Here is a 284,590-nt window from a genome sequence, read left to right on the forward strand (position 1 = left end):
CTCCTGCCTCTGCCTCCCGAGTACTAGGATTAAAGGAGTGTGCCACCACCGCCCGGCTCCTCTGACCGGTTTTTAAGGACCCTCTTTAAGGGCGGTGACGTTTTCTCCACGGAGGAGGCAGCTCTGGGACTCTCCCCCAGGGGAAAAGAACAAGGCTTGTTCTGGTCCTTGACATTTCTCTCTGGCCTGCCGCTTAGGCAAGTACGTGAGGCTGCAGTGCCGCTCTCGACCACCGGAGGCAGTAGCGCCCGGCTGCGAGGGTCGGCCTCTCCTGCGCCTCTCCTACTGCCAACTGTGCGCAGGCGCCCGCGACGCTCGTCTATTGGCTGCCGTGTGTCACCGCCATACTGGCGGAAGCAGGGCCAGCGCGGTGCAGGACCTGGCTTGCCGCGTCCCCTGCGGTGTCGCCTGCGCCCTCCCCGCCACGGAGTCTTGGAGCTGAGGGGCGGCGGCCGGCGTGATGGAGAGGCGCAGGATGAACCTGCCCACCGGGCCGGACACGCTGTGCTTCGATAAGGACGAGTTCATGAAGGTGAGGGACACCGGCAGGTCCGCCGCCGAGGAGGCCCTAACGCCGAGGCCCTGCGGTTCCCGGAGGCTCCGGCGGGTCGTAGGGACGCGGGGAAGAAGGGAGCGGGGGTGTCCAGGCTCAACTTCACTCTGACATTAAGGAATGGGAGCTTGACAGCCTCGTCACCCAGCAGCCCAGCGGCGGCCCTGCTTACAAATCCAAATGGAAAACACTTCGCTGATGGAATTTCACCCGGCAGGCACAGCCTAGAAAAGATGCAGGCTTTGAGCCGAAACTGAAGGAGTTTGCCCAGTTAGTTGTATCCCTCCGCTGTTGTCACTTAAAATATCTCCCCAAACATGTTTACACTCAATTTCTTTTTTGAGACAGAGTTTTGAGTTGTAGCCCAGGCGGGTCTCGATCTTCTTGTCTCGAGCTTCCCAAGGGCTGAGAGCCTACAGGTTGTGCCGTTTAATGTGTTAAAAGTTGAGTGTTGAGGGACCACTTCAAAACTGTTTTCAGGGTTAGGGAGTTAGAAATTTTGTCTCTTTGGCACCTAAAATATTGAGCAAATAAGTGTAAATCTTACAGTATAGAGTGTGTGTGTGTGTGACTTAATTGGCCTACCTCTGTTTTGATATTTGCATTCAGTTTACATGAGCAAAAGCTCTGGATTTTTGGTTTTAATTTATATGTGTCTTCTTTACCGTACCCACATACTTTTTCATGTGTGAGAGGCGTGTCTAGAGCCAGGGATGAAGCACTCTTATGTGGTGACAGTACTAAGCCACTGAAGTAAATGTAATTTGCAGGTTTATTATTTTATGTGTATGTGTGTTTGCCTTCCTGAGTTTATGTGCACAGTGTGTGCAGAAAGTCCTCAGAGGCCAGAAGACTGTTGGATTAGCTGGAGTCTCGTGAGCTGCCATGCGGGTTGGGTGCTGGGAGCCAAGCTCTGGTCCCCTCTACAAGAGCAGTAAGCACCCTTACCTGCTGTGCCATCTCACCAGCCCCAGTAAATGAGTTCAAGTCGGATGGATGCCTGAAAGAATGATTCAGAAACCCCCTGTTCCGTCCCATGACTAAGAGCTACCCAGGATAGAAAGAGCCAAAGGTGCATGATGGGAAAGGTGTCTGGAGGAAGAAAGCTCACCCAGGGATCATGGCCTGTTTTGACCTTAGGTGAGAAAACTTAAATACCTCCTGCATGCCTAGCGCCAGCCGCCTTTCTGCCTCATTACCTACTATGTCTTTCTCACACTGACATGGTGCCTCTGTTAGATGCAGCATCAGAAAGTAGATGGCACGAAATGCAAGCAGTGAAACAACATACAGCCAGCTGGGGGATGAGTGGCTGCTGGCACGTCCATGCTGGTTCATGCTATCAAACCTCTGAGTATGCCAAGCAATTTGCAGTTCTGTTAACGTGACCGGTTCGATTGTAGAGGAAACTACATAGAACAGCCTTTCTGTGTGTGATGTTGGTTTTCTAGGTGGAGCCAGAAGTTAAGGTCCTTTGTTATTTGCATTTCCTTTAAAGAAACATTTTATGAGTTGGTTTGGTGGCAGAAAGGGCGGGAGGAGTGTCTGCTATGCAGATTGTACGTAGACATTTGTATCTTGTTCAGCATATTTTGCAGTGGCATGTATTTTTTACAAGGTTATCAGATACACATTAGGAGAGTTGAGACTGCATGAAGTACAGTCATTTGTTTGAAAACTGTTACTAGATTGCCATGATGACAACCTGCTAAGGCCATGGTAGCGATTGTCTACTCACCCACAGGCATTCATTGACCACCTACTATGTGGCAACTGCAAATCTAGGTTTGAAGAGACAAGGGCAGAAAGGTGTGGTGTGGCTGTTGAGCATGGTAAGAGGAAAAATGTTCAGAAACTGTACTTGGTCAGGGGTTGCTTTTGGACTTACCTGCTGCCTTTTCCCCCCTGGATTTATTTATCTATCTATCGGTTTATTTATTTATTTTAATCCTGACCACTGTTTTCCCACCCTCCTCTCCTTCCAGTCCCTCCCCTACCTCCCTTCTACCTCCCTTGCCCCATCCACGCCTCCTCCATTTCTATCCAGAAAAGGGCAGGCCTCCCATGGATATTGACAAAACATGGCATATCAAGTTGCAGAAAGACTAAGTAACTTGATATTAAGGCTGGGCAAGGCAACCCAGCATGAGGAATAGGGTCCCAAAAGTCAGTAAAAGAAACAGCAGCCCCTGCACCCACTGTTAGGAGACCCACAAGAAGATCAAGCTGCAGAAGTGGAATATATATGCAAAGGGCTTGGGTCAGTGTCCTGCGGGATCCCTGGTTGTCAGTTAAGTGTCTGTGAACTCCTGTGAGCCCAGGTTAGTTGGTTCTTTGGGTTTTCTTGTGTTGTCCTTGACTCCTCTGGTTCTTACACTCATTCCTCCCTCTCTTCAGCAGGATTCCCCAAGCTCGACCTAATGCTTGACTGTGGGTCTCTGCATCAGTTTCCACCAGTTGCTGGATGAAGCCTCTCAGATGACTATTCTTATTTGGTGTCTTAGGGTTTCTGTTGTTGTGAAGAGACACCATGATCACAGCAACTCTTATAAAGGAAAACATTTAATTAGGGGTCGCTTACAGTTTCAGAGGTTTAGTCCATTATCTTGGCAGGATGTGGTGTGCAGGCAGACATGGTGCTGGAGAAGCTGCTGAGAGTTCTACGTCTTGATCCACGGGCAGCAAAAGGAGTCTGTGTACCAGGCCTAGCTTGAGCATATATAACCTAAAGCTCGCCTCCAACATTTCTTCCAACAAGGCCACACTCGATAATGGTGCCACACCCTATGGGCATATAGAGTCATTTTCATTCAGACCACCACACCTGGAAGTTTTAACTGGTACCTGAAGAAATGGTGTATACAGACCTTAGTATTTTATTTTAAGATAGTGATGTAATCATTTGTTCTACACTGATAGGACTCTGCAATCCATCTGCTGGTTCCATTTCAGTGTGGTCTTTTTTGTATTCACTTTGTTTCTCTCGGTGGAGTGAGAACCTGTGGGCATTTGCAAAGGATCTGCTACAGCGTCTTCTGGGTTCCTGATTTCCCCACCCCCTGCCCTGCTGGGTTTATGCCACCCGTATGGGATTCAGTAAGATTTGGCTTAGCAAATTGCCTGTTTCCAGTCTTTCCAAAGCACCTGCTTTCTTTTTCATGAAAATGGTCACCTCTTTTCAGTTGTAATGTTTAATTTATAGTGTGTAGTGAAATTATGTGATCTTTAATAATATAATCTGGGGCCTTAACATGTTTGGGAACCATTACACCTGAATCTTGGTGATGGAGCAGCTCCACTAGCGAGAGGCTCAGTCGCAGGCGAAGTAGGTAGGAACCTGCCCACTGTAAGTGCATCAGCTCACCAGGAGCTTCTGATGCTGGGAGGAGAAGCTAAGAGTGTGGCTAGCCTGAGGGGCCACAGTGGGAAGTGCTGCCTCCATACCCGGTCCACGGAAGCCCTTGCTGTGGACATGTCAGTGCCCACTCAAGTGTGCTGTGAAATAACACCGGAGATGTTGTCTGGGGAGGAAAGTGTAAGGTGCATGTGTGCAAGTGTATGTGTGCATAAAAAAAGGTCTAGAACATGTGAAGCACAATGTTAAATAGTGAAAAATAGCTCAGTGGTGTATATCTTATAAAGCATGAGGATTTTGTTTTCTTTTTTCTTTCTTTGCTGTTTTTCATAATCTATTAAAAATATTACACTGAATAGTTAATACTTAGAAAGTTAGGGAGGAAAGCTGTTTCTGTTTTTAGAAGAGCCTTAACTGAATTTTATCATTTTTGAAACTTAAATTCCCTGTAGACTGAGACCACAAGGAGACTGCCCTTAGCCCTTCTGGGCACCTGCGTGAGTGGACAGGCACCTCTGTCACAGCATGTCACCAGAAAGGGCTTGGGACAGACTGGCCTCGTGAGTGGTAGAATGGCCCTTTCCTCCTCCTGTTTTCATGTACCAGTAACTTGGCTCTCCTGCTCTTTCCAGGAGGATTTCGACGTGGATCATTTTGTGTCTGACTGCAGGAAGCGGGTGCAGCTGGAAGAGTTGAGAGATGACCTGGAGTTGTATTACAAGCTGCTTAAAACAGCCATGGTGGAGCTCATCAACAAGGACTATGCGGACTTTGTCAACCTCTCAACAAACCTGGTGAGCTTCCCTCCATAGTTCCTACCACTGGTGTGATATGCAGGTCCTCATTTGTGTGGGTTGATTCCTAAAAGTGGTGCAGTATTTTAGAAATCAAAGTTTCAGGGTTCAGGCACTCATTAATGTCGGTCACAGAAGAACAAAACTGGAATGGTGTTTTTTAGTTTAGTTCTTGCTCACATAAAACTGCTGTGACCTTGTTATTCTCTTTGTATTTTTGGTTTTCCTGAGAAAGCCTGTTGTTTTTGAGACAATCTCTCTCTATAGCTATGGCTCTTCTGACATTCTGTATGTAGCCCAGGCTGGCCTGAAACTCAGAGGTGCACCTGCCTCTACCTCCCAAGTGCTGGATTAAAGGTGTGTGCTCCCGTGCCTAACTTTTGAAATGAGGTTTTAATCTGTTGACCTGGCTGTCTTGGAACTTAACTGTGCAGCCAAGATTGGCCACAAACTTGCAGCAGTCCTCTGTCTCTGGGGTGCTGGATTGGAGGTATGCATCACCATGCCCGAAGTGGCCTGATTATTTTTGAGTGGGTATTGACTATTAACTGTGAGTGTAGTAAAGGGAGGGCAGCAAGAGGCCATTTTTGTTGGGTGCTGACAGGTTCACAGGAATCCCATTGGTTAGCCTCTTCTGCCTGAGCACGTGGCAGTCACTCTTGGTGGGAGCCTACTCACTGGCATGATACATATGTATGCACATGCTAGTAAGGAAGCAGGGCCAGCATTGATCTTCAGAAAGCCAGCCTTCGTGAATGGTGAGGACCATGCAGGTACTTATCAGAGCAGCATAGGAATGCTCAATTTAAAACTTTCAAACAGTTCTTTGAGGTTTTTATTTTTAATCTTGTTCATATTTTATTTTGCTTTTAAATGTTTGTCCAAAGAAATATAGAAAGTACACCCTCTGGGAATTTTAAGGAACATGAAAATGAATGAACTGTTTGTGTTGCTATAGTTACTAAGATGACTGACTGTTCCAGTAGAATTAGAAACTTAGAAAGTTTTATTTTCATTGTGTTTAATTTGGATTTCCCCCAAGAGTTAAAGGATTTAAGTGAGATGTCCTTCATCAGACCTTGGCACCAAGCCAGTTGAAAATAACAGTCACTTCTGGTTGAAACCTTTGGTCATTAAACTTGCCCTGAGGTCCAGAACTCAGTGGTGAGCACTTGCACTCAGTTCACCTTGGCATCGCAGAAAACCCTAAATCACCCGGAGATAAGTTGTATATAAGGAGACTTTTATGTACTCTGACTTCCTTATTCTCATGGTCTGCATGTATAGCCACAATCGTTTCTGTACTCTGCCAACAGTGATCATGGACACTTCGATCGTTACACAGATCGTTACACTGGATTAGGACTGATGATTTTGAGCTATCATGATTTTGCCTCTAGGTCGGCATGGACAGAGCCCTCAACCAGCTTTCTGTGCCTTTGGGACAATTACGAGAAGAGGTTCTGGTAAGTTCCCCCACTCTTAGTAAACAGTATAGCATAAAACATGATACCCTGACCGCTTAGGGATCCAAAAACTCCTGGTCTGTCGGTTTGTTGTTTTTCAGTGGTCAGTAGTTATAGTCTACATCTCAGAAAGTTGCAGATAAATGATTCTGTTTTTAGCATGTGATATTACAGTCTGCAGCATGACTGGTGTGAAGGCGACAGAGTCTTCGAGTAGACGGCTTCAGAGTGGCTGGGGGAGGCCAAGGTGGAGGTCCAGCCTGTTAGTGACCAGTCACTGGGTCAGAGCTGGTGTGTGTCCTAAGCCTTTGCTATTTTATGAGTATTTCCCAGGTGAGAATTGATATGTGGTTAGGTTCCCAGCCTGCCCACAGAGCTCTAGACCCCGAAGCCACTGAAAGATGATAGCAGGTTAGCGGCGAACCCTCGCACAAGAGTTGTAATGTTTCTCTGACGCACTCTGCAGGGCGAGGAAGGGTGAACACTGTAGGGGACTTTGGTGTCATGTCAGTAGGTCACTGTGCCGCCACCCCGTCCTTTGCCTCCTGGTCCACCCCACAGTTGTCTCAGGCCCCCTGACTGCCAGGCCCTTTGGCACTGTGGAGCTGCAGTGTACTTGGTATTCTGTCCCAAGGTGGCCTATGTGTGTCACCATGAGCTTGAAAAACCATAGACCATATTTGAACATGTGACAGGTGGACTTCATTACGTGTTTAGTGTTGGGAAAATTTTGTCAGTGTCAGGAGTCTCAAGGAAGGAGGCCTGTGGTGTTACCTCCTGAGCTGGGCTTTGAACTCACAAGCAGTGTGGATGCTGATGTCTTGGTTGTTTTTCTGAAGCTCTTCTGAGTACTCTCCACAGAATGAAGGGGAATGATTCTGTGGTCCGCTGCTGGATTCCACATCCTTATGACTCCACCTGGAGCTCCCAGAGCCCCATCTCTCAGCCTTCGGTGGAGCTGACTGGCAGCTAACTGTTCTCTGCCTGAGGCCAGCTCTCATGCTGGCTTGTTCTTCCTTCCTTCCTCACCTCAGACCTCCCCTCTGTTTTACCGTCTGCCGCGCCTCCACCGTATGCCATCACCTTAGCCAAACACTGCTGATTGTTTGATCCTCAGCCCTGAAGCAGGCCTTTGAGAGCCTGAGATGCGGTGGAGGTTGCCGTTGTCTAGCTTGTCAGTAGCCAGTGTTGCAGTAGTTCATAATGACTTTTCTGTAGAATTTTTGTGATTTACCCGCTTTATTCTAGTTTTCACTACCTTCATTCCTGATTATCTCCTAGTTGACCTAATTCAGTGGCTTCTGGATTTTTTGTGTTTCTCTGTTCTTCTGGCCTCCTGCTCCTGGCTTCTTGGTTCCTAAATTTCCCCATTCTTAAGATGCTTTATCCATATTTCTTGTGTAGATTGCCATCTACCCAAAAAGAAGCCAACACCCATCCCCAATTTCTCCTTCTCTTGAAAGGGAAGCCTGCGATCCCAGGATGTGCCTCACCTACCCTGAGCGGAGCTGTCCTCATTTCTTTGGCCTTCTAAGACTCTTCCCTGGGCTCGTTTGCAGATTTTCAGGGTCTACATCATATCTTTAAATCCCAGATGCTCCATACACAGGCTTTGGTTGTCCTTTCTCCACTCCAGCTTCTGTGGTGTCTCCTCTATACTCCTTTTTTTGGCACTTAGTCTGCCATGACCTTGGCTTTGTATATCACTGTGCCTCCATATCCTGGGTGTCTCACAGTAATTCTGTCTCATGCTTTGTAATCTTTGTTCATGTCTGAATACTGGCCTGGGTATACCAAGTCTTATGAAATAGAATTGAATGTGTCAATTTTATAATGTTATACTTCATTTTTGCAAAACATTTTCTTTATTATTTTCAAGAGTCTTAGGTCATCTGTCAGTGAAGGAATTCTGGCAGTAGATGAACGAATGTCTAAGCAAGAAGACATTAGGAAGAAAAAGGTATGCTGTGATGTCTACCCCTAAACATGGGTTCAGTCTAGTGCATTATCACTGCTGTAGGGTGTGTGGTTTCTCTCTGGGTACTCTACTGAGAGGAGCGTGATGGCATCAGTGTCTTTGTGCAGCCATTAAGGGCAGTACCTAGGTGTTCTTATGCCTGGTCTGTGAATAAGGAGAGAGGAGTAGCATTAATGTTTTAAAGTGATATGCTACACGCTACAAACACCCCTCCCAGGCTTCTTATGTTCATCATCAGGACTTACTGAAGGAAGACAAAATTGGAGACATGCCTGAGTGGTCACTAGATTAAATAAATTAAAGAGCAGCACCCCAAGGGAAGCTTAGCAAGCATGCCATTTGTCCCCATCACAGAGGGTGTTCTTGTGCACCGTGAGAGACAGGAGCTCAGTATCTGCTAGCAGCTCCGTGTTCTGGGGAGCCTGGACGTCATCTTATTGTACCATGTTGTCCCTGTGGACTTTTGTCATAAGTGTCTTTAATGAACTGACACTTGGGTATGTAGGTGTGCTGTGCTCATGCAGCTAAAGAAGATGAGTTTATTGGAAATGAAATCATGAAAATAAGTATAAGGGCTGGCAAAATAACTTGCCATCTTATTTTGTGTTACTTAATGTAATCTTAGGATAGAATTTTGAAATTTCACTGTAGGAAAGCCAGAATTGAGTTTACATTCTTGTGAATTCAGGATTATGTAAGAATATTTAAAATGTATAATGTTGATCTTTGCCTTTCAACATCCTGATAACTGCTTTTTTATTTGTTTGTTTTTGTCATCCACTTTATAGATGAGTGTGTTGAGACTTATTCAAGTTATTCGATCAGTTGAGAAAATTGAAAAAATCTTAAACTCTCAAAGTTCTAAAGATGCATCTTCACTAGAAGCAAGCAGGTAAGTGTTTTCACGAGGTACTTCACATCCGGGCTAAGACTTCTTTGAGTGAGACTCATTTCTGGAAAACAAAGAATATCTGAGTCTGGTGTACTGTTTTTAAAAGTGACTCGGCCATGTGTGCTGGCACCTGCCTATAATCCCAGCATTTGGAAGATGGATGCTGAAGGGCCGGTGGTGTTGACTTTGCTTTGCCTGCTCTGCACCACACCGTGACCACACCAGTCCTTCTCAGCCTGTCATCAGTCGGCACCTGACCCCTACCCCCAGCTTCTTCCCTGGACACCTGTTGTTCTGCCCTTCTTCTCGTTCTGCTCAATCCAGGGTGCAGTCTCAGGACTCCACCCTACCACACATCCCAGGAAGCCTCCTGGAACCTTACCAGGACGCTGACTGTTAGCTGCACGTGAGCTTTACCAGTCTTCGTTTGGGATTGGTCTGACCCCACCAAAGCCCCTCCAGCCGTTCTTCAGACACTTGCACTCATCGAGTGAGAAATTGACTCTCTCCAAGGCAGAAGAGCCCCACCTTCCTCTTCTCCCTTATCTCAGGAAATGAGTGTTGTGTTCTTTCTCCTGCTCTCTATGGTGGAACTGCTCTCTTTTCCCGCTCCTTCCCTTCCTCATCTCTAGAACCCATGCCTCCTTTACCCTGGTGCCAGCTTGGTCTTGGCGGAGCCGTTCTCAGGGTTTGCTCATCTCCATTGTGTGCTGGGCTGGAGCTGCAGGCTGGGGCTTGTCATGGCTGCATCTGCTTCCTCTCTCTTTCTTTCTCTGCTAAATTCAGGCCTGGCCTCCCACCCTCTCAGCACAGGATTCTGCCATATGATCCTAAAGATTCTCCTGTGCTTAGTCATTCTGGGAATCCAAATCCCCCAGCTTCCCTTCATCACTTCTACGTTCTCCAGAGCTGTGGTTCCCTGACTACAGCAGGATCCAGGCTTGAGCCCAGTGTCTAGACCCTGTCCATCTTCCTGAGGGCCTTTCTCTCCTGGTCACCTTCCTTTTTTTTTTTTTTTTTTTTTTTATTTATTTTATTTTACAACACCATTCAGTTCTACATATCAGCCCCGGGTTCCCCTATTCTCCCCCCTCCCACCCCCTCCTTACCCTCAGCCAACCCCCTATTCCCACCTCCTCCAGGGCAAATCCTCCCCCGAGGACTGTGATCAACCTGGTAGACTCAGTCCAGGCAGGTCCAGTCCCTTCCTCCCAGGCTGAGCCAAGTGTCCCTGCATAAGCTCCAGGTTTCAAACAGCCAACTCATGCGATGAGCACAGGACTTGGTCCCACTGCCTAGTTGCCTCCCAAATTGATCAAGCCAATCACCTGTCTCACCTATTCAGAGGGCCTGATCCAGCTGGGGGCGGTCACCTTCCTTTGACTGCCCAGTTCACTTAACATGTTTCCATATTCACCCGAAACATGCACAAGGTATGGAAAGGTGGTGTGACACTGTGCTCAGTGGAACTAAAAGGTGAAAATGTTAGGGGCTTGTTCTGTTGTGCCATGTTCTGTTGTTGTTCTTGGATACTGTTGGTCTCTCCTGCTCTTGAAAGTTCCATGCAATTCTGCATCAGAATGTGCAGACAGTACACACAGAAGTTACCCCAGGAAGCCTCCCCTGACCTCACCTCCCTTCTGCCACTGGGCTCGCAGACACCCCCCAGGAACAGAAGCTGTTGGTGGACTTGAGTGCTTTCCCTGTCGGACTGTAAGGCCCTGGCATCAGGGCCAGTCCTCACCGCCAGTCTCCGTTGCTGGTAGGCTCCCAGCAAAGGTGTGGGCAGGCCCTAGGGAAGAGTGGGCTTCCCACTGCCCTGGGGATGAGCTCCACCGTGACCCTGCCTGCTCTGCTCTGGATCACCTCTGAGAGCTTTGCTTAGCTCAGGTCAGTCCTTGTCCCTGCAGCAAAGGGACGACAAGGGCAGATCAGTGAGTAGTTAGGCGGAGGGTGTTTACACACTAGACACAAACAGCCCCAGGCTCCAGGAGAAGAGCTGCAGACACTAAAGACGGGAGCATCTACTGGGCAGCCTTTCACCTCCACTCTGAACTAGTTTTGATTTGACAGTCTGGGGCCAGGCAGTCCAGTGGCCTCGCTGTGATGTTTCCCGTGTCCTTATGCTAGGGACATTTCCCTAGCTCACCCTTCCGCCCGTAAAATAATACATTTCTCCTTTGCTGTTTTCCTCCTCCTCGAGTGTCGTTGGTACTTTATAGCATGTTGTAGGGATAGGTGCTTGCACTGTATTTTGTGGTAGCTGCACACTGCATGCCTTCTCTCTGGGACCTACAGCACACTGAGAGTGCTCTTTCAGTATTGGTAACATAACTTTAAGCTATTGTTAAAATAGGAAGGTATTTAAGAGATTTTATTTATTTCTATTGGGCCAACTTCATTAAAGCGACAAAAGCATTTGGTGTTTAAGAAGGAAGGTCAGGTATATCAGAAGAAGAGAGACGAGCAAGTGAAGAAGGAGAGAAGGTTCAGGAAGGAGAGACATACAGTCAATGCAGGGACTGTGAGGGCAGTTGGGAGCAGGGCTTAGAGAAGGTGGGGGCACATGGCACCCTGGATCCTGGGGTCCTGAGGCAGATAGCCTAGCAGCAGTAGTCACATTCACTTTACCCGTGGCCCAGTGCAGCTGGAATGGGCCATTTGGAGGAGACAGGCAAATGGCACAAAGATGGATTTTGACCTGTGGCAAGGCGGCCACTGTCCTAAAGCCAAGCACCACTTGTCTGGAAGCTGAACACTGTGGTTTGGACCTATATGGGCAGTCAGGTGCCATGTTCTCTGGGAAGTCAACAGCCTTGCAATTAAATTCTCTGCTTGTTGTCTTTCTCAGCCCACTCTTGACTGGACAGGTTTTGGAGAGAATTGCCACAGAATTTAACCAGCTTCAGTTTCATGCTGTGCAAAGCAAGGGCATGCCCCTTTTGGACAAAGTGAGACCCGTAAGTGTGGGTTGGGGTTGGGCTCTGGGTGCAGAGAATCTTATTCAGTGGTTAGCAGCATGCCTGGCACTGATTGTGAATTACAGGATGTTGATCCTAGGCTGAGTTTGGTTTTTGACTCCTATTTTCCAAGTGTCATTCACTATAGATTTTGTGGAAAGACTAACTCACATTCTCTAAGTTGTAAGAGTACCGTTCTAAATTTGACACCATATGATACAAATAATGTTGAATTTTCCCAAATCCCTAGACTGAGTTTTTTTGTTTTTGTTTTGTTTTGTTAAATGTTAAACCATTTAGCCTCTGTGTGCATGCCTGAGTGTGTATGTGTTTACAGCTGTCCATAGAGGTCGGAAGAGGGTGGCTGTAAGTCATTGGTGTGGGTGCTAGGAACTGAACTCAGATCCTCTACAAGAGCAGCAAGTGCTCTTAATGGCTGAGCCGTTTCACCAGCCCCTTGGCTGAGCTTTAAATCTATAATGTCTATCAGAAACCAATTTTACCTTGTAGTTATAGAGAAATGACACTTTCTCGTTCTGACTGTCTCTCTGTAAACTCTTTGCTGAGTCGGTGTGCTACTTGGAGAAAGTTCATGGAAGGAGATAGGCTGTTACTCCAGGCAGGGTTCCCCCCCTTTTAAATGTCCACACACTGCTTTCTGTGGGGTCAGGTACCAATGTGTGTACAGCCATTTGAAGTTTGGAAACCATTGTGATGTGAGCTTTCTCATGGCTCCCCACAGCGCATAGCTGGCATCACAGCAATGTTGCAGCAATCCCTAGAAGGTCTCCTGCTGGAAGGCTTGCAGACCTCAAATGTGGACATCATCCGGCACTGCCTGCGGACCTATGCCACCATTGACAAGACACGGGACGCAGAAGCTCTGGTTGGCCAAGTCCTGGTGAAGCCATACGTTGATGAGGTATGTGCTTCTGGTGTGGGGAGCTCATACAGAGCCATGCATGCTGTGCTGCCTTTGCTTTGTGTGGGGTAGAGACTGATACACCAGAGATGCAAGGAGCTTGTTTCTACACGCTAGCTAGGAAGGGTCCTGCTGCACAGTTGGTACTGGAACTAAGTGCATTCTGATGGGTGTTCATGATGCAGCTTGGATATGTCTTCTTATGTGGGGTTAAGAGAAGAAGGCATGGGTCAGAACATTAGCTCTGTTAAAGTGATGAGTCATACCCAGTTAAGTCACTAGAAAACAACCACTGGTCTTCTAGGTGGACTGTCAAGCAGCTGGTGCGGCACCACGGAGTCCAGAGCAGTGAGGCATGTGGAAGGGAAGACAGACTGTATGTCCACAGCTCTTTAGGGGATGCAAGACACTGGTCAAGACTTGAGAAACAGGGAGGGATTGCCAGGGCTAGGAAGGTGGGAATCAGAGATGAAGGACTTTACATCAACCTGACAGTGGAACACTTAGACAGGTGTCCTTCACCTGCTGGATTAATGATCAGGTAGGAGTTATGCGTTCTGTTGGGAACTGTCAGCATTTGTGATGGCACGTTTGGCCAATCTCTCGGGGGCTGTCCTTGATTCTGTTACTGTACGTCTTTGAGATTAAGTATAAGATTAATTTTAGCCGGGCGGTGGTGGCGCACGCCTTTAAGCCCAGCACTCGGGAGGCAGAGCCAGGCGGATCTCTGTGAGTTCGAGGCCAGCCTGGGCTACCAAGTGAGTTCCAGGAAAGGCGCAAAGCTACACAGAGAAACCCTGTCTCGAAAAACCAAAAAAAAAAAAAAAAAGATTAATTTTAGTCCTGGACAAGCTTAGAATTGCTGAAGTAAGTGTTCAATTTCCCACATTTTTATCTTGTTACACTCTGTAGCTGTCTGTGGAGGGAAGAGAATAAGCTGTACTGGTATTTATTTACCAGCCACTAGGCTAGCTCAGTTACAGATACAGCCTGTGCCTTTCACCGAAGTGCGTCTGCAGTGCTGAAGTGAAGGAGCATTGAAGTCTACGGGTCCATCGAGTGTGTTAGCTTGCTTTCTGTTGTGTGGTAAACACCATGAACAAAACCAACTTAAGGAAGATGGTGTATTTTAGCTTACAGTTCCAGAGGGATAGAGTTAATAATGGCAGAGAAGGCTTAGCATGCTGGCAAGAGCAGAAAACTGGGTGAGCACACTTTTACCCTCATGCAGGTAGCAGAGGGCAGGAGCAGGAAGTAGGGTGTAGACCCTCAAAGCCCATCCATAGTGAAGCACTTCCTCCACAAGGCTCTTCCTCTGGGAGCCACGTATTCAGATACGAGCCTATGGAAAACATTTCTCACTTAAAGATAGTATTAAGTGAATTATAGCCCCCTGACTTTTACAACTCACAGTTTCCGTTATATGATATTTTGAGTTTCAACCCTATAACCAAAAACAAAATATTGAAGTGAACTATATTTTCATTTGTCTGCCTCATACTTTACCCTAAGCCTAGTAGTGATAGAAGAGGCCAAGGGTCGGGCTGTGAGAAGCTGGAATGGGCCTCTCGCTCTAATCTAGACCTGTTCTGGAGGAAGCAGGTACTTCAGTCTCAGGCTAGTCTCTGCCACCTAGCCTCCTCCTTCCCCACATCAAGTCAGAGCTACAGCTAAACATAGCAACTGCTTCTGAATGTGACCAGCTTGGCTTTACTGTTTAGAAAATATATGGCTGACTTGGATGTGATGACGCACGCCTTTAATCCCAGCACTGGGAAGGCAGAGGCAGGCGATCTCTGTGAGTTCAAGTCAGGCTATATACAATGAAACCCTGACTCAGAAAAACAAAAACAAAAATAACAGCTGAACAGAAGAGTGGCCCAAGTTTCCCCTCACCTTTGTAGTATCTAGTTCATGTTTTTCCTTTAAATGCCATTTTTAAATGGTTTCCACTCTTTTGTAGGTGATCGTTGAACAGTTTGTTGAGTCTCATCCCAGTGGCCTTCAGCTCATGTATAACAAGCTCCTGGAGTTCGTCCCTCACCACTGCCGCCTTCTCCGGGAAGTCACAGGGGGAGCTGTGTCAAGGTAAGTTCAAGGCTTCAGCCTGAGCTGCTCCCCAAGGCTGGCTTAGTGAGCAGGTCCATTGTGGGTCTAGTGTGTTACTGCTCCTCTCTGCTGCTGGAAGGCAGGTCTGAATGCAAGGGCCGCGGTGGAGCCAAGACTCCGCCGTTTTCCTTTTCTGAGCTGCCTTCTTCCCAAGTCCAGTTTAAACTGAAAGTGGATTCTTTCCATGGGCCAAATCTCATTCCTATACAAAACAAGTGTTTTCTGGTTTTGCGATGCTGGGCTTAAACCCAGGGCCTTGTACAGGCAAGGCATATATCAATCAGCTATCAATCAGCTACTCCCGAGTGTCTAGCGTTCAAGTCGGCAAGTTTTTTACTGATCCTGAGGCTCTCTTTAGATCTCCTTTTGGTCAGTTTCTGTTCTTCAATAAATACCCGTTTGCTTTAACCATTGCCATCTGACCATTCATCTGTTGTCAACTCAGGACCCGAGCAGGCTTCCAGTTCTCAGATCTGCATGCTGAACCTTCTCCCCTGTTCTCAGGGCTTCTCAGGGCTTGTGAGGAGGGTGCAGCCTCCTTGGCACAATGGAGGAGGCCCTTCACTGTCTGGTCCTGCACTGCCAACTGGCTTCTATTGTACAGAAACCTCTTTGTGAGCTGAAGTGTGTGCTCTTATCTCAGTCTAAATTTGCAGATTAGAAATCCAGCACCTAGTTCCAGACACTGCAGAACAAAGCACACACACATTAGCTTAGTGTCCTCTTATATCCAGATCTGTGACCAAGGTTTTACATGAAATGTCATAGAATTTTAGAACTGAATACATTCTTAGAGCATGGAAGCACAGTGCTTTAGGAACGGATAGGTTAGTAAACGTGCATGCCTTACAAGTAAGTGTCTTGAATGCAAAGACTGCTTTTCCTGTGGTAGGAGGCTACTGTTTTTTTATGCCAAGTCTTGTTATGTAGCCCAGGCTGGGCTGGAACTCATAATTCTTCTGTCTCAGCCTCCTGAGTGCTGAGAAAGCACCCTGTGCCACTATGCTTGGCTTTAGGCTGCTGTTCCCCAAGCTGAGTCTGGATGGTGGCCTGGGAGTGGGAGAGCTGTATTAACTTTGTGCAGTGGCTTGGCCTTCTCCCTGACAGGATTTTGGAGGAGGTGGCAGGGGAGTCAGGGTCAGTGTGACACTGAGACCCGGAAGTGAAATTGAAGCGGGTAGCTAAGATCTAGGCTGAGGGCCTTTATTTAAGCATAGTGCACTAAGTAGAGTATAGGGTAAGCTGACTAATCTTGGCTCTTGTCCTACAGTGAAAAAGGCACTATCGTTCCTGGTTATGATTTCTTGGTGAATTCTGTGTGGCCAGAAATAGTTCGAGGACTAGAGGAAAAGCTACCCTCGCTCTTCAATCCTGGGGATCCTGACGCCTTTCACGAGGTAAAGCCTTGTCATCTTGGTTCTTAAAAAAATGTTCTCTAGCCTAGGGAAAGTCACATTTTTATTGACATAGTTCTAGTCTTTGGGTTAGTGAAAAACAAAACTATGATTGTTGAGTGAGTTTTTAATTGAATACAAGCTGCTTCTTTCAAGTGTGGATATGATACTTGGAGAAATGAGAATGCTCTTGTTTTAAGATTTAATTTCTACTTATGTGTATGTATGAGTAGATAGGTATATGCACTTGAGTGCAGTATCCAGAAGAAGGCATCAGAACCCCAGAGTTGGGAGTAACAGTTGATTGTAAGCCTCATGATGTAGTACTAGGAACCGAACTTGCGTTCTCTACAAGAACAGTATGCAGGGGGCTGGAGAGATGGCTCGGTGGTTAAGAGCACTGGCTGCTCTTCGAGAGGACTCAGATTAGATTCCCAGCACCACACAGTAGCTTACAACTCCCAGTTCCAGGGACCCAAAGCCTCTGACCTCCACAGGCACCAGGCATGCACGTGGCATAGATAGACACTCAAGCAAATCATCCAATCACATTTAAAAAAAAAAAAAAAAAAAAGGAAAGAAAGGAAAAGAAAAAAACAATGTGCACATTCATTTAAGTGCTGAACTATCTCTCCAGACCACATTCTCATCTTAGATTGTGATCATAATTCAATCCAGAGGCAGTTGTGAATAGATATATGCAGCAATTTCTACATTCCTTTAAAAAGTCCTACGACCCTCATTAAGCCAGTATCCATGCAGTTGTTTTCCATGAAAATTCACATGTGAGCTAGGTAAGACCTCTTGGTGTGAGAAAGCACGAGAACCTGAGTTCTGATTCCCAGCACCTCCCTCCCACACATGTGCAGGAGGCACTCCAGTGCTCACTGCCCGAGGCTGTCTTTGATGCCTTGAGCATGAAGATGGCGGTCCAGCCCTGGCTCCTGCTTCTGGAGCTGCTTTAGTGCGCTCTTCCTCATCAACAGTACTTTAACCGTGTGGCTTTACAGGTGCAGTACAGGTTTACTCTGTTCTCCTCTGCCCTGGTTTACTCCCTCTTTTTCCTCTCCCCTGCCCTTCCCCCTTCTTTTCCTGCCCTTTGGTGATTTAGGCTTTGGGGGATTTTCTCCTTGAACTGTGTTTTCCTTCCACTCTTTTTATTTATTCTGTGAAGTCACAGAGACATGGATGTCCTCCCCTCTCCACTTAGCAGAGTTAGAGGTGAAGTCATGTTCTGTGGCCTCTCCCCATTGGACATGCTGCTCCCTGCACTCTGTTTGATGTGTTTGAAATTTGGCATTTCCTGGTTTTAGTAATCATCGCTCTGTAAAGGATTCCCTGGGTTTATCCTTTCTGCTGTTCGCTGTTGCTTACTGAAGATGTCTTCCTACATCTCTCCCCTTGGAAGGCTTTGTAGTAAGGCTCGTTGATAGCACACTTGTGTCTTTACAATAAGCACTCAGTTTACATTTGTCTGCAGATGGTGACCCTGCTTTTCTTTGAGGAAGGTAGTTGGCTGGAGGTGGAGTTCTCTTTGGCCCAGTAGCCAGTCAGGTACTACCCTGTCCTCGGGTTACTCTCAAGGTCTGACTCTGGTGTGTTGTGGGAACTTCTTTCTTACTACCCTTGGGCTCTGTTGGGTGTCCTGCACTGAGGACTAGTATTCTGTTCATTCTGCAGTGTCCTGGGTGCTGTCTCTTCAGCTGTCATCTTCTTTCATCCTGCCCTGGCCCTTTGCAGACCCCAGATGATGCTGGGGGCCTTTCTTCTTGGGACAGAACTTTTTCTTCAGTTCTGTCTGAACTGTCTCTCCTGAGTATTCAGAGCTCGGTGTTAATTGCCATCACGGTCACTTCTAGTTCTGTTTGCTTTTTCTAATCTGCCTGTTTAATCTGTTAGGACTTATCTGTCTAGAGGCACAGGTAACTTAACTGGTGGACTTTAGTTCAGATGAGTCCGGAGCTTCCTTGTGCCAGAGAAACCCACTGTGCTGTTTGTCCTGCATGTAAAATGTTGAGTAATGTGGTGACTTGTGTTTTGATAAGGTTTGTAACCAGGTTTTATAATTTTAAAAACTATTGTGTTTTTTAGATTGGATACCATAAGTGGGGTGAAAGTGCCGTATGGACTCTAGCTGATCAGAGAGCTTTCTGTTTTGCTGTTCTTTAGAGACTCCTATGGACCATAGGTGACTCGGCAGAGGTTTGGGCTCAGAAGGGAATCTTTCTGGGAGAACCTGAACTCCAGAACTCCAGACCAGGGCTGAGCAGGCCTTCAGGGCCAGTGCTGGTGGCTGCAGTCTCTGTGGGTCTCTGTCACTCCTTTCAATAGATGCCTCCAGCCGGAAGCCCATGCCACACTTCTTCTGAAGGGCATGGGCCTTTGGACTCTTAGTCTTTCCTGTTTTCAGAGTCAGTGCATTCCCCTTAGGCTCCCCCAGAGGGTAAGAGCTACCCCAAACTAGCTGAAAGAACTGTAAGACCTGTGGCTCTGACTGCAGTGAAACCCTATCTGCAGGAACTTTTAAGTTTGGGGATTTAGTGACAGGGTATTGCCTTTTCTAACAGAAAGAGCTAAAAGTCCAGCAGGGTTTGCAGGGAGCCTGGGACTTAGGAGATGGAGACCCCACAGAAGGCAAGTGCTCTCTTACTGTGTTTCCTAGCTGTGTCTGGAGGAGGAGGAATGGTTGTCGTGATTCCCTTGTGGACGGTTGTGAGCTTAAGTCCGTGCTGATGGTCCTTTCACTCAGTGCTGTCGGCCAGCCCTCTCACCTCTCACCACAGGAACGATAGGATGGCTCATCTGATGGATCCTCTCTTTCCTCACCCCCTTTAAATGACTTCTGCATGTAGGGAGGTGCTGATGAATTAATTATGCTGCCTAACCTCCTGTCTGTGGTCCCATGTGGAGGTCAGGGCTGCCCTGGAACCGGAGTGTGTCATTAGAAAGCCCTGGACTTGTAGTGTGACACCTGGGCTCCGTGTGGGCTTTTCCCTAGAGCCCTGGAGAGTATCCCAGAGCCACTCTGGGCGTGGCTGAAGCCCCAATGAGGTGGGAACCTGGGGAGTTAAGCTGCCCTGAGGTCAGTCGGCTCCAGCCTGATTCTGGAGCTTTACTGTCTCGGCTGCAGTTGTCAGCACATGCTCCTGACTGTCGCTGCTGATGGAGAAAACCCCACCGTTTGTTCTTGTTCTAGAAATACACTGTAAGCATGGATTTTGTACAGAGGTTTGAACGGCAGTGTGGATCCCAGGCCAGTGTGAAGCGACTTCGAGCACACCCTGCCTATCACAGCTTCAGCAATAAGTGGAACTTACCTGTTTATTTTCAGATAAGGTCAGTCACTTCTAAATAGACATTTTCATGGTGGAGGCATAGTCTTGCTATGTGACTCAGGCTGGCTTTAAAATCATGATCCTCTAGACTCAGCCTCCCAATTACTAGGATTAAAGGTGCTTGTCACCACACTCAACTGACAAGCATTTGCTAGTTAATTAACATCTTAAGATTATTATTAAGGTTTTTCAGTTTTGGGGAGGGGATGTTACTCCAGTCAGCAGTTCCCTGTGGGGAGCAGAATTAAAGTGAGGGTGTCCATAGGTCATGAGTGCTGAACTACCAAGAAAGCGTGTGTTTGCTGTAGTGGGAGAGAAAGTGAACTTGAAGTAAGCGGGACTCCAGGCCTGGCTTCGTTGCCACAGCCCCTGTGGTTTTGTGAAGAGTACTGAAGGTGCTGGATGGCAGGCACTCCGTCCTGTCCAGTCACCGTCGGCCTCCAGTCCTGGCCCTGTGTTTGGCTCTGTGTCCCCCCTTCAGCTTGGGAAGAGCTGGTGGTTATTTTCTCTCCCCTGTGACCTTTATGACCTTTGTTCCCCGACCTGGAAGACAGTGACACTTCCCTCCCAGATCTCGTGATCTGTCGCCTGTGTCAACAAGCAAGTCTGTAGAGTGCTGAGAGATTCAGACAAGTCCTCAGCAGCTTGTTGCCCCAAGAAGCAAACAGAGCGGAGCTGTCGTTTCTGCAGTGTCCTGGGGGAGGTGGGGCAGGTCCTGTCCAGGAGCAGTGCTGAAGCTCGTGAGTGGAGTGTTCCACGAAGAGCGCAGTCTTTCTTGTTCGGTGGCCAGGTGCTTCACAGATTATGACGGGGAGCTCTGAAGAGGATTGCTGAGTGGAACAACATCAGGAGGCAGCTACCCTAATTGGAAGAGCTGCTCACTTGGTCACTGCTGAACAGCAGAGTTACACTGCCCTGAGCTTGCTTGTCATTTCCCACGGTCACTTCCTCAGACAGTTGTCCATGAGCATCAGTGGAGCCAGGGCGGGACAGCTCAGGGTCCAGGTGTAGCATCTAAAGCAGCACAGCACTGTTCCTGTGAACAGGACTGTAACAGAGTCAGCGCTGGGTCCCCAGTGCTCCTGTGGCCTGGGTTCTACTCAGACTGCTTTAGGTCTAAGCCACCTAGCATACTGCATTCCAGTCACCCAAGCCTGCCTACCCACAGGTGCTGAGGAGCTGTACACATGGCTCCAGTTGACAGCTAAAACCATACTGAAACTCAGCCAGTCTCTGCAGAAACTCCCGTTGTCCCCAGATTTGCCCAGGCATTTGAAGAATTAGCTCATATACTGTCTCATTTGCAATTTTAAGATTATGCTTGCATTATAAAGTGCAACTCTTTTCAGTTCCGTTGTTTTTTCATCTGAGAAATAATGCAAGTAAAGACTTTGCACTGGGTGTTTATCCTAAGGAATGACAGTTCTGCCAACATGGCTGAGGTCAGAATGACATGATCACCACAGATACCTCAAGATCATTTAAAACAAACCTGAGGCTGGGCGGTGGTGGTGCCCTTTAATCCCAGCACTCGGGAGGCAGAGGTAGGCGGATCTTCGTGAGTTCGAGGCCAGCCTGGTCTACAGAGTGAGATCCAGGAAAGGCACAAAGCAACACAGAGAAACCCTTTATTGGAAAAAAAAAAAAAAAAAAAAAACCTGAGCCAGGATATGGTGGCATGCGTATACCTGTCACTTAGCATTTGTGATGCAGGGTGAGAAGATTCCAGACTGGACTACTCTGGGAGACCCTGTCTCAAAACACCAAAAACACAAAAGGGAAGCCCTAGGATAGAATTCTGGGATTTGGACATTTTCCTAAGATACACTAATGTGCTCTCAGGATCAGTGTGAACTGCTGCACCTGACATGCACTGCATGCCCACCCTCAGGAAAAGGCAGCCCAGCCCATGGCCTTTCTCACGAGCACATCTTAGGTATGCTCATTCCAGAGACCTTGATCTGTCTGCTTGACGTTGGCCCTTTCAGTCATGTTGGAAAGTAGATCTACGTTCAGTCTCTAGTGGATAGAGTAAATGCACATATGACCCAGACAGCTTCAGACTGTACAGAGGGGTGCTGGCCTTCAAACTGAAGTTTCTGGAATGTACTCCCAAAACATTCTAGTGAGTGTATAATTTGTAGCTCCTTCTATGATGTAGAATCCATGATATGAAAGTTTAGGTATCACCCCATTTCCCTAGTCCCCATTCTTAGAGCTGCATGTCCACGGATCATATATGCTTTCATGCCGTCTGGTACTTAGAGCAGAGAGAAAGCAGCACCCTCTACTCTAGGCTGCCCCAGGTGTCATTTTGTAAGAGTGCTTTTTCTTTCCTGTAGACCATGATGCTCAGGGAGGAGTGTGGGTGGAGTCTTTCCCCAAACCCAAATGTTAGTGTTTAGATGTCTTTCCTCTCCTACTGAGATCCCTTGGACAGTGACACTCTAGTGCATCTGAAGGCCACAGCATGGGTGCTCAGGGTTCACCATCATGGTCAGCAGCTTTGCAAGGCACTGGCCTCCCTACAGCAGTCATATGCCTGCTGTCTTGGCCTTTCTTTCTGAGTTGTGTTTCTTTTTTTTTGGTTTTTCAAGACAGGGTTTCTCAGTGTAGCTTTGTGCCTTTCCTGGAACTCACTCTGTAGACCAGGCTGGCCTCGAACTCACAGAGATCCGCCTGGCGGTGCCTCCCAGGTGCTGGGATTAAAGGCGTGTGCCACCACTGCCCAGCAAGTTGTGTTTCTTGGCTCACCAGCAGATGTACCATTGCTATGTGGAATGCTAGCTGTCAGGGCTCCCTTTCCATCACTTCTGTGAATTGTCATAAATGTTCACATAACTTGGCGCCCTGTGCCTTTACCTAGTTTGCTAAACTAAACCTGTTTTCCTTTCTAGTATCATGCTCTGTGTTTGGTACTCTATTTTTCACTGAGTACCCCAACTGTGACATGACACATCTCACCTTGGGCCTCGTAGACTCCATCTTTCCATTGTGGACAGTGGAGCCAGGCCCTAGGCCTCTGCATCAGGCTCCTTTCCTGTGTTTTGTGTAGATTTTGGAAGATGCTGTGGAGCTGAGGCAGAGTTCTAGGAGCTGCTGTGTCCTGCTGCTGCCTGCAGCCCTTTCTCTCGTCCTTGCACTTGGGGGCTGCTTCCTGCAGCTCTCACCACTTCTCTCTCTGCCAAGGCCAGCCTAGTGTAGGCTTCCCTAGCATCTGCACAGTTCATTTCCATGGAGTGACTGTAAAAGTGTCACTTAGATAGCTCGTCTTGAGCATGAGTCAGAATTCCCTGTTAGTGAGGGAGTTAGCAAGTACAAGAACGTGCAGAGGTTGGTGTGGTTGGAAACAGTGTCCATGGAAGCAGCCAGTTGTCAGATAAATAGAACACCTTCATTCTGCAGTCAGGAAAATATGCTGTCTCTGTTAGTGAAATCAGATCAGATGGGTGTTTGGATGCTGGGAACTGGCTGTCGTCAGGATGTAGGAGCAGCTGGAAGGTCAGCAGAGGCTGAAGGGCATGTTCAGTGATCCCAGGGTTACAGGGACCTTAGAAGTCTCTCTCAAGTGACAAATGTAGGTGCAAAGCCAGCTTTCCTGTGTCTCAGTTTGGGACGTTTCTTGGCTGTGGTATTGCTGATGTAGGGATTTAGAGATGCACTATGTGGCCTTGAAGTGTTACTATAAAGTGGAACTTAAGGGAATCCTCTTAATAAGGCTTGGATGGTGTGTATTTGAGACTAGCACAAATAGCACAGAACTCTGCAGAAAAGTGGCTTAATTGAGGAGTTTATTTCTTACCCAATAAAAAGAAGAAAGGGCATCTTGGACATCCTTGAGAATATCGAGTGGCAGTGGGCAGGAAAGGAGACTAAGCAAGGAACAGCATTGCAGAACCGCCAACACTGATCCATGTCCTTCTTTCTCAGGTTTAGAGAAGTGGCAGGATCCTTAGAAGCTTCACTCACAGACGGGCTAGAAGACGCCCCAGGTAACCTTAGAATGGAAACAGCGGGTGTCCCTAAAGGGGTTAGCTGAGCTCACCAGCCAGCTCAACCCTGGTCCCGAGAGTGCTCCTGCCTTTTCTCACCATACAGTAAGTTGTGCTGTAAGGACACTGGCTTAACCTCTTTAAAAAAATGTACTGCTGAACCCAGGCTCCCATAACATGCTGGGCAAGCACTCTACTAGTAAGCTAAGTTCTCAGAAATTTCTGTTCTTATGCAGCAAAAAGACAAGAGTCTTTTGGCTCATTGAATTTCTTGCTTTGGAGAGATGATAGAAAGGGATGCTTTACAGAGTACAAAATTGACCTTTTCTATCCTGACTGCAGCATGTCAGGGCTGACCCTGTTGTGTGTGTGGTCACTACACTCCAGACCCTGTGGTCAGCACTGTTGAGATTAGGCACATCCAGTGTAGAATGCTATAGATCCAGTCAGCTGTCTGTAGGCTTTGGCAGTCCACCTTCTTTCCTGCCCCCAATTCAGCTATGTGAAGGCTGAACGTGGGTCTGCATGTTCCTGTTTCTTGCTGGGAAAGACTCAGTTGGAGCACAGCTAGGCGTCCTGGGATTCTGGGCAGATGGCATCTGCAGGTGTTCATGCTCATGACACACGATTCTTGGTAGCCATTGAGACATTTAGTATTTCTGTGCCACACAAGTTCCTGGTTCTCCTACTTAAGTGCCTGCTCTAACACAGCCAGGTCTATCCCAGGCTTACTCTTACCGAGTTGTGGAGTTGTTTCTGTCCATCTCTGCAAAAGTAGTCGTAAGGGATTGACCTCCTCTGTGTGGGTAGTAGCCATGTTGAGGTGGGGAAGAGAGGGTTAAAACTGAAAGGTAAGCCTTGCAAGCTGCCACACGCCATTGTGTGTATAAAGTACCCGTTAAAAGATAGTTCAGTGCTGTGTTTGATGCTAATCCCCATGCCTGGGAAACAATGTCAGGTGAGTTATTAAACACCTCATACTGAAGACACATGGTCTTGTGCTGGTCTAGCATCTCTGTGGACATGAGGCCACAGCTTGCCTGTGCTTTACTTTGAGTTGTATGCCAGTGGCAGCTATAACCCAAAGGTATGCCCTGGGTCTATGGTTTTTCTCCAGATGGAAGTCCATATTGCCTATTGGCTTCTCACAGAACATGGAGCAGTCTGAAGAAATGCTGGTCTGATGAGATGTTCCTGCCTTTGTTGGCACACCGTCTGTGGAGGCTCACACTACAGATTCTGGCCCGATTCTCTGTGTTCGTCAGTGAGGTGAGTAGCATGCAGCCCCTCTCCACAGTTAGCCCTCTAGGACTTAGAGTGGCTTGTGGCTACTCTAAACACCCACAGGATATTCAAAGTGTCCCATGGTGTTAGGTCCAGCTGTGGGTACTTGGCCACATGATCAGGATTAGTTATTGAGAATTCCCACCTAATAAGTTTGTTTCTCTTCTCAAAATCAGACTCCCTAAAGCATCTTGGAAATAAAATGTTCATTTTAATGAAAACTATTAGAAATGAAAGTAAATAGGTTTAAGTTTTAAACAGTCATATGATCATCAAAATAAAAGTAGTTGCTTTCCATTTTAGGATCTCCTTATCTTCTTCAGTCAGTCAAATGTATTAGCTCTCCAGGCACTGCTCAGTTATTGAAAATCAGTGAAGCCCAGGGCTCTTGTCCCCAGGAGGTCAGTACTACTAAGAACTGGGCACCAGCTTTAGGGCCTTGCAGACCTCAGTCTTGAGAGCCACCTCAGGGACACCCTCAGTGACAGACACACAAGCCAGTGCTCGTGGTGCAGGATCTATAAATGGGGTAGTCTTTAAAAAGAAGTCCACCACAAAGAGGGCAGTGCATAGCAGACACACCCTACTCGGGAGCAGAGCACAGGCTTGGAGCAGTGGGGATCTAGCACAGATCTGCCGGCTGTTACCCTGTGGCTCACAACGTTAAGCACTTTGAATCTCTGTTCTGTAATTTGGCAAAATGGCTTTTGTATGTGGCTGTGGTGAGGGTTTATTTCTAAGCTGAGGTGCCAGGTGGGATGGGCGCTCTGTGAAAGTCAGGGCCTCTCTGTCTCCTTCCTCCCATCTGCTCAAAGACTTCCTCAGACTGCCCTGCCCCACGGGCTGTCTCAGAAGACAGCGACGAACAACAATTCCAAAAAGAGCAGGGCCAAAACCTGCCTGGGATAGACATGCTAGCCTTCTCTTGGTGTTTGTGCATTAAACTCTGCAAACAGCTAGTGTGTGTGCAGAGCTCCTGAGCATATACAAATGCCCTGTGTCTCAGAGTCAATGAGTGATCCTTGAAATCTTTCCCAGCTTTCTGTCAGGCCTATTTCTAATGAAAGCACCAAGGAAACTAAAAAACCTTTGGCTGGCAGCAAAGACCCTTCCGAAGACCAAGGAAGCCATCCTTCAGAAGTACAGGCAGCATCCATTTCCAGCACTCAGCTGGTGTATGTGGTTGCAGACCTGAACAGACTTCAGGAATGGGTGAGCGTCACTGCACTGGTAGATATATGGATCTGTAAATTGTGGGATCACGGGGACCTGGCAAGGACTTTCTGCCCTAGAGGACATTTCCCTACTTGTCCGCTCCACAGTTAACCTCTGAGTGTGCCATATCTTCACTTCCTGGCGAGTAACCTAACCACTGAGCAGTCAGGCTCTACTTTTCCCTCCTCAGCTCAGCTCTGCTGGGGCATGGCCTGTGGTGGACTGGGTTGTAATTGTAGTTCACTGCCCCAAATGTTTGAGAAGTTCCCCCTCTGTTTTCTTTGTTGAGCTCGTGTTTAGCTCTCAGAGTTCAGAGAACTTTATGGGACACACATAGAGTTTATGCCTTCGGGTAGATTTTGCTTCCCACCGTTTATATTTTGTGTGATTGAATAAATGCATTGTGTTTTCTGAGAAAACATGGTCTGTTTACTAAGAGCAGTTTCTGTGTGGTGGAGAGCTGCAGAATGAGTTTCTGCTTTTCCTCCGCCCTCAGTGGCCATGCAGGCAGTGTCCCATGCTGAGTGCTTCTGTGCCGAGACCTTGACTCCCGTAGATGGGAACTTTGACCTACGAGTTCTGGCTTAGGTTTCAGCACTTGTTAATCATGTCTGAGTATGTGGGTGAAAAGCCGCTTGCTCTGATTGAAAGAAGAAACTAGTGTCCAAAATGTGTGTTTCAGCTTCCAGAACTCCTGGAGATAGTCAAGCCAAAACTTGAAATGATCGGCTTTAAGAATTTTTCATCTATCTCAGGTAAAAAATTAACTCAGACTCAGAATCTTTGAATAAGAAATAATATCAAGTAAAATGCCATAGACTACAGGGAATGTTTCAATTAACATCCAAGCTCCAGTTGGAAATCCTTGGTTATTTCTGTTTTGTTCTTTAACTTCTGTAAATGAGATCCTTCATTTATACAATGACATGATTTATTAGTGCACTCTAAATGCAGTGGTCACACTTTAATGGAGCTTACCCTAGGCTGGACCAGTGACTCAGTCTAGCTGCCCTGTGTCCACAGCGGCCCTGGAAGACTCTCAGAGTTCCTTGTCTGCCCACGTGCCAGCTCTGAGCAGCAGGATTGTCCAGGACCTGAGTGAGTCTTGCTTCAGTTATCTGAAGAGTGCCCTGGAGGTCCCCAGGCTTTACCGCAGGACCAATAAGGTCAGTGTCACTTCTGGAGAGAGCTCTGTGGTGTGTGTAGTCAGGGAGATGTGGGCCACAGGCAAATATCAGGGTGGACTGAGGTAAGGGACTCCCAAGGGTCAGGAGCTAGCTGCCACCACAGCCCACAGTGTGGGTTTTGGGTCTTAAGGAAAAGTACTTTTTTGTACATGTGAGTCCTAACTAGCTTGGAACTCACTATATAAACCAGGGTGGCCTCAGCTCCACAGAGATTGGTTTGCCTCTGTCTCTGGAGTGCTGGAACTAAAGGCATGCAGTACCACAGCTGGCTAGAAAATTACTTTCTTTAAAAAAAGAAAACTGGGGCCTGGAGAGATGGCTCAGCGGTTAAGAGCACTGACTGCTCTTCCAGAGGTCCTGAGTTCGATTCCCAGCAACCACATGGTGGCTCACAACCATCTGTAATAAGATCTGGCGCCCTCTTCTGGCCTGCAGACATACATGCTGTATACATAATAAATAAATCTTTTTTTTAAAAAAAAAGAAAACTATTAAAATTTTTATTTTAGATTTATTTTACACATGTAATCCCGGCACTTGGGAGGCTAAGAGGAGGATCACAAATTTGATTCCATCCTGAGCTACAAAGTCAGACTCTGACACAAAAAACATGAAGCAGATCTAGTTGTGCAGTAGAATTATCATGTAACAGAAGTATCTTGTTTTACTGTTTGTTGTTGAGCCTGAAGCCCCCACTTGAATGGGAGGGGCTTGGGCACATTGCCAGGGGCCTTCCATTTCCTTCTATTCTGTGGGCGTCATCGTGTGTGAGTTTGTAGAGCACATCAGTCTCCACTGGGCACCGGGGCAATCTTCATCTGGAGAGTAAGGAACCAAGTCCCCTGTGCCGTCCTTGCTGCTTCAGCAGGACGTAAAACCAGCCCTGGGCATCTCCTAGTGGAGGAGTCAGCACTCAGCCCTGTGCATCCTGCCCCAGAGTCAAGCCTGACCTGGAGCAGATGTGGGGCAGGGGGCTCTTCCTTGGTACACTGCTGCCCCAGATGACCCCTGTGGCCCTCTGGTTACTTTCTGGGAGGGATGAAGCTGTTTGCTGAACAATGATGGTATGGTGACTCTGTTTTTGTTTCCTGTGTCCTTCCCCTGCTGACAATTCCAGGAGGTCCCCAGCACAGCCTCTTCTTACGTGGACAGTGCGCTGAAGCCATTTTACCAGCTTCAGCGTGCACATGGGAACAAGGTGAAGGCAGCAGTGATGCAGCAGTGGCTGCAGGAAGCCCTGTCTGAGAGCACACACAAGTAAGCTAACGGGGGCTGGAGGCTGCCTGCACACCCTGGGCAGGGCAGGGCAGGGCTTCCTGGAGCCTTGGGTTGCCCATAGATAGATCAGCAAGATATCACAGAACTGCCATGGGCAAGGTGTGAGCAGTCTCTTGGTCCAGTCCCTCCCTACCCACCCCTCCTCCACCTGCACTACAGTCAGGCTGACCTGGGTTCTGTGAATCCCCAACCCTGAATTCCAGGGGCACCTTTACTGCCCTCCCTGCTCAGCCCAGCCAGTCCTTCCTCTCCTCAGCTGTCACTCCAGCTGGTCTCACTAAATGATGGGATGGCTTCTCGTGAGAAGAGGAAGTCTGCATGTAAACTGTAATCACAGCAGAAGGCCCCAGTCAGGAACAGTTCATTGAATCTCTTCTAGCTAACTTATGGCTAATGGAATCACCTCTTGGCCCTTTGGTAGAGTGTTTGCCTAGCAGTCTTACAGTCCTGGGTTCTGTCCCAACACCACAAAAAAGGGAAGAAGTTTATTGCTTCATTTTGCTATTGATTTAATTATTAGTCACCATTTGCAGTAGAGATTTTTTTTTTCCCGAGTTCAGCCCCCAACTCCCACTTTGTTGTGGGTCAGTTTAGAGCCAATAGTGCTAATCTTGTGGTTTTGTGGGCAAATAAAGCCCCAGTGCCAAACAGCCAGCTTGCTAACCAGGCGAGAAAGTGACTGATTTTAGTGTTATAATGAGAGTTTGGGGGTAAGTGAGCGTCTTTGAGAGTCCTGAGATAGGTTTGTACTTTAAGAGGCAGACTGCTTGACAGGTCTTGGGACGTGCTGCAGAGGGTCCTCCACCTGGAAAGGCGCCGCCCTCGGGCGCTTGGGTTTAGGACTGGTGTTTCTATTTGTATGTACACGGGAGGCCAGGGGTCAGTTACCAGTGTCGTCTTCCATCATTCTCTACCTTGTTGAGACCTCGAGCTCACCAGTTGAGCTGTGCTGGCTGATCAGAAAACTGTGACTCCCCTGTCTCTGCCGTCTCTCCAGCCCCTGTACACTCCTTTCTTGAGTGCTCAGGGCACCTCGTGCTGGAGACCTAGGAAACACGACAGCACGTTTCCCGTTGAGCTGTTGTGCCTGTCATTGCCGTCTCAGGACTGTCTTGCTTGCAGAGCGAATCCCTGCTTGGTGTCACCAGTGTCTACTTAGTTACCAGCCCTTCGTTGCTGTCTTGTGCCCAAGGTACTTTGAGACTGTGTCCGATGTGCTGAACTCCGTGAAGAAGATGGAGGAAAGCCTGAAGCGCCTCAAACAGGCCAGGAGAGCCCCAGCCACCAACCCTGTCAGCTCCAGTGGTGGCATGAGTGATGATGACAAGATCCGGTTGCAGCTGGCCCTGGATGTGGAGTTCCTGGGAGAACAGGTACCAGCACCTTGAGCCTGGCTCTGAGGGCCTGGCTGGGGCCAGGGCTGGGCTGTCACCTCCCTAGGGCTAGTGATAGAAAAGAGTCAGGCCGGACTTGCTAAGGGGGAGGATGCCTGCCAGGAAGTGGAGGATAGAAAAGGTAGAGGGTACAGAGCATCCCTCCCAGCAGCAAGCTTGGCCCTGGTGCCTCAGCATTTGCTCAGGCTGCCAGCATACCTGCCCTTGCTGCCCAGTCCTGAGCCAGTAGCGGGGCCTGCAGCCTCTTGCTGTGTGTCCTATAACACACTGATTTTCAAGTCATGGTCATGGTTGATGGCTGTTGGCAGCATGTAGACCTCCCATGGGGGTGGGGTGGGGGCGGCTGCAGTGATAGCCTCAGTACCACCAAATTTACAGATGTCGGAAACTGCTCCTTTACAGTCTGGGTTTACACATAGCTTGTTACCCCAGCATTTGGGATGCTTAGGCAGGAGGATCGCCATGAGTTAGATTGGGAGACTCTGTCTTAAAAATAAAAAGAGACAGACAGCCTGCAAGCATCAGCTGCCATGCTTATTTCATAAGGAATCTACAGTCTTCTTACAAGCACACAGCTTGCTCCAGACATGGGCAGAGGGAGAAGCAGAAGGCAGGGAGGCTGGGTGGTCTCTGCTGCTGTTCAGGTGCTGTGTGTCTCCAGTCCATTGCACTCTGAGAAGGGTGCTGAGGAAAAGGAGAGCTCAGCTGGCACTTGATGGAACTCTCTCTAGCTAAAGAATCTTTCTTCTATTCTCTGCACAAGGGCCTTTCTCTCCTAGCATTTTCTGAAGCCCACAGAAGAGACTCCCACCCTGACCAGTCTAGTGTGGTGGACTGAGGGATTCGAACATGCTAGCTTCTTAGAATACGAAGCATTTGACCCAAAACATGCAGTTTTGCAATAAGCCAGTCCTTGGCTGTAGCAGAAGACTTTTTCCTCCTTCCTTTGGGAACTCTTTCTACCTTAATGAGGGCAGGGTAAATGAAGTTGTCCTGATTTTAATGGGGCCTCTTTTCCCACTCAGATATCCTCACAGTGACAATTCATTCTCATGGCCTTTGCAGATACAAAAGATGGGCTTGCAGACCAGTGACATCAAGAGCTTCCCAGCCCTCGCAGAGCTTGTCCTTGCTGCCAGGGACCAAGCAACTGCAGAACAGCCCTAGGCATCCTAACAGGACCTGGAGTGGGGAAGAAAGCACCCCTTGTCCTCTAAGTCACCCAGCAACAGCCTGTACCCCCGCCCAGTGAAGTGGGCCATCTTTCACCCAGAAAGAACTAAAAGCCTTTCCATTGTATGGAAGATAGTTTTTATGACATTTGAAGCTTTTTACTATAGTTTACTGAACAAATTGTTTTATTTTTATTGTCGATCTTAGTGTAGACAAGCTGATTTCTACAGTATTGTTAAATATACAGGTGTGGCTAGTGGGCTGACCGGACTCTGCAGAGGAAGCCCTGAGCATCATGGCACCAACACAGTATAGAAACACTGTCTCTAACCTGGGAGATACTGTCAGTCCTGGGCCTCCTCAGAGGCTACAGGGTGGCCATCCCATCTTGGCACTTAAGAATAGCACCTCTAATCTTGTCTGTCAGAAGCCAGAGCCGACAGCAAAGATTCCTTTCCTAAATAAAAGAAGTATCTGCTGCAAATGTGTAAGTTATGAATTCAGTCCAAGTAGCCCTCATCATACGTGCCTTCAGCGACATGATTCCCTCTGACACAGATAGAAGGGTCCTGTCTGTGTAGATCTCCTAGCACAGAATTCTGTCCACACAGGCTAGTCAGCGCTGTCTGCTTGGCGGCTGCTACAGGTGCATGGAATGGGCTTCTACCAAGGAGCTGTGCTGTCACGAGATAGTCACTAGAGGTCATAGCTACACCTTGAACTCATATGCTTCCATACCCAAGGACCCCTGCCTATCGGTGTCCCCTGATGTCTGTCCCTTGATCCCAGAGAGGAGAGAGCACAATCCCCAGCCCAACTCTGGTATTGCTATTTCCATTCTACAGAGAGGTGACACAAACCTGTCATTGAGATGACTGACAGGTGGGATTTAAAGGCAGAATAAATAGCTCCAAACTCACATTGCCAGTCTGTGTAGTGACACGTAGACACCAGCCTCAGCCCAGAGTCAGAGGTTCGCAGTGGGCCTTGAGGACTGATCTCTCACCCTGTTGGCTCTGACTCCGGGCCATTGCATTCCAGCCTCCCTGTCATATTTCTGCACTTGAGAGCGGGACGTTCAGGCCAGAGCTAACAGTTTCAGACATACATCTGGCTCCCCCAAAACCGCTCTCTTGTTATTTTTCCTTAGTTTCCCTGTTAAGATTCAGTCTTATTCAGTCAGGTTTAAAGTTCAAGTGATACATTTTTCCAACTTCAACATTTACACTAAAAATCCATCCCCGATGCACTTTACTGCTTCCAGGTATAAAAAGAGGACTGTGAGGAAAAGGCCTGTCTGTCACTCGGACCCACCCACAGCCCACCATCTCCCTCCCGTGCAGTCAAAGAGCATGCATCCTTTTCTCAGGCTGCCTTCAGTGACCACAGATATGGTAGTTGAATCAAAGAAATGATTGTGTTCTGGAGGCAGAAGTCTAAATCTGTGTGGCTGCCTCCCTCTGAGGGCCCGTGGCTCAAGCCATCCTGTTGGGAGGATCCTATGCTGTATATACCATATTCTGGCCCAGGGAGCACTGAGGGCGGAATTGGAGTGAGCCGGCAAAGCTCCTGCCGAGGACTCCAGGTCTCTGAGCAGCTGGCTCCTCCTTCAGCTTGTGGCTTGTCCCACCAGGTGCTGACACCAGGTCAGCTAGCAGGATGGCACAGGCCAAGCTCAGGCTCCTCTGCTAAAGCACATACGTGTGGAGTGTCATCTGTGCCAGCCCAGGGTCCTGGTGTGGCGGACTAACAAGGACTGGAGGAGGTGGCATGTTGGGACCTCAACCACAGAGCAGGTAGGTATGGGACAGCCTGAACCTCTGAGGCAGCCTGCATGGTCCTGGCACCTCTCAGCCTTATGCCAGCCCCATGATTGCCTAGTCAGGGTTTCCCATGACAGGGAGTGGGGGACAACTTCAGATCTACTCCTGAAGAGCCTGGGGAGGGTGGCCTTCAAGGACTAACTTAGTTTTTGCTCCATAAGGGACAAGTGTCAGCCTGGATATCAGTTCACCTCTATTGTCTCCCATCAACTCCTGCGATGCTTCATCTTGTCAGCCTGATTGAATTTTCTTTCTTTCTTTTTTTTTTTTTTTTTGGTTTTTCAAGACAGGGTTTCTTTGTGTAGCTTTGCGCCTTTCCTGGAACTTACTCTGTAGCCCAGGCTGGCCTCTAACTCACAGAGATCCGCCTGCCTCTGCCTCCAAGTGCTGGGATTAAAGGCATGCGCCACCACCGCCCCCGGCCTGATTGAATTTAGAATCATCCGGCCTGTGAGGGAGTTCCTGGGTTGGGTTAATAGATGTGGGAAGACCCACCCTAAAAGTGGACGCAGCATCCCATGGGCCAAGAAAGTGAAGTGAGCACCAGATTGAGTCCCTGTGTGTCCCAACGGGAAGGGAGCAGCTGAATTGCGCTCCTGCCGCACTCTCCCCAACACTCAAACATGAGCTGAAATAAACCCTCAGTCTGGTATTTTATCCCCATAGGGAGAAGTTTACTCCACCTCCCTCTGGGAACAGGGCCTTCTAGAATGAGAGTTAATCTGTTCACCTTAGCATTTCCTGTTTGCACACGGACCAGGGAGGGTAAGGAACTGGCTGCCAGTCACATCAAGTACCTAGGTCCCTCCCCGTTTGCCTGTGGATGGCCTGATTGGGTTGACCACACCCGCCTTGTAAAACAGACAAGCTGCCATCGTGGTATTGGAAGCCGGATAGGAGTATTGAGGAGGGAACAGGACAAGGGTGAGGAAAGCCGAGACTCAAGGGACATGGCAGCTCTTCTGTCAGGATGGCCCTCTGCCACAGGAACAAAATCCACCTGTCTTTTCAGGACCCTGCAGTCCCAGCTCAGGACCCAAGCCCTGTCTAAGAGGTTAGGTTAGGCTCATGCAGTCAAAAACTCCAGCTTAGGCCAGAGAGGCCATTCCATGTGCTAACACAGAATGTATCCACTGTATGCACATGGGTTCTCCTGCTGCCCATAGGTGCTCTCTGTCCTTTTCCTGTGGCTAACATGCTACATTGTTCACCTGACTTCCTCTTTGTTCAGGGAAGAGGCAGCCTGCTACACACACACACACACACACACACACACACACACACACACACACACACAAGTTATGGGTATAATCTCAAGGAGACAGAGAAGCAAGTAGCAACCCTGTGTCTTTGGGGTAAAGGATGTACCCTCTGCCCAGGTCCTCTTTCAGTGCAACTTGGGGACAGGGCTCTCCTTCCCCACCCAGCTGTCACACATTGGCCTCTCTGCCAAGAGCTTCAGGAACTTTTGTTTGCTCAACCTGTCAGCTAAACTAACCATGTCTGTTTCTCAGCAAAGTGATACGGTGTTACACTGGTATGAATTCAGTGTTTCAAAACGTGCCATGGGTAAGAAAACGTAGGGTGGTGTAGGGACTCTGAAGGTCATGGTCTCACACGCAGTGAGCTAAATACAAGCCCAAAGCAAGGGGACAATGTGTATTTTAATGTTAAAACCCAATTTTTGTTCTTGAATAAAAAAGGAATGCTTTTTGGTTTCACAGTTGTTTGGTCCACATTCTTTCCAGAATGGTAGTCCTGTGCAGAGCAGCGGTCTGTGCTGTGTACCAGCTCCTGGCTCTTACCCCGGTCTCCGAACAAACCCACAGCCCAGGAGGCCAGCTCTGGTGCTCACTGTTTATTCTCAGGCAGTGCACAGTCTCCATGGAGATGGCCGCTGCCTTGCTAGAAGAAGTGATGGAAAGCCAGGGGTGGCAGCACTGACTTTTGCCCAGGATAGCTCTCTGAAGCCAGCCTTGTTTCCATGGCTGCACATGAGGCCTTGATGGGCCCCTAGGGCACCAAGGCTCACAGCACACTCTGAGGGTTACCCATTCTGCCCAGAAAGTGCAGGGCACCTGAGTCCTGCTCATAGATGGCGAACAGGAACGGGCTGCTCAGGGTCACATCCAGTGCCTCAGGTGAGCCAGGCTGCTGGGCAGACTCCGTTGGCTGCTCTTCCTCACTCTCTTTCAGTTCAAAGAGAATGCTGTTGAGAACCTGTAAAGCAGAGACATCTCTCCTTCAGGAGGACTTGCAGGCTAGAGACTGCCCTGAGGGAGGACACTGTCCAGCCTGCCAGGAGGAAGTGTGTACACACCAGTCCCCTAAGTGGGCACTGAGCATCAGCACCCAGCTCCCATAGAGGCTCCTGCTCAGCATGCCCCATGTCCACATCTCATCTCCACTGCCATCTTGATATTGCTCTCCAATACGTGGACAAATGGCACGTGGGACCGTGTCTTCTACAGTAATCCCTCTTTGTTTCCCGGCATCTAGCACAATGCCGATAGTATGCAGACACACCCTCTGTCTTACATAGTTCTCTGTCTACTGCTGAGCTGCTCCCCACAGGAACTACAGATCAGGGTATCGGGGTCATTCTCCCCATCCTAATCTACTACAGCGTCTTGGAGGATGCAAGGCTGGACTAAGCAGGGACAGAGATGGACCTGGAGCTAGAGGCAGCAAGAGAGCTGAGTGGGAGACTGCTGTTGCGCATGTTACTGGGATGCCAGAGAGTGCTGGCAATGCCTACCGGACCTGTGCTTTCTTCCTGCCCTGCTGGCCTTGTCCACAGCTTCCTCCATATCGCACCCACCCTCCCTCCCTCCCCGGGGCACAGCCGGAGCAGCACTCACCTCTCCCACTCTGGGGTTGGTGTCACTGATCTTGCCCAGATTTGCCTCAGCACCCAAAAGGGTGGACAGCTTGGCCTGAGCCAGCAGGTCCTGCAGGTTGTAGGATCCTTGGATTTCCAGCTGGGGTAGGGTCAGGCGGATGGTCCTGTGGAGGTAATGCCGTTAGGAGGCTGGGGAGCCCCCACCCACTTAGGAAGGAGGAGGTCCTGAGCCCTCACCCAGTCAGTGTTATGTAGCTGTGTCCTGAGTGGAGACGGACTGTCTCTGGAAAGAGTTGCATAAGCCTCAGAACGCCCCTCCCCAGTGTCGTGTAAACAGGAAGCAGTTGCTGGGGCGAGGAGACCTGTGGAGCTGCCTCCAGGCTGTGCAGGGGGCTCCAGGGATGCTGCAGCTTTCATGAGTGGTCACCCATGCTGTGGTGGGCTCTTTGGTGATACACTCACACTCGGGAAAATAAACCCAACAAATGCGCTGAATGACCAAATTGGACTTGGAGGGAATTGGTTCTTTGGTCTGTAGCCAATGCCCCATCTGGGGTGAAGAGATGTTTGCTTGTGTCTCCCCAGGAAGGGTCACCCAATCCAGGACATCCTCACCCCAAGGAAATTCTCAGAAACAAACAACATAAACCTCCCCGTGGCCTGAAACAGGAGGACCTGGAACAGCTCCTGTGGAGAGCTTGCTGATGGTGGGCAGCTATCTGCCCTCTGTTCTCACCCTAGCCACATAGCTGAGGCAGGGGAATTACCACAAATTCTAGACCCTCTCTAAAAACCAAATTACTAATAAGATAATGGCCCCTGGGCTGGCTAGTTTTATGTCAACTTGGCACAAGCTGTAGTCTTCTGAGAGGAAGGAAACTCAGTTGAGAAAATGCTTCCCTAAGATGAGGCTGTAGGCATGCAAACCTGTGAAGCATTTTCTTAATCAGTGTTGATGTGCAAGGGCCCAGCCCATTGTGGGTGGGGCCACCCCTGGGCTGGTGGTCCTGTGCTCTAGAAGAAAGCAGGCTGAGCAAGCCATGAGGAGAGGAAGCGTGTAAGCAGCATCCCCCAGGGCCTGTGCATCAGCTCCTGCCTCTAGGCTCCTGCCAGCTTGAGCTTCGGCCTTGGCTTCCCTCAGGATACGTAAGTCAAATAAACCCTTCCCTCACCAAGTTGCTTCTGGGCCTCGTGTTTCATCACAACAGTAGTTAGGCGAAGACAGCCCCGGTTGCCTCCCTGTGGAGGGAGTATCTGTAGAGTCACAGATAACGAGCCATATCCACAGCTCATGACAGAACTAGGGGGGGGGGGGCGGTTAGCAACAGGACACACTGTGTGTGTGGACAGACACGGACAGACTGACAGGTGAGCATGCAATGGATGCCATTCATTCAACTCTACTTTCCAAGGGTCCCACACTTCCTACCGAGGAGGCGGGTTCTTTATCCAAGTCAGGAAGTCATGCTGGAAGATGAGGGCCTCCACCTTGTCTAGATCTGAGGCGCAGTGGGGCTGGATCAGCAACAGGGTGGCACTCTCACCCAGGGGCACGCGCGTCATCGAGAAGTTGTTCTGGGAGTCGCTCCAGTGCTGGAAGGCACCCGTGCCCGAGAGCATGGGGACAGACACTGAGGTACTGTTGTCCACCCAGAACTCCTGGGGTCCCGCCAGCTGGGAGAAGCCTTTCATCTTCCCTGAAAGCCACAGAGACCAGGAGAAAGGCTCAGTGGGGGTGGGATGGGAGAGCTAGGGAGGCACTCTCCCGCCCCTGCTCCTGCCTGCCTCACTTATTGGCCCTGCCAGGAGGCTGCACTGGCCTGGCCTGGAGATTTCACCCTCAGGTGCTCTCTGACACTCTCTTGCCAATTCCAGCCACTGGAGCTCCCCACAGAGGCCCTGACAGAAGCAGAAAACACAGCAGCGCACGCTGGTGAGGAGTCTGAAGTCTCACACCTGTCACCTGCAGGGACTCGGTCCGCTCCTGCCTGACCAGGCAGGTGCAGCCCAGATCCATTCTGCTTGCCAGCTCACCTTTTACAAACTCAGAGATCGTAGTCTAGGGAGATGGCTCCACAGATAAACTACTTGCTCTATAAGCATCATGACCTGTGCCTTGAGCCCCAAACCCCTGTGACAGCCGGGAAAGGCAGTGCAGGTCTATAATGCCAGCCCTGGGGATGCAGAGATGAGAGGACCCCTGGAGCTCGCTGGCCAGTCTAGCTGAAACGGCAAGGCCGAGGTTTGGTAAGACACTGTCTCAAAAACTAAGCCACGGCTGACACCTTTGCCCTTTGGAAGCGTTCCTTTCTCAGTGGCAGTCTTCTCAGGTTTCCTCACACGGACTGTGGCTCAGCTCGAGGGTCTTTTTCAGTTTACAGAGTTTAGCCACCCTTCAGCAGCCTCAGGGCTGCCTCTTTCCTCTAACGTTCTGACGTCTTCCTTTCTCAGTCTCAAAGGCAGGCAGGCCAAGGTCTTTCCCCATGTGAATTTATGGACTGCAAACGTTATCACAGTGGCCGAGTCATCGGGTGCACGGAACTCTCTACCTCCACTCCAGGCTGGCGTGTCTTCCTGCAGGCTCCCATCGGGCTGCCCCTCCCCCAGTAACCATCGATTGAAGATCCGGCCCCCGTGCACATGTCCCCAGGACACTGTACTCGGACCATTGCTTGCCTCTGGATGGCACCTCCCCCCACACACACACACCACCACCACCACCACCACCCCCTACCCCCACCCCACCCCCCCAGTGCTGTCACAGGCCACAAGGCTGACATCCTGTGAATCAAACTGTCCTGATCAGCCCACTGGAGAGGAAGTACTCCTCAGAGAGTGTTCTGTCTTTGAGCCCAGCCCAGCCCTCCGCCCTCGCCCCCTCCCTGATCTCCTGAGGCTTTGCGAGGATGCTTGCCCGTGGCCCTCACCAGCCTGTGACCACTCGCTCCCTTCCACCTCACAGTTAGCACTGTTCCCTGTAATGTTGTCTCAGGCCTTTGGGGTCTCCATACTTGCTGATGTTAAAATAAGAAACATGGGGGGCGCGGGGGGCGGGTCAGAATCTCCTGCCCCTCTAAGACTCCTGTCCAGTCTTACAAGTAGTAAGAGTTCGGTGAATGAATAAACAGCTTCCCAGACAGGGATATATGGGTAATTCCCTATGTGAGCGAGTAAGCTGGGTATTCCAGCCACTCCGGTCCCAGGCTTCTCAAGACACAGGCGCATGACCCAGCACAGAAGGGCTGTGGGTAGGGAGGTGGGGCTGTGCCATCCTAAGCCAGGCTTGCTTCCTGAGCCTCTAGGGCTTTGCCAGCAACACAGAGACCACCCCAGCCCACCTCACACATGGACCATGGGGACGCCATGGAAACCCAGGCGCCACCTCGGGTACAAGCCGGGGGCCCGGGCTGACCCAAGGGTTTGCCTCACCTTGGAAGTGAACGTAGGTGTTGAAAAGCAGGGTGCTGTCTGTGCTGACCCCCTCCAGGGGCAAATTCATCTTCCACCCTGTCACGGCCTTTATGAACCTGTTGATTTTCTCAGTGGCAAGACCTGGGTTGGTGGAGAAGTCCAGAGAGCGCGGGAAGACGGCAGGGGCGAAGGGGGCCAGGCCCTGAACAAATGGCTGCTTCAGGCGGAGGCCTGGGGCTGTGAAGAGGCCCACGACAGTGGACTGCAGCAGATGTGCCTGGCTGTTAGTCCCACCCTGGGCTACCAGCAGGCCCTGAATGGCCCGCAGGGCAATGAGGACCTTGTGCCCATCCAGCCGGGAGGTACAGTCTCTATCCTTCACAGGAACACCCAACAGCGCCTGCAGCTGGCTGGCCGTGGGGTCCAGAGACCCAAGGTAGAAAGAGACCAGGGTGCCAAAGAGAGCTGGAGGGGAGAGGAGGGCTCCACTAGCCACACCTCCTGCCTCCCTCAGCATCTTGTACATGCGGAAGCCCATGAAATTGGCTATCATTGCAACCTGGGAGGCCCGCTGCCGATCCTCAGACCCTAGCTTCTCAGTGGCCAGCACAAGCTGGTCGTGCAGGGTCTTCTCATCCACAGGGGAGGTCTTGGCCTGAATGGGCACAGGCGCAAATGTCGGCTCTGGGGGTGTCTCTGCATTGGGGTTCTCCAGCTGGGCACAGCTGCTCTTGCTGTAGAAGAGCAGGTGGAAGGGGTGGATGTACACCCGGTCCCCAGCTGCCAGGCTGACCCAGGTCAGGATGCAGAAGACAATGGCCTTCAGGCCCGTCTCGGTGGGAATCATCGCTGATCTGAGCTCGCTTCTGTGTGTCCTAGAATGACATTATGTGAGGGTGGCAAGCGGTTATTTGGGGCCCTGAAGCCAAACCTTTAGTCGTTCTGGTATCCCCAGTGACCGCGTGTAATGCACGTTCTATGGGTAAATGGCCGCGTGCTGTTTCTGTTCACGGGGCTGCTGGCTCTGGGAGTAGTTGCCTCCTCATCCCCATTTCAGACCCAGTTGTGTTTGTATCACTTATTTCTGCTGGGTGTTTCGAGAGCATGATCTCACGATGTTTTGCCATCTATCTGCTGGCTTCCACCCACCAGCTGCAATTCATTTGTACTTTTGTTTGCTATATACTTAATAACTCACTCACTTAAAACCAAAAGCATGGCTATTATAGATGGCCCAGGAGAACCCACCCACAGCCTGGGTCAGGAAGACGAAGGAATGTCATCACAGATCCATGGAAAACTCGGATGATTCACGTGGAAAACACACTGTCATCTGAGGAATTGCTCCCCAGATTTACATGTTAACATTCCCACCTCCAGGGCCCCGGAGAGTGACTGTTTGGGGATAGGATCCAGGGCCTCTGTGTGCTAGCTAAGTGCTGTACCATTGTATTCCATCCCCAGGGTTTCATGTAGCCCCAGCTGGTCTTGAACTCACTATGTATAGATTAGGATGACTCTGAAGTTCTGATCCTCCTGCCTCCACCCTGAAAGTGCTTGCATTCCAGGCATACCCCACCACTCCTAGTTTATAAGAGGGCTAGGGAGCCACCCCGGGCTCCCATGCATGCTAGAAAAGCATTCTACCAAAGGAGCTACATCTCTGGCCCTCTTTTGACCTTTCTTAAGTTGCCCTGGCTAACTTTGAAATCACTCAATATTCTGGGCAGCCTTGAACTTCTGATCCTCCTGCTTCAGCCTCCCTAGTGGCTGGGATTACAGGCCTGCTCCACCACACTCATCAGAATGTGACTATATTTAGAGATAGGGCCTTTAAAGACATGACCAAGGTAAAGTGAGGTCCTTACAATAGGCCCTGATGTAAACTGACTGATGTTCCTATATGAAGAAGGCATCTAGGGACAGGGGTGTAGATCCCGTGGTGAAGTGCTTCTATTGGGAGCATGAGGACCTGAGTTGGATCCCCAGAACCCATGTAAAAATACGAGGTGTGACATATGCATGTAATCTCACACTCAGGCAGTGGAGACAGGTAGATTCCTGGGGTTGGGTGGAGGTAGGTGTTCACTGGGGTTCTCTGGCTTATCGGTCTAGCCTAATAGGCAAGCTCTAAACCAATGAGAGACCGTATCTCAAAAGAGGTGGACACCATTCTGAGATGACACCCAAGGTTGTCATCCAGCCTCTATATATGTGTGAGCACACTAGCACATGTGCACACGCGCACGCGCGCATACACACACACACACACACACACACACACACACACACGCACGCACGCACGCACGCACGCACGCACGCACGCACGCACGCGCACGCGCGCGCGCACGCACAAGGACATCAGGATACAGGAACACAGGTAACTGTGATAGACACAGAGAGAGGCGTGAACCTGCAAGCCAATGACAGAGGCCTCAGGAGGACTCAGCTCTGACCATGACTTGGCCTTGGGCTTCTGGAGTTCCTTTTGTTATCATACTAGGCTGTGGCACAGTCCTGGTAAAAACAGACACGCAGGTGACAATGGCTATGAGTTTATCCCTGGAGAAGTACATGTGGACAGTCAGCTGTCTTTGTGGAGCCCTCGCACCCACATGGGTGTGCCCTAAGATTGGCTTAAGTGTCCCTAGGTTCTAGCATGTAGCCAGAATTAGGTGCCAAAGCCTTGCCCAAGCCCAGGTCTGCCTTTCACACCAGTCATATGCTCCAGGCAGGCTGGATCGGCAGTGACCAAAGAAGATCCATAACTGGCCTGCCTGCCCAGCCTGCTCACCCAGGGTTGGCCTCAGTGGTCTATGGTAGGCCGGACATTGATTTGTCAACTGCCCAGATGGCTGTGAGGCACAGACAGTGCCTGGGGCCCTGCCCAGCCCTGGGTCAGGGGGTGGGGACACCCAGGGAGCTGGATTCCCTTTTCCCTTGAACCTTGGTCCTGCTCTAGCCTCAGCTGTCACACACGGTACCTAGAGTTAGCCTGGGCTCCCAGAGGGAGGTTCCTGAGCTGACTCTGCAAAACCTACATCTTTCTTCTCTAATCCCTGGGAGTGAATTCTATCCACCATTCAGTTCCGACCATGTGGACCACGTGCGCTTGTTTCTGTAGACGGAACCATCCTGCCGCGTGACTTCCCACCTCTTACCTCACTTGCCCATGGCCACCGCTGCTGGGCCTTGGTGCCTGAGCTCTGACTGGAGGTCACCTTGAGGACTTCATTTCCCCTACTTCGCCTTCACACATGCAATCTTCCACTTTCCATCTTCCACGATGCTCACCAAACCACCCCCGAGGTCCCTAAGTGAAAATCTTAATGCCCAGCATTGTTCTGTTGAAGGTGCTGTAGACATTTAGGGTGCAGGGCCTACCGGGAGGGTCTGAGGTCGGTGGGGGGGGTGCCATTAAGAGGGGTTGCAGGACCTCTGTATATGCTTTTCCCTCTTTCTTGCTTTTTCTTCCTACCTATGTGAGGAGTGGCTTGTTTGGCCAAAGGCTCCCGCCATTGCTACCTGACACCCCCAGCAGGTCCAGAGCAATGGGTTGTCTGAACCTGGCCTGTAACTCCAGCACCATGAGCCAAAACAAGCCTTTCCCTTCTTAAGTTAATGTTCTCAGAACTCCACTATGGTATTGCAAAGCCACAAGGTCACCCTAGCCTCCCACACTTGGGTCGTGGCACCTGCCTGGGCTGCACATAATAATCTTCCACAGACAGGCAAGGTGCTCTGTTCGAGTCACTCTGCTGGTCAGAGGACCTTTGACTTCTGACCCTCCAGTCCCTCCTCCTCCTGGCGTACACATCTGGTTCCACCCACCATTCTCAAGGAAAGTCTTGTGGTTTGGAAAAGCAGAGTGGAAAACTCTGCCTGTGCCCTCTAGCCCTTCCTATGTAGAGATGTGACTATGCCCACCTGGCTATCATAAACCAAGGCACAGTAGGGCCGGGACCTGCCTCAGGTGTCCATGTGGTAGGATGGGCCATGCGGGTAGATGCAGTCCTTGTGATATTACTGTTTCTGTGAATGGGTGCTGTGTCATGGCCGCCGTCCCAGGAAGCACGTCACTGCTGTTCTCAGGCAAAGCTGGCTGTTTGCTCTCAGCTATAACCTGCTGCCATTCAAGTTCATTTTACAGTCAGGTTGCAGCGGGTCCTGAGAACAGAGGAGTTCTAGACCCCCTTCTATTCCCTCCCAGTCAGCCACCTCTCTGTGTCCCTGTCCCGTGGCTTCTCAGGGCTATGCTTCCTGTCCTGGCATTGACAGGGTGTGTTTTCAGTGCTGTTTAATGTCACCAGCTCATCTTCAGCACTCAACGCCTGCCCCAGGCTCCTTGACTCCTCCCTCACCTCCTCCTTACCTAGAGCCACCAGAAGTGCCCATATCCCACAGCTGTGTGTTTACTATATACACCACTGTATACCCCACTGGTCTGCCTCCCACGTGAACCTGAGTGCTGCTAGAGCTCTTTGGTCCACAGGTTAGCCCACCTTCCCAAGGTCGTCCTGGGACAGGGATCCCCGATAAGCAGCTGTCAGGTAGAATCCCTAACGCCATTTTATGGAGGAACAGACAAGTCTGGTGACCTGCACCAGGTCACAGACAGGACTCAGACATGACCCTTGATTCCATGAGTGGCATTTAGGTACAATGCACATTGCCTTGTAAAAAATAATAATAATAATAAGGAAATGACAAGGCTAGAGAGGTGTTCAGCAAGTAAGAGCACTTTGTTGCACAAATATGAAGATCTGAGTTCAAGTCCCCCCCCAACCCTTGTTTTAAAAAAAAAAAAAAAAAAGCAATCATGACCACATACACCTCTAACTCCAGGGCTGTGGAGGACGGAGACAGGGTGATCTGGGGCTGCCAGCCTATCCCCAGCTTCAGCAAGGGACCCTGTCTCAAGGGAATAAGGAGGAGAGTAACAGTCAGGACACCTAATGTCCTCCTCTGGTCTCCATCTGTGTTCATGGGCTCCTAAATCCATCCCTCCCCCGCCCACCACATATGCATTCATTCCATATACACATACATACATACCTGCATACATACATACACCCCACATGCATACATATACACATATGCCACTTACACATAAATACATACATTGGGCTGGGTGTGGTGATGCACTCAGGATGCAGAGGCAGACAGAACTCTGAGTTCCAGGATAGCCAGAACTACAGAGTGAGAACCTGTCTCAAAAAATAAAACAAAACACACATACACTACACAGCACACACACACACACACACACACACACACACCACATAAATACATGCACACCACACATACATACACATTCATCACACACACATATATACACACAAATATACACACACACCACATAAATACATGCACACCACACATACATACACATACATCACACACACAAATACACACACACACACACACACACACACACACACACACACACACATGCACCACACACTAGAAATAAAGGAGCTAACTTTTTGCTTAGCCTGACATTATCAAAGTATTTCCACGTTGCTGGGCCCTGCTAACATACCCAGCCTCAGAGAACCTTTGAGCCATGGGGCAGCCTGTTACAGAGGGCAAGTTGAGGCTCCACAGGACACGGCGAGGAGCCAGATGACACAGACCTCCACAGTGAGCCTGGGTAGCGACACTACTTGAGATGGCCGTGGGACTTGCTCCTCCTTGCAGCTTGCAGCCTGAACAATGAAGTCTTGTTCTCCCCTCAAGCTGGACTGGGTCCCATGGACTTGGCCACCCCAGTGCTGATCCTGTGCAAATCCCTCTGCCTTTGAGGACCCAGCTGGGCTCACAGGAGGCAGGAGGCCTGGCTATCCTGCCTGACTGAAGACAAGCTATTCCCAGTGAGCCCAGAGTGGTGAGCAACAGAAGACAGCCTACCTGGATATCGAGCCCTTCAGGAGAGGAGAATCGGTCAGTGGTCAGTGGTCATGTCTCCTGAAGCACCCGACACCACAGACCTCTGGCTCCTCACTCCAGAACAAATGCCAGCCAGCCCTTTTCAGTGTCTCTGCCCAAGTCCTGCCTCCTCTTCCCACCCACAGCTCAGCGACTGCCCAGCAGGACGCCATGAAGGACCAGAAAGGAAACAAGAGGGCTCCACTCACCTTTAACTTCAGCCCAAACAAGCACAGCTATTCCCTGGTGAGAGGCACAGGCTTATTTATACTGGAGGGGTGGAGGTGGATCTATTCCCAGGCTACTCTGTACGGAGAGAGGCTGGGGGAGGATCCAGGTCGGGAGGCCATGGGAATCCAGGCTTAGCCAAGATGGACCAAGGCCAGGGCGATGTTCCTCTGGGCCCCTTCCAGGAAGCCCTGGTGACAGATGAGCGCCATGCAAAATGGGCTGGCGTTGAGTCCAGTTACACATTTACCCCAGTCCCCTGGAGTCGGGGCTATAGTCACAGGACTGGCTGGGTTGTGACAGCCTGAAGCCAACCATACAGGTCTTGGGACTCAAGCCCCTCGTGATACATTTGTAAACCTCTCAGGACCTGCCAGGAAGGGGCCTTCCTGCAGGGGAATGAGCCTCACGTCACCAGCTGCTCTCAGGATGTACAACCTTGAACAGCTGTAATTGCGTTAGTTGTCTGTTCTGCACAAGGGCTTCTAATGGGCTGTGGATGCACACCACCAGTAGGAAGTACTTTCTAGCACATCTGAGAAGGCTGGGAAATGCCAGCTATGGTGCAGCCATATTGAAACAAAATGCTCTGGGCTTGTGGACAGGAGCTGCCTGTTTGGGAGGGTGGAGGTTTGGGAGTGTTGCTCTTGGCCAGTGTAGAGAATGGTTTTGAAGACGAGGTTTTAGAGGATGAGGCTGGTGGGACACCAAGGAAGGGTGGGAGTGTGGGGACAGATGAGGACACAATAGTCCCGGGGTGGGGGGAGGCCTGCCAGAGGTCTCTCCATGCAGTCCACCATAGATGGTGACAAGCTTGCATTTTCTCGACAACTCAGAACCTCAAGCTATCTCTTGGCCATGGAGTGGACACAGGCACAACCTACCTCCACCCAGATGAGAAATAGGAAAGCGAAGGCAGAAAGAGAGGGTGAGCGGAGCAGTCCTTGGCTCAGAAGGAAACAGATGCACAATACAGGGATTGATAGGGTCTGAGCTGGGGGCTGGAGTGTGACCTTCGCTAGATATGGAGGTAAAGTAACTACAAGAAGCTCTCAGTTGCAGACCACCTGCCATGAATGCCTGCTGTCCCAGGACGAAAGAAGCAAATGCCAGCAGCCTAGGGGGATTTGCAGGGAGTAAGGGCTCAGGAAAGGCCAGCTGTAGCCAGATTTTCCTGAGGAGTGGATGAATGTCTTAGCTGCTTCGGAGCTTAGCAGGGAGACCTGGGCTGGGAACACAAGAGTAAAGTTCCTGAACCATGTAGGGATGGAAAGATCTTTCTTCTCACTTCCTGACCCTAGAAGACTGGATCTTCAGATCATCGGGCATCTTTTCATGAGATGTCTGGGAAGCTGGAAGCCTCAAGATCACTTCAGGATAGGGCTAATGACCAGAGGAATTGCATCCTCTGGCCATGCAATCCAAAGGAATTTCCAGCCTCAGCCCCCTGCAAAGAGAGAGGGGCTGAGATGGAGTTGACCAGTGATGGTAAGGATGTCACCAGTCCTGCATGCAGAGGAAAGAAACCCTACGCCCTGGGGTCTGGAGAACTTCCAAACTGAAGAGCACCAATGAGGATGTTTCCCAGTGTGACAAGGTCCTGTGCTGTCAATCGTTCCCTCTCGCCCTCCGAACCCCATTATCCGGCTATTTCTGTGTGTCTCATAATAAACCAGCCAACAGAGGCAAAGTGAGTCCCTGGAGCATTTCCAGCCCATTGTGGAGCGTGAGGAGGTCAGGGACAAGCCTGATGTGCAGCCAAGCTGTACGGCAGCCCTTGCTACTAAGGCTCTCTGAGAGTGAGCCGCCTTCGGGGCATACATCTCTGGGCCTCCACTCCAATTAACACAGATAACAGGTGCATTTCACCCCGGCTGAAGCATCTGCTCCTGGGATGGCAAGTTAGACAGCAGGGTTCCTGGACTAAGCTTGCTGTGTAGACACTTTCTGTCTGCTCTGAGGGGTTACTGAGTGGCCTGCAGGCCCCTTGGTCCCCTGTTCCTGCACTCTCCAGGACAGAGGGTGAGAGGGTACAGATCCCCCCGCCCCCGCCCCGGTCTGCGTCCTAGGACCTTCATGGCTGGTTTCACTCAGCTTCCCTCACCACAGAAGCACGTGCCAGCTCACACCAAGTGTCCCTCCCATCCCTCCATAGTGTGTTCCCAGACCTCTTCACGACCAGGAATTTCTCTAAGCCTTGCATCCAGGCATAGCATTATCCCTTGGCCTGTGTTTCTCACTTCTCACCTCGCGGCTGTCAGCCATCTGCTGCACACCATGCCTGCCAGGTACTGCAGTTCTCCCAGCTCCGGGGGCTCACTATGGTTTAGGAAGCTCATGAAACCACAGGCCCACTCTCCGAGCACACACGGGCACACCACACACATTCCTGCTCTCAAGTGTTGGAGCTTCCTGCACCCCAAGGTCAGTGCGCGTGCAGTCGAGAGACTTGCACTAGCAGCGAATCAAATGCGCATTTTTGTCTTCAAGACAAGCTGTGCATGTATGTGTGTGCCTGTGTGTATATGTATGTGGTTTGTACCCACAAGCACATGTGCATGATTGGTGCATGCATGTACTTCTGTGATTTTTATGTCTGTGCGGCTTGTGCCTACCTTTTGTGGTTTGTGCATATATGTATATCTGTGTGGTTTACGTGTGCGTGGTTTATGCATGCATACATGTTTGTATACGATGAGAATAGGTGCAACTAGGAGTTTGAGAGTCAGGGCTGTATTGTATCTTTGTTTCTCTTGCTTGTTCTGTTTTGTTTTGGCTTTTTTGTTTGTGGTGTTTGCGGTGGATGTGGGTAAACTCTATGCCACTATGCCAGCCTTCCAGCTCCCACCATAGACTTGACATGAAAGAGAATTCATCCTGGTAGAAAATGCTCTTGAGAAATAAAAATGGAGAATGCTTTATTAATTTAGAAAAATACTGTTCAAATATATAAACTGATTTAAGGAATAAAGTCACTTCAGTGACTTTCTTTATTTTTAAGACAGCATCTCGTGTAGCCCAGGCTGGCCTCAAACTCACTATGTAGCCAAGGACAACTCCAACTGCTGATTCTCCTGCCTCTACTTCCCAAGTGCTGGGAGTTCAGAAATGCACCACTGTGTCTGGTTTATGGGCTACTGAGGATTGAACTCAGGGCTTCGTGTATGCTAGGCAAGTACTCTACCCACTGAGCTGCTCTCAGGCAGACCCCAGTAGAAAGGAAGTGTGTCTCGGCAGTCACATACATCTAAACCAAGTCTTCATAGTTAAAGGGGCCGATTCTGGGGGCGTCCTCAGGGTGCACTATGGGTCCTTTGGCACACAAAGCACTGTTTCCATCACAGCAGAATGAGGCCACAGCAGCAGACAGAAAGTGCTGTTTCCTAATCCCTTTCTCCACGCTGGCTCACTAGCGTTCATGCGCCACAGCCACAAACAGCCTCATGTTGCTGGTCCGAACTCCATGTTTGCATTGGCGCAGACGCTGGGAAAGCCCATGGGAGGGTGCTTCTGCCCCGGCTCAGTGAGTTCAGATAAGACGTGGCCCTTCCTACGGAAAAATGTCATCATCCTCTTTCCACCAGAGCTCCAAGCGATGAGAGAAGATCTGTCCTATGGGCCTGGCTGTCTCTTGCGAAAACTCAGCTCTGGAAATAATATTTACTTAATGGTCAATTCTTCTATGGAAAACACAGCAAAGACATTTGGAAACACAAACACTAGAGTCTTTCCGCTGCAGACAAGGAAGAGAGGGGGCATGTAGAGTGGATGCAGGGCATGGTGGTACAAGCCCGCGATTCCAATACTTGGAAACAGAGCCAGGAGGATCCCCTCAAGTTCAAGGCCAGCCTGGGCTACAGAGTAAGATTCTATGTCCAAGAAAGAAACAAACAAACAAAAACCAAGAAGGTGGATCGAAGGGCATCCCTGGAAGACGGCCAGGGAACACGGTGGTTGCTGGGGATCCTTAGCTGCCACTAAGTCGTGATTCCAGCCCCTGTACAGAGCCGGGCAGCTCACACTGCCTGGACATTCATGTGAAAAGAAGCCATAATGGCTACTGGGCTCATCTGAGTGATGAGAAGTAACAGTGGCCTTGTGCACAGTCCGAGGCACATGGTCCAGCTGTGTGGCTAGGGATGCTGCACTGAGGGACCTGGTGAAAGAGAGTGCCACCTAATTAACATACACAGTGTTTAAAACAAGGGTGTGTGCCTCACAAGCATAAGGACCTGAGTTTTGGGGGGCGGGAGAGAAAGAAAGAGAGAGAGAAAGAAGGAAAGAAAGAAAGAAAGAAAGAAAGAAAGAAAGAAAGAAAGAAAGAAAGAAAGAAAGAAAGAAAGAAAGAAAGAAAGAAAGAAAGAAGCTGAATATGGTGATGCATGCTTGTCATCCCAGTACTGGGGAGGTAGAGACAGTTGTATCCCTGGGGCTCACTGAATGGCCCCTCTTGTCAGTTGCGGGCCAGTGAGAGACCCCTGTTGCAAAAAGAAAAAAAAAAAAAAGATGGTGGTCCCCAGGCGGTGGTGGAGCACACCTGTAATCCCAGCACTCGGGAGGCAGAGGCAGGCGGATTTCAGTGAATTCAAGGGTCTACAAAGTGAGTTCCAGGACAGCCAGGGCTGTTACACAGAGAAACCCTGTCTCAAAAAACAAAAACAAAAGCAAAAAATAAATAAATAAATGAAAGATAGTGCTAAGAAATGACACCATTATAGTTCAACCTGACCTCAAATGTGCACACACACCACCCTACACACATGCACCCCCTCTCACACACAAAGAGTTGGAAGAAAAGGAGAGGCAATAGAGAGAAGAGTTTGGAGTAATCTGGCTGTATGTGGCCTGTCTTACTCATGGGAAATGTATCTGTCATCAGGCATGTCTGCATAGTCTATAACTGTTAGGCTCACCGCGTGGGAGGACAAAGGTGGGTAAGCTAGACAGTTCCACAGACAAAGCACCCGGATCCAAACCTTATAACCTGACTTCAGTCCCTGGAATCCACATGGTAGAAAGAGAACTCACTTCCGTAAATTGTCCTATGAAACTTGTGAGCACATATGAACATTCCCACGCGCGTGCACACTCGCATGCATACACACACACACACACACACACACACACCAAGTGTGTGTGTGTGTGTGTGTGTGTGTTTTAAAGAGTGAAGGTAACCTGATCCTGTGCCTGACGTAACCTTCCTCCACTGTGCCCTTTGCTACCCCACACCTCTGCTTTTATCCACACGCAGCCAGACCACAGCCTGGGGACCACAGCCTCCTGTCACCCTCCCCCAGCTCCAGGCAGTGACATAAACCCCTAGTGAATGCTAACAAGTACTAGATAAAAAGAGAGGTGTAATCCTTCTTACTGAAGACGGAAGAAGAGTCCACTTCCCCTTTCATGGGGGGCGACCGTGTGCAGCCTGTCATTATGGGGACTTTCTCCTGTGGTTATGGAAATTTTCTTCAAGGACTTGGCAAGCTTAGCCAGTTGTAGGAACCAGGAAAGTTTGCTAGGGTCCTGGACCATCTCTGGGGACACAGATAGAGGGACACAGGCCACAGTTCTGGGTCTCTGTGGGAAGCAAGACTTGACTTTGGGAGTATCTGCTCCAAGACACCAAGGCCTCCAGCAGGAGGATGGGAAGCTTGCTTTGCCTCTGGGTGAAGTCTTGTGAGTGATGGGCTCCTTTCTGCTGGGTGGTTCTTCGCAGCCAGGCTCCTGCATCATCTGGTTCCCTGGTAACCAGAGCCTTACCTGATGCTGTGGAAGTTTCCAGCCAGGGAGCTGGGCTTGAGTTCAAGTCTAGTTCCAACAGCGCTCCCTGTTGGTCGGCTGCTCTCATGACTCCCAACAGCACCCCCCCTCTACCTGTCACATCTACACCACCACCAGAAGTGAGTTTTTCTGTTCAAACTTCTGTTCAAGCCCTCCCAGAAAGCTACTTTCCCAAGGCCGCTTTCCCAGTCAGTGTGCAATCCCATTCAGGACACCCACCTCCTCTTTACAGCCACAATACCTGTCTCCTGATCTCCCCGGTCCAACACCGTGAGCTCACTTCTGTCCCCCGAACCCAAAGGCTCAGTCCCCCCCACAGTGGGATGCTGCCACCCCCATATGCTGTGTCCTTACACATCTCTGGGCTCCAGCAGAGAGTTCGGTGACCACCTCCTTGCCCTACTCCTGCCTCATCCTATTGTACCACCCTGTTTCCATATGATACTGTTGGCACATGGCATGAAACTGTATTCCCACAGAAGGAAATCCCACTGACAACCTTGGCTGTGAGGCACATTTTCATGCTCAGCAATATATTTTCACCTACCTGCACCCTGAAGCCTGTCTCATTTGCTAGAACTCATTAAGGCACATCAAAATGTCATCGCTGGTGTGTGGAAACAAAGCTTCTGGGGGACTGGCCTTGTTCTGGGGAACTTGACCCTGAAGTTCAGATGGGGAGAAATTATACAATTTCTTTTTCCTCATTCCTTCCTTCCTCCCCTCCCCACTTTCTCCAGGGTCTGTAACCCAGGCTATGTAACTTTAGACTTCCGCTGCTCCTGCCCCTCACCCAGGTGCTGGCATTACAATCATGTACCACCATGCCCATTTCTATGGTGTCGAAAATCAAACCCAGGGCCTCCTGCATGCCAACCATGTACTGTCGGTGGAACCATAGTCTCAACCCTAGGTCTTGTAAATTAGTTTGACGAGGTCTCTTGAGGGCACTGTGAAGTTGGGGATCATCTTCATCTCAGCCAGCCACCCAGTTGGCATTTCCCAGTGGCTGCCACAGACCTGGAAACCCTGTCACAGACTCTGCTAGCTGCTCAGGTACCCTTTTCCTGCTCCGGGAAGAGAGGCTGTGCCAGACAATGCCTGGGTCTACTTCTAAGATGCCTGGAAGCTTTGCTCAAGCCACTGAGAGCCTGCAAGCTCCTGATGGAGAGTTTAATGTGATGAGAGACATTGTGAGGGTAAGGTCTGGAGGGGAGATTTATAGCTGTCCTTTGCGCTCACTTGCCTCGGGGCCAAACCACCAGGACCTCATGCTTTTGGAGAGAGTGCGTACTCCTCTGAAGCCATACACCTTGTTGTTGTGGTTGTTATTTCCTTATCTGTATGAGTGGTTTGCTTGCATGTATATACATCATCATGTGTGTGTAGTGCTTACAGAAGCCAGATGAAGGGACTGGATTACCTAGAAATGGACTCACAGACAGTTGTGAGCTATTGTGTGGGTGCTAGGAATTGAACTCAGGGCCTCTGGAAGAGCAGTCAGTGCTCTTAACCACTGAGCCATCTCTCCAACCCTCATACATTGTTCTTTTTTGTTTGTTGGTTGTTTTTGTTTTGTTCTTATTAGAGACAGGGTTTCTCTGTAATAGCCTTGGCTGTCCACTCTGTAGCTCACTCTGTAGCCCAGACTGGCTTGGAACTCACAGAGATCCGCCTGCCTCTGCCTCCTGAGTGCTGGGATTAAAGGCGTGTGTCGCTGCTGCTGCTGCTGCTGCTGCTGCTGCCGCCGCCGCCGCGCCGCCGCCGCCGCCGCCGCCGCCGCCGCCGCCGCCGCCGCCGCCGCCGCCGCCACCACCACCACTGGATTAACCTTGTTCTTTGGAGACAGTGTCTCTCATTGCCTGGAGCTAGCCCCAAAAGACCCACCTGTCTCCTCTTTCTCAGTGCTGGGATTATGGGTGGGTGCCACTGTGCTCAGCTTTTTTTATGGAGCTCCTAGGGGCTCAAACTCGGGTCCTCCTGAGTGTACAGTAAGCACTCTCCCACCTGAGCCAATTCCCCAGCCTTGTAGGGAAGGCATGGTGGGGATGTAACCTCATCACTGTGACCGTCAAGTGGCTGGGATCCAAACCGTGTTCCACATAACTTTAGGAAGGTCTGCCTGCCACACAAGAGACTGCTGAGCCCTGATGTGAGTCAGGATGGGGTTGTCTTCACAAGGGTCCATCTGCCTGCAGCGTACATTGTGATTCACCCAGTTCCCTCCAACCACAGAGCTCTGCCACTTTCTGCCTGACTCTAGACCACCCCACCACCCCCCAGCCACCTCCAGAAACGATTTGGCTGCTTGCTGTCCTTCCCTAAGAAGCTGCCTGCCCTTCGGGCACTCCTCAGTGCATCAAAAAGGTACTGTAGTGGGGAGCTGTTCCAGCTTTGCCCTGGAAGTACCACCCCCATTGAGGCTACTGTACACCTATGAGGCGGGCCGAGATCCGGATGTGTCGGCTCTCTTGGTTCCTGGATCCTGGATGCTGGAGGTAGGATCAAGCAGAGTTCTCCAGAAAACACCACTGGACTGCGCTTCACCTTTCCCGGACACTGTAACCTGTCCCTTTACTTGTAAGTTACCTCACAAAATAAACCTCCCTTTTAACTACGTGGAGTTGCCTTAATACTTCCACCAATAAGGTACCTTCTCCCTCTGCTCAGATAGCCATGCTCCTGAGATGCCTATGGTTCCTCAGAACTCTGAACAGGCAGAGGTCTCACTCGGTATTTGCCATTCGGGAGGGCCCTATTTCATTTCACAGGGTGGTGCCCAGCAAGTGGGTGGAGGCCAGAGCGAGGGCCTCTCTGGCTGTTCCTCCTTGCTGCCTACTCTCGCCTTGCCTCTCACATCTCTGCCCTCCACCTGGCTGTGGAGAAGCAGCCATGCCTTACCTGCATCAGTCTCTGAGACCCCAGCCGCACCCAGTCCCCAAGGATGCCCGGACTATCCACTCCTCGGGTCAGAGCTTTGAGCAGCTGAGGCAGGGTTGCCTGCAGTCCAGAACCTTGTTTGAGGATGCTGACTTCCCTGCCAACAACGGCTCCCTGTTCTACAGTGAGAGGCCCCAGGTCCCCTTTGTGTGGAAACGGCCAGGGGTGAGTAGGATGAGGTGGAGGAGGAGAACCTGAGAGAGGAGCGGGGAGGGATAGGGATAAGGAGAGGGAAGGAGAGAGAGGGAGAGAGGGAGAGAGGGGGAGAGGGGAGAGGGAGAGAGGGAGGGAGGGAGGGAGGGAGGGAGGGAGGGAGGGAGGGAGGGAGAGAGAGGCAGAGGAGAGACAGAGACAGAGAGAAAGAGAGAGACAGAGAGACAGAGACCCTGAAGGGGGGGGGGGAAGAGCCAGTCACTTGTTAAGACCACCTTCTGTCTTTTGTGGGAAGCTTTCTGGTAATGTGCTGGCTGGATGTACCTTCGGCTGGTCCCCATGGTATCTGGCCACAACCTTTTGGCCTCCAGCTCTGAGTCCCACTGAGTCTGGGGACATAGAGAGAGAAGGCCTCATCTATGACCTGTGAGCAGGATCAGAGCTGTAGCCCAAGGACGGCTCTCTGGTGACTCAGTCCATCAGAACACAAAGGCAAGCTAGCCAGGGTGAGCGGGGTCAACTGAGATGTGTGTGATGCACTAGGAGAAAGCCAACCCTGCTCTGAGGCTTTGGGCCCAGAACTTAGGATGCACTATGGGCACAGGTGGATGTTAGTACAAGCTCTCAGCAAGTATGGGATGCCTGGACCCTAGGTAAAGCAGGGCTCCTTTTCCAAAGCAACACACTCCACTCCCAGAGAGACAAAGCCGGTGAGTGCCATCCCATCTCCAATGTCCCTAGGAGGCACCAGCTGGTGCTCAGGACACAAGGTCAATATTTGCAGCACCTGATTAGTCAGGGCCCCCTCCCTGTGACCCAGGGCCATGGTGCTGCACCCTCTGGGTGGGAACAGATGTTGTGTGTGCAGGGAGGGGCAGTGCCCCCACTGCCTCCTCACCTGGAGATGACTGAGGTCGGTCTGGGCCAGCACACAGGTGTCCTTTGTAATCAACATGTTCTCGCTGTTAGGGTTGCCATGTGCTTCTCCATCACCGGTAGCTCAGAACCTCATCTTGAAATTTTGTTTATTCATTTTTATTACATTTACTTGTGTTTACATGTGCGTGCGTGCGTGCGTGCGTGCGTGCGTGTGTGTGTGTGTGTGTGTGTGTGTGTGTGTGGTGTGCGTGCACATGAGTGAAGGTCAGAAGACAATTTCAGAAACAGGTTCTCTCCTTCCACTATGTGGGTCCCAGGGATCAACTTCAGGCCGTCAGCCTTGGCAGCAAGTGCCTTTACCTGCTGAACCTTCTCACCAGACCTTCTTTTCTTTATGCTGTATGTGGGCTCGAACATGCCATAGCACACGTGTGGAAGTCAGGGGACAACTCTTGGGAGCCTGTTTTCCTTGCTGCCTTATGGGATCTGGGGGGTCAAACCCAGGTCCTCGGGCCTATAGGCAAGTATCTCTACCTACTGCACCATCCTGCCAGCCGTCAGATCTCATCTTGCTTACCATAGCCACCTCCTCCTATTGCATATCATTAAAGTAATGTGGATGTGCTAAATACATGACGTGTCTAACCTTAGAAAACAGCTGCACAAGAAAGGCATCAGGGCTCCTCAGGGGCGTTATTCATAAAGCAGTGAGGTTGTCTCAGTTTGCTTTCTGCTGCTGCTACAAACACCAGGACCAGAAGCAACCTGAGGAGGAAAGGGTTTACTCACCTAACATCTTATCATCCATCACGAATGGAAGTCAGAGCAGGGACTCAAGACAGGAACCTGGAGGCAGGAACTGAAGCAGAGACCATGTGGGGAGCACTGCTTACTGGTTTGCTCCCCATGGCTTGCTCAGTTACTTTTCTTACACAACCCAAGACCACCTGCCCAGGGGGACACCTATCATAATGACCTTGACCCTCCCATATCAATTATTAATCAAGAAAATGCCCCCCACAGATTTGCCTATGGTCTAAATTGGTAGAGGCAATTCCTCAATTGAAGTTCGCTCTTCCACAATGACTCTAGCTTGTATCAAGTTGATAAAAATTAACCAGTACTTACTGCTATTTCCTGTCCTGGACAATGTGCAATTTAGATGTGTGTGTACACACATACATGTTTGTTTTGGATTGTATATGTATTGTGTACACGTATGGGTATTTGTATGTACATCTGCATGTACATATGTATTCACATGCATGCATATGTGCCTGTGTACACAGATGGTACTGGCCTCCATCAGTGAGGCAATGGTCCTCATGGTAGGATTCAGTAATGAGTCCTATTTTGGTGTCTTGTGTGTAGGGAACAGCAAAGAACATTAAGCAGTCCTAGCAGGACATACTGAAGGCTCCCAGGATTTCTCTCTGGGCACTTGAAAGTTAGTTTGGTTCTCTGCGTGTGGCCAATGGCATGAAAGGTAGATACTTGGGCCATGCGGTGGATAAGTAGACTGCTCTCTGCTATGGAAAAAAAAATGGACATTTCTAATGTGAAAAAGTACAGGTCCTAAGACACAGAGAAGTGACCTCTGGTGGCACTTTGGTAACCCTCGGGTCTTCTTGGGCTTGTTTCCAGCCCTTCCACAAGAATAAATGGGTACATGGCTGCTGCTCAGGCTGTGTGTGCATGTCATCCAGTAGTGGACAGCTTCCCGGGCTATGGATGCATGTCATCCAGTGCTGGGCAACTTCCCAGGCTGTGTGTGCATGTCATCCAGTGGTGGACAGCTGCCCGGACTATGGATGCATGTCATCCAGTGCTGGACAACTTCCCAGGCTGTGTGTGCATGTCATCCAGCAGTGGGCAGCTGCCTGGACTATGGATGCATGTCATCCAGTGCTGGGCAACTTCCCAGGATGTGTGTGCATGCCATCCAGCGGTGGGCAGCTGCCCGGACTATGGATGCATGTCATCCAGCGGTGGGCAGCTGCCTGGGCCATGAGCTGCAGGTGCAGTTCTTCAGTCCTGGGAATTGCTGGTAATCAAGATCTTGGGAAACTGTTCTTGAGAAGTTGATGCCTCCTCCCAGGATAGTCGCAGCTTGGCCTGGTCACTTTCCCAGGATAGTCACACTTGGCCCTAGGCAGCTTTGCCTTCCATCTCAGGATGCCACACACATCCATGTTTCCTGTGTTGTGTAATGAGGAAAGGTTGGAAGTTCTTGCTTTAGAAACTTTTGGGAGCAGACTTACTGGAGCCACAGACCTCAATAGCCATACTCTTGACACATGGGTGTATATATATATATATATATATATATATATATATATATATATATATGTGTGTGTGTGTGTGTATGTATATCTTGTGCACACAAATGTATATTTGCAAGTAAGTTCTGCATGCCTGTGCACACATGGTGCACATGTGTATTTGTGTGTGGTGTGCATATGTAGCTCTGTGTTCATGCATGTGTGCAAGAGTCTGTACACTGTGTCTGCGTGCACACATACGTATTTGTGTGTATCCTGTGCATGTGAATTTCTGTGTGTACCTACATGCACAAATACGCTGTAGACATTGGCTCTACATCTCTGCAATGTGTGGGCGTCTGATCTAGGGACCTCTGGGTGTAGCGAAAGGCTTGGTGTGTAGGTTTGGCAAGCCAGCAGGGCTCCGGGGTGTTCCCAGATACTGGCTCCTCCACTCTCAGCGTGCCCTGGCTCTTGTTCCTCCTCACAGTCTGAACTCTCTCCCCTCTCAGCCTCCCTGCTGAGGCCATCCTGCTCCTCTAGGACCTGCTCTTTGACCATGCTTGACTCACTCAGGAGGCCCAGCCTCACACCTACACTAACATCCAAGTGGTTGGGAATCCCAGCCTTGTACCCCCACTAACATTGTTCCACTAGAACAGCTATTCTCAACTTATGGGTCACAACCCCTTTGAGTCAAATGATTCTTCCACAGGGGTCCCATGTCAGATGTCCTGCATATCAGATATTTATATTATAATTCACAACAGCAGCAAAATTATGGTTTTGAAGTCGCAACGAAAATAATTTTAGGGTTGGGGATCACCACAACATCATGAACCTGTATTAAAGGTTCACAGCATTAGGAAGGTTGAGAATCACTGGTCTAGAGCCTGAAGGCTTTTGTCTCTCCTCCTGGAGTGGGAGACCGCTAAAAGCCACGGAGACTCTGAGTCTCAGCCCACAGCCCTAGGGACTTGTCACCTGTACCACTGATATCCATCCAGAGTTGCCCAACACTGGGAAGCTTTGATCTGCAGGGCAAGGCCCTGAAACACAACCTCCATGGTGCCTGCCACATACCGCTTGCAAAGATGCCCCAAATTTGGGCTCTTCTGCCCTTCCCTGGCTGAGGCTGGGGTCAAGCCATGTCTGCATTGTAGCTGAAATTTTCCTGTGTCCACCCAGCTCCTGCAGCCACTCAGACCCAAATAAACACACAGAGACTTATATTACTTGCAAAATGTATGGCCTAATGGCTCAGGCTTCTTGCTAGCTAAATCTTACATCTTAAATTAACCCATTTCTATAAATCTATACCTTGCCATGTTGACTCATGGCTTACCGTTATCTTTACATCTTGCTTCTCTGTGTCTGGCTGGCAACTCCTGACTCAGCCTTCCTGTTCCAAGAATTCTCCTCTCTGTGTGTCCCGCCTATACTTCCTGCCTGGCTCCTGGCCAGTCAGCACTTTATTTATTAACCAATCAGAGCAACACATTTACAGCATAGAGACCGATATCCACAGCACTGTGTTCATCACATTCGGTCTCCAGTCTCCTTTCCACAGCCCATCCTGTGGACTCTTTCAGAACTGGATCTGCCTCCACTGTGAGTGTCACCCAGACTGTCCCTTCTCTACATATTGTCCCTGAAAACACTCATCTGTTTCCCAGTCAGGGAGCCTGTTCTCTGCACTCAGCCCTACAGACGTGGTAAACCCCGAGTTTCCTCTTGTCATGCCAAGGTGGAAGTGTAGGGCCTGGTGGAGGGCAGGGTACAGAGAGGCCCTGAGCTGCCTCAAGCTCAGCCTGTGGCTAAATGCACATCTCATACAGGACACATCTCAATAACATGTGCCAAGCCACTTTATGGGGACAGAGTGACCCTCCTTCTTGTCAAACACAGCTGTGTTTGAGGAAAGGGAACACGAAACCAGTGTGACATGAGAGGTGTGACATCAGAGGCCGTTAGACTCACCCTCAGGCGGCCCGGGGCTGGAAGCGCTGAGTGGACTAGAGCGGGGGAAGGGGAGGAGAAAGGAACCTGGGGGTGGGCAAGGGTGGGAGGGGACATACCAGGCTGAGTAATAAACAGACTTCTGCTTGGATGAGGACAACAGTGTGCCTTGCTCTACAGAGAAGGCCACACAGCCACCCTGAGGCACAAAGATGGAGACACCATTCTGCTGCCTCACCGTCTGCCCTGGGCACGGTGGATGCTGTCAGTTAGTGGACAGACTCCAAGGCTGCTGGGGCCGAGGGCCGGTACAAAAGGTTGTGCAGGGTCTCAGGGAGAAGCTGGCCTCCCGCGTCCTTCCTCTGCCAGGCCTGGGCTTCTGGCACAGCCAACAGCACAGCCTGTCCCCAGAACCCTCCCCCTAAGGTCACATGGACACTCTAGAAACAAATAAAGGCACACAGCCCTTCCTGGGTAGGTGACCTGGGAGACTACACTCCCAAGACTGCCACATCCGGGGGGCCTCATGGAAAGCTACCAGTTTTCGCTTCAGCATTTGGCCTTCGTAGACCCCCAACTCCCACCATCTCCCTGGGATACGAGCCCAGCAAGGAAGCAGACAACTTGGACTGCTAGGAGGAGAAGTTGCAGCTGGAACTACCCCAAGTATCAAGTTAGAGACTCCTGGGACTTTCCGTCCCAGGCCTGGCCCCTCCTCAGCTCTAGCTTTATCAATCCTGTTCCTTTCTGGTGTCACCCTGATCCAGTTCAAGTGAGTCCTGCTCTGTGTCCAGAGCATCCTTCTAAGCCTCAGGCTATGCCTGTCCTCTTCTAGACCTCCACAGGAACGCCTCCTGCAGATGCTTAGGTCTCTGTGTACCTCAGCCTCCTGGTCCCCTAGGCTCTCCAGCCCTGCCCTGACAGCTGACAGATGTCTCTCTCAGAGATCACATGGACTTTCTCTCTCTCACTTGTGCTGGACTGAAGAGTCAGGGACAGAGCCTGACACTCAGAAAGGCAGAAGAGAGCTGAAGCAAGAAGATCAAGTTCGAGGCCAGGCTAGGATACATAGTGAGGCCCTGTCTCAAAAATCCAAAGGAAGGGAAGAAGAAAGGGAGGGAGGGAGGGAGGGAGGGAGGGAGAGAAAGAGGGAGGGAGGGAGGGAGAGAGGGAGGAGAAAGGGAATGGGATTGGAGAAGGAAGAGAAAGAAATCAAGACCTGTAGGACAAGTCGAGGCATACTGAATGGCAGCAGATTTATTCCAGGGAATAGCACAGATTCTCCAACTCTCTCTGCCCAGAAACAGTGTTCCTAAATCGCAGAGCTTGAGTTTCTGAGGGAGGAAAGAATAAGTGTGACGGACAGCAGGCAGCAGAGGTGTGGCTCTGCCCAAGGACAGCAGCCTATGGGGTAGGTGACCCCAGTGACTGCTATGAAGAAGTGAGATGATCCCAGCTACCAGCCAACTCAGACAGAAGGATCCCAAGTTCAAGGCTGGCCTAGACTAGACTGGGGAGTGCAACACCAGCTTGGGCAGCTTAGTGAAATGTTTCTCAAAATAAAAAATAAATAAAAATGGGGATGTAGATCAGTGGTAGGGCACTTGCTTAGCATGCTGAAACCCTGGGATCCATCCTCAGCACAGTGGAGAAACAGCTGGTCAGAAAAGGCTCCCACTGGAGCTATTTGTTACCTCAGCCAAGCCAGGGGTCCTCAGAGCCCTGCTGCGCTGTTGCAAAGTAACCAGGGGACTGCAATCCCGTGCTTCATGTCATAGGACTTCATGCTTAAGAAACTTTAAACCCTTTTTCATATATGCACATTTCAGATGGATGTGGTGGTGCAAGCCTTTAATTCTAACATCTGGGAGGCAGAGGTAGGAGGATCTCTGTGAGTTCAAGGCCAGCCTGGTCTTCATAGCAAGTTCCAGGACAGCTAAAGCTACATAATGAGGCCCTGTCTCAAAAAAACCCCCACGTATTTTATATAATTGTTTTTACTTTTTAATGTTTGTATAGAACTTTCCATATTAGGTTTCTATATGTTTATAGTAATATACATAAAATATTCACAATTACATAAAATTCCTAATAGGGTAATATGTAATAAAGTATACACAGTACATGTGGATTAAGTTATGAATGACATGAAGATATCCCTCTAGATGTGGTGCAGATATAGAAAATCTATTGGGAAAAGGAAAGCAGCTGGGTGAGGTGTGGGGATGCCTGCCTGAGGTGCCGATCACGTGCTCATTGCATGGTGAAGACTTCCAAGGCCCAAAGCTGACAGTTCTCATGGTAAGGGGCTACATAAAACCAGCCTGTGCCTGGAATGCGCTGAGGCTTGGTATGTGGCTGACAGCCCGCTCCCCTGCTAGATATGGTGTGAGTTTCTGTAGAGGGAAGTGCTGGGGCCAGGCGCTCCCCTGGGCTGAGCTGTGGATGGACTAAGCCGAGTCCAGGAAGGTCAGAGCATGAATCCCTGGCAGCTTTTGCCTGCTCTTGGCCTTCCATGAGAATCTTTCCTCCCTGGGGGGCGGGGGCTGCCTTTCTCTCTCCTATGGCTGCTGTGCTCTGGGCCTGTCCCTAAGATACTCACTCCTCCAGGAAATTGTGGAAAACCCGGAATTCATTCTTGGAGGAGCCACCAGAACTGACATCTGCCAAGGGGAACTGGGTAAGTAGAGGGGAGGGGATGACAAGTGCCACAGCGTCAGATGCCTCAGGACCCTGAGGATCAGGGACGGCTGGGCAGAACAAGGACGCCACCCTGTCCACTCCCTCCCTAGTCTTCAGCTGCCTTGCCTGCAAGGATCCAGTGGCCTCCCCAACTCTGGCACCCCTGCTTTTCTGGTACCATCGTACTTGGGCTCTGGGCCTGTCCGGAAGGTCCTAGAAAGATGAGCCTCCCCTAAAAGCAGCACCCGATTCAGAGGCTCCCAGCCCTTCGGCTCCTCACAGGTGACTCATGGTTTCACAGCCCACTGATGCCTACACCATGAACCTATTCACCTGCTAGATACTCTCCCTAAGATTTCACACTTCTATTCCTCTTCCCAGACACCTCCCCATGGCTGCATATGAGGAAACTGAGGCAAGGGAACCAAACAATATGTCCAAGGTCATGAGTGACAGATGGACAGTCAGAATGCAAAGGCATTTCAGCTACAGAAACCACACTTCTAGCCATTAAACCACAGTTGTGTTCATGCTCACACCATCTGACTCCTACAAAGGACCCTGGTAGACCTCACATCAGCTAAATCAGTCCAGTACACCAGGAGTTAGCGTGACACTGGGAAAGACTTACTGAATCTTTGAAAGACAAACACACTGTAGACTCTGCTAAAGAAGGAAGCATGGCTTGTGTAGATTGAGCTAGTCAGAGCCCAGGCTGTCACCGTGATCCTGGTGGTTAGAACAGATCATCTGGAATCTCAATGAGACCCTGAGCTGTCTTCACACAGAATCCCAAAGCCAACTGCCCAAACTGATGACAGTAAACAGATTGAGAAAGAAAGAAAGAAAGAAAGAAAGAAAGAAAGAAAGAAAGAAAGAAAGAAAGAAAGAAAGAAAGAAAGAAAGAAAAATGGATAGAATATAGATGTGTAGATAATAGATTGAAAACAGATAATAGACAATAGATAGATGAATGATATCTAGATGGTAGATTGAAGACAGATAATATAGATAGATAAACAGACTATAAAATAGTCAATATATAATAAGTAGATATATGATAAATGATGGATAACAAATAGATGATAGATGGTAGATAATAGGTAAATATGATTGATAATACAGATAAATGTAGAAGTAACCATCTTATTAAATAAGAAACACAGAGCCAATGTAAAAATAAAAGCCTAAGAGGTCAGAGCTAAGAGCCTTACCCTTCCTGCTTCAGTGATCCTCTTCAGCCAAGAGAGACTACTTCCTGTGTGTTTGTCTTTATATAGACTTTCTGTTCTGCCTTCTCATTGGTTGTAAACCCAACCACATGACCACCTCGTCACTGCTTGTCTGTACAGACCTTCAGGTCTTCTATGGTTGGTATTGAGATTAAAGGCATGTGTCTCCAATGCTGGCTGTATCCTTGACCACACAGAGATCTACCTAGCTCTGCCTACCAAGTGCTGGGATTAAAGGTGTGCACCATGAATGCCCAGCCCCGCTATGGCTTACTATTAGCTCTGACCTCCAGGCAACTTTATTTATTAACATACAAATAAAATCACATTTCAGTACAAATAAAATATCACCATAGATAGATGATAGGAAGATAGATGGGTAGAGCATAAAAAAGTCAACAGATCATACATAAATAGATGTACAGATATGATATCTGATTGACAGATGGTAGATAGTACAATTGATAGATCAGGTGGATGGGTGGGTAGACGATGCATGGGTAGATTAGTGATGGATGATAGTAGATGGATGGATGGATGGGTAGATGAATGGCAGATGGATGGATAATGGATAGACATGTGGATAAGTGATAGATGAGTAAATGATGTGTAAATGATACATGGATGGATGGGTGATAGATGGATAGATGGATGACGGATGGATGGGTTGATGGATGGATAGAAGATTGCTATAAGTTCAAGACCAGTCTAGGTTACTACTGGGTCCAGACCAGCCTGGTCTATAGAATGAGACCCTGTCAGAAAAGACCAGGAAGGAAAAAAAGAAGGAAGGAAGGAGGGAGGGAGGGAGGAAGGGAGGGAGGGAGGGAGGGAGGGAGGGAGGGAGGGAGGGAGGGAGGGAGGGAGGGAAGGAAGGAAGGAAGGAAGGAAGGAAGGAAGGAAGGAAGGAAGATGAAGGGAGGAAGGGAGGGAGGAAGGGAGGGAGGGAGGGAGGCAAAGAGCCTCCTTGGAGCTGCTGCTGCTCGTAGCTGAACCAAGCCTGGTCTAGGAGAGGCAATGCTCAGGATTGCTCGGGATTGCAGCAGGCAGCACTGGGTGTTTCCAAAACCATTTCCCCACCTAGTACCCTAGAGCTACTGGGATGCATCATACGCCCTGGTCCTCTGGGACCTTATGAAGATGAGAGGCAACAGATCCCTGTGTCTGAAACTGGTCAGCAAATACTGCCACAGTGTCCAGGAGGCAACCACAGAGCAGGGCAGCAGAGCGGGCAGGACAGGCAGAGGGGACAGAGGTATTTGCTGTCACTCCATTGTTTTCAGCAAAGCAGAAACATGTCTCCACACCCCTCTGGCATTGCCTTTTCTTGATTGCTAAGAATCAGCTGCAGAAAGTATGACACCTGTGTGACCTCTGCTCTGCAGGAGACTGCTGGCTCCTGGCGGCCATTGCCTCCCTGACCCTCAATCAGAAAGCACTGGCCAGGGTCGTTCCCCAGGACCAAGGCTTTGGCTCTGGCTATGCCGGGATATTCCACTTCCAGGTAAGGGAGGCCTGAGCCCCTGGGTCTGTTTGTGGGGGAGGAGACCCAGGAGATACTGGTACAGGAGATACTGCTGACAACTCTGGAGCTGTGTGACAGTGTGAATAAGTCATGGTGCCAAAGCACATGGGAATCCTCTGGGGGGATTTCCAGAGGCAGCAGGCGGCAGGAAAGGAGAAGCATATGGTATCCACAGGGAAACATGGCTGCTCCCCTGGGGAGCCAGGGCACTTCTCATAAGCAGAGGAAGTGCAGATGGGGAGATGCTGGAGGCTTTCAAACATAAAACTGAGGAACACGGCCCTCTGAGCCATGAGCTTGTATGACAGCTGCATAGAAGGCTTGTCCCAGGGGCCTGATCCCTGTTGTCCTCTCGCTTCATCTGCCTATCTCTCTCCACCTGGGTAAACACATGTAATACACAGATAAGCACAATGTATGAACACATGTTCATATGTGTATATACTCACACATGTGTGCATGCATACCTATATTCATAAACACACACATACACTCACATGCCTGTGCAAACACACACATGCTTCTATATATGTAGGCAATGCACATTCTCACATTATCACACCTATGGGCTCATACACAGTACACTCACATACATAGACATACTAATTCACACATATGCACACTCACACAGGTGCACATATATATATACGTTCACCCACATATTCACATATACACATTCTGTCCCACACACATTCATACATGTTCTCACCCACTGTTCCAGCTTCTTTCTGTCTCTGTGATGAAACACTTCGATGGAAAGTAACCTAGAGGAGGAAAAGGTTTATTCAGCTTGCACTACTAGGTCACAGTTCATCACTGAGGGAAGTCAGGGCAGGAACTCAAGCAATGCTGCTTACAGTTTGCCCACTAGTTCATGCCAGCGTTCTTATACAGGGCAGAACTATCCACTGAGGGTGGTGCCACCCACAGTGGGCTGAGCTCTCCTACATCAGTTATCATTTAGGACAATCTCTCAGACATGACCACAGGCCAACTGGATCTGGGCAATTCCTCAACTGAGATGCTCTTAGATGACTCCAAGGTGTATCAAGTTGACAGCTGATGCTAACTAGGACACCCACACAATGCACATTTAAGTGTATACACATGTGTGTTAACTCACAAGTGCATGTACATGAACACACACCTCATGCATGCACATAAACACTCACATTCATGTTCACAAATATATGCATGTATGTAGGTACTTGTGCCCATAAATGCATATGTTCACACATGCATACACTCAAACAGACTCTCAGGGGCATTACCCATATGCTCCTCACTTCCACATGCATGGCACGTAGGAAAACCAAGTCCAAACACATTCATATTGGGGCTCCATCTATGAACCAAGGGGGAACTATGTGGGTTGGAAAATATGGGATAGTGAAAGGGCCAAACAAGGAGGGAGTGTACATGGAGACTGGGCTGTGTGTGAACAGAGCTGAGCTCACACACCACCCTCCCCTGCCCACCTAACCGGGAGTCCTATGGAGAAGATGTGTCAGCTCAGAGCACAGGTGTGTCTACTGTGACATAGATCTGGGATTGATTTTGATGGCAGATGAAGGCCCAATATATGGCTGAGTGGACAAAGCCAGGTAGCCCTGCAGGTACACCTGGCTTACCCTTCTATGATGCCCAGATGGCCTTGCCATGACATCCATGTGGTCCTGTCATGGCACCAGATAAGATTTTCCTTGGGGCTCAAGGGCAGTTTGCTCAGAGAGAAGAACCATGGGGTAAGCATTTACCACTGGGCCACACTTCCATGTGACTCCTCTTTGTCACCTGTCTTGCCCTGGGCGCTAGTTCTGGCAGCACAGTGAGTGGCTGGATGTCGTGATCGATGACCGCCTGCCCACCTTCCGGGACCGCCTGGTCTTCCTCCACTCTGCTGACCACAATGAGTTCTGGAGCGCACTGCTGGAGAAAGCCTATGCCAAGTGAGTGGGGCTCCCTCCTCCTGCTCCTGGAAGCCTGTGTGCATCCCCTCACAGGGATGTTTGGTGGAGAAACTGGGAGGCAGTTGCTAGGGAAGAGTGGTTGCTCCCTGTCAGGGACTTGGACCACTAGGCCATTTTCATGCCATGGCCTAGACATTTCCAGCCTCAAGCCTCAAGGTGGCCTCATGTCTCCTCCATCTCCCTGAATCACTGATCTGGCCTTGGGAATGTTGGCAGGAGAGGCACTAGGAGGAAAGAGGGCCCTTGGCTGTGCCCACGTGGGACAATGGTTCTTCAGGTCTCATCCCAGGATTTGCCACAGCTCAGGTATGTGGCTTTAAACCACATATGTGGAAAGACAGCAAAAGTGCTCCTTTCCTTCCTTCCTTTTAAAAATTGTTATGAAATGTTCATGACATAAAATTTACCATTTTAGTATTTTGAGAGCATAGTCCCATGGCATTAACACACATATTTGTCATGTGACCACCACACACCCATCCTCAGAACTGTTCACCTTGCAAAGCTAAAACCCCAGTCCCTGACAGACACTGAGACTCCTGTTCCTCTCCTCCCGGCCCACGTTGGCACTTCCTGTCTCTGTGACTGAACCAGTCCAGGAACTTCAGATATGTGGAGTCGGTGCATCCATTTCTAATCCCTAGCCAAATGGTCCCAATTCCCTCAGACCTCTAGTTCCAGCCTGTGACTCAAAGGTCCAAATCACATCACAAATGCATGAAATGAACCTCGATTGAGTGGGGGAAGATAGTAGATGCCTCACTCACCCCAGAAACACAAATCCAAGAGATTAAGGCACTAAACTCTGGTAGATAAGATCACATCTCATACGGCACAGACAAATGATCCTGATGCAGTGGTCCATACAGTGACTGAGCAATTGGTGAGATGGAGGACAGGTAGAGAAAAGCCAGATGTCAGCTGTTGGAGGGCAAGATTACCCACCAGTAGAAGGGCCTGTAGCATATGCTGGTGGAAGGAACTGGAGCAAAGGGTAGACTTACAATGCTCCCATCAGAGGCCGTCATGAGAAGTGTTTGTATGTATATACATAGGTTATACACACAAATACAAAGACTAGGCTTGGTTGTGAATGGCCATAACCCCAGTGCTGTAGGGAGCAGAAACAAGATTTCTGGGGTTTGCTGGCCATTATCATAGCTCCAGGTTCAGTGAAAGACCCTGTCTCAAGGGAATAAGGAGGAGAGTGATAGACAGGGCACTCAAGGTTCCCCCCCCCAGCCTCTGTGTGTGCACACAGGCATATGCATCCATACACAAATGTGCATATACATCATATCTACTCACGTACATTCACACATAAAAAAATTTCAAGAAGAAATTGGGCATGGTGATAAATACCTTCAACCCAAGTTCTGGGGAAACTGAGGCAGGAGAATCACCATAAGTTTGAGCCCAACTTGGCCTGCATAGCAAGTTTCAGGCTAGTCAGGGCTATATAGCAATGCTGTGTCTTAATTTTTTTTTTCAATTAGAAGCTGAATGTGGTAACTTACTCCTACAGTCTTGAACTGGGGGATCTGAGACAGAAGGATTGCTATGAGTTTGAGGCCCACCTGGTCTATGGAGTCAGAGCTTGTTTCAAAAAACAACAATAAAAAATAATCTCTGTTGCAAAATATTAGTTTAACTATGTAAAGATATGCTGCATTTGTTTAACTATGTAAAGATGTGTTGCTGTTTTACCTTGCCTGCCTAAGGCATCTGATTGGTCTAATAAAAAGCTGAACAGCCAACAGCAAGGGTGGAGATATAGACAGAACTTCTGGGAAGGTAGAGAAGTAGGAGAAAAATAGGCTCATGGAAGAAAGAAAAGAGACGTCAGGGAGACGCCAGGGGCCAGACAGCCAGACACAGAGGAAGCAGGAAAGTAGGACATACAGAATGAAAGAAAGGTAAAAAGCCCTGAGCCAAAATGTAAATGGTTAGATTAAGTTAAAAGAGTTAGTGGGACAAGCCTAAGCTAAGGCTGAGCATTCATAATTAATAATAAGTCTCTGTGTCTCTATTTGGGAACTGGTTGGCAGCCCAAAGAAAACTCCAACTACAAATCTCAGCACATTGGAGGCTGAGGCATGAAAACAAAAAAAAAAAAACCGGAGCAGTTTAAACATATAAAAACACGTTTACCAGGAAGACGAGAGGAGTGATGTTCGGACACCAATTCCCATGAGGTGTCGGCCTCAGTTGCTCAGCTTGCCAGTACCACTCCCCTTCCTCATAGAGTCTGGCTTGTGCTCCGTGGGCTGAGAAAACCCTCTTCCTGTCCCTCCATTCCCTCAACCAATCTGCTCTTCCATCTTTGTAGGCTTAATGGTAGTTATGAGGCACTGAAGGGGGGCAGCACCGTGGAGGCCATGGAAGACTTCACTGGGGGTGTGGCTGAGACCTTCCAAATCCGAGAAGCGCCAGAGGACTTCTATGATATTCTGGAGAAGGCCTTGAAGCGTGGTTCCTTGCTGGGCTGCTCCATAGATGTAAGTGGCCGGCCAGCCATCTAAGCACCAACAGACAGAAGTGGCAACCCCGAAGGGGCTTGAGTATCTGGAAGGTGGTTGCTTTTAATTAAAACACAAGTTGGTAGAACACTTGCCTGGCTTGCAGGCAGCCCTGGGGTCCATCCCCAGCACTGTATAAAACAGGCTGGTGACACATACTGTCACTCCCAGCACTCAGAAGATGGTGACAGGAGAGTCAGAAGTCCAAAGTCATCTTCCACTTCACAACCTGAGGACAGGCTGGGATACATGCGACCGTCTCAAACACACAAGCACATGCAAGCTTTTGTGTAATGCTTGCTGGGTTGCAAAGGGCAAATATACCTGCTGCCAAGTGGAGCACTCCACGAGGTCTAGAAGCATTTTTCTAATTCCTCTATGCGTAGGATGCATATACAGGTATAATTTTATACCCTCTGTTTTTGAAATCTATTTAAGTTTCCCCTTTCTTTTTGGATTAACTATAAAGATCTAGTTTTTTTGTGAACAAATTATTCACTTCTCCTTCAGGTTCATGTTTTGTGACTAAATCGCATGTCACCAGTGTGACTGTGGTACCATTCACTAATCTATGACTGGGGTGACTAGTTTCTGTTTGGGGGCAAAAAAGTAAACTCATTTCAATGTATGGGGGTCCCCTCCTCACCCTGGGAAAAGATTAGTCTTGTTGAACTGGTGAACCTAGTAGGGGGTCCTGCACCCCCATCTTCGAAGGCCCACACACATGGCTGCCCTTGAGGAACTGGGGGCTGGGATATGACAATTGGGCATAGGGCTGGAGCCAAGGCTGACCCAGAGGGAGGCTGGCTTAGAGGATAGGTCTGATCCTGGTCTTTCTCTCTTCTAGATCCTGAATGCCTCTGAATCGGAAGCCCGCACTCCTTTTGGGCTCGTTAAGGGCCATGCCTACACTGTGACTGGGCTGGACCAGGTAGGGGTGGGGCCCACCGCAGGGGCCAAGGACGGGGAACAGGACAAGCCTGGTCTTTAGATATGTTGTGCAGCAGAGAACAAACCACCTAACACAGGCGAGCTGGAATAGGACACAGACAGGAGGCAGGTGACCCATGCACCAAACTCACCTTTAGGAATTGCAGTTGGTCTATCTTAGATTTTATGGTTCTCTTGTTTGTTTGATTGTTTGTTTGGTAGATTGGTTGGGTTTTCTCTTTGTAATAGCCCTGGATGTCGTGGAACTTGCTCTGCAGACCAGGCTGGCCTCAAACACACAGAGATCCACCTGCCTCTGCTTCTGGAGTGCTGGGATTAAAGGTGTACACCACCATTGCCTGCCTAGATTTTATGTTTATAAATGAATTCTTTCCCAATTCCATAGCAGCCCTATACAGTCAGGGTTTTGCAGAGATACACAGTCATTATAAGAACAAATATATATATATATATATATATATATATATATATATATGTATATGTATATATACACATGCTCCCTCATTGTATATACATATGTATTTTTGTTATATTTGCATACCGATAAGCATATTCATTATATGTGCACACATATGTATACAAATTATGCATATGCACACATATATTCATGTTTGTCATGTATAATACAAATGCATACTCATTTTATATAAGCATAAATAATTGCACATATGTACATATCTGTTATGTAGTTATGCACACATATGTGCAATTATTATATGAATGTATTGAAATTGGCCTGTATAATTATGAAAACCACTCTGATTTCTCTCCTATAGCTCGTAGACTATAGAAACACCCCTTACCTCACTGCAGGCTAAGTCTGAGGGAGGGCCTAAAGGCCAGAAAAACCAGCAGTATGATTCCTGGTTACAAGGCAGGAGAGTCATGCCCCAGCCCCAGCAGGCAGCACAGACAGCGAGACCTCCTTCCTCTGCCTTTCATTTACTCTACTCCCTCTTCAGATGCGGGCTGTTTGCTAAGTCTTCCACATTTCCAGCTTATCTGAATTGGTCTCACATGTCAAAACACAACTCTAATTGAGCATGTGAAAATAAACTGATAGCTAAGATTTCTGGTTAGTTGATACCTCCTAACCTCTAAATCCTTTCTCAGAGTCTCCCTTTCCTACCAAGACCTCAGAAATGGCTGACTTGCCTCCTACTGGCTCAGGCTTACCCACTCCAACACCAAAAACCTTCTCTTGACTAAAGCTAGAGAAGGCTGGATGTGAGATGCAGAATTCTTCATTTATTGTTGCTGCTTAAACTCCTGGCATGTAGGATTACAGTCTAATTAAACTCCCAGCATATAGGATTTCAGTCTAATGAACATTGGGAGCAGGTAGCAACTCCATGAACCTCTGGGGACTACTATGCATCATTCCCTGGGCAGATTACTAAAGGGACACACGTATGGGAACTTTGGGGACCGTAGCCTAGTGGAAAACTCATTTGTGTCAAGATAGACCACTTTCCTATTAACTAGATTCACTTCCCAGATATGACATGACTATTCTACAGAGGATGGTTCAGTATTCTTTTCAGAAAGAAAGCTCCAAGGGCTCATTAAGAATGGACGAATCAGGACTGGAGAGATGGCTCAGTGGTTAAGAGCACTGGCTGCTCTTCCAGAGGACCCAGGTTCAATTCCTAGTACCCATATGGTAACTCACAACTATCTGTAACTCTAGTTTCAGGGGATCTACTATCCTCATACAGTCATACATGCCTTACATGCAGGCAAAACACTAGTGCATGTAAAATAAAAATAAACAAATCATTGAAAAAAAAGTTTAGAGAAAAAAAAACAGAAAAGAAAAGTGCCAGTACATATTTTTTTTTTTTAAAAAAAAAAAAGTGAAATCCATCTACCCAGCTGGGCAGTGGTGGTGCACACTTTTAATCTCAGCACTCAGGAGGTGGAGGCACGTGGTTCTCTGAGTTCGAGGCTAGCATTCAAGGCCAGCCTGGTCTATAGAGCAAGTTCTAGGATAGCTAGGGCTACAAACAAACATACAAAAAGAATGGATGAGTCAAGGCCAGCAAAATGGCTTAGCAAGTAAAAGGACATGCCACACAAACATAACAAGTTGAGAAACTGAGTCAACTGCCAGCTCCCACGGTGGAAGGAGAAAACCAACTCTCAAGCGTTGTCCTCTGACCTTCACATGTGCTCTGTGATATTCCCGTGCCTACAGACACACACTATGAATGAGATAAAGTGTAAAACAAACAGATGAGTCATCTGGGGGTAGCGCTGCACATCCGCAGCCCCAGCACCCTGTAACTCCAGCAACAGAAGGCTGATGCCAGTCTGAATTACACAACAAGAATGAAATGATCCTGACATAGTGAGACTTTGTCTCAAAAGAAAATTCACTTCTCACCAGGCCTGGTGGTGCAGGCTTATAATCCTAGTAGTTAGGAAGCTGAGACAGGAGTCTCGGGAAAACCTGAGGTCAGTATATAGTGAATCCCGTTTCAGAAAAGCAAGGAGTGGGCACAAAAGAAGACATGAGGTTGTGCGGCACATCTTTGATGTGTTTTCCTCAAGAGCTCGAATAATGCCGTCACACATAGAGATGGACCCGGGTCTCATGGATGGCTAAAACCAACTTCAGGCTCATCGCACCATGTTTCCTTGACACTTTTTCCTTTGAGGTAAACTTCCAAGGCGGGAGAATCAAGCTCATCAGAGTCCGAAACCCTTGGGGCCAGGTGGAGTGGAATGGGCGGTGGAGCGACGGGTGAGTGGCCCCACCCCTTCTCTGTGGCCAGCTCCACATGAAGCCAGGCTGGCCTTTGCAGACCTGTGAGGGACCGGCTTGTCCCAGAACTCCCTATGTCCTCCCTTCAGGCCTTACTTAGGATACCTGTGTTAAACTTGATCCTGGATAAACAACTCTCAGGCTAGCTCTTTCACTGTCACGTGATCACATTTGCGGATAGTCACTGCCATTGGGGTATCAGGAAGGACTTTGACTCCAGTTACGAGCAACTGTGCGTGCGTGTGTGTGCGTGGGTGGGTGTGTATGGGTTTTTTGAGTCTGGGAATCCCTGAAACACTGCCAAACAGGTCACTCTAGGGCTCTTCCTGGTGGTCATTGATCACTGGCTGAAGACCATGGGTTCAACAGAGAAATTGAAGTAGGACAGGAAATTGGCCCGTTACTAATAATTTGGAAAGGCCTGTTTTCCAGGCTGTCCCCACCTGTCCCTTGGACAGTGACCCAGGTGACTGGGAATTGAGAAGCTGCGGCCTCTGCCCATCCCTGCAAGGCTCTTGTCCTGCTGGTCCATATTTGCCCTTCTCAGAGCTCAAGGAGACTGGCTAGGAAGGATTTGGACCAGGACAGCAAAGGAAGGGCAAGATTGGCCTCCCTCTGCTGGTGGAAATGGGAAGAACTGAGACTGAGCGAAACCTGAATTAATAAGACTGGCATTGAGAATTAACATGACGACACCAGGTTGCAGCCCTTCGTACCTTCCATCTACAGAAGCAGTCTGTACAAGGAAGCTGCCATTGTCCCCTTCTGAAACTCGGGCTGAGGGAGAGCAGAGACGGTACAGTTTGAGAGGGACAGAGGCTGTCTGCCTACAAAAGCTCGCAGGAGGTGTGGCCACTCTAGCTAGCCCCTTGGTGTCCTGTGATGCCCACCAAGGGCATTGCTTAGCTGCCCGTCACTGGATGTGACCCACGCAGAAAATGACTCGGCGAGCCAACAGAGGCCCTTAGTCTCTCTTCTGTCCTGCTGAGGCCCTTCCTGGGTGTCATGAGCCCTGCCTAGGTGAACACAAAATAGACCTGCCACACAGTCTCAGCACCACAGCAGAAGTGATGAGATCTCAATGAGAGAAACCCCCTCTACCTGAGGTTTCACCATCCACAATTTCAATTAAACACATCAACTGAGGTCTGAAAATAGAGTGTCATATGGAAAATTCTGGAAATAGATATTAACTGTCTAGAACATATTAACTGTCACGTAATTCCTAGTGGTAGGATGAATGCTACACTATGGTGTAGACCCCTGTGTTGTGGTCTATTGCAGTGTGTGTGTTCAAGCAACCTTATTCTGCTTAATGATAACCCCAAGTGCAGGAGTAGTGACACCGGCCACTTAGACAGGTCAGAGAAATCAGAAAATGCACATAAAAGTGCTCAGCTTAATTAGGAAAGAAACAGTTATATGTTGGGATTTCTGAGATCTACAGGATAATTAGAGCAATAGATGATAGATGGATGGATAGATAGATAGATAGATAGATGTTGAATGGATTGATGATAGATGAATGGATTGATAATAGATGAATAGATTGATGATAGATGAATGGATTGATGATAGATGAATGGATTGATAATAGATGAATGGATTGATGATAGATGAATGGATTGATGATAGATGAATGAATTGATGGACAGGTGATGGATAAATGAGGAAATTGGTGGGTAAATGATGGATGGATGACAGGTGGATAAATGCACATACGATGGATAGATGGATAATGGATAGGTGGATACATTAATGGATGGATGCATAGATGATAAATGGATATATATAGATGATGGACAGATTGATAGATGATGGGTTAAAAGGGGTATATAGATGACAGATGGATATGTGGGTGGATAAATGAATAGATAGATACAGATGGATTGGTAGATAGAGAGATGATGGGCTGATGGATGTAGGTGGGTAATATGTGGGTGGGTAGATAAATTAATGGGTGAATAGATAGATGATGGTTGAGGAATGAGTATATAGATGATGGATGAATAGATAATAGATAGATGGGTAGATAGATGATGGATTAATGGATGGGTATATGATGGATGGGTAAGTGATGTGCAAATGCATGAATGAACAGATGATAAGTGCTATAGATGGATGACACAGATGATAGATAATAGATTGGAGAGTATAGATGGTAGAAAACACGTTCACACAACCTTTGTTGCTCTGATTGTCCTACTTTAGTATTAGACATCGCTGCTAAACTCTTCCTGTGTCTGTTCATAAACCAAACCTCACCATCTGTGGATATATAAGAAAGCATGTATAGGGCTCTGTTCTCGTGGATTTAACACTCCCTGAGGATCCTAGAACCTACCCAGGGCTGGGGAGACTGCTGGGTTGGAAAGCAATGAGGAAATTACAACATACACAACTGAGACTGGAATGCCAAGCTTGAGCCTGCAAAGGGCCAGCATTTCTCCTTGTTAGCTCTTCCTGAGAGTGAGTTCTAGCTCTATCTGAGCCTTCAGGTTGGGGCCTGAGGTTGAACTCACCCACAGCAGACCTTTCCTGAGCTCCTGGTCACATAAACGAGGCACTCAGTATTTCAAACGGCAACCACAAGAGTTAGAAGCACTACCCAAGTGTCAATTTATAAACCAGAAGGGCTTTGACCTGCTCCAGGCCACAGGCAGGCTGCTGAGTGAGGGTCATGCGTGACCTGTGATCTGCAGCTGGGCTGCTGTGTTCAGTTCCTTGTGACTCTCACATATGATTCGTCACATATGTCACCCACGAAGAGGCTGTCTACCAACAACACTTGAAAGTGCCTTTTCTAGCCACCGTCATGCTGGAGCCAGTGGTGAGCCGGCCTCATATCCCTGGACCCAGTGAGCCTCACTAAACAGGAATATGATCCCTATGTTATGCATATCTGTTTTGGTGTGACTCCAGGGAGGTGGCCCTGCACCCAGGCTGAATTGTGGCTCTGGTCTTTCAGCTCTCTCGAGTGGCGCTCTGTGAGCCTGGAGGAGCAGAAGCGTCTGGGACACTCCGCTCTTGATGACGGGGAGTTCTGGTAATGTCATCCTTTCCATTTTTGCTTGCAATCAGATCTTGTGTATCCAACAACCACCCTCCTTTTTCCTTTCTTTCCTCATCCCCTTCCCTCTTCCCTCTTCCTTTCTCCCTGTCTTTCTCCTTCTGGGAGGGACCCTGAGGGTATCCCCCCTCCCCAGGAAGAGGGTTAGGTGGTTGACTGCACCGACAGCTGGTGTCATCACCATGATGCTGATGGTGCATCCTCCCCTCCATCTCAGGATGGCATTCGAAGACTTCAAGGCCCATTTTGACAAAGTGGAGATCTGCAACCTCACACCGGATGCCCTGGAGGACAATGCCCTCCACAAGTGGGAGGTGACTGTCCACCAAGGAAGCTGGGTTCGTGGCTCTACAGCTGGTGGCTGCCGCAACTTCCTGGGTAGGTGGCCTCTCTGTCCTTCTGTCTCCTATTTCCATAGCCAATCTATCTGGGGACATGGAGGGGGCAGTCTGTGTGGAGCTGGACAGCAAGCTCAGGGGATGACAGCTGAGCCTTAGGTGGGAAGCTGGCAAGACACACTCAAGGAATTGCAGTTGTAAGGTTCAGGTGATGCAGCCACAAGTCACACCAGGTTAGTGGGGGAAAAGGATCTACTGCCCAACAGAGAAGTGGGGCATGTGTGAGCGCCTTTAAGGGCTGTGCGGGTAATGGCTGAAAAGGTGGAGGAAGAGGAAGGCAGGAGTTTGGCGTATTGCTGAGGATAAAGAAAATAGGGTGAAAGGGCCAATGGGAACAAGGAGGGAAGAGACCACCTTTTCAGGATTAGAAACAAGCATCAGGGGTGCAGTAGAGAGTATATGTGTCCTTTTTAGTGTGGGTCTGGTCATTGTTTTCTTTGTGTTAGTGTTATGTGTGCTCACATGTGTGAGCCCATGTGTTGGGTTTTTATTTTGATTTTGGTATTTTCTTCTGTGTGTTCACATGAGTTTAGAGACCAAAGACAACCTTGGCTGTCACTCCTCAAAGTCACCTGCCTTGTTTTTGAGACAGGGTCTCTCACTGGCCAGAAGCTCATCAAGTAGACCAGGCTGGCTGGTCAGCGAGCACCAGGGATCTGCCTGGCTCCATGTCCCCAGCACGAAATGCACACACTCTATCTATCGTGTGTTTTCATTTATCACATTTATTTAGTGTGTGTGTGTGTGTGTGTGTGTGTGTGTGTGTGTGTGAGCATGTGTGTGTATGCATAGGCATGCATCTTAGTCTTCACTGCTTGTGTGTGTGTGTGAGCATGTGTGTGTGTATGCATAGGCATGCATCTTAGTCTTCACTGCTTGTGTGTGTGTGTGAGCATGTGTGTGTGTATGCATAGGCATGCATCTTAGTCTTCACTGCTTGTGTGTGTGTGTGTGTGTGTGTGTGTGTGTGTGCATGTATGCACACATGCAAGTGCATTCCACGGTGGAGGTTAGAGGACAGCTTCTGGGGGTTGGCTTTCTCTCACTATCATATGGGTCTCAGGTCATCAGTTTTGACAGAAAATGCCTTTATACACGGAGCCATCCTACTGAGCTTTTTGTTAGTCATTTATTTTGTCTTTGTTTTTGGTGGGGGTAGAATCTGGGGGATCAAACTCAGGTGCCCACACAGCAAGCACCTTGTCATATGAGCTATGATTTTGTATTTTTAAGGAAGGGATAGTAATCTACCCCTCTTTCAAATGCAGACACCTTCTGGACAAACCCACAGATAAAGCTGTCCCTGACTGAGAGGGATGAGGGCCAGGATGGCTGCACTTTCCTAGCAGCCTTGATGCAGAAAGACCGCAGGAAGCTGAAGAGGTTTGGCGCCAACATGCTGACCATTGGCTATGCCATTTACCAGGTAGGGGACCAGCTGCTCAGTGTCCCTGCAAGGGCTTGGAGTTCCCTGTTGCTTCTGGACTCTGCCATGATCAACAGCCAATTCGCCAACTGAGTATGAAGACCAGAGTCATGCCTCCCTGATGATCCCTGCTTTCCCTTGCAGTGCCCAGACAAGGACCAGGACAAGGATGGACACCTGAGTAGGGACTTTTTCAGGTACCACGCCTCCCTGGCACGAAGCAAGACATTCATCAACTTGAGAGAAGTCTCAGGCCGCTTCCGGCTGCCCCCGGGAGACTATATCCTCGTCCCCAGCACCTTTGAGCCACACCAGGAGGCTGACTTCTGCCTGAGAATCTTCTCTGAGAAGAGAGCAGTTACTTGGTGAGAAGTGGGGGTCGCAGAGCCCTCCCTCAGTGTGCACTGTACTTCAAGGCCACCGGGGATGCGTCTAGTAGAGCTAGACTCCCATCCTCTCCTCCCATCGCCTACTCAGGAAGTGAGATGGGTACAAAGCAACTCGCATCCCCTAGCTGCAGATTCCTCCCCACACACACCAGTGATGACTCACCTGTTCCTGGAGTCATACTCACCAGGACTTTTGGGTATAACCATTCATTCTCAGCCCCAACTCCCTAGAAGATTCTAGAATGGGGGAGAGCTCATTTAGGGATACGGGGCATATTTATGCACATGATGATGAAGGTGACTATTGCAAGTTTCCAGAATCATAGTCTTCCAGCTTCAGTGTAAACACCCACTTGTGAGTGTGAACCATTTCACACTGCCACCTTGTGCCCTGGCTGTGCTCCGGAGTCTTAAAAGAGGTCCTTTTAAATTAGTTCCTCCTGATGCTAACATTTTTCACTGCTATCATTCACCACCACTGTGTGTGTTTATGGCTCCGGGGGAATGGTTCAAGATATAAGAACTCTCTTCCTAATCTAGGGAAGACCATCACAATGCTTCTCAACCTGTGAGTCAAGACCCCTTTGGGACTGAGTGGTCCTTTCGTAGGGATTTCATATCAGATACTTACATTACAATTCAGAACAGTAGCAAAATTACAGTTACAAAATACCAAGGAAGATATTTTATGCTTGGGGGGGTCACCACAACATGAAGAACGGTATTAAAAGGTTGCAGCATGAGGAAGGTTGAGAACCACTGACCTAGAGAATCCCAGATACAGCCCCAAAAGGACCAACATGCACAGATATGTGGGCTCACCACTCTAGTCTACCTTCTGTATAGTAACATAGAGTGAGACTGGCAATGTGTAATGAGGGGGCCCCGGTTCCAAAGTGTGGTTGGGGTTCTCAGCAGAGGACAAAGGCACAATCCATTTCCTTGGCCAAATAGAAGAAATGAAGTCTTCACATTTCTTCAGTGTTCTCCTAGATGCTGATACAAATCAAGAATGGGTTTCTCAGCGTCCATTCCCACATAACACCTATATAAAAGCCCAAGATGACCATGTCCTGTGAGTGGCCAGTACAGAGCAGAGCCAGATGACCCCAGTCCTAAGCCTCTGCTTTCTACCCCAGTAGAAGACTGAAAGTTGATCCCTGATGGCCCCACTGTGATGCAGGGCCCAAGCCAGCACTGTGTTCTCATCAGAGGGGATATAACAAGTTCTATCTGTTGCTGTGGCTCTCAGGGAGGGTCCTAACCTTCCGCATTTTTGGGGGGGGGGGATAATGTCATACCTGTTCAGGGAATATTGAGAGAGGGCATGGTGTCTCGGTTCCCTTTCCTATTGCTGTGATAAAGTGCCCTGGCAAGAGCAATTGAAGGTTTTATTTTCAGTTCACAGTCCCAGGTGCATTCCATGTTAGTGGGGGGGAGCCAAGGCGGCGGGAGCTTGAAGCAGCCGCTCACACTGCGTGTGCAGTCAAGAAGCAGAGAGATGAACGCTGCTGCTCAGTAGGCTCTCCTTCCTGTGCAATTCAGGACCCAGCTCAGGAAGGAACAGGGTGAGCAGGCCGAGTGGCTGGTCTCTGGCGACGTCTGTCTCCTCTGGAGGCAGAGCCTTTGGATTTTTGGAGGAGCCACTGTTTGGCAGATCACCTCGAGAGCCCTCTTCGGAGTGCGTCTGGAAAGCAGGGGATGCTGTTATCGTATTTGCTTTTGTGTGCTGAGGATTGCAAGCTGTCCTTGAGTTAGGATCATGCCAGTCTCCTTCTCTCTGGCACACTGGGCAGGGCTGAAAGGCTGGGGATGGGGTACTGGTGCAGGGAGGGGTTGCCAACCCCACGAGACGCAAACGGCACTGAACAAGAGGTCTCTGACAGGCCAGGACCTTTCCACAGCTCTAGTCTCATGGGATGCACGCCCACAACTAAGACGGTGTGCTTTCTGCCACTGCAGGGACCTGGATGAGAACATAGACATTGATCTTCCCGAGGTGAGTCCTCTCGCATGGCTGGGGAGCATGGGGTTCAGATGAGGGTTCTAGAATGTTTCTCTGAAACCACGGTTCCTCTTAAAAATCAAATTCAGGAGCTGGCTTCATGCAGAACGGGAAGTGCTCTGGCCGGTTCTAATCTGGAGGTCAGGGCTTTTGTTTCTCATCCCTCATAGCCCAAAGGCCTGGGCAGGGCCAGGTGGGTTCTGGAATAAAGTTCTCTCGGGTGCCATCTTTCTTTGGGCTTCCCCTTCTCCTGAGAGGCCCCTTGCTAGTTGTGAAGGAAGTGAGTGAAATGACTTCAGATTTACTTTATTTAAGAAGATAACTAAGGTGGAACACACTTGTGACTTCAGCACTTTGGAGGTGGGGACAGGAGGGGCAGGAATTCAAGGCCAGTCTTGGCTACTGGGTGAACTTAAGACCTGCCTGGGATATATAAGGCCCATCTCAAAATAAACACACACACACAAAAAAAAAAAAAAAGAGCCGGGCGATGGTGGCGCACGCCTTTAATCCCAGCACTCGGGAGGCAGAGCCAGGTGGATCTCTGTGAGTTCGAGGCCAGCCTGGACTACCAAGTGAGTCCCAGGAAAGGCACAAAGCTACACAGAGAAACCCTGTCTCGAAAAACAAAAAACAAAAAACAAAAAACAAAAAAAAAAAAAAGAAAGAAAGATAAAAGAAGGAAGAAAGGAAGGAAGGAGGGAGGGCTGGAGAGGGGAAGAAGAAGAGAAAAAGAATGAGGCTGGTTGATTTGGAGAATACAGGACTCACTATGAGGGGCTGTGAGATCCTTAAGACGTACTTAAGATCTATCTATACATGTGCATATGTCTATGTGTCATATATACGTCATAAAGGTAGGAGGGCTAACCAGAAAGAGGAAGGGCTTTAGCAGGGAGAGCAGGAGAGGCTAATGGAGGAATTGATAAGGTCAAAGTACATAATATGCTTGAATCAAAATGTTATTGTGAAATCCAAAGCTGTATAATGAATGTTGGCTCTATGAGGGGTGGAGGAAGACATGCTAAGTGCTTCTGAAACAGTCGGAATCTCCACCGGCTTTAGGGAGAGTCTGCTGCTCTGTGCTGCCCCCTAGGGGCAGTTTATAAATGAGCCAAAATCTACAGAACAGCAAAACACCCAAAGTGTATACTGAGCCATTTGCCTGCTCTGGATGCTGGTGACAGACTCTTGGAAGGTGACTATCAAGAGAGATAATAGACTGGGGGATGAGGCTGGAGCATGGCTGTCCTGTGCCAAGCTGCCAGTCGTGTCCAGACACCCTTAACCTTCTTGTTCACATTAAGTGAAACTTAAGGAGCCCTCCATGAGTACAGAGCTCCTACTCTGGCCAACTGAAATGACGCCATTCAAGCTGGGACTTCATGTTCCTGAGATGAAACCAAGTTGTTTATCTAGCTTTGAGAAATCAGGAGATGTAGGACGAACCCAACGGGACAGCTCTGGCCGTATGACTGGGGAGGCCCCCTGCTCTAACTCCCATGTGAAAATCTCTGGAGCAGCTTGATGCGTGTTCTGTGCTGTGCGCTTCCGTTCTTTTGTTGTGTTGGGATTGAACCCAGGGCCTCCCACGTGCTAGGGGAGAGCTCTCCTGGCTTTTCCTTCAGGGACAGCATAGTCTCCAGTGTGGGGCTCTTCTGTTTGCTATTTGTGTGGGAAAGCACACGTCAGGTTTCTCTTCTGTGAGCCCTGCTCTGCCCTTCACACAACCTCATGCGGTTCTTTCAGCCCCCAAAGCCAGCTCCACAGGAGGAGGAAACGGAGGAGGAGCAGCAGTTCCGGGCGCTGTTCCAGCGAATCGCTGGTGAGGTAGGAGGCAGCTGCCTTGGTCCCCTCCTACCTCTCCTCTGACCCTGGCTAGGGGTCTGCTCTGGGTTCCCAGCAGAGGACCGTGATAATGAACTTGTCAACAGCACTTCCCCCAGCCCTGCTGGGCTTGTTGCAAAGTAAAGCCAACTCTGGTCCCTGGGGGCCTGAGTACCAGCTTGCTGATGGTGTCAAATCAATGCACTTCTGCTAACTGGTGATAGGTTAGGGCCCAGGTCCTGTCCTTGGTCTTCCACCTCATTCCCACCTCTGCTCAGCTTCCTTTGGGGGAGCCCCTGGCAGTTCTGGGGGATGAGATGAAGCCTCACCTAGCTCTGGGGCTCACACCATTGCTGGTTACTGCCTCATTGAAGACCACAATAGAAGGAGCCTGATGGATTAGCTCACATCAGACACTGGTGACTGTATTACCTTGTTCCCTTCTCCTGCCTGGGGCTCCTGGAAGGAAAGGGGCAGTGGGGGGGGGGGGCAGGTGATCTCACACTTAGGGGACAACACCTGCTGGCTGCTTTGCAGACACTTACATGAGTGGAGCAGGGCAGAGGGGCGGAAACACCACACTTGGTTTCTGGTGGAGAAACGAAGCCATATGCAGCCACCCCTCTCCAGATCGGGGCAGAGGATGATAGGAGGCGAGCCCACATCATGATAGTCGTGAGCCCCTGCGCAGGTGCGTGAGGCAGGACAGAAGTCACTGAGGGAGAGGTGCAGCATTTGGAAGGAAGTAGAGAACCAAGGCAGGAGAATTCACTCGACCTTCATTAGCAACAACAAATAAAAAGCCCGAGAGCTAAGCTCTACCTGCTCAGGTCCTGTCCCGCTCTTCCCCCACCTGGGTGGCTGGGTGTGTAGCTCCATGCCTATTTCCCCTGGCCGGGGCAGCTGTGTACTGCAATTTAGTTTCTTACCAGAGCTGAAATCCCAAAGACCCACTCCCCAGGCCAGGAAGCTTCAGTGGCAGAGCCGACTGGCATATGTTAAAATAACGTCAACAGTGACTATGTTCACATGGCTTAACTCAGCACCCGGGCATATTGAGGAGCTAGCCAGACCTCCACATGCATAAAAACCACACAGGTGGCCAAATGTGGTGATCGTGCCTGGCATGAAAGCACCAGGGAAGCTGAGGCAGGAAGATTTTCAGGCTAACCTGGGCTACAGAGTGAGACCTTGTCTCAAAAAACTAAGCAAGATCTGGCAAGATGAAGGCCTGATAATCTGAATCTGACCCCTAGAACCCAGGTAAAAGCGGCAGGAGAGAACCAGCCCCACAAAGTTGTCCTCTGACCTCCACACACATACATGTGCACCCATACATATCACACACACACACACACACACACTGACCTCCACACACATACATGTGCACCCATACATATCACACACACACACACATACACTGACCTCCACACACATACATATGCATCCATACATCATACACGCACACACACACATACAACACACACACACACACTGACCTCCACACACATACGTGTATACCCATACATCATACACAACACACACACACACACACACACACACACACACACACACTACAATACAATACAATTTTCTTTAAAATGCCAGGGCATCCTAGAACTTCGGGCTCCCGTTCCATGGTTCTGGTAATACCCGAGTGTATCTCTCACCAGCTTTTGCTTTGCAGATGCTGGGGTTGGTGACTTTCTGACACTAATGATTCCTACATTTACCCCTAGAGGTTTTATATTAACCAGTGAACTGTGCCCTAGGTCTTCTGTCCTGCATTGCAGGTGAGACTCCAATACATGAAATGTTTCCAGTTCTCTGAGTACTCCTGTGAGGAGAACCAGCTGGTTCTCCAAATGCCTTCAGACTCTTTATAGTACCTAGCAGCTTTTGAAGTCTTCTCCAAGAATCTTGCATGTTCCAGGGAATGGGCAGCATGCCTTACCCTCCCTGAGTCTTCCCAGGCCACTGTCTCTCCTAGGACAGTTGGCCCTTCCCTGAGAAACCAGTGGGTTGCCTTTATCTTGGAGGTGAACTTAGCTCCACGCACAGTCGCCTCAGGGTTGTTCTCTCCAAGGAGCCAAGCAAGCTGAGAATTGCTAAGGACCTTTAAGAACAATTGTCTCTACTCCACAGGACATGGCAGTGTCCGCTGAGGAACTTGAGTACATTTTAAATGCTGTTCTGCAAAAGAGTAAGTGTCAGTTCCCCCAGGGGACAGGGGCTCCCTGGACAGGAAGAGTGGCCACGCTGTCAGGGCTCTCCCAAGCTCTGCTCCTTAGAGCCTGGGACCTGCTCCCCATGGCTGACCTGTGTGCAGACTGTAGAAACTGTTCTCACTATTTCCTAACTGCGAAAATGATGCAGGCTTCTGGTGGAGTGTTCTATAGACTTTTCTACCGAAAAGTCTAGCAGCAAAGATAAAAATCATCGCACCTCATGACCCCAAGTAACCACTGTCCCCATGTGTGTGGTCTGTGCTCTGCAGACAGGAACGTGTATGTGTGCGTTGTCTGTGCTGTGCATGTGTGTTATATATGTCTGTGTTGTCTGTGCTGTGCATGTGTGCATGCGTGTGTGTATAAATGTCTACATGTGTTATCTGTGCTGTGTGTGCATTTGTGTGTACATGTATGGGTTTTCACATGTGTATATGTGTCTATGTTTGCACATGTGTGTAAAGTCCATTCCAGGATTTTTTTTTTTTTTTTTTTTGCCGTAGCAGTCACCCTCTTATCCCATCCTCCCCCAGCTTCTGACAGCCTCCCATCTACTTTCTGTCTCAGACTTGCCATTCTGGACATTTTATATAAAAGAATCATACCATATGTGCTTGTTACTGGACTCTTACACTTAGAATACTGAGGTGTGTGTGTGTGTGTTGTGTTCACACGGGTGTGCACCTGCATGGAGAGCCAGAGGACAACCTCAGATCTGGCTCCTGCTATTTTTGTTCGTTAAGTAAGCCAGTCTGGCCAGCCCGTGAGCCTCCAGGTTCCCACCTCCCCAGTTCTGGGGTTATAAGCTCATGCCAGTACTTCTGGCTTTTTTATGGGGGTTCTGGAGACTTGAACTTAGATCTGCATGCTTTACGGCCTGAATCATCTTCCTAGCCCTTGTTTTTATTTTTTGAGAGAGGGTCTGGCTAAATGCCTAGGGCTGGCCTCAAGTTTACGTTCCTCTAGCTCCAGACTCTTGTGTGCTAGAATTAAAGGCACGTGGTACACCCAGCTACCACAGTGTTTTTGAGGTTTTACCAGCTGCGTATAAATATCAAATTTCTTCAGCAATTTTGGGGTTTATGGTTTGTTTGTTTTGTTTGTTTAAAACCAGGTCTCAGCTGGGTGGTAGTGGCGAACGCCTTTAATCCCAGAGCCAGGCAGATCTCTGTGAGTTTGAGGCCAGCCTGGGCTACAGAGCAAGATCCAGGACAGGCACCAAAACCAAAACTACACAGAGAAACCCTGTCTTGAAAAACCAACCAAACAAACAAACAAAAACCAGGTCTCACATGGGCCCTGACTGACCTGGAATTGTCTGTGATTCTCCTGTCTCTGCCTCCCTAGTGTGGGGATTACACGCATACACCACCACATTCAGCTCTTTAGCAATTGTAAATCCCGCCCATTGAACTTTTCTGAGTTGGTTGTTAAAGTGCACTTGGGAAACAGTGGAATATGGTGTGGTTGCAGTTAAGTCACATTAATATTCCTTGCTGGCCATTTACCTAATTTCTAAAGAATGTTCGCAATTGTAAACAGGATGGTGATTGGGCTGGAGAGATGGTTCATGGTTAAGAGCAGCTCTTGCCGATGACCAGAGTTGGGTTCCCAGCACTAGAGTTAGGCTGCTCATAATCTTTTGTAACTTCAGCTCCCGGGGCATCTGATGCCCTCTTCTGGCCTCCACAGGCACCTGTGCATACACATGCGCAGACAAACCCACACATACATAAATTAAAAGAAAACAAATCTTTAACAGATGGGCAGATGGTAAAAAATCTTAGGATCCCTAGTGTTAAAGTAAAGGCGGGACAACAGTGCCCCACCACCACCACCACCACCACCACCACCACCACCACCACCACGCACGTGCACAGATCACAGACTTTTCTTCCAGAAGTCCAGCCCCTACTCTCAACATCCTAAGACAGTGTCCACATCATGGTCCCAGAGAGCCTGATCCACCTACACCAAAGGGCTCTCCGAGGAAGGCAGGGCATGTTTGTCTTGTAAGGGTCACTGATCACGAAGCTTCCCATGTGATTGCAGAAACAGCCCTCAAGTTCAAGAAGCTGAGCCTGCTGTCATGCAGAAACATCATCTCTCTGATGGACGTATCCTTTCCAGCAAGCGCACTGGTCCCTCTGAGCGGCGGTGGCCTGTGGTGCTCACTCTCCTGAGACAGGCGCCACAGCTCTAAAAACAGGAGGCCTTGCCAACCTATCTAGGGTTGGGTCAGAGTCAAGAGGGTCAGGACAATGCAGTGGGGAGAGGGTTTCTGAAGGGATCTGGGGGGTCTCCCCCAAAGGAATAATGGGTTTACTTTCCTGTATTGTAAATATCCGGGGGCTCACCCCATCTCACCTGCCATTTCCCCCTCTTCAGAGGTTCCTGTTTCTATCACTAAGGTTACTCCCCCAGGGCCCCAACTCCATTATTCATGCCACACAACTCTGGCCTCCTCCTGTGAACCCAGAGCTGGCTTCCCACAGGGATCCTGAGTTGAAAGACCCTTAGCCCGTGTGGCCAGACCAGTGGCAATGGAACGCTGGAGTTTGAAGAGTTCCGGGTATTCTGGGACAAGCTAAAGCACTGGATGGTATGTGATCTGGTCCAGACCCCCAGCAGAGTGGGGCAAAGACCTCAGCAACGGGCTAAGGGCAGTGTTGGGAGGGGAGTCAAGGAACCACAGCACACCTGATGCTGTCAGAGGTGCCACGGTGTTTCCATTCAAAACGAAAGGAGGCAAAAGAGGACCCGTGGCTGGGAGCAGAACCAGCCATGTGAGACCCTAACTCCCCAGCGCTGCACTGAAGAAGAGAGGACCCAGCTGGGCGGGGGTGGTTCACGCCTTAATCCCAGCACTCAGGAGGCTAAGGCAGGCAGATTTCTGAGGGTGAGGCCAGCCTGGTCTACAAAATGAGTTCCAAGACAGCCAAAGCTACTCAGAGAAACCCTGTCTCTAAAAAACAAAGCAAGGAGGAGGAGGAAGAAGAAAAAAAGAAAAGGAGAGAAGAGAAGAGAAGAGAAGAGAAGAGAAGAGAAGAGAAAAGAAAAGAAAAGAAAAGAAAAGAAAAGAAAAGAAAAGAAAAGAAAAGAAAAGAGAGCCTACAGGCTAGGGGTCTAGCTAAATTGACAGTGTGTTTTCTTAGCATGCATGAACCCCTGGATTTAATCCCCAACATGACACTAGGCATGTTGGTGCACATCTATAATCCCAAGACTTAGGCAGCAGAAGTACAATGATCAGAAGTTTAAGGTCATTTTCTGCTACATAGAGATTTGGAGGCTAGCCTGGGATACATGAGACTCTGTCAAAGAAAAAGAGAAGGAAGGAAGGGAGGGAGGGAGGAAGGAGAGAGAGAAAGAGAGAGAGAGAGAGAGAAAGAGAGAGAGAGAGAGAGAGAGAGAGAGAGAGAGAAAGAAAGAAAGAAAGAAAGAAAGAAAGAAAGAAAGAAAGAAAGAAAGAAAGAAAGAAAGAAGAGAAAGAAAGAAGAGAGAGAGAAAGAAAAAGGATGGAAGGAAGGAAGGAAAGACGGATGGACGGACAGGTCCTGGTCCAACCTTGCCTATCTAGAAGGCAGCCATCATCCCTGGGCAGCCACTAGCTGTCACTGGCCCCTGGGCTCTGACTTCTCAATGCTCTCCTCCCTGGCCCCAGAACCTGTTTCTCCAGTTCGATGTGGACAAGTCTGGTACCATGTCTTCCTATGAGCTTCGGACCGCATTGAAAGCCGCAGGTAAAGAAACACCAGTCAGATGTGTGCTCCAGCTGAAATTTCCATGTTTATTTTAAGTGGGGGCGAGTACAAGCCATGAAAGTGGAAAGAACATGAGAGAGGATGAAGAGGAGATGTGGATGGATGGGGTGGTCAGTCGGACATGTGACAGGAACGGCAAAGGAGGCTGGGTGGAATACGGGGGAGGGGGTGCAAGGAGAGAAGGGGGAGGGGAGAAAATATAGGGGAAAGAATCAACAACAAAAGCCTCAAGAGGGCGGTCTGTGGCGAGTGTGATTGGCTCGCCTTGTTGTGTGCTAACGGGCACACAACTGGCCATAGCAGAAGTCACAACATAGCATGACACCTTGGGTTCTTTGTGAAGAACAAAGTGTGTCATAAACATGAGACGGTGCCTGATTCTCTTAGGGGCTTGTGACTCCACCTCCTGGGCAGAATAGACTGGGAACCTCAGGGTTTAACTAAGCCTTTGCAGTCCTCGGTTGCCACGGGGAGAGCTGCTCATCCTGCTCCTTTGGTCCTATACATGCAGATGCCAGGGTTTAGGAACCCATGTAAGATAAGTCAGGTGTGGTGACATGCACTTATAATCCTAGCACCGGGGAGGTGGAGACAGGAGGATTCCTGAAGTTTAGTAGCCAGGTAGCCTAGCCTACTTGGCAAGTTTCAGAACAATAAGAGGCCTTGTTTCAAAAAATAAGGCGGCTGGGGGGGGTGGTAGAGCAAGGAATTACAGTTCCCATTGACCTCTGGCCTCCACCCATACTCTCACACATGGATATCCATATGAACACATGCACACAGGCTTTGTAGGTTGAATAGTTCACTTTTGTGGCTCGGGAGACCCCAAAGCTGTGGGTTCACCATGGAGCTCAGCCATGGAAGGTCCTCAGTCTCCTGTCCCTCCACAGGCTTTCAGCTGAGTGGCCATCTCCTGCAGCTGATCGTCCTCAGGTATGCAGATGAGAGCCTCCAGCTGGACTTCGATGACTACCTCAACTGCCTGGTGCGGTTGGAGAATGCAAGCCGTGAGTGTACAGGGGAGCCAAAAGTGTACAGGAGATCTGAGAGTGTCCTTGGACCCCCGGGGGAATGAAGTGCCCAGCTCAGGGTCTCCAGACCTCATCTATGAGTATATAAGAAACAACCTGGGGAAAATATGGTAGATCTAGGACACAGAGAACTACCATGGGGTCTGTGCAGATAACTGTGCCCTATCAGCTGAGAGATGGAATATGAATGACCGCAAACTACATCCTGTGGCTGTCATTCATCACACATCTACAGGCTGGGAAGGGCTGTGAGTGAGAAGGTTCATGCCTCTTACTGAGGAAAGGTCCCATTTAGGATCAAGTCCCCTCATAGAACATTGTCCCTCATCCACTGTCCCTCTGAAAGCCCTAGACACAGACTCAGTCATTTTAAGCAGGGTTTGCTATACCAGAAAGTGGGAAGGCATGTATAGGTACTCCTAAGAGGTGGTTCATTGTCCTGCTGTTCCCCTACAAATAGCCCTGAAGGGCAGCCAAATGTGTCCAGGACAGCTCAGTCATCCTCTGTCCCTTCTGCTGCAAACAAACATGTCACAATTCTTGTGGTGTTATAATTTCCATGCATTTTACATCCCTAGAAAAATTCTTAGCTAATCTTCACCGTCATGGATTGCCCAGTGCATAGTAAAGGGTCCAGTGTAGTGACAGAACATTGTCACCATTGCTTGGTAGACTTGACATCTAAACAAGTCCATACTGCATTTATGGAGTCTCCCTTCTCTCTTTTCTGCTCAGGGACAGCCCTCCTCCTCCTTGTTAATCAAGGTTTGGCTGTATCTCTTCTAGAATGGGAGCCTGGGGTCCAGAGAAGACAGTTGCTTCTCAGATCTCCCGGGTCAGGCATTGAAGCCCCTTCAGTGGTCTCCACCTTGTCAGGCAGGGATTCTGATCTCCACTAGAGGGAGCAGCTACCCACAGACTTCCCAGGGGCCCAGGAACCCTTAAACCTGCCCAGGGGCTTGTCTCCAAGGCAATGCTTCCTCCCTCCCACCAGGGGTGTTCCAGTCTCTCAGCGTGAAGAACAAGGACATCATCCATCTCAACATAAATGAGGTACGGCCAAGCGGACCCCAGCCAGGGCCCAGCAGAGTACAAACGCTCTATAATCCTTATTGGATGCCCCAGGTAGGGCTAGCACTCACAGTGGGCAATTACACTGTGTAGAGGCTGGTGTTTCTGTTCACTTGGCAGTTAGTATGATGCATGCTGTAATCCTTTGAGCTGTGGGTGTCTTCATGCATTAGTGCCTGCTCATGAGATGCCCAAGAAAGAACGTGAGGAAACAGAACGTTCCATGTAAACGTGAGCAAGCCTGGTGGGAAGAAGGGGAGAGATGAGACGTTTCCGGGCTTCCACAGCAGTTCACTTTCTCACAGAGAGCCTGAGCAGCCAGCTTGCCTCTCTTTTCCTCAGCTCCACTATGGCAGAGGGTCGCCTTTCTCTGAAAAAGGGCAGCGGTGGCGGGGGGGGGGGGGGGGGCGCGGTGTACCAAAAAGCAAGCACAACTCACATTGCCCTGCCCAGGACGTCTCTGTGAGACTGTCCCCTTCCACAGGGAGAAGACGTATCTTCATCTCTCTGTCCTGCAAGTCCATTCAGCCTTTATAAAAAGCTTCACCTGGCCGGGAAGATGGCTCAGTGTGTGAAGTGACTGCAGCACCAGCCTGAGGGCCCGACTTTGGGGACCCCCGTACCCCACCCCCCGTAACCCATGTAAAAAGCCGAGTTTGGTGGCTCGTATCTGTAATCCAAGCACTGGGGCTGGAGGCAGGTGGATCTCTGGAGCTCATTGGTCAGTGTGGCCAGTTAATGAGCTCCAAGTTCAGTGAGAGGCCCTGTCTCAAAACCTAAGGTAGGAAGGAAAAAGCCTGATATCAACTTCTGGTCTGCACACATGCATGCATATATATACATATACACACATATATACATATGCATATACATATACATACACACACACACACACACACATATATATATATATTAAAACACACCCGCCAAATTTGTTTTAATTTAATTTTTTTCCCCCAGACAGGGTTTTTCTGTATAACAGAACTGGCTGTCCTGGAACTCCCTCTGTAGACCAGTCTAGCCTCGAACTCATAGAGATCCTCCTGCCTCTGGCTCTGGAATGCTGGTATTAAAGGCATGAGCCACCACCACCCGGCTTAATTTAAATTTTTAAAAAATGGTTTCCTGTTGAGTCAGACATCCAAATTTGTAGGCAAAATGACCCACAGAGTACTTGTGACATAAACTAACTGAGGCCACTCCTGTGCGAGACGGGACTTGGAAGGGCAAGCCCTCCTCTCTCTCTCTTTCCAGTTCATCACCTTGACCATGAACATCTGAGGCTGCACTGACGAGATGCCGACTGCCCCTCTGATGCTTGGCTTCTGGACCATGAACCCCAGAATTTTTACTGGAGTGCCATCCTGACCACTGCTCTCTCCCTGCCTCACACCACCCTCCCCCCTCTCCTCCCCAATCTAGAGGAATCTAAAAGAATTGGCTGCATTCTCTGACTCTATGATACTTCTTGTAAAATCATTTCTTCACAAGAACCAATGGTACCACTTGTGCCTGTTGCTATGGGTTGCTAGGCATTCCTCCTTCCACTGTGCCTCACCATGACTGATGATGCAATGTTCTAGTACCCTGAGTCCTGGCTTTAGTTTCTCTTGTTGTTGTTGGTGGTGGTGGTAGTGTGTGTGTGTGTGTGTGTGTGTGTGTGTGTGTGTGTGTGTGTGTGTGTGTGTGTTGTTGTTGTTGTTGTTTCTGAGGCAGGGTCTTTCACTAGCTTGGAACTCACCAGATGGGCTAGGCTGGCCGGCCAGTGAGTCCTAGGGATCTGTCTGGCTCCACCTCCCCAGTGCTAGTCTTGCAAGTAAGTACACAGCACCAAATTCGCCTTTTTAAAAACGTGGCTTCTGAGGATTAAACCTAGATGCTCCAGCTTGAGAAGCGAGCACTTAACCCACTAAGCCATTTTATTTTATTTTTTAAATGAGGCCTGTGTGTAAGAATGTGCACATAACTGCAGGTGTCTGAGAGTCCAGAAGAGGGCACTGGATTCCCTGCAGCTGGAATGAATTACAGGCAGCTGTGAACTGCCTGATGCGCATTCTGGGAACTGCAAGAGCAGTATGCACTCTTTTTTTCTTTTCTTTTTAAAGATAAAATCTCATGTATATAGCTCTGGCTGGCCTCAAACTCCAGAGATCTGTTTGTCTTTGCCCTCCCCAGTGCTGGGAAAACAGCATGTACCACCAGGCCTGCTTAGTGGTATTATTCTTAACCCATGAGCCATCTTTCCAACCGGCACTACTTAAGAAAATTTTTTTCCTCCATTTGGAGAAGTGCCTCCTCAGTGGTTCAGAGCATGAACTGCTCATGTCAGGACCGAAACTAAAGTCTCCACACTCACAACGGTGACTCACAATCACCTGCCACCAACTTGTGTCCCTCAGAGTGGTCTCTAGGCTTGACTCCATCATGGTCCTGTGGTCAGACCTAAAGAACACACACCTGAGGCGTAGAAACCGTCTCTACACGTCCTTAGACTTTCCCCTCTGGGCTCTGCCTGGTGGGACACACAGAACCAACCTCTGGTATTTGAAACTTGGAGCTGGCTCCAAACTCCCCCAAATTCTGTCACCTCAGAGCCTGGTAGTCCACTGGGAGGCCAGAGCCTCAGAAAAACAGGGCATGTGACTTGGGCAAGAGTACCAAGTTCACTGGTGCCAGCCCAATTCAGGGCCCTGGATCTTTTATGAAAACAAAGCGTCATTCTACAGAGAGCCAAGAGTGCCTGCCAACCGCCAGTGTGAGGCTACCCACCACCACAGTTGGGAATCAGAAGTAGGCTGTGCTGGCTACCAGTGTGCCCTGGCATGTTCCCAGCCCCCTGGGCCTTTCAGAATGGAAAAAGGGAAGGAGAGGAGAGAGCTCAAAAGACTTTCAGGGTACCTGAACTGCATTGGAACACTCCTGGAGACAAAGACCAGTTCATTGTCTGCAGACTATGCCGTGAGGGGCGGTTTTGTTCCTTCCAATGAGAGGGAACAGCCAGGCAGGCCCTGGAGCCTCTGGGAACAAACACAAGATAGCATAACAGAAGCAGCTTTGAACTCAGAGTCCCTGTGTTGAGACCTCTGCTGTGCCACTTGCAAGTCCTTGAAGGCCGAGCCAGGGGAGGTGTCTCCTAGTCTAACTGAGCAATGGAGACACTAGAAAGAGGCGGGAAGAGAATGGCCCCATCCCCAGACAGCTCAGAGTTCTGACAAGGGAAGATGTCTAAAGAACCGACTCTGCCACACACGACCTAGCTTCCAGAAGCTTCTCAACTTTCTCCTTCCCATCACAATACTGGGAACCGTCATCTTAGGAGTTTGCCAGATCTTACGCACTGTATGGTCTTAGTCAGCTCTCTTGTCCCCCAGAGTCCACCTCTTTCATTCTGGGATCTTATCCCCATGGTCAGTTCTCAACATACTTCATCAGGACAGTGCCAGCCACTTGCAATAGGAGTGTCACTGAGATCCATGTGAGATCTACAGCCCCAGTCCCTGACCAAGTCTCCTCTGTGACACTGGCTCTTTTCACGCCCTAGCTGTCCCTTTCCTCCAGCCTGTCTTTATGGTCTCCTTGGCGCGGTCACTTGCCTTTGCTCTGGCTGCCTGGGTGCCCCTCTCAGCCCCTCTGCATTCCTGGTTAAGGGTCCTGTAGCTTCAGTCACTATTCTGCTGTTCTCTGAGTTTCTGGACTCCTTGTCTACACACCACAGGAGAGGGGGGTGTCTGCATTTCCATCCCTCATCCTGTGGAGTCATACCAAACACCTCTGCCTCAGCCTCTCTCCACCTCGGCTTTTGAGACAGAGGTTATCATTAATTTGGAGCTTTCCAATTGAGCTGGGATGGCAGCATTTGTACGTGTGCTGGGGATCGAACTCAGGTCCTCGGGCTTGCATGGCAAGCACTTTATCACTGAGCCACCTCCCTGGACCCTTCATTTCTACCTTCTTAATACTTTATGGTGAGGATTAAATTTTAACCCCGGAAACCTTGGGGGACACATTGAAACCACAGATTCAATACAAGGTATTACTTCTAGATGGTTCTTTTTTCTTCCAATGTATGGAAGATGTTGCTCCAGTTTCTTAGAGTTCACGGTATTTCCGATGAGAAATCTGTTGTCTCCTTACTTTTTCCTTTGTGTGCACTGTGTTCCTGTGGTCGGGCTTCACTGAACACCTCCACCCTATTGCAGGAGTGAGATTACTCCTGTGTTCTCTGTACTGGCTGTCCACTGAAGGTCCTGGGGGGTTATTTGTTTTAAATTTATGGCTTTTATTAAAGTTTGAAATTGGTTATTTCTTTTAAAGTATTTTTTATTATCCCGCTTCTGCTTTGGACAGTTCTGGGTATAGAGATACAGGAAGGCACTTGAATTTATCTGATAGCTTGTAGAGTGTAGCAGAAATCTTAAAAGTTCTTATTAATAAAATCAAACCCGAGATGAGTTATTGGGGTCCATGCTGGTAGATCAGAGAGACAGAACAAGCCACAGCTATCTCACCTTGCCAATTCCTCATGCTGGTCTTGTTTCCTCAGACTGAAAGCTTCTGTGTCCTCATCCCAATGGCTCTCAGCTGAACTGCTGCTAGAAGCCTGAATGCTTAACCAGCCAAAATGCTTCTAGTTTCTCGTCCTCACGCCTTATATATCTTTTTGCTTTCTACCACCACTCCCTGGGATTAAAGGCTGGCTTTCTGGGATTAAAGGCGTGTGTCACCATGCTTGGCTATTTCCAGTGTGGCCTTGAACTCACAGAGATCCAGAGGGATTTCTATCTCTGGAATGCTAGGATTAAAGGTGTGAGTGCCACCATTTTCTAGCCTTTGTATCTAGTGGCTGTCTGTTCTCTGACCCCAGATAAACTTATTACAGTACACAATATTTTGGGGAGCACAATACCACCACATTTCCTCTCTTTTTGTCTAAAATTTAAAAAGCTTATAACTAATACAAGAAAAACTATCTTCAATAAGTATATGCAATATACAGTCAAGATTACATTAACAATGTCTAGTCCATTAACATTTGACAGATCCAGACAAAAAAACTCCATTATATATATTAACAATGTCCAGTCCAGTAACATCTGATAAACTCAGACCAAAAAATTTTCATTACTTATCTTATTTAAAACGAGTAGTTCCTTTTTAAAAGTAGATTCCATAATCTCCCTTTTTATCTTATCATATCCATATTTTCTCTTTTTATAATAGATTCATTAGTCTACCTTTTGTCATTTTTATATCTGTAGAGTATCTTATTTATTATTTTATTTTATGCATGTGAGTGTTTGGCCTGTATTTACATATGTATACATGTAAACAGTGCCTGCAGAGGTTGGAAGAGTGTGTCAGTTCCCCTAGAACGGAAACGACAGCTGTTATATGATATTTTGTTTGTGTTCTGATAAAGTGTGCTGGGAGTCAGAGGGCAGAGCTAGCCACTAGCTAACCATAGAGCTTTGGAGGACTGTAGAAAGAGGGACAGGAAGTGGTAAGGCGGGGCTGAGACCAGATCTTGGCTCTTTTGGTCAGAGGAACAGAAGAGGTCACTGGTGGCTGCTCCCCTGCTTCTCTGATCTTTCAGGTTTTTACCCTGATCTCTGACTCCTGGTTTTTATTGATAAGATTAATTATATTTGTGCATCAGACAGGTGGTTGCCAGCAACCATGTGCTGGGAACTGAACCTGGGTCCTGTGCAAGAGCAAGTGCTTGGAACCACTGAACCACCTATCTGGCCTTGCATGCTTTTCACTCTTCCTTCCTTCCTTCCTTCCTTCCTTCCTTCCTTCCTTCCTTCCTTCCTTCCTTCCTTCCTTCCTTCCTTTTTTTCTGTTGTTGTTTTTTTCTTTTTTAAGATTTACTTTATTATTTTATGTCTTAGTGTTTTGCCTACATGTATGTATGTGGGTGCCTGGTGTGTGCACTTGAAGGTCAGAAGAGAGTTTTGAACCTCCTGGGACTGGAGTCACAGCTGGTTGTGAGCTACCATGTGGGTTATGGGAATTGAACCCCAGTCCTTGGCAAGAACAGCAAGTGCTCTTAACTGCTGAGTCAACACGACTGCCCTCACTTTTTTTTTTCAGGGTTCCATTATATAATCTTTTCTGTTTTCCGTTGTCTCTATCTGCTTCTGATTCCATCCGGTGCATTTTCTCGCCTGAGCCAATGTGGTTTCCGTCTCTCCTGGTTGGCTTAGGTTTTCCCTCTTTTCCCTGTCTCTGTCCCATCCTCACTCTGGCTGTGTGTACACATGGAACACTGTAGAACCCTATTTGTGTCCTTGTCTCTTAATCCATGCTCCAGGTCAGTTTAATTGATTGATTTCCCCCTCATTATGGGCTGTGTCTTTCTGCTTTGTCTGCATGACTGGACATTTTTAATTGATTGTGAATTTTAGCTTGGTTGCTAAATATTTTTGCATTCCCATGAGTGTTCTTTAGCTCCTCAGGGACACAGGTTATTGGAAATCAGTGTGAACATTCTGCACCTTGATTTTAGGTTTTGTTTCCGGGACCACCACAGCATCTACTATAGGGTTCATTTCCCCTCTGTTGAATGCACGGAGAAAAATCCAGTATAACCAGTTGTTAGTTTTAAGGCCTGTAATCTTTTTGAAAATTATTTTTAAGAATATTTATTTTTTAAATTGTATGTGTATGGGTGTGCTCCTGAGTATACGTATGTGCACCATGTGAGTGCAGGAAACCTTGGAGGCCAGAAGAGGGTGTCAGATCCCCTAGAACTCGAGTTATGGGTATTTGTGAGCCACCATGTGGGTGTTGAGAGCAGAATTTGAGTCTTCTCTAGCATCCCTCTCTCTTTTTTGAAACAGTCTTATGTAGCCAATCTGGAACTAGCTGTGTAGCTGATAATGACCTTGAAATGTTGACCCTCTGCTTCTAACTTCTGAATGCTAGGATTACAGACATGCATTACCAAACTTGGGTTCTACGGCATAGGACTCGAACCCAGGGCCACAAGTCAAGCTCTCTCTACCAACTGAGCTACATCTCTTGCCCAAAAGGTCTGTAATTTTAAATCTCTTTTTTCAGACAATACAACAATGTCAGTGTTCTGGGATTAGAACCTGCGCGCGCGTGCGTGTACACACACACACCTGAATTTATTTCTGTCCCCTACATGAGAACCATTGGTGTTGATTAGCTCACACTTCCTGCTGCATCGTGAGGAATAGAAACGTCAAACACACTGCCTTTGCTGGGTCCCTAGAGTCCAGACCGGTCCTACCTCTGCTCAATTGCTATGCCACCTCCCCAGCTGTCAACGGCCCCATGGTCAGGTCCAAAATGGGAGCTTTTCTCTGCTTTCTTATTTTTCTCCCAGGGCTTCTCTCTGATTGACAGGCCCTCACAGGGAGCAGGCTGTCAAGGAACCTGTAGTTTATAGAAACCTCACTCAGTCATGCAGAGCAAGGAGAGGTGGGTCTGGTTTCGCTTGCCTCTTCTGCCCTCTCAGGAACTTGAAGAGGAATCCACAGACCAAGGGCTGCTGCCAAGTGATGAGCAAAGAGCCGGATGTCATTATTGATGCGGAGATTCCCTGATGCACTGTCCAGGTTGGAGCTGTAGAATGCAGCCTCTCTAAAGGAGAAGCCTTCAGGGTGATGCTTTGAGGGCTGAGCAAGCTATGTGCTAGCCTCTGCTACAACTGTGAGAGAGCACAATGTAAGGGAGAAGAACTGAAGTAGTGTTCTCAAGACCAGCACACGGGCAGGAGGCAGATGGAAAGAAATGAGCCTCCTCCATGGGTCTCTGGACTTTCTTGCCGGTCACTTAATGGCAGAGCCTCGTAAGGGCAGCTGGCAAATGGTTTTTGCAGAGAACATCCTCCACGGGAGCCGGGAGGGTATGGAGCTGAGGAAACAAGGCTGAGAACTGGCTCTTCAGAACCCTCTTCAAAGTGGTGCCTCTAATATTGGGCCTCCATGCTGCTTAGTGTGTCCAGCAAGAACCCTCCCAGACATATTGACCGCTCCTGTATCAGATCAAGTTCCTCCTCTGTTGCCCACTCCCACCACGGGACATCTGTCCACTCTAGTCTGCTCGATTCCTTTAGCCAGAGTGCCCCTTCCTGCTAATATTTCCTCTTAGTACTTTTCCAAGTCCTGACCATCCACCCCACTCTACCCCTGGGCTGTGAATGATCACTTTTCCTTCCCTGAATGCAGAGAGGAGCTCAATGTCCTCTGTAAGGCAGCAGCCCACTGCACAGTCCCTACAACACCACCCACATTCCGAGTAGTCTGCTAGGCTGTCTTTAACAAGTGCTGAGGATAGATTTTTCCTTACCTTACCTCCCAGCCAGGCTCCAGCCTTCCCATGCACGTATGTGTGCCCTGATTCTACACATGCCAGCCTCTCCTCAAAAGAGGAGACACATAGCTGCCTCACTCCTGGACCCTTATTTGTAAAATTTTTGTTTTCCAAACTAAAAGTTTTCCTGAACTAAGCCAAACCCAGACACATGTGGTTTGTTGTATTTGTATTACCATTGTGCCAAAAGGAACATGTAGAGATTTATTGGTGTGTACATGTGACTCGGAACAATCTATATAATCACACTGAATGAGCTCACTCAGAAGGAAGCTGGGACATCATGTGTCTGTTAAATAATGGAAAATGAAATGTGCATTTTGAGAAAAAGCCTTTCAGCAAGACAAATGAGATCATGTCCTAGAAAAAAATTTTTGCTGGGGTAGAATGAGGCCCAGGCTTCCTCCTGCCTCTCTGTGTGAGGATGTAGAAAGGCTTAATGGTCCCTTCACCAAGGGTATGGAGCTGGTATCACCCTCTAACAGAAAGAGAAAAGGACAGACATTTGTCTCTTGGTCTGTCCTCCTTACACCTTAACCATCCAGACAAGACAGTGCCTGGACAAAAGCTGACCAGTGTTTATTCTGCCAGTCTGGGAATTTTTGAGAGAGGTAAGAATGTCACCAGACTAATGATCCATTAGCTCATCAAAGCCAGTATACAAGAGAGGAGAGCGGGGGAGAATAGAATCTAGGTGATTCAAAGACCAGTGTCTTGGGGAGATGGATGGACTGTTGGCCTTAGAGCTTTACCGTGGGGAGCTGGGGCAGGGGCCTCTAAAGCATGCATGTCCTCCCACCCCCTTTAGCTGCAATATTGCTGTTGACTTTGACTTCTTGGGGCTAGTCCTCAATTTTCTGAAATCAAACATATTACTTCCCATTTTTAGAAAGTACATTTATTGCCAGGCGGTGGTGGCGCACGCCTTTAATCCCAGCACTCGGGAGGCAGAACCAGGTGGATCTCTGTGAGTTTGAGGCCAGCCTGGTCTACAGAGCGAGATCCAGGACAGGCACCAAAACTACATAGAAAAACTCCCGTCTCGAAAAAACAGCAACAACAACAAAGAACACTGATCGCTCTTCCAGAGGACCTGGCTTCAATTCCCAGCACCCACATGGTGGCTTACAGCTATAATTCCAGTTCTAGGGGACTGGACACACTCATGCAGACATACAGGCATGCAAAACATCAATGCCCATAAAATAAAAACAAATTATTTTTTAAAATGAAGATGATAAAATAAGATTAAATAAAATAAGGTGTAGCTAGAGTTTTCCTGCCTTGCCCACAGTCAGGACAAATCTTTGTCACCCGCTAGTCCCACAGCTGCTCAGACCCAACCAAGTAAACACAGAGACTTATATTGCTTACAAACTGTATGGCTGTGGCAGGCTTCTTGCTAACTGTTCTTATAGCTTAAATTAATCCATTTCCATAAATCTATACCCTGCCACGTGGCTCGTGGCTTAGCGGCGTCTTCACATGCTGCTTGTCCTGGTAGGGGCTGGCAGTGACTCCTTCTGCCTTTCTGTTCTTTCTTTTCTCCTCTCTGTTAGTCCCGCCTATACTTCCTGCCTAGCCACGGGCCAATCAGTGTTTTATTTATTGACCAATCAGAACAACACATTTGCCATACAGAACATCGCACAGCAATAAGGAACTACCAGAGATGAACAAGAAGGGTCCCAAGGCCTGGGAGCTGGTTGGAGTTGAAGAAAGACATTAAAGCCCTGGTCTATTTAAATCCAAGGCCATGCTTTTCCTTCCCAGCTTCCAGAGTAAAATGGAACCCCTCAACTCAGCTCTTCCCTAGTCTTAGCTAGAGTCTTCCAGAATCTTCAGGGAAAGAACTTACCCAAGGTCACAGACAGGGACCTGAGTGGCCAGTTGTCAAGGCCCAGAGAAAAGTCAAATGGTATGAAGCAGATTGCCTGGTTGAAAGTACATGATTGACAGGTGCTAGCCAGGGACAGTGTGAGTCACACATAGTTTCTGGCCTTGGGAGCTGGAACATGGTGGGCGAGAAGGGCCAGGTGTTTAATACTAGGCTGTGCTAGAGGCCCCTCCCTGGGACCTGTTCTCCCTTGGGGCTGTGCATCTGTTCGAGGTGACTTAGGTGCACACAGCTCCACTCTTCATCAGCCAGTTCCTGGGGCTTGCAGCTATCTTAGGAGTAAGCCTGTTCTAGCTCTGGGACCAGCCAGGGGGGCACAGTGGAGAACTGAGGTGGCCTTGTTCTCCCTGGACACTGCCATGGGAACTTGTTCACTCATTTGGCTCTCCTGCCCGGGGAACAGGAGAGGCATACAGCCAGTCACCCTAATGTCCCATGCCGGCTGCCTGGATATATGAGCCACTCCAGAGACAGAAGTCTAGTTGGAAGATCCTCAGCCTCTGACCCACAGACAGTGACCTCAATATGCTCGCTTGTTTCTAGCTGTGGGAATCTGGGGGCGGTTTGTGAAGTGCTTTGAGGCACTAGAAATGGATATATTATCTGACTAGGAAGAGATACCATGGTTTCAGTTTATCTCGGAGAGGTAAGGGTGACAAAAACCGGGGGTGGGGAGAAAAGAGTCGGCTTTGCAGACCAGAGCAGGCTGGCAGAGACGCCAGTGTGCATCAATGGCGTGTGAAGCTCGTGGCCAAGAGGGAAGGTCTGGACGGACCTAGCGGGACTCCTGACTCACCTGGTTCAGGGAACCACGGCCAGCGAGGCTCCAGCTGGCTGCAGGGTATTCGCTGATGGCTTGAGAGTGGAACACGAAACTCCCACCTCCCATCCACAGTGGCAATCCAGCAGCCCCGCCTGTTAGAAGTGGGGGAAGGGCTGGCCTGGGGTGGGAACATAACATGATGTGTATGCCGGAGTGAGAGCAGGATAGCTCAAGTCTAGTAGAGAGGCTCCCTCAGGCAGCTTGGCCTCAGCTTAGGAAGAGGATCACTGGCCTGTAGTTCTGGAAGTGTCCCATGATGAGGTCTAGTATCCCATGATGAGGTCTAGTACCCCATGATGAGGTCTGTGTCTGGGGTCCCACACTTCCCACTTCCCCCCACCCAGTTCCAGACTCCTGCCTTTATTTGTCAACACATTCTGGGGCTTGACTCTCCCATGAACAAGGGGGCTGGAGGGAGCCTGGCCTGGAGGTGCCGGCCTGGAGGTGCCGGCCTGTCGTTCCAGCTAATCAGGAGACTGAAGGGGGGGGGGGTCACAAGCTCAAGGCCAGCCTGGATAACTTAGTGAGACCTTGTATCAAAGCTAGAAATAAAAAGAGTTCTGGGAATGTAGCTCAGTTGTAGAGTACCTGCCTAGTGTGCTCCAGGCCCAACAGTCTGCAAAAAACAACGAAAAAAAGCCATCTGAACTCAAGCCTCATGAGGACAGACTCTTTCCACTGTAGCCACTATGAATAAATCTTTCTCTGCCTTTCACAGGGGTGTGTGTGTGTGTGTGTGTGTGTGTGTGTGTGTGTGTCTGTATCTCTGTATGTGTGTGTCTGTGTGTATCTCTGTATGCGTGTGTCTTATGCATGTATCTCTGTGTGTATGTACGTAAGTGTATTCATGTATCTTTGTGTGTTTGTGTGTCTGTGTGTATCTGTGTGTGTGTGTGTGTGTTTGTGTATGTGGGTCTGTGTGAATATGAGGAGGTCATAACAGGGTGCCAAGTATCTTCTGTCCATATCTGTGTTATTGTTACGTAACTTGAGGACCACAACCTGTACACCAAGTCAGGTCTGGCCACTCATCCTCAACAAACCGGTTAAAAGAGCCAAATGAAAAGTGGAAAGCAGGAAAAGAAGATGTATTGAAACTGGCTACGCTGGAAAGAGGGACAAAGAGATCCAGCAAGCCCCCTCCCCCCCAAGTCCAGCTTCATGGTCTTGAAATGAGATCAAAGTTTAAACAGAGGGTCTAGGACATGCACGTCTAAGGTGCCCCTGTCAATATGTGGTCCTGCCCACCACTGACCCATCATTGTCCAGATACCAGTCTCGTCCTGTAGGGTGGTCTGATGAGTTATTAGAACTGTGTGAAGCCTCTTTCTGGGAGACAAGCCGTCCTCTAGCTGGTGCCTTTTCTGCCAGGCAGATGACATTATTGCCCTGAGACTCGGCTCCTCCGGTTGCAATGCAAGCACTCTTGCCCACTAAGTCAGCTCCCCAACCTCACATCTCATTATTATTGCTTATCTGTTTAATTGGCCTATTGAGGACAAGTGGCTGAGCCTTGTTTATTAGGGCTGCCAGGGCATGGACTGACTGACCTTGACGACTGCTGTAGCATTTTGACTCGTCTGTGCGGATGATACCCAGGGCCTGGCTATTATAAGCCTTCTCAAGTCCTAGGTCATAGGCCTGCCTCTTGCCACATGGACCTTTGACGTTGTCGGGGCAGAGCAGTATCCACCCTGCCTGCCCTGCATCACGGCTCAGAGGGAAGGAGGGCCAGCTGTATCCCATGTGTGGTCTGCCAAGTGCTGCACGCTCCCTGAGTCACTGGACCTGACACCCTACTAGAACTCTCTCTGGCTTTGGGCATCTCTGAGCAGGGCCAGCTGGCGTGGCATCTACAGCCACCTGTTTCTAGGTACATCTGGCCAAGTTTTGACACCACAAGAGGTGATTGCTGCCAGATCCCCAGGGCCTGTCACAGGGGGAGAAAAAGGCCACTTATAGCTTTTGTTTTCCACCCTGGTGACACTGTCTGGCTCCTAGACACTCAGGGATGGTTTGTCACTTTTCCCTACAAAAGCTTGTCATTCTCTGTCCTTCAGTACAAGGCAGAAATTCAGGAATAGGCTGTTTGAGGCTGGGAAATTCAGCTTCCCACACTGGGTGAGTTGACATCCGGCTCTGAGGGCGGGGCCCTTGTATTTCTGGGACCTCCCTACTTAAGTCTGTTGCCAGCTTTAGCAGTTCTGAAAGACAGGCTCAGCCACCATCCTCAGTTGCCAATGACACGGGCAAGTCATAATGAAATGCATCTAAAGGAAATTTAATCACCATGGCCACATTGGAAGAGGAACAAAAGAGGTCCAGTGACCAAGCCCATCTTTGGACTACTGATGTGAGGTTAAGGTTGAAATTGAGGGCAAGAGCGAAGTCGTCCTGCTCAAGGTGTGGTCCAGCTCATCACTGACCCATCACTGTCTCAGGCCTAGTCTCTTCCAAGGTGGCCTGACAATTTGTCAGAACGGTGTGAAATCTGAAATCTGTCAAGAGACAAGCTCCCCCTCCACTGGCCCTGGGCTTCATTCAGCCTTTTCCTCCACTCGGCATCAGACTCAGGGACATGCCGGCTCCTTGGCGTCTTTATTTCAATAGTCTGATAGACAAGAAGAGGGGCACACGTGTCTGTGGAATATCTACAGTCCTGCCAACACCAGCAAGAAACCCTTTGAGAATGGGTCCCGTCCTCTGGGAACCGTTGACAGACAAGCATTCACAGGCCCTTTTCGAGAACTCGGCTGCTCTGACACCCCTGGGGGTGGCAGGTGACCCTGCCTCTGTCCCTTGAGCTGTAGAGAATCGGCTGCTCATCGGCAGGCCAGGACCAGGCCTCAGTCCCCAGTTCTTACCCTTCCCTGCTCAGCACAGGGCTTCGATTGCTTGACTCATCCAGAACCTTCTGGGTCTGGTGACCTGGTGACTCTGCCCAGCAGGAACTGTTCTCCACTCAGCTGCAGCCCCTAAGAGACCAGCCATGCCTGCCCCTCCTCCTCTGGGGTCACACTCATGGCTGGTGTACTGAGCCTCGGGGGGGGGGGGGGGGGCGCAGCTGGAGGCTTGCTGAGGTCTGGATGCTGGAGGCTGAGACAGCAACTGTGACTTCTACGGACATCACGTCTTAGACAGGCCAAGGGGTTCCAGGAAGTCCCAAAGAAAATAATAGCGTACTTTTCCGTTTAAACTGAACGGCCAGAGCTGGGTCCCGAGGGAGGCAGAAAAGGGCATTTTTCTCCTCCACTATGGACTCCACCCCTCAGAGTGGCACTCCCGAGTCCTAACACCTTCTTAGGAGCAGTGACTTGCCTCTCCAGCACACACCGCATTACTCCGAGTATCTGTGAACCCAGACCTTCAGACACCTTCAGACTCTTGGAATGGAAATGGAGGAGCGCCCTCCCTGCTTTTCCTGCCACCCCACTGTGGACACAGCCCAGCCAACCTCCACCACACAGGAGGAGGATGGCAACTCATAAAACAGCCTGCGGCAACAAACCGTGTGGGATATCATTCCAGTGCCTGAGGGAGACCCCAGTCCAGGAGCTCCCATTCCAGTGGGCAAACAGCAGAGACACTTTTCATCACAGCCAAAGGACAACCATGCCGTCTAACGTGACTCGGTCATTCTGACCCTAAAGCAGAGACGGCTGTCAGTTGGTTTGGGTTAAAATCCAATCCTGAAAATTCAAAAATAGATGCATGAGTCACCCGTGATGTTTGGAGGCAGAGAGCAGCCGTTTGCTGAGAAGAGACCCAGATGGCTGGTGACAGGGACCTGGCGAGTTTTGTCCGGCTGCATCGCTAACAGCAATCTGTGCTTCTCACTCGCATTGGCTGCAAAAGGCGGGTTTGGCTGCAGTGATGCCGTTTCTCTGAAGGCTACTAAGATGGCTGTCACCGAGTCCCAAGGGCAAGAAAGGCTACAGGGAACCTGACGTCAGGCTCTCTCAGCACCGGGCCGCTCAGGTTGACGTATGAGTCCTACTGTGTGCCGGCCCTGTGTCTGCATTTTAGTTTCATTCCGGTTTCTCATCCTGTCCCACGTCACAGAGCTACTGTTTCACATGGACTTCCGGTAAGGAGACTAGGGAAGGGAAGCTGAGAGATGGCCCAGGTGACTTACCGAGAAGCAGCACTCAGAGACCAACACTCATCTATGGGCCACTGAACTCACACTGCCACCTAAGGAGGACACGGCCCAGGGCCAGGGCTTTGGTGAGTGCTGAGGTTCCAGCAAACAGAGAGCTCGTGGACGACATATTCTCCAAAGTGGCTTTCCAGAGTGACTGGGCCAGAGTCTCAGAGACCTGGGCCACTGGTGGCAAGGGGTGAAGAGGGAAGTGTTCTAGAAACAGAATAAATAAATAATAAAACACCCAGTAACGCCGCTCATCACAGAATGCCAAGTCAGCTCTGGCTGCCTCCGTGTAAAGGAGGCTGGCGACGGGGTTCCGAGAGATGGACAGCTTGGCTTGCTTCCGGGGAGCCGTGAAGCCTCGCTATCTCACAAGTGTGTGACAAGCAAGAAAGCCAGGGGTCCCAAGCAGAGCAGAGCTGGAGCGCAGGGGCTGGAACACAGACCACAATCTCCCGGAAGCCCTTCCAGCCGCCTGAGGGTCAGTTGGGGCTTCTCTGCACTGTACCAGTCCCTCCTTTTACCCTAGTGCTTCAAGGTACAGATATTTTCCTAGGAAGAGCCAGTAGACATGGGGGGACTTGAACCTGGAACCTGTATCCCTCTATAGAGTCAACCCTTGGGAAGCCAGGTAACAGAATGGCAGAATGAACAACCCACTGCAGGAAGCCTGCAGCCAAGGCCTGCGGAAGACAGCAGGCCTGAAGTAGGGATCAGAGAAGCATGAGTGACATGAACTTCTGAGAGGGGCAGGCAGGACCCTGGAGATGGAAGTGAGGGCTGTCTCATTCCATTTGAGGTGAGAGCTGGACTGTGCATTAATTTAAGTTTATTTGAAAAGTGACATCTGGCCCGGTGTGGTGGTACGTGCCTTTAATCTCGGCACTTGAAAGGCAGAAACAGTCAGAGCTGAGTTCAAGGCCACCCTGGTCTAGAGAGTGAGTTCCAGGACAGCTGGGGCTACACAAAGAAACTCTGTCTAATAAAAAAATAAATAAATAAATAAATAAATATAAAAAAAGTGACATTCAAAATTTTTCTATCTACACTCGGCAATTTATCATTCTGGGTCAACAAACTGGACAAGGCTAGGCTAGTGAATTTCTTCCACACCAAAACAAAGACTCACCTCAACTGTACTCACGCAGTAGGGAGAGTCATGGAATTCAGCATTTGCTCTGGGGTCACTGCACTATGAACCTGTCTTTGAAAAGTCTTTCTGTAGCTCTTGTTCCCTGAGGGCCCTATGACCCTCTGGAAGGTCACAGTGACAGACAGGGGCACTTTGGCTTTCTACATGAAAGGAACGTGGATTCTTCATGTGGTAAGGGAGAATGTGCATGTCCCCATCGTCAGTAGCTCAGTGTGTGCGCACTGCTCTGGTGTGTTTGCTCTGAGTCAACCCCAAGTGTCGCCATGGGAGGAAAGCAAGGCTCACAGCTGTGGGAGTGTGCTGCAAACCCAGCTGCACAAAGACAGTAAGTAGGACCAAGTGCAGGAGACACAATGAGAGGCGCTCCAGCACATGAACCTCAGGGCTGTGGCTGACCACCTGGCCAGGGGGTGAAACTAAACATTGTAATAATCAACAGCCTCTGTTCCCACTCCCTACAAAGTCTGCTGTCTGGAGGTAAGATGGAGGGCAGATTTTATGGTGTTGGTGCATTGCCTTCTTGGCTCTCTGAACAAGACTCAACTTCAAGATTCATCCCTGCCTCTGCCCGCTGGCATCTGTGATGATGGGCAGCATGAACTCAAATGTTCTGGTTACATCTCCAGGACAGAGTCATCTGTCTGCTGGGCAGGTGCCCCTGGGCCATTACCTCCACTAGCTGCACAGGGGATGGTGTAGACTCCGATGGGCTACCTCCCACCGGTGGGTGACTCTTTCTTTACTGCATTTTGTAGTGGAGCCATCACCTAGGCATGATACGACTATTGATGTCCCAAAGCAGAGTTGCTGTGGTGCAAAAGACCAGGCCCACAGGAAACTAGAACATGGTGGGAGCCAGATATGAGGTCATGACAAAAGGGCAAACTGAGGTTCCCACTGCCACCCCCTCCTGATGCACTTGGTCCTGGAGGTGGCCTAGGATGTATAGGAGGGAGAGGTTGACTTGGGAACTCTCCAGTAGTGGAGCTGCAAGATAAGCCACCATGTTGAGGAAGGGGAGGGACCTCCTGGTTGGAGGGCCCATTTGGTAAGTAGAACTGGATGGAATCTTCTCTTTGGTCTATTAGTGACCTATCTAGGGTGAGTCGGTATTTCATGACATCTTCCTAGGAAACACATCTTGGCATTAAACTCCCACCACCCTGATCAGCTTCCTGAACAGGGCAGAAAATGAAACAGATCTAACTCTCAATTTTTAAAATGGCTTTATTAAAGGCTAGTAGTATAAAATAGGACCAAGTTACAAGTTGTCAGTAAGAATTTACCATTTTGAAAATACGTATCAAAGGAGAGGGTGCTGTGAAGAACAGAAGGCCACTCCTGGCCCCGGCATGAGGGGCGCACCTGGCCAGGAGGCCGACGCCGCTGCTCCTAACAGAAGCACATCCAAGCCTGGAGGGCCTGGGATTCAGGGTCAACCCAGACAGGCAGAGCCTGGGCTCCTGGGAACTTCTGTCAAATACAGCCACCAAGAGCAAGACACAGAGCCCTGGAGCTGCCTCCCAGGTGTTGAGCCTGGGCATGTGGTGGAGTCCAAATCATACACAGGCTTCAGCCAAACAAGTGCTTTAAAGAAAAGAAATGAACGCATTTCATCATGATGAAGGAGGGAGGTGGTAAGTAACTGGTCAGTCTGGTCACTGTCACACAGTCCCTGGGGGAGACCAAGAAGCCAGCTTGGTGTGGATCCTGCCCAGGGGCAAGGACAATGCCCAGGTCAGGTGGGTCCGTTAGGATCCCTCCTAGACTCTCTACCTGTCACCTCCCACCTGCTCCTGGGGGGTTTCCTTGAGAAACACCACGGTGCCTACACTCAGCCCCTCTCCATGTTTTCACCGGAGAAACGAGAAGGGAATCAGGAGAAAGGGGGGAAAGGAAAACGTCGGCAGAGAGCAGACAGGTCACCCTGGTCAGGTGGGCAGGACGAGGCGTCTGCTTCCTGCTCTGCTAATGCTATGGACCATAGACCTACAGGGAAGGAAAAAACGTGTGCACAGGCTTGAAATCGACCCACCGCCATGGGGTGGGAGGAGGCCCCTGGTAGTCTGAAGAGTGAGTGCCAGCCTGGGCGGTGCCAATCGTGGCTTGCCTGTGCCAATGGTGACTCGGAAGTTATTTCTTCCTTGTGCCAGAAGCCTCTCTTCCCTCCCCCGTCACCTGCTCTACAACAAACGGTATGGAAAGATGACGGGTCAAAAGTTGCCAAAGGAAGGCAAACCCAAACCTAAGGGACCAAGGGAGGTTCAGGACATAAGCGAATTGGCAGGTAGCACATCAATATTGGCTAAGTACAGCTTTGGCATGGTTTCCTAGGGGAGAGGATAAGGGTGGGACAGTTATGTGTGCTTTACCTTGGTGAACGGGGGCCTAACAGGATATTCCAGAAGCTATTTCCGAAAGTCCTACGACACAAGCATTAAGAAGGTTACACCTTTCAGTACTGAAACCAGGCGCTCGGAGGAGGGGGCTCACGGAGATTAAGGCTTCAGGTGAGGAGAACGGAGTATGGTGAAGGGTAGACCATACCACCCAGAGCTCACAGGTCTGCTTGGCACCTCCGGCAAATGCATGTGGTCTGGGGGCCAGAGCAGGGCGGCAGTGAGGACAGAGAACAGTGGGTCTGGGTGAGGCCCATGCTCCTCACCCAGCCTTGCTGCTGTGAGCTCTCAGGGCTGCAAGGGAAAGTTTCTGGAACCATCAGGAAGGCCTCTTGCACTTGAAGGTGGTCAGGCCCCGGGGAGAGGCCTTCATGATCTGGCTTGACCAGACCAAGGTGAAGAATGGCCCAGCCTGCCAGTCTCCTACCGGAAGGTTCGAACACAGTGACTCAGCAGTGCCCTGTTCTCCAGCACCGCTGTCACCGCCCTGACTGGGACAGCGACCAGGACGGGAACACTAGCAGGACAGTTATAATAACTTCCGGAAGAAAACTCCTACAAAAACCAAGGGAGCTGCTGCAGCTACGTATAAAACAGTGAGAAGCTGAGAGAAAACCTGCCAACAGGTGGTTGCTTTTAAACCATCAAAGCTCTGAGTAAGTCACCAGGCCACCTGCCACCTGCCACCGGTCTGTTTCCTAGAAGTGGGGGAGGGGAAGGACACAGAATGCCAACTGTGGCTTCAGCAAAGGAAGGGTACCAGGTGAGCCCATTTTTAAGGATGACTCTCTCACAGCGACAGCCAACAGCCCATATCCATCCCGCCCCCCACCCCCACATGAAAAGGGGTGGGGAGGGTGCAAAGAGAGGAGGGACTCGCCTTTGCGACCTTTTGTGACTTGGTCAGAGAACCTTCTTGGAGGGAGTAGTGGGGTGGAGTTTTATTTACAAGGCTTACTGGATTCTTAGTCTTTAAAAATCCCAAGTGTAAAACTTGTTATCAAATCCTTGAAAATAGCATATTTATCTATTTGGTTTTACAAAAAAAAAAAAAAAGGAAAACCTGGCAACATTTCCTAGTTCCCCAAAGACTAAGAAAAGAGCAGAGAAAACTGGAAAACACACAGGCAGAGAGCCTTCTCCTCTGAACACCACGTGGGCTGTGCCGGGGGCTCTTGGCTGTGTTTCCGGGTAGCACCGTTTACCAGTTGTCCAGAAAATCAAAGCCCGTCTTCAAGAGGGTGTTACTTGAGCTGATCTGCAGAGGGACAGAGGTGACAAAATGAGACATGGACCTCCACTCCGGCCACACACAACCTACCTACGGCACTTCGTTTAAAACGACCCAGGTGAAAGCAGCTGCTTCTGCCTCAGGGGCCCCTGCCTTCAGTTTACCTCAGTGCCAGGGACCAGAAAGCTGCACAAAACCCAGTGCAAATCCCTGTCACATGCAACACCAGCATGCACAGAGCAGAGGAAAGTGACCTGGTCCTCTACGAGCACCCTCCTGCTTCTGACAGCATTATAAAGTGGACAGACACGTCAGACAATCCATCCTCACCCCCGCTCGCGTGCGTGCGTGCGTGCGTGCGTGCGTGCGTGTGTGTGTGTGTGTGTGTGTGTGTGTGTGTGTGTGTGTGCTCACCAAAAGACAAGTTTGGGTGTTATATACTTTTTACAGACAGGGTCTACCCCTGGCCTGGAACTCACCAAGTGGGCTAGGTTATCGGGCCACAAAGCCCAAGGATACACTTATCTCCAACTCCGCAGCGTTGGCATTAAGCATTGCACCATGCCCAGATATGTTTTAACATGGGCTCTAGAAATTGAACTCAGTGGACAGGAAGGAGACCACGGGGACATTGGTGGCTGTCCCATCCTATGCACCCTCCTTGGGTATCCATGAAAGAATGTGTACCCCACTTCTGACGTGGACGTGGCTCCATCACCCACCTGCGCAAGTACAGGCTCTGAGAACAGAGCATCATCTTCTTCATCCTGCTGGGCAGCGGGAGGTGGTGGCTTCTCTGGGGACTTAATCGGGGTGGCCTTGGGCAGCAAGCTGGCAGGGGTTTGCACAGGCTGGGGTGCCTCCTGCTCTGTGCTTACACCGGAGAGGGTTTGCTGTTCTTGGGGCACAGCCTTGACCTCCCTGTCTTTTGTGGTGGGCTCCTGGCGATAGCACGCGGGCATGACTTTTTCTCCCTTCTCCATGGACTTGATCTGGCTGGGTGTCAGCGACTGGAACTCGGCCTCAGGCCCCTCCCGAGAGCGCTCGGCGTTAATCTTCCAGAAGGATGCTTCCTCCTCTTTCCTCGAAGGTCCCAGGGCATCCAGGCTAGAGGATCTGCTGCTTTGGGCAGTCTTGGCAGCCTGTGTGCCCTGAGGAGCCTTGGCCAGGGGCCTGGGATCACTGATCATAGTGCCGGGCTCCTGGATGGATAAGGATGAGATGCTGAACTCCATCTGACTCTGTGGGGAAACAGAAGAGACAAGTGAGAGCAAGCCTTAGAACCCCCTGGGACAGACAGTCGGCTCACGCATACTCTTCCTCACGCATGTGCAGACACTGTAACAATATAAGGTGATAGCCGTCTGTTGGTTCCAAGTGACGATTGTCACAAAGGTCCTTACTATATACCTGAAATACACTAGGAGCTATGAGGCCAAGCCCTGTCACAGTGTGCCCTGAACAGCTCTAAGACCAGAATCATAGCAATGATCAAGGATCCCTGTTGGCTATGCGAGCACATGGCTGGGCCCAGCATGGTTCTGAATTTTCCTAAAGGGCTGCTGAAGGCAGGTGAGGAAGGATGTGTGGGATCTTCGGGGCATCAGAGTCCTCAGAGAGGAGGGAAATCACACAAACACAGTCCATACCCCACGTCATTGTGCACGGACTGACCACTTTCCTGACCCACATCCAGTCAACCACGGTGACCTCTAAAACACTGCCACTGAGCAGTTGTGACAGAAATCATTACCAGGAATTCAGAGCCTTCCGTCAAAGGAGAGCTAACTGCAGGCCACATCATCCCCGCTCTACAGAACTCATCATTCTCCATCTCAAAATCAATCCCGCAAATTTCACTTCCCATCACTTCCACCGCTTTCTTGTCAAAATAAAATCACAAATGATATTATAGAAAGATGGGAAAGTAAAGCTCATAAAAATCAGATATCACCCCTCCCCCCGTAACTGTAATGTTTGTGCCACATTTTCACACGTCAGCTGTGGTCTTGCCAGGTCGGTAATGTGGGATGTCACTTCTTCAATGCATTATGAGCATCATTCAGCTCTTTCTTGGTCTTTACAACTTCTCTCTCTCTCTCTCTCTCTCTCTCTCTCTCTCTCTCTCTCTCTCTGTACACATATATGCATGGGTGTATGAACATGTGTAGAGGTGAGAGGATTCCTTCAAGCACATTCCTCGGGTGCCAGTGTTGTATAGTAAATTCCTCTGAGATAAAAGAATTCCATCTTGGAAGGACTCTTCTTGAGACTCAGAAAGTAAACAACTCAATAGCTTTAGGAAGTCCCTGAATCCAATCAAATTCACGAGGCTCTTCCCTCCCAAGCATATATAGGCAGCGAAGACTGCTGAGAGATGCTAACCAAAAAGCTCAAGTGGCTCAGACCAACTGAGCTCCATGGAAGACACGTTCTCCGATCGGTTGAGCTGCCTGCGGGCCGTGCAGTATGCTTCCGGGTTCCAGCTTTGGTGGGCTGTCACCTCTGTCAGGATGGGCTGTCACCTATGTCGGGATGGGCTGTCACCTATGTCGGGATGGGCTGTCACCTATGTCAGGATGGGCTTTTGGTAACACAGCTGTCTGAGTCATTTCTGCACTTATAAGTGACCCCCCTCTCCACCCATACTCCTGTAAAACACCCCCAATAAAACACACTGGATCACCAAGTTGGACTTTGGTGGTGTCCTGACTCTGTCTGCTGTTGGTTTCCTATCTGGGGTGAGCAGACATCTGTTCACAATTCCCCAATAATAATATTATACAACAGCCGTCCACTTTGTTCTTTGATACAGAGTCTCTCTCACTGGTCAGGAACTCACTTAGAGGCTAAGCTGGCTGGCCTGCAAGGATCAGTCTGATCTATGCCTTCAATGCTAGGAAAACAGGTGCCTGCCACCATGTCAGAGTTTCTTTCCTGTGTTCTAGGGAATTCCACTCAGGTTCTCACACTTGCAAGGAGAGCAATTTACTGGCAGTCATCCTCCCAGCCCACAGCCACTGTGGCTGTGAACACTTCCCTCAGTAGCTATCCCACAACCTACTTTAATATTCTTCTTGAAAAGTTTACCCCTGCTGACCCTCACTCCTGCGATCCGGGTCACTGGGACTATCTTTGTGCACATTAGCTGCCCTGTTCGGGGTTAATTTCTCCAGACTTGCAGAAACAAAATATCGAAAGGTTTAAGCTCTCCATGTGTGGTTTCAGATGCACACTGCCATGCTGCAGATCAGAGTCATTTCTGGTCAACTGAGTTGATCATTTCAACCTGTGTTGCCTCAGAAAACACCGGGGCACACATGGCATCACCCGGTAAATGGGCCAGTCTGTTTTCTTTTCTTTCTTTCTTCCTTTCTTTTTGCGGGGGAGGAAGGAAGCAACAAATCGTAAATTAACACAGATACTGACACCCCGTGAAAGGACAGGGGAGAGGGAGTCGGGAGAAGATGATCAGTCAGGCTTCCTGTTCCCTAGACACTTAGGTTTTGAATGGCAGGCCCCAGCAGTCTGGAAGCAACTTGTCTAGCCTCTCAGTGAAGCAGGAAAGGGCAGGGATTGGAGATCAGGATCTTGAAACTCCCAAGATGGCAAGCTAAGAGATGGTTGGCTCCAACAGGGGGACAGAAGGCTAGGAAACCCTAGCACAGGTCTTGCTCAGTGAACCTGCACTGTGCAGAGGTGGTATCCTGGAATGCTCCATGAATTTTCATACAGTCTTGCAAGTCCTAAGACTCTATTGGGGTTCCTATCCACATGCAGGGACCTTAGGACAAAACTGAACACAGCCTTTCTTCCATATGAACTTCAGGCTCAGGACAGTATACCACGTGTTCTCTGAATGTGAAGCCAGCAGCTAGCTGTCTTTTGCCTAGAGATGAAGAATACAAGTCCAAACCAAGAGCCTATGCAGCCTGGAAATGCAGCATCCCTAAGAAACAGCCATCCACACTTTGGCTCTGCAAGGAACCATGGATCCAACATGGTAGGTATATAGGAGGCCAGGCTGGCCATACTGGTCATACTGGCCATACTCAGCAGGTCAAGGAAGGATTGTAAGTTCCAGCCTGGGCCTTTATATATTGCCACCTGCACCCTCTCAAGGAAAAATAAAGAAAAAAGGAAGAAGATGGAGATGCCCTGGGTCACTAGTCTACTAGGAGACCCTGCAACTGGGATTTCAGCTCGGATCAAGAGACTCCAAGGTCTGGGTGCAGGGCTAAAGTACAACGTCATGGAAATGGCAGGGTCCTGTCCATTACATGACCCATCTGTATCCATTCATTAATCTATTCAACTTTTTTGTTTGTTTGTTTGTTTGTTTGTTTTTTCGAGACAGAATTACTCTGTGTAGCCCTGGCTGTCCTGGAACTCACACTATAGACCAGGCTGGCCTCAAACTCAGAGACCCGCCTGCTGCTGCCTCCCGAGTGCTGGGATTAAAGGCAAGTGCCACCACCACCCAGCAATCTATTTAGCATTTAAAGTACTTTTTTTCTTCTTTTTGAGACAGAGTCTCACAAAGCCCAAGGTAGCTTCAAACTCTGTGTTGCTGAGAGTGCCCTTGAATTCGTGATCCCCCTGCCTCTACCTCCTGAGTGCTGAGATTACAGTGCCACCTCACTTGCCCTCAGGATCATTTCTAGGTCCAGCATTCTGAACACTGCCTGTTTCCAACTTCCCTAGTAGGACACAAAGGCACTTGGTACAGACAGGCATGATGGTCTCCTTAAGTAAGCAAACTGCTAAAAATAGCTTGGAAATGCCCAAGACAGAGATGGGGTTGACTTTGATCTGGAAATTGTACAGTAAGACACATAAAAACCAGTTTACCGCTAGGCGGTGGTGGCGCACGCCTTTAGGCAGATCTCTGCGAGTTAGAGGCCAGTCTGGTCTCCAAAGCGAGTTCCAGGAAAGGCGTAAAGCTACACAGAGAAACCCTGTCTCGAAAAACAAACAAACAAACAAACAAAAAAAAAACCAGTTTGCCATGCCCAGGCTTTTTTGGGGGGTAGGAGTGGGGATCCCCTCTCTGGTAGGGTCTTTACTTAGAAAACTGTGGATTGCAAAGCCAGACATCCTGACATGTGGGTGGTCAGATGCTGAGGAGGGAAGCCAGGCTTGGAATCCACAATTGTGTCACTGCTGGAGGGACAGCTGCTTGAATCAACTCAGGGGTAGCCAGATGCTCTGCAGCTTCCCAGTGGGAAGTGACATCAACTTAGAAGGGGCATGCTGCCAGGAACCTGCTTTGGGGACTTTGAAGGCAAACACAAGAAAACACGGTGGTACACCCCTTTTATCCCAACACTAGGGAGGCAAAGGCTGATGGATCTCTGGGAATTTGAGGCTAGCCTGGTCTATAGTGAGATCCAGGATAGGCAGAGCTACAAAATAGAGAGAACCTGTCTCAAAAAGCTAAAAACAATAAGAAAAGAAATGTAGCCGGAGCCTTTTCTCTATCCCACTTGGTCCCGCAGCAGCTTATAAAATAATCACTCAGAAGCTTAATGTTAATTACAAACTGTTTGGCCTATGGCTCAGGCTTATTATTAGCTAGTTCTTACATTTTAAATTAACCAATTTCTATTAATCTATGTATCGCCACATGGACAGTGGCTTACAAGTACTTGCACATCTTGCTTTTTGGGTGGCTTGCTGGTGTCTTCCCAACTCCACCCTCTTCTCCCTGTATCTTTGCTTGGATTTCCTGCCTGGCTATATCCTGCCTTACTATAGGCCAAAGCAGCTTCTTTACTAACCAATGGTAATAAAATGTATTCATCGCTTAGAGAAAGACATCCCACAGCAAGGAAAAGGAAAAGGAAAGGAAAAAGGGAAAGAAAAGGAAAAAGAAAAAGGAGCCAGGGTATAGTGGTTCTTGCTTATAATCCTAACACTCAGGAGGCTGAGACAAGAGGGTTGCTGTGAGTTCCAGGCCAGTCTGGGCTATACAGAAATTATCAGGGGCTAAAGTTACAGGATCTCCATGACACAGGACAACAACAGGATATCCAAGAGGAGCCCCAGTGAGGGCCCAGTATTGATGATGTAGCAAAAACCAGAGATCTCAAACCAGACCAACAACTCATTGCAGTGAACATTTGAAAGTAACAATATATGGACTAAAGGCCTGTGTGACTCACTGTGTTATACTACAGCTTCTACAATGAGATTTTTCTTTTCTTTCAAAATTTATCTTGTTTTATCCTGGGGCAGGGTCGGGATGCAAGGGTAGAGGCCAATGGGAAGGGATGGGGAGATGAGTGGGATTGAGATGCATGATGTGAAATCCACAAAGAATCAATAAAAAGTTAAATTTGAAAAAAAAGAAAAGAAATGACCAGGCCAACAAGCCACAGTAACCCCCTGTACCAAAAAACGAACATGAAAAGGGGGTGACGGGGTGGTGGTGGTGGAGGGGAGAAGTCAGGAAGAAGAGGAGAAGGAGGGAAGGGAGAGGAGGCAGCAGCTCCTAATCTACCTGCCCCCCTTTCCCTATGTTTTCGTGATCCTTAACTTTGCACATAAAGCGTGACTACTTTCCTCTCACAAGTCAACCTCCTCCTCCTTGTTGGTGAAGGATCTCTCACTATCCCCATAAGAGAAGAAGGGACTGTGAACCTAGATATCCAAAGACTCCTTGGTGGCTGGGCGAGGAGGAGGAGAACTTGTCCCCTGTCTCTGTCTATGTTGGCTCATCTGAAGAACGAAGGAGTGGGTTCAACAAGACCATGTGAAACTGTAGAACTACCATCCCTCATGGGTCAGTGACCCCGAGGTTCCCATTCTGTGTGTTCCCCTCATGGCCTGCTCGGAACTGGCCTTCCTTACAGCTATCTCTCATGGCTACTGATACAGCCTGATAATTCCAGGCTCATGGGAGGTGATGAAGGCAGAGCTTTGGCAGGTCCAGGACCCCTAGACCCTGTGAAAGCTTATGGAACAGTGCGGTTGCTGGACCAGAGAACCTATGGGGAGGATCACAGCTTCAGGGGTGCCCAGAGGAGCACCCACAGTGCAGCTCTCCTATTCCAGGTTCAGTCTGCCATAGGTCCCACCTAGAGAAAACAGGTACCAAATCCCCAGGGCCCAGAGCAAAGCAAGAGAGAGCCCAGCACCTGTTGGGAAGCCACCAAGGACACTACAGGACCTGTACCTCAACCCCAGAGACAGAAGTTTAGTGACTTCATACCACACAGACTTGGAGAGAACAGTCCAGAAGTTTTAGTTGACTGACATGTGCTACATGCCTGGCATGGAAAGCCTTTCCCAGAAGTGACATGAAGGATCAGACTCACTGTCCCTTTTTCATTACAGAAGAGCCAGCATGGCAGCTCCCCCGACTTTTCCAGAGACTGCACTGTTCCTAGAGGCCAGACCAGACCACCTCCACCTGGAGCCCACACAGGCCAAGGTGGAAAACAGCAAGACTATGGATGTCAGGGATGAGTTTTTCCAAACAGTCTGTCTTTAGCAGGCATGGGAAGGAGGTCATGCCAGCCTTCTCTCAGTGCCCAGACTGCTGAGCCAGTCCTGCAGAAGGATGCTGCTTAGAAGGTACAGGAAGGGGCAGTAGCCACTAGGTCATGTTGATGGCATGGGCTGAAGGCGGAAAGGGTCAGGGCTCAACTGAGTGTCCTCTGTGATCCTGGAGACATGGGAACAGAAGAGGAAGGCCAGACTCTCCTCAGCTCCGGGCAGCACCCCACTAGCCCTTCATGCCCTGGGCTCCTGACTTCGCTACAACCTGGTCAGTCAGCAGAGTAGGGCATTCGTCAGCCCATGTGGGGAACAGGGCTCAGCTGGCCACGTCCATTCTAAAAACAGCAAGACCACAACAGAGCCCAGTGTCTATTTTTATGTCCCACTCATTGAAGAGGAATGTGTGATATTCAGCAAAGGGGGGGGGGTAACATGCCGCTAAAAAGGACTGTTTGGCTTGGCAGCCACGGGCAAAGTTAAACTATTGAGACAAAGGCTATGCGCACACGGTCAGAAAGAATCAGAAGAACATTTCCATTAACCCGCCAAATGCTTAGCACGTCTTCTTCCCTCTTGCCCTCCAAAAGACAAAGGGGAGGACCCTGGAAGACTTTAAGAATCACAAAATTAGCAAAGGGGCCATCTTATAGAGATGAGCCAGCATGAACGGGCAGGCTTGAGATACAGCTGGGCAGTGCCTTGAGTCCACTCATCTTGCATCTCAAGGAATTGGTCCAGACCTGGAGATAAATCACACATGCACCTTGTTTAGAAGCTCTGAGGTGGACAAATAGTCATCCATCGGTCAGGCTCCAAGGCTGGGAAAACCCAGTGTCACCAGAAAGTGGCAGGCAGGGAGGGAGGTAGCCAAGGCCCAGGAGTCAATGATAGGAACACATGAGTCTTAGCCCTCAGGCCTTGTCCTGTGACAAGGACACAGACATCTAGGCCTCTCTCAAGAGCATAATGTGGAAGACAGACAGCATTGGCTTGGGAGCGTAACTTAGGCAGAGAACTTCCCTGTTCTCCTGCCTAAGTTTCTCTTTTTAAAAGGAGGTGATAGGCCAGGCAGAGGTGGTGCACGCCTTTAATTCTCTGTGAGTTCGAGGCCAGCCTGGTCTACACATTGAGATGCAGAACAGGCACCAAAAACTACATGGAAGCCGGGCGGTGGTGGCGCACGCCTTTAATCCCAGCACTTGGGAGGCAGAGCCAGGTGGATCTCTGTGAGTTCGAGGCCAGCCTGGGGTGCCAAGTGAGTCCCAGGAAAGGCGCAAAGCTACACAGAGAAACCCTGTCTCAAAAAAACAAAACAAAAAAAAAAAAAAACAAAAAAAAAACTACATGGAGAAACCCTGTCTTGAAAAAAAAAAAGGAGGTGATGGACAATGATCAGAGGTATCGCCATGTGCCCAGCACAGTTCTCACACGGGTGTGGTTGGGACAGTCAGAAATGGGATTTATACAGCAGCTGGGGGGGCGGGGGTCTTCAAGAGAGGGTGGGTGGAATCCAGCAAAGACAGGTGGTAAGGAAAGACAGACAGTGGAAAGCAGTGAGGGGGCTGGGGGCTTCGGGGAGACCTGTAGGAGTCTGGGTTTCAGGGGCAGCATCGGGGCCACTGAACTAAAGGAACTGCACAATATTCCACTCAGGGAAAACATGGAAGGGTCTATGGCAGAAGACCACAAAGCTGAGCTCTAGCTTTCAGGAGGGTAGCCCAGAAGGAAAGAGGGAAGGGAGGGAGGAGAAAGACAGCCATTAAGCAGGGAAAGGGGCCTTCCTAAGGAAGACGCATGGGCCCCAGCAGTGCAGGGGTCCCATTTGTGATGGGATTGGGTACAGCCTATAGGGCCATGTCCCTCAAAAACCAACTAACATTGAGGAGGTACACTCAAGGCCGTGGCTTAGAACTAAGAGGTCCCTCCATCCTCCATGGGCAGTGACAGCTCTGAACCACAGCCAGCGGGCACTCCACTCTCTAGCCAGATGGTTATGTGACCTGCTCACCTATGGCAGGACAGGAATTTAGATGTGTGCGTGAGTTCAGGGGAAAGACCTGGTCTGGCGGATGGAGGGTATGCTAGTGTGTACATGGGTGAGTATGTGCTCACAGGGACGCTTTTTCCTCCTGAGGAAGGCCTAGAAGGCTCCCTGCTCTCAACGGTCCACCCAGGCTTGGACATCAATGATTTGTGACTCCCCTTGGCCTCCTTAGGACCTGGAATGGGTAGCCAAACATTAGTAAAAACAGGCAGACAGAGCCAGACAGCTTGGGGGAAGAGGGACCTTGGGGACGGGTCCCAAGGGCCTAGCCTCCCTACACATTCTCCAACTTGTCTGCAGCCCAGGCAGCCTGGGAATGCAAGGAATCTTCTCCGTTCCTTCCTCCCTCCTAGTCTGGGGCCTTTTAGGTGCTGGGTTTTTCCTCTGGAAACATAGAAGCCTGAGAGAGGAATGCAGCGGTCCCATGGGATCCCGCCCCCCCCAGCTTGCCTGCCAAGCTGACAGATGAGTGGAAGGGATTGCAGTGGTGACCATATCCCTTTGGGGTTGTACAGGGGCAGGGTAGTAGAGGTGGTGCTGGGAGTTACTGTCAGAAGTAGAGGGATATGACTTGCATGATGGAAATTTTGGATATGTTCATTAGCTTCATCCAATTATCCTACAACCTATGGAAATAGCAAAACATCTTGCGCTCCATAAACGCACGCAACTATGTAATAAAATGACAGTATGGGAGATGAACAGTGATGGATGCACCGCCCTGGGAGGGCGCTAAAACCTTGTGAGCCACAGAACTGCACACTCAAAATGTGTGGGGCTAAAGAGATGGCTCAGCGCTCAAGAGCGTGGACTGCCCTTTCAGAGATTCTGTCCCCTGCACCTGCGTCTGACATGACAGCTCACAACCACTTGTAACTGCAGCTCTGTGGGGTCCAGCACCTTCTTCTGGCCACTCTGGGCAGCTGCACACACGTGGCATACATACATATACATATACATATTTTAAATGTTTTCTTGGGGGCTGGAGAGATGGCTCAGCAGTTAAGAGCACTGACTGCTCTTCCAGAGGTCCTGAGTTCAGTTCCCAGCAACCACATGGTGGCTCACAACCATCTATAAGGGGATCTGATGTCCTCTTCTGGCATGCAGTTGTACATGCAGATAGAGTACCATAAAATAAATAAATCTTAAAAAATGTTTTCTTAAGTGGTTAACTGGGGCTGGAGAGATAGCTCATCAATAATGTATTTGCCTTGTGAGCACAGAGATCTAAAGTAGATCCCCAGAACTCATGTTTAATAAAAGAAAAAAAAATGGAGCTAAAGAGACGGCTTGAAGGTTAAGTAAGAGTACATACTGATCTTTCAGTGAATCCAAGTTTGGTTCCCAGCACCCACACTGGGCAGCTCATAACTGCCTATAACTCTAATTCCAGGGGATCTAAAATGCTTTTCTGGCCTTTATAGGTACCTGCACTCACACTCACATATGCATACACACACACACACACACACACACACTTAAAAATAAGCTTGGAAAGAAATAAAGATGAGTGGAGTGGTGTATGCCTGTTACCCCAGTGCCAGGGAAGGAGAGACAGGTGGATCCCTGAGGCTCTCTGGCTGCCCTGAATCTGCAAGTTCCAGGTCACCAAGAGATCTTGACTCAAGAAACAATGAATGGTACCCTGAGGAAGCACACTTGAGTTTGAGTTTGGCCTCTGGCTTCCATATGCATGAGCACACACACACACACACACACACACACACAAAGTAGTAAATGGGCTGGAGGTGCTCAGTGGCAGAGCATGTGCTCAGTATGTGTGAATCCCCAGGTTCAATGCCCAGCACTCCTCAAAAGCTAGTGAAATTTACATTATGTGAATTTTATCATAATTAATAAAAACAACAGGCTGGAGATACTGCCCAGTGGTAAGCTCACCTAGTATCTGGCCCTAGGTCCAATCCCCAGCACTACGAAAACAAATAAATATGCCAGGAGTGGTGGCCCACCCACACCTGGAAGCCCAGTACGCGGGGGGGGGGGGGGGGGGGGGGGGCTGTAGCAGGGGGTTGCTGAACTTGCCAGGATCACCAGGAGTTGGAAGCCAGCCTAAACTACACAGTGAGTTCAAGGCTAGCCTGAGCTATATAGAAACTATGTCTCAAAAAAAAAAAAAAAAAAAAAAAAAAAAAAAAAAAAAGCTGAGGCTGATGAGATAGCTCAGAGGGAAAAGTTACTTGTAGCCATGCCTGATACTGAGTTCAATACCCAGAACGTATATACAGTAGGAGGAGAGAACCAAGTCTCCCAAATTGTCACCAACCTCTACACACAAGCCATGGAGTGTATGCACGCACACATAATAAGCAAACAAACAAATAAATATGGAAAGAATAAAAGATCAACAGATGATAGAGTTAGAGTAGCAGGAAATGCCTCAGGATGAACAGTGGAGAGGGGACCACTCCAGTGCAGACCTTGCACTGAACAAGCTGCATGGTGCCCCTCCTCCTCCTGCTACACACCTTCATTCCAGCTGGCTAGATGCTGGCCAGGCCCAGGAACAAAGCAAGTTCACTGCTGAGCAGTTTCCATTCTGCCAAGGGGGCTCATGGGCACCCCCACCCCCACAAGGGCCACTGCCACACTGTGCCAAAAACACAGGCTGGCTCACTGTGGCTGGCACCACCCAGGTATGTGACCAAGGCTTTCCTGGGGTTTTGGATGGCAGAGATCAATCCTAGTAGGGCCCAGCTGAGCCCTGCTCCCACCCACAGCCTCACAGGTTAAATGGTGCTGCTTTGGGCCACTGGCCTGGGGAAAGTGCTTGGATCAGTGACAACTGATAAAGTGAGGTCAGCATCCATAAGGGTCTGATCTCCAATGTGCTCTTAGAGACCAGGGTCCCACCCTCACTAAAGCTGCCTCCTGTGTGAGGCTCTTGATCAAGGTCCCTGGTCACCTTTAAGTCCCTAAGAGGATTGCAGCCCGTTTTGTAGAAGCTGAGGTTAAAGTTCTCCAAGGTTCCGGCTGAGGAGCGAGTGGTGAGGCCTTCTTCAACTCTGCACTGACTGAGGAGTGGAAGGGGGCAGCCCTTCACATCCCCACACACCCTGCTCTGTCTCCAGAAACTTCAGCACCGAATTAGAGTGAATGAGAATGTGAGGGCAGAGACAGCATCCAGGCAGCCTCTGCCGTGGAATGATCCCCTTGTACACTGACGAGATTTGTCACTCGAATTGGTTTAATAAAACACTGATTGGCCGGTAGCTGGGCAGGAAGTTAGGTGGGAAAACCAAACTGAGAATGCTGGGAAGAGGGAGGGCAGAGTCAGATGCAGAGGAAGCAAGACAAGAATGCCATTTTGAGAAACAGTACCAAGCCACGTGGCTAAACACAGATAAGAATTATGGGTTAATTTAAGTGTAGGAGCTAGTTAGTAATATGCCTGAGCTACCAGCTGAGCTTTTATGAGTAATATAAAGCCTTGGAGTCAATTATTTAGGAAGCAGCTGCCAGGTATTTGGGATCAGGCAGGCAGGAGAGAAACTTCCGCCTACAAGCCTAGATCTGGTTGCTGTCAGCCACTGGACAATCTAGAGCACTTACAGCTCCCAGCTGACTGCCTCCATCCCCAACCCTCTGTGCAGACCTGGGTTCTCCACTAATCTACAGCAGAAATTTAAAAAGCCCTACAGGGCCTGGGCATGGTGGTACCCACCTGTGATCCCAATACTGAAGAAGCAAAGGCTGAAGGACATTAGTATGAGGCTAGCCTAGGCTACATGGCGAATCTCAGTCTCAAAGACCTATGTGATGCAGAAGTTGGCTTCTTTACTTAGGATATTTAGGATCTGTAAGGTATACGTTTATGGAGGGCCAAAAGAATCCAATTTTCTATGTGAATGTGTTCATGGGAATGGAGGCCTGAGTCCTCCAACTACTTTTCATGTCAAACATGAGAACCTCAAATGTCATGGCATCAGTGTCAAGACTGGTCACCTCCCTTAGGTCAGCCACCTTGTACTAGATGCAGTCCACGGCACGAGGTGGTGTGGCTGTCCCTGCCCTCCAAAGACATGGTGCATCCGAAGACATGGTCTGCAGGAGAGGCCTCTCAAGGTCCCTTGGAACTCCATCAATGTTCCCCGACCTTGAGCCTCCCTCGCCACAGGTCCCCTGGGTGCCAGGGTTAGCTGGGACAAGGGCTGTGATCAGAAGCAGTGGGGGAGGGGCGCGGGGGGGGGGAGAGCGAAAGACTAAGAAACACAGCTTTTAAACTATCTGTGCCTGAAAAGCCCATTCCACACACAGCTGTCTCCTCTGCAGCATCGTCCACTTCAGAGACAACACCATGTGGAGAGTTTGAAAATCATGACCGTTCACCTCTCCTTGGCTACAGAAGACTTGCTTCTCTATGGTCATGCTGCTTGTTAAGGTCCTTCTCCTGGACAACAGGGGAGATGGGGACATGCTCTAAAGTCTGGCTTGATGCTCTGGCAGGGATGACAACCAGTACCTGAGTGACTGGGAGACCAGGGTCCATTCCCATGTGTCCATGTGTGTCTGTGCATGTGTACACGCAGCACACAAAGCAAAAAAGTCAGCTAACCAGGAGCTCTAAGCTGTCGCAAGGGGCATCCACCACCAAAGTGCCAAATATTGGTGGGTTTAAGTATGAAGAAGGAGATGTCCCCTGGCAGGGCAGCCCTCACCCAAGATGGCTGGAGTTCACTAGGGAGCTCATGGGCCTGGGGGATACCATGGGACATTGTAGGACTGATAGACTCACACACAGATTCAGTTCCCCAAGCCCTCCCCACCCCCGACTTTGTCTTACCAACATGGGCTGTCAACTGTAGCCCAGCATTAAGGACCACACATAGCCCTTTGCACGCATCAAATGTTGAAAGAAATGTACAGGTACTCAAATATTTTCAAAAGGGACAAATAGATCTAAATTTCATTCAACTTACCCTTGTTTCCCAGGAGAACGGGGCCGAGTGCTCATCTTGCCAAGTTATGTCCTGAAACAAAAATTCAAGAATAAGTCTGAGGCCCGAACTCCGACAACCCTGTGTAGCTATCCATCCAGGACTACGAGGGACCCACACACAGGACAACTCAAGCTCTAAAAAAACGGATGTCTCAGTGCTTGAGAAGGCCAGCACTGGGAACTGCCGCAGCCCAGGCTGCTGGTCCTCTCCTGCCAAACAGGCATCTTAGCAAGCAAGCACCAGGGAGACCTCAGCCGAGCCAACCCAAGACAGGAGCTTCAAGACATGGGACGGGGCTACTGTCCTCAGCAAACACAGGGTCGAGTCTCGGCCCGACCAGGGCAAACTGTATGATCTGGCGCGAGGACACGGCCTTCTGAACCTGCTTCCTTGCTTCTGTGAGGGGCTCACACACCCTGCAGGCTTGCTGTGAGGTTGTAACCTGGCCACTTGTGCAAAGAACACAGCCAGCAACACACTCGTGGCCCCTCCTCCCGGCCGCTGAAAGGCACTGGCAGCAGAGTCCGTGGACAAAGCATCGGGCAACGCGAGTGTCTAATCCTAACAGCGCTGATCTTGCTCCCGACTCAGCACACACAGTGCGGCAGGAGACCTCTTCGGAGCACTCACTGGCCTCAGACCCTGGCTTGCAGGTCCTGTTGGCTAGCTTGAAGAAAGGGCTTGGGCCTCCTCTCCATCCCCGACAGAGTACCTGTCTGTGCCCGGCTGCTCTAAAACATGGGACAGATTTTTGTCTTTTTTTTTTTTTTTAAGACGGTCTCATGTCACAGTCTGGCTTCAAATTCACTATGTGTCCAGGGATGACCTTGAACTCCTGATCTTCCTGTTTCTACTTTCCAAGTGCTGAGATTACAGGCACATAGCACCATGTCTGGTTTATGTAGTGCAGGGGATTGAACTCGAGGCTTTACGCACACTAGGCAAGCACTTTACCAACAGAGCTGTGTCTGAAACCCCAGATAAAATATGTAAACCGAGAGTGACATTAATTCTATGTTCATCTCCCACTGTCCCCAAACAACTCCTCAGTGATTTATATCACTTCATGGAGTACCCAATAAATGATGTCCCTTGTCACCTAGCAGCCAGGTGACCTGGCTCCAAAGCGCCACAAAGAGAGCTGTTGTGCCCAAGGCTCCTTCTGCAGATGCTGACAGAGCCCTGCCCCAGACCAGCCTCACAGATGGCAGGAACCCCAGAAGAATGCTTGCAAGTACAATAGCCATCTAGGCTGCAAGCCAGCTTTCCCTAGGCACACCCCTGCTGAGTGAGCAGCAGCTGAGGTCCAGTGAAGAACCATAATAGCAAAGGCATGGTCGCTCTGGGCAGTTGACAGCCCGTTCCTAGGAAGACACCGAGCTTGACAAGGCACAGTAACACAGTAGGCCCTTTCCCCACCCTATCCCCAGAGCTGGAGAAGCCCAGGTTCCACAGTTATGAGCTCAGGACCTCTGCACAAGATAGGTCCTCACATATCACAACTCATACACCTCACACATTCCTATTCCCACAGCATCACGATGTGGGGAGTGGGGGCCTGGGTCTTCTGGGATGAAGGTACCAAGGGTAAAGCTGCTATTTATAGGTGACAGTCTCTTGCACTGGGGGATGAGTAGTCGGTGGCTGTACAGTACGGGCTACCCTACCTTGGCTCCTGGGGCTTGGGGCTGGGCTCAGCAGGAGGGGCTGCAAGTTCATGCTTAGGCCCTTTCCTCCAGTGGGTGTGCAGAGGGCCCAACAACTGCACACTAACACCAGAGAAAGCCTGTTCACGTGGATACATGTTACACCAAAACTACATCACAGAGCGTATATCCCCAGAGCTGGATAGGCTGAGCAGTAAAATGGGACCAGGCATTAAGAGAACCAAAAGGCACCTCAGCTGGGCAGCTAATACAGTCCACCATAAATAGCCACTGATCCTGCACAATGGTAACATCTGTTGAGAATCTTGGCTCCAGAATGGACTTGCACTGCTTTTTAAAAAATATTTATTTATGTGTATGTGTGTCTGTGTATGGATATGCACACATGAGGCCAGAAGAGGGTGTCAGCCGGCCTGGAGCTGGAGTTACAGATGGTTGTGAGCCACTGTACATGGGTGCCGGGAACCAAACTCAGGTCCTCTGCAAGAGCAGCAAGTGCTCTTAGCCACTGGCAGCCTCTCCAGCCCACTTGGGTTATTTTGCACTACACAGTCGTCAGGCAAAACTTCTAAAAATGAGAACAGGGTCACTGCATTCCACTCTGGAATTTCGGCTAAATCCCAGTTACTTCCAATGTCTAAATTCTGCCCCTCCAAAAATGGCCATGGCTATCTGGAGGAATGTGAGCCAATGCCTGGGAGCAACAGCTGCAGCTGGGACCTGTCCTCATCTCTGCAGCTGCTGGGGGTGGAAACATCGAGTTAATTCTGCAATTCTAGGCTCCTGGGATACTGTGCACTCCTCTCAGCGGCAGTAAGGCAGACAGCCGTCAGTGGGAAGCGGAGCAGGTCAGTGGAACAGATACTGCTTATTCTAGATGTGACTTGTGGGAGAGGTGAAGGGCGTTGTCTGGCTAACGCAGTTTTCACTGAGGCCACCAGCCCAAGCCACATTAGTGGACAGAGAAAGGAGGTAGGGATCACAAGGGTGGGTGGGAGCTGGAATCACTCATGTGTCACCTGGCCTGACTCCTAATGAGTTCTGTCAGGTCGGTCCCTTTGAATCGTCAATGATAAGTCAGAGGCTCCTGGCTGTGGGAGGCAACTATGACCAGGACTCCAGGAAGCAAAAGCCAGGGCCCAGTGCTTGGTGGGTCGGAGTCCCAGGATCGCTGCCCACGCTTCCTGGAATTCCATGGGGGGGTCACAGGGGTCACAGGCTGGGAAAGGTCACTGAGATGTCCCTTTAGCGTCAACAATCTTCTGTTTGCTTCAGCAAGAAGCTTAATCAAGAGGCAGATTCCTTAGATTTCTGCAATTCTGAGCTCATAAAAAGTAATAAAGCACTTAGCAAAAATAAATCTGCCAAGCAAAAATGTGATGGGGGCTCCGTCGTCAGCTGGCAGTGGCTGTGCCTCAGCCATAGACCTCGCTGGCGTTAGAGCAGCCTGCCAGGCTGCAGCACAAATGGCAGCAGATTCTCAAAGTGGTAGTTCCTGCTCCCACACACAGAGACACACTCACTGACACAGACACACTCGCACTCACACAAAGACATTCCCATACAAACATATTCTCATACATAGATACACTCTTACACATAGACACAGTCCCATACATAGACTTCTACACACTTCCACACAGACACACTCCCACATATAAATGCACTCCCACACAGACATACTCAGATACTTAGATACTTGCACATAGATACACCTGCATGAAGACACACACAGACACAGACACACTCAAACACTTACAAGCACAGACACACAGACATATACACACACAGACACATTCATGCATACACATACACACACACACACACACACACACACACACACACACACACACACAAGACAAGTGTTTCCCCCTTTTCTTCTGCTTCCACAGTAACCAGCAGGCAAACAAAATACAGGCAGGTGCAGGCCTGGAGTGGGATTGTGCACTCTCACTCTGGGACTGCTGGAACGCCCTCTGCCCACCTCCCAGGCACCCAGATCTGAAACAGTGGAAGTACAACTCATTCATGTAGCAGGAGTCTTAAAAGTTCTTATTAATAAAATCAAACCCAGAGCCAAGTATTGGGGTGAATGCTGGAAAATCAGAGAGACAGAACAAGCCACAGCTATCTCACCTCGCCGGATCCTCAGCTGGTTCTGTTTCCTCAGACTGGAGGCCTCTGAGTCTTCATCTAGAATGGGTCTCAGCTGAACTGCTGCTCAAAAGCTTGAATGCTTAACCAGCCAAAAGCTTAACCAGGCCAAATGCTTAACCAGGCCAAATGCTTCTAGTTCCTGGTCCTCACGCCTTATTCATCTCTCTGTCTTCTGCGATCACTCCCTGGTATTAGACTCACTCCCTGGGATTAAAGGCGAGTGTCACCATGCCTGGCTGTATCCTTGAACACATGGATTTCTGCCTCTGGAATGCTAGGATTAAAGGCGTGTGCTCCCACTGCCTATCCTTTATGTTTAATATTGTGGCTGTTCTGTCTGACCCCAGATAAGTTTATTAGCATGCACAATATTTAGGAGAACACAATACCACACACTCATGTCCTTCAGACCTCAGGACAACACAGGTGGCCTTCACTCTGGCCAACCATCCCCCTCAGCATCAGAATCCCATGTGAAAGAGACACAGACCCTGTAAGTTTGGCTGGGCCTCTGTGGAGCACAGCGTAAGAATATGCCAACCACACACCAGCAAATCAGAATGGCCAAAGCAGAACGGAAGCCACAAAAGACACAACTATGAGGACACAGAAGCATGGAAAACCATGGAAGGCAGCAATCAGAAGCAGGTACATACTACAGGAGGGCTGCTGGTCCTCACAAGGGCTACACACACACACACACACACACACACACACACACACACACACACACACACACAGTGTCTCCCCTTTTTCTTCTGCTTCCACAGTAACCAGCACTAAAACTAGTTATACCACTACCATCTCAGGTGCATTTGCTGTCTGTAAAATGTTGATCCAACTCAGTGTCTCCAAAGGAGAGCAGTATATGTGTAATAAGCATATTCTTCACATTATGCTAAGTGAAACAAGCCAGACACAAGAAGAAATACTGTTTTTATGGTCCCATCGACATGCAATACTGGAGTATGAAAAATCATAGTGACAGAAAACAGAAGCTGCCAGAAGCTGGAGGTGGGGTGGGGAGAATGGCAGTTATAATTAACCTGTACTGTTTTATTGATTAAAGGATATAAAGTTTCATTTCAAAAAAACACAAATAGCTGGGCAGGGCAGTGGATGGCTCAGCATGACAATCTGAATTCAATCCCCCAGAATGTGTAAAGGGGGAAGGAAAGAACCAACTCCCAAAGCTTCCTATGAATGCCACATAAACACTGGCACACATGTTCACATACATATATCACGCATATACACAATAAAAAATAACAATTTAAAAACAAACAAACAAAACATGGCTGGCATCAGCTTTTAATCCTAGCACTCAGGAAGCAGAGGCAGGCAGATCTCTGTGAGCTCAAGGACAGCCTGATTTACATAATGATTTCCAAGCCAGCCAAAACTACAAAGTGCAACCCTGCCTCAAAAACAAAACACAAACATGGCAGAGCACACCTGTCATCCCAACATTCAGAATGCTAAGGCAGGAGGATGGTGAGTTCCAGACTAGCCTAGGCCCCATAACAAGACTCTGTGCCAGGAATAACTAAATAATCTGGAATTGGATGGTGGGAATGGTTGCACACACTTTAAATACGTGGAATGATTGTACACTCAGAAATGGTTGAAATGGGGTTGGGGATGGAGATTATCTAGTAGAGTGCTTCCCTGGAATGTACTAAGACTCTGGGTTTGATCTTCAACACGGCATAAACAGGCTGTGATGGTACACACCTGCAATCTCAGCACTTGGGAAGGGGAAGCAGGAGGGTGAGAAGTTCAAGGCCATCCTCAGCTACACAGAGTTGGAGGGTATGATATGATACACAAGATCCTGTCTCTTTAACATAAGCTTGGGATAGCTCACATTTGTAATCCCAGCACTCAGGAAGTAGAGGCAGGAGGACCAGAAATGCGGTCATCCTTTGCTACATAGTGAGTTCAAGGATTGCCAGGGAATCATTAGACACTGTCTTTTTTAGTTTTTGAGACAGGGTCTCTCTCTATAGTCATAACTATCCTGGAACTCACTCTGTAGACCAGGCTGACCTAGAACTCACAGAGATCCACCTGCCTCTGCCTCCAGAGTGCTGGGATTAAAGGCATGCACCACCACACCCAGCCAGAGTCTTAAAAAAGAAAAAAAGACTGGTTACAATGGCAAGTTTTGTGCTATGTATACTGCATAGCAATAAAAAGGTCTTGGAAAGACAAGGAGGAACTGAAGATGCTAATTACTAACTGGGAGCTGCCAACCTGGCAGATTGCAGTCTGGGATTTCAACTCTCCTGGGAAAAAGATCAGATATAGTGTGACCAGGTGTGTAAAAGCCACCTGTGTGCAAAGACCCTCTACAGACAACTGTCTAGCTTCCTATGGACTCACTCTACACATCCCTCCAAGGCAGTTCCAGGGTAAATGAGTGGCCTCCAAGCCCTGCCAGGGCATCTTTGTTCTTGGTAGCATTTGAAGATTACACACTAACCATTGCAAAGCATGTTTAATCACAATGTTTCAGAACTACAGTCCCTATTGCTTGCCAACTGGACACACCCTGACCACAAAGCAGACACCTTCTGTGAGGACTGCCTGGTTTCCAAAAGTGGGAACCCCATCTATTAAGTCCCAGAAATAGGGCTGGTTTCCTCGGTGACTCAGAAGCAGGGTCTGCAGTTACAAGATGCCTTGGGAGCCAAAAATGATCACTATGCCTCTAAAGCCCAGGATCAGGAGCTTTCCTGGGGGACAAGCAATGGCATTGTAGCTCAGGCTAAGAAACGCTGTCAACCAGAGAGAGCAAGATCTGACGGCAGAGCCTGTGCAAAGGAACAGAAAATCCCCTGTGCTGACAGCGGTCACCCGAGGGTTGATGCTGGGTGGCCTGGCCACTCAAAGACTCTGAGTACTCAAAGACACCATGAATGTCTAATGACTCAACTGTAGGTAGACTAAGGACAGCTCACAGCTCCTTTCAGGTCCAGCAATTAAAAACACTCGCTCCTCTTCCAGAGGCCCTGGGTTCGATCTCAGCATCCCTCCCTGTATTGGCTCACAAGCACCTGTAACTCCAGTTCCAGGGAGTCCAACACCCTTCCCAGGACTCTGTGGTCATGAATCACATACATGGTTCACAGACACACACATGCAAGCAAAAAACCCATACATACACATACAAATAATATAAAATAAAAACTTTAAAAAAAAAAAAGCATCTAAATGAAAAAAAACAAACAAACAGGAATGAGGGCCAGTGAGACAGCTCAGTGAGTAAAGGTACTTGCCAAACTAGCCTGGCCAACCTGAGTTCAATCCCCAGGACCTACACAAAGGTGAAAGGAAAGCCATGACTCCAAAGCTGTCCTCTGACCTCCACACATGTGCTGTGGCATGTACACCCATGCACACACATCCTCCTCCTTCCTGTGCATGAGCACACTTGCTTGGACACACACACACACACACACACACACACACACACACACCACATACACACCATACACACTATAATAATACATTAATTTAAAAAAAAAACAGGAATTAGCTGGGGATGTAAGTGACTCAATGGTAGAGGGTTTATGCATATACAGTACACATATGCATGACTCTGGGTTTAATCTGCAGCATCATAAGTAAATAAATAAATAAAGGAACAAGGGAAGGAGGTGGTCGGTCTCTCTGATGTTCACAGTGGTAAACCACATCAAGCCCAGTATGGTTGGCCTAGGCCTATCAATAGTCCCAGCTACTCGGGAGGCTGAGACAGGAGGATTCTAATAGTCCAAGGCCTGCCTTGAGTTCAAGGTCAACTTGGGCAGCCTAGCAAGACCCTAAAAGATTAGAAAAAGTAAGGGCTGGGCTATAGCCTGGTGGTAGAGCACTTGCTTAACATGCAGGAAGCCCTGGGTTGTTTCTCCATGTACAGAAAAAATAAAAAGGATGGGAGTTTGAAAAGAACAATTAAAATAAGCCTTTAAAAAAACAACTGCCTATTTGCAGCAACTGTGCATACACTTACAGAAGTGACTTTGGTCTCTTAGACTAGCAGTATATTTATCTCTACTGAAGTCAGGGTCCATAACTGGGAGTTCAGAGCTGTAGTTCCAAAGACAGAAAGCCCTGGTGACTTAGCTTGTGACACAATCCACTAGGGACACAAGCTCAGAATCGTGGGCATGGGCAGGGCTAGGGCCATCTCTCAGGGTGATGAGAACAGGGAATGGACTGGGAGGAAAGAGGTCAAGGGACCAGCAGGAATGTGGTCATTACTCTTTTTTGTTACTTATGTATTTTTGAGAAATGGCTACATTCTTTCAGCACCATGGGAACCTCTTCTTTGGGGTGTGAGTCCTGTCAGTCAAAAGATGACTCCAAGACTGTCCATGTGCTTCTTGCCCTCCCTGAATGGCACAAACTGATCCTTTCATCTCTGCAAAACCAGTTTCCAGGCTGCCACTGGGTCACCTCCCATGGAAGCCAGCACTGGAGGCGCCCAGAAGGGAAGCCACGTTTGCTGGCTCAGCTCTGGGCACCCAGCCAAGTGCTATCATGCTGGGGAGCCATCAATCTGCAAGGGGGGCAGGCGGGGCAGGCCCAGAGCCTCGCTCACAGCCTGCTGCATCTGGACCATTCTCAGTGCTAACCTGGCAGCCCAGCACAGGGTCCAGGCAGAGGGACGCAAGAGGCCAAATTTACCTTGTCCTCATTTCTAAAATACACATGGATATGCCAGACAGGAGGGGATGGTGATTCACACTTTCCACTTTCCTTAAAAACCAAGTCCCCAAATACTGAAAAATCAACTCTCAAATCACTATCCCCACCCCCCAAAAGGCTGAGAGCGAGGAACATAACTCCATTGAGAGTATGGTTGCTACAGAAGCAAGAGGACCTGGTTCACTCCCCAGTACTCGGTAGAGAGCAGGGAGGGCATGGTAGTGCACACTTATGATCCCAGAGCTGGGGTAGTGCACACTTATGATCCCAGAGCTGGGGTAGTGCACACTTATGATCCCAGAGCTGGGGAGAGAGAGACAGAATCCCTGGGGCTCACTGGCCAGCTGGCCTAGCTGAATAGGTGAACCACCAGAAAGACAGAGTCTGTGTCAAAAAACAAGGTGGATAGCACCAGAGAAACACCCTAGATTTGGCCTCTGCATGCACACATGCACAAACACACACACACACACAGAGAGAGAGAGAGAGAGAGAGAGAGAGAGAGAGAGAGAGAGAGAGAGAGAGAGAAGGTAAAAAAAAAATGGTTTTTTTTAAAAAAAAAAAAAAAGGCAAAGCCGAGTTTTACGTGGGAGAGAAAAAGCCCTCTAGTCTCAGAAGCCAAACATCTGGCCAAATTTATGCCCAACAAAATAGAATTCCAGAGGGATCTAGGAAAGGTCTCAAGCAGAGAGGGGTAAGAGCACTAGGAAGGCCTCAGGCCTCCAGGAGGAGCTTTTGGGAGACAGCTGTCAACTAAGCAGCAGGCAAGGTTCAGAACTATCTGGCTCCAGGGTCTTAAAAAAATCCAGTTTCTAGAATCCAGGTCAAGGGGCTGTGGGGCTGGCTGACCCACACCAGCACTCCTGCCCAGGTCCTCCTACTCCATGGAGAGGTGGCAGAGACAAGCAGATGCCACAGCGGCAAGATTCACCGCCGCAGGCGCTCCAGCGGCTCTGCAAGGGTCTGTCTGGAGCTAAGACAGAGGCAGTGCTTAGAACCCTGGCACTCACCAATGTGCCCGGGTCCTGCTGGGTGTGGCAAGGAGTTGGAGTTGGGGACAGGAAACCACTTCCTGAAAATTCAGAGTTCTGGGTTTGTTGGATTGTTGCCTATGACAATAGTAGAGTATACAGGAGATCTCCTCTCAACCAAAAACCTTTGAGCTCTCAAAGAAGCCATTCCCAGAACTTCACTGCTGAAAGAACAAACCTTCCAGAGAAGGAAGGGAGCTGCCAGCCTGAGAGAAGCATCCATTGAAAAGCATGCCTTAATGTTCTCAAGAAAACTCGCAAGGCCGAGGGAACATCCCCAGGGTCCTTGCCTGTTCCGAACCATTGATTCCACATTATGCTTCACCCTGCCAGAGTGGCATCCTGCTGATGACATGGCCGTACTTGAACCTGGGCCCTGGGGCTCCAAGCCCTCTTTTTTGCTGCTGGAGAACAGCAGTGAAGGAATTAAGACAATACTGGAGTTGGGGTAGTCAATGGTGGAGGCTGGCAGGCTTGAACAAAACTAAGTTCTCTGCACATCTCCACTGAGATCAGTTCACAAAGCAGGGATTTTTAATGGAGCTAGTAAAGGCTAATTCGGGGGAGAGGGAGGTTTAAGCACCCTAATCCAGGGTGCCTCTAGTTTCTATGACAGCCTAGAAAAACACTTGCTTAGCTGATTCCCAAAGCAGCTAAAATACTGACAGTCCCTTCTTTGCCACAGCACCAAAAGCAGAGACCACTATCTCTACAGAGGACCAGGCTACATTAGCAAGACAAGAGGGGATCTGAGTGTGCCCAGGCCATCCAGCTTTCTGGAGATGAGGGTAAACACACACCTACACACACACACAGAGGTGTCATGTTGCTGCACCTGTCCTATGCACACAGGCAAAGGAGCCCCTACAACATCCAGAGTCACCAATATCTATGGTCACCAGTCTATAATTAGGGTCCCATTTGTTCCTGAAAGACATAAAAAATGAGTAGATGGTACTGAAAATAATGATAGTAGATGACAGTTAAAAAAAAAACTAGATGGTATTACTATGGGGGGCACAAAATTTTATTGGCAACAGAGAACATGATTCAAGAAAACAGGCAGCATCCTTTGGGTGTAGAACGGGCTGTGGAGCCCTGGATTTCTGGGGGGTTTTGGCTCAAATTTGGGGTCACCTATTTGGGTGTCATATCATCTAGCTGGGAGGCGCGCGGGCGCGCGCGCACGCACACACACACACACACACACACACACACACACACACACACACACACACTGTATTCCCATCTGTTAGCCCCGTGGCTAGACACTAGTCCTCCTCCTTCATGAATGATCTCCTGGGTGCCATGATGAGACCACTGATGAGACCAAACTGACTTCAATTTGGTGCTAACCTCTCACTCAGTCTGGTGGAATTTATGGTCCCCTGTGCTGTTAAACCTCACACTACTGCAGGCAAAAAAGGAAACATTCACCCTGGCTGACGTCCTACAGACCCTGCCCAAGACTCAAGGTTGCTTGTCCCTCTGCCACCTGGGCTGAAGCTGCTCAGGGACTTTGGAGGTGTGTGTGTGTGTGTGTGTGTGTGTGTGTGTGTGTGTGTGTGTATTCCGCCCACTTTGCACTGCTGAGATTGACGTTGAGTGCTACTAAAGGGCACGTGGACAGCTAGCTCAGCACAAAGTTTCATTGCGTGCAAACGCTGGAGTATGAGTGTAGGTCAGAGGTCAACATTAGGTGTTGTCCCTCCAGACGCTGTCGACCTTGTCTTTAGGGACAGGATCTCTCATTAGTCTGGAACTTGACAAATAGGCTAGGCTGGTTGGCCAGTGATCCCCAGGGATCAGCCTATATCTACTTCCCGGCACGGGAATCACAAGTGTGTGCCACCTCTCCATGGTTGCTAGAGATCCTCATGCGGGCATGGCAAGTCTCGCTGTTGGAACCATCTCCCAAGCCCCTATTTGCTTTAACCCACACCGGTACACAAAGGCAGAATCAGGGCAGCCTGGCACCAGATGAGGAGCTAGAGTAAAAAAAAAAAGTGGCCACATCTCTCCTTGTCAGCGACCCTGGCTCCAGTGTGGCTTGGCCTTTTGATATTCTCAGGGCCAGTGACAGCCAATCTCTGGCATTTGTTAAGTACTGACAGGGCTGCTTCCTCCTAGATTTATTTACCGGAGACACTGCCAAAGAGGAACTGCTTGCCTGCTCATCACCCAGGTCCAAGCGCAAACTCTGTCCACATGTCTTTATGGAGATGCATATTTTCACAATGAAATGTTTCAGCTCCAGGAATATATTTTAAGACTTATATTTTCATCTCCTACCACACCCTTGTTTTTCCTGGCAAGGCCCTCAGAGTTTCAAGTGGGATGGAGAGCAGAAGGCAACGTTGGTGGACGGCTCTGCCTTCACAATTCCCTGGCATTAAAGTGGGTTTGTGACCACGAGCGTCCTGTAGTAACAAACATCGACGAATACCTGGCCTGAAAAAACCTTATTCTTAACTGGTATTCCTTCCACTCTCGGCATAACTTCCCCACGGGAGGAGAGGGGGGAAATCTCTCCTAGCCCCTCCTCCCTGCCTCCTAGAAAACTGCCTCCACCCAAAAAGTCTTTCACAACGCCGGTTGCTACTGATTTTGTCCTTCAAAACAAAGTTGAGTCCCTGAGGTCCAAGTACATACTCTCGTGGCACAACGGGCTTCAGAGAAACCATCTCCAAGTAAAACACCAGGTTTCTGGGCAGCGCAGACTCCGGATCCATTGTGCCTAAGAGCAGGGTCAGGCCGGAGCAATTTCAGTCGTTTCTCTCTTTCCCTCAGCGTCTAGAGCTCAGGCTTCGGGACTCAGGCTTACTGGAGTTATCTCAACTTCTCCGGTGTTTGGGTGGGAACCGGGACTCACATGTCACACCCAAACACAACCTCCATTGTGGTCTCCCGGGGACATATCCCAGGGCGGCGGTGCCTGGCAGTCCCACCTCCCCCACTGAGGACCTAAGACATAACATTTGCCGGCCCCTGGGTGCCTGGTGTTCGGGGCCTGGTGTTCGGGAACGGTAGACATTATTCCCGATTCATACCCGGAAAACTGAGGCTCTAAGTCGTAAACTCATCGAGGGCCAGGCTGCTAAGGGGCAGAGCCTCATCAAAACCCAGGTTCGCGTGATTTCCTCTCTACTGTTTCCACTTTGTCTTTAAATGTTCCCTTCTCCCAGAGATTTCTGAACTCCCCCTCACCGCCCACTCTGCCCTAAGTGGCCAGTCCCGCCGCACCCACCTCGTCGCCGAAGCGCACCAGCTTCTGGCCCGTGGGCCCGCGCAGGCCGGGGAAGCGCGCGGGGTCCCCCACGTCCCCCGCGTCCGCGGCCCGCGGGGCGCGAGGCCCCACCAGGCAGCGGTCGATGATTTCGTCCTGCTGCGCGGGCGGCAGCCGCGCCCACTCGGGCCCATACTTCTCCCGGATCTTCTCCTTGTCCTGCATGATCTTCCTAGCCATGGGGCTCAGCGACGAGAAGTAGGTGAAGCGCTTCCGCTCCCGGTCGTCCAGCGGCCGGTTCCCGCTCATGACGGCCGAGCGCGAGGCCGCGATCGCCGCCGCCATCGACGCCATGCCCGGCCCGCGCGTCCCGGCCCGAGCGCCGCCTCCCGGGCCGCCCGCGCCCCGCCCCGGAGCTCCGCCTCCGTCTCCGCCCGGAGCTCCGTCCCTACCCCACCCGCTGCGCCTGCCTCCCTCCGCCCCCTGGCTGAGTACCGCCCGCAGACCTGGCCGGAACTCCCTTCCTCCGGGTCACCTATGCCCCACCTGGTACCGTCCCCGAGCCCGGTCAGCACCTGAAGTCCCGCCCCCACTCGGAGTTCCATCCCCACCTGGAGTCCCGCCCCCATCCTGGGCCCCACCCCCAAGATCCTCTTCTCACTGCCCTTTAATTTCCCCGCTGTGGGGGCGCTTTCCAGGACCCCGGGGCATCTCTGGGGCGGCTCCTGCGTCGCCAGTCCGCGCGCCGCGGTTGGAGACGGCTACTGGGGTTAACTCCGGGCAAGGACCGCCATGGCGCCACGTGGCACTGATGACAAAGGAAACTTCTTCCTGCACGTGCCCAACCTGGCTCTCAATCATCCTCGCTCCCTGGAGCTCTCGCGCATTGCATTTTCGAGTTTACCGCTTTGTTTGCTGGGCGATCTGCCACGCTAAGTTGGGGTCCAGGCGAGGACACTGACCCACCACCATCGATAAGGAGTCTAGACTCCTGTCCCTTGCAGACTTCAAGAAAACTTCTGTCAAGCCTGGCATCGAGGCATTGGCTTGTAATTCTGGCACTGGGTAGGCCTTGGCAGGAAGACCATGGCAAATCCAAGGCTAACCTGGGTTATATAGTGAAATCCTGTCTCACTACCACTCTCCCCACAAAAAGAAAGAAAGCCCCCTGCTTAAAGCCGGCAGCATGAGGAAAGTGCCCCAAGCTCCAAAGGTCTTTCCCTTTTCTGGAGAGCTACACACAAAGCCTCTCCACGCCCGCAGAGCTTTTGCTTTCTGTGATGCTTGCCACTACTGAGATGATGCACGCGCAAGCACACACACACACACACACACACACACACACACACACACACACACACCACACGTTAATTAAATCTCAGGACTATGTCTTTAAACATCACTCAGGGGCCTACGCAGGAATTAAAGAACTCTAGTCAGCAGACGCTGGGCAGTTTAAGTAGCCTATATTCAGTCAACTTAAGTGAGGGGCAACCCAAAAGTTTAAACTTCCAAAAATGGCCAAGTGAACGAATCCTGGAATCTCAGAAATCACAGGAACTCCGGGAGGTTTGCTATCTGCAAACAAACTGAAGAGGATGGAAATTTCCACGGGGAAGCAGAGGAGATGTATCCCCAAAGGGGGCCAGGCTTACCATGGTAAAGTTGCTTTGCAGACCACACAAAGTTATACAGGGCTGTGGAATGTTTGTGTCCCCACCCACACTGTCTGATTTCCACAAGACTGTAACAGGTCTCAGGTAAGCATTATGTCCACTTTCGAAAAACAGCTAAATACCCACTGTGGCATAGTTGCCTCTAAAGTAGCCCAAGTGCAGAAATAACTTCAAAGGCCTTGATCTAAATGGAATGTCACAAATGCATCAGGCTCTGTAATAAAAGATTTCACAATCAAGAATGTTATCAGGGTAGTGGGGATGTGGCTCAGTTTGCAGAGTGCCTGTCTAGCAAGCATAAAGATCTGAGTTCCATCCCCAATACAACATAAATCGGGCATGTAATCCCAACACTTGAGTGAGGTCTAGGCAAGAGGATCAGATGTTCAAGGCCATTCTCAGCTACGTAGTCAGTTCAAGGCCGGTCTGAACTACATAACAACCTGTCTCCAAGTGTGTGTCTGTGTGTATTTGGCATAAAATAGGCATGGTGGTTCACACCAGAGATGCTAGCATTGGGGAGGTTGAGGCAGGAAGCGTGCCATGAGTTTGAAACAAGCCTGTGTTGTACATTGAGTTCCAGGCCAGCCTGAGCTACAGTGTAAGATTATGTCTCAAAATAAATAAATGAATAAATAAAAATAAAAATCTTGCTGGAGAGACGGCTCAGTGGTTAAGAGTACTTGCTGCTCTTACAGAGGACAGGAGCTCACTTCCCAGCACCCACATGGCAGCTCACAACTGTTTCTAACTCCAGTTCTAGGAAATCAGATATCCTCTTCTGGCCTTGTAGATGATGGGCGCATGCATGTGGTACGCTTACATGCAGGCAAAACCAGACCAAACATTTCATCAGTATAACACACTGAAGAAATGAGGAAAGCAAAGCCAGCACGTGTTGGCTGAGTCTTTAAGAAGCCACAGACCTGGGATGCTGAGCTTTTATTTTATCATTACCTATTTAAATGGGACTGTAACAAGTCTCACTTACAGGCTCAGTACACTGGCCCCAACCCCCTGGTTTATCTCCACTAACCCCCTTTTAGTAACACAAATGGTGCTTAAAGATGTGTTCTTGAACTGTGCGTGCTCAGCTGTGGATGAATCATCTCTATTAACCTCCCATATGCAAGGCCCAGGGAACATTGCAGAAGAGCAGACAGAAAGAAGGCTAAGAGAGAGATGAGGAGAGCTGCAAAATGCTTGCTTCTGGACATGGCATGGCTGTTGTTCAGATCAACTCAGCAGCTGTGCTTACCTGCACAAGACCTACACAAGATCAAGCCAGTCAAAATGCCAGTGTGAATGGGGGGTGGGCCCCCGAGGCCCCACGATGGGTGGGGAGACCATTAGCAATTAGTGGTTGCTGAGGGAGGTACAGTCACTCTCCTTTAGGGAAGAGGCTGCTAGTAGGTTTGGCCACGCCCCCGTGGATGGTGGCACACCCATTCACATCTGGACAGCATTAACTAGACTCAGGTAAGGAAGACATGAAGTTGAGAGGGACACAGGTTGGGGTCACTGAGAAGAATTGGAGAAAGGTAATGGTGGGTAAATATTATTAAAATACATGATTTAAGCCGGGCGGCCGTGGCACACGCCTTTAATCCCGGCACTGGGGGAGGAGGGTGGAGCCAGCAAGATCCAGGAAAGGCACCAAAACTACACAGAGAAACCCTGTCTCAAAAAGCCAAAACAAAACAAAAAATACATGATTTAAATGTATAAGAACTTTGCCGGGCGGTGGTGGCGCATGCCTTTAATCCCAGCACTCGGGAGGCAGAGCCAGGCGGATCTCTGTGAGTCCGAGGCCAGCCTGGGCTACCAAGTGAGTTCCAGGAAAGGCGCAAAGCTACACAGAGAAACCCTGTCTCGAAAAACCAAAAAAAAAAAAAAAAAAAAGTATAAGAACTTTAAAAAATTAAAAATTTTTTAAATAAAAGAGGAAGCATTGTGGTGGTAATCTAATTGTACTGAAATATTATTTTGATTGTATGTTAATAAATAAAGTTGTCTTGGGGTCAGAGCTATTAGAGCCATAGCAAGAGTGTGGCGGTGGTGGCACACGCCTTTAATCCCATAAGATCTCTGTGTGTTCAGGGTCAGAGCTATTAGAGCCATAGCAAGAGTGTGGCGGTGGTGGCACACGCCTTTAATCCCATAAGATCTCTGTGTGTTCAGGGATACAGTCAGCATTGGAGACATATACCTTTAAGACCTAGGGGGCTGTACATTCAGACAGTGACGAGGCAGTCATGTGTTTGGGTTTACAACCAATGAGAAGGCAGAACAACATACTTTAAAAAAACTAACCGACAGGAAGTAGGTCTCTTTTTGCGAAGCTGGGACAGCAGGAGGAAGGGTGAGATTTTAGCTCTGAGCTCTGACCTCTCGACTTTCTCTTTTACATTGTTTCTGTGTTTCTTATTTAATAAGACGGTTGGTTACATCTACATCTGGTGCCCAACGTGACAAGAATCCATTAAAAACTGCTTGGCTTGGCGGCAGGTCCGCTTTCCCGCAAGGGCGGCAGGCGGCCCGCGGCGGCGGTGGCACGCGGCGGCCGGCGGCGAACGGCTTCTTAGTCCGAGCCTGGGTCTAGTTCTGCTTGACCTCAGGCTGGACTATCGGTGAGCTGCTTGCTTAAATCCTGCTTGCTTAAAGCCGGTGCTACAAACAACTCAGAGTTGCCCTGCCGAACAGGGCCCTGCCTGTAAAGCCAACGCACGTGGTCGGAGCTTAAGGAAGCCAGACCCAAGCCTTGATTCGGCACAAGAGGGAACACGTGGCTGCATTTAAACTTTAGCCAGCTACGCTTTCTTGCGCTCGAGCTCTCTCTCTCTCTCTCTCTCTCTCTCTCTCTCTCTCTCTCTCTCTTTCTCTTTGGATTTACACCTGGGACACTAGGTGGCTGCTTTGAAAATCCCCTCGGATTTCTACTGTTCTACGCAGATTTGGTAAGTCATAATATATCAGATATTTTAAAGGAAACTATCTAAAAGAGAATTTTTTTCCACGTTTAAAAAAAATGGGTTTTATGTGTACATTGGAAGAAAATTGGTTTTTGTTCGAAATTTTAGGCAGTCTGGCAATGGAGCAACTATATAATATTAGTATTTGTGGAATTATGCACCTTATCACTATAATAATCCACATTTTAATATTTAAAAAGATAGTCAATTTAAGTGCCAGGATAACAGCTTTAGAAGAACTTGTTAAACCTGTAAAAATTCAGACAGAAGAAATTAACAGTGAAGTTGTTTCAAGTCGGGATCATAAGGTTGCAGAAAGAAAGCCTGTTTTCACACAGTCACCCTTAATTTATCCTGTAACCGTACAGCAGATGCCTGATCAAATGGCTACACAAAATACTTGGGCTCCAATTGAAATGTTGGATTTAAAAAGGTTTAAGGAGGCAATAGTATCTTATGGCATGCATTCCCCATATGTAAAGCAAATGTTAAACTCTTGGTCAACATATAATAGGATAGTACCACAGGACTGGCGGGACCTTGCACAAGGTGTTCTGGAACCCAGCCAGAGACTTCAATTTCTGACTTGGTTTAAGGAGGAGGCTAAAAACATAGAAAAACAATGGAGGGATAAAGGAATACAAGTTTGCCAGGATCAGCTTATGGGCGAAGGCCAATATGCTTCAGAACAAACACAAAGTTTATATGATTTCCAAACCCTAATTTTATGTCGAACGGCAGCCTTGAATGCATGGGACAAAGTTGAGGAACCAGGAAAAAAATCTGAGTCATTTACAAAGGTGAAGCAAGGCCCAAAAGAGTCTTTTACAGATTTTTTACAAAGACTGGCTTCAGCAGTAAAGAGAATGGTCTCGGATTCAGAAGCTGGTAAGGCAATAATTGAATCTTTGGCCTTTGAGAATGTGAATGCAGCATGCAAAAGAATAATCAGGCCATTAAGGGCAAGATCTGCACCTATGGAAGATTGGATTAGAGAAACAATTAATGTTGAAGCTGATGAGCATGATGATACATGGGTAGGAGAAGTAATTTCAAAAGGTTTGAGGAGTGTTAGATGTTTTGGATGTGGAAAGCAAGGACATTTGAAAAGGGACTGTAGACAGGTCATTCCCAGAAACAATGTTTCTTCAAGGAACAATGGCAACAGAAGGCCCCTTCCTTCTGGAGTATGCAGAAGGTGTGGTAAGGGAAAACACTGGACCAACAAATGTAGATCAACAAAGGACAGACAGGGTAATCCTTTGCCTCAGTCTTCGGGAAACTCCCAGAGGGGCCTCGCGCAGGCCCCCAGTGCAAATCCAGTTCAAACCTTTCCTGCAGCCATAGAGGAAATGCCTGCTCTGGAGAGCGATTAAATAACCAAATGCCTATTGGAATAAATCATGCTGGTCAGGATGATGAAACAGAGAGAATAAAAAATTCAGGAGAAAACATAAAGAAAATTTTTTGGCAAACTTCTATTAATGAACAAAGACCAAAATTAACGATAAAAATAAATGGTGTTTTGTTGTCTGGTCTGGTAGACACAGGTGCGGACGTTACCATAATTGCACCAGAATTTTGGCATCCAACTTGGCCTCTTCAGGAGGTAAACGTTCAACTGTTAGGAATTGGGACATTATCTCAGGTGAAACAGAGTGCAAGATGGCTCGAATGTATAGGTCCAGAAGGACAGAGAGGAAAATTAAAACCATATGTGGCTAACATAACTATGAACCTGTGGGTCGAGACTTGTTGCAACAATGGAATACTCAGATTAACATCCCTCCAATCTCAGAAACAAATCATAAACTAGCACATATTACTGAGAGAAATATTAGAAGATATTGTTCTAATGAGTGGTCACCAGCCATCCATATTATACAAGAACAGGGCACAATAACTGATGATCTTCCAAAGACACCAACAGCTCTACCTTTAAAATGGTTAACAGACAAGCCTGTATGGGTCCAGCAATGGCCTTTAACAACAGAGAAACTCCAGGCTTTAGAAGAGCTGGTAGAAGAACAGTTAAATGCTCAGCATATTGAAGAATCAACCAGCCCTTGGAATTCTCCTGTATTTGTTATTAAAAAGAAATCTGGTAAATGGAGAATGGTAACAGACCTTAGAGCAATTAACAAAGTAATTCAGCCAATGGGCTCTCTACAATCTGGGATGCCTTTGCCTACTCTGTTACCAAAAGGATGGCCTCTCATAGTTATTGATTTAAAAGACTGTTTCTTTTCAATACCCTTACAAGAAAAAGACAAAGAAAGATTTGCTTTTACAGTGCCTACTTATAATAATTCTCAACCGGTTAAAAGATTTCAATGGAGGGTCCTCCCACAGGGAATGTTGAATAGCCCAACTCTGTGCCAATATTTTGTGCAACAGCCATTGGAAGTGATACGTAAAAAATTTTCTAAATCTATAATTTATCATTATATGGACGATATTTTACTAGCTGACTCAAATGCAGATACTTTAGAAATAATATTTGAAGAAGTAAAGAAAATTTTGCCTTGCTGGGGATTACAAATTGCTCCTGAAAAGATACAAAGAGGAGATTCTATTAATTATTTAGGATATAAAATAGAGCTACAAAAAATTAGACCCCAAAAGGTGCAAATTCGGAGAGATAGACTACAGACTCTTAATGACTTTCAAAGATTATTTGGAGACATTTCTCATCTACGAACTATTGTTGGGGTGAAAAATGATGAACTGACTAATTTGTTCAAAACCTTAGAAGGAGACAAGGACTTAAATAGTCCAAGAGAATTATCACCTGAAGCTGAGAAAGAATTAGCCTTGGTAGAAAAGAAAGTGCATGAAGGACACGTGAATCGTATTGATCCAAAGCTGGATTGCATTTTGGTTATCTTACCTTCTAGGCGTTCTCCTACTGGAATATTAATGCAGAGGGAAGATATTATATTGGAATGGATATTTTTACCAAATAAACCAAATAAAAAATTAAAAACTTATGTGGAAAAAATCTCTGACTTGATTTACAAAGGAAAATTGAGACTTCGCCAATTAGCAGGCATAGACCCAGCAGAAATTGTCGTACCATTAACTAAGGAGGACATTGAAAAATTATGGACAGAAAGTGAACCTTGGCAAAGAGCTTGCAGTAATTTTTTGGGAGAAATTAACAGCAAATATCCCAAAAGCAATAGAATTGATCTTATAAAGAGAGCTGAATGGATCTTGCCTCAAATTGTACGCCAAAAACCCATATCTGGAGTTCGTACATTTTATACAGATGCCAACAAAGAAGGAAAGGCTGGTTACAAATCAGAAAATTTAAGTAAAGTGGTTCAAAGTCCGTATAATTCAGTTCAAAAATCAGAATTGTATGCTATTCTATTGGTATTAATGGATTTTTCAGAACCTCTCAACATAGTAACTGACTCTCAGTATGCTGAAAGAGTGGTGTTACATATTGAGACTGCAGAATTTATCCCTGATGCTTCAGAATTAACTTCACTATTTATTCAATTACAAGATACAATCAGGAAAAGGAATCATCCTTTATATATAACTCACATTCGATCCCATACTGGTCTGCCAGGCCCTCTAGCACAAGGCAATGATGAGATTGATAAATTATTGATAGGAAATGTGCTGGAAGCCTCAGAATTTCATAAAAAACATCACGTCAATAGTAAAGGTTTAAAAAAGGATTTTTCCATAACCTGGCAACAAGCCAAAGAAATAGTAAAGAAATGTCCTACTTGTTCCTTCTACAATCAAACGCCATTACCAGCAGGATGTAACCCAAAGGGTACTCAGAGAAATGAAATCTGGCAGATGGACGTGTTTCACTTTGCAGAATTTGGAAAACTGAAATATGTACACCACACCATTGATACTTTTTCAGGATTTCAATGGGCAACTGCTTTGAGTTCTGAAAAGGCTGATTCTGCAATCACTCATTTGCTAGAAGTTATGGCCATCATGGGTATACCTGCACAAATCAAAACTGACAATGCTCCATCATATGTCTCTGTTAAAATGAAACAGTTTTTTGCTTATTACAATATAAAGCATATTACAGGCATACCACATAATCCTACAGGTCAAGCAGTTATAGAAAGATCAAACAGAACTCTAAAGGATATGCTAAATAAACAGAAATGGGTAACAAAAACCCCCAGAAATAGACTGCATAATGCTCTTCTAACTTTGAATTTTCTGAATGCCAATGAGAAAGGAACAACAGCTGCAGAGAGACATTGGATAATAGAAAAAACTACAGAATTAAATCAGCCTATATACTTTAAGGATGTGCTGACCTCAGAATGGAAACCAGGGTATGTATTACATTGGGGACGTGGTTTTGCTTTTGTTTCTACAGGAGAAGATAAGCTGTGGGTACCATCAAAATTGATAAAGGTTCGATTTGAACAAGAGAGACCTCTTAATTGAGGAGGTGATAGTTCATCAACCAGCATGAACATCCAATTTAAACTAACTTGTATCAATAAAACATGCCTTTTCATTTAATCAGATAATAACTTGCCAAAAAGGAACATCCCCAAAATTAGTCTTGGGGAAAGGTTTTTGTTTTTGTCTTTTAGGAAAATGAAGGTTAAGGAATCTGAAGAACACTGGACAAATGAGACAACTGAAGAAAAGGGACAAATCATCTATCCCAAGAAACAGAATGAAACGGTGTATGGGTATATATTATCTAAAAAATTTTATGTCTTCCTAAATGTTTGTTTCTGCTTTTCTCTAAAGATTTAACACTATTGGTTTTCTAATAGTCCCAGTTCAATTAAAATTTAGAGCTGACTTTGGAGTTGGAGAATGGCTCTCTCCTTCTTTAAAATCAAGCATGTTGTTAAAAGGTAAATGCAAACTCCCTGTATCATGCCAGAATAAGAGCCATCTTCTGCTATGGTACAGGACAAAAGCAAAATTAATTAAGGGACTATTCTATTACTAATCTCAACTCTTTGATTCTATTCTGATTCTTTAAACTTTTCTCAAAGTATAAATTTTATATCAAAATTTATAAGATTAATATATATATATACATTTTAAACCTTGTTAAGATATGAATGGTCACATAGAGTACTAACTAATTCTAGAAAAAAGGCTAGCTGCATATATATGTTTTTGTGTTCGAGTCTCTTATCAGTTTTCTGCAGGAAATCACGGCCAGGCCTAACATCAACTGAAGTCTACAGAAAGAAGATGGGGCCCCACAACAACAAAAATTCCACGTGGACAATAATAATATCATTAAGCTGACAAACATCATCCACAGATCAGCTTTGAACTACAAGGTGCTCAGAGCAAATTTGAGATGACTAGCTGAGATGATCCAGTCTCAAAGACTACTTGAATAAGGACTTGAGATAAACCCTGAACTTTGGCATTATACACAGACTGGATAATGAAGGATATAGTTACCTCTCCTAGAATTTGACAATTAACCTAAAATCTTTCTTTCAGGATAAAGAAAACTTCACCCATACCCAGCAGGAAGCAATTTTAAGAATACGACGCCCACATTCCCAAAGAGGTGGTGTGGGGCGGGTGGTTTTTTGGTCTTTTTAATGGGTTTTGGGTCTGGGATAATTTTCAGTATTTAGGGGGGTTGGTTACAAGTTATTGTCAAGGGTTAGGAAAAAGGCTAAGCAAAGGAGATTGGATTTAAGGTTCTTGTTTTAAAAAAAAAAAAAAAAGAAAGAAAGAAAAGAAAAAGACAATTACTAATTTTAAATACTTTACATTGGATTGGATTGTTTTATATTGTATACAAATTTGAAACTGATATTGTTAGAAAATGCTATATGTATATTTCTAATTGTATTTATTCCATCCATTTAACAATGTAATGCAAATTTCTGATCCTTGAATGTTATTATTATCAACTATTAGGATATAAAGAAATGAAAGCTAGTAGTTAGACATTATCATAGAACTTGTAGTCAGATTAGATATGTTTTAAAAAATTAAGCAGAGATGTTTTAGACAGGTCATCTTCAAACCCTTCAGAGATCTACAGAATATGGCATTTAAAATGTTTTAATAACTTAGAAAATTTTTCTTTTTTGAGACATGTCAGCTCCTGGCAGTACTAATCTACTTCAGAGAAAATATGGGCATTGAAGAAACTGCATAAGGAGTCAACTTTCCTTGTGGCAAAAGTTAGCCACTGGACAACAAAGTATCCTCGAATCAACAGGACAAAATGGACAGACAGAACACGAAACAAGGGACTACTGATTCTTGCCAAAACAAGTGTGGTTATGGCTTTATCAAAAGGCATCTTCTGAGGCCAGGACAATACGGCCCCATCCCTGAAATGGCCTTCGCATCCGGAAAAGGTACGGTGCCCTTTTCTTCAAAGCAGCTTAACAGGCAGAGGGCCAATGGATTCTGTTGTACAATGGAACAGCAGCTGAAAGCTCATGCCTCTCGAAAGTAGACTGGCATTTAATAGAGGGATGTGGAGAAGAAGGGGATGCTGAGATGAAGCCATATATACACAGCCAAGAAGAATGGACAGCTGAATTAAAAAACTGTCAACAATTTCCAGAATTTAAAATCCTGAATCATGACAGGACACTAGTGGAATTCAGGTGTTTCTGGTACGTGGACTGCTCTCACCCAATGTGAGGTTGAACTGTTGACCTTGTGTACATCCTACTTCACAAATGAGTCTGTCAGATACACTAAGCCTATAGGCTGAAGATGATGCCCCAACACTGCGGAGAAACCTCAGGTGACTGCCCAGGCAGCTGGCTGTTTCTGTCAACTCACAAAATTTTTTGGAAGTTGCTTGCATGCACTGTTTTTATTTTTGTTAGCTAATATTATTCCCTTCTTGGGTCTCTGAGGGAGTTGAAGATTAGTTAGTTATGGTTGAAGATTAGTTAGTTATAGTTGAAAATTAATTAGGATAGAAAATGCATTAGATACATCTTGGATTTACCAAAATAGGATAGAAAATGGAATTATTTTCTCTGATTTGTCAAATACCTGTTTAGGTATTTATTACTTGTATATATTGTATATAGTTATTGTACTTTTGTATATAGTTTTTCTTTTGTTAGTTATAACCTTTTGCTTTTTTTCTTTTTATTAAAATAGAAAAGGGGAAATGTGGTGGTAATCTAATTGTACTGAAATATTATTTTGATTGTATGTTAATAAATAAAGTTGTCTTGGGGTCAGAGCTATTAGAGCCATAGCAAGAGTGTGGCGGTGGTGGCACACGCCTTTAATCCCATAAGATCTCTGTGTGTTCAGGGATACAGTCAGCATTGGAGACATATACCTTTAAAACCTAGGGGGCTGTACATTCAGACAGTGACGAGGCAGTCATGTGTTTGGGTTTACAACCAATGAGAAGGCAGAACAACATACTTTAAAAAAACTAACCGACAGGAAGTAGGTCTCTTTTTGCGAAGCTGGGACAGCAAGAGGAAGGGTGAGATTTTAGCTCTGAGCTCTGACCTCTCGACTTTCTCTTTTACATTGTTTCTGTGTTTCTTATTTAATAAGACGGTTGGTTACATCTACAAAGCATCCTTTGTTTTTTGTTTTTGTTTTTTATTTTGTTTTCTGTTTGTTGGTTTTTTTGTTTTTGTTCTTTTCTGAGACAGGGTTTCTCTGTGTAATTTTGGTGCCTATACTATATCTCACTCTGTAGACCATGCTGGCCTCAAAGTCACAGAGATCTGCCTGGCTCTACCTTCTTAGTGCTAGGACTAAAGGCATGCACCACCACTGCCCGGCTTTGTTTTGTTTTTTTGAGATCCTGGAACTCACTTTGTAGACCAGGCTGGTCTCGCTCCTTGTATTTTAATTAACATCATGTGCTTACCTTGAAACTACACAGGAAGGGTCTTTGGTTTCAGAGAGTTGGCCTCATGCTCTTTTCAAAGCAGTTGTGGGTCTAGAGAGATAGCTCCCTGGCTGAGAACATGGGCTGCTCTTGCAGAAGATCTGAGTTTGGTTCCCAGCACCTATATGGCAGTTCACAACTGTCTTTAACTCTAGGGATCTGACACCCTCTTACAACCTCATGTGGTGTACTTACATACATACAGGCAAACACTCATACACATAAAATAAAAATGAGCAAATCCTTTTTTTTCTTTTTTAGAAAGCAGTTACAAAAATAAGTGGTTTCCAAAACAAACAAACAAAACAAGTTTCATTAAGTATTTTTGGAGCAAATATAATTTATTGCCAGACAAGTTTCTACAGTATTATAAATCTGAAGCCATCTGTAATGGCATAAGCCTTTAACCCCAGCTACTCAGGAGGCTGAGGCCGGAGGACTGAAAGTTCAAGACTGCTTAGGCTACACGGTAAGCAAAGGCTGAAAAGGAGAAAGAGGAAGACCGTGGATCTGAGGCTGCTTTTCCCACCAAGAACTCAGGAATTTAAAGGGCCATGCTTGGCTGTACTGCCGTCTGAGCCCAACAGTGTCTGCTTTATTCTTCCAGGTTGGGAGAAAAAACAACAACAACAAGAAAACCGTGTTGTGGTCTGTATGTGCACAGGCTTATCCATCTGGTGATGCTGTTTGGGAGGCTGTGGACCTTTAGGAGGTGGGTCATAGCAGAAGATGGGTCACAGAAGTTAGCTTTCCTGTTTTACAGACTGACCTGCTTCAACTTTCTTCTGACTCCTGACCCATCAAGATGTGAACAAGCAGCCTCCCCCTCCAGCTCCTCTGCTTCCCCAGCCATGATGGGTTATACCTCATATACGGGCCTTAAGCTGCTTTGTCATATACTTGGTCGCAGTACCGAGAAAAGTAACTGACATAACACACAAACACGTGCCAGAGAAACAACCAAACACACAGCTAGTTGATTCACAGGGTAAGGGGACCTCTACAGCAGTGCAATAACATGAGCTGAGTGGGACAGATGCACACCCCCAGCCAATGTGCTCTGCTCTTCAGGGCCAGGTACAGCCAGGCAAGGCAGCTGTGCTCAGGATGACCAGGCCCAGCACAGACGGGCACAGTGGTGTTCTGTTCACATTAGTTGCAGTTTTCACCACTGAGATTTTTATATCACATGCTTCATTTCCCCTTTTTGTTTGAGCGTTGAAGATGAGGATCTCATTATGTAGCCTAGGATGGCCTGACTCATAATCCTTTCTCAGCTTCTTGACTGCTAGGATTTTGGGGTACACCTCCATGCCCAGCTTAAATTCCTTTTTTGACTTGGTCTTCTTGCTCTGTAGCCAGGATGGCCTGGAATTTATGATCATTCTGCCTCAAATTCCTGAATTCTGGCATCTACATCTTAATAGGAACCTTAGCTATCAAAGAACTTTCTTTCACTTACCTACTGTCCATGAACTAGAAGGTGCAGACAGCGGTTAACATGTGGCAGCAGACACAACATCTTTACATCTGAGAGCTTCTCATGCTCGCAAATGACAGAATTTCACTGTCAAAGTGAGATCTGGGCCCAGATTTCTAAGCAGGCCGGTCTTTAGTAAGAGTCCAACACCATCAATAAGTTCCATGCTGTCGCTGGTCCAATTGCCTAGGACCACACTGAGAAGCATGGCCCCAAGCCTCCAGCAGTCCAGGACAAATAAGGTACCTTAGAACAGTTTGCTTCCATTTCCTGGGTGCTCTCCATGACTCACCTGGAGGACGCCGACTATGAAGGACACAACTGGTGCTACTGCTTTTCAGTGACACTTAATGCCAGGGTCTGCACTGCATCTGAGTTGTATCACCCCGGGAGCTGGGCTGCTAGGAATGAGACAGGGTACCTCACCTCTCACGTCTAGCCCTTACCTCAGCAGTGAAGAGGCAGAGAACCCACCTCTTACTCTTTCTGAAGCTCTCAGGGTGTCTTCTCCGTGACCTAATCAGACCATTCTCGCTGCCCTGGACTGTGGGGCGTTTACCCACCACCCCCACAGCTTCCCCAAGTTTTCTTGAGTGCGATCAGCAGGAAATATTAGATAGAAGGATTTATAGCGGAGAATCTTGTGGAGATAAACAGATAGAAAATAAAGGATAGCCTCGAGAGGGCCTGGAACCTAGTCCAACGGGCCCCGACTGTCTCTGGCCCAGGGTTTTTATAGAGACGCCAAGGGGTGGAGCAAAAGACCTCCTCCCCCAGCACAGCCAAGTGCAGACCATCTCAGACACCTGCACTCAGGCCCGTGGTCCTGATCATCCTCTCTTCGGACCTGCTGGGTAAAGCCACGAGGAACCTGAGAACGGGCTCCCACACTGGACCAAGGCAATCTGCCATGCATCCTTCACCACTGGAAAGATCCATGGAAAGAGGCAGGGCCTCCCTCGTGGGGCATGGAATATTCTCTTCTATCTTGCTGACCTAAGGAAGATGAGGTGCCCACTTATCGTGTTCACTGAGCTAAACCTGCATTTTCTAGGTGGATGTATTTTGCCACCAGAGCTTGCGGGGGTGGGGGAACAGACCAAGGACACAGAGCATTTTCCTTTGAAGAGTCTGAGGCCTGGGTAATTTTCCTAATGTGAAGTAGGGCTGTTCTACAGGCTGTAGGTATCTAAGCCAGCTTGCAAGGAGGCAGCAAGCACATGGCCCTGCTGCTCTCATGCAAATACATTTTTAGAATCAAATGCTGGGCCCTTCCTTATTGGAATGGCTTCTCTCTGGAAAGGAGGTGGCAGAGAAGATCTGCCCAAGGTTCCTAGTCACACCTTCCCTAGACGCCACAGACACTATGTCTGAGTATCTTCGGACTCAAGAGTCCACAGTCCACTTTAATGTTTCTGTCATCTGCTGCTTGAGTTCCAACCAGCTTTTGGCCTAACAGCTGGGCTCTCTGGCCTGACAACAACACAAAATTAAGTGATCAAATCTGACAGGTCCACTGGGCGCAAGCCACCTTCCTCAGTGATATTCAGAGTGGAAGTTCCTGGGCAGCTTGCGGGCCTCTCAGGCAGTTGTCAGACATCTGGGCAGCCTCTTTGGCTCAGAGAACCAGGAGGTACCTTCCCTAGGCCCCAGGACTAACAAGTCCGAGTGAAGGACCCAAGTGGCTCCAGTTAGAACTGCTCAGGGGGATGCTTGGGAAGGGGTATTGCTTGCCCGGAAGTCTTACTGGCCCATACCACATAGCTCCCTTGGAGAGGAACGTTGAGCATCTTACTGCACTGATTGCATTTGCTCATTTTTTTCTGGAGGCAGTGTTTAGAGTTGAATACAAAAATGTGTGTATGCATATGTATGTGTGTGCGTGTGTATGTTATACACACACACACACACACACACACACACATATATATATATATATATGATTTTTTTTTTCTTGGTTTTTTGAGACAGGGTTTCTCTGTGTAGCTTTGTGCCTTTCCTGGAACTCACTTGGTAGCTCAGGCTGGCCTCGAACTCAGAGATCCACCTGCCTCTGCCTCCCGAGTGCTGGGATTAAAGGCGTGCGCCACCACCGCCCGGCATATATATGATTTTTTAAAACAGGGTTTCATAGTGTAGCCCAGACTGACCTAGAACTATATAGCTCTTATTGTCCCAAACCTGCTGGTTAGGATAATAGGTATAAGCTACCACAACTGGCTTGGACTCCTTCCTTTTCATTCTTTCTGGCAGGGTCTCAAGTATTCCAGAGAGGCCTTAAACTCACTACAAAGCTGAGGATGAGCTTGAACTCCTGATCCTCTTGCCTACAGCGATTACCGGTATCCTGTATTCTCCTGTCTTATTTTTTTAAGCATGTGTGTAGTCTATGTGCACTCGTGAGTGCATGCATAAACCAGAGGAGGGTGTCAGGTCTCCCTTGAGGCATCATCTCACACCAAACCTGGAGCGGTCAGCTTCCTGGTGGCTGGCAACCAACAAACACCAGCAATCCTGGCCTCTGCACCCCCAAAGACTGGTTTTGAGGCCATTACAGCCATATTGCCTCTTACGTGTGTTATGAAAACTTGCAATCAGATCCTCATGATTGCGCAGCAAGTGTGTTACCCATTAAGTCATCTCCCTAGTTCCTTAATATGAAGTCCTAAGAAACAGATTCAAGTTGGAGAAATAAAAGTTCTGAACAGGGCAACTACTGTGTCAGAAGTGTGGCTGGTTTCTAAAGGGACTTCTCAAGTTGATGAGAGAACCACACAAAAATGTATTCCCAATGGTCTTCCTGGAACAAGAGTCCTCAGGGTACCCTAGGATGATACCTTCTTGGCCACTAAACAGAACTGCCTGTGATGTCTTGGACTGGGGGATTTGGCCCACCTATTCAGGGAGCTTCTGGCCATTGTAGACACAGACCTGCTGCTTCTCAGGACTTGTAACATCAAATCACATCACCTGCATGGGCAGAAACTGGGCTAGTAACACAGAAACTAAAATGTAGTAATCTGGAGTCAATGGGCTGAGTTATAAAGAACCACATTCTAGTCTGCGCTGCTAGAATCTAAGTGTGTATGTGTCCCCAAGATGAACATGTTGGGGGACAAAGTATATGACAAAGGGAACTTAAGGATTTGTTTTGACTCACAGTTTGAGGGTACAGTCATCATGGTGGGAAGGTATGGAGTGGCTGGTCACACTGCATCCACAATCAGGAAATAGAGTGCTCAGCACACTTTCTCCTTTTTATTCAGTCCAGAACCCCAGCCTGAGGGATGCTGCTGCCCAAATTCAGGCTGTATCTTCCTACACTGGATAAACCTTTCTGGCAACATCCTCACAGACTACCCAGAGGCATGTTTCCATGGTGACTCTAAATTCAGTCAGTGGGGTTGGTAGGGGCATAAAGAGTGAAGTAACGTGTGTGGACCTCAGGGATGGGGACTAGAGTTCCAGAGCAAGTAGCATGAGGACCCTTCCTACCATGTGGAGACAAGCTGGACCATGGAGTCGGAGGAGCAGCCCTCCACCACACATCTCAATTTCCAATCACGATGGTTTGGTGATAATGGCAGGCAAAGTCTCTGATGAAACCGAAGGAGTTTGACTTTAAGCAAAAGGGAAGTTTAAAAGCCCCACGTTTTCTGTTTCCATCTGTGGTTCCTATCCCACCCTCCCCACCACTGTCAGAATCCATCTGCAGGCAGCCCGCTGGTGCTTCAAGTTCATCAGGACTCTGGGGAAGGATGAGTTAACTCGGACAGCACAGGGTACCACACATTCCTCAGAGTGCACTCGGTCTGTCTCAGAGGACACAGGTTGGACCCTGTGCGGCTCTAGGCACCCTTTGTCCAGCATCCTATCCCAGCATCACCACACAAGCTGATTCAGGCCCAGCTTCTTCCCACTGGGTTCAGTGGTTCCTCTAGGCCCCACTTCTGGTTTTGGACCATTTGTCAGAGGGGATGAAGCCAAGAGGGCAATGTAACCAAAGGAGCACAGAGATATGGCTCCAGACTGTGCTAGGCACTGAGAGTTGAGGCAGTACCAAGTTTGAGTCCCGGGTCCCCAGAGAGTCACTGGTAGGAATTCCCCAGCACCATCCTGTAGCTTATCAGCCAGCTATGGGGAGGCAGAGACCTCAGGGTGTGGGCGTTACCTAGAAAAAAAGTGTGGGCCACTTGTCCCATCCCAGTGCAGCCTCAGGCTTCTTCCAAGACAGACCCTGTGTGTAGACTCTGGCTACAGAAGGGGTCTGGTGACTCATCACTGTAACTCCCTTAGATCACCTCGGGAAAGCCGCATCTCTGGGACTGGTTTGAAGCACCATTCAGTTCCTGGACTGGTGCTGTAGATGATGGGGGTGGACAAAAGGCTGCCTCCTGCAGAGGCCCACAGTGATCCACTCACTCAGGGATCACCGAGTCACCACAGTTCAGGCTACAAATGTTGATACTGCCCTGCCCTTACAAGAAGCTCAAGGCAGAAACTAGGGCTGCAGCTGAGTAGCTCAGTGTTCTCCTAGAATGAGAAAGGTCTGGGTTCCAGCCCTAGCACCTAAACCCATACATCAATAAGATAGAAGGTTATAAACGCCACAATGGCAACATCAAGACTACAAAAACCGACCATGGTTTCAAACTGCAACCGTTTAATGGACCTTCTCACTGCAGCGTTCATCTTGTCTGAGAAAACAAGACACTTTCTAAATGTTCTTATACCTAAAAGCAAAACTAGCTCACACATAAAAACAACATAATCCAGTGCCCAAACTCGGTGACTTACAGAAATCACCTCGGCTTATTTTTTCCAACAAAAGAAAGAGGAACATGGTTCAGTGATTCAGTGTCGGGACATTGGCAAATACTGTCTGTGTCGTCTGCACAAGCCATGGAACCACAGGTGCCGGGCCCTCCCATGGTTTGGGAGGACAGAGGGCCCACATGGGGGGGCATGGCAGTAGCAAGGCACCCCACAAAGGTGCACAGGAAGGAAGTCTGAGGAACATCTACACCTCTGTCGAGTGAAGACAAGGCCTGCTTGTTGCTGGCTTTGTTCATCTTAATAATTATTAATTTTTGGTTTTTGAAGTAAACATTTTTTGTTGTAAGGAAGGAGCAGTATGCCTTAACACATGGAAACCAACAGGTGCCACTAATACACACACTTTCCTTCCTGGTCAAGTAGCTTTCTCCTCCAAAACCCGTTTTCATGATTTCTGTTATGGTTCAGAAAAAGTAAAGAAAATGATTTCAAGTATTCAATTTCTATCAAAAATTGGTATCAAAAGTAATAAAGGACCTAATTCCATAATAATTCCATGTTTTAAAAAATAACTTAAGAAGCAAGAGGCCTGGCCCTTCGTGTGTACAAATCCTCTGGTGGAGCTAGAGTTTCTTGAGACACTGCGGAGTGGAGTCCGTGTTGAGCACCTCGATCATGGACCTCAGAGTCGGGAATGTCTCTGATACTGATGGCAGGGTCTTGTAGGAAGGGGAGATACTGGAAGAGAAGCAGAGGGAAACTGTGACTATTACCTCTGCCTTAGAGGAAGGGCCAGAGCCTGGGTACATGCATTCACATAAGGAACTTTCTAGACCCCTGAGTCTCTCATGAAGGACAATACCAGAAAGGCAGAAGGTCTGGCAGACACTTGCAAAGCAGTGACCTCACATCCTGAGCTGCTTGGAAGCTCAGCTGGGACTTTGGGAAAAGAAATGCCTCTTAAATGTGTACAGGACCAGACATCACACACCCTGCCTGTGGCCGCCATGCATGCTGGAGCTGGACTCTGAGGATGCTAACCTCAAACCTGGTCTTACCCCTTCCTGACGCTGTCCCTTCTCTAAGCCCTGCCTCCTCCATCTGCAGCAGTAGATAAAATCCTTAGCTCAGAACTCCCATGTGCCCTGAGAAACATTACACACCAGGTTTGCCATGAACCATGGCTGTACAATACGTGGCTGTGTGGTCTGTGGAAAGATTTGCCAAAGTTACCTAAGAAAAGGAAGCAGGACCTTCCACCTCGTGAGCACGTCACCAAACCATGTGTAAACGAGTAAGCTCAAAACAAGACTATAGAGGGGCCACGCTGAGCTCTGTGGGTGACAGACACTGTTTCTCAGCTTTAGACAGCTCAAATGGCCCAGTAGGTGACAGGATGGCTGTTGTCACGTAGCCATGAAGAGACATGAAATAAGTCAGTGTCTTACTCATCCTTAGAGCATTGTGAGCTCAAGCCTGTACACACTCCCCAGCATGTCTGGAGACGAGAGCTGTAAGGCAACTTGCTGGACTCTGGCACACAGTGACAAGACGGAGAGAGAGGACCCCTGCTGGAGCTGGTCACCCGCAGCCCCTGCCTAGGCTGCAACAAAGTGCCACCTTCTGGTAACTGGAATGCCATGACAGTACAAGCCACCAGGCCTGTGCTACATGTGGGTCATGGGAAATGAATGGTTTTAACCCACTCCAGGACCTGGGCCTGAGTTTGGGATAATGGATGGAGAAAAAGGAGAACCTGACTACAAAAAAGAGATACCAGGGCTAGAGAGATGGCTCAGCAGTTAAGAGCACTGACTGCTCTTCCAAAGGTCCTGAGTTCAACTCCCAGCAACACATGGTGGCTTATAACCACTTGTAATGAGGTCTGGTGCTCTTTTCTGGCATGTAGGGACACATGAAGGCAGAACACTGTATACATAATAAATAAATAAATAAATCTTAAAATAAAAAAAAAAAAAAACAGTAAACTTTGTTTCACATACCCTTACTGAACCCAGAGCTCACAGATACAGGTTAGCCTAGCTAACTTCCTTGTTCTGGGGATCCCATCTCTGCACTCTGAGCTCTGAATTTCCAAGTGAGCTACCACAACTACCCAGCATTTATTTTATTTGGGTCCTGGGGACCTGAGCTTGGATCCTCAAGGCGTGCTTTATCCACTGGGCTACGTCCCCAGCCCATCATCACTCACTCTTCCCTGCAGCAGAATCCCTCACTTTAGAACAGCGTCCTGAATGACAATAAGCTCTGACCTATAAAAAACCGAGCACACACAGGCTTCTGCCCCTCCTCCCTTCCCCAGCAAGGCCGCACCAAGCACAACCACAGTTACCTTTTCAAGTTCATCCAGCTTTTTGCTATTTTGCTGAAGGCCTCTGAGCCAGGGGCTGTCATGGCTTCAAAGTCAACTAACTGCGAGAGAAGAGAACCAAGATGGGATGAAGTGAAGGCAGGCGCTGTGTGAGGTCTAACCCACACAGGTTCCATAACCGGAAGCCCAGGACACGGTGCAGCCACGCATGCACCCCCTGCCAGCCCGACATACCTTCCCTTTGGGGATCTTCCCAGCCACTTCTTTACCACTGGCCATCAGCGCTCCCACAATGACCGAGTAGGCAATGACACTGTCCAGAGAGAACAAGTCAGTCAGGCCCGGTCTACAGGCACCGCACTGACCTCCCCACGGGCTTCCGCCAGGAAACAAAATCCTACGCAGGAATTCTTTGGACTAAAACCTTAAGTGTTTAGTTAACAGAGGAACTTTGTTGTTTTTATTTTCTACTTTTCTACTTAAAAAGCATATGGACCTTGAGGGACGCTGTCAGAAGGAACATCTGAGGGAAAACGTATTTCCGTTAGTTTTCTCCCAGCTTCCTTCCCTACTTTGGTGAGACAAGCACACAGCCAACTCTCTTCTTGGACTTACATTAAATTCTCTTGATGGCTGGTCAAGGATATGATTTTTCTTTCTTTCTTTTTTTCTTGAGACAGGGCCTCGTTATATAGACCAGGCTGGCCTCAAACTCACAGAGATCCACCCACCTCTGTCTCTCCAGGGCTAGCATTAAAGGCACATACCACTATTGAGGGTGAGGGTGGATTTTAGAGGAAACAACGGGAGCTTCCTATGATTTGTGGTGTGCTTTAGAGCCGGAGCAACAGTTTTCAACCTGAAACCATCATAGTATAGGATATCACTTACCTAGATCCTCGAGACAATGGCATTAAATTATAAAAGTAATAAACTAAGGATAAGATTAAGTTGCAGACAGCATCGGCCTCCTAGGAAAAAGGACAGAGAGAGGTTCATGAACTCAAAGCCCACATCACAAACTAGTGCTGTATTAAGTGAGGGACATCCATCACTGTGTGAGAAAGGATGGCTCCCCTCCTCTCCCGAAGGCCACTTGTTCATGTGTTACGTTCTAGTGTCTACACTAGTCACTCCAGCAGCATTTCCCCAGCTGTTTCCTAGGCTACCACCTTTGAACACACAAGACCAGTCTCCTTTATGGTGACTTGCAATTTCAAAATGCACGTTGCGAGACAATACTTAATATGTTTTCTAGAATGTGCGTCCCTTCCCCAGAAGAGTCTCACAAGCTGTCCCCTCCCTCAGGACTGAGACTTAGAGGCTGCAGTGCTTAGTACTGTGCAGGCCGAGGTGCCCAAACGCATGGAATAGCTGACTACGTGTCAAGGAAGTGCAGTGGTGGCTTCTGGGAACCACTGGCCTCCACTGTGTGAGAGGAATGTCTTCCTCCTGCAAGGAGCCACTTCTTGTCTCAGCGGACACGGGGAGAGAAGTCACAGACCAAAGAATGCCCAGCCTCTGTGTTCTTCCACCACCAGGAGCCAGTCAGCATGCACCAGCTAGTTTAAATGAGAACCTGCTGGAAACGTGATTATGGGACTGGTCACACCATAGCTGCTGTCAGGAAGCAGACAGAGCACATGCTGTGCCAAGGTCACTTTCTTTTTCCTCCTTTCTATTCAGTCCAGGACCCCAGTCCATGGGATGGTGAAGCCCACATCAAGCTGGGTCTTCCTTCCTTGATTAACCTCTCTAGAAACACTGTAGAGACAGAGACAGAGGTGCCTCCTAGGTGCCTCCTAAATCCCTTCAATGTGGCAGTCAAGACAACGGTCTCACAATAAGCAGCAACCATAATACAGGGAAGACTATGGGAGAAGGGTGAGACACAGACCACTTTCACTGTGGCCGATCTGGGCAAACCTCTTCTGACCCTACACTTGTACTAACACAGCACAGAGCTAACAATACGAACTGTGTGTCATTCCCCATTACTGTGCTTCTTAAACCCTAGAGACTTTTTTGTGTCATAGGGATATAGAAAAGAGGTTGAGACAATTACATTTAATTTCAGGCATAGGATATACAGCCTCAGTAAGACCAGGGAAGGGTCTATGTGGAACATTTACCAAAGAAACTGCAGGTCTGGGGTGTGGCTCAGCAGTGGAGCACTTGCCTAGTACGTGTGTAGTTCTGGGTTCCAGCCTCCTCAGCAACACACACACACACACACACACACACACACACACACACACACACACACACAGATACTCTCTTTCTCTCCCTCTCTAGCCCCCACCCTGGAATAGAAACTGAGACAAGGCAAACCTACCCCGAATTCTGAGGAGAGGATCAGTACTTTTCCCTTTGCCGTCAAGTCTTTATAAAGGGCGTCTATTTCGGCGTGATACAGCTGTGTCCTCTCTTCTGTGGTTTGAGTTTCCACAGAAAACAGGATATTGCCAACCCTGAAACATAAGCAGCACTGTCAAAGGCATGGATTCAGCAGTCCAAACAGAACACTGGAGAAGTAGTGTGTGATATGTGTGTGTGATATGTGTGTGCTCGCAGTGTCTGCCCAGAGTGCTGAGCAACTGAAACAGGTGTGCTCCAGGCTCTACCACCACTTTTCCAGCCACCCTGTCAGTAATCAGGAGCAGGGGCTGTGGGAGGCTCACACACATATCATGTATCGTGTTTAAGCTTTTGCATGTAGCACCACTGTGGCTCTGTGAGGATAAACTCATGCAGCATGTATTTATCATGACGTCATCAGCAGAACCTTCTAGTTCTTCGATCCTTTAGCAGGAGGGAGGAGGAGGTGTGACCTGGCTTGGAGACATATCATAGCTGAGTAACAGTTCAAAATAAAGAGGATTTATAATTTGGGAGACTTGGGGAAAAGCTGAAAATTTCATGGGAGAAGAGGCCTGAATGTCTGTCTATCTTAATTAAATGCAGTGGGACACATGCATGCACACACACAACACGAAGTAGGAAGGGGCCTGGTTGGGAAGGAGGCTTTCAGTGGGAATAGTCGGGGGATGAACAGGTAATACGGAGTGAAAAGGACTAAAAGTCATTATATACACGTATAAAACTGTCAAAGAAAAAATACTTTTTAAAATGCTTCTAAATCAGTGGCTGTGAAAAACCATGAGGATGTGAGAATAAAGGCAGAGGAGGAGGGCACAAGTGACAAGTCCAACCTCAGCTCTTCAAAGCTTCACTTCTACTTCCTTCATTTGGTTATCTGTGCCTCCAAACTTTCCACCAAGACAACACCACCCTTGCAATACACACATCAGCAATCCTGGCATGGTGGCCCTGGACCTGCACAGATCCATGTTTTCCTGCTGCTAGACAAGCTCTCCACAGCCTTTGAGCACCCAGGCAGGGCTGTTGCAGGAACACAATGGGCTGTGCACTTGGCCGGGAGAGATGCAGCTCCAGAGGTATACTGTGAGTATGCACAGGGCTCGGACACAGTTCATTTCACAACACGCCATTGGCCACCACCAGCCCCACATCACACTTGAGCACACATACTTGTCTCCCGTGATAGTGATGGTGAAGCCGTCATATTCCTTCCCTTGATCTTTGAGGCTGGGAACTTTGGTGTTCACAGTGAACCCGTCCTTCGTTTTGGTATTAAACTGCTTTCGAGGGAAAACAAAAGTCTATATTAGTTGCGGTTCTGACACTGCAACCTGGCACTGTCATCTACAAACATGTTGGGCCACACTGACAGCAACCCTGGGCTGCATGCGGCCCACAGGCTGCAGGCTGGACATATCTAGTTCTAATCTGTCCTGGACCCTGACTTGGACCCTGACTTGGTCCTAAGGCATTCAAATTCAAAGACCATGCTCCCTCTCTTGGCAGACAGTGACTAAGGACACCTCTCCTCTCTTCAGGTGCAGCACAAACCCCAGGAGTCCCAGTCTCACTTCCCACAAGCCTACAGAGTAGCAAAGACCCCAGCAGGGAGCTGCAGGGTACCCCTACCAGCCAAGATCTGGCTCACTGTGGCAGCTGCTCTGGGGTTGTTTCTCCTCCCAACTCAGCAGGCCGCAATCTGAGCAAACAGAGCAGCAATGCCAGAATCCTGGATCCTGAAAAAGCACTTTGTGTTCCTGCAAGAGCTCCCCTAGAGCTGCAGGCCCAAGAGGTGCTCAGTATTCCTTCTCCAGCTGGGGAGTTTAATCTGTATACACTCCAACCTTGTGGACCACGGGTTGTTAGGAGTTCCTCAGAGCTGGCTAGGGTGTCTCCTAGGAACACAGCTTCAGATGCCGGCGTTAAGTTAAAATTTGTGACATTCCAAAATGGCAGTAAGCAGGTTCTGCCTTGACTTTAGAAGAGTGCCTTCTTACTTTGGCTACTTGATGCTGTCCATGTTTTTCTAGGATGGGTGGACCTGGAGTAAGACAGGCAATGACAAAGGCCTTCTCTGGGCTCTGGCGGGAGGGCTTCTCCAACAGCTGGCCACAGGAGTGCTGGCTGGAGCCCAGAGCAGGGAGCAGCTGGACAGAGCAGGCTACCAGGGCTGCCAGCTGAACTGAGGCAAGAGGCGCCTTTCTTTCAGGGACTGGATCTCAGAAGACAAGTCCAGGTACTTACTATATATGCCAGCTGGAGCCTCACCACAAACAAGACCAGGTAAGAATGCACACTCACAAGAAAGGAAACAAGTCTGGCCAAGCCAGTGGGCTAGGAAGTGGCAGAGTAGAGGGGTGAGGCCAGCCCCCAGCTATAAGCCATTTGCTGGAGCACGATCTCTAAGTCTTCCAGTGGCACTCCAGGCTGTTCAGAGAAGTGGCAAGCTATATTTCCTGTACACTTTAAACACACATGTAGACCAACACATCCATAATCTGGCTGAAGCCAGTCTGAAGCTGAAGATGCTCCCATCCAAAGGACAGGCTCCTGCAGACAGCACAACATGGGAGATGCTGCCACCCTCTGGCTAGGTGTTGTGGGACTTGTCTCAGTACCCGTGGCTTTCCTTTCCATATTTGTATAAGCAGATTTTGTCTTCCACCTGGTATCTTACTAGATTTTAGTGCCTAACCTCCACAGGAAAGCAACCAAGGAGCTGACCCACTGAGATTCCAGGTTCTTCTCTATGGAGTGTCCTGCCAGCCTCAGTCATGGGAGGAACTGCCATGATACTGAAGGTTAGTGCCACACACACAGGTGGACTTCAAAGGCCATCTGAGATCCTTCCTTCAACCAATCTGTCATCACCCATGACACACTGAGACTTGTCACAGCTAAGGATTTCCTCCTTAGCGGCCCCCCCCCCCCGTGTGTGTGTGTGTGTGTGTGTGTGTGTGTGTGTGTGTGTGTGAGAGAGAGAGAGAGAGAGAGAGAGAACTTTCAGTTGGACTGACATCTTTTCTTGGTTCTGACTTCCTATGTCAAGAACGCGTCTCATTTCTGTTCTTTCAGAGTGCATTTCAAACTAGGGCAGACATCAAAACTCATGCTGTTGCGGCTTGCACAGTGCTAGGGAACAAGGATGGGCCTTCTACTGTAACTCACAATGAGTCACCTCTGGGACCAAATGAAGCTGGAGGTGCCCACAGGAACGGCCCACTTTCAAGGCCACAGCTCAGTCTCAGCTCTGCAATCCAGACAACTCTACTCAGGGCCCTCTGGGCAGCCCCCGCTGTGCGCAAGCTCTCACTGCGGGTGCATGGCCATGCACCATGGACCCTCCACCCCTGCCTGAGGCACCTCCTCCTCTTCTACAGCTGCTGGCCACCTGTCCTACAGTCCAGTGAACGTTCTCCAAGGAAGCTGGGGAAATGGGTTCCTCAACTTCTCTCTTCTTTCAGGAATCAGTCTAACTACAGCTGTCCTGGGTTCCCACATGTGGAAGGGCAACCGAGGAGCACTTGATTGTGACCACAAGTTCAGTTTGAGTGCATCTATGTTCAAGTCCCTTCTGTTTCCTGAGTCAACTGCTCCCTTGAAAATCAGTTCCGGCTGAGTCTGGTTCAGCATTGCGCTTGGTTTTGGTTATCGCTTACAATGTGTTTATGTAGGGATTTCAGATGGCATCCTTTATAAATTTTAAAACAGCACAACAGTAAAACATATGCTCTTTTTTCTCTCTAAGTTGCTGGTTTTCTCTCATACAATTCCTCCTGAGATATTTTCTTTTAGTTTGCTTATTTTATGTGTAAGTGTGTTTTGTCTGCATGTATGTCTGTGTACCCTGAACGCCTGGTAGCTGCAGAGGTCAGAAGAGGGAGTCAGATCCCCTGGAACTGGACTTAGAGACAGTTCTGAGTCACCATATGAGTGCTGGAAACTGAACCCAGGTCCCTCGGGAAAAGAAACCAGTGCCCTTAACACTAAGTCACTGCTCCATCCCCAACTGCGATTCTGATGATAAACTTACCTTCATGATTGGAAGAAGGTCCTCCACTTTATGTACCTTTTCCAGGGCTTCTCTGACTTCCAACAAGCCCTTTGGATTATTTGCTCTTGAAGAGAGGGGGAAAGCAGAAGGGAGGAGGCAATGGAGATTAATGCAAAAACATGACATGTGGATCTCATTTACATTTTAAACAACTGTTCCTAACGACAAGCAGCTCAATGCTGTAGGCCTGCACAGCCGAGGGCTCCTTACTGACAGAACAGCATCATCTACCCAGACCAGCAATACATGTGAGAAAATTGTGTCCGGAGTAACTGTTCAGACCTTCCTCCTGCTCGGCAACCCCCTAAGCAACACAGCACTGGCCAAGTGTTGGTATTATAAGGAGTCTAGATGATCTGAAGCATATGGGAGCATGTGTGTGGGTTTTGTATAAATGTCATACCATTTAATGGAAGGGACCTGAGCACCCAGAGATCTTGACATCCACTGCCAGACACTGACGATAAACAGTATCCAAACTGGGCAACAAGCAAAGTCAATCCTAGCTAACGGGTGTGGAGTTGCAGATGCGAACGGAGGTGAGCAGAGGAAACTCGGCATGGCCGGCAGTCTTTCACATACACCCTCACATACAGGTGCGGGTGTGGAAATGCAGATGAGAACGGAGGTGAGCAGAGGAAACTCGGCATGGCCGGCAGCCTTCACATTGGCCCCAGGTACAGGCCCAGTTTCTTAGTAAGACCTCGACTGTCCTGTTCCGAGTCTGCAGTGGGAGTATGGGCGGCTCAGACCAAAGCGCCCTGCTGGGGTTCCGCGTCGTTCCACTCAGCTGGGGATTCCACCATTCAAAACTCAGCTCCCCAACAGATGAGAGCGTGGTAGGCAATTGGGAATATCACAGTGCTGAGTGTCAGGCTAAAAGCACCACCAAGGCCTGAGACTCTGTGAAGTCATGATACAGGCAAGTGACTAAAAGGCGTGAAACTTCTGATCTAGATTGTTCTGTCTGCCGGTGGCTCAGTTTTATACCACACATGAAATGCATGGAATCAATCCTTCACAGCAAAGGGGAAGATTGAAGGCTTACCCATGATAAACAAGAATTCTATCTTTAATAAAATGGAGTATTTTCTCAAAATATTCCAGATATCTCATATTAATCACCTGACCCCTGTAAGGTAAGAAATGGTAAAAATTAACCATCATTTTACAAAGGAACGTAAGTATCAGTTAATTCTGAAAACAAAGAGCTGAGACTAGTGTGGCAGAGTGTAAGAAAGCTGCTTGCTCTGTCACTGTGGGAGAAGCAAGTGCCACCCCAGCAGGAAGCCTGGGCTCTTGGAGCCTGTCCTGGACAAAAGGGTCCAGGATCAGCTTAAATGGAGTTCAGACCCGATGGCAACTACCTTAGGTGAAGATGCCATTCTCCGCTCTCTGTACGGCACATCTACATATCTGATGATGCCTCCCCTTGCTGTTTAGCAGTCTTCTTTCCCTCTATATAACATTACATTCCTCACATTCCTATTCTCTGTTTTTTTCTTCCTTTAAACTCTCTCGAAGGTGTTCATGTCTAGGAACAGCTGAGTCTGAGTCTTACTGCTCCAGAAACACCACCCCGATTCCCACTGCATCCTCCCGTCAAGGCCATGACTCAAGTAGGATTCCTCTCCCCAATAGGGTCCTTCAGTCTCCAGGTCCCACTTTCTCTCCTGCTACTCTCGGGCTGACAGGGGCCAACCACAGCCTACGCTGGAGGCTGAATGAATTCCTCTGAAGCTACTCTACCAGGCACCTCTGAGCGACTGCAGAGCTCCCTGCCACGTCTCAAAGCCTCTGCAGCTCCCTTCCCACCCGGCAGGGGTCTCATGGGTCTGCATCTGTGTTCTCAGATCTCAAACCCTTTCCTTTGTTCCCAGTCTGCTGCCCCTCAGTCTGTTCATTCATCTGTTGCCACCACGACCCTCCACATGTACACATCTGTTCTTGCTGTTTCTCTGCTCACTATCCCCAAATGCTCACCACCCATGAATGGCTCACCATTTTGGCTATCTATCTTTCCAGTCTCAATCCCTGAGACTCTCTGGAATGCACAGTGGTTGGCAGCAACAATGGATGGATCACAGCTTCCTGGCCAGGCTGAGTTCACCAGGGGGTGGGTGCACAAGCCCATTCTCTCTCTTGGGACAGTTCAGGCCTGGCCACTGGCTACACCAGGTGGCCCTTTCCTGCACTCCACCATCAAATCCTGACACGGGGCCTCTGACTCAAGCACCATGAGTGAGAACACAAGGTGGCCTCAGTTACAACCCATGACCAAATCTAGCTAAAAGCATCACAAATCATTCCGTGAGAAACAGAAAGGAACCAATTACACAGGGAAAAGAAGCATGATTTCCAGAAATTAAAAAGATAAGTATAAAAAGGACATTTACACTAAAACCTAAATTTAAATGTCAAATGCTAGACAGAGTAACACTTTCTGGATCCAGGTTTCTGGAGCTGGAAGTATTTTAGATATGACCTAGTGCCACATCTGCCAATTTATCTGAAGTCATGCTTACTAAATGGCAGGCAAACACCATGAGCATCCCCGAGGTGGGTCTCTTCAGTATGTGTTCATGCCTGTTTTCAGGGTAGGTAGCCCACAAAGGAAGGAAAGGCAAGCATCACCCAGGTTCCTAACTGCAGGGCTCAGGACAACACAGAGGCTCTCAGTCTGCCCGACTCTCACCAGGGAGCAACCTCGGTGACTGGCCCTTAGTGCTCAGGGTGGAGCTGGGGTTCCCCAGACAGAGCAGACCCAGGAGGATACTATGGCAAATACTGCTTTCTCCATCTGATCACTTCCTATGTTCTTTCATGACTTCTTATGTCCATAATTCCTAGTCCATAATTCGTGAGTCCTCCCTTCAGTAATGTTCTACATGTGGAGGTGCATGGCATACACTGCTTGTATGCAGCCGGAGCAGTCAGTGGGAAGGGACTTATGGAACTTGGGATGCAGAACTACTATGAGCATGGTCCCTATCAAGGCCACCAAGGTGCATCTCATGCTGCTGCCCTCCTATGCAACAAGGACAAGGCACAAAAGGTTCCCACCTGATTAAGTTGATATGGTTGTTGAAACCTCTGCTGAGACTTCGAGCTGGCATCTGATCCAGCCACAGTACAGGCTGGTCTGGATCAGCGATCCTGTGAAACAGAGCTCGTGAGGGCTGAGACCTTACCCACCGCTTCCAGGATAAACCAAGGATGGGTCTCTGCAAAAGTGAGGAAGGAGCTCTTACTGGCTCCAACTTCTGAAAAGAGCACACAGACCAGCACATTCCAATGCACAGTCTGGCCACACCAGGTCGAAGCCAGCAAAGGCTGATGAGCTGTAATGGTTGGTCTAAACTGTCAACTTGATGGGCGTTAGAATCATCCTAGGAAACACACCCACAATGGTGATTCCACAGAAGAGTAACTGTTGGGGAAGACCCACCCACATGTAATTGGTACCGTTCCATGGGCTAGGGGCCCATACTCAGTAAGGAGAAAGTGACTGAGCACTTCTCTGCTTCCTGACGGGATGATGGTGAGCACCTGCCTCATATTCCTGCTGCACACCTTCCTGCCATGATGGAAGCCCCGAGCTTAAACTAACCCTTCCCTCTTACATTGCTTTCCCTCGGGTGTTCTGTCCTAGCCATAAGAAAAGGAACTAATACATTGGGCAGCTATATGAGTTCTAGAAATCCAGAGGCAGCCTGCACCTTAGGGGGCAGGCCACAGGTAAGGAAGGACACTCCAAAGACCTCATCTGAAACACTGTGCTCACGCAGGGGCTTGGAAACTTGGCAACCCTCACTCCCATTTCATGAGCAAGAGCTGAGTGTGTTCTGGAGATTAAAGGTAACAGTGATGTCTGGCACACTTTAGGAGAAAAGAACTCAGTACCCTAACTTACAGGGTCCAATTTTGTGAGCAAAGTGTGGATTCAAACCTCTTGGTGAGGAAAGACACGCCTGCTAGGGGCACTCTCCACTGTCTCCCTGGCCCAGTTACCTTCTCCACTTGACGGCAATGTCGAACATGTCCCTCCACTGCATCAACCTCGTCTTCCCGTTCATGCGGACCTTTGAGTTCGTCCAGGTCCGATGGACAGCCTGCATGACTTCCAGTGCCGCCAAGCCCATGGCTAAGAGAGAGGAAGACCAAGACAGAGCTCACCAGAACCCTTTCCGAGGGGTCAGTTCTCCTCTTTTCTCTCAAGTCTTGGCGACCACATAAAGAACCAGAAGCACCAATGAAACAGCGAGACGGAGCCTCTGACGTCCTCCTCAGACCCAGCCCTGCTTCCTACAGAAACAAGGAGGGCCCCGAGTTCCTCCTCACTCCCGCAGGAAGAAGACAGCTGCCCTGGATCGGGTGCCCAACTGCCAGTGAGAGCTTGAGTGCCATGCTCCACGGCTACACGGCAGCAAGAGAGCAGAGCCCAGCTGGAGGAGGCAGCTTTCTCTAGAGCGCACTGTGAACTAGTCTACACACTTGTGTTCTGGCCACACGGAAAGCTGAGTAAGTACAATCAATACCAACTTCTAAAGAAAGGCAACACAGCCTAAAGACCCTGCTCCATTTCCAGAGAATACCTCTGTGTATCCTCTTGTTGGGCAGGAAACCAGGCGTTTCATACTGCATAAGTGAGCCCAGGCGGTCAGCTACACATATCAGCTCCTGTACTTCAGGCTTGTAGCCCTCGAAATTCTGATGTAGCACATCCCTGCAAGAAAACACCATGAATGACATAAGGACTCTACAGCAGACCCTTGCACAGTCCCCCCACTGGAACTCAACCAAGACACACATAGAACCAAGCAGTTCTCCAGAGTTTCACATCTTATCACACACAATTAAAAGAAGCAATCTCAGCCGGGCGGTGGTGGCACACGCCTGTAATCCCAGCACTCGGGAGGCAGAGGCAGGTGGATCTCTGTGAGTTTGAGGCCAGCCTGGTCTACAGAGCTAGTCCAGGACAGGCTCCAAAGCTACAGAGAAACCCTGTCTCGAAAAATAAAACAAAACAAAACAAAACAAACAAACAAACAAAAAAGAAGCAATCTCTTATGCAAGTCATGTATACCATTTGCTACTACCTCATGCAGGTGAAGTATCACAGGTGGGATCCAAGGCCCTCTTGCTAGCATTTGTCCTAGAAACTTTTCCAGATACACAGTGTGTAGTGCCCCTTCCAACAAGTGGTCAAATCTTGTCCAACTATGACTTTTAACTGATTCTCAGTCCATTGACATTTATTGCAGTTATCAGAGATCTGAACTGATTTCAGCCCATTTTCCTATTTTCCCCTTTGTGCTGGATATTTTTATGTCAACTTTGACACATGCTAAAGTCATCTGAGAGGAGGAAGCCCCAATTGAGAAAACACCTACTAAAGACTGGACTGTAGGGAGGGCCCAGACAATTTTGGGTGAGGCCACCCCTGGGCTGGTGGTCCTGGGTTCTATAAGAAAGCAGGCTAAGCAAGCTAGGGGAGCAAATGAGTAAGTAACACTGATGGCCCCTGCATCAGCTCCTCCCTCCAGGTTCCTGTCCTGCTTGAGTTCCTGTCCTGACTTCTTTCGATGATGAATAGTGATGTGGAAGTATTAGTCAAATAAACCTTTCCTCTCCAAGTTGTTTTTGGTCATGGTGTTTCACAATAGCAATAATAGCCTAACTAAGACACAGCCCAAACACCCATACACATAAAATAATAAAATTCAATTTAAAAAAATGTGCTGGGTGGTAGTGATGTACACCTTTACTCCCAGCACTCAGGAGGCAGAAGCAGGCAGATCTCTATGAGTTCGAGGCCAGCCTGGTATAGAGTGAATTCCAGGACAACCAGGACCACACAGAGAAACCCTGTCTCAAAAAACAAAAACAAAACAAAACAATATTTTAAAATGCAACTGTGGACTTATGTGATTCATTAGCTTTGGAAAATTCTTGGCTGCAATTCTTTTAAAACCGCTGCTTATCCATTTCCCTTGGATTCCAGGTGTGCCCACTCCTCCAGGCCCTCAGTGCCCCCCGCCACCGTCTTCCGCCCCCTTCCTTCCAGCTGTGCTGTTCCCCGCAGCCGCCTGTCTTGCTGCTTAGCCCATTATTAAAGTCATTGCTCAGTGACAATGTCTTCTATCCCTAAAACTGCCATTTATTTTAAAACCAACCTGGCTGCATCAGACAGTCTCTTGTTTCCTGTTCATGTTGGCAACTTAGTCATTATTTCTGTTAGCATTTTATTTAGTTATTTTCTGTCTGTATTCAGCAACTTCAGGAGGTGAAGTCCTCAAGGTCCAAGCTTGCCAGTTGCTCCTTCACCGACTCATGCATGCGGTGTGGAGAGTCCTGAGGTTTGGATGTCATTCCCATGGTCTCAGTTTAGGAGACTATGGGGACCCAAATGGGTATAGCTTTCCTAATAGGAGTTTGCAATTGTGTCTGCGGAGTTCCTAGAATGCCTCCAACACGGGGTCACATTAACTTCTAAAAGGTTTCCTTAATCCACTGCAGGGCTGGTGGGCTACAATCCAGATGTTTCTCTCTCATGAATGCTCACCTCCCTCCTTCTTTTAAAGAGAACAGAAACGTCAAAATGTAGCGAACTTTCAATTTTAAGGCACTGCTGGATGTTTGGGAATTATTCTTTACTCTGATCTGCTTTGTGGCCTGCCCGCCCTTAAGTACATCTGCACTTTCCCATTACAGCGGCAGCTGCCCAGCATTGTGGTTTTTAACCTATGTTCCTTGGCTGGCCCTGAACTCCTAAGCTCCCCGCCTCCACCTCCCTAGTGCTGGGATTATAACTGTGCACTACCACGCCTGGCGAAACTTTCAAACTGCTAAACAATTTGTTTTCTAGGCAACAAGCAAGCATTGCTTACTAAAGATTGCCTGTGAGCCTCCATGTATCTGACATGCAAAGGCTGCACTAAATGAGTGTAGAAAGGTCAGGCTAGCAGGAGAAGCAACATCTGTAAGCAAGTTTCAAGGTACCTTATAAACTAAGAGAAATAGCTGGTGGCATATAAACTGCAAGAAGTCATTTACTGATCAAGAAATAGCAGCACTCAGGCGGCTGAAGCAGTGGGATCATGAGTTTGTAGTCAGCCTGGAATGAACACACACTGAGACCCAATCCCTTTAAATAAATGGGGGGGGGGATGAGCTCCCAGTTTGGGCTTTGAGAAGCCACACCGCCCAACACTTACTTGATGTGAGGCTGCAGGCCTGGCTGCTCTTCGTAGCCATCTATGAGAAAAGGCAGGTTCTTCGCCCAGTGGTCCTTGAAGCTGCCTGGTAGATCCGTGTCAATGTTATATTCCGTCAGGGGGGTATCGAGGTGTGCGTGCAGATACCGAGAATATTCTGTAGATGGGAAAGGAGCTGCCAAAACTAGGTACTGCTGAGGAAGCCCTTGTTAGAGCAAGGCACCAGATAGATGCTTTGACCCACATTGTCATCTCTGTAGGAATTCTGGAAGATGGCTGCTATAGCAGCAGGACTATAGAAGCCTGCCACTGACTGGAAGCACAAGGATCAAGTATACATCAGTCTGCTGGGGGCTTCTTTGACTACATTTTAACCACCTTTCCATGAAGAGAGCCAGAGAGCTCATCTTTCTGTTTCAGAGCCTGAAACCCCAGGGAAGTACCAGACTGAGCCTGAGGCTCTGTCAGCTCTGAGGGACCAAATGGGTGTGCAGTCTCACCACGACCTGCCTGACCGCTGCATCTCTCTCTAGAGACCGGGAGGAAGGAGCATGGCAGGTATGCTAGCCCAGTCAGGGGTCATTCTCTGTGCCAGCCCTGCTGCGCCAGGAGGGGTGTGAAGGGTAACCTGTCCAAGAGATGGCCCTGGGCTGTTGATACTTGATGCAATCTTCAGAGACTTCAGTATGTTTGGGCCAACGTGCACATATCAATCTATTTTTTTCCAACTATACAGTCTATGAAGCTCAAATTCTGATCAAGTATAGCTAATAAAAGATTAGCATTCAAACTAGATGTCCTATGATTGCAAAATACACTGCAGAGGCCAAAGACTTAGATTAAAAACCATGGAATGTAAATTTTTTTAAAAAAAATTTTGGTTATTTTTAAAGGTGTGTGTGTGTGTGTGTGTGTGTGTGTGTGTCTGAATGTGGATCTATTCATATGAATGCAGGTGCCTCTGGAGAACAAAGATGTTGGATCCCCCTGGAGCTGGGTACAAGTAGCTCTGAGTTGCCACATGTGGGTTGCTCGGATCCAAACTCAAGTCCTCTAGAGGAGCAGTATGTGCTCTTAACCACTGAGTCATCTCCCCAGTCCTAAAACATAACATTTCTAAGGAGGACTGCAGGCAAGTCTGTATGGCATTTTCGTGATAAATGATTGGTGTGGAAGAGTCCAACCCACTGGAGGTGGTGCCAACCCTGGGCAGGTAGTCCTGAGGTGTATCAGAATGCAGGCTGAGCAAGCTGTGAGGAGCAAGCCAGTAAGCAGTACCCCTCCATGGCTTCTGCTCCAATTCTTGCCTCCAGGTTCCTGCCCATACTTCCTTCAGTGATGGACTCTAACATCTAAATGTGAGCCAAATAAACCCTTTCCCACAAGTTGCTTTTGGTCATGGTGTTTTATCACAGCAATAGAAACCCTAAGACAATGGGCATGTATGCTTGAAGAGGTATGTATACACTAGAAGGCATGTGCGTGTGTGTGTGTGTGTGTGTGTGTGTGTGTGTGTGTGTGTGTGTGTGTCTGTGTCTGTGTCTGTGTGTGTGTAAGCAAGCATAGGAAGATGTGTATGTCTATGTACATTAGAAGGTGTACTGGAAGATGTGTGTGTGTGTTGGTGTGTGTATGAATAAAAAGATGTGTGTATATACAGGAAGATGTTTATGAGTATATAGGAAGGTGTGCGTGTGTGTGTTGTGTGTGTGTAGGAAGATGTGTGTATTAAGTGCATAGGAAGATGTGTGTGTACTCAGAAAAGTGTTTGTGTGTGTATATACATGGGAAGGTATATTTGTACACAAAAGGTGTGTGTACATAGGAAGGTGTGTGTGTCTACATAAGGTATGTTAATGTGTATGCATAGGAATATGTGTGTGTGTGTGTATGTATACAGATGTGTGTATACACAGAAAGATGCATGTATAGATAAAAGACGTGTGTGTATGTGTATTCAAAGGAAGATGTGTGTGTACATAGGAAGACTTATATATACACATAAGAAGATGTTTATGTACATATGAAGGAGTGTGTGTTACATGGGAAGATGTATGTGTATACTGAAAGATGTATATGGAGAAAAAGCAAGTCTGTGACTAGTTCAAGAACTGCTCCTTTTCTCACCAAACTGTGTCTTGCTGATATCAGAAGTTGTGATAGAATGGAATGCAGCATCAGAGATGCCAGGTAACTCTCAACAATGAAAACCCCACGCAGGGTACTTTCCTGTCCTTCAGTGAGATGAGGAGGCACCCGACAAACTACACACAAAAAACCTCACATCCAACTACAAACGTGCTTTTACTCAGGTCAAGCTTCCGTGGAGTTTTGGAAGACCTGTAGGTAAGGTAGAAAGAACATCGGGCCTGTCTTGGAAGATATTGAGGTCCCTAGTCCAGAAACCTCCAGCATCAAGAGACGCTAGGGACAGAATGCCCAGCTTCAGCTCCACCCTCTCACAGCGGCAGCAGGGCACCCACAGCTGGGCATGGAAGTGGAAAACCCCCACCATTTTCTGCTTACCTCGGAGATACTTCACCCTCAAGTACTCTGGGCTGGCCTTCTGGCCGGGGAGAGGATCGTTCAGCATAACCTTTGTCTGTGCTTTAATTCCTTCATAAAACTGTCCCATTGCCACGTGGCTGAGACCTTTCATGTACTGGCACACTTCATTGTACGGCTCTAGTTGCAGGCAACGCTACAGTTCAGGACAAAAGGCTGCATTAGTGTCCCCGGGGTTAGGACAGCTTTTCCTTCAACCCCAAAGCTCCTTCCAGGTTGAGTCAAACTACATATAGGTTTCTAAGTTAGTCTAGAGGCCAAAGCAAAGGTCCCTCCCTCTCTCCCCATCCCCTTCCCACCCCCACCCCCAAGCCCCTGGACAGGGTCTCACTATCCAGGCCACTAGGCTGGCCTAGAACTTGCTATGCAGACCACGCTGGCCTTGAACTCACTAAGAGCTGCCTGCCTCTGCCTCCCAAGTGCGGGGATTAAAGGAGTACACCATGTCCAGATTCCTCTTTTTAGTGTGTGTGGCTTGTGCAGGTATTTGTGGTTCCTTCAGAGAGTTCCACTGACCTCTCTGAAGCAGCAGCAAGAACTCCAGCTGTAGCTCGGCCTGCTGGAGAGGCTTACCTTGAAGTTCTTCAGGGCCTCCTGTAGGCTGCCATGGTGGTAGAGCATTGTCCCTCGGAGCTGCAGGGTCTGCACATGGTTCTGGTTGAGCAGCAGGGCTTTCTGGAAGCTCTCAGTGGCTGCTTCAAAATTGCCAAGTTCTCTAAGGATTGAACAACCGTGATGAGCACTGGGCAGCAGGTCCGTGACGCCAGCCCTGGAGTTCAGTTCTGGGAGGCCTCAAGGGAGGTGTGTGTCTCCTGCTCCCTGAACACCTCACACACAGTTGCACAGTCTTCACACCACCTAGGAACCTAACATTGCCGGCATCTAACATACAGTATTAAAGGATGCTCACAGTTTTGGACTTCTCTAGGAAAAATTAAGTTACTGATTTCCAAAACCAAATGCACCCTCCGTATGAGGGTGAGATTTCTCTAACAGCCTTTCCCCTGTAGCCACAGTGGCTCCTTTACAGGCAAGACACTGGAAGCCCAGACAGCCATCAGTGGCATACCTACACAGTTCAAGTTTCAGGGGCTCCTAGCCCATGCATTCCCACATCAACCATGTCACCCGCCTTTCTGATTGAAGTGAAGTTGCTTTTTAAAGTTGAATACTCTAATAGTGAAGCAATGCACAGAGCCAAGAGGTGAGGGCCTGGTCACAGCTTCCTATACTGGACTGGCTCTCCCACGATCAGGAATTCACCACCACGTAGCCTGGCAAGTGGCGATGGTGTCTATCACCCAGCACCGTCCAATGCCAGGCACAACATTAATCTACAGGGACTTATGCCCTCACACCACTGTGACCCTCAGAGAGCTGTGCAAGCTGACGTGACTTCTATGTGGTAACATACAGAAGTCCCGACACAGGGCTCCTCACATCCCGGAGGAGATGCCGGCAGGGGAAGCAATGCCTTCAAAGCGGACATCTTTTCTGAGAGATGCATGTGTCTTTCCTGGTTTAGTCTCCTTTCAGCCCATTGTCACTCACCTGTAGGCCTGTCCTAGACTTTTATATGCATCGATAAAGTCAACTTTCTGTTTCAGAGCTTCTTTGAAGGCCTCGATGGCTTCCTGTGGAAGGTACGCAGAAAATGAGCCCGCTTGCATTAATTCCACGTGCATCACTAAAGGTTTACACATAGGCCACACCTGTCTCTGGCAGAATTATCTATAATAGGACCAAAAAATGAGGCAAGCTGTTTTCTGCAATAAACTGTTGGGAGGCTGTGATTCTAACAGTAAAATAAATAAATAAATAAAAATAAATAAATAAATAAAATGCATTTCTATAAAAACAGCCTCAGGCTTCCCACTGTGACAGAGCTGTTGTCTTGTCTAACTCAGTAGCACTGGAGTGCTAATGATTTCACCTTCATAAGAACATCATTTCTTCAATCCATAACAGCCCAATGGACCAAGGAAACTCAACAGCTGTGTGAGAATATTCAAAATGACAGCTTGCTGCATTTCAACTCAATCAACAAGATAGATAGGTATAAATTGCACATAAAAAAAAGCCAAAAAGACTCCTGTGTTGGCAGTTGGGATTCCTTGGTTCTACAGGGAAACAGTGAAAGAAAACAGAACAAGGCTAGGGCACTGGGCACGGCTGTGCAGCCCAGCAGCTGGCTGAAGACTGGGGCACTGGGCACAGCTGTGCATCCCAGCAGCTGGCTGAGGACTGGGGCAGTGGGCACGGCTGTGCAGCCCAGCAGCTGGCTGAGGACTAGGGCACTGGGCACGGCTGTGCATCCCAGCAGCTGGCTGAGGACTGGGCACTGGGCACGGCTGTGCAGCCCAGCAGCTGGCTGAGGACTGGGGCAGTGGGCACGGCTGTGCAGCCCAGCAGCTGGCTGAGGACTGGGGCACTGGGCATGGCTGTGCAGCCCAGCAGCTGGCTGAGGACTGGACAGTGGGCATGGCTGTACAGCCCAGCAGCTGGCATGGGGCTGAGGCTGGAGTGCTGTGGCCACCAGGAGGAATCCAGAGCACCCTTGCTCACACCCAAATCCTAATGTGAGAACTGCCACTAGAGGGCACCATTCTGGTCAAGGCTAGACAACCTAAACATGTGTACCCACTACCCTTGCACTTTCACATGCTATTACGGTTAATGTAATTGAAAAAAAAAAAAATACAGTCACTTCACACGTTTCCAAGGACAGGACAGACTGGCACTAAAGTAACCACTGCAACTTGAAGAAGAAGACTCGACTTTAGACAACATCACACCTGTTCAGTTAGATGTTGGTAGGCAAGAGCTACTGGTGTCACATGCCTTGCACATGGTAGGCACTCAATAGTCAGCAACTTGCAGGCGTAAGGCCGCTTTGCAAACCATACAACTGCAAGACTTCAGAAAGCCATCGGCCTCTGCATCCAGATTCTGTGTAGACAGGGGCGGGGCAGCCTGGGTGGAGGAGCCACTGCAGGGAAGAGGAACTGCTGGTGAAGGGCTCCTTCAACTCTGAATGTGGCTCCCAAAGTGGCCCAGTCTTAATCTTTTAGGGCTTTTATGATACTTTGATTTAACAAACACATATTGAGTGCCGATTATGTACCAGAGCCAGTGTGAGGAATTGAGGGGTGGGTACAAGACGAGCAAGTCATTATCTCCGTCCTCTAAGAACACTCAGTCTAGTTAGAATAGAAAGCCAGTTGTGTAACGGGAGTTATTAGCACAAACGTTACGAGCTACAACAGAGATAGGAGTGAGGCTCTGGGGACGCAGAGAAGGCAGTGACAGCCCAGCGCTCCCGGGACTGAACAGTGGTGGGAGGAGAGAACAGTGCTATAACTGAGCCGGGAGAGGGAGGAGACCACAACAGCGCCCGCCTGCAGGTGTAAGTGCAGAGACAGGGACAGGGTACCTGCCCGGGCAGCCAGGCCTCGGGGAAGGACAGTGACCGTGCAGAGCAGCAGTGCGGGGGAGAGCAGAGGAGCAGGCCCCGGGTTGGGTCGGTGGGCCTCTGGGCAAGAGATAATGAAAGCTCAAGGTGAGTGTCCCCGAGGAAAGAAAGAAGGGTCGGATCCAGGGACATTTCTTAAGGCAAACAGAGACGGAATCCGGTGGCGTGAGGTGAGGGAGATGAGGCAGGGCGTTCTAGGCTGGAGAGTCGGGGGGAGGGCAAGTACAGTGGCCACCACAAGGAGGCAGGAGGTCGGCAGGGAGAGGGGCTGGGGCGAGTTAAGTCTGCAGTGTCTGTGGACATCCAGGGGAGATGCCCAGCGGGCAGCTGCTGCCCGCTCCACTTACAGCATGCGTGGACGCCACAGTTCTTCAAAGTCTGATTCTCTTCAGCTTTTAAGAGTCTTTGGTTTCAGGGTTCCTGTCTAAGCACACTGCTCAGCTCTCTACCTCAGCTGCCAAAGAGGGACACAGCAGAATCAAGATTTTACAGCATCGGGAACAAGAGACTAGCTCGCACGAGGCAACCTCTACATGTGGACGGCTTCAGAGCCGTGGACTGGGCAGATGCGGCCATCTTCACTCCATCACCACCATCCGCCCTGGTCACTGGGCGGCCACCACTTGGCTGCTCCCATCAGGCAGCTCAGGGTGAAGAGGTTAACACGTCCTTGTGACGTGGACTAAGTGGAGGGCAAGCTCTTGCTGTCGGGTTGCAAGGGCCCTCTCCACCACGCTGGACAGCTGTGTATGTGCCTGGCCAGGTATGGTGGGGATCACATGAAATCAGCCTACCGGAAGCTGAGACAGCGGGGTTACGAGGTAAAGACGGGCTTGAGCTACACAGCCAAGCCCTTTCGGTAAGAAATGACACAATGTTTAATGTCCTTCCATGAAAGGTCCTTACAAAGTCAAGTCGCCTCCTTACTTTCTAAATGCCACCGGCCTGAACAGACCCACTCTGAGGTCTGTCAGTTCAAAACCACTGCTTTGTGTCTGTGGAGGGTCGGGGTCATTCTTTAGCTCCATAATCACACAGACAGCTGTCTGCTCCTCACAAGGATGCTGGTGGGACTTGAGGGACTAAGTGCAACCCTCTGACCTGCTTAGACAGCACAGATAAACCCTCCACGTCTCCTCCTATTGTCCCATGCACGCGACTCGGCACAGGGGGAGGAGGGAGGACCCAGTGACTTGGGAAGACCCGCACACTGAGGGACTTCGAATGCTCAGAGAATGAGAGCACTGTCCAGGTTCTTGGGGATCTAGAGAACCAACCAAGCCTCACTCTTCCAGCCTGTTTCAGGAGTCTGTCCCTGCACCGATGCCCAGCTCTGTCTAACAAACAGCGTGCATTGGCAGCTACACGCGTTCCTTTAAAAAATATTCACAATATGTACTAGATGGTATTTTCCATGTGTCTCTTTCTCCTCCCCGAGATTGCCTCTGAGTGCAGCATGGTGGCCTGAACCTTTTCACATACAGAGGCTGTGAGAAAAGATGAAGAATGAAAGGGACTCAGAGAGAAGGTGGACAGAGCCCACTATGGCCTATATCCTTGTGGGCAGTTCCACACCTAAGGAGAAGTCTTTCTTTTGAACACTCTGGGCACTTACACATGGGATGTGAGGAACATACAAAGAACTAGCAAATTTGTTTTGTCTTTTGGTTTTCAGTGGGATGGGAGTTTTTAAAAAGCATCTATACAACAGATTAAACTTTTCCTGATAAATAAACTGTAGTTATACTTTTCTCATATGGGATGCCACCAATCTCTGTTGGGTGCTTTGAAAGGAGACAGAAGGTTGTGCCTACTTTATGGATGTACAAGGAGCTGAAAGAGCTCAGCTGCATGTCCAGCAGGTGGTTAGCAGGGCTCAAAGCAAGAGCACAGCCTGACCTCCAAGGCCATGTGCTCTGCCCTTGACATCCGCTGTCCCTGTTACTTCTGAACACAGGTGCTATCCGCAACACTGAGAACGTTATTTGCGGCCTCTGCCCAGACAAATCTGCCATCCCCAACCACATCTGCAGCCCTCCTGGGAATGACAGGGATGGCTCTGGGGTCTCTGCAGACACTAAAATGCACATGGTTTCTGGTTCTCAGACAAGACGGTGCAGTGTTTGCATGGGATCTGCATCCATCCTCTGAGCTCTTTCGGGGTTCTCTGGATGGCCTGTGACAGCTAATATAAGGTGGCTGCTATTGGTACTGTCACTACGTCATGCTGTCTAGGCAAGAGCGACAAGGACAAAATCTGTACTTTCTCCCTGAGTATTTCAGGGCCATGGATGGCAGATCTAAGGACATGCAGCTAATGGATACAAAGGGCTGCCTGCCCCATGGCAGAACTATGTGGTGAGGTGAGATGCATGTTCTGCTTGCTGAAGACACTCCCCATCCTGTGCTGCCAAAGCTTTTCACAGGCTTCAACACTGGACTCAAGACCGCCATCTCTACACAGGACTGTTTCATCCCACAGTGCACTCTCCAACAAGGCGACTGGCTGTGCGTAGTTCTCAGGCCAGCCTATCTCTCATCTAGTGGCTTGGATTATCCTGTCATAGGGGACCACCAATACTTTGAGGCCTTGTGTGACATTATAACCCAGGTACGGGAGGTGGCAAATTTGTGATCCCTGGTTACTGGTACAGCCTGCTGCACAGCAGGATCCCCACAGAGATGCAAGGACATGCAATGGAGCAACCCACACAAATACTTCTCCTCAGGTCAAGTGGTCTGATTGTTTACAGTGGCTTACTCCTCCTACTGCCTCGGGATCCGCGTCCATGGTCGTACTAGTCACACTGGCCAGATCACTAGCCTCCCACTCCTCCCCCTCCTGTGGACCCAGCAGCTGGGCCAAGTCTCCTCAGCCCCAACGGGACCTACAAATGTCTCCTATCAGTCTCCGGTCCTTCTCACCTGGGTCAGACCGTCAGAACCAACCTCTACATCACAGACTTGGGACCCACTATGATTGTCCCCAAAGCCACAACACACAGCTCCCCTAGGCCCATGAGCTGAAGCCAAAGTGCTCAGCACTGCTCCAGAGGAAGACCTGCTTCTAGCAGCCAGCAAGTGAAATGTGCGTGCACTCACACATGCACTCACGCACGCACGCACACACGCACACACACGCACACGCATACACACGCACGCACACGCACACACGTGCGCGCAGACAGAGCTAAGACACCTGTGACGTTCCAAGGTGCATCAGGTCAGTCCCACTAAGTCCCCCACCCCCACCCCGCCCCTCCAGCGAAGCAGGCACAGCAGCGCAGGCGCGGGCAGCGCAGCTTCACCTTCAGAAGTCCTCTGTGAAAGAAAGTTAGGCCTTTGTACAGCATGGCTGTGGGCTGGTTTCTGTTCAGCTCCAAGGACTGCTGAAAGTCCTCGTGGGCTGTCGCGTAGTCCTATGGAAAGGAGGAGGAAAGATAAGATTGGGTTTGTTAGAAATTAGTCAGGGCAGAGGGAAAACCCCATCGGGTCCCGGGCCCTTCTTGGCCTTGGAGGAGAGGCCGCGGCGAAGCAGTGCCGAGGAACTAGCAGTCCTCGCCCGCTAACGGCTAACTGGTGTCCACAGGGGCTTGATTGCAGGCCTTTTGTCTCGACCACAGGAAAAGCATCATTTCCAATGCCAGCGAGACCATCTTTTCTCACACTGGACGCTTGTGAAATGCCCAGGCTGCGGGGCGTCCTCACTGTGTGTTAGCTGAAGCTCTGGTCTGTACATGCACTGTTTAAAGTACTGCAAGCCCACAGACACCTGTGGTCGAGGGGCCACTGTGACAGAAACAGACTCTTGCTAGATTCAGTCCCCCTAAACAGAATGGTCTGGAAGTCTTACAGGTTCAGAGCACAGCTCTCAGACTGAGAAGCAGACAAATTCAAGTTGTACCTCGAAGCAGAAGCTATGAACCAAATTGCAACCTTTTCATACCAGCCTAGAATTTGATACTGCTGAAGCAGGCCCAAACATGGAGACACGACTGGCCCTTATTATTCTTTATTGCATTTAATTTCTGCCAAAGACAATGCTCTCACAGCTGCCCTGTATAGCACTGACATTAAACTGAACCCAATCTAGCAAAGAGTGGCTTCTGAAATGGTGGGAGAAGTGAGGTGTGGACCAATCTTTACGGGGCAATCACCTCAGATATGAAGTACAAGGTCCCCCGGTGTCGGTATAGCCGTGCAGAGGGCTGAAGCTGAATAGCTTTAGTGAGATCATTTACGGCTTCAGTAATTCGTCCCAGAGGGGACAGAATCTAGAAATCCAAAACATGCAATCAGGAAAAGTTCCTACAACCAGCCCTCCTATACTGTCAGTGTTTTAATTGTTCAATTCCACTGAACCACACACCACTCACAAAGCTCCCTGTAGCAGGCTGCGACCCACGGCCTCATGCACGTGCAGGTGGATGCACAGAAGGGCCACTAGTCTCAGTTTAGTGAGAGGAACCGGATACGGCTCAAGCAGCTGCCTTGCTACTGATTCCACTCTGGGCATACCAGATGTGGCTCTTCTTGAAATAAGACCCCTTTTTTCTTATGCTACGTTCACTTTTTAAGTATAAAATTGGCACATGCACATTCAACCACTGGGAGAGACAGACAAGTCCTGGCAGTTAAGCCCTTCCTGGTCTCTAGCTCTACTCCCTGTGGGAGCAAAAGATGAAGGAGGATTTCTAGGATCCCAGGTACCCTGTCAGGCCCTAGCTCATCAACCACAGTCAGCATCACAGGGGAAACTGTCTGTCCACTTGAAAAGCCCCAGTGAAAGAGCCAGCAGTCACTGCGGTCCAGGCAGCATGACAGCACAGATGACAGCCCAGCACCCAAAAGGAAGTCAACACGACATAAGAAAGCCCCGTGGGTCCCTGTGTTCATGCAATCCACCCCATGCACTTGGTCACAAGCAAACATCATTCCAGCAATTTCTAACCAGGGTGCTCTAAGAAAGGTCATGTTCACCCTGTGTTACAACTGGTCACTTGCTCTGCAGGAGGTCAGCATAGCCTGGGAGAGCACTTGTGTGGGCCCATCCCAAACATCAGCAGTGGCTTTCAAAATGGAAAAAGATGGACATGGCCTGGAACTCATCACAGGGTGGGGCGGGGCTACCATTTGGAAGGAAAAATGCCCTTCTCTGCTTTATTAACACCTAGGTAAAAACTATCACATCTTGGTACAACTGCTAATATCCACAATAATGGGTTAAAATATTTTCATCAAATACAGATTATTTCAGTAAACACAAAAGCAAAGCATTTCACAAATTAGTTCTAAGGCAGACAAAGGCAGACTGCGATTTGGCTGTGAAAATCATGATGTAGTGACTGCTGGCAGTGTCATAAATATTGCTATGTATATTTTAGATAATGGAAAAATTATTGTGCTAATCACCAATATCATTTTAGATAAGCAATTAGTTTTTTTCTCAGATGAGCAAAATTTAAAAACCTGCAAGTCTTAACTGAATTCCTGGTTTATCAGAATCATTTCATGCAGCCCCAGAGTCATGAGGGAAATACCAGCCCACCCAGAGTTGGTGGGACACAGAGTAGGCAGCCCAACCACTACACAAGAGCCTCAGCTCTGGGGACAGGACTCCAGCCACCAAGCCCAACAGTGAGACCCAAAATGGACAGGTAAGGAACTACATCACCGAGAAAAATTAGATGAAAACCAAGTCCCCAATACAACACAAAAACACTAAAAGAAAGTGAACTATACGACACTACAACTTGAGGACAGGACCTCCAGATGCAGTCCTGGAGTGACTGAGCACTCAGTGTTCCTATCCAAGAGCTAACTGTACGCACACACTAGCATACATGACCCCAACAGCCAGCACTACTGCAAGAACACGGGGATTTAAAGCCACAAACGGAGTCTTGGCACCCTCCTCTCTCTGCAAAGCACCCTCCTCCTGCTGTTCTCAAGCCTCACCTGCCAAGCGCCTAGCACACCCCTTCAGCTTCTGTGCAGGCCACCTACGGATGTCCACTCCACAGATGCTACAGACACCCCCTCCCATGCCTCTGTCTCTACCTGGAGCTCTACAGCAAACCTACCTGCTCTGGGCATCTATGGAGGCAGGTCCATCTCACAAGAACTGTACATGAGCACATGGGTACATACACTCAAGCAATTCATTCATTCATTGTTCATTCATTCACTCATTCTCCCTCCTCCTTCCATACCAGTGGAATAACTGCTTCCAAGGGCTACATATTTCAGGTTGTCCAAATGCTGTTAGAGTCAGTTTTATTAAATTGTGTCATTTACATCTGCAATATGGTGAATGATATCTCTTTAATGAGTGTCTGCTGCAGAAGCAGACAATATAACCACATGTTTTCACTCTAAATAGCACTCGCATGGTACTTTAAATGCATCACTCATTCCATGGTTGTCCAGTATTTGCCACCATACTTTCAGGCCTTAGGAACTAGGTAGGAACACAATTCGGCATAAAGGAGCATTAACAGTTATAATGATAATCATGGGAAAAGGCTCTGAATTTCAGCTAATTCAGGAACAGAGGGAAAAAGAAAACCGCACTCACTTCAGCCCGCTGCTCAAATACCTCTGGACGGTCAGGTTCCAAGGCAATTACTCGGCTCAGTTCAAACAGAGCAAGCTCAGCGTTCTTAATGTCCTTGAAAAGGTATTAGCTTAGTATGAGACACACTGCTGCTTGGGACAGTGGCAAGATCTTCTGAGACACTAACAATGCAGTCCCCAGAGAAACCGCTCCTTATCGATGAACACCAACTTCAGTTCTCCGCCAATGCTCTGCCAGGTTCGGTCAGGGAGTGGTGTCAGGTCAGCTGCTCAACTCACCCAAGTCTCCCGCCCTTGAGGAAGTGGCACACTAATCCTGAATGCTTACCGCAAGTTCACAGATGGCAGATATCATCTAAACGTAACCTATCTAATCCCCCAGGGTGAACACATGGATGCCAGCCTGGGGAATGACACCCACCAGTGAGTGAGGAACAGGAAAATGCCAAGTGTCGATCAAAACCATGAACTCAGAACCCACTTCATGACTAGTCTAGCTAAATTCTCTTGAGCATGTACAGGCTGAGTTTATGCTTAAAAATGCACATTTAAGTTTCCACTAAAGACAAAAACAAGTTACATGTTGAGCTGCAAAATTTAGACAGATGGGGACAGGAAGCAGCACTTATCTGAAGGCTATGTGACAGCTTGAACCTAGTCCCTGCTGATATATGACTGAAATGGTTTTGTACCCTCAGTTCCATGGTTCCCGGGGCTGAGTTTGTCCCAGTCCTCTGTTTCAGAAGGGTACAATTATAACTGTCGCATCAATTTTCTCCAAGCTAGTATCAGCAGGTAGAATGTTTTAAACTTCAATAAATTCTAATTAAAATATTTAATAAAATGTTAAAGACTGTGACTTTTTAATGTAAAAGTTATAAAAATGGTGATTTTCCCTCCAAGCACTATTTCACATGAATGTCTTTAGTTGAGAATCATACGAAGAGTTTGTGTACAACACTCTAAGCATGCTGACCATAAGGGCACTCTGTGATTTACTGCATAATCTTGGGAAAGCACTTTTACAGCATGGTGGCTTTTTAATGAACAGGGCTCACTGTCACCTCCACCGCCTTCCTCGGGGAAATAAAGGGGATGACTTGATTATTGCTGCAAAGACCTTTTCCTATCTGCAAAAAGCATAAAATGTAGCAAATAAAAACAAATGCCACATGCTAAAAAACAAACAAACAACAACAAAAAACCTGTGTTCTTTCACCCAACTTGTCACGACTATGCCTGGATCTCAGGCTGTACGTCCCACTGTGACAATCTAGCCTTGTCTCTGCATTCTCGGGGAATGGTCTGGGAATACGGTTAGATCTCTGGCTTTTCCTGTGGCCAGCTCATCACTGACTTGGGAGACCCACGGGAGCCTGGCTGCCCACCTTCTAGCCATGGCACCTGGGGTGATCATCCACCCTTCTTTCTCGTCTGTGTCCTGGCAGAGCTGAGTGAACAAGAAGCAGTTTGGACAAAGGCTTGGGTGCATCAAGCCACGTGGGCATGGCGGCAAGCGTAACTATACATACTCACATGTAATCCCTTCTTTCCATAGGCTATCCCTCGGCCATAAATTGCACTAACCAGATCAGGCTCCTCCTAGTCAGACCAAAACAGAAACACGTCAAAAACTAGAAACAAACAAAACAAAACAAGAGTCAGTTTCTGCTTAAAGCTAAGTAATACCTCAAAAGACAGCTCTATAGCTTTACACTGGTGTGACTCTGTAGTCCAGATCTGCAACCTGCAACCAGAAAGCTTGCTGAAGGAGACATGCTGAGGACTGCTATGCGTTGAAACATGACTAAACTGCACTGGATGGAAGGGACCCAGCACTGCTCAGCACTACAGTTTCCCTCATGGAGCTGTCTTAGTGCAAATGCCACCTACTCAGCTGCTCCATGATTGGCACATCAGCAACTGCATCTCACAGAGAGAGAGGCTGGGAGTTCAGAAAAGGGGGGATGTAAGCAGTTAGTTTTCTAATGCCCTACCATGTTGCCTTGCATGCACCCATGACTTAACCGGAGGAGGCAGGAGTCCTCTCAAACAAAGGAAGAGCAGCAATGCATTCCAGAATGTGCCAAGGAGCCATGGGAATGAAGTATCTGACTCTGTAGCTTGCTCTCCCATTCTTCCACTCCTCACAAGCCAAAGGGATCCTTTTCCCACCTCCAGAGGTAAGGACAACCCTTCTGCAGTCCCTCCAGAGGCCCTGCCCAGGGTAGAGGTGTGACCTCTCTTCTGTCTGGGTGGCAGGAATACCTGTCTATGCTGGGTCTCTTTCACCTCATTTTTTAATTCTTTGCTACAAGGTCCTGGTGCAACTTGAAGAGCTGTTCAGAACTGCCCCGGCTGAACCCATCGGAGGGGAATATACTGCTCAGCCTCCAAGCTAAGACTCGGAAGTCTGCCCATACTACGACAAAGAGCACCTCCTCCGCATCCATGCTGGTGAATGCAGACAAATGAAGGGGAGGACCCTGCGTTCAATTCTTAGGCTGCTTACACAGATTAAGGACCCTGTGGTCCAGGGGCCCAGACAGCAATCTGGCACACCATAGGCAAAAGGTCACAGAAATTCAACCCAACAACTGTCCTGCTAGTTTCTCCTGGAACCTCTGGGGAGACAACAAAAAAGTCAGGCTGTAATACCAGCACTGGGGACGACAAGGCAGGAGAATTGGAGTTTGAGGCAAACCTTGGCTTTATAGTAAGATCCTATCTCAAAACAACAGCAAATGAAAACTATAAAGAGCCAACAAGAACAAGCACGCTTCAATCATCTCCCGCGGTAGAAACTCTCTTGGGTTCCTTCCCGGTTCCCATGCGATTCTTAGTCTGTCATCTGTACACCCTATGCAACCACATGAAGGTTGTCTGTGCATCTGCCAAGGAGGAGGAGTGCCCCAGAGGTCACAGAGGGTCACATGGTCACAGAGGAGTGCAGGTTGTAATGACACCTTAGAGCAATCGCTGGCCCTCGTAGGTGACTCCGGCACTGTGTGCACAGGAAAGACAACAAAACGGCAGCCCCTCTTCTGGTGGAGACGACGCTACCCATGACCCCATCCTGAGAGCATGTCTTCCTGCCAGTTATTGAAAACAAACCTGAGTCTGTTCATCCACAGACAGAAAACACATTTGAAGTAAAACATACTATAGAAAACCAAGAAGAACTAAGCCTTTATGGGCTTAAGAAAGACTGTAAAGAGCCGGGCGGCGGCGGCGGTGGTGGTGGTGGTGGTGGTGGTGGTGGTGGTTGTGGTGGTGGTGCACACCTTTAATCCCAGCACACAGGAGGCAGAGGCAGGTGGATCTCTGTGAGTTTGAGCCAGCCTGGTCTACAAAGTGAGTTCTAGGAAAGGCACAAAGCTACACAGAGAAACCCTGTCTCAAAAAAAAAAAAAAAAAAAGACAGACAGACTGTAAAGGGCACCAAGGATTCTAGGATTCTAACTCATCACTAAAACAGGAAGGCAGAGCAGGTGGCTGCTGAGTGGGAACACACAGGTGTGGAAAGGCATGGTACAAGACAGGAGAAAGCTACCAGAGCTAGGCTGCCTGCTTTGGCGGAGGTTTCCACTCAGGCAGAATTGAGCAGACAAAACGGGACTCGGGCCTAGAGAGGGTCTGGACACAGTCCACAGGGCTCTCACAGGAGCCCTGGACTCCTTGCATCTTGGACTCAAACCCGAGACAACATTTCTGTGGACAACAGGCCCAAGCTCAGATTTGGTGTGACTCAAATGTACCAAACAGGCGGTTTCTGCAATGAATAGTTTACTCTAGGAACCACAACGTGAATCAGAAAGAGGTACAAATAAACCGTTACCCTATGGATGCGACTGGCCTCACCTGGAGCTGGGGCTGGCTCTCAGAGTGCCACCTCATCCCCCTAAAACCACACACACACACACACACACACACACACACACACACACCATCTTCTGGATTCAGATGTCTGGGGTGTGCCACTCTCCTGTGCCATCACCCAACCCCAACAACATTGTATTTCATACTGCCACCCAGGGTGCACATGGGCCCACCACTGTATGTAACACACACATGCACACACAGACATGTATGTGCACACTGCACATGGGGATCAGCGAAGAATCATTGCATGAGATGCATCCTTGCTGTCTACCAACGATCACTCACTGAGAGCGGGAGCAGGGAGGCACACTGCAGGGTCCTACAGGAACTGATGCTGGTCTCAGACCTCACTGGTCATCCTGCTCTGTTCCCTTCCTAACGCCCACTTCACGCTTGGAAAACCAGAACTACTTCCCCGTCATTTCTCATCAACTAGCCTGGCTGAGGATGACAGCATCTGTCCCCAGTCCAGCTGGGACACACCTTAGCCCTGTCCCCAGGAAGCCTCTGGGGTAGGGTTTGGGGAAGAGTCCAGATCGCCACCCAGACAGAAGGTAGCCTGGGAGGCAAGACCATAGCTTCAGTCCAAGGCTTGGCTGCAGAGGTAGGGAGGGATGGATAAGGGATTGTATTGCTCGGGGTGTAACTGGAATAGTGGCCAGGTTGGCAGAAAACAGCCCATGGGTCCCTGGCGAGAACATACAAGCAGAGGGGTCTGGACCTCAGCTGCAGCAGAGCGGGGTGACAGTGTGAGTGCAGAGCAGGTGTGTGGAGTGTGAACTCCTGAGTTAAACTGGAAGGGCATGCAGAGCTGGGTGATCGAATGGGACTCAAGTGAGGGGGCAGAAAAAAGATGTGGAATTCCGAATAAGATAGCCTTTTGGAAGCCCAAATGTAGGTAAAGCACAGCCAGGCACTTGGGAGGTAGATCAAGAGTTCAAAGCTAATCTCAGCTACATAACAAGTTCAAGGACAGCCTGGAATACCTGAGACCCTGTTACAAAACACCAAACTAACTAACCACGTAGATAAGTAAGTAAATAAGTAAATCCAGGTAGAGCCAGAACCCAGCATAGCAGCTTTGATCTGTCCCTAGCACCTGGGAGGCTGAAACAGGAGGATTTCTGTGAGCTGGAGACTTCTTCATAGGGGGATAAAAAAAAAAAAAAAAAAAAAAAAAAAAACACCAACCAACAAACAAAAAAAACCCAACAAAACAAAACAACAACAAAAAAAACCCTAAAGATAAAGAATAAAAGGGAAAGGGGAAGAAAACAGGAAGAAGAGCCTGGCAGGTCTATGGTTGTAGCTCAGTGGTGATGCTTGCCGAGCAAGGACCAGAGACATCCTTGGCACTTTCCCCACCTCTCAAAACAACAACAACAACAAACAAACAAACAAACAAACAAAAAACCAGCCTGAAGTCACATTTAAGATTACGTTTTGAAGTCAAGTGCTATTATCCCATGACCTACAAATACACAAGTACAGCGTATCTTAGCTGGGCACGGTGCTCCAGCCTGCAGCCCTGGCTGAGGCAAGAGGCTTCCAAGGCCAACCTTCCAACAGTGAGATTCTGCCTCAGAAAACCAAGCAAACGAACAACAGGCCCGAGCAGACACGGCTTCAGTGTCACAGGATCACTTTTCACACCTGTCACCGCTGGAATCCAGTGTCTTTGAAGCATGTCTTCTCACCCAGGCACAGAACCTGGCACAGAGTGAGTCTAACCACAGGTCAGGTTTATTTAGCGACAAACACAAGGCATGCAATGAACAGCTAGAGAAGCCTCAGAGGGGATGAAAGACACCAGGCTGCGGTGTGCTCTGCTAAGCCTGTGCTAGCTAGAGATGGTGGAGTCTGGCTGATGGAGAGGGGCCAGCTGCAGGGGGAACTGAAGCAGACAGAGTTTTGCCTGGCTGAAATGGCTTGTGGGAACCTCCAGCTACCACAGCAGGAACATTTAGAATAGTTTAAACCTTAAAAAAAAAAAAAAATTGCCGCTCAAAAGCTGATAAAAGTTGAAGCATTGAAGTGCTAACTGAAATACAGGCACACTGACAGCTTCCTGTCTTCAGCCTCCTTCAGGGGAGCTATGGGGTGTAAAGTGTGCCCACAGGCAGCCCCCACTCAGGCCTTCTGAAACCCTCCCGAGGCCTAACTGTCCCCGCACTGCAGCCATCCCTGTAAGCGGCTGTGTAGTACTCATGTGTCGCGCCCCCCCCCTCCAGAGGCTGCCTTTGAAGAAACACTTTGTGACGACACAGAAGGACATGCACCATTGTACTACTGTATTCAGAGTCTAGTGTTACTACTCCTAAATTTAAGTACAGATATTTAGTTTTAAAAATGGATACAACCTTATCTACTCACATTAAACATCTTTAGCTTTCAATGTTAACAAGACAAAGCTTTTATTTATGTGATATAACATATCTTTAAAACAACAAAAAGGAAAAACAGCCCCCCATGGTGGCCCATGCCTTTAATTCCAGCACTGGGAAGAAAGAGGCAGGCATCTCTCTGTGAGTTCAAGGCCAGTATGCTCTACAAAGTGAGTTCCAGGACAGCCAGGGCTGTCACACAGAAAAACCCTGCCTCAAAACAAAACAAAACACATTATCTCTAAAAATAAGTTGAGATCAGTGCATAAAGTTTGAGGCTACTGAGCAAACATGACCAATTTAGTCCTGTTTTTTAATAGGCTCTTCAGCATTTTAAGTGAGCTCAGTGAAATCTATACGATCTCCCAACCTTCCTGAGTTTCTGCAGCTACAGCATCTGGGGAGGGGGGTGGCCACGGCAACAGGGAACAACCACTCAGAAGGCAGTCTACATGTCACTGTCACGCCATAGCTAACAGATGTAGTGACGTTAATTTTACACGACGGGCTAGAGACACAGCTCCGAGGTTAGGGGCACTGGCTCTGGCTGTTCCTGAGAGGACCTAGTTTTGGTTCCTGACACCTTCATGAGGTGACTCACAACTATCTAATACCCTCTTCTGGTCTCCTGGGGCACCAGGCACACACTAGTGAGGGTACATACAAGCAAGTACTCACATATACCATAAAATAAAATAAGATAATCTTGAAAGTAGAGGTGATTCTTTTTCTACCATAAGGCTGGCTTCTGAATCCAAACTAGAAAGTCATTATGTTCAAAGTCAAGTCAGAAAAATCAGTACATTAGGGGTGCAATAGGGGCTAAATTCTGCCTCAGTGGTGCTCATTTACTTAGAGGGTGTTTATAAAATGTTGCAAAAACCACAGGGTGTCTGCAGTTCTTTTGTGGATGGAAGGTGAGAAGCAGAGTTGTGTTAGGAATTCAAGAGCACCACAATCAGATCGAATCCACACAGAGGTCCAACTGCTACATTAAACTAGCCAGGTACCTGCCCTACCAGGGCCAGAGAGGCAGGTAACTGGGCTAAGGTTCGGCATTCAATGTCACCACTGCCGTGCACAGATGCACGTGGAAGTGATGCAGGACTCTGATGTGAAATCAACCTAACTCAAATGAAAATCAGCATTTCAGTCTTTGGGGGTAGCCCACACATTAATTCCAGTACTGTGGAAGCAGAGGCAGAAGGACTGCTCTAAGTTCAAGGCCAGTGCAGGTTACAAAGTGAGACACTGTCTCAAGATGAATGAATGGATAGATAAATCAGCAACTGACAGTGCAGACGGATATTTACAAAGCGCTTACTGAGCTTGGTTGGATCTGGTGGCCCACACCTGTAATCCCTGACTCAGGAAACTGTGGCAGGATTGAGAGTCAGGCTCCTCTGGGCCACACAGTGAGACCTTTACGAAGAGGAAGAAGATGGAAGGAAGGAAGGAAGGAAGGAAGGAAGGAAGGAAGGAAGGAAGGAAGGAAGGAAGGAAGGAAGGAAGGAAGGAAGGAAGGAAGGAAGGAAGGAAGAACAGGCAATTGCTCCATTTGAGCCACAAGACACAAAGAGGACACTTTTCTATGACAAGCACTGGAATAAACGCACTGATGAGGATCTTGGGAATACCTCAGATTCATACCCTGATGAAACAGAGCAGATGATGGGAAGACAGGAAAGTGATCTCATACATACAGCAGCTTTATAACCTCCAAGGCCCTGCGGTCACCCTTGTCACTTGTTGGAAGTGGGATCAGAAGTTGCTGCTTTGCGATGTAGTCCACAGCTGTCTAAAAAGTCTGCTGAGTATTAATGAACTCAAGAAAACCCCAAGTCTGTGTGAGGATAGCTATCACAGTGTGGTTTATTTAGGATGGTCACTGGCTTTAAAACAACCGATGCTCATCTGGAGGGTCCTACAAGCAACAGGTAGAACTGGTCAGCACCAGCACAGCATAAACAGAGATGCTTAGTCAGTTACAGTTTAGAGAGGACAAAGAACCTGAGCACCAGCGGGTGTGTTTGAGGAATTAAGGTTCTGAAGTTCTGGATAGGAAAAGGGATCCTGGGATAAAAATCAGTTCTACTAACTACACCAAGAAATCTGACCGTTACATTTACCAATATAAAGAAAGCAAGAGCAGTTTAATTTAAAAGGCAAATATGCTGTCAACATTCAACCTAAAGAGACTGGTTTATGCAAAATCCACCCATGTAAGAAAGTTCTGGTTAAGTGGAGTTGGTGGCAGCTACTCTACATCTGCTGCTGCCTACTTGTCCGGAGTCACAATGCACCCAACCGGTGACAGGGCATTCGAAGGAATCAACAGGGAAGGAACTCTTAAACACGGACCTAATAGAGGAAAGCTCGGGCAGAAAAGAGGACTGAGAATTTCCATGAAAACCTCTGGTGAAATGGCAGCATTTGTTATTGAATCTTGGAGTTTTCTACTTAGCATAATAACATGTTACAAAGAAACGCGACAAAGAGTCACAAGCCTAACCTGGACACTCCACTGTCCTCGCCCATGTGTGCACAAACACAGATTCCACACTCCTCACTGTGCAGAGAAGGCTGAAAGCACCAGGAAAGCCAGCAGGAGACTGCAAGGGGCAGCTGGGCTCTCCTGCCCTGAGACAAATGCACTACAAAGGACCCTTGGTCCTCCCTTCCACACTTGACCTGACCTACAGCACACACTGGCTATGTCTCAGCCTGATGGAAACACTGTATTGCTACTGTAGTATCTCTGCACAGAGAGAAAGTCTGACCAATGGAATACCAGCGTGTTCTACAGCTCCAGGTGGCACCCACAGACTGGTTACAGCACAAATTTAAACACTAATATAAAATCTGTAGTACGTGTATTCAGATCATAAAACACAAATAGTAATAGACTTAGAATTTAAATGACCTCAGAATGGTAGAATGAGGACATTTTTTATTTTAATGTTTTAGTACTATCATCAATCACAAAAATAATTCTTTTTTTAAAAAGCTGAACTAAATGATTATATATCTTCAGGTGCTGGTACCATAAAAGAACTGATTTCTGTTCATAAAAATGCCTCAAGTTGCTGGGTGTGGTGGTGCATGCCTTTAATTTCAGCACTCAGGAGGCAGAGGCAGGCAGATCTCTGAGTTCTAGGGTAGCCTGGTCTACACAGTGAGTTCCAGGATGGCCAGGGTTACACAGAGAAACCCTGAGGGGAGGGGTAGCGCTTAAGTCTATGACCAGACTACCCTGAGGGAGTCCAACCTCACCTGATCTCAGAAACTGATCAGAATTGGGCCTGGTTAGTACTCAGATAGGAGGAAAATGCCTCAGATCTCCTCTCTAAACAGGGTCCTGTGTTTACTGTGGAAGTCTTACTTACCCTTTGTAATAATGTAACACTAAATAGAACTGCAATTTGAAAACCTATTTAAACATCTATCTTTGCATTTCAAATTCCACTGAAAAACAAAAGCCTATGTGACCACCCACACACAGAGCTTGGACTTAAGGACCTCAAAGTAATAACCAAAATCCTCATGAATTTTCTGGAAATATAGAATTATCAACATAATCCAATTGTTGTGGGTTTTTTTTTTTTTTTTTTTTTTTAAGGAACTCAGGCAAAGCTCAAGTTTCAAAGCTAGTACTTTAAAATGAAGTCTATCTGCTGGGCTTGGAGCTATCTGTTGTCCCCTCTGAGCAACAATGACATCTGAGTAGTGAGAACTCAGAGTGCCTGCTGAGGTATCAGATACTAGGGCATAAAGCACAAGGTATAGGATATTTCATCTAAACCAAAAACGAACATTTCTATGATTCATACATGCAAGCTCAGAGCAGAAGGTGTGGACGTGGGAGTGGGCCCTTCTCCCGTAGAGCACTGGCCAGACCCATCAACAGCGGACAAACTCCTAAAACAGCACCAGTGAGCAATGTGAGGGAAGGACAGCACTTCTGCGGGGTCTCCTCCACAGCACGTACGGGCACACTTACACACGCTTCCCCCCCTTCCTCCTTCTCTCTGCGCACGTGTACACGGGGCTTTAGCTCTGTAACCAGGGCTGACCCGGAACTCACTCTCAGCCTCCCAAGTGCTAGCATTCCAGGTGTGCACCACCATATCACTAGACTATTTGCTAACAAGCAATGGCCGAGCCTGCCTCAAGCAGCCTCACCATTCCCTGCTTAAGTGAGAGGCAGAGCCATAAGCAGGAACAAGTTAACCTCAACTCCTGTCCTGGAAAAACACAGCTTTAATGTCCACCGCTCACAGTGGGTCCAGATCTCAGAGAAGGTCGGTCTCACGGGAAGTCCATGTCTCGTAGAGGTTCCATGGCAGAGAAAAGCAGCCTGGAGCTACTTCTGGTCAATCTGGCAGCAAAAGGCTACCTCTATTACAGGAAGACGCAGACAGCATGCGCTACTCAACCAACACTGATCTCCTTTATCTCATGTAGAATAAAGTGATCCTTCAAGGCCTGGCGCCAAGAAGTCATGGTCAACGCTGCCCTTCTTCCACTCCCTGCAACTGTGCATCATGTTTCACTGCAACCCTGCAGATGTGTGGGTTCACCTTGCATCACATTGAACACTCATAGTCACACACCCAAGGAGAGCATTACCTGGAGCATTGTTGAAAAATGCCTTATTGCTTCATCATAGAGACCGCTGCCGACCAACACATAGGCAATAGCTGTGAGACAAAAGAGAAAAGTGTCAGAGAAAACAAGAAAGGCAGGCAGGCTATAGTCAGTCAGTCACTCTGCCTTGTCTCAGAAGGCAGCTCTGAGGAGGGGATGCAGTTAAAGAACCTAAAAGCAAGCAGACAGGATGCCCTGGGTCCTCCCTCCCACCCGCGCCCTCCAGCACTGGCTGGGCAGCCTGCAGGCAGCATGGAGCCTGGGATGCCAGCACAAGGGCCTATCTCATAGCTCTTCTCGGGCCCTGGCAGGCCCAGACCTCTGGGAATGGAAGGCTCTTGCTCTCTGACTGGCTGCGAAGAGGCTGGCACGACTATCTCTGCACTTGCCCACAAGGTGTTGAAGCATAAGTGGCTGGGGGCTGCCCGGAAACAGCGGCACTGAGTGAGGCCATGAAAGCGGCCCCAGGCTGCAGAGCCGCCCTTCCCAGCCTGCTGCACCCAGACCCAAGACCAGCTTTCTGAAGTAAGAGGATGAAGACCGCTGAAGAGCAGCTCAGTCCTGCCCAGCTGCATGGGGATGGGGACCTCCGAAACCTCGCCGGACTCCCTGGTTCTTGCCTAATAAGCCAGTGGTAAATTTTTAGAATTCCCTATTTCCCCACAGTTGGTACTGTCTGCGGAATGAAGAAATGAGCTATAAAAGGAACAGGGGCTGGAGAGGTGCCTCAGTGGTTAGGAGCACAGGCTGCTCTTCCAGAGGACCTGCGTTCAGTTCCCAGCAACCACATGGTGGCTCACAACTGTCTGTAACTCTAATTCCAGAAGATTCAACACCCTCTTCTGGCCCCCAAGAGCATGTAGACAGTGTACATACACACACATGTGAGCAAAACACTCATTCACAAGAGAAATATATTTTTTTAATTATTTAAAAAGTAAAATGAGGAGAATGATTGGAGATTCAAGATGGCGGAGACAAGCAGACGCAGGTAGGCCTGTGGCAGCGGCCCGCGGAGGTAGATGGGTCCGGCGGCAGCGGCCGACAGGGACATTTAGGCCCGGTGCTAGCCGGCCGAGACATTCAGGCCCAGCGGCGGCCCACAGAGGCGGACAGGCCCTGTGGCAGAGATAAGCAGACAGTGGTGGACGGGCCCGGCGGCGGCGGCGGCCAACAGAGACATTCAGGCCCGGCGGCGGCGGCCCACAGAAGTAGACAGGCCACTGGGCAGAAACGGGCGGACCCAGGTGAGTCCGCGGCGGCGACTCGCGAAGGTGGAAGGGCCCCAGCGGCCGACAGGGACATACAGGCCCAGCGGCAACCAGCAGAGACATACAGGCCTGGTGGCAGTTCGCAGAGGTGGATGGGCCCGGCAGCAGTGACGGGCAGGGGTAGGTAGGCCCGCGGTGGCAGCCGGTGGAGACATACAGGCCCGTTGGCCGCCCGCAGAGGCAGATAGACCCAGCGGCAGTTGACAAGGACATACAGGCCCTGAGGCGGAGACAAGTGGACCCAGGTGGGCCTGTGGCGGCGGGCCACAGGGGTGGACAGGCCCTAGGACGGAGAGGGGCGGACGCAGCTTGGAACGGGGATGCCCCAAGCCCCAACACCTGGGGAAGAGGTTATCTCCGTGGGTCAGACCCAGGGCGAGTCTGGGCACTCCGTTTGGGGACAACCCAGGGCCCAACTGCTGATCCTGTGAAACCCAACAACTTGGAGGTGTTGGTGAGACTACCCTGCTCAGCTGAAACCCATCTGAGAGAGGATTCAGATGCCTACAGTTTGAAGTCTGAAGAAACAAGATCAGCTGAGGAGTTGACAAATGAACAAAATGTGACCTGGGAACACAGAAGAAGGCACTACCCAGCCACTAAACCAGATCACCAGAATCATAAGTATATAATTCACCGACTGAAATCAGCTGTCCCTGAAGAAACAGCCCAATAGCACCAATTTAACCAAGAACCCCTACTAAACCAAGACTAAAAATTAGAACAAGAGAGGCACTCTCAGACACAGACACCACCTGCACCGCACAGAGGAAAATATGAGTAGACGCCAGTGCAAAAATACAGGCAACAACATAAAGACCTATATGGCAACATCAGAACCTAGTGATTCTACACCTGCAAGACCTAAACATACCATGACAGAAGAAACAGAAGAGATCAACCCTAAAAATGACTTTAAGAAGATGATAGAGGCCCTTAAAGAAGAAATAAAACATTCCCTCAATGAGGAAATAAAAACTTTCCTTAAAGAGGAAATGAAAAACTACCTTAAAGAGGAAATAAAAATTTTCCTTAAAGAAGAAATGAAACACTCTCTTAAAGAGGAAATAAGAACTTCCCTTAAAGAGGAAATGAAAAACTCCATTAAAGAGGAAATAAAAAACTCCCTTAAAGAAATGGAAGAAAAAACGAACAAAAAATGGGAAGAAATCAAATCAAGCCAAGAAAAAGCAATTAAACAGATGAAAGAAACATTCCAAGATCTGAAAAATGAATTTGAGACAATAAAAAAAACACATGCTGAGGGAATGCTGGAAATAGAAATCCTGACAAAACGAACAGGAACTATAGAAACAAGCATAACCAACCGATTGCAAGAGATGGAACAGAGAATCTCTGACACTGAAGACATGATAGAGAAAATAGATTCATCAGTCAAAGAAAATACTAAAGACAAAAAAGTTGTAACACAAAACGTCCAGGAAATTTGGGACACCATGAAAAGACCAAACCTAAGAATAATAGGGATAGAAGAAGGAGAAGAATACCAACTCAAAGGCACAGAAAATATATTCAACAAAATCATAGAAGAAAACTTTCCTAACCTAAAGAAAGAAATACCTATGAAGATACAAGAAGCTTACAGAACACCGAATAGGCTGGATCCAAAAAAAAAGTCCCCTCGCCACATAATAATCAAAACACTAAACACACAGAACAAAGAAAAAATATTAAGAGCCGCAAAGGAAAAAGACCAAGTAACATATAAAGGTAAACCCATCAGAATAACACCAGACTACTCAATAGAGACTATGAAAGCGAGAAGATCATGGACAAATCTCATGCAGACACTAAAAGACCACGGATGCCAACCCAGACTATTATACCCAGCAAAACTCTTAATCACCATAGGCGGAATAAACAAAATATTCCAGGATAAAACCAGATTTAATCAATACCTGTCTACAAACCCAGCCCTACAGAAAGCACTAGAAGGGAAAATTCAACCCAAAGAAGCTAAACACATCCATGAAAAATCAAGCAATAGATAATCCCACACCAACATACACCACAGAAGAAACAAGCTGGCGTAGCTATCCTAATATCTAGAGAAAAAGGATGTTTCAAAAGAGAAGAAGTCTTGTGGCAATGCCTCAGTGGTCCAGGTAACTACCAGAACTCGGAAAAGTTGGTTGAACTTGGGATTGACTGGGAGGCCAAAGATTTAAAAAGCAGAAGATTCTCTCAAGACATAAGTTGTGTGATAATAGTGTGGTTTGTGTGTGTGTGTGAATGAGAATTTGTAAATGTTGAATTCTAGGCTTCGACAATCATTGTCAGTGCAGATTAAGCTGCAAGTATGTATGCTTTAAAACTTAAATTATAAAGCTAGTTACGTTTTTCTAACAACTAGTTTTAATGTTCATGAGCATATTTTACCTACATTACTTTTTCAGGACGTTGAGAAAGCACAGGCTGGAGGCTGGGGGCTAGATGGTTTTGAGGAAGAGGTCTTGGTGGACTCTTTCATAGAGCAAAGGGAAGCAATGCCTTCTGGGAAATGAGCTAAGTTTTAATCTAGTCTTTAAGATTAGAAGTCAAAAACAAAAATATTAAGGAAAGGAAAACTTAATTGATCTTTGAAGTATTGTTATGTGGAATTGAGTGGGACTTTTGAGGCCTTTCTTCCAGAAAACAAGGACTTGGTTGTCAGGTCTATATTAGGCCTAAACCTTGGTGCCATGTAGTTGTACTTAAATCATTTCAATGGAAAGTGTCTTAGTGATTGGATCTTTTAGTGCAGTTTGGAGTTCTTCCATTTGAAAAATGTGATATTTACATGGGATTGTTTGAATCTTGTTTTCTAGTCCTTCCCCATCACCACCCTCATAATCTGAAGGTAGATTTTTCTCTTGATAAAGGAACAAAAAAGGTGAACATCTTGTTTGTAAATAGGTATCTAGTAACTAGTGGTAAACTTGAAATGGTAGAATTCTTTAAAGCCTAATTCTAGGTAGCCTTAAGAAAATGTATCTTAATTATTTTTGAACCTGTATTCACCTTGTTTTTTTCAAATATCTTAAGTTATATTTTCTTTTTCAGAGCTGCTTCTTATTTGGGGCTACTTTTTTTTTTTTTAATTGGGGCGTAATTCATAAAAGGGTATATTGTTTTGATGAGACTTTTTACAACTATGGCTGGATGTCTTTCTTTAGTCTTCCAAGAAGGGCCATTTTACTTTTTTAGAGTTACTTTTAAAGTCATGAGGTCAACAACTTGGACTACTATGCATGTAAGCGCTAATGCAAATTAAAGCCCAAGGTGACCTCCAGCAGCAGTTCATTCTATGTTGACAGTGAGAGAACACTTTGCCTGTTAGGATACAGTTACTCGTGGACTGAAATGCTGAAAAAACCCCTCCCCCTATTTTGTTTTTTGCAAAAATCAAGGTATATTCTAGGGTTTCCTGGTTGACCTCAACAGATAAACTGAGATGATAGTCTTAGATCAGAAATGATCTGAATGTAGATTTACAGTCTACGTGTACAGCTGGCTAAGTGAGATCGCTTTCATAGTTCTGCATATATCCCATCGGCTCCCCATTAGTTACTGAACTCTTAAAACTGGTATTGTAACATTATCACAATGTTTTGCGCCAATTTTATAAACTTTACAGTACAATATGTGTTCCTTTTCTGAGGCAAACCAAAGGTATATTTCTCAAGGTTCTGCTGCTATCAGCAGCGTTGATGGAGGATTTTTTATACATTTGTAATAGATAGGAATAAACCAGAAAAAAAGAAGAAAAAAAAAGTGGTGGAGGAAAAGGTGAACACTGCAAGAATACTTAAAAGGGCTGAGAGTTGCAAACGCCAAGAATGGCTTTGCATAGTAAATGGAATAGAACAGCTCTGAACTATAGCTTACTTTTCCTGGTTTGGTCTGACAGAATGATTGAATGCTTTTGTACAAAAATCAGAGCCTTAAAAACAAGGATTTGGTGAGATTGTAAAATGGTGTGCCACTTTGGCAAAACAGTTTGGTGGTTGGTCAAAATGCAAAACATTGTTACTCTGTTACTCAACAATTCTACCCTTAGGAATATATCCTCAAACTACTGAAAATGTGCACCTATGAAACATGTACATGAAGGTTTACAGCAGTGTGTTGCTAATAGTAAAAAAGTTAAAGCAACTCAAATAGCTATCAAATACTGGAGAGAAATAAAATGTGGCTTATTCATACAATAGAATATTATTAAGACATAAAAATGAATGAGAAACTGACAGATTAAATGACTTTGGTGAACCTTCATAATTTTATTTGTAGATCTTTCCATTTCTAATTTATAAATACATTTGGGGTTATAAATTATAAATGTACTGCCTCCTGTCAACATTGTATACTTCTATTTGATGATTTCTGTGTCAAATATTATATGGAAATGTTTCCAAGTATTTTCTGTATTAACTGTGAATGAATAGAACAAAATAAATTGCCTGTGATAAAAAAAAAAAAAAAAAAAAAAAAAAAAAAAAAAAAAAAAGTAAAATGAAATATAACTTCAGGGAAACCCTTGGTTTAAGAATATAGATCTGTCTGGGCCCTGGCTATCAAATTTCCCTCAAAAGAAAACAAATGGGGCCCTAATCTTGCCATATCTACCCACAACTTAAAAAAAAAAAAAAAAAAAACAACTGCTCCACATCTCACTTAAATGTAGATAGCTGTCGGGGTCTAAATTTTACTGTGGAGATATACCCGAGATATAAAAGAAAAACTGGGATGGCTACAATTCCAGCAGAGATCTCTACAGCCAGCAACTCATCTCTGGACACAGCCTTTGTTGACAGGCTCTTTTCTAAGAAAAATCTCCGTCACACAGAAGAGCCTGACTCAGCTCAGGCCCCACGCTGCTCCAGGGCTTCCTGGATGGTTCCTAAGAAGAAGGAAGGCAGGCCCAGGCCAGGGCTTTTCCCCCCTATTTGTTTTTATTTTGTGTGTGTGACTCTCTTGACTGGATGTACATCAGTGCACCACACACATGCCTGGTGCTCACAGAGGCCAGAAGAGGGTGTCGGGTACCCTGGAACTGGAGTTACAGACAGTTATGGGATGCCATGTGGATGCTGGGGATTGAACCCAGGTCTTCCGGAAAAGCAGACTGTGCTCTTAGCTGAGCCATCTCTCCAGCCTCCATACTAGGGCTTTAGTACCATTTACTAAATGAACATTCAACTAAACACATGCCAATCATTTCACAAAGATCAGTCTGAAGCCTTAAAGGACAATTAGTTCTTCAAGTCACCGCCAAAGGACAGCACAAGAGGGGGCACTTTCCAAATGGTGGCAGTGATCTGCAGTGACAAAGCAGAATAATGGACTTCACCATGAAGAATGGATGGCCAAAATTAGGATGAAATGGTCACTTGTCAGTCAAAAGAAAAATTCCTTGGGTACTTCCTGCAGCTAGTCATCTGTAGAAACTGGAGACCATCTGCTCTGCCTGTCTCTATGCTCATTATGGGTCCACTCTTCACTTGTGTGCCCACTAGGTAACGGGGAGCACCCCAACACACACTAGATGCTGGTGAACCCCATCTGTTTTAAATAAAGCATGCCAGGAATGGCCAAACCATGAAGCTCCTTTGTAGACCTGAGTGAATGTGGTTGTTCCACACCCATATTGGCCCCACTAACTGTGACCTGCCTCCTGTGGGAGGTAAATGCAGGCCTGGTTATGTCACCACACCTAGGATGCTACTCTGAGAGTCTCTTCCGTTCCCTTGTTGTTCATGATGATGATGGCACGTGACTCTTCTAGCACAGTATCAGAGCAGCTGACCTTATTAACTATTAACTTCCATAGAAACCCAGGGCTGGAATGGTCCTTACCAAGCACTGTGCAAAAGCCTTTTCTCCCTCCCTCCCTCCCTCCCTGCCTCCCTCCCTTCCTTCCTGTCTGCCTCTCTTTCCTTTGTTTGAGCCAGGGTCTCCTGTATCCCAGGTTGACCCCAAACTCACTAATTAGTCAAGGATACTGTAAACTTCCGATCCTCATCCTTCTACCTCCCAAGTGCTGCAACTATACCACACCTAGCTTGTGCTGTGCCGGGGACTGAACCCAGGGCCTCCTGAACACCAGGCAAGCACTCCATCAGTTGAAACACATCCCCAGCCCCCACCCAAACCTTTGGTCATGCATACCACACAGAATCTCAGGAAGGCCAGAGCAACCCTATCTGGCTTGGGTGGCAGGGCCAGTCTTCCAGCTCTCCTCCCACCTGGCTTCCTGCTCTCCATCCAACCACAGCTCTGGGCAGATGTTGACAGTGCTCCCAGCTCTGGGCAGATGTTGCCAGTGCTCCCAGCTCTGGGCAGATGTTGCCAGGGCTCCCAGACGGGATCCTCACCTAACTCTTCATTGGTGCTGTCGCTGTCAGTGGCAAACGGGAATCTCTTCTGTTCGGCGATAGACTTGGCCTGGCTCTGAAAACAAACAGAGATAGGTTTTAGCTTCTGACAAATGATGGAAGCCCTGCATGAAAGCCTGTATTTGAAGATGCCGGAGCTGTCTGAGCTCTATGGAAGCAGGAACATATATATGTGCCACTGTCTGCTGAGTTTGGAGAATACGGTTTGTAGGTGAATGCTTTGGTCCCCTTATCATCAGCCACTTCTGTTTTCAAGAGGAAGCATCTTCTCTACTTCATGGGGTTAGCCCTGTTGGCTACTCTGAGGCCCCTTCAAGTCTGCACATGCTCTTTGGTGCTTTTAATTATGTTGAGAAGATCACATTTTAGTCACCAGTTCTCCAGGGTGGCCTGAACACAGAATACCAGGTAAAGCATACAACTATTCCAGAATCCACAGCTACATGTTGGACATAAAGGCCTAAAAGAATCTGACCGAGAAACAAGACATATGACTAAATATTTCCCCATCAAGTAATGCACACAGCCATCTAGTGTAAAGCACCAGGCTGGCCCTAGGCAGACACAGAGATCATGTGTGGCCAGAAAGTTGCCACAGACACAATTCAAACTCCTAGGCATATATGCAGGAAACCCTAAATCAGAAAGGACTAAAGATCCGACACCTGGGCAAATCTAGAGGACGGGAATCAGGTGACAGCTCCAAACCTAAGCTTGTCTTTCCTTGATACACAGTGGAGCCCACTGGCACACACACCCAAACAGCTGACGTAATGCAGTGTGACCAATGAGCCATACTGCCAGCCACAATGAACTGACCAGTGTGTTCAGTGTGGTTACAAGACTTTCTTGTCATAAACCGCAGTGCTCTGCTTACCTATAAAGTCAAGAGCAAGCTAGCTCAGATCCAAACACACACAGGACAGAGGGTACCACCTTAGGAGGCAATCTCAGAATCACAGGACTGTTTCACATTCTGGCTCTTGGTCAAACCTCGGTTACAGAGGAACTTGCAGTACAAAGTCCACAGGTGGGAACCTGGCCAGTGTTCAGCAAATGCAGAGTGGCAGGACACATACCAGAATCTTTTCAGTGTTGAGAGAAAGCAGGGAGTCACAGGGTGCTGAGCCTCTCAGTTCGCAGTCTGACTCATGGAAGTTCAAAAACGACGACTCTGCAAAGCAAACATTCTGTGTCACTCACTCATCTCAAAGGTCTTGGGTGCTCTGGCATACGCTGAAATCTTAAGATGCCCCCAGACCAAACTAGAGGCAAGTTAAGAAAGCTCAGAGGCTCCCTGCACTCCAGCTGCACGGTGTCCTGCAGGTTACAAGTGCCCTGCCACCGGCACAAACAACAGCAGAGCTTCCTGAAGCGAGATGAAGGTCAGGAGGAAGTCAGGACTTATGTGAAGCAATGGGCAGAGCCAAAACCTGTCTACAACCCAGATGCAGCCAGTGGCCGGGGAGCAGCTGAATTAAACACCCCCCTGTGTGGCAGCAGCTGCCTCAGGCCTAAGACACACCTGCTCACGTGTATGCACATACCCACACACAAGAACAAAGCCTAGCTAGGAGACCTAACACTAGAAGATATGCACTAAGGGTCCAGAGCCCCAAATATAATAACATGGTCCTACAACTCAATGAGAAAAAGATAGTCAGATCAGAAATAAGCAAAGGGCCTTGACTGGGCAACTTTCTAAAGATATACAAAAGCTACCGAGCACAAGAAAGGGCCATCATCATTAATTAGAGAAATGCAATTTGGACCACAATAAGGATCTCCTCCCAACCCACAAGATGGCTAGGAGAAAGTGGAAACTTTGGGCACTGATGGAGGCACCATGCAATTCAGCACTGCAGAAAATGTGTTGGTAATTCCTCAAGTCGCACACAGAACCTCCACATGGCCCAGCAACTCCATCTCTGATTATATCAAGAACTGAACCCAGGAACTCAAACAAATACTGTACACTCATTTGTGGAAGCAGGATTCACAAACGGTGGTAACAGCTCAAGTATTCATAGCAGATGAGCAGATAAACCGTGACAGATACACATGATGGATTATCCCACCACGAAAATGAAGTACTGATACACAGAACAACATGGAAAAATGTCTCAGACATGCGTCTCAGTGACAGAAGCAAGACACAAAAGGTCACAGAGTGCACAACTCACAAATGTCCAGATGGGTAGCTATGGAGACAGAATGGGAAGTGATGGTGTCTCAGAGCTGAGTAGATCAGAAATGCCTATGACGGTGGTTCTCAATCTGAGCTGCAACCCCTTTGGGAGTTGAATGACCCTTTCACAGGGGTTGCCTAAGACCATTGGAAAACACAGATAATTATATTATGATTCATAATAGTAGCAAAATTACAGTTGTGAAGTAGCAACAGAAATAATTTTATGGTTAGGGGTCACCACAGCATGAGGAACTGTATTAAAGGGTTGTAGCATTAGGAAGGTTGAGAATCATTGGCCTATGGGGTAAGGAACCTCCCAGTGGGGACAGAAATGTTTGAAGTAGTTGCAGAGCATGAGAAATGTACAACTGCCAGTTACTCCAAGACAGTTTGTTTCCAGTCATGAGAACCTCACCCCAGCCAGCTGTTTAAAAAGTGTGTTGTGACGCCATGGTAATTAAGAAGCATCCAATTTCGCCCCAGGAACCATCTGAGGCAAAGAACAGACTGCTAAGCAGTATCTCAGGGCCACAAGAGCTACAACCAAAGGAACAAAGGCCAGACACTGCCAACGAGAGCAGCAGATGACCCTACTGGACCGCAGTCTGTGCTGGAGCTGGCCAATAGGAGGCAGGATGCCAGGGCTCTAGGACCAAGGGCACTTGCCACCAGGCCTGATTGACCTGAGTTCAATCCCTGGAAGCCACATGGCGGAAGGAGAACAGATTCCCAAAATTTTCCTTTAAGTTCCATAAATGTGTTGTGGCATAGGCACCCCCCTCCCCCACACACTAACCAAACAAACGTAAGAAAAATCTTTTTTAAAACATAGGAGATTGGAAGGCCAGGCGTGAAGTATACCTTCAACCCCAATTGGGAGTCAGAGGCAGGAACTCTGTGAGTTCCAGGCCAGCTAGAGCTGCATAATGAGACCGTCTTTAAAAGCCAGAAATAAAGGAAGGAAGGGAGGGAGGGAGGGAAAGGGAGGCTTGGAAGGAAGGACTGAGCCTAGGGAAAGTACCCCATGCCACCTCACTGCTTCTATCCTGATGCCTTGCAGACTCCAGTTGCAGTAACGCGCATTCTCCAGTTTGAAGCAGCCTCCCACCATGAGCATTTCACGTGTCCCATCCCTGCCTCTTCACTAAGCACAGATGTTGTTTTAATAAGCTACCGCGACCCTCATCTTTACAAACCTACCCAACTAGGATGGAGTCCAACTGTGCCGAGTCACTTGACCTCTGGCAAGTTGGAAGAGAAGTTCGGAAAGTCCTAGCACTGCCTTTACTAGCTCACACTGGCCTGGAACGTTCAATCCTCCTGCTTTACCCGCAGAGTGCTCCAGTTACAGGCGTTCATCACCACACACGGCTTCATGCCACCTGAATCTACTCCAATATAGCACACAGAAAAACTCCCAGCCCCTATTTTCCTAATTGCTAGCCTACACCGATGACTAAATCACCAACTGGCCCGTCATCTTCATAATGCACTTTAGCCATTACAGTCTGCTTCTAAGCACTCATCCTGGCCCCAGGGAAATCTTAAAGATTACTCCGATTCAACAAAAGCCAGGTGAGGTGGCGAATGCCTATAATCCCAGCACTCAGAAAGCTGAGGCAGGAGGACTACCACAAGTTCAAAGTCAGCCTGGGCTACGTGGCAAGACTGTATCTCAACGAACAAAACAAAAACAAAAAAACTTGACAACTTCTGTAATAACACAGACAAATGAAGTCTAAGCTCCAAATGGATACTTTTTTAAAAATACAATACTAATTCTTGTTAATTGAAGGAAGTATAAAGAAAGTATAAAACATTAAGGCATTTGGAATAGCCTAAGAACTACTGTGAATTTTGTGTTTGCTGCTGTTACTCACTAGCTTTTTAGGAGTGGCTGAGTGAATTAAGCAAGCCACCGTGTACAGCAGGTGGGGTGTCTGGCACAGGGAGAGACTGGCAAATGCTATTGCTATCATGTGGCTCCCAGAAAGAAGATTTGGTTCTAGGTTACGGTTTTATTTGTTTGAGGTGATCTTGTAGCCCAGGCAGTGGCCAGATATGAAGAGCCCAATCTGGAGAGGGAAAAGGGAAAAGCCTTTCTGTTACAGACATGAAAGACAAGCATCCGGCTGAGACATAGGGAAGAAGTCACTAGCGGCACCAGGGAAAAGAGAAGTCCAGACAGAGGGAAATGGTTAAGTCTGCCTTTATGTCAGATGCACAGGCAAGGGCCAAGCGGAAGCAGTGGCGTGTGGTACACGCTCAGGGAATGCTGTATGGATATGATCTTATGATGGATCATTAGTCAGGACCACCATGATGGAACGGGAAGCTTCGCTTACTAAGACAAAGAGCCAACACAGGCAGAGAACAAGATTCTGAGACAGGGAGACTGAGTTTGCCTCCTTAAACAACTACCCCCTCGATAGATAACACAGTCTACATCTTACTCCTAAGGCCACACAAAGCTCGTACAGTGATTTGCAGATTGCATCAAACTCCTCTAAAGACGACTAGTGTTTCTCCACATTTCCCTTTGGTGGGCTGCTGGATATCTTACTGTACTTAGTGTTTTCAGAGAACCAGGTCTTAAATTTCATTGTACGTTTTTCTTGACTTTAATCTGACTGCTTTGGAGGCAATGTCATGCTGGCTCAGAGCTCAGGCACCTTGACAGTGTCTGATGCTGGGCATGACCCTCAGTTACCTTTCTTCTGTGCCCCATTCTTTAGGATGGGAAGGGCCACAACGAACAGCTGCTAAGATCACAGTCCAGCTTACAGAAAGCAGTCGTTACTCAGCACAGGTTGAGTGTTATTTTAAAATTATTACATTTATTGGTGTGCATATATATGGATGAACACGCCACGTGTGGACATCAAAAGATCCATGCTCTCCAACATGTGGGTTCCAAGATTCTGACTCAGGTTATCAGACTTAGTGGAAACTGCCTTTACCCACTGAGCGATGTACATCTCTTATCTGAAATGACTGCACTGGATGTGTTTTGGGTTGAGGATTTTTTTTATTTAAAAAGAATTATGTGTATGAATGTTTTGCCTGGATCTGTGTATGTGCACCACATGTGTGTCTATCCTCAAAAATCAGATGAGGACATTGACTCCCTTGGAACTGAAGTGGTCGTGAGCCATATGGATGCTAAGAATTGAACCTGGGTCCTTACCAAGAGCAACAGGTGCTCTTAACTGCTAAGCCATCGTTCCAGCCGCAGACTGGGGATTTTGTTGTTTTTTGAGACAGGGTCTCTCTGTGCAGCCCTGGCTGTCCTGGAACTCGCTCTGTAGACCAGGCTGGCCTTAAACTCAGAGATCCACCTGGCCTCTGCCTCTCAAGTGCTGGGATTAAAGGTATGCACCATCACTGTCCAGTGACTGGGGATTTAAAAATTCTGTATTTGAATAAGTATGAGCTATCTAGGGGATAGGGCCCACATTTAAAAAAAAAAAAATCCATGTTTCACACACACCATACACATGTAACCCAATGGTCACTTCGTGCAGTATTTTCAATGACTCTGAATATGAAACAAAGCTTTATAATATAGAATTTTCTACTTATGGCACCATATAAGGGTTCAAACTTCTGCATCTGGATCTATGCACATGGGTTGAAACCTCTTGCAGGCCACAAGAATATATCATAGAGATTCAGCTGTGTATTAAAGCTGAACTTTGACTGGCCAAGGGTCTGTGAAAAGGCAAAGCCATTTATTATGATTATTTGGTGTTACCGAGCCTTTAATATTTCAGCTGTCAAATGGATGGAACTAGAAAAAATCATCCTGAGTGAGGTAACCCAAACCCAGAAAGACAGTCATGGTATGTACACACTCATAAGTGGATTCTAGATATAAAATAAAGAATAATCAGACCACAACCCATAGAACCATAGAGGCTATATATATATATATATATATATATATATATATATATATATATCATGGAGGTCCCTAGGACAACTGTGGCTTATAATAAATTTCGGTTTTACTCAATTATTGAAAAAAAAATAGCCAAATGAATGGAAACACATGAACTATGAACCAAAGGCTGAGGGGCCCCCAGCTGGATCAGGCTCTCTGAATAGGTGAGACAGTTGATTGGCTTGATCAGTTTGGGAGGCAACTAGGCAGTGGGACCAAGTCCTGTGCTCATTGCATGAGTTGGCTGTTTGAAACCTGGAGCTTATGCAGGGACACTTGGCTCAGTCTGGGAGGAAGGGACTGGACCTGCCTGGACTGAGTCTACCAGGTTGATCGCAGTCCTCGGGGAAGGATTTGCCCTGGAGGAGGTGGGAATGGGGGGTAGGCTGAGGGTAAGGGGAGGGGGTGGGAGGGGGGAGAATAGGGGAACCCATGGCTGATATGTAGAACTGAATGGTATTGTAAAATAAAATAAAATAAATTTCAGCTGTCTTCTGCTATGAAATCTGTGCGTGCCCAGACCGATTGGTAAACTGTTCAGCTCCCCTGACCTGCTGAACCTACAAAGTTACTAACTGCCCTGCTGAGTTTAGGAGACCAGCTGGCAGGAGACACACAGCTTTGTTTCCTGTGCTAATGAAGCTCAGACCATCCTCTCGCCATGAGGAGGCCTAGTGGTTCTCCGGAGCACTTTGAGAACAAAAGAGGTTTTTAGGGCTGGAGAGATGGCTCAGAGGTTAAGAGCACTGACTGCTCTTCCAGAGGTCCTGAGTTCATTTCCCAGCAACCACATGGTGGCTCACAACCATCTGTAATGAATTCTGGTGTCCTCTTCTGGCGTGTAGACATACATGCAGGCAGAACATTGTATACATAATAAATAAATAAATCTTTAAAAAAATATTAAAAAAAAAAAAAGAGGTTTTACATATCAAGGTGAGAGGTAAAACAACATTCCTGAGGAGGCAGGGAACCATGTGCCCAGGGAAAGAAAAGGCAGGTATTTTCTGTGGACAGGGACAGAACAGCACGGTGAGAGAAAAGAGGACAGAGGTTCCATAGAGGGTAAGCAGATCTCGAGTAGAGTTTTCTGAGAGCCAAGAGTAGAGAGCAGCAGAGATGGAGAAAGAGGATGCAGAGGATGAAGATGAGGCTGAAAGCACAGGAGTTAGTCGTTAGCTGGACTATGAGCTGGGGAGCTGGACAGAACTGCAGTTATGGAGACAGGATTTCATCCCAGAGAAATAAGGTAGACGGATATATAGCTTGTTATGTCTAGAGTTATTCCTGCCTTGAATGCCTGGTGGAGCTATAGCTGAATTGAGTAATTTTGTCTTAGAGGAATAAAGTTAACAGACATTAAGAACACAGTGTACGTAGATTTTTTTTCCCCTAATATCCCACACCGAACATAGGAAAGCCCCCTTGGGCCCTGGGGAATCAATAGAAACCCACCCCTCATTAACATCTATTTTCCTCATTTCCTTTGAGACCAAAATAGTATGTTTTAGCTTCCATATGCTTCACAAATCTTATTTCTTCTCATCCTTATTCCTCTTAGGTACATGAAACATGCAGCATAATGAGGGCCTGCATGGTAAGTAACTTCAATGTTCACGACTGTGTGTGTGTGTGTGGGGGGGGGGTGCTTGGGGTGTTTTGGTTTTGTTGTTGTTTATTTGTTTGGTTTGGTTTAGGTTTTTTTTTGGGGGGGGGGGTTGCTTTCTTTGAGACAGTCTGATATAGCCCAGGCTGGCCTGCACCTTACTATAAAGCAAAGGCTGTTTTTGAATTGCAAATCTTCCTGCCTCAGCCTCCCAAGTGAGATTATAACTCTGAGAGCCTCTATTCCTAGATGAGTGTATTAAAGATCACAAAACAAAGCCACTATAGAGACTTTCCACTGCCAGTGACAAAGCAATGACATGATTAGATAAGGGTATATTAGAATGCGGACCACTCAGCCTCTCTGAAGGGACAGAATTTTTAAGAAAGCTTGAATGTCACCTGACCAAGTCGATACCAACTGCACGGCATATAAAGAGTATTACATGCAAAGGGAGCAGAAGCCTGAAGGGAAGAGTCAGCTGCTCAGAACAAAGAAGCAAATGGGGGCAGGGAGTACAATTCAAGAGCAGGACAGGTGGCAGAGGACAGACAGACACGGGCCTGGCTGTAAAGGAGACCCAGGACGCACCAGGTGCTCAAAGCAATGTGCATTTTTGTTTTCTTTTCTTTTGAGACAGTGTCTATGTGGCCCTGGCTGGCCTAGAACTCAGAATCTCCCTGCCTCTGGCTCCCAAGTATTAGAATTAAGACTTGTTCTGCCACACCTGGCCATGTGAACTTTTTTAAAAAAAGATTTAATTTTGCCAGGTATGGATGGGGGTGTACTTCTTTAACCCTGGTACTCAGAAGGCAGAAGCAGAATGATCTATGTTCCAGGCCAGCCTACTCTACAAAGTGAGTTCCAGGCCAGCCAAAGCTACACAGTGAGACTCTATGTCTCAAGTAAATAAATATGTGAGTATGCCCATATGTACAGGTGCCTATGAAGGGCAGAAAAGTGTCAAATCACCTAGAGTTGGAGTCTCGGGCAGTTGTGAGCCACCCAACATGGGTGCTGGGAAAGGAAGTTGAGTCTTCTAACAGCAAGTTCTCTTAACTGCTGAGCCATCTCTCCAGCCCAACCACACACATTTTAAGAAGTCAACAACTTTCCCATAATTCCAGTCACTGTCAGACATCAATTGGACTAGAACTGTGGACCAACTCCAGGCAGTGACAGATGGATTCATCCAGGGAGTAGAGCCCCTTGGAGAATCTACCAAGAGTGGCAAGGGGCCAAACAGCCTTTATGTGTGCAGGAGGTCCTGAGCAGAAGATGGGCCCAAACAGAAAGGCCTACAGAGGGTGCAGGGTCCAGGAAAGAACATGAGCATGTGTCAGCCAATCCAAGTCCACTGCTCCATGCTGGTCCTCATTCAGATGCCACGTAAGACAGTCATCGAAATGTGATGCCTCGTCACATATCAAAGCTTCATCAACTATTACAGCATACTGACTGGGGTCCTTTTTGATCACAAAGAGGTCCACTGGTAAAAACCACGAGGTTTCCACAGTGTCAGGTGCATTTTTTGCATATGTCAAGTTTTAGTAAAAATTTCCTTCTCTCAAAGGTGAGCCTGGCACAGTAGAATATTACAAGGGAGATTCACCCAGGTTGGCCCAAACACGTGACAGAGGGCTTCCCTGAAAGCTCTAAAGTACCTGTACTTGTCTTAAAACCTGCAGGTTTAGCAGACTGTGTCCTTTGCCCACAGAGATGTGAAATCAGCCCTCATCCATGTGTCTGGTGGTTCCTGGACTTCCTAAAAGGAAATATAATTTATAGCAGGACATGGATGCATGCCTATAATCTCAGCACTTGGGAGGAAGAGGCAGGTGGATCTCTGTATTCCAGGCCAGCCTGGTTTACATAGTGAGACCCTTTCTCAAAAAAAAAAATTATAAGACACATCTGAAAGACAAATGTGTCTGCAAAGACCATACGTACTCTCACAGGGTCCAATCATCTCAAAGTAATCAATGTCATTTCTAGTTAAATCAAAGGACGTTCTGAAGGATGCTGTTCCCAGGGCAATACCACAATGGCCAGTCCCTATACACATAGTAAGAAAACACCTTACCCTGGCCAACAGATACAGGTCTGTAGGAGACTAGCTCTGGCCTGTCAAAGGGTTCTTGGAGGGAAGAGAGAGGAATGAGGAAGACTTAGAGAGAAATATAGGCGGACGCAATGAGAAAGAGACACAAGATAGCTTCGGAAGGGCCCTGGGTCAATACCCAGCCACCTCGACTTTAATCACGATGGGCTTTTTATATATCAGCAAGGGGAGGAGCAAAAGATCTCCCCCTTTGAAGGTTGAGGTATAAAGTATCAACAAGTGTAGACCCTTTAAAACACCTGGCAACCACGCCCTTGACCAAATCATTCCATTATGCAGCCCTGCTGGACAAAGCAAGCTCAGACTTTCTGACCTTGAGTAAGGCATACTAGGGAGCCTCTGTGGGCCACCACACAGGTCTATTACAATGACATGTCCCCAAACCAGGTGCAACCATACACTAACATTCAGTTCTGAGGAAGCACCCCCAGCCCCACCCAGCACGCCAGCAGTAAGGGCTTGCACAGCTGTTCACACAGCACAAAACTTGGTTCTCAACTTCCTCTAAGAACAAAAAAAGGAAGCTGTTCTCTTCCCATGCTTCCTTCCATTGATTCTCGCCACACCTCGGCATAGTGATCAAGATTAAGTTCCTGTAAAGTGTCCCACCCAAGAAAGACACACAACATTGGCAAGCTAGGCCTTGCTGAGTCTGTCAGAACTACAGAGCTGGGCTCGTGGCTACTTCTTACTCTCCTGGCAAGCAGCCCCTCAACTTAGATAGAGGGACACAAAAAATTATGGGGAAAAAATTATTTTTTTTCCCGGTTTTTTGAGACAGGGTCTCTCTGTGTAGCCTTGGCTGTCCTGGAGCTCACTCTGTAAGCCAAGCTAGCTTCGAACTCACAAAGATCCACTTGCCTCTACCTCTCAAGTGCTATGATTAAAGGCATGCACCACCACCACCCAGCTAAGGCTGGAATTTTTCAAAACACTCATTCATTATACGTGCCAATATACATGGGTAAGTGTGCACGATGTGTACACGTGGAGGTCAGAGGTCAACTACAGGTGTCAGTTCTCTCCTTCCATTGTGTGATTCCTGAAACTGAACCCGAGTCCTGCTTGGTGGCAAGTACCTTTACCCAGTGGGCTATCTCATTGGCTCAGTTCTGGAATTATTTATCCCAACAAACTTAATAAGCTATCATTCAGAGTACAGTATTCAACAAAGTCACCAACCAGATGGAGACACCCCTTTGAAATCTACCATGAAGACATCAAGTATAGGGCTGTCACTTGAAAACGTGACATACAGGCTAAGATGTGGCTCAGTTGGTAAAGTGCTTGCCAGGACAAAGCCCCACCATTAAACAAAACAAAACACCAGGTGTGGTGGCACATACCTGTAATCCTAGCATTTTGGAAAGCAAAGGCAGAAGGATGAGGAGTTCAAAGTCATACCTTGCTATACAGAGAGCTGGAAACCAGCTTGGGATATATGACATGCTATCTCCAAAGAAAAAGAAAAAGCCAAAAGCCTCTCTTAGCTCATCGCTCCTATAACTGCAAAGAAAGAGAAACCAAAAGACAAGTTTGGAAATCACTAGAAATGTATGTGTTGGGTTACTAAAATGTAGCTTCAAATGTCTGTAAAGAACTCAGAGGTCATTAGCACTAACCAATGTTCCATTTGAATGGCACACAATGTAGGTTTGTAGAAAAGCAGGAAACCTGTATTCTTTATTCAGTGGGCAAGTTTTGATTGATATAGACTCTAATTTACTCAATCCATAAAACAAAGGAGTCAGATGGAGATGTATCCAGGTTCTAGTCAAGAATAGGGAAGAGAATTGGGAAAAGGCTTTGTTCAGTATTTTCTCCCACAATTTTAAATTAAAAATAGGGCCACAGGAATAAGAATTTTTTTAACTTTTTTTTTTTTTTTTTTTTTTTTTTTTTTGGTTTTTTCGAGACAGGGTTTCTCTGTGTAGTTTTGCGCCTTTCCTGGAACTCACTTGGTAGCCCAGGCTGGCCTCGAACTCACAAAGATCCGCCTGCCTCTGCCTCCCAAGTGCTGGGATTAAAGGCGTGCGCCACCACGCCCGGCTCTTTAACTTTTATTTTAAGAATAAAATTTTCAGGTTTGGTGGCTCATGCTCTTATTCTCAGCACTCAGGAGGCAGGGGGACTGTCACAAACTCAAGGACAGCCTGGGCTACAAGTTGAGTTCCAGGCCAGGCTAGCTTAAATTAGTGTATGCCAATATCAAACAAGATAAAGCAGGGGTGGGGGGAAGCAAAAACAAATAATATACCAGATCGTTTCTTCTCTTTTGAAAAAGTAAGATTATTTTCTCAGGGCTGAAGATGGCTCAGTGGTTAAGAAGATCCATGTTTGGTTCCCAGCACTCACAACCACCTGTAACTCCAGCTTCAGGTGATCTGCTGCCCTTTTCTGGCCTCTGTGAACACCCACCCACCCATACCTACCACCCCCCAACAAAGACATAAATAGAAGTAAATCTTTTTTTAATATTTTTTCATGGGAAAAATAGGATCATAAGCATTATGAATTGTTTTCAGTAAGAAACATAAAACATGTACCGGAGGCCAAAATATCACTACAGGTTGGGAAACATGTAAACCCAGGGCAGAGACACCTAGTGTGCATGTGGGTTTAAGGCTTCAAGGATTCCCTGGAACCAGGCAGGCCAGCCATTGCTGATAGACACCTCCAGGCTAATGGGCTCTCACTGGAGCCATGTGCACCTCCCACCACTGGGGGCTCTGCAGTAAGGGAACAAGCATGAGACAGGCTGCAGATTGAAAACCAAGCAGGCATCACTTCAGCAACCTGCACCTGAGAACCACTCTGAGACAGAGTTCCGTTGCTCTTTGCCCCGAGTCTAGAGTCTGGTTTGATGTGGCAGGCAAGTAAGTGACTATGGTAAGATCAAAGGTGCCCTCGTGGTGAGGTCAGACCTGTATGATTTGGGAGACCTGATCAGTTTTGGGCATCATCAAGAGTAGACCATTGCACTGGTGGTATTATTGGAGCAGGCTATGACATGCTTAGTTGCCTGTTCTGAATTTGTCCAGGACAGGTGCCTGAGGAAGGCTTCACAGGGTCCAATTTCCGTATAATTGTACAGGACTTGGAAAAACAGATTAAGAGGCATTTCCTACAACCACTTGGCAGTTAAGACAAAACCTGTCTGCAAAATCGAGCATGGTAGCTCACTCTTGTAATCCCAGCACTTGTGCAGATAAAGCAGAGAATCATGGTAAATGTAAGTTCAAAGCCAGCCTGGGCTAGAGAGACCCTTTCTCAAAAACAAAAAAATGCAAAGCAACTACTGCCTGCAGCAGTATCCTTTGCCCTTCCACAGCAGAGACCTCGGGAACTAGCATTTTGATTGTGCCTGTTTCCTCAGATAAAGAGCTGCCATCCACCAGGGTGGCTACTGCTTTTATGGTAAATTAATCGGCCAAACTAACAAAGCGAAATGAGGAAAATAAGACCCCACATTCAAATAAACCGTCTCCTATTTACAGACAATTTAAATTCGCAGCGAGGTAACTCCCTTGCTGAGATTCAGGGATTCAGGAGGTAACATTTACAATGGCCATTCACTCACTAAGTCCACATTAGCCATGCTGTCGGCAGCCAAGCTGACCACAAAATAAGTTACAAAGTCACCCTCAGTAACTGAGACTTTATCCAAGACGCCAGATGGTGCTCAAAGAAAATCAGATTGGGCTCATCTTGGGATTTTATCTCAGCTAGGATATTAGGTAGTGTCCAGGCAGGCATAAGGTGTTGATCAGTGGGGTGTCTTAAAAGCCAGCTGCTACTAAGTCTGGAAGACCCAGGCCAAGGCAAGTCGTAGCATAACCCACAGAGGATGGTGGAGAGGGTACTGATGGGTAAAAAATGCCCACTGTACAACTGAGGACGGAAAAAAGAGTATGTGTATTTTGCCCAGAGTTGTCTTCCATCACTTATTCTACAGGTCTACAGCATCTGCTTTCAATGAATGAGCCTGAGCGACTGGAAAGCACGCAGGATCCAGGCCCGAGGCTCTACCCTTGGGAGAACATCTGAGGGGCACGGGTCAGTGCTGATGTCACCCCGCAGATCCAGCTGCCTTGCATCTCTCAGGGTTGGATTCCTGCGTGAGGATGAGCCCAAGACACCCACCCGGGCAGGCAGAAAGGAAGTCGGACTTCCTGGCCCACGCCAGCAGGCACACTCCAGGCGAGTCCGCGTCCCTACCGCCCGCCTGAGCCCATCCCCGCTCTTTCCACCACCCAGGTGCCTCCACGCTGGGCAGGGGCGGACGCATGGAGAGGGCAGCCCGGCCCACTCACCGCACTCCGGGTACTGGTCCGCCCAGTCCCCCGACTGCGGGCAGCCGCCGCCCGCCGGGGCCTCTTGATGCTGCCGGTGCTGAAGCTCCTGCTTCAGCAAGGACAGCGGAGAGTAGTACTCGGTGGCCCGCGCGCAAGCCAGCGCCCCCAGCAGCAGCAGCAGCGACAGCACCACCCCGGCGCCCGAGCTGCCCCAGCAGCCGCAGCCGCGGCCGGCAGGTGCCATCTTCCTGCACGGCGCAGGCGCGGCTGTGCTCTGCCCGCCGCGGGCAGGTGGGCGCGGCGCGCGGCCGCAGTACCCACCGGGAGTCGTAGTCCGCGTCCTCTCAGCCTCCAGCTCGCATCCAGCATCCGGACTACAAGTCCCAGTAAGCCCCTTGGCTCACCTTTCCAGGTCTAGCGCATGCGACTTCCGCTAGAGGTCGGAAGTCGGGGCCCTAGAGTGGCCATGGGGACGGGCGGGCGCAGGGGGTCGCTGTCCGGGAAGGGCACCGATGGCGCGGCGACGGCTGCCTCCCCTTGCCTGTACCGTTGTATCGAGTGCAACCGGGAGGCCCGGGAGCTGTACCGGGACTACAGCCACGGCGTACTCAAGATAACCATCTGCGTGAGCGTGCCAGGGGCGGGGCGCAGTTTGGAAGGCGGACCCGAACGGAACGCCCCGGGGTTGGGGGAGAGGCGAGGGTCCTTGAGCTCGTCGGGGAGGAGTGGTTCTTAGGATGGTGGGAAAGAGAAAGCAAGGAGTTCATGAGGACTTCTTTAGCTAGGCTACTGATTTTCTAAGACTTATGACACCCGGGAGCGCTGGCGCACTTCTGTGACTCCAGCAGTCTACTAGCATGCCAGGCAGGAGGTAGATTATCACTTCGACGCCAGCCTTGGTTACCTAGAGAGACCCTGTCTCAAACGAGTGAATGAGTGACGGAGAGAGATGTGATTTACTAGGGAAGTAGGCATTGTAGCAGAAAGTGTGTCATTCTCATCTTGAGCCTGAGGAGATGGAAGCAATGTTTCGGGTCTGGTGCAGTAGACATCTCTTAGAAGAAAATTGTGTCTTTTCAGGGTACTTGTCAATTAAATAGTCAGTGCACGAAATGGAATAATTTAGCCAAAATAGAAAACATTCACTACGGGCAGGGATGTTGCTCAGTTGGTAGAGTGCTTGCTTGACTTGCATGAAACCTTAGATTTCATCTCCAGCTCTACATAAATCCAGGAGGCATGGTGGTACACACCTGTAATCCCTGCAGTTGGGAGGTGGAGGCAGGAGGACCAGAAGTTCAAAGCTATGAGCGGGTGTGTGTGTGCTGGGAGCTGAACCCACGGTCCCTGCAAGAACAGCAAGTGTTCTTAACCACTGGGCCATTTCTCTAGTCCCCTACACGATGATTTTGAGGCCAGCCTGGCTCAGAGACCCTGCCTTAAATTTTTTTTTTTTTTTTTTTTTTTTTTTTTTTTTTTTTTTTTTTTTTTTACTAAAAGTAGTAAACTTTCAGTTAGTTGTTCTGCTGCTCGTGTGCGTGTGCGTGTGTTGTTTCCTTATGTTCAAAGTGAAGGTAAGAGGAAAGAGTAGAATGGGGTGCTGATAGAATGACAGGCAGGTCCCACTGATGGAGAAAGTCAGCTGACTTAAGTGAGCCTCCTGTCTGCTGGGTGCTATGGAAGGAGGGTAGGCGGGGCAGCACACAGCATGCCGCCTGGTACTGGAAGTCGCCCCTTAGGTTCAGGTCACTGGCATCATCTCATTGTAATAGTCTTCAGATGGCATGGTGGCATGCTTTCTTACCTCTCTAACCCCGAGGTTAGAGAACAGTAGCTCCAGGTAATTAGCTTCTTGGAGCCCATGAAGCCCTGAGGAAGGAGAGCTCTTGTGATCTAGTAACATCCACTGCACAGGCATCTGACTAACAAATGATACTGAAGGAATAGGGACTCTGTTTCCTGATGCTGGTTTTCCCCTCCTGTTTCCAAAAATTGTCTACTCCTAATCTTAAATTTGGGGTACTTTCTGAAAGTAAGATTTAGATAACTTTTGAAAGACAGAGAAAGGGACTTACCAACTTAACAGTTTTTTGTTTTTTGTTTTTTTTGTTTTTTTTTTTAACAATGTTGCATCTCTGGGCTTGAACCTCGTGGCTGAGGGGAGGAGACAGGCTCTTCATCAGTGGCAAAGGAAGGGAGGTCTGGGAAAGAGCCTGTGTCCTGGTCTTGTGGTTAATCTTTTTTTTTTTTTTTAAGATTTATTTATTTATTATGTACACAGAAGAGGTTGCCAGATCTCATTACAGATGGTTGCGAGCCACCATGTGGGTGCTGGGAATTGAACTCAGGACCTCTTGAAGAGCAGTCCTCTGAGCCATCTCTCCAGCCCCTTGTGGTTAATCTCTAACTCAGTCTTTGCTCAGGTAACCTGTAAAACTGTGAACCTCTGTGCCTCCATTTTGACAGATAGATTGATATTTGAGGGAACAGTACAACTAATGTTTGACCTGGTAGCTGGAAAAGCCTGTTATTTCTTACAGTGGCGTGAACAAAGCGGAGAGTCTCTTCTAGGTGAAAGTGAATCTGTTTTATCATGAGGAAGTACAGGGTTACAATTCTCCAATGCACTTGGCTTTTCTTGTAGGTTTTGATGTAAATGAAAGGTGGTCCTGGTGGGTTTGTGTGCCCGTTATTTCAGTTTCCATTTTATCCTGTCAGCCTTTCAGAAGGTCCACCTTGGAAGCTGAGGGAGTCTTGATTTGAGTGGCATAGACCCAGGCTGCACAGCCCAGGTTCATGCACACAGCTCAGCGCTCTCCACTGTCTCTGTGGTTCTTGATCTCATTGGAGACAAGCCCAGGCTTAGGATGGCTGACATTGTCCCCTATCTTTATCTAGCTGTAGCTTTCAGAAGCTAGAAGATAGGAACTTTGTTGAACACCTTCCTCCAAATCCTGAGCCACCGTCTTTACCACAGCCAAAGTGTAGTAGAGATTTGCTTTTAAAAAATCGTACAAACCAGCCGGGCGGTGGTGGCGCACGCCTTTAATCCCAGCACTCGGGAGGCAGGGGCAGGCGGATCTCTGTGAGTTCGAGGCCAGCCTCATCCAGGACAGGCACCAGAACTACACAGAGAAACTCTGTCTCAAAACCCCACCCCACCACCCCCAAAAAATTGTGTAAACCAAAAGTGGAATTCAAAGTAAGATCTTCTGAAATAATTTTGTGCCTGTTGTGGGTCTTTAAATCAAATTATTTTCTGATATTTTTTCTGTTTTGTTTTGTTTTGTTTTTTGAGGCAGGATCTCCCCATTCAGTGCATGCTGGCTAACCTCAAACTCAGGATCCTCCAGCCTCTGTGTCTTAAATGCTGGGGTTACAGTTACATGTTACCACACCTGGCTTTCTTTTTGGGTTCTTGATATAAATTTAAATATTAGCTAAAAGCTAATATTTAGTCATCATGAAGCCAATTCTTACATGGGTAAACATTTTTAATTTGAGGATTTTAAATAGTTGCTTATACATCTTGTTGCTGGGAAAGTCTTTAAAACAGACTCCAATTTTTAAGTCCTTTAACATTTCAGAATGTATTAATTTGTTTGCTCTAATATTACTTTGTTGCTTTTTTTTTTTTTCCAGAAATCTTGCCAGAAACCGGTAGACAAATACATTGAGTATGATCCTGTTATCATCTTGATTAATGCCATTTTATGCAAAGCTCAGGCCTATAGGCATATTCTTTTCAACACTAAAATAAATGTAAGTTGTGGTAGTTTAAATTTTTTTTTTTAATTTTTGTGTGTCTGTTGAAGGAGGAAGGATATATGCACTTGATTGCAGGTGCCTGTGGAAGCTGGAGTTACAGGTAGTTGTGTGCCTCCTTCTTGGGGGGTGGGAACACAACTCCATCCTGTGCAAAAGCAATACACCCTCTTAACTGCCAAGCCCTCTCTCCAGCCTTGGGTTTAAAATTTTTTAATGTTATTTGATGATTTTGCACTTAAAAGAAATAATAACAGCTCAAGCAGAATTAAAGGATATGTAATAATTCTAATGGGTTTTTTTTTCCACTCATGTCTGGAGGTTTTCTAGAAGAAATAGATGCAAATTCAAAAGACTGTGCAGTACTTACTATGTTCGAGGATGTGTCACAGCAAGACGCAGGCAACTAGTCTGGGTTGTCTCTTGTGGATTACCTCTTAAATTGTTGACTTTGAGCAGAAGGAAACTAACCAAATCTGGGTAGGTGTGTAGTTCCTTACCTCACTGCTGTGACCTGATAGGTGAGAAGCAGCAGCTTCAGGTGGCCTGACAGGTTGAGTCCGCTGTGATGGAGAAGGCATGTCAGTGACATAAAGGGTGGGACTTAGTAGACAGGAAATGGAAAGGGCGTGCCAGGGCTTAGCTGGCTGGCTGTCTTCCCCTTTTCCAGGCCAGGGGCCCAGCCAGTGTGACAGTGCTGCCCACATTCAGGCTTTCCTCCTAGGTTAGTCCTGTTTGCAAACACCCCTACGACAAACTTGGAAGTGTACCTTATTAATATGCTAGGTGTTTTTTTAGTCTAATCAAGCCAAAATCCAGGGCACAGTAGGAGACAATTACACCTAAATTTAGGAAGCAAACATTAAAAGAAAACTGTTTTTAAAAGCATAATTTAGGGGTTGGGGATTTAGCTCAGTGGTAGAGCACTTGCCTAGCAAGCACAAGGCCCTGGATTCGGTCCTCAGCCCTGAAAAAAAAAAAAAAAAAAAAAGCACAATTTAAAGGCAGGTGGTGGTGGTGCACATCTTTAATCCCAGCACTTGGGAGGCAGAGCCAGGTGGAGCTCTCTGAATTCGAGGCCAGCCTGGGCTACAGAGCAAGATCCAGGACAGGCACCAAAACTACACAGAGAAACCCTGTCTCGGGGGAAAAAAGCACATTTAATGTGTTTTACACTCTGCTGTTAAGAGAATGCAGGAGCCAGGTGGTGGTGGCCCATAACTTTAATCACAGCAGGGAGGTAGAGGCAGGCAGATCTCTGAGTTCCAGGCCAGCCTGGTTTACAGAGCAAGTTCCAGAATAACCAGGGCTACGCAGAGAAACTCTTATCTCAAAAAAAACAAACAAAAAAATGAGGGAATGAATAACAAGTCAAAAAGGTGCTGACATTTAATGTTGGATTTTTCAAGATGTACACTTAGCTTACTGAACTGTAAATGGCTTGAGTGTGGGTTGAGTTGACAGGTAAAGTGGAAGACATCCAGTTAAATTTGAAACTTGGATAAATGATGAAAACTCTATAGCATTCAGTCTGTCCCAGTTATTGCATGGCATATACTTAAGACAGTTTATTTTTTGTGAATCAGAAATTCAAATTTAACTGGGTATATGTTCTTAATTGCTTAATCTGGCACGACTTAGTTTGGGCAGAAGTAGACAGTACAGTAGTCTGACCCTCAAATAATCAAGGACTTTTAAAAAAAATTTATTTGTTTATTTATGTTTATGTATATGAGTGCTCTATCTGCATGTATGCCTTTATGCCAGAAGAGGGCATCAGACCCCATAAGAGATAGTTGTAAACCACCATGTGGTTGCTGGGAATTGAACACAGGACCTCTGGAAGAGCAGCCAGTGCTCTTAACCATGGAGCTATCTCTCTAGCCCAATCAAGGGCTTTTAAGTGATCAGAGTGTCAGTTTTCAAGCTTGCTTACACACTGAAAATTTCCTGGATGGGGTACAGGAGACCTCCCCGAGACCAGCTCAGTTAGCATCTTTGTGGATGGCATACACCTCTCTCCAGATGTTTCCAGAGTGCAACCAGAGGACCTATATGCCAGCTGAGGAGCCTCAGAACTGGAGACTGGGTTGGGTCAGGTCAGGTTCACACATGCTATCTCATGCCCACTGTAAATTACTGGAGAAACCTCAGTTTGCAGTAAAGATAGATCTGGGAAAGGCCAATTCTCACCACTTAGTGTTTTCTATTTTGGTAATCTACCATATGTTTTTTTTTTTTTTCTCTTTCATTGACCTAATACTCATTCAGCACAGAGGCTTTTTTTTTTTTTTTTAATTCCTGTTCAGACTAATAATTTATGTGGTGTCCTGAAATCTTTAGATTAGCTGGGCGTGGTGGTGGTGTACACCTTTAAATCCAACACTCAAGGCAGAGGCAGGTGGATTTGAGGCCAGCCTGGTCTACAGAGTGAGTTTCAAGACAACCAGGACTATGCAGAGAAACCTATCTTAGAAAACAAACAAAAAATCCTTAAATTCATTCTCTTATGACTCATCCACCCACGTCAGTCACATAAATGTTGTATTTGACTATGTATGAATTAGAGCTGAACTGTTAAAAGCAATGATTCCTATAGGGGTGCACATTAGGGTCTCTCCAGGAATTCTGCAAAATACACCTATCCAGGTTTTACTCCTAAAAACCTGACTCCAGACTGGGCCCTCTGGTGGTCCAAGTTTGGAATTCCCCATGAGGTTCCAATAGACACTGCTAGTTAAGAACTTCTGACTTATATAACTAATTCAATTAACCAGTTAATAACATTGGCAAATCCACCTGGGGCATTCTCCGTACAATTATTGAGTAGAATGTGCTGCACATTTATAGTCTTCATACTCGGAAGGCTGAGGCAGGAGGGCTATCTGAAGGTTTAGACCAGCTTTGGCTACATAGCAAGACCTTATCTCAAAAAACCAGAATAAAGCCTACAGCTGCTTAGCCGCGGTGTGCCTGTTGGTGTGCAGTCAGCCGCATGTTTGACCTGACCCGAGGACACTGTCTTTGACTGTCAGATCCATGGGAAACTCTGCATGTTTTGTTTGCTTTGTGAAGCATACCTGAGGTGGTGGCAGCTGCAGGACTCGAGCCAGAGCACAGCCCCTGATGACCTGATCCGGTATGCCAAGGAGTGGGACTTCTACAGGATGTTTGTGATTGCCTCTTTCGGTAAGCAGATTCGGACTCACTGCTCTCGTTAAAGCAAAGACAGTCAACACAGGGCTGGAGACTGCACCTTCAGCCCTGACACTAACCTGCCTGGGGAGTTTGTCTGAACCACCTGCTTGCATTGTCTTAAATATTTAGTAGAGAAATAATAATAGTATACTTCTCAGACTAGGACATTTTGTAGAATACTTTCAACCGTTTTTAAGTTCTTATTGTCCACCTTGAAGAGTGCATCTGTCCTCTCACTGAAAACACATTAATAATGACCTGATATTTCCCAGTCCATTGGGCTAACTGCTTCATGCAAATGTCCAACAGTGAGTTTACTGTTTGGGGGACTGCATCCAAGGAATTGGACTACTCCCCAAACTTACCTCTGTGTGGAAAGTGCCTTTCATTGAAATTGAAATCCACGGCTTTCTCTCTAGGGTCCAAATTGCATTGAGTTAATTTCTGTGACGACTTTATTGTTAGTTTCCGTCCTTCTCTGGCCTCAGGGGCCTTTGACTTAAGCCAGGCTGTGGCATACATTTGTACTCCCCGCTACTCTGGAGCCTAAGGCAGAAGGGTTGCTGGAACAGAAGCTTTGAGACCGGTCTTGGCAAAACAATGAGACTCCATCTCAAAAATAAATTAAAAATAGCCCTTCAGCTAATCACGAGGCACTGTTTCAGAAATTCTCTGAGTATGATGCCTTCCACATCTTATTCTGGACCATTTGCCCTTTTTTTGTCCTGTCTACCATCATCCCTACCCTCCCTTGCATCTCATGGATCTGCTCAGAACTCCCAGGTGCCCATGTCTGACCTAGACCTTTCCCTGACCTCTGGATCCTAGTCTACCTGCTGCTTACCAGCCCTACTGGACAGCTAGTGAGTTCTCGTCTCTAAGCCTGGTCTTACTCTGCCTCTGCCCACAGCCTCCCACTGCAGATTGCCAAGATCAAAGCCTGGGGGTCCTGCCTGAAACCTTTCTTTGGAGCCTTCAGCTCAGTCACTGGAGGTCTCGTTCATTCTACCTTCAAAACAGTTCTATGCCTGCTTCCCATTGCCTCCATATCTGGCTAGAATACCATGGCTCAGACCTGATGCTGTACCCGAGGTCTCTTCTTCATACAAAATGTTCCCTTTCTGATGAGCCCAGTGCCCATGTATGGATCTCTGTGTAGCTCTTTTCAGCTTTCTGTAGTTTTCTGTACACTGACCGTCTTTGCAGTGGGACAAGCCCCTTGCTCCCCATGGATCTCATTGCACCTTCTGCTGCCACTCAAGCCCACTCTAACCCGGCTGCTTTAGACACATTCAGTGAGCCTCCAGCTGATGGCCTTTGACCTGGCTTTTCCCTTTTCTCCAGTGCTTGTCTATGATGTCCCCATGTCTGACTTCCTCATGCCGCTGGGGTCTTGGTTTCAATCTCTTCTTGGTGACACTTATCCTTATAACACTTCTACCTTCTCCCTGACACCCGTTTCCTGCCCTGCTCTGCTATGCCTCTCTCAAGGTACACACCATCTCACCTAATACAAGTACTGTGATTATTATCAACTTCTTACTGATTTGCCTTCACCCACTTAGATTAAACCCAGTGAGTGTTTGGGCCATCATGACTGCTCAGTAGACATTTGTCTGAGTAATGAATAAAGGGTTGCATACAGATAGACATACAGTCCAACCTGAGCATGTCCCATCAGTTAAACTGGGATTACTCATTCACTGTCCAGCATTTCTGGCTGACTTAAGAACTACTCTGTATTCATGTGGAGAATACACTGGAGAGGCATCAATGAAAAAATAAAAACTTTAAAAAGCTTAATGTAGAATGTTTCTTTATTCTCTAACTAAAACTTGAAATGCACAGGATTTATTACCATTTACATCTTATAGACAGTAATGGAAAAATACTCAAGGGAACTAGAGAGATAGCTTAGTGGTTAAGAGCATGGAAAGATCTGGCAGAGGACCACAGTTTGGTTCACAGCACCCACACTGGGTATCTCACAGCTTCTTGTAACTCCAGCTTCAGGGGATCAGATGCCCTCTTCTGGCCTCCACAGACACTGGCACTCATATGTATATACCCACACAGACAGGCACAGATAATTAAAAGTAAAATAAACCTTAAAAAAAAAATAATGAATTTCACCCAACTCAAGAGCTAAACATAACAATTTCAGTCTTTAAAGTTTTCTCAGGATTGGTGGCTCACATCTATACTCCCAGATAGGATCCCAGAACTTTTGTTTGTTTTTTTTTTTTGTTGTTATTGTTTTCGAGAGGGCTTCTCTGTATAGTACTTGATGTCCTGGAACTCTATCTGTAGACCAGGCTGGCCTCAAACTCACAGAGATCTGCCTGCATCTGCTTCCCAAGTGCTGGGATTAGTGTGCGCCACCACCACCAACCACCTGATCCCAGAACTTTGAGATGCAGTAAGGCCAGAAGTTTGAGACCAACCTGGGCATTGTAGCAGGGCACCAGCCCTCACTCCCAGTCCAAAAAGAAAAAAAGAAAACTCTAAAATCTATTGAAATGTATTTCTTAAATCATGCCAGCAGGATTTAACACAAAGCCTGTGCATGTGTGTATATGTGTAAGAAAACTGTATTATTAGTGTTTCTTATGACATCTGTGTTAGAATTAGGATGTCTTTGTTTTTCAGGGGTTAGATTTGGGTGAGATATCTGTATTTCTCTCATTTGCTTCATAGAACAAGCTGCCTTTTTTGCTGGCATTTTTGCTTTTCTGTGGGTAGAGCAACCCATGACAGCAAAAAAAAAGCCCAACTTCATTTTACTACTGAAAGCGCTGCTGTTGTCCAGCTATGGGAAGCTCCTGCTGATCCCAGCCGTCATCTGGGAGCATGACTACACACCTTTGTGCCTCAGGCTCATTAAAGTGTTTGTCCTGACATCGAATTTCCAGGCAATCAGAGGTGAGTGTGTGTGTGTCCCTTTTTATTTGACATGTCAGCTTCCAGCCTTTATGGAAGGCTGAAGTCTTGGCCCTGGGGCATCAGATCTGCTGAACCTGAGCTCTCCACAGCCCCTTGTTGGGCCTGAGTGTGTTGTTAGAGTCCTCCACACAGCAGACACTTAGGATCACTCAGTTCAGCCACATGGCGCTGCATTTCTTCAGAGCATATTCATCCACACCGTCTCTCCTGTGGGCTAGGTAGCAGCCTTTTGTTACCTCCCCTTTATGAATGGCTTGTCCAAAGTTACAAGACTGAGCAGTTGCCTGGCCAAGAGAAAATGCCAGGTGCCTGCCTCCCATATGAAGACAGTTCCCACCTGCCAGATGAGTCTTCACTTTTTAGGCACTGTGAAAAGAAAGCACTGTTGTGAATGAAGCTGCTACCTGGACTTCTTGTCACAATGCTGCTCTTCCTGAACCACGATGCTGCAAGTGCCGCTTCCTTTCTGTTAGTCTCTCTAAACCTTCCAGTTGGATAGTGGTGATTGTTTTGAAACAATCTCCCCCTACAGACCAGGCCGTCCTTAAACTCATTGCAGTCCATCTATATGAACCTTCCAAGTGCTGGGATTACAGGCAGGAACCACCACACCCAGTTTATTCTTTTATTTCATGGGCTTCTGCCTCTTTGCTTGAGAAGAGCTTGATGCTTGTGTTAGAAAGAGAGATTGAGGACATGTAGAGCAGGGTGGGTTTCCTCAGATCAGCTTCATGCCCCAGTTTCCAGTTCTCAGCACCATGCAGCGCACAGGCCCTGCTGTCGTGTCTTGGGAATCCCTAGGACAACTTGCTGTCTTTGCTTTCTAGTTACTCTGAACACCAGCCGCAGGCTCTCCCTGCTGGCCATACTGAGCGGCTTGTTGCTGGAGAGCATCATGGTCTACTTCTTCCAGAGGATGGAGTGGGACGTGGGCAGCGACTGTGCAGTCTACAAGACTCAGGACTTCTGAAGGTACTGGAAACAGCTAGTTTCTCTGGAATTAACTTTGCCTGGGAGACATGAAGAATCTCATCTACTTATTCCACATGGGGCGCCAACAACAAACCAAAGAAATGGTTCCACCCAAGTCTAGTTCCATGAATTGGGATTACTGACAGGAACATGGCAATTTCCTAGGCAGCCATGCCACCAAGGAAAGTCTCCTCAGAATCTTTTAACTGCTGGTGGATCCTGGGGAGGGATAGGGGCTTGCAAACCTCCCCATGACTGAATGTTAATAGGCTTAGCTCAACATGAGTCATAATAGCTGCTGAGAGTTGAGGACAGTGGCTGTGTCATGCCTGGAGGTCAGCATTCCACGAAAAGTCAGTCAGACATGGGTCCTCTTCTGCTAGATGGCAGGGTGGTGTGGCTGAGTTGGTGGTGCATATGGCCTCTCCCCTGGCATCCTCTGCTTCAGGCTGTCTGTCCTCCAGGAGGACTGGGGTGCTGGGCTCCCTGTGTCCTGCTCTGACCCCCATCGCTCCTCCCCACCTGCTCTCATAGTCTCGCCCGCTCTGGCCCTTGCTGGGGCTACAGGCTCCGACCCCATCCATCCATCGACAGCTGCCTGCTGCCTTTCCCAGCACTCCTCTCCTTCTCCCCCTTAACTGCTCTCTCCCAGTCTCTTCCCCTCCAGATTCAAATCCCTCTGCTTCTGACTTGTCCTGCATCTTTCAACCACACATGGACCCTGAAGGAAGCTGCTGAGTGGTTCTCCCAGGCCCTCAAAATATTTACACTTCCTGCCTTCCACCTTGCCTACCGAGCCCTGTGTCTACACAAGGTTCACGGTTCTTGAGTGAGTGGCCTCTGCTGGTCATGTGATCTCAGCAGGACTCAGTGGCCTCTGAGAACTCTCCTAAGACCTGAATCGTCCCCCACTTCTCCTCAGCCACGCTGCCTCCCTGTGTTGACAGTGTAGTGGCTGTAGATTCCTTCGGTTTGTTCTTCTTTGGAAAGCCCTCTCTGTCATCAGTGGTATTCCTTCCTTCTCTTGTCTTGTTTTCTGCTGTGTGCAGCCCCCTTGGGACGGATTCTGACCTGTGGGCCCCATTCCTCCACATGAGGAAGCAGAATCCTAGGTTGAAGAAATGCAGGAGGCTCCATAGCAGGAAGGGAGGCCACGCTCCTGCTCCTCCTTCAGTCTGTGTCGCCTTGCATGTGGAGCTCCCAGCCCCTCAGTGCCCTGCAGTGCAGCCCTGCCTCCTGCTGTGCTGAGCCAGCTCCTCTTCCTCCTCCTGGGTCTTCGGAGGTGTCGCTGCTGGACCTGTCCTGTCTCCTCCGTGTGCATGTATGTCCAGCTCTTTATTCTGAACATCTGTCTGTGCTGCTGCTCTTCCTGCTGGACCTGTCCTCTCTCCTCCGTGTGCATGTGTGTCCAGCTCTGTATTCTGAACATCTATCTGTCTGCGCTGCTGCTCTTCCTGCTGTCCCCTTTGTGTACAGCTCTTTCCACGCCCTGGGTCCACAGGCCTGAACTTCACAGGAGCTACTGTATCTATGTACCTCATGGTCTGTTTCTCAGACCCGCTTCCCTGCTTGAAACATGATCCTAATTAGTCTTAACAACAAAAACCCAGAGTCAGAGACTGAGATGCAGAGCAGCAGCCACCTGAAACTTCTTACCTCCACGAAATCTCGGATGGAAAGGGCATCCTGTCTCCACGAATCCTCAGACCAAATGGGCTGAGAGCCTGACTCCACCTGCCTTGTGTTCTTCCACCTTCCGATTGTGCTGGGACCGAAGGCGTGTGCCACCACCGCCTGGCTCTGTTTCTTTTAGACTAGTTCAATCTCATGTAGCCCAGGGTGGCCTCAAACTCTTGATCTTCCTGCTTCCTCCTTCCTAGTGCTGGGATTAAAGGTGTGTGCCACCACTGCCTGGCCTCTATGGTTAAACTAGTGGCTTAGGTCCGCACTCTGATCTCCAGGAAAGCTTTATTTGTCAGAACACAAACAAAATACACAACACCTGCTGGTGCTGGAATTCTAGCCCCACCTCCTGCCTTCCTTCATGTGAAGGGGTGGCCTACTCCTCCCAGATCCCTCTCCTCTGCCCAGTGCTGGGTCCTGTCCCCTGCCTGACACTTGGTGAATCTAAGAGTGTGGTCTTCCATCCAATATGCCCACACTCCAACTGCTACTGTTTTTTACATTCTTTTACAGAATGCCACATTCACTCCTGAGGGAGGACACCTCTCCACACTCCATCCTGGGCTTCCACCCCATTGCCACCTCACAGCAGCTGCCTTCCAGATTCTACCCTAGGCCACCCTGGGCTGGTTTTCCTCAGTGTTGCTGTGCATCTGGTAGTCTGCTGTCATTTATGTAAGGCAGGAAACTCGGCTCATGAGTCTTTAGAGCCCACTACAGAGCCAGAGGCCTGCTTTGTTATCCATTAGTTTGTTCTGTCTGTCTCCTTGAAATTGCACCCGGAGAGACCCTGCCTCAGGCTCCGCTGGGTCCTCCGTGGCTCCCAGCCAGCCTTGGAAGTAAGTCTGTGGTGATCAGAACAGCCCTTCAGCGTCGTCTTCTGTTGTCCACAGCTTTATTCTTCACTCTGTGGCAGGACCAGCTACCTCAAAAGAGAAGGCGCAAGAGAAACCAAGGCCCTCACTTTCTGTGAGTGGAGTGAAGGACTGGGGGTTCCCGAACACACCCAGACACCCCCAGGAAGAGCTGAACCACCTCGACACAAGGCTGAGAGCACTGAGCGACACACGGGCAGGCACCATGGTCCCCAGTAATGAAAGGGCTCAGCGCCATTCCTTTGGCATGTTTATGTCCTTTAAATCTAAATCATACTTCGTGTTTTGCTGACAGAAGCACTTTTCTCTTAAGTAGTCTTTCAGAATAAATCAAGTTTTTTTTTATACATATCTGATTCGTCTTTTGAATTGCCTGAGCCAGAAATAACCAAGCATCTTAGTTATTTCTCTAATGCTGTGTCTTAAAACACCACGACTAGGGTACTTTATAAAAGAATGTTTCAGTCAAGAGGTGGTGGCGCACGCCTTTAACCTCAGCACTCAGGAGACAGAGGCAGGCAGATCTCTATGAGTTCGAGGCCAGCCTGGGCTACAGAGTGAGTTCCAGGACAGGCTCCAAAGCTACACAGAGAAACCCTGTCTCAAAAAAACAAAATATATATATGGGATTATGGGGACCATTCTCATTCCAACCACTAAAATCAGAAAAGCCCCTGAATTGCACAACCCAGAGGTGAATTATACCCCCAAAAAAGCTGTTGTTAAAAATGGATGCAGCAGGGGCCAGAGAGAGGGCTCAGCAGTTAAGAGCACTGGCTGGTCTTCCAGAAGCCCCCGCATTCAATTTCCAGCACCCACATGGTGGCTCACAACCGTCTGTAATGAGATCTGGTGCCCTCTTCTGGCATGCATGCATACATAAACTCTGTGAGTTCGAGGCCAGCCTGGTCTACAGAGTGAGATCCAGGATAGGCACCAAAACTGCACCGAGAAACCCCATCTCGAAAAAATGAAAAGGGGAAAAAAACAAAAAACAATGGATGCAGCAGCAGCCCCACCCCATCTCTTTAACTCCCTTCCTGTTTTAGACAAGGTTTCATTTCTCATCCATACCAGTCTTCAAATACCTGGGCTCAGCATCCTCCCCTGCCTCCGTCTTCTGAGTAGCTGAAAGTGGTACCCAAAGAACTTCAGATAAGAAGTCAGAGCCGGGTGTGGTGGTCCTGGGATCCCAGCTACTGCAGGCGGAGGCAGGAGACTCGGGCCAGGTGTGGTGGTCCTGGGATCCCAGCTACTGCAGGCGGAGGCAGGAGACTCGGGCCAGCCCGGGGAGCACAGTGAGGTCAAGAGCTGTTGGAGCAGCTCAACCAGACCCTGCCTCAAAATAGAAAGGGCCGGGCTAGAGCTTAGTGCTCGACACCTGCCCAGCACGTGTGAGGGCCTGTGGGCCCACCAAAGAGGAGGCCAGAGCAGTCTGCTCAGGACTGTCTCATCACTTGAGAACAAAACGACGGTGAGACCGGTTAGCGGCCGAGGCGGTGGCGTGTGAGGAGGAGAGGGTCCTCTCCGTGCTGGCAGCTAGCGGTCCCCAGCGTTTTTCAGCATTTTTAATGAAAACCTTGAAAGACAAACGTGCTGGAAAGTCTTAGTAAAAATGTATGCCTGTCCCTAGCCTACAGTTGTTAGCTTGGTTTTGCTCCGGTTTTGTTTGTGTGGTTGGTTTTGGTTTGTTCGTTGGTTCTGATTTTTGTGTTTTTACAGTCCGTCCTGGGTTGCGCACAGGGGCTTGCACGTGGTTTATTAAACATCTGGTGAGATAGCTTAGAGGATAAAGGACCGGCCGCAGAGCCTGACCATCCGAGTTTGATCCTCAAGACCCACATGTTGGAAGGAAAGAACCAGCTTCTGCAAGTTGTTAACACACTGAATATTAATTGAGAAAAAAAAATTGGGGGGGTAGCCAGGTGGTGGCGGCTCAGGCCTTTAATCCCAGCACTTAGGAGGCAGAGGCGGGTGGATCTCTGTGAGTTCAAGGCCAACCTGGTCTACAGAGTTAGTTCCAGGACAGGCAAGACTGTTTCACAGAGAAGCCCTCTTGGGAGGGTGCGGGGGAGAAAAGGGTGGGGGCAGGGAGAGCATGTGCACTCCAGGAAAACCTGCCCCATTGTGGGAGGCCAGCTCCCACCTTTTGAAGGGTTCTTACAAGAGAGGATAAGAAAGTATTAGAAAGAAAGACCTATTGACCAGAAGAAAGACAGAAACACAAGAGTTTCAGGAGGACCTGGATCAATACCCAGTGGCCTCATTCAAAGCCTTTTTATAACAATGCCAAGGGGAGAGGCAAAAGACTTCCCCCTTGCAAGATTAAAGCACACCTCACAGCCAAGTGTAGACCCTAACAAACACCTGGTAAACACGCCCGTGATCAAATTATCTCCTTATGCAGCCCTGCTGGGTAAAGCAAGCTCAGATTCTCTGGCCCTGAGTAATCTGGGCCTCCACAACTCATGACCACAGTAATAAACAGGCTGAAGCCAGGCGTTACACTCCCTGTAATCCCAGCACTCAGGAGGCTGCAGCAGGAGGATGGAGAGTTTGAAGTCAGCCTGGGCCATAGAATGACTTGTCTCAGAGGAAGAAACCTGAAGCTCTGGCAGAGTCCACTGCTGGCTCTTGTTTTCAATGCCAAGAGAGACCATGCTGCGTACGAGAGTGCTGCAGACAGTACAGCCCGTGAGACAAGCGCTCTTGGTTACAGTGTCTGGAGCCCTGTGAACCAAACTGGGGAGACACATGGGGCCCACAAAAGGATGTTTTTAGATTCTCGCAAGGCCGCATTAATCAGAAAGCTTAAAGACAACGTTGAAACCGCAGAATGGCTACTGGGAGTGCAGAGTCACACCAGAGAAGTGACAAGATCAAGTCCCCCTTATCTCAGGGGGTCTGTATTTCTTCCTTAAAAAGAACAGAAGCAGGCGGATCTCTGTGAGTTCGAGGCCAGCCTGGTCTACAGAGCGAGATCCAGGAAAGGCCCAAGGCTACAGAGAAACCCTGTCTCGAAAAACCAAAAAAGAAAAAAGAAAAGAACAACTTACCGTTCTTCAAATACAGTGCGGTGCAGAGAAGGGAGACCAGAAGGAGTTTTGATATGGAGAGGAATCAGGTGACCAGAACCAGGTTTCAGTGTGAGTCTGACTCCGAGGGAAACAGTGACTGAAAGGAAGTGAACGTGTTGCTGGGACCCTGACAGTTCTAACAGTCCGGCTTGTGCCTACCAACAGCCTTCATTCAGTGAGAAAAACCTGTGAGGGAAAGTGTTTCTAGCTTCAAGCTAAATCCTGGCTTCTGAAGTATCAACAAAGAAGGAACACGAAAGCCAGAATCTGGGACATGAAATAGGAGCCGACCTGCCTACTCCCATGCAATAAATGCCTGCATGTCCTGTTGAGCTGTGGCAGGCAGTTTTGTTTTTTGTTTTTCGAGACAGGGTTTCTCTGTGTAGCTTTGCGCCTGTCCTGGATCTCACTCTGTAGACCAGGCTGGACTCAAACTCACAGAGATCCGCCTGCCTCTGCCTCCCGAGTGCTGGGATTAAAGGCGTGAGCCACCACTGCCCGGCTTGTGGCAGGCAGTTTTAAGGGCTTTACAGCGATGGCTTATTAATTCCCCATAATGACCAGAAGAAACCCGTCGACTTCGCTGGCTCTCAGTAGGTCAGGAAGTGTCTTGGGTGTGGAAGATGAGGAGTGTTGGGTCCAGTGATGGGCTGATACATGTTGGCTCTCTGGTGATGAGCTATCAGAGAACATGGAGGTGCCCAGGAGTCAATACCAGATGCCTGCAGCTAGGAGGCTTTAGAACATGCTCATTCCTGCATAAGGAAGGCAGACAGGGAGCCTAAGCAGTTTCTTGTGTGTCACTACACACACACACACACACACACACACACACACAAGCTGTGCGTCCCCTGGAGGTGCTAAGGGGAACCCTGCTGTAGAGACAGCTGCTGTGCACACTCCCTGGCTTGTACCTGGCCAGCATCACTAGTCTCAGTCAAGTGTCCCTCTACCCTCCTTATAAAGTACCACTGGTGGCATTCCCCACCTAGGTAATACCAAGTAATCCCATTTCAAAGTTATTGAGCAGTTCCATAAAGGCCCTCTCCACACGTGCTTCAGATACAAACTCCTGAGGCTCTACCTTCAGACAGCTTTGGGAGACTGTTTCCACCTGCTGCAAAATCCCACGTGACTAGCTGTGCCCATCCACCAGGGCATCGATGCTCACTGCAAGAGAGCAGGGCTCTCACCTGTGGGTGTAAGGGCAGTGCACGAAGCTCTAGTACCCCAGCCAGGGGTGTGGGGTGTACTCCATTCTGACCAAGGGGCAGATGGATACAAGTCTTAAAATCTCCACATTTGGACAGCTGAGGCAAGGGGAATGCCATGAGTCCAAGACCAGCCTGAGCAACAGAGTGAGACCTTGATCAAAATCCCAACCAAGAAAACAACCGTTCCTGATCTTCCCAGAAGTCGCCTTGTGGGGACACTCTTGGGTGGACATACTTGGCCGGACACACTTGGGTGGACACACTTGGCCGGACACACTTGGGAGGAAAAGGCACCTGCTCTGTAGTGCTTTCTCACTCACTTGCTCGCTCACTCACTCTGGGCTTGGATTGGAATCAAGGTCAGAGCTGCCCTATGCATCCTAAAACAAACAGGATGCCTTGTCTTCCCTGCAGTGTGGCCATTTTCCAAAGTCTGGCTTCATGTTATCTGCCCTGCTTTGTCCTAACTTGTCAACTCACTTGAAAAACAAAAAACAACAACCAAAAAAAGCAAACAAAATGCATCAAAAAGCAATTTTATTGTGCCGTGTGAATTTTTATAAGGCAGCTGTAGGTAATTGGGGGGGGGGTTATAGATAAACCAGATCGTTTATAATAGAGAGGTGCACAGTGGAACGTGCTTTTACTGACCTATACCTCCCATCTGCTAACAGGCTCAGACCCTCCAGCATCTAAGATCCAGATTTGGGGTGGGGCACTGCTGCTGGAGGTCTTCCAAAGCTCTCCAAGTGACCTTAAGGCAATCAGGGCTGAGAGCAGCCAACCTAGGGTTATCTCATAGCTAAGCAGGACTTAGCCCGGAAGCAGGGTACCTGCAGGTGACCAGATTTTCTGCTTCCAATCTCTTGTCCTGTCTGAACCATTCTGTCACAGGCTGGTGGCAACTCACCGACCCCCTTCCCTTTGCTGCCAGCAGAGATGCTGAGCAGAGACACCTGTCTTCCTCTGTCTTAACCTAGTTTCTTACAGCGCAGACGGGGGAATGCTTGGGTTGTTGTGTAACTGGATGCAGCCTGTCCTAGTTGGCTTTCTGTTGCTGTGGTAAAACACTGACCAAGAACAACTCGGGAGAGGAAAGGGTTCAGGTTCACACTTCTTACACTTTATTATAATCCACCGTCAGGACGCACAGAGCCTGGGAGAAGGCCGCCTACTGGCTTGACCCCTCGGACTCCATCGGCTACGATTCTTATACTGTTCAGGACCACCTGCTCAGGGTGGCAGCACTCGCAGGAGGCCGGGCCCTCCCATATCAGTCATCCATCAAGAAGCACCCCAGATATGCCTGCAGGTCAGTCTGATGGAGAAAATTCAACTGACATTCCCACTTCCAAGATGCCTCACGCTCGTGTTGACAAACTAACCAGCACACTGGCCTCCGAGCACAGCAGCCGTTCTTACCTGGACCAGAGCAGCTGTGACACCCAAAAGGGAGCCTCAGGATCAGGCCTGCTGCCGATCCTTCACAGGGGGCGTCTAATGACCCTCCCCTGAGATTCTGTAAAGCTCTCCCAGCGATGTGGAATTCTGTCCCAGCAGCGTCTGGTCTCCTTGGTCTGGTCTTGGAGGTGAGAGAGTGTGTAGAGTGTGAGAGGTTAGCTGCTGGGGGCGGGGTAGGGGGAGAATAGAGGACCTTCCTCTACACAGCTATGGGGAGGTCATCAACCATCCTGGAGGGGGACTTTGGATGATGTAGCTGTTTGGGGATCACTCACACTCCAGTAAGTAACATGAATAAGCTCATCGGTTTGCCAGGTCGGACTTTTGTGTAAGCCTTGCTTTGGTTTGTCACTGGTGCCCTGTTTGGGGTGAGTAGATACTTGTAACTCCCCAGGAAAAGGTCCCACAATTGCTACATTGTACTTCCCCTTGTTGGCCTCAAGAGGGCACTCATGAGCAGACTTGTCACTAGAAGAGGACCAAGGAGCTTGGCATGATGTGAGAAACAAGGTAAAATCTTGGTGTAAATGTGGCCTGGTACCAATGAAATGACTGTCCAAACTTAACAGAGAAATAAAATAAATATATCTTCTGAAGTTCATTTAGTGGCCAAAGAAGTCCTAAGTTTCTTTTATTATGCATTATATTGGACTCACATGCAGGTTGTAAGTCTAAACTCAATACAATTTCTGTTTTGAGAAAGGACAGCCCAGAATGGCCCTAAACTCTCTGTGTTGCCAAGGGTGACCTTGAACCTCTGATCCTCCTACCTCCACCTCAGTCCTGGGATTATAGGCATACACCATCATGCCCAGTTAACATGATAACTAAGGTCCTCCTACATGCTAGAGACTCACTGGATCCACTGAACCACATCCCCAGACCCCCCGAACAAAATGATACATGACAAGAGACAGTTGAGCATTGTATCCATGTTTTGCCTCCAGTGCGATGCTCTTCTGAAGTGTTTTAATAAATATTATTAAGGCTTCAGGTAACTACTGCTTGGAAGTTTACAATCAGGTCTGTAGCCATAAACAGTCACTCACTTATGGTGAGCCATACAAATATTGTCCCAGGTTTGTTTTCTCTCTCCATTCAATGTATATTCATTCATGTCTTTTCCCTCTACCTATGCCTGATATCAATTTTGGTAGTTGCAGAAAAGCAAATTGACCAGAGTGGCAGAATATTTCCTCCTCCTGGAAAGCTCTCATGAATCAGCGATGCCACTTCCAAATAAATCTGAGCAAAGAAGCTAACAGCTCAGTGGCAGCAAGAAACGATGCAGACTGCCTTGGGGCCTCTGAGCAGGGAAATGGTGGTTTTCATATTTCACATGCCAGTGTGGCACTCTTAAACCGGAGAGGACATAACACACCTGCCATCTACAAAGAAGCCCACCCAAAGTGCCCATGAAGGCTTTCCACGTGGAACCCTTTCGTCACAGCTTCCGACGGGGGTTACTAAAGGCGTCAAGGATATTGTAACGTGCCTCGAGGTCATCTGGGAAGACCCTGAGGCCAACTAAGCAGGCTGTCCGCTTGTCAACAAACTCCACACCCACCCACAAGTTAAACTAGTGGCACATGTTCCCACATGCCCGTGGACTGTCCACCAGGAAGAGGCTGACGTACTGTCCTGAAAGAAGAGAAACAGATGCTGCCTGTCTGTCTGTGCTGATAGACTCCAGAGGTGCTAGATGGACTCCAGAATCCAGTCACTGTTGGAGAGATGGGTAACGGGCAGCGACAAGTCCCGGGGAGGGCCTCGGCCCTGGTCTTCTTGGAGAGAGCCCTGCTCCTGGAAGTCCTCCTCGTCATCGAAGAAGCCATTCTCCAATGCATAGGTGCAGTCCAGGCTGGAGGCGGCCTGGCAAGCTCCCTTGTACTCCTGAATGGACTCGTAGAGGCTGTACAGCTGGCAGAGCAAGGACATGTCGAGCTGTCGGAGGCCGACCTTGAGGGAAGGGAGGGGGTACAAGCTAAGTCAGTGCTAACATCGAATTTTAGTTGAACACCCCACTAGAAATCTGCCTGGGCTAGCACGTTCCTTCCCTCAGGAAGGCTTAAGGCAGGCAGCATCAATGGGACACTGTGGAATTCCAATCCAGGTGGACACGTGCTCCCACTGTGTCATGCCATACCTCGGACCTGAGTGGGTGAGTCCATACCTGGGGGCAGTGAGCCCAGCCTGAATTTGCCCTGGCGCTCCAGACACACCCAACGAAGCAACAGCAGGGCATGTTCTGGGCACCTCAGCCGGTTTCATTGTGGATGCCAGGTCCCGGAGACATTACGGCTTCCCACAACCACACTCAGAGAAGACCCACACATGACTTCCTTGCAACCCTGACAAGCTCCCACATCTGTTGTTCTCAGGCAGCAGATTTCCCCCGGCCAGGGACAGGATCTCACTGGTCAGTGTGGCGGGGCACACTTGTAAGCAACCCCATCTGCCTCAGGGTTTTCCAGGCAGGGCAGAGTTCAGACACTCTCTCTTCTAGACAGGGCCTAGTGTGATCCGTCCCCCAAGACAATGAACTAGGAACTGAAGATGCAGCCTTATACCAACCTGTTGGACATTTCACAAAAACAAGTGGCAGGGGACAAGGAATGTGTGGGAATGGCAGGCAGCAATTGTTCAGCCTCACCTTCCTCTCTCCCTCCCGCCTGCCCTATGGCGAGAAGCAGCCGGGTTGGGAAAAGCCTGGGTTCCATCAAGCCTAAACCCAGGGAGGGGGTGATGCTCAGAACTGCCGGGGAGCCCGCACACCTCAACCTTTAACAGGCCAAGCACCGTGTTAGCAGCTTGAAAAAGCACCTCCTGCTTCCCGCACAGCAGCCACCCCGGTCAGACAAGATGAAAGTTACCACCAGAATGGCCCAGGGAAGCCTGGCGGTGGTGGCGCACGCCTTTAATCCCAGCACTCGGGAGGCAGAGCCAGGCGGATCTCTGTGAGTTCGAGGCCAGCCTGGTCTACAGAGCAAGGTCCAGGAAAGAAGCAAAGCTACACAGAGGTGGTATTGTGTTCCCCAAAATATTGTGCACCCTAATAAACTTATCTGGGGTCAGAGACAGAACAGCCACTAGATACAAAGGCTAGAAAATGGTGGCACACACCTTTAATCCTAGCATTCGAGAGGCAGAAATCCATCTGTTCAAGGATACAGCCAAGCGTGGTGACTCATGCTTTTAATACCAGAAAGCAAGCCTTTAATCCCAGGGAGTGATGGTAGAAAGGAAAGATATATAAGGTGTGAAGACCAGAAACTAGAAGCTTTTAGCTGGTTAAGGTTTCAGGCTTTGGAGCAGCAGTTCAGCTGAGATTCATTCTGGATGAGAACTCAGACGCTTCCAGTCTGAGGAAACAGGATCAGCTGAGGAACTGGCAAGATGAGGAAGCTGTGACTTGTTCTGCTTCTCTGATCTAGCATTCACCCCAATAACTGGCCTCAGGTTGGATTTTATTAATAAGAACTTTTAAGATTCATGCTATGAAACCCTGTCTCGAAAAAACAAAAAACAAGCAAAACAAACAAACAAACAAAAATAATGGCCCAGGGAAAGAGAAAGACTCCAGTAGCCCCAGACCTAGGATGCTAATGTCAGGCTCAAGGAGGATGTCAATCAGATGTAACCTTATTACCCAAAGTCACAGCCTCTCCAGCGTCCAGCCTGGAGAGCCCAACCCTAGGTGTGACCACCCACATGCAAACAGACCTCATGTCACTCTTTCCTAACCACACTTTAGATATCTGAAGGCAGACCACACCCTCTGGCCTAAAAAGAGCAAACAGCCAAGTCAGGCATGGTAGAGCATGGCTGACATCCCATGGGAAGCTGAGGCAGGAGGATTGTGAGTTTGAGGCCAGCCTGAGCTACATAGTGATAGCATCAGAGGACAAAACAGCCTGTTGGCTGTTGTTTTCATTGGGATGTTCTGGCCAAATCCTTCCTGTGCATGGCTCCTATGTTCCAAGATTCTATTGCAGATATGAACACAACCTCCACGGCTCAAGGTTCTGACTAATACGCCTGTCTGCTCTCAAATTTATCTTTGGTAAAGCCACACCTTCCAAGACTCATACCTGTGCTTGCTTCAAGTATCTAAGAAGAGGCTCCTATGACACGTGTCTCCTACCCAGTCACTGCCTTACCATCAAGTGAAAGACACCAAGATTACTTCTCATGTCAAGAACAGACCCCAGGAAGGCCGAAGGAGCTCTGAGCAGACAGTAATGTTCACCCTCTGGGGGCCCGAGGGGTCAGTCCAGGGGGAGACAAAAGCCTCAGCTCTGTGCCTCTAAAACTGCTGGATGACAAGGTCATGAACCCATGTCACCCAAGACTCGTGGGGCCGGGTTTTTCCAAGTGAAGTCTTCCTGGATACCCGAGGACGTGCCCAGCACACGGTGGTAAGTGGAGAATCTGAAAGGACCTCCCTGCACTGGTACACAGGGATGATTCACAGAGCTGCCCTGTCATTGGGTGTGACACTGGCCTAGAAACACCTGACCCGCCTAGAGACTCAGCATGGTCCTGACACACCTGTTACACAGCCAAACACGTGCCCAGTGCACAGGCAAGGATTTTACCTAAATACAGTAGTAGTACATGATCACACCTGCCTCAGCTCCTCAGAACAACTGCTCCAGGCACCAGGCTAACTTCCTCCCACTAGGCAGAATTTTCCTTAAGTATAAGAGGTGAGTGACAGTGACATTCTAGCCAGCACAGGTAGTCTTCAGCATAGCTGGTTCTCGATGACTGAATGAATACAAAGACCTGTCCGGGTTTAGGGACTCATGTTAGAGTGGGAACCCAGAGGCCATGGCTGGACAGGCATGCTGTGTGCTTACAGCATGCCCACATGGCTTGAGAGGGGCACAGTGGGCCAGCCCGGGCTCCTCCAGAAGGCTCTTTGCTAAGGGGTCTGGATGAGGACAAGGAGGAGAGCATGCCCCAGGACTGAACTACAGGACATAATGAAGTCACCCCATGGGCAAGAGCAACTCACCCTTCCAGGAAAGAAGTGTTAAGGAATTATCCCCATCCTTACCCATAAGCAAGCCCAAAACACCCACCCAAGTGTCCCTGAAGCACACAACTCTGTAGGATTTAGAAAGGACAGCTTTCTTCTGGAGGCATTTTGAAAACTTTAGGCTCATTTCCACAAATCATAGTCACCTCAGCCCCTGTGGTTTCCCATCCTTTATTGTGACTCACAGTAGGACATGATGATGAGGGCCAGCTCAGTCCCCACAAGCTGCTTATCCTTCCCTCCTCTGCCGGGGCTGCTTGCTTCCTCTCTGCCTGGGCTGCCTGCTTCCTCTCTGCCATTCTCTCTCCTCACCCCCTGCTGCCAGAACCTGCGGCCTTTCACTAGGGCAGCAGTTCTCAGCCTGTGGGTCTTGACCCCTTTAGGGTTGCATATCAGATCATTACAGTTATGAAGTGGCTAAATATATATAAAATTTCATGGTTGGGAGTCACCACAACATGAGGAACTGTATTAAAGGGTCGCAGCGTTAGGAAGGTTCAGAACCACTGCTCTAGGGGAATTTAACAATAGGCTCAGTTGCAGGAATCATCTCAGACAGGATGGTGGCTCCCTGCTGGGCTGAGGGTCACTAGAGTCCCAGAAACTCACTGAGGCTGGGGTGGGGGTCATCACTAGGTGGCTGGGGCTTAAGAGGCCTAGAAGCTGCCGGGCGGTGGTGGCGCATGCCTTTAATCCCAGCACTGGGGAGGCAGAGCCAGGGGGATCTCTGTGAGTTCAAGGCCAGCCTGGGCTACCAAGTGAGCTCCAGGAAAAAGCTATGCAGAGAAACCCTGTCTCGAAAAACCAAAAAAAAAAAAAAAAAAAAAAAAAGAGGCCTAGAAGCTTTTCTTTCTTTAGACTGGTTCTCATGGAGCCCTGGCTGGCCTCAACTCAACTTACAGCAAAGATGACCTTGAACCCCTGATCCTCCTGTTTCTGCCTCCCAAGTGCTGGAGTGACAGGTGCTCACCACCATCCTCTGTCCAGAGGAACCTTTTGGGTCTAGGGAGATGGCTCAGTCTGTAAAGTGCTTGCCATGCAAAAATGATCCCCCAAACCCACACTTTTAAAAGCCAGCCATAGCCAGGTGTGGTGGTGCACAGCTTTAGTCTCAGCACTCGGGAGGCTGAGGCAGGTGGCTATCTGTGAGCAGCAGCATCCCTGTAATATAACCCCAGTGCCGAGAAGGCAGAGTGGGATGCCTAGAGCTCACTGGAGTCATTCCACCCAAATCAGTGAATCTCAGGTACAGTGGAAGACCATATCTCAAAACACAGGGTGGAGAGAACCGGAGGAAGACACCTAATGGTATCCTTTAGCCTCTGGCCTCCACACAGGAGCATGCACACTCACAAACAGGATGTACACACACACAGGAGCATGCACACTCACAAACAGGATGTACACACACACATACACAAAATACTAGGAGGAAAAAAGGAAATTTTTGCTGACTCAAAACGAAACATTAAAATATTAAGACATATTAGCTGGGCATGGTGGTGCACACCTGTTGCAGGATATTTATTTGATCACATTGTGAACCCTGAGATTATGTTCAAATCAACCATAGGTCAAGAGGCAGAGCAAGCAACCAGTTGACTGGAAGTGCCCATAGAGAGTGAGGGGAAGTTGGGAGGCTGGGAAGAGAGATGCACAGGAAGCAGAAGGCAAGGAGATATGGTTGGAGGAGTTTTTTGTTTGAGACAGAGTAGGAAAAGCCCCCTTTTCTGCGACGGTGATGACAACGGTGTAGGAGGAAGGTCAGCTTTCTCTGCCTCTCTGAGCTAGCAGGTTTTCACCCCAGCATCTGGCTTCGGAGACTTTATTGATAAAATTGAACGATAGACTTAGTTAAAAACAACACATACCTTTGATCCTAGCACTGGAGAGGCAGAGGCAGGAGGATCTCTGTGAGTCCAAGGCCAGCCTGGTCTACACAGTGAGTTCCAACCCAAAATAGATACATAATGAGACCCTGTCTCCAAAAAAAAAAAAGTACCTTTTAGGAATAAGTCCCTTGTTTTAATTAGCTTGTTACCTAGTTATACCAGTGGGACCCCCAACCTCCACCCAATGGTGTGCCAAGCACAGTCTACCTGAGCTCCACAGTGTAAATTATTTCTCATTCAAGGTTCAAAATCAGACAACAAAAAAAAAAAAAAAAAAAAAAAAAAAAAAAAAAAAAAAAAAAAAAAAAAAAAAAAACACACCAGGAATGATACACTACTCTATTTACAAAACTAAACAGGAAAGCAACTTCTTCCCCACTACAGTGAAGATTCAAAGCAAAACAAACACACAGAGAAATGTTCTTATTCCTGGCCAGGTGTAGGAGGTGAGGGTGGGGGATGGGGGAGTATTAGCCTGTGAGTGTCACACAAAGACCTCTAGGAGATGATGCCCACTGTCCCTTGTCAAGGTTAAAAAGTTATTGTGCAAGGGATGAGGAGATGGCTCAGTAGATAAAGAGCTTGTCTCGAGAGCATGCTGACCTGAGTTCAATCCCCAAAACCCAAGTAAAAGCCGGGTGTGGCGGTGCACACCTGTAATCCTAGCAGGGTAGGCAGAGACAGGAGGATGCCTAGAACAGCTAGTCTAGCCAAAATTGTCAAGCCCCAGGTTCAGTGAGAAACCTGTCTCACAAAATAAAGTGGGAAGGGACTCAGGAAGACATGTAAAGTCAACCTCTGGCCTCCATAGACATAGTCACAAGTGCATGCACACATGCTCACACACATGCTCACACACAAATCAGGTGGTGCATGCATATGTCGCACACATACTCAGGTACACGCACATAGACATTCTTTATTTAGTTTTTGGGACAAGGTCTTTCTATGTCCTGGAACTTGCTATGTAGGTCAGATTGGCCTCAAACTCACCTGTCTGTGCCTCCAAGTGCTGGGATTAAAGACATGCACTACCCCACCCAGCCTAAAATAAATACTTGTTTCAAACAAAAAAGCTCTGCAGTTGGGTGCCGTGGTATGTACCTGCAATTCTAACTACTCAGGAGGCTGAGGCAAGATGATCGTGACTCACAGGTCAGCCTGGGTAATATATTAAGTCTCAACTGAAGGCCAAAGGCCAGGAGTGGTAGAGCACTCCTGAAGGGGGGGTTGGGGGGGCAGAGGCAGGCACATCTGTAAGTTCGAGGCCAGACTGGTTTACAAAGCAGGTTCCAGGACAGCCAGGGCTGCTCCAGGTTTCCACAGAGAAACCCTGTCTCGAAAAACCAGAAAACAGAACAAAATACTGGGTTGGAAGACAAACAGCCAAACTCTATTACACCCATGCAGGAGAATTGCTATTCCCTCGTGCGACCGTATCTGTAAGATGCGTTTCTGAAAATGACGAGTGTGGGAGAAGACACAAGTGTCGGTGAGGTGAGGTGGGGTGGGGTGGGGCGGGAGACTCACGAGTCCTTTCCATCCCACCCCAACCTCAGGCCTCAAATCTGAAGCAAGGTTAAAACAGAGGTGCGATGGGCCTGGAAAGAGATCCCCTAATCAAGCTAGGAGGGCTCAGTCAGCGTTGAGTCCCAGGTCTACAGAGCTGTAAAAACGGGTCAGAGCTGTCACACTGCCCACGTCCTAGGTCCCTATCATGGCTTCAAAACCAGTACGCAGGGCTGAGGGATGACTCCTCAAGAGTCACCTCTTTGCAAGCAGAAAGACCTGCCAAGAGCCTATGTGTAAAAAGCTGCTGCGGTCCAGGAGTCAGAAACACAGAGTCCTGGAAAGGAGGACCCCTGGGATGGCCGGCCACCCTCGCCTCTTCAGTGAGAGAGTCTGTGTCAACAACAAACGCCGGTGGATGCCACTTGAGGACCACCACCCGAGGCGGTCTATCCTCTAACGTCCACGTGGACTCACGTGAAGTGTACCCCCACTCCCATGAACAAAGCTGCGCCGAAGTTTTCCCTTGCGTTCTGTAAAGCACTGTTTTAGAGTTTTTAAGGAAATGAAGTTGCAGGGCCGAAGGGCAGCTTCAGATTCAACTCCATGGGTATTGTGAAACTGACCTCCAAAACCAAGTGCACCGGCCTCTGCCAGCCAGGCAGGAGAGGCCCCCCCGCCAGCCTCCTGTCAAGTCTTGGCTGGTCTTTTAGGCACAGCACAGTCATTTTTACATCAGCCGTTACAAAGGATGCTGAACACTGTAATTTATCTTCGATGGTGTTTATTTTCTTCTACCACTTTTCATTTGCTTTTTGGAGACAGGGCCTCACGGTGTATCTCAGGCTAGGTTCAAACTCGCAGTGATCCCCCTGCCTCCACTTCAGGGTGATGAGATTACAGGGATGAGCCACCAGGCCTGGCTTCAACAGCCTCTTTCCACACTTGCACTTCAGTACGTACCTTAGTCATCTTCTTCTGTCTTGTCGACTTATTCCTGGCTGGAACAGACCTGGTTTCCCATAGATCATCCTGTACTATGGAGCTCTGGTCACAGGGAAAAGTCTGCTCCTCTGATCAAGGACGCCACTTCTCATCCCTTATACAAGATTCAGAATATATAGGCCTGCAAGACCAGGCAGCTGTGGCTCTCAGAGCCAATCAAAGACACTAACAGAGCCAATAAAAATGAACAGGGTTGGGCTGGCAAGATGGCTCAGTGAGTAAGGGATGCTTCTTGCCGAGGCTGACGACCTGAGTTAGATCCCTGGGACCCACATGGTAGGAGGAGAGAACTGACTCCTGCAAAGAGTCCTTTGCCCTCCACAGGCACAAGAAGACATGTTTGCACATGACACATATGCGCACACACACACACACACACACACACACACACAAACTTAAACGTAAACAAATAATAGTAAAATGAACAAGCCTTAGTGAGTTTCTGTTGCTCTGGAAGGCAGGCCTGGATTTCTGTCTCCTGCGTCCTGAGAACAACCATCTCAGTGTTCTGTGTCTGCAGGGACAGGGACCAGCAGAGGAAGGAATGAAGCAATGGGTGGCCTTTATGGAAACAAGTGTGGGAGAGAGGCACCGTGTCAGAAGCCTCAGCTGGCATTGGCATTGGGCATGGATCTGACTGGCTGGCTCAGAGCTCAGTCTGCACGTGTGGTTTCTGTCACAGCATCATGGAAGTCTGGAATCCACAGGGAGCTTCCTCTGGCACTCCAAGAGCGGAACCTCAAAGCTCCCAGCTGCTGCTCGCTGGAGTGACCTGCAGTGAGCCATGGTTGTCCCTCCAAGGCCTCCCACCCCCTACCTAGCATTAAGAGCCTCAGTAAGGCAGGGATGGAGACCCAGAACAAAGGGGCGGGCGTGGGAAGCACCAGCATCCTTGAGATGCAGCAGCCACTGCCTAGGCTCCTGCTCCTCGGAGGCCTCAGCAGATGGAAAGATGCCCAGTGTGCCAAGAGCTGGGGCCCTCTGACATTTACATGCAACAGATGGCTGCTTTAACTGGACGGGGAAGAAGAAGCATGAGCAACTGATGAAGCACTCGGGAGTTCAGTCGGTAAACAGGAGCCTGAGGTGCTACTGCTCACCTCAGGAAGGAGGGAAACAGGTCAAAGTCTAGCGGTCTGGACCGCGTAGAGACACCCATATCCACTCACATCTCCAGATTTCCTGTTTGCCCTTAGCCCTCTGCAGCATCTTACAAATGCCCACTCTGTGAACATCCAGAATGTGACTCTGCCTTTCTGTTGAGAATATAACAAACTCTGTGTGTGTGTGTGTGTGTGCGCGCGCGCGCGCGCGCGCGCGCGCGCGCGTGCGCATGCGCACGCAACATCAATGTCTCCTCAGTTTCATGTCTAGCTTATCTCTGAGACAGAGTCTCCCATTGAACCTGGAGCTGACTGTTTTGGACCGGCTGGCCAGTGAGCTTCAGAGATTCTTTTGTCTCTGCTCCTGGAGCTGGAATTACAGGCTCACGCTGCCATGTCCGGCTTTTCTGTGATCTGGGGATCCAAACTCGGATCCTCATGCTTGCACACGAGCACTTTATACCCAGTGGGCCATCTTCCCAGCCCTAGAACAGTGCTTTTAAACGGCCTTTTCCGGCTGAGTGTCATAGTGGTGCATGCCTATAACCCCCACATTTGGGAGGCAGAGACCTCAAGTTCTCAGTAAGTCTGGCCTACATAGTAAGACTCCATCTCAAAAAAATTAAAGATTAAAAAAAAATAATAAGCAAACAAGAGTCAAGGTCAACCTTAGCCGCATAGTTCAAAGTGAACCTGGGCTATTTGAGATCCCATCTCAAAAATAATAATATAAATAAATACCGCTAAAAGAGAGTTCTAGGCCAGGCAGGGCTAATGGTAAGACAGTCTCAAAAACAAAACCACCACAAAAACTCAATAAATAAAAGGATTTTTAAAAAATGATTGCTTTTACAGTCAATAAGCACTGGTGTGACCTTTGGCTCTCTCAAAATGGACTCTTCCCTGGAGGCTACAGGGACTCAGAGTGACAAAATCTCACAGACACGGGGTTACTAGAACAGGAAGTAACATGGATCGGAGGCACAACTCTGAGGAGAGTACAGTGTTAACCAGTCACGGGATGGAGCCTCTGCCCCAAGGGGCTCCTGCCCTCTCCAGTCCATGTAGCAGCTCCCCTAACTCTTATCATTAGTGTCCCGCCTTTGAGGTGACACTTGCACCTTCTGCTCCAACCAGCTCTCCTCCTCCACCCTCCAACTCTGCATCTGAACTGTTGGGCACACTCCTCTACAGATGGTATGTCGTGAGTCCCCTCCCCCAACAGCACTCTCCCTAACACAATGCTGTAAGAAACTTCCTTTGGACCCATTAACAAGGTCCGAACCGACAGAGCACCGCCACACTATTCACCCTCTGCACTCACTGAAGACCCAACAATACATAGTGACAGAAACATGTTTGCAGAATGCACCCTCCAAAATTGAGCTGCGGCATAAATACACTGTGACCCAGGTATTCGTGCTTCATGTGACTGCCTGTACAGACCAGACGGTGCAATGATCAGGCAGGGCTGTGGAGCCCCACAGACCCAATGAAGGGTGAGAACTCGGGGGAATTAAGCTGGGAGCAGCTGACTTTGGAAAATATAATTGGGATCTGGAGAGATGGCTCAGAGAGCAACAACTCACACTGCTCTGGCAAAGGGCCCAAGTTCAGTTCCCAACACCCACCTGTAAATCCAGTTCCTTCTGGCCTCCAAGGGTTCTTGCACTCATGTACACATACTCCCATGTATACATACACTCATGCATTTAATTAAAAATAGTAAAATCTAAAAGATTTTTTAAGAAAATAAGCTGGGAGTAGTGGTGAATATCTTTAATCCCAGCACTCAGAAGGCAGAGGCAGGTGGATTTCTGAGTTGCAGGCCAGCCAAGGGCTATATAGTGAGACCTTGTCTCAAAAAGGAAGGAGGAAGAGGAAGAAAAATAATATAAAATACATGTAGAGTGCCTCTTCCATGAAGAATTTACAAGGTGTGATGGTTAGTTCTAATTATCAGTGTAGCACAACCCTGAAACCCCTGAAAAGAAAGTCTCAAAAATTGTCTAGATTAGGTTGGCCTGGTGGAATATCTGGAGAATAGTCTGGAATGTTAATTGATGTGGTAATTAATATATGATGACCCAGCCCACTGTGGGCAGATACCATTCCCGAGGCAGAGGATCCTGAACTGTATAAGTAGAGGGGGTAGGGGGCTGAACACTAACATGCATGCATGCATTCATTCTCTCTACTTGGAACTAACTAATGGCTTTAGGTTCTTATGGCTTTGCCATCCCAAAATGATAGACTGTAACTTGGAATTGTAGGCTGAATAAATTCTTAAGTTGTTTTTTGAGGGTATATTATCCCAGGAACAGAGACAAAACTAAAACACAAGGAGTTAGACAATGTATAAAAAGCACTTGTCTTTTGTTTTTTAAGCCAGGGTCTTGTTGTGTAACCAGGGTTGCACTCAAACTTACAATCTTCCTTCCTCAACTTCCCTACTGGTGAGGTCACAGGTGCACCCTGCCACATCAGGGTATACGTTCAACCAGAATATTTACATACAGCCAAAATATTTGCATATCTCAAACTATTAGCTGTAATCATCTCTGTGTGCTGAACTGTGATATGGGGAGATTTGCTTGATATTGAACCTGAACACGGGAATGATTAATATTGACTGTCAACAGGATCTTGAACTACCTAGGAGAGAAACATCTGGAAGTTTCTGAGGGAGTTTCTAGATTGGGTTAATTGAGGTTAGTTAATTAACTGGGAAGACCCATCCTACCCATGGGTGGTATCTTGCCATGGCCTTGGATCCCAGGCTGAAGAAAAGAGAAAACGAAGCCAAGAACCAGCATTCATCTCTTCGAATCCTGACTGCAGACAGAATGCCACCAGCTGCCTCACGCCCCTGCCTGCATCCTTTCCTCACCACTCTAGACTGTACCCTGCAACAGGGAGCCGGGATAAAGCCTCCTCCCTTACGTCATCGTCGCTTCTGTCAGAGCAATGACGAAAGTAGTTAACACAGGCCTCCTGCACAGGCCTCCTGCGCGCCCGGGGCAAGAGCTCTGCCACTGAGCGATAGTCCCAGTTCTAGGACTGTGGTTCTTAGTTGTTGTTTCAAAACACTTCCCCTCAGTAAACAAACAAAACCCTTGAGTCATCTTTGATTCACTTTTTCCTTATCAGCTTTGAGGACCCATTAGCAATTCTTGTGACTCTGGGGGGTTTGTTGCCAATAAGCTGGCTTCCACTGTGCCCATCACTCCCAGGTGCACCCAGGGCGTTTTCCAGGAGCCTGCTGTTCATGTTGCACACCTCAAAGTTTCTACTCCTGCTGATGACCTGTGGCCCTCGCTTCCCATAGCCACACGGCCACCCTCCTAAGCGTCACTTGTTCAGATTCCGGGCAGTCAAGCTGGAGGCTCACTGCTCCACTCTCTGCTGTCTCCTGAGGCCTTCCCACCTCAGACTCTGCAACCCCATGGAGAAGAACCCCTCACTCCATCCGGGGGACACTCCCTCTTTCTATGCTCACTGTTTCCCTCAGGCACTTGTCACATCCTGTCCCGACATGGAATTATATCCCCACCACAGATTTGACCTCAGGCCTTCAAATTAAATCGATCAACACAGACATTCTGCAGGAGGCTCTGGAAATGAAAGTCCGTTCTTGTTTAAGCAAGACCTGAGTTGTAGCAGAAACCTCACTGTTCCCCCAGGTCAGTCAGTCTCTTGAGCTGCAAGACAGACTGAATATCCTTGTGATGGTTTTCTGAATGGGCCTGTCAGGGCCTGTCGCCAAACCCTACCTTTCACACTGTTATCAGGCAGACTGACAGCCGCTCATTTCCTACAGGTGAGCTTCGGAGCTACCGCCCAAGGCGTAATTATAAGGTTCTGTACTTTAGTCACATCAGGAGGGACCTGGGAAATCCCTTCGGGAATGCAGCAGGGCTCCCCAGCCTCCCTCGGATGTTTATAAAGTAGAGCTTCAGAGCCAGAAGTCATCCTGCATCTTATGCAAGAAAAAAAACAAACAAACCCTCCAACACCTAGGGGCCAGTCTTATTTCACACAGAGGTTCATGTTATGTCCTAGTTCAGGCCGTAAACACACTAGGTATGGATGTATTTAATCAAATGCCATTTGCTGGATGCGCTAGACTCCGAGGAGTGGTATTAATAAAGAAAGGTGGGTGGTTTGGAACTTAGAAGAACTGTAAGAAACTTGGGAAATCCTTTCAGAGGGAATTAGACATCACTTCCATGATGAAAAAGCATTAAGACTGCATAGTGGCCCGGTGGTGGTGGCGCCCGCCTTTAATGCCAGCACTCGGGTGGGGGTGGGGGCAGAGCCAGGAGGATCTCTGTGAGTTTGAGACCTCCTGGTCTACAGAGGGAGTTCCAGGACAAGCTCCAAAGCTACACAGAGAAACCCCATCTCGGTGGGAAAAAAAAAAAAAAGACTGCATAGTGGATTCAATTAGGTCTTAGTTTGCAGGGTAGACTTAAGAAGGCAGCAGAAATCTAATTTTTCTAAACCATATGTAAAACGCACTGGATGATTAAAGGAGTCAACTCCTCTAACTTTGTTTGGCAAATTTATTCTCAGGATAAACAGTTTTCTTATATTAGACTTCTTTAGTATTTACCTGGCCCAGTGGATCTTGGACTAGGGGAAAGGAAAGAGGGCAGAGTCTTGGGTGGATGTCTCTGTCCCTCCCTACCTGGCCTGCCACAGGAAGCAAGCTGGGTCAGGGCTCCCTGCGGCCCAAATCCCTGCCCTGGCGTCACCCTGAATCGCGAGTCCTGGTCCAGGAACACCTACTGCACTTCGCAGGACGGAGAAAAACTAAACCCCATTGTTTGAGACCAGACGTAAGGACTTCACCCGGCCGGAGCACGGCTTCCGTGCCGGTAATCGGATTCCTGGCGGGCAGCCGGGGAGGGGCCCGGCCATCCATCTGCTGTCCACACCGATCCGCAGGCTCACAGGAAGCCTGTTTCTCCTGGGACCCGGTAGGCAGACCATGCCGCGCCCTGGCCTGGCCCTGGAGAACCCCAGAATCTAAGGCAGTCCTGAGCGTGGATATCCAGCCACGGGAAATCCGAGAGGGGAGCACGGGCTTTCAGGGACCAGAGGGGACTGTCCCTCGACGGGACCCACGGCGCCTAGTCCTTACCATCTCCTTGCGCAACAGCGCCAGCGCAGCGTCCAGGTTGGGGGGCTTGGTCCGCGTGCCCGAAGTCCTCGCCCCGCCGCCGCCCGCGCCCCCTCGGCTCAGCTCGTCCTGGATGCGCGACTTCTGCGCGTACAGCCGCTCCAGGTGCCGCCAGCCGCCCGCCGCGCCACCCGCCGCCGAGTGCAACAGCCCGCTCAGGCTTTTGGGTAGCGGCGGCAGCCCCTCTACCCGCAGCCCCCGGGCCGTGCCCGCGGACCCTGCCCCGCTCATCTCGCCTCGGCGCCAACACAGGCGCGCGCAGCTCAGCCGAGGTCCCCGGAGCCCCGCGGGTCCCCACCCACTTCCCGCCCGCCCGAGGCCCGCCCGCTGCCCGGCCCCCTGGTCTCCGCCCCTCCTCGGGGCCCGCCCTCCTCCTAGGCTCCCTGCTGCTCTGAGGCGGCTCCCTGAAGGCCGGCTGGCCTCCAGCTCCATCCCCACCCATCTGCGCCCCGGACCAACCACCCCCGGACACCTTAAGTCTCAGCTCCGTGAACCCCCTCATGCAGTCAACCCCCTCCCTTCTTCATCACATCTCCAGCGGGTCTCCACCTCCCTATATTCCACTTTCCAGTCCTACTCCAGCCCTGTGCACCCCACCTCGAGCTGGTCATCTCCCCTCCCCTCTGAACCCCACTTCCAGCCCCCCAGGCTCACCCGACCAGCGCTGCTCCCACCACCCATTCTGCACCCCAAACCCTCGTGGTCTTCTACACTCCAGATAGGCTCCTGACTGGATGAGTCTAGCCTCGCTGTCTTAACTATGACCAGCCACTGAAACAGCTTCTATCAACCAAGGGGGCCCAGTTCCAGCACCGAACCCCGGGAATGCCTGCGCCTCAACGTGAGCATGAAAACCCAGAGTGCTGGCCCCAGCCACAACAGCACACAGTGCTCATTCACAGGGGCTTGTTTGCCGCCACTGTGGATGTCAAGGTCAAGAAGACTGCTTTGTTCACTCCTTTAAAGAAATGGACCAACTTGTCTTTCAGCCCAGCCAAGAACACTAAAGTAATTCTAAATAGAAATGTCAAGGAATAACGACCCTGCTCCACCTGGTGGAAAGAGAGAACCGACTCCTGCCAAGTTGTGATCTGACTTACACACACCATCGTGACATGTGTACACAGCATACACCCTAAAATCAGTAAGTGGAAAAAATGAAAAGTGAAGTGTTGGGGAGTTAGGGAGAGATGTTGAATCTCAGGAACTCTTTGCCAGCTTCAGCAAAAGTAAGTAAAAGTATGCCTTAAAGAAAAGAGAAATGGCCGGGTGGTGGTGGCACACGTCTATTCCCAGCACTTGGGAGGTACAGCCAGGCGGATCTCGCTGAGTTTGAGGCCAGCCTGGTCTGCAGAGCGAGATCCGTTACAGGCACCAAAGCTACACAGAGAAACCCTGTGCTACACAGAGAAACCCTGTGCTACACAGAGAAACCCTGTGCTACACAGAGAAACCCTGTCTAGGGGGAAGGGGGAGAGAGAGAGAGAGAGAGAGAGAGAGAGAGAGAGAGAGAGAGAGAGAGAGAGAGAGAGAGAGAGAGAAATGAGTCAGAAACAGGTTTTGCCCTCCCCAGAAGTCTCAAACATTAGCGTTAGCAAAAGATACCCACCGGCTCAGATTCAAGATGAGGAAATGAGAGCTCTGTTCAATAGCAGAGAAACCTAGGGAGCCAGTATTGAGAACTTTCATGCACGTGGCTACTGAGTTTAGTTTTAAAGGGACTGAATGATTCTAGTTAATTCAGTAGGAGCATAATGTTTTAGGCGCTTCAGATGCCTGCTGTAAAAGCACCTTCTAGCCTGGGGGCTTTCTGCCACTGTACATGGAGCCCACCCCAAAATCAACCTGGGAAGCTGATGTTAGACCCAGCCAGTGAGAAGCCGTGGGCTAGGCAGTGAGATCTAAGGGCAGGCACCCTGGAGACCACCTACCCACCTGCCCACAATTTCCCAGGCATTCAGCGTCTCACCTTCCCAAACCCTAGGTGGTCCTTCATCATCCACCTGTTGAGCAATGGAGAGTCTGAGATTGTCTGTGTGGGAGGGATGGAGGGAGGGAGGGATGGAGGGAGGAAGGGAAGAGGGTGGGGTGGAAAACAGTAGACCTGCCTTTCACAACCTGGCCGGCCTGGATTCTTTTTCACCCGCCACCTTACTGCCTCTCTAGAAGACCTAACAGAATGGTCAAGTGAGTCGATAGAGCAAGAGGAAGCATTGCAAAGCATCTGAGGCCCTGAAGTCATCTTAAAGTACATCCTTCCGCGGAAGGAGGATGCTGAAGGAAAGAGGATGAAGCCAGTTAGAAAACAGCCTAGGGACCTTTGTGTCAGGACAACCTGGCCAGTGCCAACCACAGGGTTTAAAGGGCCCTACCTTCTGGTATGTACTCAAAGTAGTGAACATATTAAAATCCCTGTCAGCAAATAACACCCCAAGATGCACAGACATCACTACAGAACTAATTCAATACTGATAAGGACTGCGTGAATAAACCAGACACAATTATGCAACAGTCAACTAAATATTTTGACACCCATGGGAAGTGCCAGCACATGCATGCTTTGTTTATTTATTTATTTAGCCATGCCAGGGATTAAATACTGCTTGTGTCTGCTGCAAAGGTGCTCCACTGCTGAACTGTGCCATCAGGCCTCAGGGGTGTGTGTATGTGTGTGTGTGTGTGTGTGTGTGTGTGTGTGTGTGTGTGTGTGTAACAGAAGCCAGGGGATCCATTGTCAAGTGTCTTCCACTGTATTTATTTTGTGTGTGTGCACATGTGGAGGTCAGAGGACAACTTCCAGGAAAGCCACTGTGCCGATGCCAGGGGTCAAACTAAGGTCACCGGGCTGGCCATCAAACACTCTTACCTCCACCTTTTCTGAGACAGGGCCTCTCGCCGAACCTGGAGCCTGCCCAATCAGCTAGACTGACCAGCCAGCAAGCTCCGGGGGTCCTCCCGTCTCTCTTCCCAGTGCTGGGCTCACGGGTGCCTTCCCACACCGATCTTTACATGGGTGCTAAGGAACCCCGAATCAGGTCCTCATGCTTCTGTGACAAGCACTTTCCTGACTGAGCTTTCTCCCCAGCCTTCTCCTAGTACCTGCTTTTTAAAGTCCGTGCTTACGAAAGAAGGGGGATAGTAAAGCAACTTCTGACAACGCTGGAATATGCAGTCTTGGCTTTCCTCTGATACTACGCTGTCTCTGTCTGCTGGAGCTTCTCTCACCAAATACCTCAGACTTGGTTATTTATTAACAACCAAGTTTGCTGCTCCTGGTTCTGAGGCTGGGGAGTCCAAGATCAAGGCACCTCGAGAACCCGTGCGTCACACAGTGTCTGTCACACAAACAGCCTTCTGTCTGTCCTCACAGGGTGGAGGGGCGCTCCCTGGAGCCTTTCCTGAGGACACTAATCCCATTCATGAGGTTCCGCCCTCACAACTTAGTCACTCTCAGCAGCCAGTGTATTCTGCTCAAGTACCAGGGCCGTCTGCCCCTGAGGCCATCAGAGTGGCCATTCTCCTCTCCTGGAGCAGCCTGAGCACACACCTCCCAGGGTCCTTACACAAGGTCACAGAACCTTGAGCCCTACAGCTGCCTGGCAGGACACCGTGTGCCACCTCTTTGCCTCCTCACTCTCCTCTAAACACCACCAGCTCACAGTTTCTTGCTCGAGGAGGCTGGGGGGGCGGGGGGTTGAGGGAGGGGTTGGGGTGTGTGTGAGAGAGAGTCCAGCTGTATTTGACAAGTGCTGAGCAGTTCCAGGCTTCACCCTGCACGCGCTGTGAGCAGGCTCCTTTCAAAGCTTAAACCCACGTGAAGTCTGGTTTGATGCTTCACACTTCCAAACAACAGTGAGCTTTAACCCAGCTACAGTTTAATCCCTTTGCAGGGAAGTCACACGAAGGAGCAATAGCCCACACCCACAGTGTTAAAACCTACCAAGGCTGAATATACGCATCATTGGCATTCTCCATAGTGATTGCCGCCATTTTTTATTTGCCTTATTGAGTCCTAACTGGGCAAAACTATCTGAACCCTTATTGACTTGTTTTTGTCGGAGACAGAATCTTACATTGTAATTAAGCCCACCTAGAGTTCACTATGTGGCTCAGGATAGTCTTGAACTCATACACATCCTCTCACCTCAGCCCCTTGATGGTGCTGGCATGGCACTATCACACCCTGAACTTTGACTCTTCACCGATTTTCGTGCCTATCCTCTCTTGAATTCTTGCCCTCTGAATTAATGAAGTCATCATTTATGATGACAGTGACAGTGGCCACATTGGCTGCTCCGAGGCTCTCTGTGCTCTGTGGTGTGTTTTGCAGAGGCCTCTGTGGGTCACATTCCCTCTTTCCTCCTTGAGGTCTGTCCAGTGATTCCCATGGGTTCTTGATGAAATGAAGCTGAGAGAGCAGGTATTCCCAGCCAAGGGACCTCCAAAGTCATCAATGGAAATGATAAACAGGACCGGGTCAAGGACAGAACCATGTGCCAGAACCGGTGCTCCAGGGTGGCGGCAATCTGTTGACTTATTTTTTTGAGTATATTAGTTGTCACTCAACTGTGGTGCCCCAGTTGAACCATCCAAAGTGTTAGTGACTAACCAGGAGACACAGCTGAGTCCTGAGATGTGGTTGGTCCTAGCTGGGAGGTGCTGTACAAGATACACAGTGGTCACCAAATACAGAGTGTAAGATGTCTCGCTAACACCTTTTTATACTGATGGCATGTTCAAAAAATCGTTGGATATTCTCAAAATATATTTTCATCTCATCTGCTTTTTTTTTTTTTTTAAATGGGCTCAGTCCCTGGTAAGGAGGGCTAGTAAGCTGTGAATGGGGGTGGGGCTCATGAAGCGTCCTTGTAGGAGCCAAAGCTGTGCTTGGGAGTAGGAAGGATACTTTACAGAGCTTGGCATGCACATATGGCAGGTGGCATTCAGAGATGTGAGAATTATCCACAGACTCCACCTATTTACATTCTCCTTTTAAAATCCTGAATGAATGAGAATGGAGAGTCCCATACAAAATCAAAGTTATTCAGCGGACACAAGGCCAACCTTTGAAAAGTCCAGTCACCAGCTCACTCACTGTGTCCAAAAGTGCTTTCGATACTTGGGAAGCCCTGTTCAGATAACAGCTTTGCAGAAACTGAAAGCTTGGAGATCCCCACCAGGCATCACTCAGTTTCAGTGAACACCAACCAGGTTCTGTGGACAAACCTCCCCAAGCAGAAAGCAGAGCGAGGATGAAGTTCCCAGCACCCATCCACAGTGGAGGCACGTGGACACTTCCAGCATCCATGCGCTGGGAATTTGCACACCGAGGGAATTGGGTTGTAAATAGAACTGGAAGACTAGACAGAATTGATTCAGACGCAGTCATCAGAATCCCACAGGACAAAGCAGAGGAAACTGTGCCCTGTGCAGTTCCACGGATTAGCCAGACTGGACTCTGCTGTCAATCCCTGGTGACCACAAAGACCTGTGTGACTCAGTAAATAGGTCTCCACCTTTTTTATTCTCCTCCTTAAAAGTTTGACTAACTATATCCTGGGCAGTTTTATGTCAACTTGGTACAAGCTAGAGTCACCAGAGAGGAGGGAGCCTCAATAGAGAAAACGCCTCTGTGAGATCGGCTGTAGGCAAGCCTGCAGTGCGTTTTCTTAATTAGTTGATGTGGGAGGGCCCAGCCCACTGTGGGTGGGGCCAACTCTAGGCTAGTGGACCTGGGTTCTAAAAGAAAACAGGCTGAGTAAAGCCATGGGGAGCAAATCAGTAAGCAGCACCCCTCCACAGCCTCTGCATCAGCTCCTGCCTCCAGGTTCCTGCCCTTCCTAAGTTCCTGCCCTCACTGTTTTTGATGATGAACTGCTATATGGAACTGTGAACAAAATAAACCCTTTCCTCCCCAAGTGACTTTGGTCATGGTGTTTCATCATACTAGTAGAAAACCTAACTAAGACAACTTAGTAATGTGTGAATTCACTCTGGGAAAACTTACTATAAACTAAAAGAGAATTTTAAAGTAACAACCTACAGTCAGGTGTGATGGTGCACACTTGTAATCCCAACACACAGGAGGCTGAGACACAAGGACCACAAATTTGAGGCTAGCCTGGGCTATAGAGCAAGACCCTATCTCAAAAACAAAACAAAACAAAAAACAAAAACAATACAGCAAAATAATCTTTGGCTTGCCTGTCTCTGTCCTAGAGATCCTAAGACCATTAAAAATTAAGCTTCTAAGATGTATTACATTTTTATGTATTTAATGTGTGTTGTGCCGTGCCGTGTGTGTAAGTCAGAGGACAACTTATGGTTCTCTCCCTTCACTATGTGTGTCTCAGAGACCAAACTCAGGTCATCAGGCTCAGTGGCAAGTGCTTTTACCCACTTAGCCGTTTTGCTGGCCCACTCTTTATTTTGTTTGTTTGTTTGTTTTTGTTTTTGATGACACAAACATGCATTCAGTTTTATTCACAAAACCCAGCCTGGTCTTCTAAACCAATACAAACAGCATATTCCTCGGCAGGAAGCTGACTACGGACGGGGGAATCCCTGGGCATCCATCCCTACCAACAGAGGACCACATAGAGAAGCTCTTTCTTCGGTTGCCATGAGTAAGGCTGAAAAAAAAGAGGGCTTATTTTTTTCTATAATTAATCTTTTTGCCTCTTTTGTTTCTTTCCTTTTTTTTTCTTTTTTTCCTTTTTTTTTTTTTGAGACAGGGTTTCTCTGTGTAGCTTTGCGCCTTTCCTGGAACTTGCTTATGGAGACCAGGCTGGCCTCGAACTCACAGAGATCCACCTGCCTCTGCCTCCCGAGTGCTGGGATTAAAGGCGTGCACCACCACCGCCCGGCTACCTCTTTTGTTTCTTACTGTCTACTAACCACGATCTAAACACAAAAGTCGAATGAACATAATTGGTCCTTTGTGGTTGAAATGGGGTAAAAATGTAACCTGGTTCCATGGGGACAGAGGTAAGAAACTGAATGTCAGGCAGGGGAGCTTCAGGATAGAGACAACTACATTATCTACAGTGTACTTACAGGTTCTGCACTTGTGAATTCACCTGCTTACCAACATTTGAGGCTCAAGGTAGCCCATGCAGTGTTCTCATCTGTGGACATGGAGAGAGGAGTGGACCTTTTGGGTTTCCTGCTGTTCTGTTCTGTTCCCAGCTGAGCTGACAGACTGTAAACAAGTGCCCCTTCCAGTCTTTCTAGTGCCACGATTTCCCTACCTTTGTCCTTTTTGTTGGTTATTTTGTTGTTTATTGTGGTCCCGAGTGAATCCTTCATCTTAGTGTCTGATGCTCCTGAGAGCCAGAACACTTAAAATGAGTCTTATAGAGAAAACGCATGTTTGAGATGTTCCTTCTGGGGCTGGGTATATGGCTAGGCCCATAGTGAGCTTGCCGTCTTGCACAAAACCCCGAGTTCAATTCCCATCACAGCATAAACCACACAGTGGTTCGTGGTTGGAACTCCACATTCAGGAGGTGGGAGAGGGAAGATCGGGAGTGCGAGGTCTTCCTCGGCTACATAGACAGTTCAGTTAGCTTGGGCTACGTGAAACGGTCTCAAAACACAACACTGGGGCTGGACAGGTGGTCCAGTGTGTTAAGAGAACTCACTGTTCTTCCAGAAGACCTGAGATCAACCTCTAGCACCCACGCGGCAGCTGTCAACCATCTGTAACTCCAGTTCCAGGCGATCTGCTGCCCTTGTCTGGGCTCTGTGAGCACAGCATGCACATGGTGCCCAAGAATGTGCAAAACGAAACTCATTTTTAAATTTTTAATTAAAATTAAAAATTTTAAATCTTCTTTTAAAAAAAAACCCCACAATCCTAAAAACAACTAGTTAGCAGTGAGTATTAACTAAGATGTGTCACACACATACACAGAACAGGTGACACAGAGGCAGGTGGGCAGACAAAGTGATGTTACTGGAGTCTCACAGGAGGGAGCCTGACCTAAGGGTTGCTCCCTAGGAGCAATGGGGTTGTATTCATGAATTCGGTGTTCACAGAAACTTTAGGGACCATGACTGTCAGGGACACAGCTCCACAATGTCACCTGCAACGGCCCAAGGCATTCCTTTAATCTTTACAGGACCTCGACTCTGATAAAACCAGATCCCGTCTTCAGTACTGTAAAGAAAACAAGCCAGTACAAAGCAGAGGTTAGGATTTGTTCAAAGAGATTGTGATGTAGATTTTCAGTCCGAGGGTTAAGAGAAAGGACCGTGCTCCAGAAGAAAGTAAGACCCACCCAGAAACTGGGTGTGGACTTCCCAAAGAAGAGTCAGTCACCCTTCTTCGTCTCTACAATAGTTGTATAATCTTGGTGAGTTTTGAAGCTATTGTTTTCCAATGGTTGGCAAAGAACCTAAATGAGACCTCAGGGTGGTTCCTGATCAGAACCTAACAGGACTCCAACTGATGAGGTCTAGATGGAGAGATGATAGAAAGTGGGGTGTCTATCTTTACTGTAAGCAGAGTTAATGGTCTGGTTTGAGATTTCCTGAAAATGTCAAGGAGAGGACGGAAGCTCTACCCAAAACCTTATACATTCAGGCCTTACACCTGGCTTATTGCTACTTTATTATAAAATAGCCACATAGGAAAGGAATATCATCATTGTGTCAGCAACTGTGGTGGTTTGAACCAGCATAGGCTCATTTGTTTGAATATTTGGTTCTCAGTGGAACCGTTTGGGGAGGATAGAGAGGTGTGGCACTATGGAGGAGGTGGTGGACATTTAGCTTTCAAAAGCTCACACCAGGTCCAGTATCTGTCTGTCTCTGTTTCTGTCTCTGTCTCTCTCTGTGTCTGCTTCCTGCAGAGCAGCGTGTAAGCTCTCAGCGTCATGCCTTCATGCTGCCATGATGACCATGGATTAACCCTTGGAAGCTGTAAGGAACCCCCAATTAAATTCTTTCTTTCTTTCTTTCTTTCTTTCTTTCTTTCTTTCTTTCTTTCTTTCTTTCTTTCTTTCTTTCTTTCTTTCTTTCTCTCTCTCTCTCTCTCTCTCTCTCTCTCTCTCTCTCTCTCTCTCTCTTTCTCTTTCTTTCTTATAAGAGTTGCCTTGGGTACTGGAGAATTAGCTCAGTGGTTAAGAGCACTAGGTGCTCTTCCAAAGGACCCAGGTTCAATTCCCAGCACCCACATGGTGGCTCATGGCTGTCTGTAACTCCAGTTCCAAGGGGTCTGGCACCTTCATACAGACAATGTAAAACACCAATGGACATAAAATAGAAGTAAGTATGAGAGTTGCCTTGGTTTTGTGTCTCTTCACAGCAATAGTTAATTCACAGTAACTAAGACAGCAAGCTTCAAAGCATATGTTAATTGGGTTGGCATTCTTGCTTCTCAGCTGGTGAGAGGCTGCAATCACATTCCAAGGACCAGGGCTTCTTTCTCGTCCATGGCCTCATGATCTTTCCTGTCTTTATAACCTGCCTTGTGACTGTTGTAGGTAATGAGTTCTGGGTGTCATCACAAAGGGCTGCCATCACTGGATGGTAGGGTTGGTGCCATCAAATCCAGCCGAACTATTGCTCAGTCCATGCGTGATAATAAGGCCCAGGCAAGGTTGCAGCATGAGAATCTACCTGTGCGTGCATGCATTCAGTGACCAGCACCTACCTATATATGTGTGACGTGGGGGTGCTGTTAGATTTAGGAGACACCTCAGGGTGTTGGGCAGACTGGGATCTCTGTTGTGACCTTGCTGCTAAGTGGGGTTCAGAGCGTGGGTTAAGATTGTGAACTGACAGCCACTGACTGGTGAGATACGAAGTGGGAAGAGGTCAAAGGTGAGACTAGGCCTGTTTCAGGCAGCAAGCGGCTGTACTGATCCTCCAAAGGGAAAGAATGTAAGAAAAGTGTATTAGTCAGAGTTCTCGTTGGAGGAGTCCAACAATGGCTGCCTCCTGACAGAAAGGCCAATAATCTGAGATCGTTCCATCCAGGAGACTGGGTGTCTCAGCAGTCCCAATCTGGTGCTGGAGTCCCAGAGGATTCTCAGAGAGCTGCTGGTCTTTAGTCTATGTTGGAATCCCATGGAAGTTGGTTCTAATACTAGCAAAGGATTGTTTCAGCAACAGGATAGAAGAACTGGCCAGTGAGAGTGAGGGCAAACAGGCAAACAGCAAGAGCATCCTTCCTTTCTGTCCTTTAGTGAGGGCTGGGGGGTATAGCTCAGTGGTGCAGTGCATAGCTAGGATGTGTGAGAACAAGACCCATTGTTCCATGCCCAGAGTAGAGGGAGGGACAGAGAGAGGGATGGAGGGAGGGAGAGAGATTGTTGTCTTTGTCTGGACTCACCAACATTCATGTGCTACGCTGCTACCAATACGAAGACTTTAGCCTTGAGAATGATGTTTGGACCATTTGCCTTTGCTCATGTTGGGACCACTGGTGCCTCAAACTGGACAAAACATAGGAAGCAGAAGCTCTTATATGGACAAAGAGCCACAAGTGGCTGGGATCCCCAAAGGGATAGGAACACCTGACAGGATAGGCCACCCCGCCATCCGTACTGACCTTTCACCTGGAGACCCTCCCAGAGTTCCGGCAGAGCTTAAAGGGGTCTTGGCTGCACTGGCTGGGAGAGTCATCTGCAGGGCTGACAGCCAGGGTCTGGAAGTCCAGACACCCACCTGTACCACCTAGGGCGCCAGGCAAGGAACCACTAAGGGGCTGCTGAAGCTCTCAGGGCTGGAAAGTAGAATTCCCATCTCACCATAAGAGGAGGAGATGGGCAAATGCTCCACGTACCTGGAGAGAAGCTAGACTCACTTCCTAGCAGGACCCAGGCTTCCTGCAATCTAGACAAGCGCTTCACCAAATGAGCTGCATCCCCGGCCCCTAGCTTGACTGTTTTCTATGTGCTCAGAGAGACATTCTGTTGCCATCAGATGGAGGCAGAACGTTAGCAACTTTTTGTATTTTATTTGAAAAACTAAGAAGATTATGGCTTAATGTCAAAATAAAACATTTATATATTTATGTATTTATTTAGTATTTATTCACAGACAGGGCCTCTCTATGTTTCCCTAGTTGATCTAGAACTTGCTATGTTGACCTCAGCTTTATGGTAGTGATCTCCCACCTCAGAAGATCAGTAAATGACATCTATGTGTTTGTTATTGCATATATTCCATTTAAAATATGTGCCATTTTAATAAAAAAAAAATTTTTAAAGTGCCAATCACAGACAGCATGAAGAAAAAAGCAAAGCCGGCCTGTACTGTCTACATGCAGATAAGCACTCATTCTTGAGGCCCTTTTTAAGGGGCACTTCCCACGCATTATCTCTTGGGTCATCACAGTAATGACTGAGAAGGTGGGGTGCATGCCATTATCCACATCCCATAAGTGAAGTGAAGTGGCTGTCTGAGGACACAAGGTTTAATGGCCGGGAAACCAGATTTGGAGCCAGACACCCCGACTACAGAAGTGCCTAGGCTCTGGCAGGCACAGTCCCCAGAGGCACTAGCCTAGACTGTCTTCACTTAGCCTTGCCCACAAGGTGCAAAGAGGCTAAGAAACCCCTGCATTGAAAATAGCAGTTGAACTCTGAAAGGATGCAGAGAAAACTCTGAGGAGAGTAAGAGGACAACAATGTCACCGAGTCACTGCTGCGGTTTGAGTCTGCAATGTCCCCCACAGGCTCATGTGTTAGCTCTTGGTCTCCAGTTGGTGCTACTCACTATTTGGGAAGGTTCTGGAAACTTTGGGAAGTTGGGGCTTTCCTGATAGAAGCAGGTGAGTGGGGGAGGGCTCCAGGGGGTGTATGATCCTTGCCAACTTCCTGCTTTGTTTTCTGCTTCCTGGTGCTCCACGTGTGACTGACTTACATTACACAATCCGCACTGTGAACTGAACTGATGTGCCATGCTGCCCCCTCCACAACAGACTGGAACCCTCTTGAAGTTGTGAGCCCAAGCCAGTCTTTCTGTCATGAAGTTATTTCAGTCAGGCACGTGGTCACCATGGCACAAAAGTAACTGACCCAGTGATCTTCCTCCAAGTCAAGCTGAGATCGAGTTTCACTCTATTCCATATGGGAGATGTCCAGAAGGGCCAGAGGAAAACAAAGCTTAAAGTCACTCACAACAAAGGTGGCTTCCAACCTGCAGAGAGCAGGGGACACCACACCCTAAGAAGTACACTAGGATGACCTGGGGTGTGGCTCGGTTGAAGAGTACTTACCAAGCACTCAGGAGGCCCTGAGCTGGATCCCCAGCACCCAAGATCACACTGAGATAATCTGGGTGGTGTAACAAGTTAAATGATAGTAGAAGGCTCCTGATACTTAAATGGTCATTTTGGAAACTAGAGAATCTGCCAAATTTGCTTGAAAAAAAGTCTTAATTTTTTTTAATAATGCATAATGTAATTTGGACATACTCCCCCATATTCCATTACCCTCCCCCTTCTCCCCCCACCTCCCATTAGTCCCTCTGTTCCCCAAACAGTCTCACTTCTACTTTCAAATCTGCATTTTAAAGTTCTTCAAGTTATTCTTTTAGTAGTATTTGAGTAGGATTTCGATCTCATGACCTTTAAGTACAATATGGGGAATTCTGGACACCTCAGCTCCTTCCTTGGTTGTGGTTTAAAAAGAAAAAATAACATGGATTTTTTTTTTGGGAGGGGGGTTTGTTTGTTTGTTTGGTTGGTTGTTTTTCAAGACAGGGTTTTTCTGTGCAGCCCCGGCTGTCCTGGAACTCGCTCTGTAGACCAGGCTGGCCTTGAACTCAGAGATCTGCCTGCCAAGTGCTGGGATTAAAGGTGTGCGCCACCACTGCCCAGCACAAGATTTACTTTTATTATTGTATGTGTATGTATATGTATGTCGTTTGGTCAGGTGCCCGTGGGGGCCAGCAGAGGGCATTGGATGAGTGCTACATAAGCAAAGCACAATAAACAAGCAATCCTATGCCCAAGAGTTTTACAGAAGGGCCAACATTCACACCTACAGAGATGCCTGGGGCAGACAGTCAACACATGCCCTTTGCTGGGATTGGAGTTCTCCCAGACTCCTCTACCCTCTCCTAAATGCCCTAGCCATTGTTAGTTAACTGGGGCTTCCGGTAGGCCAAGAGTTCTCCTCATTTCCAAAGCCTTCCATAACCACATACTAACCAACTTGTCCTCCGCCCTTCCCACCATGTTAACCCTCATTCTGAGCTGAAGATAAGGTTTGCCAATCATAGCCACTTTCATCCTCTGGGCAGACTATGCTGTGTCTGGACTTGGGTTCTAAAGAGAAAGTAAATCTCTGATTGGGTAACTTCTGTTCTGGTCCTAAAACATGGCCTGCCATCCACAGGAGGGAGTGTACAACTAGAAATCTATTCATTGCATAGACAATCTGTGGTTTGGGCTGGCTAGTATGAGTCCCTCCTTCTTCAAACACCAGGCAGGGCTTAAGATATCACAGAGTATGTCAGGTGTGGTGGCACACACCTTTAATCCCAGCACTCAGGAGGCTGAAGCAGGTAGATCTCTGAGTTCGAAGCCAGCCTGGTGTACAGAGCCAGTTCCAGGACAACCAGGGATACACAGAAAGACCTTGTCTTAAAACAAACAGACAAACAAACAAACAAAAACCCCAGCAGCAACAACAAATAATGTCACAGAGTGGAAGGCAAGTGTGAGCAGGAACCAACAGCCTTCACAGGAGGTGAGAGTGTTGGCTGATGCTTGCCTTGCATTCTCAACAAGTAACACAAATGCACAGCACTTGGGACCAGCAAATGTAAGGCAGATTCTCAAACCAGGTTGGCAGAGTAAAACTAGAGAGCTTATGTTTCCTAGCTGTTTTTTTGGTACACAATGCTCTCAATACATACATACAGGAAGTAGGTTTATTCTTCTGCCTTGAGCTCACTATTGTAGAGCAGGCTGATTTGAACTTGCAGTAAGTAATACACCTGCCCCTGCCTCCCCAGGAGCACTGGGATTACTGATGTGAGCCACCATGATTGGCCCTTTGGAATTCTTGCTACAAGTTGGTTCTAGCCGTGGATGAGGGCTTTTTTTTTTTTTTTTCTTTGTCTGGTTTTCAGCGGCTGGTTTTAATCTTTCTTTAGCTTCTGATTTAACAGGAGAGTTAGATATACAGTGTTTGGTGACCCCCAACCATAAAATTATTTCCTTGTTACTTCGTAACTATAATTTTGCTACTATTAGGAATCGTAATGTGAATATCAGATATATGACTCCAGAGGGGGCACAACCCACAGGTTGAGAACCACTGGATTAGAGGCAGAAGTCTGACCCTCAATTGTTCCAGGCCTCACTCCTGCCTGGGTCACTTGTTTCCTTTGTATTTTCTTGATACCTTCAATTTGGGCTTGGTTAGGGAATCAGGCAAAAGTGGAGAATGTTCGAATTCTAAGCTCAAATGTTTAAAGGGCATCTCGGGGAACTTCAAGGAAGATAACTTTTTTAAAAAATAATTTATTTATTATTTTACATGCATTGGTGCTTTGCCTGCAGGTATGTCCATGTGAGGGAGCCAGATCCCCTAGAATGGAGTTACAGACAGCTGTGAGAGCTCCCATGTGGGTGCTGGGAATTGAACCCGGGTCCTCTGGAAGAGCAGCCAATGCTCTTAACCTCTAAGCCATCTCTACAGCCCCCAGAAGATAACTTTTTTTTTTTGGTTTTTCGAGACAGGGTTTCTCTTGTGTAGCTTTGCGCCTTTCCTGGGACTTATTTGGTAGTCCAGGCTGGCCTTGAACTCACAGAGATCCGCCTGCCTCTGCCTCCCGAGTGCTGGGATTAAAGGCATGCGCCACCACCGCCCGGCTCCAGAAGATAACTTTTAAAATAAAATTAACTTTATCTTTTCTTCTTCTTCTTCTTCTTCTTCTTCTTCTTCTTCTTCTTCTTCTTTGTTTGTTTGTTTGCTTTTCAAAACAGGATTTCTCTGTATAACAGCACTGGTTGTCCTGGAACTTGCTTTGTAGACCAGGCTGGCCTGGAACTCACAGGAATCCACCTGACTCTGCCTCCCTAGTGCTGAGATTAAAGGCATACACCACCACCACCTGGCTTCTTCTTCTTCTTCTTCTTCTTCTTCTTATTATTATTATTATTATTATTATTATTATTGAGACAGGTAAAAATCTAGCCATGAATTCAATATATCTCTAGTTCCTGGAGATAGGAGCTTCAGACATGTGACCCTTCTCAGATATACCAAAGCAAAAACATAGTAACATTGGGGAGATCTCATGAAGATTTTTAAGAGAACAGCTTTAAAAAAGGATCACAGATTGAAAGTTTCTGCTCCATTCCCAATTCAAACACTGCTATCTTTCTTAAAGGTCTTATTTAAATTTTTATTCATGTGTTTATCTGTGTGAGTATGCCATGTGTTGCAGGTATCCACAGAGGCCAGAAGAGGGCATCAGGTTCTCTGAGTTACAGAAGTTACTGAAGCTGTCCGATGTGGGTACTGGGAACTGAACTCCAATGTCTTAGTTACTGTTCTGTTGTTGTGAAGAGACACCCCAACTAAAGCAGCTTACAAAAGACAGCGTATAACCGGGGCCTCGTTTGCAGTTTCAGAGGGTGAGTCTATGGCCATCCGGCGGGGAGTGTGGCAGCAGGCATGGTACTGGAGAAGTAGCTGAATGCTTACATCTGATCCGGAAGCAGGAGACAGAAAAGGAGAGACTGAGCCTGGCATGGGCTTTTGAAACCTCAAAGCCCATCCCCAGTGACACACCTCCTCCAACAAGGCCACACCTAATGCTTTCAAAATTAGTGGCGCCAACCAGGGACCAAGTATTCAAATATATGAACCTATGAGGGCCGTTCTCATTCAAACTGCCACATCAGATCTCCTGGAAGAACAGCAAGCAATCTTAACTACTCTCTCCAGCTCCAGATGCTGAAATTCCTAAAGCGATGTTCTTAGCAGATAGGACTATTGGGGGTGATTAAATATAAGGGTGCATTCACCAAAGGGTGAGTTAGAACAGCAGTTCTCAACCTGTGGGTCGTGACCCCCTTGGGGGTTGAAATGACCCTTCCACAGGGGTTGCCTAAGACCATTGGAAAACACAGATATTTACATTATGATTCATAGCAGTAGCAGAATTACAGTTACAAAGTAACAACAAGAATAATTTTATGGTTGAGGTCACCAGTACATGAGGAACTGTATTAAAGGGTCACAGCATCAGAAAGAGTGAGAACCACTGCTCTAGAGCCTGTAGGAGAAGAGGGCAGAATACTAATGAATTCTCTCACCGCCTTGTGACTATAGAGCAAGATGTTAACAGCTTGTACCCAGGATGGGCCCTCTTAGGAGCTGCACCCTATATTCAGGGTTCTTTTTCTAGAGGCACAAGAAACAAATTTCTGTTGTTTATAAGCCACTCAGTCTTCGGTAATTGACAACATGAGGCATAAATTATACACTATTCCAGTGTACAGTTGAGTGGTTTTTAGTATGCTTTTGGTTTTGTGAGCACCTCTGTGATTCAATTTTAAAGCACCCCACCCTTCTAGGAAGACATCTCTCATCCATCTGTGGTTACCTTCACCCTCCCTCAACCCCAGGTCTTCAAATCACTGACCATCCCCTTCCTCTGCCTACACATTCACAGAAGCAGAATCTGGCAACATATGGCCTTTTGCCTTCTTTCACTTAGTTTAGATTTATTTATTCATGTATTTAATTTAGATAGGGTCTTAGCATGCAGCCCAGACTGGCATTTAACTTAAGTCTTTCTATTCAGCAGCCTCTGAGTTCTGGGGTTATAGGCCTAAGCTACTGTGCCCTGCTGATAGTCCAGCCATTTAGCATCATTTAGCTTTGTTTCGCCAAAAAACATGAAGTCAGTAGTGAGGAAGATTCTGCAAAGCTGAAGGATTGACAAATCTGATCTGATGACGAAAAGTTGGTTGTTGTTTGAGACTTAGATATTTTTATTTCATGTATATGAGTCTTTGCCTCCACATAAGTATAGGGTACCACATTCACATCTGGTCCCCTCAAAGGTCAGAAGAGAGTGTTGGATCCTCTGGAACTGGAGATACAAATGGTGTGAGCCACCATGTGGGTGCTGGGAACTGAACCCAAATCCTCTGCAAGAGCAGTGGGTGCTCTTAACTTCTGAGCCATCTTTCTAGTCCCTATAAAGGGTTTTAATTCTCTGAGAACAAAATAGATTCAGTATTTACGGAACTCAACAAAAAGAAATTAGAGCTGGCCTGGTGGTGAAGACCCATCATTCCAGCTACTTGGGAGGCTGAGAGAAGAGAAGAATTGTAAGTTCAGGGCCAGACTACCCAACTTAGGGGGTCCCCATCTCAAAATTTAGTGGTGAAAAGAAGTCTGGGAATGCGGCTCAGTAAAGGAATCATAGAGTGTGTGAGAAGCCCGAGGTTCAATCTCCAGCATAATAAGGAGGAGGAGAGGTGAGAGAATGAATTAGTTGTCAAGCTGCGGATACAGTTCAGCGGATGGGGTGCTTTCCTGGCATGCACACAGCCCTGGGTTCAAGTTCTAGTATCACATAAACTGGGTATTTCAGTACAGGTTTATAATCTCAGCACTGGGGAAGTGCAGGCAGGAGGATCAGAAGTTCAAGGTCATCCTTTGTTACATAGGGGGTCAAGGTCAGCCTTGTGTACAGGAAAACCTGTTTAAAAAGAAAGAGAAAGGGAAGGAAAAGGAAGGAAGAGACAGATGTGGTGGTTTGAATGAGAATAGGCCCCACAGACTCATACATATATAATTTTATTCATATGTTTATTTATTATATATTTATATATTGCTAATATATAAATTATATATGTATATAAAAATAAAAATATACTTTTTTTTTTTTGTTTTTCCAGACAAGGTTTCTCTGTGTAACAGTCCTAGCTATCCTGGAACTTACTTTGTAGACCAGGCTGGCCTCGAACTCACAGAGATCCACTTGCTTCTGCTTCCTGAGTGCTGGGATTAAAGGTGTGCACCACCACTGACAGGTGGCCATAGGCTTATATATTTGAATGCTTAATCACCAGAGAGTGGAGCTGTTTGGGAAGGATTAGGAGGTGTGGCCTTGTTGGAGGAGGTGAGTCCCTGGGAGTGGGCTTTGAGGTTTCAAAAGCCCATACCGTGGGGCTGGAGAGATGGCTCAGAGGTTAAGAGCACCGACTGCTCTTCCAGAGGTCCTGAGTTCAATTCCCAGCAACCACATGGTGGCTCACAACCATCTGTAATGAGATCTGGTGTCCTCTTCTGACCTGTAGTCATACATGCTATATACAAAATAAATAAATCTTTAAAAAAAAAAAAAAACAAGTCCAAAAGCCCATACCGTGACAGTGTCTGTCTCATTGCCTGCTGCCTGCTGGCTGTAGCACTTCTCCAGCACCGTGCCTGCGGCCATGCTCCTGACAGCATGATAATGGACTAAGTCTCTGAAGCTGTAAGCAAACCCCCCAACTAAATTCTTTCTTTTATAAGAGCTGCCTTGGTGGTGATGTCTCTCCACAGCGATAGGACAGTGACTAAGACAGAGGGAAAATGATGAAAAAGAGGGAGGAAGAAGGGAGAGAGGAGGGGAGGAAATTTCACACCATAATGAATTCTCTTATCGCTATGCTCTGTAATCTTCACAGGTTGTTCCAGGGCTTTTATGAGCCTGATTAGAGAGGCGTCATCAAGAAGGGGGAAAAATGAGCCATGTAGTGGTGGCGGCAGTGCACACCTTTAATCCCAGCACTCTCGAGCCAGAGGCAGGTGGATCTCTGAGTTTGAGACCAGCCTGGTCTACAGAGTGAGTTCCAAGATAGCCAGGACTAACAGAGAAACCTTGTCTCAAAAAACACAATGAAGAGTTATGAATGGGAGACCCTGCCACCCACAGACAGACATCCACTCAGACCTGCAAACTGTTACTTCTGAGCCTGAAGCCCATCCAGGCTTTCTGTCTGCAGAGGCCTTAAGTGCTTAGGGAAACCATTACTCTTTATTCATTGTTTCTATACGTTCATTCTTGAGTGTCATATGAGGCCTTGAGAGGAGCGTCACATGAGAAACACATCTGCTGGCTTACCATGGAGTTTCCCAACATTTTCTGTGTGTGTGTGTGTGTGTGTGTGTGTGTGTGTGTGTGTGTGTGCCTGTGTCTGTGTGTGTGTCTCTGTGTGTGTGTGTGCCTGTGTGTCTGTGTCTGTGCACGCGCGCGCACCTGTATCTGTGTGTGTGCCTGTATCTGTGTGTGCCTGTGTGTGTGTGCCTGTGTCTGTGTGTGTGCCTGTGTGTGTGTGCCTGTGTGTGTGTGTCTGTGCACGAATGCACCTGTATCTGTGTGTGTGTGCCTGTATCTGTGTGTGTCTGTGTATGTGTGTATGTGTGTGTGTGCCTGTGTCTGTGTGTGTGTGTGTGTGTGCCTGTGTCTGTGTGTGTGTGTGTGTGCCTGTGTCTGTGTGTGTGTGTGTGTGTGTGCCTGTGTCTGTGTGTGTGTGTGTGTGTGTGTGTGTAGGCCAGAGATCACGGTTAGGTGTCGTCCATGGTCGTTGTCGACCTTCCCGGTCCCCTCACTGGACCTGGAGCTTACCATTTTAGCTAGGATGGCTAGACAGCAAGCTCCAGGACTTCTGCCTCGTCTCCCCAGTGCAGGTTGTACAAACATGCACTGCCACGCCCAGCTTGTTACATGGGGTCTGGGGTTCGAACTCACGTTCTCGTGTTTGTACAGTAAGCACTTTACCGACTAAGTCGTCTCCTCAGACCTCACCTGATGCTGATGATCGCTGGCCCCCACAGAGCAGATGGAAGGCTCCCCAGCTTTTGGTCCTCAGCTGCTCAAATGGGCTTTTGTTTTAGCACTCAAAGGCATTCTGCATGTTAGAAAGGGCTAGAGTCAAAAGAAAGTCCATACTTCCCTGACGTCAGGGCTGGAATTCTATCTCCCCATCAAATTCCCACTGAAGCCGCCACCAATCTCTTCAGCATGAAGCAGCATTTGGAGACAGGATCTTGGAAGACATTATCAAGTTGAAGAAAGACTGGTGTCCTTCTCTGAAGAGGGAACTTGGACACCGCTGAGAGAAGACCCTGTATAAACAGTGAGGATGCCACCAGCAAGCATCTCCATGGAAAGCACCACACTTCTTGGCTATGTCTGTGAGGGCATCTCCAGAAAAGCTTGCCGAGGAAGACCCACCCTGAATGTAGGCAACACCGTGGCCTGGAGTCCCCAAGGGAATTCAAGGAGAAAGTGGGCTGAGCACCAGCATCCGTCTCTCTCTGCTTCCTGACTAAAGACTCGATGTGACCATCCGCCTCACGTTCCTGCCACCATCATAGGTTACGGAGCCGGAATCCGTGAGCTGAAACAAGCCTTTCCCCCCTTACGTTGCTTCTTGGCAAGTGTTTGGTCACAGTAGTAGGAAAAATAACTACTCTATCCCAGGCGATGGCTGGAATGGGGGTAGGGCCGGCTGTGTTTTCACAGTGCGATCTATTCACTTGGAGCCAACTTAGAGATGGCTGCCTTCCATCCTTATGGGATCCAGGAAGTGGTTGCTTTGGTCAGGAGAAGGACAGAGCTGCCCCCAAGGGTGGGCTGGCTGGCAGGCACCGCCCTCCGTGTGAAGGCCCGGGATAGAGGCAGCTGTGTTTGCAGTACATACACCTCGCCTCCTGCTCCCGTTCTCAAATTTTCTTCGGCAGAAGCTTGGGGACCTGGCACCTCAGACTGTGAGTGCCTCAGAGGAGCAGAGGCTGGTGCCAGGGGAGGGGATGAAGTGGTCAGTGGGTGGGCCAGTGCCAAAATAGTCTCCTTGTCTGCCTGGCCTGGGGCAAAACCTCCAGCTTCTCCAGTCAGTTTTGCTAAAGGGAGCTCTGTGCGTCTTCCAGCTGGTGTGATGAAGGCTCATTGGGAAGCCGGAAGGAGCTCTGACTGATTGCTGCTGCCTTTGAGTGTGCTTGCTGCAGGAAAACCAGGGCTTGGATTTTGAAACATTTGCACAGGTGTGGTCGTCTGGGATGTAACATATTTTCTCCTCTGTGTAGTTCATAATTTTGGACTTACTTCTTTTCCTCCTCCCCGCCACCCATCTTCTTCCTCCTTCCATCCCCAACCCCTTCCATTTCTATCTGGGCAACTTTAACATTCCCATCCAGAGAACCAAGACATCACCCTGCCTGACTTCCTGATGCACTGCCTTTTTTTTTTTTTAACTTCTTTATTGACTCTTTGGGAGTTTCACATCATGCACCCCAATCCTGCTCACCTCCTGGTCCCCCCATATCCTCCCCCTCGTCCCTGCGGTGCCCCTCCACAAAAGAAAACAAAACAAAGTAAGCAAGCAAACAAAAGCAAAAACAAACCTCTCGAACCAAAACAAAACAAAAACCACCACAACAGAAAAATCTCTGCTTCTCCTTCTTTCCCGCCTCTCCAACACCCCTTCATTCGTCCTGGTGGCATTGGAGGCTTCCGTGTGCCCTATATTACACCCCTTTGTCCCATCAGCTTTACTGGCAAATGCTCATTGCAGTGAGTCACTGGTCTGGTTCCAGGTCTCTGGTTTCTGGTACACCATCATCACTGGATCCTTACCAGAACTCTGGATATCCTGTGGCCATCCCGAGTCTTGGAGATCTTGAGGGTATTGTTCCACAGGACCAGTCTCTTCATGAGCTCCAGCAGGTCCTAGATGGGGTAGATGCCAGGGTGGGTCAACCCAAGGCCTGGGTGGTAGCCCGGCTGGTCAGTCCGGCCACTGGGGCCACCAGCCTCAGGCAAGGGGGCAGAGTTAGCTCCCCTACATATTTATCCTCAAGGTCAGTTTACCCTCCCTGTGGTGAGGGGTGGGGCTAACTCTCCTGAGTGCAGTTCTCTTGCTGTGGTGTCCAGCGAGAGGCAAGGCCAGCTTTCCCAGGGCCAGTGAAGGGCAGGGCCAGCTCAGCATAGCCTCCTGAGGTGACACAGGCCACAGACATCAACAGAGACTCCAGCTGCAGCTGGACCACAGACCCAGACATGGTCCTTGGCAGCAGCTTGGGCCTGGACCACATCCTGGCTCCGGGTGGAAGGAATGGCCACTCAGGTGGGAATGGTTCTGGTGCCACGTGGCCATCGGGCGCCACCAAGGCCTCAGGTTGTGGCCCCAACCCTGGGCCTTTATGTGACCTTTGGTGGCAATGCAGGACCAGGACTTCAGCACAGACCCCAGCTGTGGTAGGACCACGGACCCTGGCATGGTCCTCAGGAGCAACTGGGTCTGGATGTCACCACTGCCCCAGCAGCAGTATGGCTCTGAGGCACCAACAAGGCCCTCAGTCTTGGGTGTCAGCACAGCCTTCGATGGTAACAGGAGCATTGGACATCAGCACAGACCCTGGCTGCAGTAGGGCCGCCGACCCTGACATGGCCCTGAGTGGCAGCACAGGCCATCCTTATTTGTATGGCCCCTGCTGTGGTGTGCCCCCCCCAGACTCCAACCAAGCCGCAGGGTCCAGCCCAGATCCTGGGCCTCTCTGTGGCCCCAGTGGCAAGCTGGGCCACAGACTTCAACACAGACCCCAGCTGCAGCTGGGCCATGGACCCAGACATGGGTTCAGGCAGCAACATGACCTGGTCGACATCCTAGCTCCAAGTGGTAGCCCCCGCCACTCAGATCAGGATGGCTCTGGGAGCAGCATGGTCCCTGGACATCAACAAGGCCACAAGTTGCAGCCCAGACTCTGGGCTTCATACGGTCTTTGGTGGCATCAGGGGACATGGGCATCAACATAGACCTTGGCTGCGGTAGGACCACAGACCCAGACTTGGTCCTCAGCAGCAGTCTAGGCCTGATTGTCACCATGGCCCCAGGTGAAGGCAAAGGCCACTCAGATCGGTAAGGCCCCCGTGGCAGCGTGGCTCCTGGACCCGAACATGGCCCCAGGAGGCAGCCCAGATTACTGGCATCAGCACAGCACTCGAGGGCAACAGGAGCCATGGACATCAACACAGACTCTGGCTACTGTAGGACCAGGGACCCAGACATGGCCCTTGGCAGCAGCCCGGCCTGAACATCACCATGGCCCTGGGTGGCAACCAGACCTCCCCCCTCAATCTACTGCTCACCACCTTCACCATGGCCCCAGGAGGCAAACAGGCCTCCAACATCTGCCCACTCCTCACTGTCTTTATTTCTTCCTTTCTGAGTCTTTCTACAGTGCATGAACCATTTTGCTTCTCTCTCTCCCATTTCTCCACCACATATTTCCTGATCATAATAAGGCCCACATACCTGGCACCTTGTGGTGCTGGGTGGGCCCCTGACTGTCTTCCCGTCAGTGGGGCCCTTGAGGACCCTGGCTGGCTAGACCCTGTCTGAGTGGAACTGCATCAGGCAGGGGTAGTTGCACAGCCTTTTAACTCCCATCTGCCTAGAGGAGGGTCCCTAAAGCAGCTTGGACATGGTCAGGAGGGACCCCAGCATGTTGCCTCTTGTCTGATCTGACATCCCAGAATATTGATACAGCACCCTGAGAAGCTAAGGGAGCTGGAAGGGTTGGCCACCAAGGGTCACGTGTCAGGTATTCCTTTCTGTGGTTCTGGACACTGGGACACTTTCCTCCCTCTCTTCCTCTTTTTCTTTGATAGGGGTCTCATGTAGCCCAGGCAGGCCTCAAACTCACTATGTAGCCAAGAATGACTCTGAACTTCTCATCCTCCTGCCTCTACCTCCCAAGTGCTGGGATGACAGACATGCACCACCACACCTGGTTTGTGCAATACTAGGGATGGGTCCCAGGTCTTCCTGAATGCCAGGCACTTGATGCAAAAACACAGTCCTCGCTTCAAAAATAGACAACAGAGAGTTTATTCTGGAGCCAAACATGAGTGAGCGTGGCCCCAGGAACACAGATTCAAGTTTCCCCAGAATTGTATGTTTCACTGTGAAAGGCGTTACATAAGATTTTATTAGTTATTAAACATAGAAAGTCATAAATCAAAGTGTTTGCCAAATACATTGGTTGGTGGGGGAACACGGGTATGTGGGTTACAGTAAAACAGGAAAGTCTCTGTGTGGTGGTTTTGAAGAGATGTCCCTCATGTCCTCAGGAATTGGACTACTTAATTCTCAGTGATGTTCTTTGAGGAGGCTTAGAGGGTGTGTCCTTGTTGGAGAAAGTATGTTACTGAAGGCAGGCTTGGAGTTTCAAAGCCCCACCCCCACCCCCAGTTTTCACTCTTGGCTTCCTGCTTGCCATTCAAGACGTAAGTCCTCAGTTCTCAGCTTCCGTGGGCATGCCTGCCTGCTCCCATGCTTCCCTGTGGGGATCATTGTGTACCCTAATAAACTTACTTGCCTGAGGATCAGAGGACAGAGCCAGCCAGTAGTTCTTACCTCTACGAAATCCTCAGTCTAAAGAGAGTGAGTTCCTGTTTCCTCATGCCTTATATACCTTTCTCAGCCCAGACACCACTTCCTGGGATTAAAGGTGTGTGCCACCACTGCCTGGCTCTGTTTCCAGTGTGGCCTTGAACTCACAGAGATCTAGATGGATCACAGTGATAGGATTAAGGGTGTGTGCCACCAATGCCTGACCTCTATGTCTAATCTAGTGGCTGGCTCTGTCCTCTGATCCTCAGGCAGGTTTATTAGGGTACACAATATATCACCACACTTCCCTGCTGTGATGGTGATAGAGTCCTATTCCTCTGGAACTGTGAGCCCCAAATAAACCCTTTCTTCTGTAAGTTGTCTTGGTCATGGTGTTTTATCACAGCAGCAGAAAAGTCACTCAGACACTCTTACTACAGGTTTGAGATGCTATGTGATGACCTTCTCGGTTTTGGATTATTGGAGAGCTAGTGCTCTTCTATGAACACAACAGTCACAACAATATTAGCATTAGGTTTCAAACCTGGGACAAATGGCTGAGGTGCCTATTTAACGTATCAAAGCGGACACTGGCCACCAGGTTCTACCTGTATCCCTCAGTTCAAACCTGCTTCAGGATCCTCCTGGCTGGCATACCCCACACCTACCCTGAACTCTCCAGCCCAGGGGACTGGGCTGCTCATCCCTATATACTCCAACTATTTTGGTTACCTGTTCTCTTTGTACCTTTGGGCCTCCAGTCGGCTGCACCTGGTTCCCTTCTCTCCCCTCTCCCTCCCTCTCTCCCCACATGGCCCAGCTCAGCCTGGTCATGTCCACTCTGGACTCTCCCAGATATCCCTGCCTCTGGCTATGCTTGCCCACATATCTCCCACATAATAAAGTTTCTCCTACACATACCTAGGAGTAGTCATATCCATTCCTTTTTATTTATTTATTCTTTTTTTTTTTCATTCATCTGGTGCTGACAACCAGGACTAATTATGTTTCTCTTCCTTTTTATTTCTTTTTTTCATTCAACTAGATCAGACATAGGGATGGGTTGATGGGTCAGACCTAGTTGATGGCTTTCAAAGGAACTAAAAATAGTCCAGTTCTTTGGCTCTGGTTGGAAACATTTAATTCCAGAAATCTCTAAATCCGGGCATTTGGTCTTATAGAATCTTTGACATGAGTGCAACTCTTCCTCCTTCCCTCCCTCCCTCCCTCCCCTCTTCTTCTGGAAACTTCAGTTCGTACACTATCAACTGAGCTCTATCCCTAGCCCCATATCTCTCTTCCAATCCAGGGCTTCTGTTTCTGAAAAGGCTCATTTTCAAGTATTTCCTGAACCACTCTCAGGGGCCTGGACACTCTCTCCTAGAACCAGGCAAAGGGCCAGTTGTGGATAAAAAGCTCCCAGGAATGGTCCACCTTGGAGGAATGGCTGCGCAAGATGAAGTCCCACAGGACTCCAGGAGGAACCTAGGAGGGAAGGGATTGGGCCAGCTATTGTGCTGAGAACAAAGACCACAGCTGGACCTGTTATCTGCGTTCCTGCAGAAGGCCAGCCGGCTGGTCTTGGGAACTTCCTACTTCAATTAATTGTCCCTGGAAACACCTTCACAGCTGTGCCCACACGGCAGCTCCGTTTCCTCTGCTGTTGGGCATAAGGAAGCCTGCCTTTCCCTGGAGATCGCTCAGTGGGTAAAGGCACTGGCCACCCAGCAAGACGATGGAAGTTCAGCCTCCAGACTCCACATGGTGGAAGGAAAAACACTGACTTCTGAAAGCCCTCCTCTGACGTCATATACTTGCAGTAGCAGGCATGCCCTATTCCAAATATATACATACGTACATACGTATATACATACATACATACATACATACATACATACATACATACATACACCAACCCAGCAGTGAGCGACCTTATAGAGGAGGAATAGGCCTGTGGGGAGTCCAGGGACCCTCAGCATCCTGGGTGGAAAGGAGCCTCGGACAAGAAAAGACCCTGGACAGTGCAAACCTGCCCTCATCGGTAGGGGAGAGACTTGGGTATAAACATCTTTCAAGCAGCTGTGCATGGCCCACAGATGCAGGAGAATGAGGTGCTTTCTACCCATTCCTTCTTCCCGCTAGGATTGAAAGTAACACTTGGTCCTGATGTCCAGGCACCCTGCTAGACAGCTCGGTGTTTTGTTTAGTCCTAGCTGGTTCTGGGAGATCAGTGCTACAGAAGAGAGGCAGCTGCAAAATCTCACACAGCCAGGAGCAGACAAGGCAAGGCCTGCTGGTCAGTGCACATTCTGAACAACTGTCTTTGTCAAGCTCCAAGTCACCTTCACAAATGGCCAGCACGGAACCCCGGCTGGCTGGCAGTTAGTGAGATGGAGGAAGCCCTTGCTTTTCCTTCTGTAGGTTGGTTGATCTTTGTGTTGGTTGGGGTCAGCGAGGTTGGCTCGTTGCCTTAGAGCATTCGAGCAAATGCTCGTAGGCGCCCCCTGCTGGGATCTGAGGAGGATGCTGTGCTCACAGCACAGATTCATAGCCCAGCAGGGCCTTGAGATGCTCAGTCAAGGCCTTCCTCTTAGCATTTTAAGAGAGGTGCTGAGATGTCCGTGTCTCCCCAGGCTATTTAGAATGGAAAAAGGGAGCTGGGTTGTAGGGTAAAAGGGCCAGCCAAAGAAACACACCTTGGCCCTGAAACCGGAGCCAGTGAAAAAAACCCACTTTGGCCCTAAAACCAGAGCCAAAGAAGCATACTCTGGCCCTGACCAACTCAGCATGAAACCAACCAATCCCTGAGCATGAAATCTAGCCAGTCTCTGAGCTTGACCAATTGCAACCCTGAAAATCTTTATCCTGGAAAAACTCCGCCCTAAGAAGCCCTATATAAGCCCTGTGCCTGTTCAGTTGGGAGCTGCCTTTTTCCACCCTGGCAGAGGCAGCCACCCTCCTGGATTCCTCCCTCCCAAAGAATCTCTTGAATGAGGTTTGGGTGAGACCCCCTCCGCCAGAATGGAGTGGAGCAGATAAGTAAGAACTTTTTCAGGAGCGGGAGCAGAACTGTAACACTTTCACCGGGGAGACCTTCCCCTCGTGGAGCAGAGTTGTTACACTCTGGGGACCTGAGCAGAACTGTAACATCGCTGGGGAAACCCTCTCCTGCCTGAGCACAGTTGCTACATTTGGGAAACCTTTCCGGACTGTAAGATGCTTAGCTTACGGTAACTTTGTGGTATTCCTTGGCTCCAACTGCCGGGATCCCTTTCTATCTGAGCTGCAATGCTCACACAGGTGGTGATGGTGCATATCTTTAATCTCAGTACTTGGGAGGTAGAGGTAGCGTGGAGCTCTGTGAGTTCAAGGCCAGCCTGGTCTACGGAGGGAGTTCCAGGATGGCCAGGGCTACACTGAGAAACCCTATCTCAACACACACACACACACACACACACACACACACACACACACACACACACACAAAGGGTTGCACTAGAATGGCAAAGGGAGTTCATGTAAATCTAAGAATGAGTAGAGTCAAACATGGCTGGTGTAGCAGGGCAGCAGGCAGAGAGCATGAGGGTGCAGGGCCGGCCAGAACTACCAGCTGAATCCTGGCTTCTCTGAAGCTCTGTGAAGCCATGAGTTATTTCACTATTGCTTGGCTTTCATCATTGTTGCCCCTGTTTCCCCCATATGAAAAACAGTACCAGGCATGTTTAATTTATAGTCCTGAAAAGTATCACCTGTGACATTCAGGAATGACCAGGACAGATGGATATCTCCATCGATCCCCTGGAACTGAAGTTACAGGCAGCTGGGAGCCGCCTAACATGGGTGCTGGGAGCCAAACTCAGGTCCTCTACATGAGCAGCAAGCACCCAACCACGGAGCCATCCCTCCAGACCCCAAAGGGAATTCATATTTTCGTTCAATGCGATTCTTTTTTTGTTTGTTTGTTAGTTTTTTTGTTTTTCGAGACAGGGTTTCTCTGTGTAGCTTTGCACCTTTCCTGGAACTCGCTTTGGAGACCAGGCTGGCCTCGAACTCACAGAGATCCGCCTGGCTCTGCCTCCCGAGTGCTGGGACGATGCGATTCTTAAAGGATAGAGGCTGCAGTGAGGCTTGGTGGTAGAGAACTTGCTTAGTGTGCAGAAAATTCCTGGCTTCCTTGCTCAGGGGGAGGGCAATTTAGGTCACATTGCGTGGGTTAACCGGTGGGTGTTTCCAAAGAGATGGAAGAGAGGGCCTAGACATCTGTGACCTTCCAGACGGAGGTCCTGAAGTGAACCCTCTTATAGAACAACTCCCGGACAGTGTCACTGTGGAAGTTTGAATGAGAATAGCCCCCAAAAGCTAATTTGTTTACATATTTGGTTCCTAGTTAGTAGAACTGTTTGGGGAGGGTTAGGCGGTGTAGCTTTGCTGAAGGATGTGTATCACGGGGGTGGGCTCTGAGGTTTCAAAAGTCCACACCATTCCTAATGAGCTCTTTCTCTGCCTCTTGCTTGTGAATCAGATATGAACTCTCAGTTACTGCTCCTGTGACATGTTCACCTGCCTGCTGCCATGCTTCCTGCCATGATGGTCGTGGACTCTAGCCCTCTGAAACCGTGAGCTCCAATTAAACATTTTCTTCTCTAAGGTGCCTTGGTCATGGTGTTTCTTCATAGCAGTAGAAAAGTAACCAAGACAGTAATTTTTTTAATATGTTCTTATTAATTTATCTTATTTACTTTGTGTGTGCATGCATGTGTATGTGTGGGCCTGCATGCACATGCATGTGGAAGCCAGAGATCAAGCTCAGATGTCATCTCTTATAAGCTGTTCACCTTGGTTTTTGAGACAGGGTCTTCCACTGGGACCTAGGACTTGCCAATTCCATTGGGCTGGATGGCCAGTGAATCCCAGGGATCCTCCCGTCTCCACAGCGCTGGGATTATGCGTGCACACCACCATGCCCCGCTTTTTACATTAGGCTAGGGACCGAGTCCAGGTCCTTGCACATTCACAGCAAGTACTCTAACAGCGGAGCCATCCCCCACCCTTGTAGGTTTATTTTGTTTGGTTCTGGAGACCAAAACCAAGGTCCCAAATATGTGGACAAGCACCCGCCCACTGAGCCACCCAGCCCCAGACACTTTGTAAGGACACTGCTTCTCTGTCACCAAACAAGGGACTCATTCCTCACTGGCCCTCTCCCTCATCCTGGAAGTGAGCTATTGCATAAATAAAGTTGCTAAAAGCATCACACGATTTCCTCTACTTCCGTCCCCCTGAGGCCTCCTAACTGGGTCATCTGACTCCCAGATCTAGGGGAAATGGCAGGCCAGGACAGCAACACTGGTGGGCATTTTATACTGGAGAGCCATTTTCCAAGGACACAAAGAATAAAAGGAGGGGAAAACTCCTCACCACTGACCAGAACCTGCTGCTGCCTGCTCACCGGGGCTCTTCCAGAACAGTCTCAGCCAGTCCCCGCTAACAGCCCCTTACATATCACTGCTGACCCTGCTGCGGCCTGGGTCCTGAGGTCCCATTGTGACTGAAATTCCCAGGAGATGGGGACAGGGAGGACAGGACCTGGCTGGCAGGCATTACATTGGGTTAGAGCAGTCTAGCCTTCCGCAGCATGCTGATGGATGCCCAGAGGGAAAATGACCTTTAAAAACTCAAATTTCTTTGGAAAGGCAGCAGAGACAGTCTGGTGGTGTGTGTGTGCTGCTCAGTGTGCTGGGCTCAGTGTGCTAGACTGTGAATGTACATGAGTAAAGAGGAGTGTGAGTGTGTATGTGAACATATGTGAAGGTGTATGTGCTAGTAGGTATGTAGGAGCATCTGTATGTGTGTGTGCACGTGTTTGTGCAAGTGTTCATGTGCATGCACACGTGTGTGTTTATGTGTAGCTATGTTCTTGCATGAGAAGTTGTGCTTGCATATGTGTGTGTGCTATGTGGGTGTATGAGTGTCTACATTGGTGTACATGTATGCTTGTGTGTGTATGAGTGTGTGCTCGTGTGTGTGTGTGTGTGTGTGTGTGTGTGTGTGTGTGCAGAGCTCTGTAAACATATATGTGCCATGTTATACATGCTGGTGCTAAGGTGGGAGGACAACTTAGAGGAGTCAGTTCTCTCCTTCAATCTTATTGGTCCTAGGGATTAAACTTCGGTCATCAAGCTTCATGCAAGAGCGCTTACGGGCTGAACCATCCTCCCAGACCCAGTCTTTCTTTCTTCCTTTCTTCCTTCCTTCCTTCCTTCCTTTCTTTCTTTCTTTCTTTCTTTCTTTCTTCCTCTCTCTCTCTCTCTCTCTCTCTCTCTCTCTCTCTCTCTCTCTCTCCCTCCCTCCCTTCCTTCCTGTGTCTTTCTTTCTTTCTTTTTTCTTTTGGTTTTTCCAGATAGGGTTTCTCTGTATAACAGCCTTGGCTGTCCCAGAACTCAATTTGTAGATCAGGCTGGCCTCAAACTCAGAGATCCATTTGCCTCTGTCTCCCAAGTGCTGGGATTAAAGGTGTGCTCCACCACACCTGGCTCAGCCTTTTCTTTTGACCTTTGCAACTGACCCTTCAGAATGTCTCTTTTTCTGTGGATGCCGTTTAGAATGTTTTCAGTGATGATATGAGGTTGTGAAAGTGATCCCCAAAGGAGTAGTCACAGCAGGACACGGGACCACCAAGGCTCGGGTGCATCATGGAGCTATTCTTTTTAGCTAAGATGACATGCAGAGGGTCCTTTAGCTTCTCATCTCTGGGTAAGGACTACATCCCCTGGGAATCATCTCAGGCAGAAAAAAGGAGTGGCCTGTCAATCAAATGGAGCCTGGCTGCATATCCAGTCCCTGACTTGGGAAGCACATTTGGCCTCCCTGGTGACATAGAGGCTGCAATTTGTCTCCCTGTCAGGAAGGTTCAGGCTCAGCTATAAATAGAACCCAGCCTCAGACAGCAGCTTCTTAATGAGGTCATTCCCCAGTCAGCAACATTTCTACTCTTGGAGGCTCTGCTGTTCTCCATCCAGATTTGGTCCTTTTATGATGATGGGGCGACTGAACGGAATCACATCAGACTTCCCAGAACTGCCTGCATCACCTTCCTTGGCTTGGCCTGCTGTCTCTGTCTATCTCCACCCGTCTGTGTATTTCTCTCTTTGTCTCTATCTCTGTCTGTATCTTTGTCTCCATTGCCTTTATCTTTGTCTCTTTCTCTGTGTGTTTCTTCCTGTTTTTATGGCATTGGGGAATGGAGCCCAGGACCTTGTGCAAGCTGGACAGCACTGTAATGTTGAGCTGCGCCCCATCCCTTTCTCTCTCTCTCTCTCTCTCTCTCTCTCTCTCTCTCTCTCTCTCTCTCTCTCTCTCTGTGTGTGTGTGTGTGTGTCTCTTGGTCTCTGGCTCTCTCAGTGCATGTCTCTATTTCTATCTCTCTGCATTTCTATCTGTCTCATTGTTTCTATTCCTTTCTTTTTGTGTTTTTTTTTCTTTTCACACTCTCCCTCTTTTTGTGTTTCTGTCTCATGGTCTCTGCTTCCGTCTCTTTGTCTCCCCCCACC

At 48.4% G+C, this 284,590-nt stretch overlaps 7 protein-coding genes across 22 annotated transcripts; 3 read left to right on the top strand and 4 right to left on the bottom strand.

Moving 5' to 3' along the window:
* The first annotated feature begins 336 nt into the window (after nt 1-336).
* Nucleotides 337-31,766, top strand: Cog2 (component of oligomeric golgi complex 2). 2 transcript variants are annotated; one of them, XM_028889783.2, is made up of 18 exons: nt 337-532; nt 4,541-4,702; nt 6,103-6,168; nt 8,048-8,128; nt 8,935-9,038; nt 11,890-11,998; nt 12,741-12,920; nt 14,884-15,008; nt 16,300-16,426; nt 19,620-19,759; nt 23,689-23,750; nt 24,868-25,019; nt 26,073-26,246; nt 26,932-27,004; nt 27,273-27,415; nt 28,554-28,693; nt 29,907-30,087; nt 31,174-31,766. In XM_028889783.2, exons 1-18 carry the CDS (start codon nt 461-463, stop codon nt 31,273-31,275), a joined length of 2,193 nt encoding a protein of 730 aa, XP_028745616.1. In that variant the 5' UTR covers nt 337-460; the 3' UTR covers nt 31,276-31,766. The 2 variants fall into 2 exon arrangements, with proteins under 2 accessions (XP_028745616.1, XP_028745618.1); XM_028889785.2 differs by lacking the exon at nt 337-532 and having other exon boundaries at nt 4,617-4,702; nt 6,019-6,168.
* A 2,984-nt stretch (nt 31,767-34,750) lies between these two features.
* Agt (angiotensinogen) lies at nt 34,751-45,641 on the bottom strand. 2 transcript variants are annotated; one of them, XM_028889803.2, is made up of 5 exons: nt 45,495-45,641; nt 39,376-40,232; nt 37,376-37,643; nt 35,966-36,110; nt 34,751-35,324 (listed from the first exon to the last, which is right to left on the bottom strand). In XM_028889803.2, exons 2-5 carry the CDS (start codon nt 40,202-40,204, stop codon nt 35,133-35,135), a joined length of 1,434 nt encoding a protein of 477 aa, XP_028745636.1. In that variant the 5' UTR covers nt 40,205-40,232; nt 45,495-45,641; the 3' UTR covers nt 34,751-35,132. The 2 variants fall into 2 exon arrangements, with proteins under 2 accessions (XP_028745636.1, XP_028745637.1); XM_028889804.2 differs by lacking the exon at nt 45,495-45,641 and adding an exon at nt 45,268-45,401.
* Nucleotides 45,642-54,150: 8,509 nt separating this feature from the next.
* On the top strand, nt 54,151-91,843 carry Capn9 (calpain 9). 2 transcript variants are annotated; one of them, XM_028889805.2, is made up of 20 exons: nt 54,151-54,399; nt 62,097-62,166; nt 64,786-64,904; nt 66,741-66,874; nt 69,225-69,393; nt 70,262-70,345; nt 73,026-73,111; nt 76,101-76,178; nt 76,420-76,580; nt 77,869-78,026; nt 78,171-78,391; nt 80,378-80,414; nt 82,170-82,250; nt 84,393-84,450; nt 86,528-86,592; nt 87,009-87,077; nt 88,140-88,218; nt 89,130-89,246; nt 90,265-90,323; nt 91,596-91,843. In XM_028889805.2, the coding sequence occupies exons 1-20, from the start codon at nt 54,187-54,189 to the stop codon at nt 91,620-91,622; spliced, it is 2,085 nt and encodes a 694-aa protein (XP_028745638.1). In that variant the 5' UTR covers nt 54,151-54,186; the 3' UTR covers nt 91,623-91,843. The 2 variants fall into 2 exon arrangements, with proteins under 2 accessions (XP_028745638.1, XP_037062246.1); XM_037206351.1 differs by lacking the exon at nt 54,151-54,399 and adding an exon at nt 59,981-60,258.
* A 16,070-nt stretch (nt 91,844-107,913) lies between these two features.
* On the bottom strand, nt 107,914-138,022 carry C5H1orf198 (chromosome 5 C1orf198 homolog). The gene is made up of 4 exons (XM_028889800.2): nt 137,658-138,022; nt 124,822-124,872; nt 111,057-111,575; nt 107,914-110,361 (listed from the first exon to the last, which is right to left on the bottom strand). The coding sequence occupies exons 1-4, from the start codon at nt 137,988-137,990 to the stop codon at nt 110,305-110,307; spliced, it is 960 nt and encodes a 319-aa protein (XP_028745633.1). The 5' UTR covers nt 137,991-138,022; the 3' UTR covers nt 107,914-110,304.
* Nucleotides 138,023-156,280: 18,258 nt separating this feature from the next.
* Ttc13 (tetratricopeptide repeat domain 13) lies at nt 156,281-218,018 on the bottom strand. Of its 11 annotated transcripts, none has more exons than XM_028889771.2 (23): nt 217,766-218,018; nt 204,670-204,764; nt 203,570-203,645; nt 195,907-195,977; nt 186,548-186,613; nt 185,013-185,105; nt 182,593-182,709; nt 181,744-181,854; nt 176,515-176,597; nt 175,537-175,678; nt 174,925-175,099; nt 172,399-172,555; nt 169,777-169,907; nt 169,193-169,325; nt 168,245-168,337; nt 166,230-166,313; nt 165,161-165,245; nt 162,298-162,404; nt 161,081-161,216; nt 159,637-159,716; nt 158,980-159,058; nt 158,767-158,846; nt 156,281-157,151 (listed from the first exon to the last, which is right to left on the bottom strand). In XM_028889771.2, exons 1-23 carry the CDS (start codon nt 217,989-217,991, stop codon nt 157,037-157,039), a joined length of 2,535 nt encoding a protein of 844 aa, XP_028745604.1. In that variant the 5' UTR covers nt 217,992-218,018; the 3' UTR covers nt 156,281-157,036. The 11 variants fall into 11 exon arrangements, with proteins under 11 accessions (XP_028745604.1, XP_028745603.1, XP_037062248.1 ...); XM_028889770.2 differs by having other exon boundaries at nt 162,298-162,407; XM_037206353.1 differs by lacking the exon at nt 185,013-185,105.
* A 162-nt stretch (nt 218,019-218,180) lies between these two features.
* Nucleotides 218,181-231,534, top strand: Arv1 (ARV1 homolog, fatty acid homeostasis modulator). Of its 3 annotated transcripts, none has more exons than XM_028889795.2 (6): nt 218,181-218,372; nt 221,390-221,509; nt 224,548-224,701; nt 227,408-227,632; nt 228,481-228,625; nt 230,822-231,534. In XM_028889795.2, exons 1-5 carry the CDS (start codon nt 218,214-218,216, stop codon nt 228,621-228,623), a joined length of 801 nt encoding a protein of 266 aa, XP_028745628.1. In that variant the 5' UTR covers nt 218,181-218,213; the 3' UTR covers nt 228,624-228,625; nt 230,822-231,534. The 3 variants fall into 3 exon arrangements, with proteins under 3 accessions (XP_028745628.1, XP_028745629.1, XP_028745630.1); XM_028889796.2 differs by having other exon boundaries at nt 231,202-231,534; XM_028889797.2 differs by having other exon boundaries at nt 231,225-231,534.
* A 6,002-nt stretch (nt 231,535-237,536) lies between these two features.
* On the bottom strand, nt 237,537-252,949 carry Fam89a (family with sequence similarity 89 member A). Its single transcript, XM_028889799.2, has 2 exons — nt 252,635-252,949; nt 237,537-238,894 (listed from the first exon to the last, which is right to left on the bottom strand). Exons 1-2 carry the CDS (start codon nt 252,902-252,904, stop codon nt 238,634-238,636), a joined length of 531 nt encoding a protein of 176 aa, XP_028745632.1. The 5' UTR covers nt 252,905-252,949; the 3' UTR covers nt 237,537-238,633.
* Between the last annotated feature and the right edge of the window lie 31,641 nt (nt 252,950-284,590).

The sequence above is a fragment of the Peromyscus leucopus genome, chromosome 5 (genome assembly GCF_004664715.2).
Source record: "Peromyscus leucopus breed LL Stock chromosome 5, UCI_PerLeu_2.1, whole genome shotgun sequence".
Taxonomy (NCBI): domain Eukaryota; kingdom Metazoa; phylum Chordata; class Mammalia; order Rodentia; family Cricetidae; genus Peromyscus; species Peromyscus leucopus.

What these genes read in the sequence shown, in the direction of transcription:
- Cog2 (XM_028889783.2), top strand. Translation starts at nt 461, where the DNA reads ATGGAGAGGCGCAGGATGAACCTGCCCACCGGGCCGGACACGCTGTGC. An exon ending in AATTACGAGAAGAGGTTCTG is followed by an intron (nt 6,169 to 8,047) that starts GTAAGTTCCCCC and finishes ATTATTTTCAAG; the next exon opens with AGTCTTAGGTCATCTGTCAG. An exon ending in TGAACAGACTTCAGGAATGG is followed by an intron (nt 26,247 to 26,931) that starts GTGAGCGTCACT and finishes TGTGTGTTTCAG; the next exon opens with CTTCCAGAACTCCTGGAGAT.
- Agt (XM_028889803.2), bottom strand. Translation starts at nt 40,204, where the DNA reads ATGATTCCCACCGAGACGGGCCTGAAGGCCATTGTCTTCTGCATCCTG. An exon ending in ATAAAGAACCCGCCTCCTCG is followed by an intron (nt 36,111 to 37,375) that starts GTAGGAAGTGTG and finishes TTACCTCCACAG; the next exon opens with GACCATCCGCCTGACCCTAC. An exon ending in CCAACCCCAGAGTGGGAGAG is followed by an intron (nt 35,325 to 35,965) that starts GTGAGTGCTGCT and finishes TCTGCTTTACAG; the next exon opens with GTTCTCAACAGCATTCTCTT.
- Capn9 (XM_037206351.1), top strand. Translation starts at nt 60,013, where the DNA reads ATGGAAAGCTACCAGTTTTCGCTTCAGCATTTGGCCTTCGTAGACCCC. An exon ending in TGGCTGCCGCAACTTCCTGG is followed by an intron (nt 76,581 to 77,868) that starts GTAGGTGGCCTC and finishes TTTCAAATGCAG; the next exon opens with ACACCTTCTGGACAAACCCA. An exon ending in TCCATCTCAACATAAATGAG is followed by an intron (nt 90,324 to 91,595) that starts GTACGGCCAAGC and finishes CTCTCTTTCCAG; the next exon opens with TTCATCACCTTGACCATGAA.
- C5H1orf198 (XM_028889800.2), bottom strand. Translation starts at nt 137,990, where the DNA reads ATGGCGTCGATGGCGGCGGCGATCGCGGCCTCGCGCTCGGCCGTCATG. An exon ending in CGTTCTCCTGGGAAACAAGG is followed by an intron (nt 111,576 to 124,821) that starts GTAAGTTGAATG and finishes GTTTCCCCACAG; the next exon opens with AGTCAGATGGAGTTCAGCAT. An exon ending in CAGAGCCTGTACTTGCGCAG is followed by an intron (nt 110,362 to 111,056) that starts GTGGGTGATGGA and finishes GTCCCTCTGCAG; the next exon opens with ATCAGCTCAAGTAACACCCT.
- Ttc13 (XM_028889770.2), bottom strand. Translation starts at nt 217,991, where the DNA reads ATGGCACCTGCCGGCCGCGGCTGCGGCTGCTGGGGCAGCTCGGGCGCC. An exon ending in ATTGCCGTCAAGTGGAGAAG is followed by an intron (nt 168,338 to 169,192) that starts GTAACTGGGCCA and finishes TCTGTTTCACAG; the next exon opens with GATCGCTGATCCAGACCAGC. An exon ending in TCCTCTCCTCAGAATTCGGG is followed by an intron (nt 159,717 to 161,080) that starts GTAGGTTTGCCT and finishes CCTTTTTCCTAG; the next exon opens with GAGGCCGATGCTGTCTGCAA.
- Arv1 (XM_028889795.2), top strand. Translation starts at nt 218,214, where the DNA reads ATGGGGACGGGCGGGCGCAGGGGGTCGCTGTCCGGGAAGGGCACCGAT. An exon ending in TACTCAAGATAACCATCTGC is followed by an intron (nt 218,373 to 221,389) that starts GTGAGCGTGCCA and finishes TTTTTTTTCCAG; the next exon opens with AAATCTTGCCAGAAACCGGT. An exon ending in GAATTTCCAGGCAATCAGAG is followed by an intron (nt 227,633 to 228,480) that starts GTGAGTGTGTGT and finishes TTTGCTTTCTAG; the next exon opens with TTACTCTGAACACCAGCCGC.
- Fam89a (XM_028889799.2), bottom strand. Translation starts at nt 252,904, where the DNA reads ATGAGCGGGGCAGGGTCCGCGGGCACGGCCCGGGGGCTGCGGGTAGAG. An exon ending in CGCTGTTGCGCAAGGAGATG is followed by an intron (nt 238,895 to 252,634) that starts GTAAGGACTAGG and finishes CCTTCCCTCAAG; the next exon opens with GTCGGCCTCCGACAGCTCGA.